The following is a 251,810-nucleotide window of genomic DNA, read 5'->3' on the forward strand; positions in this document are numbered from 1 at the left end:
TTGTTTGCTTGTTTTTCCATTTATCATGTTCGAAACATTATAATAATGTATTATCATAAATGATATTTTTTTTTTTTTTATGAGGTAGTGTTGTAGTGTCAGCGCCTGAGTCCTCCAGGGGTCGCACTTACGCACATGTACGTGGAAACTTTGATTTATCAATTTTGCTCAAAATCATGGTGAAATTTGGCAACTTCATGGGGTGAATCCAATCGTGCCTATACGCATGTAAACTGTGTCAGAAGCAATAGCAGAACTTATTTATGTTTAGCCTTTATTGATCTTTCTATGATTGTCTTTTCTTTTCTTTTCTTTTTTTTTTTTTTGCACTGATCAGACAATCAGTGTAGTGCAAGAGGTCTCTGTGTTATCACTGATGGTTATGTTTTTTATGTACATATAGTAAGGATATATTTTTCGCCGATAATGTTGTACCTCTGTTGTCTGCCATAGTCTTGCAAATATAAACAAGTTGTAGTACAGGATTTGCGATCGTTGGTTCACTCACTAATGGAGTGTCATATCCCTGCTGGAAAGAACACACTGTCACGCCGGGGGTCATCCCACTAGACCGACACCCACGAGTCATACAGCCCACGAGTTCGACATTGAAAACAGGTTCATGAGTTATACAGCTCACGAGTCATACAGCCCATGAGTTCGACACTAGGCAAATAAAGCCCATGAGTTCGACACTAGGTAAAAACAGCCCACGAGTTCGACAGATACAACACGGCGCGTAATGTGTCGGTCTCGTGGGTCTTGTTGGCTTAGTGTCGAACTCATGGGCTGTATGACTTGTGAGCTGTATGACTTGTGGGCTGTATGACTCGTGGGTGTCGGTCTCGTGACGTGCACCCTCACGCAGTGTATTCACAATGTGTTCTCCTTTTAGGTCATGAAAACGTTCGAATTTAACAATGTGAAGATAATTTCACACTGTGGTGTGGTTTCTCACAGAGAGTTCAGATAGAAATGTTCTGTTTCCCACTGCAAAAATTGATGATTCACAATGTGTTTGCAATGTTAAAACGCTCGAATTTAACAGTGTGAAGAGATTTCACACTGTATTCACAATGTGTTCAGACTGTATTCACACTGTGTTTCTCGTTGATTTTGTTTCACACAGTGTGACACTGTGTTCTTTCCAGCAGGGATGTTCGAATCGAGTTACTTCGCGCATTGTTTGATCCTGAATAATGAAGGATAATCAGACTGTCATATTCATTATATTTCAAAAGAGGCTATACATAAAAAGATGGGCTGAAATGAATTTCAGACATTGGAATTGTTATCTAGTGTAGAAATGCAGTAAAAAATTTTGAAAGAGTAGTTTGGCGCTCCATAAGTGTAGGGAACATGTCTTAAACATCAGGCCGAACCAAAGACACAAAAGAGGCTTGGGAGTAAACGGGTTCACCTAAACAAACAGTGCAATGTTTATCATTGCTCAGAACTATCCGACGTAAGCACCATAATAGGTAGCAGTCAACATGCTTCCGAATGAGAGAAGAAGCTTTTAGCGTTTATACACACAATGTTGCATATCTTCTGTCTGAACGTGTCTCACGTTTGTCATTTGTATCATCGTGAAGTGAACGCATTATGAATTCCATACTTGTCGTGTATGTGTTTATTGGACAAAAAGGTGTGTTAACAACATGGCTAATGATAACGATATTTGTGAAGGCTATGATGAGTTGGTGTTGTTTTAAAGAACGAAGGGAGAGAGAAAAAAAAGGGGGCCCTATACAAATAATTTGCCCCAGACAGCACTTAACATAAAACAAACATTACAAATCTTATAGAGATATAAACAAGGATATTAAATATATACCAAATCTCCACGAGGGAGCTCATATTGTCTCCATAAAGGAGCTCATTACGTCTCCACGAGGGAGCTCATATGATATTGATGAATACCTCATATTCTTCAAACAATGAGACATCAACGTTAAAAGACTGGGAGGCTGATTTCACAATCATCTAATACCTCATCTTCAGTGTGTTGAACCCAGCACGATAAATGCGTTTCACTTTTCTCTTCTTTGTACGTGCATTTCGATTTGAAAAAAAAAAAAAAAAAACGCAGTCAAAAAAAACATGGTTGAAGATCACGGTGAACTTTATTTGTTTTGCCTTGGGAGAAATAATTTGTTCATAACGAAGGCTATCCTGTTGTGAAAAACAAAAAGTGATGAGTTTGTGGGTGGTTTTGGCGCTGAAAATATGCCTCAGACATTTTTTTTTTTAAATACTACAGTTCAAGTTACCAAACTTATAGTCATATTCATTTTTGTGAAAAGTGAATCATAGCCATGATAGCGATAAAATGTGTTTACTGCTCCCGTCGTGGGCATTGCTGTGTAAATAATTAATCTGACTAGTTTAAACAAACACAGAAGAATTATTCAAGCTATTCTATTTTTATTTGGTTGTTGCATAATATTGCCGTGAATATGGCAAAAGAGTGTATCTGTCATTCTGAGTTCTGCACTTGGAGAATAACAAATTAGGAAAAAATGGCACTGAAGTTCGGCCATTTGCATTTGCCATGGAATCCACATGAATAGATACTTGATAATAAAGTTTGTCTTATAGGGTTTGTTTTAAACGTCAAAGATTTATTCATTTTTGTTTTTGGTTTGTAGAACTATTCATAACCATGATTAGAGTCAGTTTTATCTAGATACACCATGGCCAACAATACACAATACACATCCCTCATCTAACCAGCTCGTTATGTGGCAAAAGGGTGTATCTAGAGATGCAATTGGATTTCTGATGTAATCTTCAAAACAAAGATATTTTGGTAATAATTCCAGTTGTCAGAAGTGAAGACTTAGACCCTGTATAAAGCTTACATTTTGGAAAACGATATTGCGAAAATATCAAGTAAATTGTATTTAATGCGAATTTTAACAAACCAAGTAGAATATGTGGCATTCATGTGTAGAGAAGCGTTGTGCTGAGTAGCCCAAAGTTAAAACCAGTACTGCGAGCTGTTATTAATACTATGAGGCTGAAAATTCCGAATGTACACCGTACATATCTTTCTTTGCAGATTATTCATCGACATTAGTAAATTTTCAAACGTTTATGTATTATTATGTAACATCAAGGTGAATGCTCATTTCACTTGGCTCGATTAAATGCATTTATTTTAGAAAATATCTTAAAATGTAACGGCAAGATATTTTGAAAACAAGGAATCATTTTCGTATGGTTGTAAATGGTTTGTACATAAGATCTTCTAGATGGGCGCATTTGGTAATAAAATTATCTTCATAACCATTCCTACAATATTCATCATCTTGTGTCTGTTAGTTAACGTAAAATGTATGTGCCTAGAGAAAAAAAGTTATACTACACACACATACACACACAACAGAACACACACACCACAACACACACAAACAGACACACACGCATGTATATGTATATATGTAGATATACTGAAAGTATAATATTATATATATATATATATATATATATATATATATATACTTTAAGCAAAGAGAGAGAGAGAGAGTAAACGTATTTTTCACGTTCATATTTCCTATGAAAGATTTTAACAATGATCGATACATTGTATATCAAATTAAAGAAAATTAAATTGCATTCAAACACGGTAGCTTGAAACAAAACTTGAAACTTTACGCATGACTAAATATTGCATTCATTTATCTGTAGCGATGTACAAAAATACAAATTGCAAAATTGCACAAGAATTAAAAAAACAAAATCAAACAGAGTAAAGAGCAAAATGGTAGAGAGAAATCCCAACGAGATGTATAGAAAGACTCTAAACGATAGATTAACCTATAAACAAAAAACATAAACTAGCATACATTATAAGGGAGAGAGAGAGAGAGACAGAAAGATATATAGTAGTATTGCTACGATAGAGGAATGCGTTAAATGGCAATGGGCTTTTTATTCCAAATCCAAATTTTTGGAGGTCTCCCCCTTCGTCAGCGATGAACAAGTCTTTAAAGTTTTATAAGAGACTTAAAAAGAATTGAAGCATTATCATCCCTGACGGATTGGATTTTGACTAAAAAACCAGTTGTAATTTAATCCATTCCTCTCTCGTGGCATTATTATTACTATATTACTACATGTATTAATGCTCATACGCGGATCATATATATATATATATATATATATATATATATATATACACACACACACACACTATATATATATATATATATATATATATATATATATACACGATTATATGCAGACGAGAGAAAAAAAGAAAGAAAGAAAGAGGGAGAGATATACTCGGGTGTTTAATTGAATTTAAAGTGTAACATATTGAAAAATATAAAATGTTGAATGCTTTACCAGTGAACTTATCGCAAGCTAGAACAGAAAAACAATAATTTATTGACATCAGACAGGGTGCAACATTAACTCTTTTGGGGAGGAGTATACCAGCTTAAATCATATTACAGAGCGAACGTGATGACACACTCATTGTCACCAGCCTCAAGGAGGTTACACCTTAACTGTTCTTTCTCTTTCTCTCCGTGACTTTCAATTGACCCGACATTTAACTTGTCCTTATCTCCTTCCCTTGAAAAAAAAATGCGACAAAGCAAAACAAAACAACAACAAATAAATAGGAAACCAACTCCATCTAACCAGACACCCCACCCTCATACCTGGAAGGAATGGAATGCCGCACAAGGCGTCCGGCACTTTCCCATTGTTTTGCGTATGATTCACGAGTGTATAGGCCAAAAAGACGGAGGGGTAGAGGTAGGAAAACACAAAAGAGGGTAGGGCCTCGTCCACATACGTTCTATAGAAGCCATGAGCGCGCCTTTGCTCCTTGAATAGAATGGTGTTTGTAGTTCTTATTCACCGGAGCGAATCCCTTGAATCTTTTTATTGTCCGTATTTGCATATGAAAAAAAGCATCCCGACCCTGCTGTGTGAAGCTCGCTCCGGGGACAACAAAATCCCTATCGCGTGGGACTGAAGGAGCCCTAGGATTCGTCGTCATTACGCATTTTGCAAGGGGACGTACAACTGTAGCGGTTACGTACAAATGCGTACGCAGGTCACTTTTCTCGATAGTGGAAGTTTTAACTTTACTTGTCGTTATAACGTGGATGTGATCGCCGGAGGTGGCAATCTCGCTTCCCTTGGTATCATTGCATCCATTCTGTGTAACACGCGGGAATCATCAGGATGTAAGATGGTGTAAGCACGCGGATGCAGAATAAATCGACGAGGAGTCTATATCACATTCCTGTGAAGAGATTTGAGAAAGGGATACTGACTGTGCCATGACGATGGATCGGCGACTAGCTATCGGGGCGGCTACCCTGACGTGGCTAGCGAGTATGTGGCGCCAAGGTAGGTTAATTCGTAAACGCCCAGCGCTGTATCTTGTATAAACCGTCGCGTTGTTGGTGTTTTCTTTTTTTCTCAATCAATTATCTATTTTCTAACTGATGGGAGGACACAAAGTGATTGTCTCATACAGCTGGATGTTTGAAAGCACACACGTCATCTTCTTTTTACGGGTATCATACGACAATGTATTTTATATTACCCGTACACGGCCTCCGCTCTAAATGTCTGTGTTTTTGTAGAATCATCTGTCACACATTGTTCAGACACCTGCAGCTTGTCATACACACACAACAGTCTCGTGAACATCTACGCATAAGAGAAATGCAGCGTAAACCAAATTTCAATCCTTTATTTCCTGTACAAATTCATAAGGTTCCCTGCACTTTTTATGAAAACTTAATTGATGACCCTGTTTTTAATTTGAATATGATTTGCTTTAGCTTTCAGAAGATCCACGCAGCTGCAATGTCAGCACTCAAAACATATAGTCAGATAGTCCTCTTATAAACATACACGTAGCGTAATTATTAATGTCGAATCAAAACCTCTCTACTATAATTTACACAAATCACAAATTTAGGTCCCCATTTGAAATGAGGTGCAAATGATGTTTCCGAATTTAGCAAGAAAAATCCGAGCTCAAACATAGATTACAATATGCCAGTGTATTATTATATACTTGTAAATATCAATGATCATAATAAATTCAAACTTTTGCATAAACGGCATGTGTATGATAATACGTTAGTGGTATTGTAAGTTGTTGCTGAACACGATGCAGGAATGGTTTATACAAAATGATAGAATATTACATCGCTATAGCAGGCGAGTTAGAAAGAAGTTGTAGAGTTAATAGAGAAAGTTTTAAAGAATACGATAGAGTGAACGACTTTTGATTTTAAGTCTTTGAAGATTGGCTGATTCCTTATATAACGTATAGTATAACTTTCGCCTGTATATTCTACACTCAGAAGCAACATAATGAGAGTTAATGGCAGAAAGTACTCGTTCAGCCAAAGGGTCATCCAAGATTGGAATAATCTTCGGAAAGAGTTCCATATGTACTAACTATATAAACCTACGTAAACCAACTATATAAACCTACGTTACATGTATATGAGTTTCCTCTGAAGTCCGCATTACAGCTGTACCTTGCACACTGAGAACAGTGTAACCCTAACTCTAACCCTTATAACCCTAACCCTAATCATAAACTGAATAGAATCTAATCCTAATCCCAAAACCACCTAAATTTAATCATAATGTTACTTATACACAATGCATAGTGGGGGTACATGTGGAACTCTTCCTCCTTCAAAAGTATCAAAGTATTTCCTAGCTCTGTTGATTATCAAGGTGCGCTCATGCTCAAACAATCACTGATTTTAATTAATTATTGTCTGAAACTACATGTATACAGAAACATGAATAATCACGCTCCAATGCCTTTGTCAAGGATGAAAGCTTTCATTCGCATTTGATGTTGCGAAATTTTTTAAGTTGAACAAAAGAACACCTTTTTTTTTTCGGTGACATAAAATCATTTCTTCCCAACGTGTGGGCTCTTCTTATTGTCAAGACAATCTTTCTTCAATTTTGAATCACATTAATTAGATATGACTGATAAGTCATGCGTGTTAATTTGGTCGCAAAAAAAAATAATATTAGTTTAATCTTAGGGCGGATTGACGACGTGAAGCACTTGCGGAAATTTCCCATACATTGTTGCTATAACAATTGGCTGCACTCATGCTCAAACAATCATTAATTTCAGTTACCTTTTCAAGGATAAGAGTTCTCATTCGTATTTGATGTTGCGAATCTTAAGTTGAATAAAGGGTACTTTTTTTCAGCGACTTTAAAAACATTTTCATAATGTGTGGGCCTCTCTTATCGTTAACACAATCTTTTTCAATTTGTAGAACGTTAATGAGATATGTAAAGTCATGCGTGTTAATTGTCGCAAAATTGAGGGTAAATGATATCTAATTATAAGGCAGATTTACGACGCGTAGCACTTGGGAAAAGAAAATGAATATTTCCTGTACATTGCTGCTACACAATTGCCAACACGTGCAGTTTGGTTACGAATTATTTTACAGGCCTGGGTGTACTTTTGTAGAAAGTAAAGTAGATGTGAATGTGTGCACACGTAGTGGTAGAGTGGCTAAACGTCCTTTACGCCTTATTTTGTAAACATGTTTATTTATATCTGTTAATATTTTCACATGAACATGTACATTAACACTTATATTTTTGTATTCATATATTGCAAATATGTTTGTACTCTCATACCCCGAGAGGGGGTTGATAGAGTCAATAAAATCTTACAAATCTTACAAATCTTTACAGAAACCATCTACAAAATATGGATATGATTTCATGGCTTGTAAGGCATGGTAAGAGGTATAAAAATGCAAATAGAACATATACGAAATCAACTCTTTCTGGACCACGAGTCCAAAACCTTCGTGACCTTGAACCTTAAACACGCTGCAGGAATAGTTTATGCACAATGATAGAATTTTACATCGCTCTAATGGGCAAGTTATAAGACAGAGCCGCAAAGAACACGACAGAGTGAACTCCCTTCTAATTTGAAATCCCTTGAAGATTAGCTGATTCCTTGGTATAACTGACTTGGCATAAGTCATTCAAGAACCGACGAAAGGCGTTAGATTACATAACAGTTGAATGAAAAGCAAGGCGGAAAAAGTGAATGACGACACACATAATAAGAACCTCTTACGGTCCAAGATATGATACCTTGTCTGTTCGGGGATTCCCATACTCCCTGCTTCGCATAGAGACATCAGGGATCAGTGGTACATGAGACATTTTTGCATTAAATCTGGTATTTGGAGCTTTGTTCGGGTATCCTGGTACATCGTAATTTGCACTTTACTTTACAAGCCATTCGTTCGTGTTAAATCCTATATAAACCCGGCCTGTGCTTCACACAACGACACTTCCCTTTAAACACTGCCAAACTCCGCCGCCTTCGCGCTGTCTTCTTCGTGAGCACATTGATACTGCTCGCAAACACTCCCTCGTGTAAAAATGTTATTCAGTATAATCAATTTAGGTGGTGTTACGTGACAATTGTCATGTACAAAATGTGAACAATAGTTATGATGAATACTATTGTCTATGGCATAAACTGTCTACAGTTATAGTTTATTGAGAGAAATAATATCTCATATTTGAGGCTTTATTACGATCTTTTTTGTAGAATATTTTGTGATTTAAAGGTCCAGTTTACCTTTGGGAGCAGTGATTTCAAAAATTTTCAAGATATCATATTTGATCTATTTGCCTATGTGTAGGTCTGTTGTATCATAAAACATCCTACCATATGAAATATTTGCAATAAAACCTAAAATATAAGGAGATATCAGGGTTTTTCTCAATAAACCGTAACTGTATACGGTTTAGACTGGAAATTTTTTTATTATAACTATTGTTCACATTTTGTGTATTTAACAACACTTAACATCGATTATACGGATTCAAATTTTGACAGTGGTTGTTTCTATCCCTAACTCACATTTTAGAACTATTTTATAGCACTAATGCTTTCATCTGCAAATGGTAAATTATGCCTTTAATTGACCTAAACGTTATGCATCAACTGTGATAACTCGAACATTTTTTTTTAATCACTGCTTCAAATGGTAAACAATACCTTTAACACTGCCAAACTCCGCCTCCTCTGCATGCGCTGTCTTCTTGATGAGCAACCGTATACTGCTCGCAAACACTCCCTCGTCTATTTTCTTTTTTTTGGGGGGGGGGGGGGTGATGGTGGAGTGGGGTGTGGAGTACCAAGTTATTTCCTCACTCTGATGACTATCAATGTTATCTCATGCTCCCATTATTAATTGTAATTGATAAGATTGTGTGCGACGAGTATATTGAAAGATGAATATGTTGTACCTTTGTCAACGATGAAAGCTCTAATTCGCTTTTGATTATCTGTTGATCATCAAAGTGTACTCATGCTCAAACAATCATCAGTTTTAATTAATAATTGTTGGCAACTATGCAGAAAAATGAATAATCATACTGCCCTAAATTTGTCAAGGATGACAGCTTTCATTCGCATTTGATGTTGCGATTCTTATATAAAGTCGAACAAAAGGGTATTCATCCTTTTTCAGCGACTTCAAAAACATTTTCTCAACGTGTAGGCTCTTCTTATCGCTAACACAATCTCTATCACGTTAATGAGATGTGTGATGAAAAACAATCGTAAGTCATGCGTGTTTATGTTGTCACAAAAATTGAGAATAAATATCTAATCATTAGGCGGATTTACGATGCGTAACGCTTGCGGAATTGAAAATGAACATTTCATGTGCATTACTCCTATAACAATCGGTAAAACGTGTAGTTTGGTTTCAAGTTATTTAACAGGCCAAGGTAAACGGAAACCATCAACAAAATATCCGCTGGATATGATTTCGTGGCTTGTAAAGTATGGTGAGAGACCAAAAAAAAAAAAATGGAATAATGAAGTCAACTCTTTCTGGACCACCAGTCCAAACTCGTCGTGGCTTTATATAAACATTTTCCTGACGATCTGAATGAGTTAATGTATAGTTACTCTTTCAAGCTAAATCACTACTACATGTAAGACTCGAATATTATTATGAACACACTCGCGGTATACTACGCGCGCCTTCATCATGCACGCACAAAACGCTGCGTTATTGAGTGAGCTTTATGAAGCCCCTATTCATTTTGACATGTTATGATGCGGGTGAATGGGAAGCACGCTTGAAGCGGTATTTTCATAATATTGGCATGAGATTCCAAACACAACCATAACAATGAAGAGGGTTTATTGATTAGTGGGGGTACGCTTGGCCGCTGTTAAAAGACAAAAACCCCACAAAACAATACGAGGAGAATTCTATTCATGCACGGCGACCATCTTCACACAGATTCTTCTTTGAGTAATATCGCCATCCCGAAATACACAATATACCATGCAGTAGGTCCAACGGTATAGGACTTAATTTCGTCAGAATACATTGACTGTAATACACCTACATCAAATCTATTATCATCAAAATGTAGTATTTTTGCTTTTTACTGTTTTTGTACATTATTTTGCAATTGACAAAATCATCAAATAATGTATCGTGATAATCTATGAATGCACACAACTCTCCTGCAAAAGACGGTCTACGCGTACTGTTTATTCATTCATTTATTTGTTGGTCTGTCGCAATCAGTTTAGAAGTAAAGTCAATGAATTTTGTATTTTGGCATGATATTGAGATGAGGACCGTAAACATTATCTAATCATAAAGAAAACAACTTTGTGTCTGTTATATCAATTAGACAGAAGGACAGTTGAATTTGCAATGAACATTTCAAGCAAATGACACTGATATAATTATACTTTTGAGGGGAAAGAAAACACTTTTGGAGGTAAGATTGTTTGAGGTTAAAGGCAAAGAGTGAATTTACAATGTTTCACTCGATATCTATATGTTCGTTTTATTTTGAGTTGCTTTCTCAGATATTTTCCCTACATATGTAGTCATCAATATAAAAAAAAAATTACCAATCCGGACTGAACATCGCTTCATCATTGATATAAACCATGCAGTTACATACATAATGTACAGGATCTTTGCGCAATCTGTCTTGATATATTTCCCCCTTTAATTTCCTGCTCTTGATTTTAGCATCACCGTCACTTTCACCACGTCGAGTTACTATCCCACTCCTATCGGGCCAATCGCCGTCTTAGCAAAATTATGCAACAAATAATGATCACAAACAAGGTTGTGATTCTGAGAACTGTTTGGAATACACTCCAGACATAATAATTGCGCAGCTGTGTTACGCAGTCGATCGTGAAGTACTACCCTGTCCCCGAGACATTTATTTGCTTTAGAATATGTTGCCCTCCCAAGAGCTGTCATATTTCTTTTATTTCTACATAGAGGTTGAAACAATCATTGTAGACAAATCTATGCACTAGATTACATTGGAAGATTTTCAAAAGTCTAGCCTTTACCTGCTTCAGTGCATGACGAATATGTGCGTGTGTCTGTGTTTAAGTGTGTGTTTGCCCTCGTTATTTTAATAAAGATACCTTTGGTGGATGGAAGGTGCGATGAGGATTGTGAGAAAAAAAAAGAAATCAAATTGAATATTGCATTCTCCATTTCTTTGAGGTGACCTCAGCGGGTATTTTCTGTCACGGCTTCGATTAAGCATGTGCATTCATCTGGAACATGTAATGATGGAAAATATTCTACTGAAAGGGGAGCGTTTCCTTTTGTATATTGGAATGCGTTCAAGATTTACAAACGACCGATAGCACTCTGCATTTCTCGAAAGGAAACAATCCATTTTAAACTGAGAAAAAAAAAAAAGATGTGGGCCTTTTCAAAGTTTTGTTTGACACTAAAGATCATCGAACAATACAAAATGGAATGCTGTCACCCCCTTGCCTTGTGCGATTGTGTTATAAATACAAACCTTGTTCCTTCTTCGTTTAATCAGTGTCAAAAAGCAGCAATATTGTGCAAAACTACAGTGTACTCTCAAATCGTGTTGGTATGATGCAGAAAAAAAAAATCTGGCTCGATAACGTCACAAAAATGGTTCTTAGCTTTGTTTATCTTGACACTGCTCTAATACTTCAACACGATAGTTCTTCTTCCTCATTAAGCAAGCTTTAAGGAATCAAGTGACTTTGATGTTTGTTGCCCAGATACAATGTGATCGGTCTTGTATTTCCTCATTGGTTTAAAGCTAAATTATTTTATGTACATCAGTTGCGTTAAAAAAAAAATAGGCAAGTTTGTCCTTGGTAAAAAATAAAAACCACCAAGCATTTTTGTGACTAGAAATGATTTGTGGGAAGTTAGTTTCGCTTGGAAAATGGAACAAAAGTTTAAATCTACGCAGTGGGGAATTTGCAATAGCATGCAGTATACGACCTGTGATGTTATTATCATTATCTACTGGTATGTATTATGATAAAATATGGAGATTCTACACTCATTAGTGAGTGCAGGGAATAAAAGCAAAAGTACAAGTTCTTTGAAGACAGTTTGAAGTGGCTTGACAAATTGTAGTCTTATCCTTCTCTTCCTGTTACTAATTCAGAACAGCCATGTGCATAGAATATTGTCGCACTCTTGAGGGCTTGGAGAAGGACCTGGTCGTCTACTTTTTTTTTTTGCGATGCTGAGTGTATGTGTGTATTCCGCCACCCACAGATAAAAAGTGATGTACCTGAAAGATGGGAGTTATATGCAAGACTCGACACTTTTTTTTTTCCTGGTGTCCCGTTCGGGTCACTGATAATATTAAATTTCAAATTTTGGTGACCCCGAAATAAAAGGAAGCATAACAATCCATGTTGAACAAACTGTGAGACTAGTTCTAATACCCCTCCACCCCCCCCCCCCCCCCAAAAAAAAAAACTCTTAACTTCACTCCAGCAATTTTCCTCCGAGAGTGTTAAGCAGTAGGACTGACAGCTAAACAAATATCGTAGCTGGCAGGTGATCTCAAGACGAAAACACTGGGTTGCCATTTGTAAGTCTCATCACCAACATTCTCTACCTATATACAGTTACTGAAGACGACATGAGCGGGGGATTGTGTAACACATGATTGTATAGACCTGATTGATCTGGACAATTGATCGTCACTTCCACATTGACTTGTAGGGCTTCTTGGTATGCGGACCTGGACCCGTCTGAAGGTTGAATTTAGTGGTCTTGGTACCATTTTGAATTGTACGATTTAGCCCGAACACAATCCGTTTAACTGTGGGGGTCTTGTGGTCAGACGTTTTATTGTCTACTGCAGACGATGCGCACTCGAGAATCCGTCCACTGTCGAAAGTGCGATCGGATAGACCATTGTCAGACCAAGGAGGTATAGAATACCTCCTTGGTCAGACCTAACTCGATATGACATCACGATCTTAATGAGGGGTTTTCCTGTGCCATCATATTTTGATTAAAGGAAGGGAATCCCATTTGCATGCCTTAAATGAAGAGTTGCATAAATACAGTGGTATGTTGAAGAAAGTATCATTTTAGAAACTCCCTTAAAGTAGTGAAAGTGGAAGGTAACATTTAGTACATTTTTATTGACCGTTAGATTTTGAATTGAATTTTTTTCGGGGCTCACCGTAAATTCCAGTACATTACTAGGCTACCTTTGCAGACCCATGCACTGCATGTGTGTCCATCATGTATATTTTGTGAAGAAAGTTCATCCAAACTTACAAACATTTCGATATACATTCTTGCCACACACTCTATATGTTATTACATCAGCTCTTATACTTTTAGATTTGTGTTTATAGATAAAAGATACAGAAGACTGCAACAAAAAGGCTTAAGTGTGGCTGACACACAGAACTACTGAGTAGTTGAGTTTTGTGCATTATTCAAGTTGTAGATAACTGTTGACTTCCAAATTTCTCAGCAGTTGCCTAAACAAGTCCCCTGAGGTTCATATTTAATGTTTTGCTGCATTTTGGGAGGTCTGTAAAAGGTATCCCCTACCTTTAATGGATACTTCCTTATGTGATCGGAGTCATGTGCATTTTATACGCCTGATTACAGCATTTTGTAAATCTATTATCATATCCCATGTCTGATCCTCTTTCTACTCGATTATAAATTGTTGCTATACAAACAGAATGTTTGAGAAGCTGCATGTTTGATGAGGGATTTTGTTGCTGTGCTTATAAGTCCGTTTGAGAACCTGGAACGCAATATGAAACGCCGCTATTTTGTGTGCAATATAACACAGCGATGATTATAATCAAATACTGTATACATGGTATGGGAAAACCGGGTGCTGTTCGTTATTCCGAAGGTTCGTTAATCCGAAACGCACAAATTCCCTATACCCAGAGGTTCGTTAATCCGAAAATGAAATAGGGTTCGCTATTCCGAAGGCTCGTTTATCCGTAAATGAAATAGTGTTCGTCATTCCGAAGGTTCGTTAATCCGAAAATGAAATAGGGTTCGCTATTCCGAAGGTTCATTGATCCGACAATGAAATAGGGTCCGTAACGAACCTTCGGAATAACAAGCTTTGTTTCATTTTCGGATTAACGAACCTTCGGAATAACGAACCTTATCACATTTTCGGATTAACGAACCTTCGGAATAACGAATCTTCGGAATAACGAACCTTCGGACTAAAAAACCTTTGGAATAACGAACCTTCGGAATAACGAACTGTAACTCGGAAAACACCAGTGGTGGAGAGTCGATGCAGTTTACGTGTATGCAGTAATAAGCTTGGCAGGGGTAAAGATGTGACCTGTAAGGTTATGCAATGACAAAATGAGAGTCGTACATGACTGATAATGCGAAGAAAAGAGGAGCAAAATTCAGAAGAGGGATCGAAATGTCCATAGCATCGAATTTTGGTAACTTCAGTGCACATCTACACATGTAATGTGCACGTATTAGTCTAGCCCGACCAGTCGCTGTTAATACGCTGTGCTTCTTACAGCGACTGGGCTGTGTATAGTTAGTATTAGTCATGCTTGCACATTGTGTGTGTCTTCGTCCGTAATCTCGTGAATCGAAAATGTTGTTTAACTCTAAAAAAAAAATCTTTCACACATTTAATAGTGTATATAAAATATTATCGCCAATATTGATGTTCCAGCCGTCAAACTTCATGTTGGGGGTGTAAATTCTGATCTTGTCGTACTCGTCCAAAGCAAAAGGGTATTTTAACTGGTATGTGGGTTGAATTATCAGTCTTATGAAATGAAAATGTTTCTGGAAAAGTGCCCATGTGACCTATGAACCTTGGAAAAAATTATGTCATGTCAACGTACTTTTCTGGCCCGTACTTACAGACATTAAATATCATTTACAATATTCTTTTTTTTTTTCTCTCTCTCTCTGACACTTTTCTTCTATCTTGTTTATTTGTCTATAATGGCAGAATTATTTGGTGGTATTAACTGCTATAATTATTCTATTTTTTTTTTCATCAGCGGATTTTCTTCTTCGTTCAAACAATATTGTAAAACACGCTTCGGGGGACATCCCCTTATTTCAAAATCAATTCGAGCATATTCTGAAGACTTCCCAATTACCTACCACGCAACATGAATCAACAACTCCCTCGCGTCCTTTTGATTCAACCCATGCACAAACACGCTTAAACACACATTTTCAAAGTCTTTACATTCAACATAAAAAAGACACACTGACACCCATACATACACACACGCACACACACACACACACACACACACACACACCACGTACATTGTACTGATGGCACTATTGATGACAAATACACTTTGTTCATTTTTAAGAGCTTTGATCTTCTTTGTCACTTATTTTCGTTTGGCAAAATAAATGCACTAAACACATTTAGAATAACTTATTTTGGGAAAATATGACCGTTACCGTAGTTACTTAGATCAGCAACAGACACACGTGACAAACAAGCTTGCGTCAACAAGTACATACACACACACAAACGGGATCAAGATTTTTTTCACACTCATTCGTTGGAAGTTTTGAATTTCAGCTCGTATTCTTCGCAAAGTTGAACATGCAATACCCTTTTCTCATACCAAAGTTTAATGTTAACGAAATCTGACAAATCCTGATTTCTTTAAGGATATCCCCTAAAGATCTTGTGGCTTCAGACAATGTCGGGCAATAAGAGTGCCTTAAACGTATACAGCATGTGACATTTAAAACCTTATAAGCTTTGCAATAACTGGTGATGGCTGCTATTAAAAATACTTTGGTGCAGCCTTGTCTTTACAGTAAATTAAGTAAGGTGTGCTGAAACGGCTATGTCAGACGCGCATAAAAAGAAAAAAAAAAAGATTTTCGAGGCGAGGAATGCATGCAAACCAATCTTCGGGAGCGTTCGTGAGAGAGTTGTTAAAAGTCATTGAAAACTGCTACAACTCATACCCGTGTGACAGTAATACAAACACAGTGAAACCTCCCAGTCTTTTTTCCTATCACACATTTTTGACACTTTGAAATTCAACGATCTTTTCCATCGTGCATACGTACATCAGCTGAAAGTTTTGCCGTGCAGTATTCGAGTAGAATTTTGACCGCATTTTCTTGTCATGAATGATGTGGTGGCCATGAAATTTGATGAAACGTTGTTCCCTCCTTTTTTTTTTGAAGGAATTTGGAATCACAGACAGCAAGAAAGGAAATACCTCGTGCAATTCTATTTCAGTCTTTATGACTACACATCCCTGGTTATGTTAAAAATGCATTTTCACAATCTCAAAAAATCTGATTGATCTGGTAAGATATAGGGGATATACATGACCCGAAATCATCTTGTGGTAAAATAGAGAAAGTCGGATGTTGCTAGTATTCTTGACTATATGTTCTCAACTAGGTAAATAAATGAATATGTATGTATATATATATATATATATATATATATATATATATATATATATATATATATATTAGAGAGAGAGAGAGAGAGAGAGAGAGAGATATGAACAACAATGAAATATATATAATATCTAATAGACTGACTGAACGGTCTCTTTAAATTATACTCCAAAACCACCTTGCGCGCATACACGACACAGTTGTTTCAAGTTTTCTGTGCATATATTCCCTTTTACGAGTTGTTGATGTGAGCGAATTATAGCAGGCCCTAATAATAGGTGACATATGTACACTGTAGAATAATAATATTATGACGGGTAATTTGCTGGTCAGTAATGCGAGACATATAATTTAACGAGGACGAACATGTTCGCCCTGGCAACTCGAATTGATCCCATTATACCGGTGCGAAATATTAAATATTTGACTAACATACTCTCGACGTGTGATATATAAATAGGATAAGCTTCAAGCAAACATATTATGTTATTTGACCCATATACAGGTTTGCAATTCTGAACAGCTTTTTGACGTCAAACGAAAATGATAAGCATAGAAACTTGCTATAGATACATCTGGTGCTGACATTTGCGTTCACACTCGAAATATTCTGTTCAATGGCTTGTGTTATAGCACGTAAGCTATTTTGTTAAAATGTTAGGCGACACAATTATCTTGTACATGCAGCGTGTATTCTTCCGTTCGGTTACATGTATTCGAATACAGCTGAGAAAGGCGTACGTTGACGCCATTTTTGATATAGATACAATGAAGATGAGCGAAATAAGTGTGTTTTTGTGCATCGTAACTTTAAAGGAGACCTCCGCATGATTTTCAAATTTTTACATTTGAACATGTATAAATTAGTTATACTGGGTACAGAGTTTCAGGATTTATAATGATTGGGATGAAAAATAAGAATGTTTTCGAAGTTTATAACAAATTGCAATGAACAAGGATGATGACATGGCAGCCTCACCATAAGAATGCATGAGATGTGGCTCAAGGAAGCAGCACAAAAGAAGAATGCATGCATAGATTACACACAGGTGAGCTTGCAAGCATGCGGTATTGTAATGGAATGACACTGCTACATTTCTGAGATATGTGAGGCTCCTATGTCATCATCTTTGTTCAGTGTAATTTGTTTAAGGTTTTTGAAATTACTGTTTCTCTGCTCAAGAACCACAATAAATTCTACAAATCTATACATGAAGCTGTTGATTTATGTACTACATGATGTGAAATTATGAAAATCGTCCGGAATGCCCCTTTAACCTGACAAGTGATGTATTTTCCAATTATCTTGAATGTCATGCTTCTATACCAGTCCAAATCGGTTCTTGGAATTCGAGGAGTGCCCTCCTTTTGTATTTGCCAATCCATGTTGACACGGTATCTGGCTATGTTATATGACATTGGATTTCTTCTGGTACTAAATTGCTAATTAACTAATTATTTTATGACTCTTGTAATACACTCATACACAATAAGGTCCTCCCACCATCCGCTTACCAAATATGATCAGATAACAATAATGATGAAACTGATGATGTTGAGATAATGCATGTTGATGTTCTTTAATAATAATGATAAAGATATTGAAATGATAATGATGACGATATTGATTTTTTTTTCTATTTATATATTTTATCAAATCAAATCAAAATCACATTATTTACACACAACTGCCAACAATTTGAAGACGATATTGATCTTAGCAACAATATACTATAGGTTTTCCCGGTCAATTTCATACTTTTGTCATTCAAGTTCATATTCAGAGCATTCAATTTCACGCATTCCACGCTCGCAGCACTATAGACCAGCAATCAGATTCAAAATCCGGTCATTCGAATTCACTATCAGAGCATTCAAATTCGCTATCGGAGCATTCAAATTCTCTATCGGAGCATTCAAATTCACTATCGGAGCATTCAAATTCTCTATCGGTGCATTCAAATTCACTGTCGGAGCATTCAAATTCACTATCGGAGCACTCAAATTTAAGAGAAGAGCACGCATTTCAGTAATGTGCATTCAAATTCATGTCAAGCTGGCGACGGAATCTCGTCGGTCATTCAAATTCGTGAATTAAAGCAACCATGTTCCAAATAGCTCCATTCAGTTTAAAGGAAGTCCGGAGTTTAGTTAGTCTAGGGCCGTGTATGTGTGTCTCTTTTCATTTAGCTTTGAATACATCGGGATTTATGATGAATATTATTTATTTTGCAGTAGAGGTCCACCTGTTCATTGACAAATATGAACTCGGGCTTAACGAAAAGGAATATACAGGCACATGTCCCTCTGATAGGACATAAAATGGAGGTCCCATGTGCGACAGAGTCACAACTCAGGCAAAAGATCCCACTTCATTTATTTATCACGAAGAGCAGAGTGTTTAACCCGGTGAAGTGGTCCCACCTGATATCCAACTAGACCCTATAGAAGACTAGCTATTTCAGCCATCTTCTTAGATGGAAAATGAAACAAACATTAGGCACTGTATATACCTATCCTTGCCTATAGACGAGCATGATACGGAAGGTTGGTTGACACCTTTAAGAAGAAAAAACAAGTAATTTCGAATAGGCCTATACATTGAAACTGATATAACATGAACATTGTATACGTCTTATTTGTTGTTTATTACTATCTTATTGGTTTACTAAATTGCGGGACTATGTGAGGTCATTGTGTGTCAGTTTGTCTTTAAAATTGATGCATTAGTATTTAATATGTGGTAGTGTTTGGGCGTTGTCAACATGCTCAAGAAATATGATGAGATTGTCGTGTGTTGTTTGGATGCACTGCTGATTGGACCTTACAATTTAGACTTTTTCAAGATGAAAAACAAAGAATACATGAACAGAGAACAATGAAAATCCTTTAAACAATAATAATTAGGGCCTACACTATTATGTAAGCATTCATTGATTGTGTCGACACAACTAATAAATGATTACATAATAATAGTGTAATTATTATTGTTTAAAGGTTTTACATCGTTCTCTGTTCATGAATTCTTTGTTTTTCATCTAAAAAAGTCTAAATTGTAAGGTCCAATCAGCAGTGCATCCAAATAACACACGATGTCATTTCTCCTTTCTTAAAAAAGTCTACTTACGTAGGAACTTAATCGCCTGAAAAATGAATTTGAACGCTCCAAACAAGCTCATCGGGACTGTCACATGACTATCGCGTGAATTTGAATGCACGAGTAGGAAATGCAATGCTCGCATTCAGAAATTGAATGCCCATTCGTGAATTTGATTTCACGAAATCGAAATAGAACGCCCATAAATGAAATTGATCGCTCGGATTCTGAATTTTAATGCCCGAATATTTCCGCGTGCGTGCGCTGTGTGAATTTGAATGCACGTTTTATGAATTTGAATGACCAAAGTATGAAATTGACCGGGAAAACCTATACTAAGAATTATAGCGGCACAATGATAACAATATAGTATTCAGATACACAAGTCCTCATTTGAAGAGTTTTTTTTTTTTTTAAGTATTTTTATTTCAGTTAGCTTTGGTGTCAAATACTCTAAATACATTGTGCATTACATCAGGGCGGGGACTATTATAGCTAGGTGTCAGGTGTTTTCTCTTCATGAACACTATACTGTCCATTCTATTGAAGTATGTTATGCAGTGGAGTACGTGGTTCTCAAACAAGACCCTTTTTCGCTACACAAAACGCACATCAAACTGGCATTCCCCATTAATCACGTGACAGTAATACACTATTCTAAAATCACCATCCCCGCCCCTTTTCGTGACAAAACCGTCAATATTTGCGCGCTGGTATTGTGAAATCTACAAATTCTTTTGTTGGTGTCTGTCATCTTTAACCAAAGGGAGTGGAATTGTGTTTAGTAAGGGGATAAACATTCGGTCTGACTTTACTGAAGAATACACTGGCTGGTATTCTAAGAGCAGGCGTATAGTGTCTATTCAGAGCCGTGGTATGTGACTGAATCAATGTTTAATTTCGGCAATTGCTTGAAAAATGTCTTTGGAAATCCCGTAATGTTTGGTCTTGTGTATCACGGGCACTAATGGCATTAAATCTATATACAACAGTGATTCTTTCCCTAACGCTTGCGAAGTATACTATTTACCAATATACCATCCTTTTTTGGAGCCACGTTTATACCGCAATCATAAACATTATACCTTCCAAGATGTGGGCAAATGATTTGTCTTTGGCTCTCAAATAGTTCTTTGAATATTGATTTGATATGATAAAGATGAATTGGTTATCATTGCTTTGAATATTAATGAAATATTCTAATGAACACACTATTCCTCACTGATGTGTTACGAAAATAAATTTTGTGGTTGTTTCATTACGAGTACATATAGCGTGCATGTGTTGGCTCTATGGACCATTACACCGTCATTGCACTTTACGGTGGGGTAATATCTTCGCAAACATTTTTCCACCGCCAAATCATCAACTACACTCAAAGCGTCATTTCACATGGACGTTGGAGTGCTAAATCATGTAAGGCCCATCATGTCATATTGCAGTAAAGGGCGTTGCTGTTTCCACATATTCTTCTATGTATACCTTCCAGTGACCTGCCCGTGACATGGTTCGTGTCGACCGGAAATAGCAGTCACTCGAGGCATGCACAAGGAACCCCCGAAGAGCCGGACCCCCTATGTAGCACCTAATACATGAATTGCAGACAACAGCTAAACGCGACCCCGCGTAAACATCCTGCGCTCATATCACACTTCGATATGGATATTTGCTGACAATCTGACACTCATATCCAATGAAGATGACCACACCATGACTTCATCGTCTGCTGATTATGGGAAGAAGGCGGCTGCTCCCTTTCCATTATTCTCTCTGCCTGTACTGTGCAAATACTTCATGTTTATGGGACAAGGTTCAGGTATTGACATGCCATGCCAGGTTGAGCATGGCAGAAGTATAATGTTGATCCAATACGCCATCACTGGTCGAGACTTGAAACGGATAACGAAATATCATTCTGTCAATTTTTGCAGATTATGATAGCCATTAGCAGATTCGCGTGCGCGCACACGCACACACACACACACACACACACACATGGCGCATATACACATGATTATAATACAGACACAAACACTTTTTTTTTTCATAATAATCGTTTCAAATTCCATGCATCTAAATAGTTTAGGTCTACCTATATCAGACAGTTATTTAAACTAGCATTATTGTCTATTTGAATAACAAAGTTGCCCTATTTTGTCACAATAAACATATTCATTTTCTGTGACCTACTTTCGCAGAGTAGAATTAGATATTGGAAGTCAATGATTGACACACACACACACACACACACACACCGCACGCACGCGCACACAAATGCAGACGCGAACCCTGCTTCACAATAAAGAAGCACTGCATAGCTATAACTTTTCCGATGGTCACTGACGAACTCGCCTCCCACTAAAACTCTGGGAAGTAAGCACTTGAATCAACTATGGGGGAGCTTACTGTTTCCACCCCTCAACCCCCCAGACAGCAACAACAAAACAAAGGGGGAAAAAACCCTCATGGCCTTCATATTTGGCGTGACTGACACAGGGGTACACAATAAATCCCCCATCCTTTGCTTTTGGCCATTGTTTGCGGTGAGTGCCAAAATCTCTTTTTCCCTTTTGTGTGAAACAATCTCTGTGTAAAAGGCTCTTTTTTTCTCTTTCTTTTTTTTTTAATTCTTTTTTCTTGTATGATCAGATACAAGGCTTTAAGAATGGCCTTCTCCAAACAAATGGTGGCTCATTCAATAACGGGGAACAGGACTCAAGTATAGTTGCCTTTGCACTTGAAAGATTAACGTTTATCAAAATCTTCTTTTCAAAAGAGCTGTATAAAATAACCCAACTGCTTTGACCTTGCAGAGGGTTCAGATCTAACTAACCATTAAATCGTATGTCATCTTGTTTTGTTATGCAAATTGCGCACATTGATGCAGAACTCACCTTTTTACTGAAACTCCACATCTCAGGTAGACGCCATGTGGAAGATTAACTAACATACTGACCATTGAAAGTTTCATGAAAATAGGACAGATTATGAAAATTTCTTCATCAAAGACATTTTGAAATTCATGTCACGTTTCTTAATTGTTTAAGCAGAACTAGCAAATACTCCGTTCCTAGATATTTTTAATCTACAGTGGATTTAAGTGTAAGTGCGTTACACTTAATTATGACAATGTATTTAACTATGTATTTTACTATGTGGGGAGAATTGTATATGAACATTTCCCCTCCCCCCCCCCCCAAAAAAAAAAGATACCATATTCCATTTGGAGCCATAAAGTTTTCATTGCTATCGTGATAGACATAATTGTAGTCATGTGTGGTATAGCTTGGTATTGGGTTCAAGATGTACGTGTACATGCTTGTGGCGTTGCATTACCTGAAGAACATACATATGTTGATGACATACGTCAGAGTCAAGAATTTCGAGAAAATAGTATCTTTATAGTGTTGGAGGGAGAGGAAAAAAAAAGAGGACAATTTAAGGAAAAGGAGAACATGGAGAAGAACGACATATCTTACTCATTCCGTCAGACCTAAAGATTTACCAAAGATAGTATTAGACTCTACACTACTCTGTCTTTGGCGTTTCTTAGCTGGGTTTTCGTCTTGCATATCATTACAGTCAACTTGTGCTATCTCATCACTTTTTCCTGCAAGAACAATTTTAAGAACAAGAACATAAAATGCAAAAAAAAAATCTCTCATCTCAAGTATTTGGAATAAATGCAGAGTGTGACGCTATGAAATAAGTTATTGCAAGAAAAAAATGAGATTTTTGCTAATTCTGTCATTTTTTAAACCAAGCGAAAAAGTAGATGAATACAATAATGTCTGAAAAAAAAACTACAGTAGTAGATGTTAACGAATATTAACTGGAATCGTACTCATATATTGACTGTATAATGTAGCTGCCTGTAAATCATACCATTTGTTTGATATAGATGTGTCATTTATTTGTACCTGAATGTTGATAGATTAATGAAATTTCTTTGTAAAAAAAAAAAATATTGCTTAAAAAAAACCGTTAATAGAGCCTGGAGTAATCTGCAAAACCATCTTGATCCGATTCGGCGGGTGAACAGTCCCGAAACGGTAGAAAACAAACAAGCAATCGACTCACTTTTCTACCTTATACCACTCCCCCCCCCCCCCCCCACCAGCATTCTGTCTTGTGTCATTACTGATTGCACTATGCAAGCGTGGGTGTGGAATTGCATTGTCACTTCCCATGGTCACAGAAAGTTCAAGTGTATTTGAATTTCTACCCATCGTTCGACGGGGGTAAAATCCATGGTCACGAATTTGCCATCGGGCGCGATTGCACTGTTGACGAGATAAAAAGACGAGCCTCAAATATTGATCGATATCTTCACCATGTCACACACTGCGTATGGAGTCAGTGGAGACGCGGCAGTTAATGGTGCTTGTTGTTATCATTTGCGTGTGTGTATTATGTGTGTATGTAGCTTATTTCCTGGATGGGCATATTGTGTGTAAGCCAGAAGAAAGCAAAAAGCGACGCCGCTTTCGAACTCGCCCCTTTTAGGCTGGCGTCATCATGCACTGCATGTCCCGAAATTGACACAAAATGACTACAGTGTATATATGAATATGGACTTTCCAATTTCGCGCGAAGTTAGCCCCAAACTTGTTTAAAAAGCCGATCAAATGCCAATGTAAGTACGATCTTTTGTTAGGAGCCTGTGAAACTCCACCGACGGTTATACGATGGCTTTTCGATTCTCTTAGTTAAAAGCCCTCACGAATAACTCTGATGCGCTTACGATCAGAGCCGAATTTAAACATTTCCTTTATCGCGTGTCCGTCCATGCTCAACTTCGTCACAATGTGACGTCACAATGTGACCCCTAAATCAGCGAGTGTGCGTCTTGATACGTATTAAGAGAATATCTTTATCCCATGGACTTGAAAACCTCTTTTAACTTATGGTTAATACAATCATCTCCTTTGCGATCACGTCTGTAATGTATTGTCACTAGAAAAGTAAGATCACATTTCGGGCTCGTTCAGCCATTAATGCTTACTAAAGAACATAGATACCTGTATGAGGACAACCTCAACACTGCAAAACACTTCGAACGTTGCCCATAGTGATCTTAGAAACCTTTTCAACATTTAACTATAAATAATCACATCCCTCCCCCATTTTTTTATTATTTTCCAACTGCACACTGTCTCATTTAGCTGTATTTGTCCACGAACTATAATGCTGTTAACCGGGAATCATGATTTTTTTCATAATTTACGATCGAGAATCTATTGAAGAAGTTACCTTTTGATATATATTACTCCATTTGAAGAAAACTTATGATAAACATAACTAGGCTAAATCACTGCTACTTCAAGTAAGCTTTTTTCTGCGTTTCTACTACACTCTTTTGTCTCGTAAAGTGCGAAAAAAGTAGCAATATCTCTTCTATACCGATCACCGCAAAGGGGGAAAAACTCTAAAAGGCTGTCCGTGACCTAGTTTTATCGTTTTCTGTAATGGCCCATGACTAAACTTGTAGACAATGCACTACAATTTTATCTGCAGCTTTTCAGACGTACGTCATGTACGTTGACTATACCATGGACCCTACAGGGTCCATGACTATACCAAAAAGCAGGCCTTCCTCCTTTCGTTGGGTTGTACACTTAAATTGTACACACCTGCGCTCTTCTCTAATTATTACTTTTCGCGGCTACTCAACTTTGCGTCGATCTATTAGATAGTGCTCTGTGTTTTCTTTAGAGCAGGGACAAGGATAAAACAAAGTCGGCCAAGTCACATTCCTGGCAACTTCACTACCTTTTTGAAAAAAAAAAAAATCAAAAGATCATAAGGTCTGCACTAGCTGGTCCGGTGCGTGACTGAATTGTCCCGCGGTGTCACAGCGCGTTTGCAGTTCGTGGCGGCGTGAATTTCCACAGAAGATGCACTGTGTCCCCAACACGCAGAAATGATGGTGCTTGTATAGAAAAGACGAAAATTCGTCTGGGATAGTTACCTCATTAATTTTATTGCTTTTTTTTTTCGTGTGTATGTGTGTTGGGAGTACGATGTCATGAAACTGTACTCCAAAATAACTTAAAATGATTTAACCTTCAGCTTATGATGTTGAATTCAGAATTATGAATGCTTTTTTTTTTTTTGGTTACATTGTCAGTTTACACAGAAAGAACAGTGTAGTATTGCTTGAATGAATCTTTTATTCATAAGTCAAGAAATTATATGTTCACTAGCCTCCTGGGAACACAGCGCTTATCACCTAGCTGGGTATCCTTGGTATGATAATTTGCGGTTGAGTTTCGTGTTTACACGCATTTGATTTACCTGCACCAGCCTTTGTCAAGTATAAAAGAAAAGAAAGAACGCTGTTCATTTCAGCGCTTTTGCGATCTACACCCACTCCTAATTATTAAAGCAACACTATGACCTCATCAAAACTGTTGTCGAGGGAATATCAAATTTGACTTTTTATCATGTCTTTTAAACACCACGTTCTAATAAAAACAGGCCCAACAAAAGAACCAGATGGAGCTATGTTGACGTAAATGCTTGTTGAAGACTGAAAAGAAACCCCATCACGGCAAATCCGTCCAAGAATTGTTAGGGACTGCACAATATCCGCGCACTTTTTGAACGTCCCTCTGGCGAAGCTAAACCCAAACTTTCACAAGACACCGGAGGTTCCTTTGTCATGGGTTGCTGCAAATTGCAGGTCCTAACATTTAGCCTGACAAGAAAAAAAAAAGAAAGAAATAAAAAGATGTACATGACATCCCATTCCTGACATGTGCATTGTCAGATTGTATAGGCATTGTTGTATTTTGCTATAAATCATGAGTCTGCATTTTGAACAAGTTCTTTGCAGATGATCACAATAAGACCCTTGTATTTGTCCCATTGGTAGAGGGTAAAATGTAACCAAAAAAAAAAAAAAAAAATGACGTTACCGACACAGCATAGGTGCGCAGAATGATTATTTTCCTTTATACGGAGTTAACGTAGGAGCTAAACATTTAGCGTGGTCTGTTTATCGTCCTGTTTGTTTTCTTCTTCTGGGACTTAATTTTGTAACAGTCTTTACAGTAGACAGGGCAGAATGGAGTCTACCTCTCATACATTTTTATCTCGTTTATAAGAGAGGGCAAGGGGTAAATCTTTACTAGTATAAATATCCGATCGAGTCGACAGAATCCAAGAAGCAACTTCCAAGTGTGATGATCACACATCCCCAAGTTAAGTACACGATGTAGAGAGCAGTTCATCGTTCTCTTCCATGTCGTTATATGGGCTGAACTGTTGAACAAGGAATTTTACATCGTGGAATTGGTTTTATCAGACAACTGTCAAATGCGTTGAGTTAGGGCCGAATGGATCATGAGGTGCCAATATTTGTGTGTTCTAGCCTGTGATTGGACTCATTGCTCTCGTTGGCTTGTGTGTAACATTATCATTACACCGCCAGTTCGTGGGAGCCACTTTGAATTATCATGACTGCTTGTCTGCCATTTTGGTCTCAAACAAGAAAAGCAGTAGACAGGGATAAACGTTTAGAACGGCAGACGTGATATATCAAGGCTTGTTGGCGTTTCTTACCCCACCAGAACCGCGCCCTTTCAAAGAATGTTAAATACATGGGTAAATAATACACCCCGGACACATTCTCCTCGATGCCTCTACTGTACAGTATTCCTCCTTTCACTTGCCTGATGCTTTAGATAACGAGTATCCGTAATTCGCGTCAATTCACCTATAGAAGGGTATGTATTTACGGATTATCTTAACTTTGTTTGCGCTCGATCTATTTTAGGGATGGTAGCTGCATGCGCTTTCTTGCAATTCAGCCCAGTTTTCTCATAAAAGGATGTGATTATTAACCAGACTTCATTGCATGCCATTACACTAAAGTGGAAGAGTTTTTATATTCTGTTTCAACCCACAATCAGTTCATCACGGATAATTTTAGCAGCCTCTCCTTTGTCATTTGCCTTGCAAACTCGTTATTTCAAGAGTGTCATTGCAAAACAAGTTGTCTCTAATATATTCTTCCCATTTTGAGATAATATTATTATTTGCGATTAAACCTGCTAAAAACAACGAAAATGATTCGAAAATAAGGGATATTGGTAAACATAACTTTAAGAATATTCCTTGTTAAGCAACAAGTGAGCCAAAGGTTGTTCCATTGATGGTGAACTTATATCAAAATGTTTGAAAATGGCGGTGAACCCATATATCCTTATTGACATAAGTAGTACAGCTTTAATAACATTGCAACTCCTGACATATTATCAGAAGTGATACAGCACTGCAAAATACTTGCGGTTATTTGTTGCTGATCTAAGCGCGTTTCTCCGCTTCAAACGCTTCATATTTGGCAAAAATCAAATTAACTTTGGAATATGATTTCCAGGGTATAGTTCCAAATTTGAACATTGTAAAGCCTGTGACCTTTTGCCGCTCTTACGATTTTTAATTTAAACAATGTTTTCTTATTCATATTTTTGATTAGGGTATAAGTTTCATCATATCCTCCATGTCTCAGTGTTATTCTGTGTCAGAAATACTTAGATTGTCAGATTATTATACTCCAAGCAGCTGTAGCCGGATTCTGCTGCACAGAAACGCGACGACCTTTCAGTAATTTTTTAACAAAGACTATATCTGACTATAATCATGATCATATCAAGAAATATTATCTATTTATCAGCACAATATCATGTTTTCATTATAATATCATAAGTAATAGTATTGACTTGTCTCAGCATGAGGAATTACATAAATCAATTCATTTAAGCAAGTACTTAATGTGATATCTTTGTTCTCTTTCCCCCTCCCGTTTTTACATGTTTTTCTGCGTATGCAGGTGACGCCCAGTTCTGTCAGGCGACTGCTCCGGCCACTGGAACCCGATTCAACGGGACAATTGATAACTATTATCAGCCCGGTGATGTACTGACTTACAGCTGTGACGTCGGCTATCGGCTCAACTACGCGAATCCGATCAGTACATGTATCCAGACACCGTCTAATCCTAACACGGCTTCATGGCAGCCCAGTGACATCAAATGCAATCTAGGTACTAAACTTGGCTCTCGAAACTTTCTGCCCCACGTGGGCTGAATAATTATGTTACACTAATTTACAGAAATACATATTCATGACATGACGTACAATGACGTAGTCATTCAGAAACGATATTTGAGTGCCCGAGGATCGCCGTATCACTATCTTGACCCAAAAGAGTGTTGTTCTTGTTGTTATATTCTCTCTCTGTGTGTGTGTGTGTGCGTGTTTGTGTGTGTGTGTGTGTGTGTGTGTGTGTGTGTGTGTGCGTGTGTGTGTGGGGGGGGGGGGAAGGGTGGTCAAGGTAATTAAGATCTGGTTAAATCGAAGATGGATAATAGGTGAATCACAAAATGGGATACTTTAGCTAGTTGTATTCTGGTATTACAACCTCTCATATTGTGCCGATGCGGAGAAAATTGGCTTAGGACCATAAGAATCGTCGTCAAATGTAGATATGAATATGACCCAGGGGAGACATAAACACAGAGTAAAAAGCTCAGTGTTCCGCGGCCAACTGCGACATTCACTCTGCTGTGTTTTTTATGAATAACCCCATCATTCTGGAGTAGTCAAAAGGACGACAAAAATACGAATGCGACTACGCTGACTGCAGTTTCATCTTTGAGTTGAGTCACAAAAAGTTTAAGGCTCCTGGGTCATCTGAGCCAGTTGTCAGATAACGGAGATGCGACTTTGACTCAACTGATAGTCGTTTGACCTTGAATTTAGTCATTCTGGAGTAGTTCAGAGGCAGACAGGTGAAAGAAATATAGGTAGGACTTTGACAACGTTGACTGTAGTTTAGCTATACCAATTCAAAACTTTATCAGATAACGGATGATAATCACGCAATATCATTATTGTATTTTGATGATAGTCACTTTTCAAAGAGGAGAATAATGAAGTGGGATAATGTAGAGTGATTTTTTTTTTTAGGTTATACCTAACATTGAATAAGATGAGTATGTTGAATGTGGTTAGACTAATCTCTGAGTCATTCTGAAATATTGACATGATTGATATCTTCGTCATACGTGTACAGTGATTCGTCCTCTTCCATTTTGGGAATGGGTCATTTTCGTATTCATTGTTCTTGCCTTTCTTGCTCTCCGAAGATGTCGTTTCTCTGGCAGTGGCATGCATTGTCGCCCTCGTCGGCCTCTTCGTGTTCACTGTTGCAATCATGTGGCTTGTAAAGAGGAGGTAAGACCACGGAAATAACAGCACACATTCACATTTACAAACCGAGTACGGGTTGGTCATTTCACTTGTGTCTGGTGATTGAAAACACACCTTTGTTTGCTTCAAAATGACGATGTTTTTAACCCAGTGCACGTGGGAAGCTGGATGGTCATGGGTTAAAGTCTGTTGGGATTTGAGACTTAGGCAGGGAACAGGTTTAATAGTATCGTTTTGTAACCGTAATTGAACCCATAATCTTGCCAAAGATGTATTTGGATGCTGGATTTTGGATATACCGGTGACCATGAATGTATTGTAGGCAAAACCCAGTCGTATGCAAAGCTTTGAGACCATCTATAGCGTTTCGTGATATCCCCGCTCGTTGTTTCGGTGAATCAACATGATGACGTTGGTTGTAAAAGAGGCAAAATTTACAACAGATAAGATTGACAATCAAGATGTCAAATCCAGAGATTTTTTTTTCAGCGTAAAAGTCAGGAGTGGCGTTATATTGAAATCCTATTATTATTTTATTATCAATGTTACTACTACTACTACTACTACTACTACTATTGCTACTACTACTACTACTATACTACTACTACTACTACTACTACTACTACTACTACTACTACTACTACTACTACTACTACTACTACTACTACTACTACTACTATACTTCTACTACTACTACTACTACTACTACTACTACTACTACTACTACTACTACTACTACTTCTACTGCTACTACTACTACTACTACTACTACTTCTTCTACTACTACTACTACTACTACTACTACTACTACTACTACTTCAACTACTACTACTACTACTACTACTACTACTACTACTACTACTACTTCTACTACTACTACTACTACTACTACTACTACTACTACTACTACCACTGCTACTACTACTACTACTACTACTACTACTATTGCTATTATTACTACTACTACTTCTACTACTACTACTACTACTACTACTACTACTACTACTACTACTACTATCATCACCCTCATCTTTATTACGGTAATTGATGTTATAATAGGAAAGAGACGGACTCAAGGAAGATCAAACGCAAGGCGCGCGAAAACACGTACGTCACCAACCACTTCGAACAGCGGCGATCCACTCGCAACGGACACGTGAACCAAGGCATGACAGACATCGAGATGACGCCGGTGAATGGAAACGGTAGCGTCATCAACCGGGAAGGAAACAATGGACACGCCAACGGTGAGGATGACGAGAACAACGCAGCAGACCAGATGAAAAAGATGAAAGAAAAAAATTCAAAAAAAAAACGAGAGAAACAGCTAAGGGTTTTTAAATGTACTTAAAGAGTGAACAAGACTGCCATATTATATTTGGTAATGACGATAAACCAGAAAGAGTTTAGTAGTCACGTGGTGATAAAAGCCGGCGATGTACGAAAGTTTAACAAGAAGAGGGGAGTGTATGCCATACGTACCAAAAGCTGACGAGGAATGGGTAGCGTACAGGTAGACAATGATTATTTATCGTCATCATATGGAAGAAAAAGACCAATTTTGTAATGCATTCAAGTTTTATGCATGCTTTTTTCACAAAAGTTGTCCTTAACAAACATGAAGCTTGCCAGAGACTTGCCCAAGTTAGCAACAACTAAGCGAATTCCTGTCCATAGACCTTAATGTAAGGGAACAGGTGAATGAAATGCTTTGTTACTAGGATACAGGAAAAGAAACATCCATAAATTGCAATGAACTATACAGAAAAAGTTTATTGCTACCAAGAACATGTTGTTTGTTTTTTTCACAAAGAAATTTTATTCATATAAACATTCAGGTACAAAATAAACGTCACATACAATACATAAAGACAAATGATCCAAATTTGACAGGCAACTGCGAAACAACTAAATAATGTACATGCGATTCCAATTGATATCAGATACAATACCTTTAGTTTTCTCAGACATATATTCGTCTACTTTCTTCGCTTGCTTTAAAAATTGACAAAATTGGCTAAAATGTAACGATTTCATTTTATTTCTGACAGAAAATATAACGTACAAACAATAAACCACGTTGTAACATTTTGTTACGAATAACGATGAATTAAGCACGCTTGGTGACACACTTTGGGCCTTGTTGCGAACGCGAGAGTCCTAGTTCCAAGATTTGGTTTGGGAAGCAAACACGTAATGACACGGGTTGTACTTCTTTGCCTCTCTTGTCCGCAGGCTTTGTCTGGAGCCCACCCAAATTGAAGGGCTCCGTGAAGCAAGAATCAGAGGTCGCCATCCTCTCGCGGAGCCGCAAGGCCTCCTCGGGTACCTCACGCTCCAGCCGCTCCGACAACGTGAACGCCAACGTGGCCAGCGGCGTCCAGCTCAACCCCGACGTCGGTGACATCGAGTTCGGCGCCAGCAACACAAACTTCACGAACATCAAGGACATCGGTTCGTCGGTGAAGTCCATGGCGCACCCGAGCATGGGGACCAACAAGATGGACATGTCGCTTCCGATGCCCGAATCGGCCAGCCCGACGCTGTCGAACGACGCCAACGCGAGCCCAGAAACAGCGCGAGATTACGGCGACCTTTACGCATCAGTAGACATGTCAAAGAAGAGCAAGAAGAAGAAAGAGGAGCAGAAGGAGAACAATAACAACTCAAATGTCAACAGCATCGTGACCGTGGCGACGATCGAGAGCGACGGGGGATACTCCGCAGTCGGGTCCTTCAGCTCCCCGTCAGGTAGCTTCAGCGCGCACGAGGAGGCGCTAGCAGACGATAGCGCCTACTCCGCCATCAAACTCGGCGACGACAGTATCGGCGAGGACGACTATGCGACGGTGGAGCGCAAGGAAGTCGATGACGAGACACCCCGAGAAAATGAGGATTTCGGTGACCTCTACGCTAAAGTCAAAAGATAGACATTTGACACTTCCGAACAAGAAAGTGGGACACCACGGAGAACACTATTTATGTGCGAGTGGGCGTGACTGAAGAAAGGGCTCCCTCTCTTGACGCCTTGTTACAAAGGACAATACTATTCGTTCTGATATCATGCAACTTCAAGATTCAAGAGTGCGCTTAACTGTCAAATTAATGATTGACGAGTCTTTTTTTATATTTTGTAAAAAAAAAAAAAGGTAATACATTGGTATATATACATCTATTCAATGCTTGTTTAAAGGGATGGTACAGTATTGGTGGAGATGAGAACTGGGCTTTTAACTTTTTGCGAGATATCGAGGAAACACTTATGATATCTTACAGAGCATACCATTTTAAGAGGAATTCAAAGTTTATTTGATGAGAATCGGGTTTAGAATGACTGAAACATTCAAAAACAAAGTAAAACAAAGCGATCGTTATAAAGTGTGGGTCCCACACTTTATTAGAATCGCTCTTTTTTGGATATCTTAGCCATTTCAAAACCAATTTTCATTAAATAAACGTTGAATTCCTCGTAGAATTACATGCTCATTCATATTTCAGAAGAGATTTCTCATTATCTCACCAAAAAAAAAAAAAATGTTATAAACCTGAAATTAGGTCTCAACCAAAACTGTACGATCCCTTTGTTTAAAAAATGCAGGATGTAGGTAAGGGGTTGTTATGATTTATATCAAATGCTATTTCTTTTAATTTACAGTACGCTCCAGCTCACTACTGGCCTGCCAGTATAGTACTGTACCCTAATAATACACCTATGCTTCAAATCAAAATAGTTTTGTGATGTTCTTTATAGTTCTGACTGCGCAATGATGGCCTTGCTCCAAGTCGTCATAATGATTTCCCGTGTGTCGTTAAGTAAAAGCACACAATAGAGTAAGTCAGTAGATTTTTTTTTCTTTTAATATATATACAAATTACAAAATATATACAAAAATGAGGTGGTCCAGGATTTTTTCATTACACGGGGCTAAGGTATTGTGATGGGCGAATGGTGTTCCGCAGTTTCATGCATGGGACATGATGGAATTTCTTGTATCTTTTAGTACATGAAAACCCTTATACCGATGTCTCTTCTTCTACATAAATTTGAGCTTTCAAAATACTTGTGATCTTGACTACCGAAGGCTTTCAAAAAATATTGTATCTCTCTATTTTCTTATCGCTTGATTTACAAATGGTTATACTTTCTCGAATGTTGTTTTGCTTTCCTTTTTACGAACTCTTGCTATGATCTTCAGCAGTACTAGTACAACTTGATGTGTAAAATCTTCGTTTCCAATGATGTATTTTTGTAACAATGTTTCAGTGCTTAAAGATATCGTTACAGTGTACATTCATTCATGCCTGCTCGTTTTGCTGGATGAGTGTTTTTGTGCTCATGAAAAACATCCCAACATTAACAACAACAATGGCCCAAGTTTATCTGGAGGTTACTGCCATAAGAGAATTTTCCTACTTTAAAGTGACAATTGTGATTTTTTGATACCCACTTTAACTTCTGAATAGTCGGATTTTGTCTTTGGTGAAATTGCCATATCATTCTATTCGCTTGATGATAGTATCAAAGCCAGTTTAAACATAATATTACAGTTGAATTCCTCCTCAAGGTATAGCATAGCGAACATTTTAGCGCATTGAGAGAGATAGGTTTATTATACTCATATAAAAAATAACAGAAACATGTGAAGAGTTTCATTGCAGAATGAGTTAACTCCACTCTTGTAAATTTGAGACATCTGCTATCAAACCTGCTGAAAACAAAGGAAATAATGAGAAAATATGGGATATATCTAAGCATAACTTCATGTATTGGATCTTATATTCCTTGATATGTTACAAGTAAGGTATTACTGGAAAGGTTTTATTTTGCTGCATCTGGTAATGACCTTACCGTAAGATGTTTCAAAATAGCACTTAATTCGTTTTACGAACAAACTCTTTATATCTTTCAGTAGTAGTTTTATCAGTGCCTGGTCCAAGACTGAGTGAGCAGATGAAGCGTTTCATGGCAAAATGAGCTAATTGCCATAAATATTTGAAAGTATAAGCTCATTATCAAATAGAGCGAAATAAAATCTTTTAAGTGATACCTCACTTGTTGCATAAGAAGGTATATTATTTTTGAAGTTATGATTAAAAATATCCCGTATGGTTCTTATTTATTTTTTTTTTGCAGCTTTAATCGCAAATACTGTATCTCAACTTAACAAGAATGGAGTGAGCTCATTTTGCGACAAAAGTCTTCATATATCACTGCTGGATTTACATAGACTGAATCAGCGAGGATAAGGACCAGATGATTACTACCTTTTCTCCTGAAACTAAATTCGGAAAAACGTATTTTGGAAATCATGTATACTGTTGTCGGTATATATTTGTGACAAGAGTTTACACAGAGTGAATATAACATTTATACTGATTCAGGCATGGCGGCTAAGTCTACTCATCGAAGTCTATAATACTCTGATCTCGTGTCACTTCACGTTACAGATCTTATACATACAAGCGGAGCACAGTGGGGGTTATAGTGGGGTATTTCGCGCTTTGAAGAGAGTAATGTTAGCCTTCTCATCAGACAACGCAGTCACGGCCATTCGTATCTTTCACCATGTCATGCACCTGTTTGCAGGTCTACACTTTACGTCTACCATTAGTTCCGTCGATAGTATACAATGTCTGCATTTTTGTATGAGTGTATAATTACAGCCTTATGCATGGTGGTGGTGATGGTGAAAGGATTATCACGAGATGACATTTTTAATTCAGTCATTTTTTAAACTATAATTTGTGTTCTAAGATGTTGATATGATGTAATTTTATATATAAATTTATCTACGGTATGGCACAGTATATCAGCCAATGCGTTTCATCTTGCAGGCGGGATGATGTCAGTTTAGTTATGATAACAATATTATGTAACAATCCGCAATGACATCATGGATACACATGCATATATGTTTCTCTAGCTTTCCTATTGAGCCCTTGACATATTATGTTGTATGTGTACACAGCGATTCAAGCGAAATAAGGGTACAATGTACTGTGTTTTGTTCACGACGTCTGATATTAACCAGGGTCATCAAACTATGACAATCATAATTATAAGCTCTTGTGATCAATCATGAACATTTGTATATTGCTGCAGAAGTGGAGGTAATCCAAATAATGACAATGATCAATGTTTAGCGCCTTGAATCTATAATACACCAACTTGCACAGTGTGACTTTGTTGCAGTGCTGTCCCAATCGCCAAAATGCTTCCCTGTTCTTCCAGCTTGCGCCCTCTGCGGTGAAGTTAAACCTAATCTTTTTGTGTATACAGAACACGGATCTCTAATAGCGATCAGTGATCCAGAAAAAAAAAGAAAATATAGAGTAAACAGTTCTGACGTTATTTCTGGTCAGTTTCCCTTTGTTTGCATTAATTCTTGACAGTAATAGACATACATATACTTTGTGATATTTCCTGAATTATTGGAATATCACTTGTAGATAATATTATACATAGTTATTACGCATAATATCAGAATTTGTATTATCATCATATGGCGTTATCATGCACGTAACCCAGATTTTTCTTCATCGCGTATTCGGTGGCTTTCAGGTGTATAGACCAAATGTGTTACTATGTAAATCAAGTCTTCCATTATCACGACTGAGTCGTAGTATTTCTTCAGAAGCAAGCAAAATATTTGTGTAACGTAAATAGAATGATAAAACAAGTCGACGTGCATATAACTTATGAAAGATGCGATATTTGGCGTGTCCTTTTTAATACAAATTACGAGCTTCAAAGCCGCGCTACCCGTGACGCGCTACACATCTTCCGTCTTTTTAAACTGCAACTCTAAACGCACACAGTTGGGGACCGATGATGCGTGTTCACTTTCGATTATTTCATTATCTATGATTTAAATGACTCGACATGTCCCCTTGTTTTGTCTTATACACGTATTGTTAAACTAATAGGAATCGGTGTTTATTTGGGATATACATTGTACATTGACCGTGACGATGTTGCCACCTTGTATAATAAACAATCTTGCACAAGTATCGAGAGATAATACACAGAATACATTTTTATAGTGTATATCTGGAATGGTCCGCAGGCAGCGTCGACCTGGTGGGGAACCGAGTGAACTGGTCAAAGTTTCTGGAAAGTTGTACTTAAGGTAGTGTGCATGCATTTGTCGTCCTTATTTCATAAAATTCGAATGCGTCACCAACAAGATTTCATTATTATAGCTGATCCCTCTTGTGTTTATACGATTCTCCTTTTTGTTATGTATGTGGCATTTTGTATTTTTTTTTGTTTTCTCTTGAAATTTTGTAAAAAGACATATCTGAATTATTACAGTCAGCTTTGCACGATTCGAAGTAGCATAAATAACTGCTGTCGATTAAAATATATTAAAGAGCTTAGTGATATCATGTAAGAACACTATTTCCCCATTCAAATGCATTCGACTTGAGCAGCGTTGAATGTACACATGTCTATCACTCAAAATTAATCGTTAAAAATTCCAGTTTGTCAGTTATTAAGTTTATCACACTTTTATGTAACTGTGACCAATTGATGTCAAGAATATAAGGTCAAGATTCATTTCTTTTTTTTTTCTGATTGCAAAATAAAGTTGCATTTTGCATTTTTCCGTTTTTGTATACACATCAAGCGCTGTTATTTGTCATTTGGCCAACTTTCTGCTCTGCGTTCTAGCATATCATCTAAATATAAAATATCGGTTCCATGACAAATGCTCCTTAACGATTGCTCCCATGAAATATCTGCACCCTAAGCCAAACATAAATTCTGCCCACAATTACATGTACATGTATTACCCTAACCCTAACCCTGTCATGGTAAACACATGCACACACCAAAAACAAAACTGAAGAAAACAAATCCACGCAACAACAACAACAACAACAACAACAACAACAACAACAACAACAACAACAACAACAACAACAACAACAACAACAACAACAACAACAACGACAACGACAACGACAACGACAACGACAACGACAACGACAACGACGACGACGACGACGACGACGACGACGACGACGGCAAGAGCAAGAGCAACAACAAACACCACCACCCACAGTAATAATGCAAACTGTACATATCTTCCATTCAGCACAATTTTAATTTTCAGTTTCTTTCTTCTTTTTTTTTCATTAACCCAACAAGTGAGTCTTCATGTAAGGTTGCTGCAGAAAACAAATGAACAGGTGTACAATTAGTATCAACAGTTTATATACCGTATGAAAAACACATTGTTTTGTCTTTCTCTAGCCTTGTGAAACATTAATAGCTAAAATAATCATCAAAAGACAACCTTACGCCACAGAAACACGTACGATTTCTTGGACTTGTCGAGTTAAAATTGATGGTTGCATTTTTGTCTTTTTCCTACAATCTTAGATCTATCGCAAATACAGTATGTAGCTTTGCTCACATTTAGGCATGAGTACTAGGGTTTTCAAATGCACGCTGGAATTACATTGTACTTTACATACATTACGCACCAACAGCAAAAACTCGAAAAGACAATAAATAACATATACTGTAGACTTGAACTTTTATTCATTTTTTTTTCAACTACCGGCACTAAGTACAATTGTATAAAGACAAAGTAACCTTGTAACCCCCGTAAACTTGAATACCAGCTAATACCTCGTGAAAATTAGGTACAATGGATGAAGTGATGACTCACACAATTTACGAAGGTGGTACAATCTTTGTCCATGGTTTAAACCATGAACAAAGACCGTAGTTTTGTATGGGGCGCCAAGTGTCGCATGGCCTATTTCGTTGCGAAATCAGTCAACGAGTCGACGAAATGACTGATTTCGCAACGAAATAGGCCATGTTACACTTGGCGCCCCATACATTTGTCCATGGTTCAAACCATGGACAAAGATTGTACCACCTTCGTGAATTCGGACCAAAGAATAAACTCAATTTTGGTGATGACAGTGATTGTGTCCGAAGTGGGTAAAGCTGTAACTCACCTTGTATTGTATGTCTTTTCAAGTACAGTGGAACCTCGTTATAAAGAGATCGTAACAAACCCCACTTGCCAACAAGGTGATTTTGCAGACCCCATGATTATTTTTTATATTTTCTTTTCATTTTTGTTGTACCCTTACAAACTACAGCCAGAAACCTGGTATAACAAGGTCATCGCCATGAATTTTAGGTCCTTATCATAACGAGGTTCCCCCGTATTTGCATATTTAAAGCAAGCTTTATCCAACGCACAAGTACAGTATATGGATGCCTTTTCTTATTTAAGTCAAAAGCACACAACCATTGTCAAGGCACCCTTGCAAGAAAACGCACACAAAATATCACCACTACCACACACTCACACGATATGTTCTTTTGTTATAAAATAAAGATCACGAGTCTCTCTTTTTTTTTTTTTTGCGTCATACAGTTTACGAGGAAAGTACATTTGAAGAGTTTGTTCACAAAAACCGATAAGTCCATTTTGAAGATTTTGAAGTGCGGTCTCTGTCATAAAGTACAAAATAATACCTTTTAAATGATATATTGGTCACTACATCAAGGTACATTTTTGAAGTTATGGTCAAAAGAAGCAAAAATTTTCTCATTATTCTCTCTATTTTTCTTGACCTTTAATCGCAAATATCTCCATTTGGCAAATATGGACTTATCGGTTTTTGCGAACAAACTCTTCATTTGTATTTACAAATGTTCTTATACAGACAAGTAGACTCTCTTTTACAACTAACATTGAGGTAACAGATCCTCATTATAACAGTACATGTACATTTGTAATTTTGGATGCCTGAAAGAGTGCGGTTTCTTTGCATCTTTTATGTTTTTAAATGATATCATAATGTAGTACAGTGCACTCCCGTTACAACGAAGACGGTTATAACGAAATTTCGTTATAACGAAGTAAAACTTCGGGTCCCAAAATTATCGCCATTAAAGTCTATGGTGCAAAATCCGCTTATAACGAACACGGTTATAGCGAAATTCTCGTTATAACGAAGTCTTTTCCGAGCGCCACTGACAAAGAAAAACAAAAGAAATGTGTTCCGTTATAACGAAATGCAGATCGCTTTCGAAAATTCGCAGCGGAACAAGCATTTAGAGCGTCTCTGCATGGGTGAACGCTTCATATAACTGATTATGTGTGTTCGCTTTGTGTGTCACCCACGTTTTTCGAGAACTTGCGTGATTGTAATACAATAATCTGAAATCAAAATAATAAACTTCGTTCTATTGTTTTGAAGGTTGTTTACTACAAAACACACAGATTCTGATACACCTAAATGTCCGTTAGATCGGAAATGAAATTAGGCTTGTTATTTGTTTGTTGTTTCCTTGTTTTTGTTATATACATGTATTGTATTTGTTCGGTTATAACGAAATTTCGTTATAACGAAAGAAAACTGCTGGTCCCGAGCATTTCGTTTTAACGGGAGTGCACTGTAATAACATTAGTGATTCCAGTGGACCCTAGAGGATGTCAATTCAACTGTAAAGTGCATTATAAGACACACAACGATACAGACTTACTCCTGATCATACACAAAACATGCACCATCACAGTTACACTAAAAGTCATATTGACTATCCAAATACAGCTGTACAATCATATGTAGATTTTATTGCTTGATTATGATCTCATTTAAATTGACATCACTTCTACACCAGGCAGAAGTGCCAAGTGAACATAGTGTACATGAAGAAAGGGCAAACAGCCTTCATCTCTTTATTTCCACTCTTTCATCCGTCCCCTTCCCCCCTCCCCCAAAACTGTAAGAATCATGCACTGGCATTTAAAGTCTTGAAATATGAATACCCCTGGATAATGAATAAAACAATGTTACAAAAAACGATTTACAAGTGGACAGAAATGTCATGTAAATTTTATTTGGAAAAAAAGAGAAAATAATAAAGTTTTTTTTTTTCTTTAGTTTGAGGCAAACTAAGTCATCACAAAATAATACAGTTGACTCCCGTTATAACGAAGTCCTCGGGACCGTTGATTTTCTTTCGTTGTATCGAAATTTTGTTATCACCGAACAAATAAACAATAAATATACATAAAGTGGATAATCTTGCGACCTGAATTTTTACTTCGTTGTACCCGGAATTTCGTTATAATGGAAGTGCACTGTATGTTAAAAATTCCAGAATCTTCTTTTATTTGGAGGCAAACATTTTGTGAAGACATTATAACACACACACACACATACACACACACACATTTTGCAAACAACAGCAATCCATTGCTTCGGTAAACCCTGTGCTCCCTGCTCTTTGGGTGGCTCTTGATGTAAAATACAGTACATCCGTAGATGTATTTATTTCACATTGATTTGACTTTCGTCCCTCATCCACAGACACTCTTTTAATAATTACTACATGACATGAGAAATGAAAATAATCAAACAGATCAAAATCTATACTAAGATGTACTTTGCTGCCATCCAACATTTCACAAAATCCACATATCTCCCATACACAGGTCAAGAACCTTCTTGCATTCATAACGTTTGTTTATGTATAATGCTCGCGCAGAAATCAGGCACAACTTGTAGATGCTGGAATTTGTTTTGCCAACAGCTTAGTTTAACACAGTTTCACTATTATGTCACATTCACTTAATCTATGACCCCCCCCCCCCACACACACACACATCTGAGGGAAAAAAAATAACAATAAAAAATAAGCAGGAAGAGTATTGGTCCTTTCATATCACAATGGAACAGTACAGTGTAGAACAACTTTGTGAATCACATGTTAGGAAAACTGGTGACCAAACTACAATTGTAACGTGGTTATAAAGGAAACTTAATCTACATGAGATTGCACAAATGGTGCATGTAAGATAATGAATTACATGTATAGTAACAATTGATTGAAATGCCATTATAAACATGTTGGGTGTTGCAGCTCTATTGAACCACTCATCAAACTGTAAGGTAGGATAAATTATGGCATCAAAAGCTAAAAACATATATGGCTGTCCCATGTGTTCACCTGGGAAGTAAATAAACCAACACCAAAGTCAAATGATCTGACAGGATAGACAAAAACAGGTCACCAAAAGATTGACCATATAACAGAGTTAGATGCACAAATATTATATCTATTTTAGTGAGATGACCTACTAATTACGTTACAATTGCTCTTGGGAAAAAAAAAACACTATTACCTTTTAGGACCTCGCCTCCCTCCCCCCCCCCCCAAAAAAAAAAATACTTTGAATAAGACTCGTAAAACTACCTGAAGTTGAGACTGATAAAGAAATGGGGCAGAGGTTCAAATACATTGTACTGTAAAGCACAATATTTTTGCGGTATGACATTTTGCGTATTGGAGCTGACAGCCTTTTTCGCGGCATGAAATTTCCATGAACTGCTACTGGCATTCAAATCATTATGACGTCTACAAGAACTGCAGCGTGCATTTAATTTTGTAAATCTTGGCTCTCGTGAAATTTGTGAAATTGAAATGGCACACGCACATTTCTGGCTTTAGAGTATCACAGACAGTCAGGCCATGTTAATGCCAGTTGAGTAACAACTCTACCACAATGGTATCCTTCCGATGAATTGATAGGATGAATAGCTGCCTTAGTCACGGACTGCGCAAGAAGCCAATTGCTGCTGGTAAAAAATTATATAATTCGTCATTCATTTATAAATGAATACACGACTCTCTTCTCGACTCTGATAAAGATCTGCCATGGGCCATATGTATATTTTGACATTGTTGCACTGTTGCTGAAATCCAACTGGAAAGAAGATATGCTTTCAAATATATCTAATCTCTTTCTCTTAGTTTCCCATCTATCTTTCTATCTATCCACATCTGTTTATCTTTACCCATCAATCAGTGTGTCTTACCTAACATATCTGAATGAATTTCATTGTTTAAATAATTACCACAATGATCATGACTCGTTTTAAGGATACAACTGTTGACAGATCACCGACATTAAGTCTCAATTTTGATCAAATTTTGACCCTCATTTGAATATGGTACTCTTAACAAAATAGCATTTCATTCCTAAGAATGGGTTCTCCTTGCTACAGTTGTATTAGTGAGGTACAAAACCTAGGTAGAGTCTGTTGAGTGTGAAGGGAACCTCTGCCAGTTGTTGCCTGACGTTTGGAATTCGTTGCACCTGTGAAATGTAGGAAGTGTCATAAAAGAATTTTCAAACTGTGTGTGTATCACACAAATACATTGTACATATACCAACATTGTAAATATTCTTCTGCTACATAAAACATGTGCTAACTCTAACTCACAAAGAATTGCAAATAACTGTGGAAGTGAGAGGCCAAAAATCAGATAGATTTCCCCATATATCTGGAATGCTTTTAAGGTGTCTTCAAATAGCACTATCACCCATCAATTACATTGCTGATGATAGCTATCTAATATGCAGTATTATGTCTATGGCATCCATGAACAAATAAATATTTTCATGTAATTACACCGTTATCATCTGTATTTAAGGTATTTCAAACAGGTGTTTCTGCATTACCGGATGCTGTTGATTGATAGTGGACATTATTTACTGTATAAAATCTGTTTTGGAACTTTGCATGTTGAAAGAGGACATTTCGTGAATACAATTATCTATTATGCAAAATATTTCAGATTTTCTTGTAAAATCAAAAATATCATTCCAACTCTAAGTCCGTTTCTGTTTTCTATGAAGCATTTGGAAAATACAGAACGTATCATAGCTATGAAAAAGAATCGTCTAGATTTTCATGTGAGTAAATGGCAAGCTCTTATACCATAGTTTTCTATGTTATTTATTTTTTCCATAATGTACTATTCATTATTATGCATGTATTTGGTATATGAAGCAGCATGTGAATTGGGAAAATAAAGTTGAAAAAAACAAACAAACAAAAAAAAACATCTGCTGATGCGACAACTTAAAACTCAAGGGCAAGAACTTGATCCTACAATAGTGATAACTGACTTCAATGAGAAATACAGTTTTGGTTGACACCTAATTTCAGGTTTCTAACATTTTTTGGTGAGATAATGAGAAACCCCTTATGAAATATGAAAGAGCATGTACTGTTATTCTATGAGGAATTCAATGAACGTTTATTTGATGAAAATTGGTTTGGAAATGGCTGAAATATCAAAAAAAGAATGATTCTAATAAAGTGTGGGACCCACACTTTATTACGATCGCTTTGTTTTACTTTGTTTTTGGATGTTTCAGTCATTCCAAACCCGATTTTCATCAAATAAACTTTGTATTCCTCTTAAAATGGTATGCTCTGTACTGTATTATAAGTGTTTTCTTGGTATCTCGCAAAAAGTTAAAAGCCCAATTCTCATCTCCACCAATACTGTACCATCTCTTTAAGGTTTTTTATGTGACTCCTCTGTTCACGACAAGTCAGCATGGAAGCAGCAATGTAATTCAGAAAAAAGGGGACAAAATTATGGGGAACTGACCTTTCTTCTTTTTGTGAGCTTCATGATCAAGAAGAACTTACAAAGTAACCCCAAGCCTTACTTAACTGTAACACTGACAACAAAAAAATCGCTGAAGGATACTGATCATCATACTCACATGATCAAACCATCTTGACAAGTGTAAGTACTTCTCTTTCTCTTGGTATGTGAGGCCGCTCTGTCAACAGATCATATGACAAAATTCATGAGAACGTTTCAGCAGAGAATTATGTATGCTGAGCAGTATATTATATACATGTACTTGCAGGATGGTGGTCTACATCAAAACTTTTTTTTTTTTCGGGGGGGGGGGGGTTCATGGTACATGCAGTCTTGACAGCTTAGAGCCTAAAATCAATGACGTTCTATTTAGAAAAAAAACTTTTCCTTTTTTTTTGTGCTTGCATTTGATGCTAGGTTCACCATTACAGACCACTAATTCAAAACACTATACAGTATTAAGTTGGATGACATTCTGCTAAAATTGTGTACTTTTTGACAGTAAACTTTGACTAAAAAGCTCTTAGAAATCATCCCTAAGGAATGCTCTTTAAGACTGCCATATACAGAAAACAACATTTTGAAAAGATTCCTTGAATCATGCTGTAAAATAAAAGAAACAAATAAATAATGAACACAAGACCCACACACTTAACCCTAACTTACCTGGGGGGGGGGCCATAATGGCCCCCCCCCTCGACAAATTCCGCGACCATTCCGCCGCGCAAAATTTTTTGACCGCGCCGCTCACTGACTTTTTACTTTCAAGTCTCGCGCAACTTTTGAGACCAAATTTGTCGCGACCGGGCATACCGTTCCGAAGCCACGCCCCTTCAAAAAATGTTTGTCCACCCCAAAATTGCTCAAAAACGTGATTTTGTGTACAAAGTCAATACAAATTGTGTTTTTTCAATTAATTCATATAAAGATTCATATTTTTAATTTTAATGGCTGAAATAAATGTATTTTAGTATAGCTATGCTTCTAAAGATGTGTATGACAAATTCTGCTGAAAAAAACAACAAAAACAAAAGTTCGAAAAAACAAAGAAATACATTAAAAAATGATAAAACAATAGAAAACATAGGAAATTAATTTTGATACTGATTTTCTTTTTACGTACAAATGTTCGGAATGTCACTAGGAAAATTTAAAACAAAAATCAGCATTCCATAAGCTTTTATAAGCCAATTATAGACGAAAATGAGTTTTTTTGCATATATTTGCATAATTAATTAATTTAAAATAAAAACTGCAAATTTTTTGAAAATTGAACTTAACAGTCTTGTAGATTACATCCGGCTTTATGTTCATGCAAAATTTTGCGGCGATCGCGCGATCAACGGCCGAGATCTGAAGGGGGGGCCATAATGGCCCCCCCCCAGGAATTCAAGCTTGCTAAATAGCCCAGGTAAGTTAGGGTTAATAGTGTCAGTGATAATTTTGATGAAGAGATATTTTATATGGCTATTATCACCTTCAGTTTCAAGATACTGAAAAACCAGAAACATTCGCGGCACGCAATGATAGCGAATTGGAGCCGAAGGTCTCTTGCGGCATTAAACTTTTGCAAATTGGAGCCGCCCGCCTTTTTCACGGAATGAAACTTTTCTGAATTGCCACTGGTATTCAATGAATTGTGTAGAGAAGCACTTTTGTGTTTATTTTACTTTGGCGAAACTTGGCTCATCGCAAAATTCTCTAAAGTTTGATGCATGCAAAAACTTCTGGTTTTACAGTATAAGGTAGAGGAATGGACCGATGGTCCAGGCGTGTACTCACAACTTTTTTATGAAGTCCATAGTACAGTAAGAGATCAGCCAGACTGAAACTGTATCCAACGAAGTATGACCGCGTCGAAAGGTATGCGTTCAGTTCCTTTTAAAGATGAAGACAATAGAAATATTTGCAATAGAAAAAAAGGGGGTGAGGGATATGTGTAAAATAGATGACTTTCCGTGAAAATGAATGCTAATCTCCTGATCATTTTCTTAATGTAATAAATTCATGGAATGGAGTAACTGAATACAAGTCATATCATACTGTAATTCACACACATGAGAAAATGTGTGTGTGTGTGGATGTGTTCTAACTGTGAACAGTTGTAGCATGATGTATGCACCCTTGCATGGTAGCACACTGAAAGCCACGTGACAAGGGTCTGATGAACTTGACGCTCATTGTTTACTGATAGGCAGGCCCTATCACTAAGAATATACTGAGCAAATTACAGTATTGCAACTGATTGACAAATTGCCCTACATCGGCGTAAATAAGCACTGAATTGATCAGTGTTTAAGTAGTAGCCATGATAAAAACTCATAGGCCTACGTACTCCAGCAGGATTCGAACCTACGACCTCCCGATCTCCGGACAGGCGTCATCTCCACTAGAGGATCCATCTTTCGCCCAACAGCAAGTGTTGGTTCTAATCCTTGTAGGATGCAGCAGGTACTGCGTAATTATTCAAATTCATGAAATTCTTCCGTCGAGGTGTTTTTATTGCAACTGATTGACAAATTGCCCTACATCAACGTAAATACTCTACGTTAAACACTGATCAATTCAGTGCTTATTTACGTCGATGTAGGGCAATTCGTCAACCAGTTGAAATAAAAACACCTAGATGGAAGAATTTTATGAATTTGAAAAATTACAGTATGTTCAAGCCAACAACAGAGCAGATAGCAAGATTCCCATAGCTCTCACCTTCAGAATGGTCACTTCATCTTTCTCTCCCTGGCACCGGTCAATCTCAGTGACCCTGTACTCAAGCCACTGACCAATCAGTGCCTGCATTCTTGCATCTTGACCAACAAGTTCTGTCCTCCCAGCGCATGTTGCCAGGTATGCAGCTATCGACATGAGACCAGACACTGATGTTCCGTTGCATTGCACACATGGTGTCTGCAGAAACAATAGTATAAAGTTACATACACCATACATGTATTCTCTTATGTCATTTACCTACCCCACTTTTATGCACAAAACAGTAGTCACAGAGACTGTCTATCATACAGACAAGATAAGAATAACACGACTTTGTCTCACTAATACAATGAACTGTCAATCATGATGATACTGCAGGCCTTGCATGAAATGAAAATGACAGGGTCAATGCACGAAACAGTCATATTAATGGTAAGTGACATGGTCACATACCACAGGCTGTTCTTCCCAGATGCCACCCGATTGCAAAATATCCTCCACGGGACACTGTCAGTTGCACCTTTCTCTCAAGCTTTTCCAAAAGAGGGTGCAGGAAATCCATTTCTGCGAGCAAATCATGCGGGGCTTTTGTAACTGCACATAGTGTTCTTGTAGATATCTTAATGGCACTTGTCTACATGTACACATGTATCTGCACCATACCAGTTGACACACTACAGTTCTGTAGTACCGGTACATTGATACACTTTTGGTGGACTGTACTCCAAGGAAGAAGAAGATGAAGATTATACACACGACTTGATTGCAGTGGATATTAGGCACAGTAGCACTGTAGTGTGTGATAGAATGATACAAAGCTGAAACATTTGTGGGATGAACTTGATCATGAAAAGAATATTTTGAATGAAAGCAGTGTGAGGGGGAAAAGGAGAGATTTAGTTTTACTTATCTACATAAGTATAACTGGGGCAAGCTAATGTGTTATTACACAACCATTGAACATGTCTCTACAAAATATAAACAAACATGTTGCCTGGCCTATGGAACCTGTGTACATTTATTAATGGGTAGTGAATGCACACACGTTCCATATCCTTCAAGTGGATCAGTTGTCATACTACGGACAGGTCTGGTTTAATGCTTGAAGAAAAGTCATCAAGAAAAAGTATCAATTTGAACAGAAAGGGACTACACTATCATTGGAGGAACCTAATTCTACATGGCACGAGTTGTCAAAAATTGAACTACATCTGTATGTATTCAAATAAAAAAAAAAAAAACATTCAAATTTTAAAGTTGAATTTCACGTCCAATTCCACCAAGTACGAGATACCAAATCCTTACATCCACAGCGCGAACATGCTCTGCATTCATTCAGACTGATCACATAAGTTACGGTACGGACCATACAGGGGGGTTTTAGGTACATGTACATGTACATATGAACTACAGATGTACATGTACTGTAGCTGCATGCATGGCCGACAGCCAACAGAACAATAATTAAACATTCACATTCTTATAAATACAAATGGAAGCTTCCTCATATACCTGTAATTACTTATATTATAAGTATCAGCATCATTGCCATCAGTATTGGGGTAGGCCTATGCCCAGCATTAAAATCAACTATTAATTCAAGGATAAACTTGCTTAAGACAAAAACTCAAAAGCTATGTGGCAGCTGCTGATAGGTACTGTGTTGTCAAGTGAATGTCATAAATTTACATGCACACAGCTGCATAGCACAGATGGCTAGGTACTAGACAGTTAACACAGCACAGTTATAACTTATGATTCCAAAATCAGGGAGACTCATTTTGTTTGTTTGTTTGTTTGTTCATTTCCATCTAAGAAGATGGCTGGATAGCCCATATTCAGCTACATTAAGCTGGTCTTCCACGCATGGGGTCCAGTTGGATGTGAGGTGGGACCACTTCACCGGGTTAAACACCCTGCTCTTTGCGATGGATGAATGAAGCGGGATCTTTTACGTGCACGAGTTGTGACTCTCTCATACACGGGACCTCCACTTTATGTCCTATCCGAGGGACAGAGTGTTTTGCCTCTTGTTAGAGGGGACGGTATGCTTACACACAACATTGCTCAGTCCAGACTCGGGTTCGAACCCGGGCCGCGTGATCATGAGGCAGACACGCTACCGACTGAGCCAACTCACCGCCCTGTCCGAAGAAATAGGACACATTTTTTCTTCCCCTTGAGGAAAACCTCATGAAGTCATTCAGGGGGAGGGAAACTTTGATAGCTCTGCTCTGCTGGTATTGCTGCAGCTCCAAGCAGGGGCACTATTTTAATACCAAAACATGTGGTGATGGTGATCACACTACCCACTGATGCAATAATGCATTCGAATCTGTACTAGGCGCACTACTACTAGGGCTTTGCGAGTGATCATCGGCCCGAGAGTTCCGGGCCGAAAGTCAATCAAGAGCCGATACGATCTCGACGCACGGCAACATATGTGAAATCTATGAGCCAAAACGCTACATCTACTACCAGCAGTGCACCCGCACCAGTTTCAATATGATCACAGTGTGACATTTGTAAAGATTTTACATACCTGAGTCTCACTATTGATGTTCACTTTGACATTCCCAACATTTAGAAATGACGCGATTGCCTTGACTTCACCTCGCTGCCCAGCCATCGTTTCGTTAGTAACCTCTTTCAAGAAAGGTTTTCTTAGATTGACATTAGTTACACAAAATAAATATGACACTTCGATCTACAACCATATTTTTTGGCTAAATGCCGAATTCAGTAATTCATTTGACTGATATGATGCTTGCACACATTTCTTAAAAATCATGAAAAATATCTATGTAGACTTCAGCCTCTATGCCTACAGCATCACGCTCGAATTTGTCTGGTCTGAACCACGGTCTGAACACACACATGTTGGATCAATGGATCGCAAAACGGTGATCTATGAGTGTGGGGAAATTCAGTCTGCTCGTTTCCCATTTGTTCCCCGTGTAACGTTATAGCGGTGCAGCAACAGGCGCAGCGGCGGCGCAGCAGCGGCGTTCGGAACACACCGTACGCCAAGCTTCAAAATGGCGGGTGACGGCGAGAGTTTCAAAGAACTTTCCGCAGTTCTGACCTCCGAGGACATTGGTTCTTTATCGGAGGACATTAAAACCAAACTAGAGAGGGTTCTTGTTTCGAAAACATCTTCTCTGGACACTTTGAAGACAAGCAACGAGCGGCTGAAGATAAATGCAGGTAAGATTTCCAGAGAGTCTCCGAATTTAGGCCTACAGTAAGTTTGTGACCGTGTGTGCACTGATCAACGCACATAACCACGCACCACACACGGCGGCCCGTCCGTCGTAGCTGTGAAGAGTGTGAGCTGTGTAGCCTGTGAGTTCGTATAGGCCTAAACGTAACGCCGTAAGGCAGGAAACTACCGGTTAGAACACTGAAACAATCCCGGGGGTGTTTCACGAAGTCGAACTTAATTTAGAAATGATTTAAGTTTGTATGCCAATGGTTGAAATCTTATAGATGTCTAGGGTTACCTCAGTTCGGGAAACCCACTCACAAGGGGGGCCCCTCCTTGTAAGTAACCCGTCCCCCTTATAAGTAACCCCGTCCCCCTTATAAGTAACCCCCGGGGCACCCCTTATAAGGAGTCTCCACGCTTTTTTGCAATGCAACGCGAAAATGAAAGGACTGCGGCAATTCGCTTGATTATGTCCATAAAGCTTCACAAGTTTCCTAGTTACTCACGAAATTTGAGCAAAATCGGTTTGAGGCATCATATCTAAAATCATGGATTTAAATGCGATGTCAAACGACCCATGCGAATGCTGAAATGCGAGCGATTACTGGCGTGAGTGTCGCCAGGCGCGGCGGCGCGGCAATGCTTGAGTGCAGACGTGGCGACTGAGTACGGAGGTCAGTCGCCACGTCTGCACTCAAACATTGCCGCGCCGCCGCGCCTGGCGACACTCACGCCAGTAATCGCTCGCATTTCAGCATTCGCATGGGTCGTTTGACATCGCATTTAAATCCATGATTTTAGATATGATGCCTCAAACCGATTTTGCTCAAATTTCGTGAGTAACTAGGAAACTTGTGAAGCTTTATGGACATAATCAAGCGAATTGCCGCAGTCCTTTCATTTTCGCGTTGCATTGCAAAAAAGCGTGGAGACTCCTTATAAGGGGTGCCCCGGGGGTTACTTATAAGGGGGACGGGGTTACTTATAAGGGGGACGGGGTTACTTATAAGGGGGACGGGTTACTTATAAGGAGGGGCCCCCCTTGTGAGTGGGTTTCCCGAACTGACCTTGTCCTTGGTTGGTCCTAACGTGCTAACTACTCATCATGGCAAAGCATGCTCATCGACCGCCTAATTTTTATTTGCCTGAACAGACCTGATTATTAGTGATAAGAATATTTGATAATGATATTTAGGTAATTTTAACACTGAAATTCACGTAAAAACTTATCCAGCATTACAAAGTAACTAGTTTCTATACACAGCCCAGTCGCTGTAAGTAGCGACAGGGCTGTACCAACGTGACCCACAAGTACCAACACGAAGTCGAACAACTCGAAGAGAGTTCAGCAATCGCTTTGAATTTTGATAGTAATGATACTTTAGATTATTTTTTTGTCACCTCAAACTCATCTAATTTAATTCGAATCTTCAATAATGAGACTTCATATCTAGACGTCTATGCTATCAATATTGAAATTCACATTTTACAACTTACCGAAAATGATGATTATAATATATGCAGCATGTGTGAACGGTACATTACATCGTCTTTCACGCCAGGCCATTTTGAAATTTGAATATCGGGAGGTCACATGATCTGAACGCCCTTTCAAAAGGTCGCGCTGTCGACCGACCGTGCTATGCTGCTACACTCAAGCAGCGCACGCACGCAAAAGATCTCTCCGCAGCAGATAACGTTGGGCAGTACATGTGTACTCCATGCGATAGGTTCTGTAATATGTTCTCAAGCGCACACGCCGTGCTCGCTTTGGAGCACTACCGATCACGCATGCGCATAATTTGCAGAGGTCAAGGCGCCATTTTGAATTCTGCAATGATGAACCCCGACGGTCAGGGATTGCGCCAGAAAATGTCATTTTTTTTGTTCCACGGACTTTATCGCGAGGGCTCTCTATGGACTTATGAACCTTCTGTAATACAAGCATGCACTTAAAGGACAAGTTCACCTTCATTAACATAAGGATTGAGAGAATGTAGCAATATCAGAACATATCATTGGAAGTTTGAGGAAAATCGGACAGTCCGTTCAGAAGTTCTGAATTTTTAAGTTTTTGTGCAGTCACCGCTGGATGAGAAGACTACTGCAGTGTATGATGTCACATGCGTACAACAATATAAAGAAAATATAAAGAGAATTTCACAAAATTTCATCTTTTGAAAAAAGGATTATTCCCATTACCTTTAGAAAGAGGCAAGTCAAGTGCTCTTTTATTAAATGCGAAAAAAAGTGAAAATATGTTGAAATTTCTTTACATTTTCTTTATACTGTTGTACTCATATGACATCAGGAGCCTTAGTAGTCTTCTCATCCAGTGGTTCCAACACAAAAGTTTTAAAAATTCATAACTTTTGCATCGATTGTCCAATTTTCCTCAAACTTTCACTGATGTGTTCCACTAATACAATTGCAGCATTCTATCAATCCTTTTGTTAATAAAGATGAACTTGTCCTTAAACGTGAGTAACATATGCATTTTTTATAAGAAACGTATGCATTTTTTATGAGAAACGTATAAATTTTCATAAGTTTTGTAGTTGTGTTGTGGTTCCCCACTTTGAAGGTGCATGTCTCGTCTGTCAGACGCTGTATTCGCACAGTGACATAACAGCTTCTGGTCGGGCTATGGGTCTGATCCAAAAATAGTGTTCACTTGGACAAAATTTTCATATTGACACTTGTATTTCATGTTATATATCATATAAAAGCTGAGAATCTGCAGTTTTCAGAAAAGTACATGTCTAATATATTTGACGTCAGACTTTTCCGTAAATTACCGGTAAAACAGGAAAAGCGCCCTCTTTGCGCGACGGGACGGACTTTACTTTTTCAAGTAATTTGCACAAAAACTACAAAAGTAGGGGAAACATCAATTCTTATCATAGAGTACCCTTCCTAGGAGCAATTCATATCTGGTATTCACTTTTCTCATTATAGTTAAATATTGGGTCAAAATCTTCATTTTTTCTTGAAAAAACATGTTTTTCAGTACTTTGACACAAAATTATTATTTTTTCTGTATGATAGACTTGAGTTTGGTCACTCATATTCAATGATGTATCAATGAATTAGTGGGGCTCTATATCCATGACACTAAATTAAATAATTCTCTATTCATAAGAAAATTATAATTGTCCAACATAATGTCCGTCCCGTCGCGCGACGGGACGGACTTTACATAATGGTAGGCGCGACGGGACGGACTGCACATGTAAACAATGGTAGGTGCGACGGGACGGAAATTTTATACCATAATGGGCTAGAAAAAGAGTGTCCCTAACTTGAACAGAATAAAAAGACTACGATATAATTGGCAAACTTGTGAAAAGAGTAGCCATTGTATGTGGTCAAGGGGTTATTATGGATCCTTCATCTTCCCTTCAGTTCTCATGTACATTAGTATACAAGACCCCAATCCCATGATCTGATTGACTAGTGAGGTTGACCAATTGAAGTTAAAAAGATCAAGTAGTTTTGGTCGAGATGGGGCATCAAGTTTTCATCTGTTTTTGTGAGGTAATGAGAAACCTTATATGAAATATGAAAGAGCATGTAACTCTTGGAGGGATTTAAAGTTTATTTGATGAAAATTGGTTTTGAAATGGCTGATATGCAAAACAAAGTAAAACAAAGCCAGGTGGGTTCCACCTTTTTTGGCAATGGATATTGTTTGTTTAACTTTGTTTGAGATATGTCAGCTATTTCAAAACTGATTTTCATATAATAAACTTTAAATTCCTCTTAGAATTGTATGCTCTGTATTATTTCATATACTGGTTTCTTAGTATCTCAAAAAAAAAAAAAAAAAAAGGTATCAGTGTAAAAGCTCAATCCTCATGTCAACCAATACTGTACTCTCCCTTAAAGTTTGATGTTCTGCTGATTTGTAGTTGCATTCATTTTACATGTACATGAACAGACTTTTACTGTTTGGAGTAATGTACTAAGATCTATGCTTACTTTTTGGTTTATATTTGTCCATGATGTACATGTAATTCACCAACTTATTTTAGCAAGGCAATTCCCATTTAGACTTAGAAAAAAAAATAATTGTAAATTACAAATGCACAGTCTACTCTGGTAGTCAATACTGCATTATATAAACCTGAGTCTCTTGTCCATGTGTTCTAACTGTATTTTTTTTTTAATTGAGATTAATATTTATCAACATGCAGATTCTAACCATGTCTGAGAAATAGGGAAGAAAAATTGTCACAGAAAGTTTATGAGAAAAATGGGGAAAAAAGCATTCTTAGACAATTGTTTGCATTTCAATACTGAAACATTGATTTTGAGCATCCCCATGGTGGGATGCACATGGGGAATTGACAATTCAAAATTCTTCATCTAAAAAATACATAAACCTGTTTCAATTCTTAGACACTTCTGACATACAAGTTTAAAAATGCAATTTATATAAAAAAGAAATGTCAACAATATTACTGCAACTCAAAAAAGAGCTGAAGTTTTAAAACCGAAAAACTACAGCATGGTTGTCAAAAACTGTGATCCTAATATATGATGCTCAACCCCTTGTGGATGGAAATTGAAAAAAAAAAAGCATCTGGATACTAAGATTATCACAAAATTACTTTCCCAAAATGATTTGCCACTACTCTGAGTGGTGTTGTTGCTGCTGAAAACTTGTATAGACTTTATAGCACAGTCAGTCAAATTGTGGAGGCAGAATTCAACGCTTGTGCAAATGACGTGCAACGTACGAGTCTCATTTTCACTCATGTTATATATGTTCCTGGGAAAAATATAATCAAGGATTACTATACCATAAGTGTAAGGATTTTTGTGTGATGAAAATCTTTAACTATAATAGTGATAACTGTTACTGAAATTTTCCATCATTTCTCAGCAGTTTAAATCTTGGAACTCTACACTAAAATGTTATAAAAGTAAAAACTGTGTTAACCACAGGTTTGAACACATTTTGATGAAAATTACACTGTAGTCAGTGTTGAAAATTTCCCGTTCGTTTTGTACATAGTGCATATCGTTTCGTCCCGTTGCGCTATGGGATGGAATTCAGCACCTTTCGAGGAAATTACTTAAAACCTATAATATATTAGATCTGTATGTTAGCTTTTTTGTTGAAATAATGTAGGGAATAGTAGCAAACAATGCCACGTAGCATGGCAAGTCTGGCTCATCAACATTGATACAATTCTCCTTTGAATTTTGTTTAAAAAAACAGTGATTTTTTTAATTCCGTCCCGTCACGCCAGTAAAATTGTTTGTTTCCATGGAAACAAAACAAATGTCTGCCTTGTTTATAGTGCACTTTCATGCTTTCATGTAAGCTTGATATATATGGCTGCTATCATGCTAACATTTCTTTTTGTGAGCGAAAAATTCTCTTAAATTCCTTCTCATTGCTGTCCCTTGTTTTTTTGGATCAGACTCAGAGGCACATTTTTTTTTTTCTCGCTAGAAATTGGAAAAAAAAGATGGAAGAGAAAATGAAGAGTATCCACAGTTGCCAAAGACAGCCTTTGCATTGGTGATCAAATCTTGGTGGAAAGATTCAATCTTTGGGCAAATGAAATGCCATTGCAACATTATCATTCATGAAAAGTAATTTTCCTCGAGAAAGAAAATCAAGGATTACCGTACCAAAAGTGTAAGAATTCTTGTAAAATGAGAATTTTTGGCCTGATGATAATAATTGTTGGTCAAATTTTTCAGCATTCATTAGTAGTTTGAATCTTGGTGTGCTTAATCTACACTAAGATGTTATAAAACTGTGTTTTCCAAAGTTTAAATACATTTTGATGAAAATTAGCCGATTCTCTAGAATTTCCCATTCGTTTTGTACATAGTTCATTTTTGTCCGTCCCGTCGCGCGACGGGACGGACTTCAACAGCTTTTGAGAAAATTACCTAAAAAATAAAATCTATTAGATCTAGATGTTTCTCTTTTTGTGCAAGTGATGTTTGGAACATTGACAAACAAACACCACATGACATGGTCTGCATTGCTCATTAACTTTGAATTAATTCTCCTTTGAACTTTCTTCACAAAAACCAGTGATTTTTTCAGTCCGTCCCGTCGCGCTAATAAGATTTGTTGTTGCCATGGAAACAAAACAGATGCCGATCTTGTCCATAGTGCAGTGTGATGTCTTCATGTAAGCTTCACACATTTGTAGTAATAAATGGCTGCTAACACTTAAACTTTTTTTGTTTTAAATAAAAAACCCATTCAAATTCCGTCCCGTCGCGCTCCCTTGATTTTTGGATCAGACCCCTATATCAAATGCTGTTGTTCCCTTTTCAATTCGAAGTTTCAGTGCAAAAATATCGCCATCGAACTTCAGTGCCCTCTTTTCAGCTCACCGCGGTAGGGTAACACCCCCAGTTTTCGGTCACTTAAGCTTTTTTGCAATATTTTTCAAACTAAAATAATACATACATACATACATCATATCTACAGCAATGTATGTGAAATATATCAAATTTCTTCAGTCTCAATTTTCATTTTGTTAAATATCATACAGAATTTCACAAAATCCCAAAATATATCACTTTGAAAATTCCCCAGAATGCGGTCACCGCGACCAGTATTCGGTCACGCAATATGCGCGTTCAAAGTCAATGCGTGTTCAAGGCAGTTGAAAAATGCGCCGCGCGCTACCTTGTTGGCGCAAAATTGCATCGGCGACGTTGCGGCGCCCGTTGGTATAGGACCGAATACTGGGGAATCGGCACTTGCATTCAACCCTTGTACATTGAGACACTCTATCGGCACGTACGGAAATTTTGTTTTTCTTTTGCGTTTTTGAGGATACTATCATACTCCAAGCTTGCGATAAGCAGAAAATCCCGCGAGAGAACGGCGTATTTCTTGATTTTTAGCGCTTTTTCGCATCAGACCCACACAAATGGCTGTGCTTGCGTGCCCTCAGGTTCTCAATCCAGCACCCATGCACACTCCACAACACATGCAATTCGCCGTTCGCCAGTACTCTCATGGGGTCGCCACCAGACAGTCATTTTGTCACTGTTGAGCTGCCACCCTCATTTTCTCTCATTTTTCAAAACACACCCATCATTAAATGGTTCGACCCAATGCTGTAAATGCCAAATAAAGTTCAAAATGATATGTACTCGTGTGTGATTTAAACTTACCTTCAAAAATATTTAGGAATATGGCATGATGTATAAACCTATGAGATCACGCACTTGTACATTGTATAAATGTAGGTACCCGTACCAAGGTTCAACCTCCCATGCCGACATTCGACCGTGTGCGAAAAGAGTTTTCTACATGTACAATTTTTACTACCATGTACATTTTTGTACAATGATATAGTAGCTACAGTTGTAGCGGTTGAATTTTGAACGGTGTTTAAAATGGCCGAATTATGGACACAGTTTTTTTAATGTCTGAAACATTCACTAGTCTAGATCTCTACTTAGACAATAATATTTTGAGTTCTAAATTTATATCAAGGTTGGGAAACAAATGCATGAATATAAATATCATGATGTACTTAGTAGACACTCTGCCTCTAGACCTACAGTTTGCATACATATAGGGTCTACAAATGTAATAGTCTGTAATGTTAGAGATTTACATGCTTTTACAGCGTACAATGTGATTAGAGATTACCCTCAGAAGAAGTGAAGATTTGGTATGCCACTTGGTTCTCATGGCTTAAATCTACTGAATTATCGGCATCCGCACCAAAGTTTGACTGTGCACAAAATAGCTTTCTACAGTACATGTAGTGGGCGGTCAGTTTTTAGACGGCGTTGTGGTCGAATTTAATGGCCGACTTGTGTTACAACTTTACATTATACCTTGAAGTTGACTTAATAATTGTGTATTGCTGGTTCTCATCCACAGAGCAACGTTATGAGGAGCTGGAGAAACAGCTGATTGCAGCACACAACCATCTGGAGACAGAGACTGAACAGCTGAATGATGCATTGAAGAAAAAGAATGAATTCAGTGAGTAGCTGCAGCCTCTTTTCTGTTTTCTTTTTCCTTTGTACAGTGTTGTTTTTGCATGGTCTGTCCTTGGGACCTTGTTAACAGAGCTCAGAGGAGAAGTTTGTTCCTTTTTTTCCTTTCTTAACATTCTAACACAATTCTAACACGATATGTACAGTACATACAGTGCCCATTGTTTGTTTGAATCATATTCTCTTGTGTGACTACCAGGACACACGCACAGAAAACAGACACCCCTATTTTGATTCAGTGGCAGTTATTGAATAACCAAGGGCATAGCTTTGTGCGCTGTGCTTTTGCAGTGCATTTTACAGTAAAGAAGAAGTTAGTCATTTTTATGTATTAATTGTTTATTTATAAAAGTATTGATTATGTAATTATATACTTTCTTTGTTTGTCTTCTCATTTATCAGTATTTGTTTTCTCTTTCTTTAATTATTTATTCATTCATTTGTAGCAAGAGAGAAACACACAGAAAGGGAGGGAAATTTAAAGGTTTCAGTGCAGATCCATTTTATGAACAATTAAAGGGGATGGCTAGTAACCGACCAGTGGGAATCAGTGGGAATGCTGAGGGATGATTGTTCCAATCCTTGTGGGATTCATTTAAGAGTACATTATATATCTACTGTTGTGTGAAATTTATTTGCTTCAGAACGGTCTCATATTCAAGTACTAGAAGTAATGTGCAAATTAATGCCCCGTCACTGACCAGGCACGCTAACCTGGAAACATTAAACTGCACATTACTTGAATATGAGACCATTCTGAAGCAAATAATTTTCACACAACAATAGATGTATAATGTACTCTTAGATAAATACCACAAGGATTGGAACAATCATCCTCCAGCATTCCCACTGATTCCCACTGATCAGTTACTAGCCATCCCCTTTAAAAGGGATGGTATACGCGCTTGCAGTATTGGTGAAAGTGAGGATTGAGCTTTTAACTGTTTGCGAGATACTAAGAAACCACTTATGAAATGTCACAGAGCATACCATTTTAAGAGGAATTCTAAGTTTATTTGATAAAAATCATTTTTGAAATGACCGCGATATGCAAAAGCAAAGTAAAACAAAATGATCCTAATAAGAGGTGGGTCCCACCTTTTATTAGAATCACTTTGTTTTGGATCTCAGCCATTTCAAAACCAATTTTTATGAAATAAACATTGCATTCCTTTTTGAATTACATGCCCTTTCATATTCCGTAAGAGGTTTCTCATCAGCTAACAAAAAGAAGTTAGAAACCTGAAGCCAAGTCTCAACAGAAACTACACCATAGGCTGTGGAGAAATTGGCATGTGCAACTACTGACAAGCCTCCCAATGTTGTGTCTACCAGGTGAACAGCTCCAGACAGCTCGATCAGAGCTGGAAGAGTTCAAGGGTCGCAGCGAGGGCAGCCTGGTCTCGCACCAGGAGCTGACCCGGGCCAACCAGCAGCTGGAGGCGGAGAAGCAGGATCTGACGGGGGTGGTGGAGCGCAAGACCCTCCAGCTGGAGCGAATGCAAGGTACCCCTTGAGCAGCATATGTACAGCACAGTGGTAGAAACACCTCTGTGTTATAATGTAGATACGGCATCCCTGAAATTATGTTGCTGTTGACTTTACCACCACCTGTCATACTGTTACTTGAAGCATAATTTAAAGGAAATACAGGTGTGCAGTGGTATTAAAAACATTTCATTTTTCTGCACCAAAGAAATGTAAAACATAAATAAATGGCTATCATGTCTTTACAGCAGAATTATTGATCAATCCAAAGTCACAAAGGTTGTTTTAAATAGAATCCATAGTTTGATTTTCATCCATGGTTTGAAACAAACACAAAATAGAAATTCCCTGCTCTTTGGGGTGTCAGTGTTGATTATAGGATATCCGTTGGCACATATGCAATGTGTTACGTGTCACATGTTTGTGTATTGATGGTGCCTTAACCGTCTGTCGGGAGGTTGACACATACTGTGGCTTGAGTGTGAAGAACGTTTTGGGGAACTTTCTGGGGAAGGAGAATATCTGTCTCCTGTACTGGATACTTACTCTACCAACTGTCTTATGACGTGCCACAACATGTGACAATTAAAAGCCCCTTGTCTTGCAATTAGAAGTTTAACGAAAAATGATATACCGATATGAAACACAGGTGAAAAGCAAAACATGCAGTTGACAGAGAACCCCCCCCCCCCACCCGAAAAAAAAGAAGAAGAAGAAGAAAGAAAACAAACAAATGAATTTTGTGACCATGACTGTGACCTTTGACCACAGATGAATGGAAGACCATGTCGGAAAAACTAGCTGAAGCCAATGCATCAAAGACCCTCATGCAGTGCCAGGTGGACGAACTTCAGAATGAAGATGTCTCGTGGAAGGTGAGTATTCTCGTGTGTATACACGATTTATTTGTGTGTTTACTTATGTGTTGTACAGCTTCATTAAAAAAGAAAAAAGAAGAGGTCACATTGCTTCATAGAGAATCTCCAATTAATTACCCGTGAAAGACAGTGTGCTATCTTTCATAGGGAGACACATAATTAATGTTAAATTGCATTGAAATCTAAGGATATAAAGTGAAATACAGAACTTGTATTAAATGTTCGTCATCATGGATAGAGCTACCAAGTTCAACATTGTGTTGCTGTGCACAGTTACCATGGCTTGATTTAGACTTTTTGCAGTCAAGAACTTTGTTTCAAGTGAGCAACTTTCCTGAAAATTAAAAGAAGTCAGAAATTTGCAGCAATTTTTGGGGAGCTGAATTTTTAGTTTGGTTGGGCTTAGCATGCCAGTGGATTGTGTGATGCATCGTCTGGCAAATTCATCCTCAGCTACTGTTGAATGTGTCATCGTACATGTAGTTTCCATGGCTAGTAGAAGGGGGAATTTGATTTGACCTTTCTGTGCCAGGGACCAACAGTACATATGTACAATAATTTGTATGTACAACATCAGTGGGTTTTCTGTACCAATTGGCACTCAAAGTGAGCAAAAGGTTATTGACAGGAGATTCAGTCTCAAGATAGTAGTTGGCATGGAGGAAAGGTGAAGTCAAACTAAAAAGTGTTGCAGAAAACATAATATTACTTCAGTGATGATATGCAGTGCTATGCGATCATCGATATAATTGCTGATTCAGACTTAACATCCTGCAATTGTACATCCTTGCACTGTTGCAGAGCACTTCAAGGCAAGAAGAGGATTATTTCTCCTTGCGCAATCAACTATTAAAAAAGCAGTAACTTAATCGGTCTGTCAAAGATGTCTAAGAATGATTTCATTGCAGATCCCATATTTGCTCGGTCATTTCTATCACTCTTCTACGGTCATTTTCTCCCCCTAGTTCAGAGAAAAGCGTCTACAGCAAGAGATACAGGGGCTCGCTTCACAGGTCGAGTTCCTGCAGACAGACCTTGAGAAGAAGACTAGGGAGGTCATTGACCTCAGGAAAGACAAGGTAGGAGCTGGACAAATTATCTATCAAGTTGTGTGCATTTAATCAAGTAACCCTCAAGTATGCATGTAAGATGCACTGTTGAAAGAAAAAATTATCTCAGAAAGAGGGAGCGATTTATTTTCGCTGAATGCAGCGCTTTGGCTCATTGTAATGAAACAAATCAGTGAAAGTTTCATTGATTCATTTTCAGTAAACAGTGCATTGATATGAACATGCAGGATTGCAGCTGTTGTGATCAGTAATGTATTCAGATGCATTGTTTGAAACTTGCAATGCTGAGTTCACCAATTTAATCTTGTTTCGCTTTCTGTTTGCAGGTGACATTTGATAAATGCATCAAAAAGAAATGTGTGTATGATGCTGTGAAAGCAGTGCAAATCTTATTTTTTTTGAGGGGAACAATGATGTCAACAATGTACTGTAAAAGGAGAAGCTTTTGTGTGCATGGAACTTTCATGAATTTCGCAAGGAGGTAAGATTTGTGAAAGTAAAATGCACTCAAGAGTTTTCATCCACACAATTCAGTTATCTCCAGGACAATACTGTACGCCATCTTGGTTGGCCATTCAGGAAAGTTTTATGCTGCACAAAAGGCCATTGGCTCCAATTCACAAAAAGTCTCATGTTGCGAATGTATCTGACTTTACAATATCTTGAGTCCATCTGTATTATGGTAATGCAGACTCTCCCCTCATGATATGTTGGTCTTTGGTATCTGTTCTCAGTCCAACCAGATTCTGCAGCTCCAGAGCCAGCTGAACGACAAGACGGACGAGTGCAAGCACGCCCTCGATAGAGCCGAGCACCTCCGCCGCACCAGCCAGGACCAGACGCAGAGAATCGAGGAGCTAGGCGCAAAAGTCAAGGAGGTGAGAGAAACTTGAGGAGTTGATGAAAGTTGATTAATAATGCTTTGTTTGTGATGTTAGACTTCCATGTATGATGCTGTATTACTGCTCCCTACTCACATGCAATGTTTTAAATGGAAAGGATTTAACCCTAACTAGGCCGGGCTATTCAGGTAGATGATAGAGCCGGGGGGGGGCCTCCCAGGCCCCCCCTCCAGATCTCGGCCGTCGACCGCGCGATCGCGACGAAAATTGGCACACGCATTGCCTATGATGTAATCTAAAGTACCATGAAGTTAATTTTTTCAAAAATTATCATTTACACTAAATTATGCTAATTTATGCATAATGATGCATGAAATCAGACAATTTGGTATAAATCACTAAATAAAGCTCAAAACAGGCACATTTTTTGTGTAAATATTCTTTTTAGTGTCCTTAGCAAATGTAAGAGAAGAAAATTGCGCAATCAGAAAAAATTTCCTAAGTATTTTATTGTTTTTTGAATTTCTTATGTATTTCTATGTTTTTTCGACTTTATGTTTTTCATTGTTTTTTCGATGAAATTTGTCCGTGACATTGTTTCGAACAAGAAAATGCATTATTAATTGATTTTAATCCATAAAACCCCAAAATAATCATGCTTTTATGAAATTTGCCCTGTAAACACAGTTTGCATTGAAATTGTACACAAATTCACGTTTTTGAGCAATTTTTGGTCTGACATGCACGTGCATATTTATGCGCAACTTCGGAACCGCACACCCAGGCATCGCAAATTTGGTGTCAAAAGATGCGGGAGACTCGAAAGAAAAAAGTCATGAAACGTCGCGGCGATAGCTTCTCGCGATAGCGATTCATCGCGCGAAACGTCGAGGGGGGGGGGCCTCGGAGGCCCCCCCCGGCCTTGTTAGGGTTAAGCCCTGCTGGTAAATGAACTGCAAATAAAGGTTGATGCCATTCATGGAAGTATGCTTAAGATTATTCAAAGATCCGGTGGCATGGGAATACAATGGAGTGGGAAGGCTGACCTGGCTCGGATATATTCCAGAATGCCCATAACAAATTGCCTACAGCTTTATCATCGATCTATATGTACAGTGTAAAGTACACACACCGCCAAAGAATCTTGACTGGAGTCAAATACACATATTACCGACATTTATATGCTTTGATGCAGATATTCGCTGACATGTGACTGACAGGCATTATTTGTAATTTAGGAATATACCCCAGTGGGCAGAGAATGAAGATTGATTCAATTGGGCCACCCATGTCTCCCCATGTACCAGGGGGGCATTTCATGAAGCATTTTGTCAGTCATTTTTTCTGACAAACTGTTACAAGCTACTGAAACCCTTGCATCTGATTGGCCGAGAGCAAATTAGTCCAACAAATTTGTTGGATAAAATGCTTCATGAAATGGCCCCCCAGGTCTTTAATATTGTGCAAATTGTGTCAACAAAGATGGTAACATGCATTGATAATATCGATTATGTTTCCATTCATGTGTTTCAGAATGCTGATGTCATTGCCAAGAATGAAGAGCAGTTCCAGGCAGAGCTCCAGGCTCAGAGCAAGCTCTCCAACCTGTACAAGGTACAAGCTTTATTGTGTATGTGTGCTGAATTCTCAGAGAATTGATGTAAAGAATTTTTAAGACAGTTTGATAACAATAACATGGTCTTATTTACCGTGGGTAGCCTCTTCAGTGTGCACACTGTTCTTCCAGATGGCCCTGCCATTGTTATTACCACCAGCATTGCCAGGTCCCCATCTAATATACATCTGGGTTGAGATGGGCATCATGTGTAAGAACATTATGTTCAAGGATGTACACACTCGGCACTCGGATGTCATTATGAAGAATTACCGGTAAGATAACAAAATCAAAGATTGACCCATCAGTGTGGTATGCCACTTGCCTCCCTGTGCAGTTTCATATAATCTTTTCAGAATCCACTCCCAAAGTGTTATCAAAATTTATAGAAAAATGCCTTTGCCACTTATTTTAACACAAATATTCAATGGCTGCTTGAACAAAATCTAAAAAAATGTTAATTTTCATTTGTGAGTTAGAATATCATTGAAGACACATACAGCATCCCACCATTACAGATTAATCTTAACATTAAAATGGACTTACACCCTTTTCAAAACACCCCCCCCCCCCACACACACACACAGAGGATTGTTCTAAAGTTCTGCAGCAGTGATGTGTGATAATAGCTGTCATGCAAAATTATAATACAAAAACTCATCCAATTGTGTTAACTTGCTTCCAGCGGTCTGCCGAAGAAGCCGAGAAGCGGGTGGAGGAGTTGATCACGGCGGTGGAAGAGCTGCGGGGACTCCTGAAGCAGGCCACGGAGGCACACTCCGAGATGGAAACCAAGGTTGGGGAGCTGGAGACTAGTCATGAGGCCTCACAGAAGGAGCTAAGTGAGTTTGAACAAGATCTCTATGTCACCCTCAAGAGAAGAGTGGAAGAAATGTAGTCGCTGTGTATCTTTCTTTTTCGCACAGTTACATCATTCCTGATGTCAAATTATGTAGAAACGTAGTTTTGGATGACATTAAGAATTTTACTGTTTTTAAACTGAAATCACTGTTTCTGATATTTTAAATTGAGTTATGAGGTTCTTGAATATATATACCGATTTAGATACAGGGTCTTGTCACACATGGGACAATGAGCTGATCCAGATTTCAATGTTATAATGAGGACCTAAAAACAGTGAAAACTTAATTGATTCATCAGGTTTCTTTTTAGTTCAGGTACAAAAAAAAAATAAAAAAAAATGAATATAAAGAGTTGGTACCTGCAAAAACACCTTGTTTTGAGTAAAGGTTTGTTTTAACTGACCTTTTTATAACAAGGTTCCACTGTATTTAGAAGAGGAAGCCATCATTTACAGGTATGTTCAAGAGTTTGCATGTTTTCTTTTGTTTGCTCTTGTTTGGTATGGTAGATGAGAAAATTGCCAAGCTGGAGAGGGAACTGGAAGATGCCAACGACCTTTTGACAGCTGCAAGAAAGAGAGGTATGAACTAACACTGAGCATGGCTCTGTGATTTGAAAGTTGATATTGCTGGAAATTGAGGTGATGAACCTTCAATAGGAATGCCTTTGAAAGGTAGCTTACGTCCGGTGTTCCTGCATTTTGTGCTGCAGGCTTCACCCTTAAGCCGGTACATGATGTACAGTTCTGAAGGAGGTCTGTTGTCCCTGTTGAATGATATTTTGTACTGGAAAAAAAAAAAAAGGTATTTCAAATGGCACTTTGTGGCGCCTATAATTCCTTATTTTGCATTTCATATTTGATTACTAACCAAATTCTTATCCAGGAGCACATTTTGATTTTATGTCATGTTTTTGTAAATGTTTTGTTCTTGTATATGTTTGTGTTTATTGTTCCAAGTTTAGTGAGATTTCGATCTGGTTTATGTTTTCTTTCCCCCTCCTTGAATGTCTTAATTTGATTTTTCTGGCTAGGTGCTGCTCCAATGTCGGATGAAGAACTCACCGAGCTCTGTCCCACAGCCGCTGCAGCGAGTGCCTTCATCAAGTCTGGCATGACTTTAACAGAGGTGAGACCAAGTTGAGAAGCCCAGCCTCCTATTACTACTGGAGGAAGAAAAGCTATGAAAAGTTACTTGGCAATGACATTATTGCTACAATATGTATGTGTTCCTTTTAATATCACACCATTGAGAATACGAGATCAATCTAGTTCCTCAATCAACGGATGCATGTTTACCATGAATGAATGCAGCGCTGGATTTCTCACCAAATGTCTCTTGATCACAAATGGTGGGCATGACTTGTATTTCTATGTGAACTCAGATCTAGTGTTTATGTAGCATTATATAAAGGAGAAATATTTGTTAGATCGATACCTGTATAACAAGTCAATAAGCAATTATCCATGTGCTTGTAGCTTATATATGAGTAGAGTGATACATGTCTTAATGAGCTGAATGTCTTTAGATTTTGAATGCTCTTTAATTTAGCGCATGCGAGATAAGTGCCCATTTTTTTTTTTTCTCGCTAGATTTTGAGATATCTGTAGTAGATGTGATGCATCTAGATTGTGTGTTGTTTGTTTTGTTGTAGATCTACAGCCAGTATGTGAAGACATCGGATGAGTTGATGATGGAGAAACAAGAGAATCAACGTCTCAACATGTACATGGACCAAATCCTGGTGGTGAGCTAAAAATACAACATTGTGTTGCCAATGAAGAAATGGCATTAACTACTACATTGAGTACAGTTGTGTTTTTAAGAAGTATTTGTAGATTTGAGATGGCACCTCTTATTTTTTGCATTTTGTATTGTTAGGATATGTATGGGAGTACTCTGTCCAGCCAGTTATTTTTAACTCTTTGCATCTTCAGAGTGAGACCCTACAATATTGTATATATCCTCCCTACAACTTTCATGTGGTATTGAAAGTGTTAAATGTTGTACTTCTCTTGTTATACTGAAGGATGCATTGTAGATCATTGTGAAATAAGTTTTGATGGACATTCATGACTTTCTCTTGTGACAGATGGATTCATTTTGTTGTGAGACGAAAGTTTGCAGTGATTGCATCAGCGTGACATTCTAAGCAGCAAATCAGCTATTTGTCAAGTTGTGTCCAATTAAGACTATAGGACCTGTGGTACCAGTGTGCCATGTGAAGCAACAACCCACTTTGTACATAAAGGTGATAAATTTTTGTTCTCTGGTATGAGCAGGAGATAGAGGAGAAAGCTCCAGTTCTACAGAAGCAGCGGGAGGACTACGAGCAGGCCCTGGAAACCGTTTCCCAGCTCTCCTCCAAGCTGGAAGCTGCCATGCTGGTAAGAACTTGTATCTTCAATTATGCCATTGGCTTTGGTTATGGATTTTCTGTTTTGGCATCAGTTTTTGTTTCAATTTGAAAGGTCAACAATTTCAAATTATTGTAGCTCTGTTTGTTCCATCATAGATTGAATTTGTGATGCAACTTTTTTTTTTGTGATGCAACTTTTGTGTGTGTGTGTGTGCTGATTTTAGATCTGTTTTTCATATCTATGTCATCTTTATTTTTTGTTTGATGATAACAGTCAGTTTTTGTAAAGTGGTATATTCACCTTACTGAGGTGCCCAAAGTGCTCTTTAGTATCATATTATTTGCTTAGTTACATAAACAAGAAATGAAGGTTTAGATAACAGTGCTTAACTGTGCAATCATAGAGGAAAAACAAAGCAAAAAGCTGAAACAAGTGCATTATCTGTATGCTACTTGTAATTTGAACAAATGGGATTTTAGATTGGATTTGAAAGCATTTAAAATTGAGGAACATTGGCCCTATAATCTCTGCTAGGGCATGTCTTTAAACCTCTCTAGGGGGTTCTAATGTAAGCCTCTGGACCATGCCCTCAATATGCTGAGTATGTGTGCACAGATCCCCTGAGTAGTTGGTACATAAGCTTTGCAGCTTTTTGCATACTTGTGCATGAATGCCCTCCAACTTGATTGTTCATTGCACAGGAAGGAGAACAGCTGAGGATTGTCGCTGATGACGCGGAGAGGAGAGTGAGCCACCTTGGGCGGGAAAATGCCAGGCTGCAGCAGAAGAATGGAGACTTGGGACAGCAAGTAAGATAGAACATGTTGTTTTTTAGAAATAAAGATCAAAATGAGTAAACCAATGAAGTGAAAAATCACACTGAAATCAATCATTAAATCATTTTTAGTTTTGCTCTTTTTAGTATTTAAAAGCAGATGTTCACAATTATCCTCTGAAGTCAGTTCCACAACTATATTGTTTGTGAGGTTCTTTTTTTTTATATAGTTGTTATATGGTAGATTTTTCATTTATTCTTGGCAGCAGTTTACTTTAGTAAAAAAAGAGAGTTTTGGAACACCTTTGCTCCCTACCTGCTGCACTACTATATTTCTCTAATGAAATGATGTCATGCTGGTCACTCCTTGACCTCCAGGTGCGTGTGCTCCTGAAGGAGGTTGCAGAGGCCCGAGGGGGTCCCATCCAGGCCCCAGCCGAGCTGGACATTTCCTCCAGCAGTGTCTCCAGCTCGTCTCAAGTCATCTCGGAGACGCTCGTGTCATTCAAGTGAGATTTCTGCTCGTTGAGCTGTGGCTCTTCCCTTTTCCTCTGTTTAAAAGCCTGTTCTACAGTGCACTGCCATTATAAAAACGTCTTTGGGATGGGCAGTCTTCTTTCTTTACATTGAAATTTTGTTACAGCAAACTGTAAAGTTTATAAAAGATATATACATGATGATTTTGTTATCTTAATTTTTTGCATTGTTTACATCGAGAATTTTGTAATAACAATCCTTTGCTACAATGAATGTGCACTGTAGCAATTAAGTATAAAGATAGAGAGGGTATAGTTAACCCTAATCAGGCTGGGGGGGGGGGGGGGGGGGGCTGACGCGACGCCCGTTCGAAAAAAATTTGTCAACCCCAAAAGTGCTCCAAAACGTGATTTTGTGTACTAATCCAATGCAAATTGTGTTTTTTCAATTAATTCTCCTAAAAATTCATATCTTCACTTAGAATGGCCGAAATTAATTTATTTTAGCATAATAATGCTTCGAAAAATGTCTGTGACAAATTTTGGCCAAAAAACAAACAAAAACAAAAGGTCAAAAACAAAGAAATACATATGAAATTAAAAAAACAATAAAATACATAAGAAATTAATTTCGATACAGATTTTTTTTTTATCCTATTGTAACACTCTAATGTTTTTAGATTGATTGTGGTAAGCGTGGACTTATAGGCGAGTGTCACTGGAGTATAGGTATCAGGATCACGACGATGATAATAATGCAAAGTCACCACTCGTAACACTTGTATAACTGAGTGTTACTATAAACGTATAACAGTTCAGTAGAATTTGTGATGACAGTCTCAGCTGGATGACACAATGATAATGATGACGAAGAGACGCGAAGGAAAGTACAGTTCAGCCAGAATGTATACTTTATTTGTAGTAATACAGGAACTTGGTGAAAGTACAATCTCAATATATGAACACTTGGCACTCCCTGGTATGCTCCCAATCGGGGCTGGAGTGTATCGCTGATATCCCTCTGCCGGGTGGCAAGAGGCCTGGCCGAACCAGTGTAAGTTTGGCTGAACAAGAACTAAGAGTATGGATTTGCAGGGACATTTATACTTAAACTTGTGAATACATTATTACTGACACTTTGCATAAAATAAAAGGGGAGAGTATTGTTTACTAATATATATGCAGGATATCTCTTAGAAGGCAATCCAAATTTGGGAAGGGGAAAGTCCTAATACCATATTTGGTCATGAGAGTTTATGAATGAACTCACTATTCTGTAATAGTGGTCATCAGCACAAAGGAATGTGCTGGTCAAGTGTTTTAGGGAGAAGTCTAAACAAAGGGGCTCATAATCGGTGGGTGGCATGGGTCAGTGGGGACTGACCACTTTCCAAATAAACCAGTGCGTCCTGCGTCATAATGCACTGCAAGGACATCTACAGTGGGAAGTGAGGAGTGGGGAAGAAGGACATAATTTTGGGTCTTACATTCGTCCGGCATTTCAAAAAGAAACGTCCTCGTTTCATATAGGAAATAAAACAAACATTATTTTTAGATATTGCAAGGGAATGTACAAATTGTAATTTCAAAAATGTATACTCAAACACACGTGCTAAACTTAACAGAAGGAATCAAAAATTGTGAACTGAATAAAAGTGATTAAAATGAGTGACTGACTGATACTGGAAACATAATTCAACATATGAAACATGATAAAATACAAACATGGTAATGTAATCAACTGATTACAGCAAACAAAACGGCATAAAAACACAAAACAAACATAAAATATCAATGTAATTCAAGTACACGTAAAGTTATTGTACCAACAACTGTCGGTTATGTAACATTATGAACATACAATAAGGATTTAACCTGTTGTATGAAAACTATGAAAGTGGTGATGTCAGCCTTCACCTAATCAGGAATTACTAGTTAAAACAAGATTAACCATCACATAATGTCAGCAGGCATTAAAAGCATAACCATCACATAATGTCAGCAGGCATTAAAAGCATAACAACATATAGGCAGAATCAATTTCATTAGGATAAACATATCCTGTAATTAGGCATCAGCATTAGAATTATATCATTATTAGTGTAGTACCGTTGTACAGGCATATTCATCCACGTGTGATTATCTTAGTAAAGGGGAACACCATAAAAATCTGGTCTCTTAATTAACCTACCACTACGAGTGTGGGTGTGAGGGTCATGGTTTCGGGCATGGGCATCATGGGAAGGTGGAAGAGGAGGAGGAGGAGGAGGAGAAAGAGATGGAGCTTCAGCAGTTGGTTGAGAAGACGAATAGGTAGGAAATGGAAACACAGGTATGTGAAAAACAACTTGTTCCTCAGATGTAGGTGGAGAGGGTGGGTTGGGAGTGAAAGGGGGTGCGGGTTGTGATGTGGGCTCAAGATAGGGTTTGAGGCGGTTGTAGTGGAGAACTTTAGGGGTAGAGCTAGGATTAGACAGATCTGAGAGGTGGTATAGAATACCATTGTCATCTTTTCGCATTACGCGATAGGGGCCTTTCCATTTTGCAGAGAGCGTGTCACGAGTTCGAACAGTTACAAGCACTTTGTCTCCTACTTCGTACGGGGTGAAACGTGTGGTTCTGTGGTAATGCGCTTTTTGTGAGTGTCGCGCTCGTTCGGTCTTTGCGTCGGCATGCTCAAACATGTCAAATGCTGAGTGCAAACGGTGGAGGAGGGTTGTTGCGTAATCATCTGGTGTGTGTGAAGTTGCAACGGGGTCAGATGAGGTCAAGACTGAGAGAGGGGTGGAACTGTCCGAATCAGTCCCAGTGGAAGATGATGTAGGGGCGTCGGAGTCAGAGTCAAGGTGAAGAATGTTGCAGTCAATAGAAAGAGGGGAAAGTGGGCTAGAGATGGGAAGAGTGCACTTCAGTGATCGGGTTGGAGTTGGGGGAGGTGGGGATGAGGGATGGGAAATCACTGCACATGTTTGTGGTAGTGAGGGAGGCGGAAAAACTGAGGTGCGATATGAATTACAAGCCTCACAGTGAGAGCAGAGGTCTGCAATGTCTTTGCGCATCCCATGCCAGTAGCAGAACCCTTCGATAAGCTCAATTGTCTTGGCTGTACCGAAGTGAAGGGCTGACATGGAAGTATGCATGACAGACAGGACAGTAGGGATCACAGAATAGGGAATGACAACCTGTTCTATCATTATCCCAGAGGGATGTCTCTTCCGCCGACACAACAATCCATCACGAATTACGAAACGCTCAAACTGATGCCGGAACTTGAACAAGCATTCCTCGTAATGAGGGATGGCCGATTTTGGGGGTACATATCCAGAACGGATCCAGGCAGTGACCTGCCGGATGATTGGATTCTGGTGCTGAGCCTGATGAAGGCGTACACCATGTTTTAACAGAACACTAAGAAAGGAGGCAACGTCAGTAGGAGGAGATGAAATTGACGATGAATCGGCACATGTTGGTGTCGATGACGGAAGTGAAGCTACTTCAGTTGGTACAGCTGGTGATGGAGATGAGGGAGGGGATGGATTATGACCTCTGTCTATTGTTGAAGGGAAAGATGAAGATACAGGTAAATCGTCATGACCACCTTTGTAATGACCACCAGGAGAAGGAGGCGGGGGTGGAGAAGAAAGCTTTCTCACACCGGGGGTATCATGTGGAGGTGGGAGTGGAGAATGAAGTCTGGCTGTTTGAGATGAAACCCCAGGAGAGAGTGTATGGGGGCCATATTGATAATGGCTTGAATCATCATAACAATGACCGTAACCATACCGACTGGTTGAAGAGATGGAGCGGTTATAGTAGTTACAGTAACGATCAGGGGAAGGAGAACGCGAGTGATCATAGCAATGATGTCGGGAATAGGAAGAACTATAGCCAGGAGAAGGAGAACGAGGACGATAGTGTGAATGAGAATGGGAGTAGGATGAATGGTGCTCCGGGGAGGGAGAACGGGAGTGATAGCGGGAGCGATAGGAATGATAAGAGGGTGAATGGGGTCGAAAACTGCGATCTTGAGAGTTAATATGATCTTGGGAAGAATACATTGTGTTGGGAAAAAGTATGGGGAATAGAAGGAATATCAATGTACAAAATCAATATAACCAAATGTTTACAGTAACAATGAGGGGGGAAAATAGCAAAGAGGAAGAAAGAAGCGCCATGAGATAGAAGACTGAGAGAATGAAACAGGACACTGAAGGGAAATGAGGGGCACTACTACGCAGTGAAAAGTATGAGCTATAAGATAAAATGTAATTCGCTTGGTAAAGCGTCAGCCGACAGCACACAATAAAAAGCAATAGCTACAAAGAGAGGTAGCAAAGAAAGCAACTATTATGATATAGGCCTACTACCAAAAGCTATCGCAATACCTATATCTATATATGTATAAATCATGGAATGCAGTGATAATGACAGCTAACATAAAAACTTAAAATAGAACATGAGGTCCTATACACACACAAAAAAATGCAATATAATTCATACAATGGAAATAATATAGAAAGAGGGAAAATAAAGTTCGAAAGTAGACTTAGCAAGAGAAGTGACAGATGAACAGGCGAGGTTTGCCGGGAAGACTGTGTTGAGGAGCCCACGAAGGCAGCTTCCTTGCAGGCGCAGCTTCAGGTAGCACAAGTCCAGAGGCAGGATGAGGAGGATGACCACAGTAGAGGGAAGATGATGGGTTGACAGACGATCGTCAGGTACAGAAGATCGTCAGGTAGAAGCCGAAGGTAGACAGGAAGAAGATGAACAGGATCCCAGAAAGTCGATGAGAAGAGATGACCGGGGGGAGTTGAACAGGAAACACAGACAGAGTAGACGGAAACACTGACTAACTTGAGTTAGTCAACAGCAGCAGAGCGTCCAAAAAAAAAATTATCATACAATTGTACGATATGCAGGAAACATACACATGTACCAGGCTCATATAAGTTGACATCCGGATGAACAGCAGCACGACGAGTAGTCAATCACGCCAACGGGTTGCAGGTCACCGTTTTGCTGCTGCCACCAAAAGTAACGTCGAGCGGGTAGATGGCTCCGCTTTACCGCTGCCACCACTGTAACACTGTTAATGTTTTTAGATTGATTGTGGTAAGCGTGGACTTATAGGCGAGTGTCACTGGAGTATAGGTATCAGGATCACGACGATGATAATAATGCAAAGTCACCACTCGTAACACTTGTATAACTGAGTGTTACTATAAACGTATAACAGTTCAGTAGAATTTGTGATGACAGTCTCAGCTGGATGACACAATGATAATGATGACGAAGAGACGCGAAGGAAAGTACAGTTCAGCCAGAATGTATACTTTATTTGTAGTAATACAGGAACTTGGTGAAAGTACAATCTCAATATATGAACACTTGGCACTCCCTGGTATGCTCCCAATCGGGGCTGGAGTGTATCGCTGATATCCCTCTGCCGGGTGGCAAGAGGCCTGGCCGAACCAGTGTAAGTTTGGCTGAACAAGAACTAAGAGTATGGATTTGCAGGGACATTTATACTTAAACTTGTGAATACATTATTACTGACACTTTGCATAAAATAAAAGGGGAGAGTATTGTTTACTAATACATATGCAGGATATCTCTTAGAAGGCAATCCAAATTTGGGAAGGGGAAAGTCCTAATACCATATTTGGTCATGAGAGTTTATGAATGAACTCACTATTCTGTAATAGTGGTCATCAGCACAAAGGAATGTGCTGGTCAAGTGTTTTAGGGAGAAGTCTAAACAAAGGGGCTCATAATCGGTGGGTGGCATGGGTCAGTGGGGACTGACCACTTTCCAAATAAACCAGTGCGTCCTGCGTCATAATGCACTGCAAGGACATCTACAGTGGGAAGTGAGGAGTGGGGAAGAAGGACATAATTTTGGGTCTTACACTATGTCTCAGAAGAATGATACAAGAAACATTTTAAAAAAGAAATTAGCTTAATTGGAGCATTAATAAGTGATTTAGAGCCCAAAACTGATTTTATGCATAAATTACAATAATTAATATAAAATATAAGAAAAATTTTTTGAAGAAAGCAACCATACATTTTGATAGAATACGTCGCGGGCGTTGCGTGTGCCGATTTTCGGTGCAATCGCGCGTTCCATAGGCGAGATCTGAAGGGGGGCGGAATCCGCCGCCCCCCCCCCCCCCCCCCCCCCAGATATAGCATAGCCAAAAAAAGCCCACCAGCCTGATTAGGGTTAAAAGTGAAAATTAAGCAAAGAAAATGGGATTCCACTGATGAAATCCCATTTTCTTTGCTCAATTTTTCACTTATAAATTACATACACTTCTGGTCAGTTCCCCTTTGTTTGCAATTTATTACATTAGAAAAAGTCTGTGTCCATACTTTATGCATTTGTTTGGGAATAATAACTTGTAGCAATGCAAACTTGATAATATGTCTACCATCTCTCTCTTTTGACAGATCTATTCAAGAACTCCAGGAACAGAATGAGCGCCTCCTTGGTGTCGTGCGTGATCTGAGCGAAAAGCAAGAGAAGGAAGAATCAGAAACGTTGCAAAGCAAGTGAGTGTGTGCTTCTTGTGCTTGTTGGTATTAGAATGGTGCAAAATTTGTTTCCTTCAAGATGAATTAATTTCAGATACTGACCTATAAAAAAAAAAAAAGAAATCATCTCACACATATTTTCATCAAGGTGTATCATTGTTGCCCTGCAATATCAGTTGTACTGATCAGTACTGATCAGTTGTACAAGATCACTTGTGGGGCCTTTACATATAGATCAGACTTGTACTGCCATGTAGTTTGCCTGATTCGTGCCTGTTGATGAGAATAGTTGTTCTTGTCATTGTTGGTTGCTGGCAAAGCAAGTCCTATGTGGAACAGGAACCTGTTGATAAGTATATATAATGGCCTTAGAGTTGTATGTATGTACACGGTGTGTGTATGTTTGTATATCTATAAATTTACAGGTATGTCTGTATGCATGTGCGTACATACGTATGTATGAATGGGGACATGTATATATGCGTTTTGTATCTATTTGTGGATGTATGAATGAATGTTCAAATGTACATTGTGTTTGTATGCATATTTGTATACATGCATTTTGTACATATTATACACTTGTATGTATGCATGCATTAATGTTCTAATGTACACTAATGTTTGCATGGATGAATGCATGCATGTATGAATTCTTTCATGTGTATGCACATTTCACATACCATGGTATATACAACCGTATGAATTTATGTATGTCTGTATGTATATTGATCCTTCTTGTCAATGCAGGACAGCAGAGCTGAAGCAACAGTTGACAGAAGCCATGTCCGAGCTGGAGGAGATGAGGTCAGCCAGGACACGGCAGACTGAAATGGTAGAGTCCATTGCAAGGCAGAGGGACATGTACAAGGTGCTTCTAGCACAGACAGGCTCTTCCCCCTCGCCGGTGAGTGGAACATTCCATACGCCTCTCCTGGAATAGAGTTCAAAAGTGATGATATCACAGACATTTGTTACGACTTGGGTTGAAACCAGATATGTGCATAAACACTTGGGCCTGGTGAGAGTGTTTAGAAGCAGTTTCCATGGCGATGGATAGCTATGACATCACACTTCGGTTCTCTGTGCATGTGTTGGGGCAGATTGTGCAAGCCTCAAAATAGTCATGGTCTTTCCCACATGCCTTTCAAAGTTTGTTTGTTTGTTTGTTGTTTGTTTGATGTGGATTTGATTCATTTCAGGGCACATTCTGTGCCATTAAACCCAGGTCTGTTTCTTGACCCATCCACATGTCCTTGTTTTGTAGGTCCCCTCAAAGTTCTGAGGAGATTTCACTTGAGTTTTGTATCAAGGTACAGTCAACCTTGCTTTTCAAAGTCAACCTCGCATAAGTCAAATAATTGCCTAAGTCGAAGGTTTTTTCAAGTCCTCTTCTCTTTATATTCTATTGATTTTCATCTCTCATATGTCAAATTTTCTCTAAGTGGAAGCTATTTCTTCAGTCCGAATAGATTCCACTAAGGCAAGGTTGACTCTAAATACATACTTACCTGCCATGTGTCAATTCAAGCTTCAGTAAACATGGTAACATCAAAAAGTGTTGTACTAGCATTCCATTCAGTAGTGTGACAAAATGTTAAATTTGTGCACAACTCATCAGGAAAACAAATGCACAAACAAGCAAACAAACATGAAAATGCTATTTCAATGATCTTTCAAATTTTAAGCTCATGACGACATCATTCAGCTCACCAGAGGCAAAAACGCCTCAGCAGAGTCAGAAGCGCCCTCTAGTGACCACTGCCAGCCAGAAGAGTCCAGGCATCCTGTTGCCTAGCGACCAAGAGGCCAAGAAAGCGATGGAGACTCTGCAGACAGAGTTTGACACCTATAGGAAGGAAAAGGCTGAAAATGAGCAGTGAGTTACATTTGATATTCTGACATTTTTCAATCTTATTTTTAGTTATCTTATATTGCTTTTGATGATGTATATTTGCAAAAAGAAAAAAGAATAAGAGTGATATAAATATGATTAGACAGAACAAACATATATGTATTTATATAATGATGTTTATCTATCTATAATATTCTTTTCCTGTAACAGAAAATTGTGTAACATGGGGCTTTTTTTTTATTAACATCTGGACACAAAAAGCGTGTGAATGTAAGTATTTACTCAAAGAATCTACAATGACAATTGCCTTGCTTTTATTCTATTCATACCATAACATATTGTCAAGAGACCCTTCATGAAGTCTTGTGGTATTACTGGCATTTGTATAATGCGTAAATGTCTGTGGTCACAACAGGTTCTACAAAGTCCTTCCCATTTCAAATATTCCTTTCTGTACAGAATATTGAACAGTCAGCTTGAGAGACTCCGCAGCGAGACGTCAGATTTTCGGCTGCAGAATGCAAAGCTGTCTTCACAGGTGAGGAAAAGTGGCCTTCTGTGTCATACCCCTTTCACGCCAGTCACGGGAGATTCACTTGGAATCAAGCATATCCGGGAAGAATTTCTCTCAAACTGCATGTGAAGTTAACTTTTGTGCCAATGAAAATTTTTTTTTTTGAACGAATGCTCTTGTTAAAAAAGTATTCATAATTCATTTTTTTCAAGTTATCCACCCATTCATTTTTTGTTGGTGCTCTTTCGTTGAGGATCTTTGTTCGTATGATGGTGCCAAGGTAGTCACTAAAATTAATTCAATTTGGTGTTGTCCAGGCATATGCATTATCAGATTTCAGCGTATAAAGATGAAATATTAGAGTCACCCCTGCCCATAGTTTTCACCAGAAACTCTCCAAGGTGAAGTATATTTGTATACTATGCCAATGTTCTTCCCTGTTACACAGCTCGACTTCTCCAGTGAGCGGTACAGGACCCTGCAGTCCAATGTAGAGGGGTACAAGAAGGAGATTGCTGCCCTCACAGACAAGAACCAGAAGTTCTCCAGCCAGATTGTGGCACTCCAGCAGACCACAAGCTCTCTCACTCAGGTTTGTAGGAGAAAAAAAAAAATGAAAAGAGAAAGAATGATAGACAAATAGTCATACAGGGCAGAACCTCAGGTGGAAAAAAAAGAGGGAAAAAAATGATAAAAGAGTAGACATACAGGGTAGAAACTCAGGTAGGAAAAAAAGGAGGGAAAGAAAGAAGGATAGATGAGTAGACGTACAGAGAAGAAGGGAAGGAAGGGAGGAAGAGGAGGAAAAGGACAATAGTAAGATTGGAAGAAAGAAAGTGAGCATGGAGGGAAGATAGAATGAACAAGCAATGTCATGGGGAGTAGAGTGAAGTCTGGAGAGGGAAGACTACACGAAAGACAGAAAAAGAAGTGATGAAGGAAAGAAGTTTTGGCTAAAGAAAAGTAAAGAAGAGGGAAAGGAACAAGAGGAGCATAATTGATAGGTAGGAGAAGAAGGGATAGCAGACAATTTTGAGACCGGAAAAAAGAAAGGGCCAAGTTTTGCAATCAATTACATATTGTGTTACTAGTGTATTGATGCCACGAGAAACCTCTCACAGAAATATGTCACTCATTCTACCAATACATTGAAAACCATTATGACGAGGTCATCAGGAATGCTAATTTTACCTCGTTAATGACGGGCACCTTGTAAACATACTAAAAAAGAGACTAGCCAATTGCAGCAATGTAATATCTGTTCCCTGTTGTATCAACAGATATAATTGATTATAAATTTCCTTTCCACACAGGCTGCCATAGACTTAGCATAGAAATTAACTGTATAATCAATTATAACTCAAAACAGGGCCCAGGACTGCCAAATTCACCTTGTTCAAAAGCAGTACCTCATTGTAAGTGAGCTTATTATTACAAGGTTTCCCTGTTTTACAAATCTCCCTCTCTCTCTCTTCCCCCCTCCCCCACCCCCCCCCCCCCCCAACAACAAGGGAACCTTGTTACCAGCTTATATTGCACCGATATGACTCTCTCTCTCTATTCCTCTGTTTGTCCGTCTGTCTGTTAGGAACTGATGGCGATGCGGGAGAGGCTGAACAAGGCCGAGGTGGAGAACAAGAACCTGCGGGCGGAGAAGACGATGCTGCGGGAGGCAGAGATGAGGCTGAACCAGGAGAAGGAGTCACTGGTCACTAAGTGCAAGAATGAGAATCTCCTCATGACCAACTTACAGGCCATTCAGGTGAAGACCGATTGGAAGAGTCGCTCTCTTGAATATCACTTTTTTTCTGCATCTTGTAGTTTACAAAACTTGAACAAAGCAGCATGAAAAGCATACAATATGCAAGAGAGTACATTGTTGATGCAATTTTGATGGGATTGATTGGATGAGAGATGGTCATGTCGGTGGTAGTGGTATTAGTTGTGGTAAAAGTGGAGGTGGTAAAAGTGGAGGTAGTAGTTGTAGTGGTGGTAATGGGAATGGCGATATTGGTGGTATAGGTTGTGGTAGTGATTGTGTGGTAATGATGGTAGTTGTGGTGGTAGTTTTGAGGGAAACTGATTGAAGACCCTGATAATCTATCTTAAATATTCAGTTTCATTTAGTTATTAGCAAAAAAAAAGTTTAAGTTCTCACAGTGTTAATATTGAAATAACTTTTGGCCGGCTTGTGTGGGAACATGAGATATTTTAAACTTACATTAAGATTTTACTTATCACCTATTGCATTCAGCCATACATTGACACAGCAGTATTCTTATCTTCCTTTCATCCATTATTTTATGCAATTATATGATATTTTTATGAAAGGGTTTCTTTGAGGGTTGATATAAATTTACAGACACAAATTTTTTAATCCAAATGAGCAACCATGAAAGGAAGAAGCAAGGGCAAGCTTGAACCATATAACTTTATAATAGCAAAAAATGAGACTGGTATTGACCGATTCGGGTTCGTTGAGGGCAGCAGACATTTTATGGCACTGGGCGCAGCCATGAGCTCAAATTGCGGTGTCTCAGCCGACCCCCCCCCGCTCTCCCCCACCCCCAGGGCAACATGTTTATCGCGCACTTGTAACAAAGGTTCGCGCACTAAGCAAGAATTCGCGCACTCAGTACTAGATGCCCATTGGCTAAAACAACCATGCATCAGTTTTTCATTCTGCGCGCGTGAGAGGGGTGGGGAGAGAGGAGGGGGGGTCGGATGATACACCGCAGTAATGGCGCTGCCCATGCCAAAAATACACATAGCGCGTCACAGAATCGGTCAATAGAAAAAGTAAAATATAACTGTATGAATACGTGCTTTGTGATTGGTCACTCCAGCACCATGTGACATTTTTATGCTGTTATGTTTAGTGCCTGTTGGTTCACTGTGACCATGAATTCTTACATGGGAAATCAATGCTACAGTGTACAGATAACATTTCACTTTACTCCAGCAAATGTTCATCTCTGAGTAGCAATGTTTTTTTAGTGTGCACATGAAATTGATCTAGGCCTCAGCTTCATCTCCAGTGATGTGCATCTCATTCTCACTTCTCCTTTGCCGTTCTGCTCCCAGAATAACCTTGAGAGGACGGAATTCGAGGCCAAGACCAGAATGACCAATCAGCTGGAGTCATTGCAGCGAGAACTGACCATGGTCAGGCGAAGACTGGACGGTGACAGTGAGGAGCACAAGACAGCACTGAGATCGTGGATGGTAAGGACACTATGATTGACCTTAAGGTTATATTGATCGCTTCCATTAGGAATTTCCCGCGAGGTTTCTAGGAGACAGAGCCCAGACATTTAAATTGTGCTCTCATTCTGATAGAGCTATCTTTGTAATTTCGATAATGCAGTAGGGTTTTGTGTGTTTCTTTCTTTACAGCAAGACTTCATCAACTCAGAAGGGATCTGTAGAAATTCATGTGATTGGCCATTCAACCATGTAATGTCACATCAATCTAGTTATTCTTCCTTCATGATTTTCGTAAGATGTGGGGTTGTGAGAAGTCCAAATATTTGGTCTCAAGCTTTCTATATAGGTATATAAGTGAACATTTTGATTTCACCACAATAAGAACTTTGGCTGTCAAACTTGACTCTCAAATTTTTTTTTAATTTCCACCCAACTGCTGTCTTCTACATGTAGCTCTGAGTCAGCTTCTTCAGCATTGTTAAAACATACGAATATTAGTTATCTCTTTTTATTCATAACTTGAAACAGGGCAAAGTTCACGACCTCCAGCGCCAGCTGAACTCAGAACTTGAGGGCCACCAGAAGACCCGCAGTGAGCTGACCAAGGCACGAAACGAGCTTCAGGACGCTCGTCTGAAGAGCGCCACCATCAACGCCCAGCTCTCGGCGGCCCAAGTCAAGTTGGAGGCAGCTGTGAAGGAGAAGAACGAAGGTAGTGCCAACAATGTGCATTTCTTTTTCTTGGTATGGTAAAGCGAGATATTTTTGCGGCATGAAATTTTCAATAATTAGAACCGACAGCCTTTTTCGCTACATGACATTTTCGCGAATTTCCTCTTGCATGCAGTTCTTATGGTGTGTACAATAATTCTTGCTTACATTTTCATTTCGCAATGTTAAAATGCATGCAAACATTCCTCGTTTTACCGTAAGGAAGTTTGTAATTATGTGCACATTTCCCAATTAGCCTTTCATTTTTCTCAGTTGGTTAAGCACTTCACTTAATGCATAAACTTGCCAGACGTAGCAATTTATGGAATTCATGTTTGAACAAAGAAGAATTTGTATACATCAGGTGACTAGAATGGTCTGTTGGTTATCACTGTGGGACTCATCCATTTTATTGTTTTGCATTGAATGTATTTAATAACAAACTGAATCTATCATTATTGGCAAATACTAGGCTTTAATGATGACTTTGTTGCTATCAGGTGGATCTGTTGGCAGGCAACATTTATGAGGATTTCATGATTTTGTCATTACATCACATATTGTACTTATCTCAGTGACTTTAAAATGGAACTATAAAGTGGCTTTTTATGTTTTATGTAAGATTTTCTCAAGAGTCAAGATTCTTGAATTGATCCTTTTGGTGTATCATATTTTTGAAATATGATGCCTTACAAGTGAATTTTGACCAAGTAGAATCTACAAGAAGGACTAATATCAGTAACTGTGATAACCACTTTGTTCTGCATATATTATTGGGAATATCTGCTCGAAGGACAAACAAACACTATCCCCTCCTTTACTGTTGCTTCTCTCAGCTGTTGCTGCTCTGGAGAAGACAGACGGAGGTGCCACAACGGTCAGCCAGACCGAGTTGAAAGAGGTCAGCAACAAGCTCAGGATGTCTGAGAACCAGATAAAGAGTGAGTTGGTGGTCAGTTGCTTTAATAGTGGTATGAAGGATAAGCTTCCTAGTCACAGTAGTAGTACCTTCTAGAAACTAATGAATATCCTTATAAGTTTTGAAAACATATCATCGGGTGAGAATGAGAAGGGTGTTAAGATGCCACAAAACCAATAGGCCCGAATTTACGAAGGTGGTACAAATGAAACTGTGGTTTAAACCATGGACAAAAACCATGGAGCGCCAAGTGTCATATGGAATATTTTGTTACGAAATCAGTCATTTTGTCGATGAAATGATTATTTTGTAACAAAATGACAACATTTTGTAACTAAATGAACATTTCGTCCACGAAATGATAATTTCGTTAACGAAACGGTCATTTTGTCGACGAAATTACCAATGTCAAGGAAATATTCTGTGCGACACTTGGTGCTCCATGGTTTTTGTCCATGGTTTAAACCATGGTTTCATTTGTTCCACCTTCGTGAATTCGGGCCATAGTGTTCGAGACAACTGAACCCCCTTCTCATTCTGAACTGACGATATGATAAGATGAATATAATTGTGAGTTCCTTTTTAAGTATATAATTGTGTGAAGTGAACATTTCTAGTTACACCATCAGTCCTGTTGATTTGCTAATTCCTTTTCTAGGTGAGTAAAGAAAATATGTAATAATTGCAATGTAACGAGACAAATTCAGTGTAGCAGTGCCAATGTAATTTGTTGTAATTATATTCCTCTATGTATTGTATGAGCTTTGCTGACAGTGTAGGCCACCAGAGTTACTCTGAGATAGTAAGGAATGGGTATCAATGAAGGAGTTTTATAAGAACCTTTGTAAAAGTACAAAAAAACATAGATTTTGAAGCTGATAAAATTGAAAGAAAAGAGGAAAGCAGAATGCTTGGTTTGAAAGGGAGACTGGTATCACTTCTCTGACATTCTCACCACACCTAGTCCTGAGGGAGCAAATGAAGAAGCTTGAGGAGCAGAGGACCCACTACCAGTCCATCAGCAAGTCTGTGGAGCAGAGCATGAAGGAGCAGAATGCAGCCAGCGAAACCTTCAAGACCACGATGGAGAAACGCCTCCAAGAGGTCCTACAAGGCAAGTCCGCAAGTTTGCTCACTCTGTAGTCTTGGTTTCAGTCACTGGTAGTCCTTGAGTTTGACAGATTATAGGCTTGTGAATATGCTATAAAGTTGACTATTCAATGCGTCAGACTTGACAGAGGAACATTTCTGCCATTGTTTCCACAGACATGAAGAGATCTGTTGTGAGAATGTTGGATTATGATAATAGTTTTGGCTCATTCACATGACAATACACTTTGATCAACTTGCTCAATATTGCAATAGTTTTGAAGTGAAGATGAGCTAATTCATAAGAAGAACTGTGCTTTTATGGTACAAGAAATGCAACAACCCCCTCATGCTCAAAAAACAAACAAACACCAAAACCAACAACCACCAAAGATAGAGATATCATATTTGATGTGGATTGGCATCATAGATATTGTTTTTTTTTTGCTCCCTAATTGTCCCTTGGAAGAACAAATAAACCAATAGGAAAGGAAGGAGAGAGGAGGGCTATTGGTTTTTGTGTGGATGGGGTGTGTTTTCAACCATTGTGGTGACATGATGTGAAGTTGTATCCAAGAGAGGCGTGGCATTTGGTGCCAAGTGCATTTGCGTCCTCTCTTTGAAGCTAGCCACCCTAGTGCCTAATGGTTCGATAACATTGCAATATTTGTCCCAGATATAGACCAACCTACATTGTAGATTATATCATAGAAATGTGTTTGTTCCTTGTTTCGTCATTTCCAGAGCGTGATGCCCTGGACAAGGAGGTGACGGAGTTGAGGAAGGAAAGGGAGGAGAAAGAGTCGGAGAACAAGGAACTTCACGAAGTCGTCCAGAGCCAGGTAATGATGGCGATGAGATGCTGGTAGTAGCAATGATGATAACTGGGATGGTAATGAAGGTACTAGGACAATTACCCCCGTACGTTCCCCTGACTCTAACCCTGATCCTAATATTGAACCTAACCCTAATCCTATCCTTCACCCAAATTCTAACCTCAGACCTACAATGTAGCCCTAACCCTTATCTTTACTCTAAGTCTATCATTAACTGGTATTTAGCCAGGGGTAATTGTCCTGATACGGGTTGTGAATAAAGCCAGAAAAGAGATGATGATGATGATGATGATGATGATGATGGTGGTCATGATAATGAAGGTAGTGGTAACGATGTTGTGATGAAGATGATGATAATGGAAGTGATATCAATGAAGAAGATGGTGATGGAGATGGCAGGAAACTATCAGTGACAAGAATTACCATGTCAGTATGGTGATTAGTATGGAGAGGATGATGGTGATGATATTGATGATGAAAAAGGAGGTGATATTGTGATGATTGAAACACTATGATGAGAAATGATATGAAGAACATTGAAGGGGTTTAGGGGTATGGACCGCCAAAGGGAAGCACTGTTATTAAACCTTGTCTATGTTTTTCCTCTTCCAAACTTTCGTTGGGTCTGCCTCTGAAAAGTGATTAACAGTCGTTATCGTCACTTGCAACCTGACATGCATTGATGGATGCATTTCTGATTGTAATCATGGATACAATGACAAAATTTGTAGTGTATTAGAGCTTGCTTCTAAGTTTTTCTTAACTGTCAAGAATGCATAAGTGGTACCTCAGTTACCCTGCTTGTTACTTGTCAGGGATTTATATTACTGTTATACATGTACTCGAGTAAATGCCTCTCAGCCAGAGGTATATGTATTCAAAATCAGAATGTTACGATGTTTTTCATCATGGAAATTTGAATTGATAGTTTGATCTGTGATGCTGTAATCGCTCAGCGTATAAAATTTGAAATCTACCTATGCCCCCTCCCCCCTTACAGACATCCGAACTGAGGAATAACATCGGCAAGCTGCAGGAAGAGCTGAAGGAGGCCCTCGTGAGGCGAAATGAAGCAGAGTCCAAGGAGAAGATGGCGAGACAGGATAGCAATGAGCAGTCCAGGGTTGCAAAAGAGGTGAGGAATGTCATACTCTTGCATACATAGAGTCTCTGCGTGGTGTGTGAAGATTATATGCACACACAGCATTGGTAGTGGTGATGTTGTGGGAATATAGCAGGTAAGCAATCTTTTATCTGGGTGTCGTGCCCATGCCAAAAGCGTGTGGAAAACATTCTCAGTACCATTGAAGCAATGTTTACTTTTCTTCTCAAATTGTGTGAGCTGGCTGATTCCTCCAACCTTCACCAATAAAAAAAAAAAATAGAAAGAAAGAAAGAAAGAAAGAAAATAAAATAAGCAAAATACACAAAACAGCACAGACAAACAAAGATACACCTGATAGGGATAAGTCCGATTGTTGCTTGCTTTGCAATTTGTCTGTGTAAGGAGGAAGAGACGAAAAGGAAAGAGAAGGAAGGGGAGGGCAATTACACCAACTTATGATATGAGGATAAAATAAAGTATCTACGCTACATGGTGCTTACTTGTTTACAAGAACAATGTGGCTGTTCATGCTGAGGATTTCTAGAAAAGCTTCTTACCCTGTAGCCACATAACAGGGATATTGTGTGTGTCCCAGATGTATACTGATTTAGATGGAATTGGAGAAAAAGTTTATAATGATACTGAAGTCTTGTAAAACACTCGTTCTACCTAGGAAAGATACTCATGACACTTGGAAAACAGATAATGAACAGAATATGATGGTTTCATCATTCTATTATGAAAGGATCATACATAAAATATATGTATATACAATCTGTGCTCTTACTCTAAATTTAAGAGGTGGGTGTTATTGTTTGATTGTGCTTTCATTTCTTTCTGCAAAGATGCAAGACAAGTACGAGAGGGAATTCCTACTGCATGCAGCGGACATGAAGCAGCTGGTCACTGTCAAAGAACAGGTAAGAGAAAGTGAAGGCGATGGATTAGAAAATTCAGGGTTTCGTTTCCTGGTTCAACTCTTTTAATGACTACCATCTCAAAAGGTGGTTGAGATTGCATTGCCAGCAAGTCACTGGTGGTACCGATAAGATCCCCTAACCCTTTGATACTCAGAGGCAGAACACTTCCTTACAAGAACGATAAGATTTTGAGACGGTGGTCCCAAGAAAGTTAAACACATGGTCTAAAATGTATCTGAATCGGTATCTGCTCACTGTAGTATACCAGCATCTCCAATTCCTAGATGGACCCCTCTTTACCTTTTGTCGTGGGCTAAGTCAAAGATGATTCTACTTCAGGGTTTTCTTTTTCATGGCAGTAGGTGATTTATCTTTACACCTAGACAGAAAGAAATAATAGTGTACTAGATAGATCCTAAAAATGCTCCAGAGTGTCAGGGCATCGGATTTAATTCAGTGCCTGCCTATCACTAGAGAAATCTGCAAACCATTACTCCAATACACTTTGTGACGAGTACAGTGTTTCAATAAGGCATTATCATGACTCGTGACATTTCCCGTACCAGAACATTCAGTCTATGTGATTGAGTTATGAACAGATATACTTTTGCGCCGTAACAAAAGGTTGTATTGTTATGCTAAGGGGGCGTTGCAAGAAAGTTGCAATTGATTGCAAATCCCCAAAATCTATTGCAAATCCTGAAATCCATTGCAAATTTGCAATCAATTGCAAGTTGCAATCAATTCTGTTGCAAGAAAGATGCAATTGATTGCAAATCGATTGCATCTCTGCAATCAATTGCTAATCAATTGCAACTTTGCAATAGATTCAGGGGTAGTTGCAAATTTTGCAATCGATTTGCAATAGATTACAAATGTCATAATTGCGGCTGCTTATATAGATGCTGGGGGACAAATTTCCAAACTTGATCATTTCTTTTAAGAAAAAAGAAGAAAATATTCCGTATAAATGACATTTTTATGTAATGTATGATTGTGTAAGATACTTTTTTTTTAACATACACAAAGTGTATAAGGGGTTACTCAGTATACTAGTATATGAATCAGCATGTGGTCGGTCGGGCAGTCCGTTGCAAATCTTGCGTCACGAACTCCATCTACACTTTTGAAGCAATTTTGATGAAACTTGGGTTACATGATGACATCGAAGAGAAAATGTGCAAGACGTTTTTTTTTTTCTTTATCGGAGAAAGCGTTGCCATGGTAACCACAATTTCCCAAAAAACCTTGTGGAGTAAACTACTGCCAGAAGTATTTGAGTAATTCATTTCAAATTTTATGTGTATAATGATCTTTAGGTGTAGTTATGTAAGAAACACTTTGTGTTTGTACCCGACAAGGCGTTGCCATGGTAACGGCATATTTTCTTGAAAAATCTTGTGGAGTGAACTCCTTCCACAATTTTGAGGCACTTGAACTCAAATTTGGTGTACATAATGACATTGAGGTGTAGATGTGCAAGACATGTTTTTTGTGTTTGTCGGAGAAAGCGTTGCCATGGTAACCACAAATTTCCCAAAACGTTGTGGAGTGAACTACTTTCACGGTATTTAAGCAATTTGTTTCAAATTTGGTATGTATAATGATCTATAAGTGTAGTTATGCAGGACACACTTTGTGTTTGTACCTGACTGGGCGTTGCATTGAGAAAGCGTTGCCATGGTAACCACAAATTTCCCAAAACGTTGTGGAGTGAACTACTTTCACAGTATTTAAGCAATTTGTTTCAAATTTGGTATGTATAATGATCTATAAGTGTAGTTATGCAGGACACACTTTGTGTTTGTACCTGACTGGGCGTTGCGTTGAGAAAGCGTTGCCATGGTAACCACAAATTTCCCAAAACGTTGTGGAGTGAACTACTTTCACAGTATTTAAGCAATTTGTTTCAAATTTGGTATGTATAATGATCTATAGGTGTAGTTATGCAGGACACACTTTGTGTTTGTACCTGACTGGGCGTTGCCATGGTAACGGCAATTTTTTCTTTGAAAATCATGTGGGGTGAAACTATTTCGAGTTTTAAGGCAATGGAACTCAAATTTGGTGTACATGATGTCATTGAGGTGTAGACGTGTAAGACATGTCTTTTGTGTTTGTCAGAGAAAGCGTTGCCATGGTAACCGCAATTTTCCAAAAACCTTGTGAACTACTTTCATAGTATTTAAGCAATTCGTTTCAAATTTGGTATGTATAATGATCTATAGGTGCAATTATGCAAGACACACTTAATTGTGTTTGTACCCGACAAGGCGTTGCCATGGTAACGGCATATTTTCTTGAAAATCTTAAGATTTGAACTTCTTTCACTATTTTGAAGCAACTGAACTCAAATTTGGTGTACATAACGACATTGAGGTGTAGATATGCAACACATGTTTTTGTGTGTCTGTCGGGGAAAGCGTTGCCATGGTAACTACCCAAAACATTGCTGAACGAACTATTAGTTTATTTATTTCAAATTCAGTATGTAGGGCGTGAAATGATCCAAAGGTGTAGTAATATGCAAGACACTCTTTGTGTTTGTATGTGACGTGTTGCCATGGTTACTGCATATTTTCTTCAAATCTTTTTCAGTGAACTACTTCCACAATTGTGAAGTACCTGTAGTCAAATTCACCAGGTACTCACGAGGTACTACACATATGTATACACACACACAGACAGACACACACACAAACACACATAGCAAGGTCAGTGCAAATTTGTGATGGACACATTTAACAAGAGTATAGTTGAAATTCTGTTGTCATGGAAACAGTGCATTTTGACCCTAAACACAAGTTTAAAAATGCAGATTTAAATTCACCTGCAGTTTTCAGGAAATTCAGAAGAAATTTTGGCGCATGTCAGGATGGTACTTTAAAGGTGCACTTCAAGTACTTATTAAAGCAGCTGTAAGCACTAGAATGACATTTTTTTAATGACGTAAAGTATGAATATGATGCATTACATGATATACACCATACCACACTAAAATTAACCTACTGTATATGCTCAATATTCTGCAAGGTATATATCTTCATGAATTTCCCAAGACAGCTGCTACATGTATCCATGAATTTGAAGACACACAAAAATATCAACTCTGACACTGACATTAGGGTCCATCTGCAAACATATATTTCTACATTCAGTACTTTGTACCCCACAATCATGAATTGAACTACTTGCACAATTTGTCTCAGTCTTGATAAATACTTGTTAAATATATGGCGCGTACAGTATCGCAAATTAAGCTTGCTCCTCATCCATCCCCCCCCCCCCCATTTGCCCCATATCAGATGATGCTGGGCAATTGATGACAAGACATGATGGAGACAAAAGACACACTGTCTCTCTGAACAAGACAGCATGCACTTTCACAGATATGTAGGACCCCTACATTGTACCTCTTTTCTTGTTGCTCTCATATTGAAAGAAATGTTCATATAATGACTGATAGTACAAAGAAATGTGCAAAAGAAAAGCATACTACAAGTATGAAAAGGCAGTTAATGAGAATGCACACATTGCTGAGTACAGAAGAGCCAATTACACGTGTACTTAGTATACACTCCTCATTATGAAACACTAGTTACACCTGCAAAATGAGAAGGGTTGAGTAAATCAAAGTGTTACATATTATTATGATATATGTAACATTAAACTACTGGAATAATTACTAGGTTCAATAATTCATTACTGCTGATTAATCAGATTCATTTATACTTAAAACTGATAAATTGAATGAACATTCTCTGTAACATGCTTAATTGCAAACTGGTTGACAGTCTGCTGGAAACCCTTCAGTCAACTACCTGTAGCTATCTTCATAAGTAGGATTACTTCACATGCTCTCTTCCAAGGACATGTAGGCCTATCGCTAAATGTGTCAAAGCCTCCACATTGAAATCTGTATTCTATATCTTATGTCTTCTCTGCAGTTCAGCACGACTGAACACATACATATGTAGTGTATGACATGAACATCTTCATGATAACATCATGCACTCACATCTGAATTACACCAAGTTTCTCTTCCCATTGCATAAACCCTATCTATCCCAGATCATACCATCAACTGAGCTCAAAATTAACCCACATCTATGGCTGAATACTCATGTGTGTGTTCCCCACTGTCATGCACTCATGCATATCTTTTAAGCATGCATGGTCATAGAGGTACTAATACAGTACTGAATATCAAGACAACCACGCATAAAGTTAGCTTATCTACATGTAACTTATCTGAATTTGTATACTTGTGCTGTGATCTACTCATACAAACATGTCTTTATTAAGTTTAAGGTAACCAATGTTACAGCGAAAAATACTTCTGACATGCAGAACTGTTAATTTTTTGCCCAAAAATGTATGCAAATGCCCTAGAAATGTGTTCAATTATGCTACAATATCACGATGTCAATTGGGAAACAACATATTAACCAAAAAAGATCCACCATTGTGTTCACTGTATACTGTACATGTAACTTGTACAACTGATTAGTACTGTAATCTGCAAATTGGCCCACAGCAGTATCTACTGATCTTTTGTGCTAGTGTGAAACAGATACAGCTTGTTGGAAAATATGGTTTACTACATATCTCGTAACTACCTTCTAGCCTTCTAGTGGGAACTATCCCAGGACCCATGAATGCAATACAAATAAGTGGTTCAATTGCTGAGAAATCAAATTCAGTGCCATCTTGCCACAGCACAGGTTCATCTGCCCCCAGGTGGTGCTACACAACTGTAAACAAGATCAAGATCATCATAATTTCAACCAGTACTTATTAAAGAACTTTTTTTTTTTTTTTTTTTTTTTACCACCAAGAAACATGAAATGTCTCACAATATACCTTGGCAGTTTTGAGTTCGATGATGTCCTTTAATACAACTGTTTGTTATTTTGAATGTTCCTTATTCTAAAGGTTTGATAGCCTGAAATGGAATATGGCTGAGACTTACAAGCCTTCAGAGTAACAAACCATATTTTGTGGTTTGAATAACATAACAAGGACCAGTGAACTGTTACCTTGGAGATTATGAATACAGTAGTAGCTGTATTTACGGTGTATAATGGACCAGGGTAAGGGAAAAAAAATATAATAAAACATGTCCATAGACATGATGTTCATGGCCAGATTACTCTTGTATATTTAAGTTAGAATTGTCCTACAGCTCTCTAGAAACTCAAACTGTGGTGCTTTACAGTGTACATACATATACCAGGGAGGTGAGTCACCTCCCTGCATTATATACATACTCACATCATGGACTGAACATTTCTTCCCATGAAAAAGAATAAAACAGGGCTCTCCAATATGTTTTCTGCCAATCTCTACGTGGAGGGTTTTGGATGTTACACGTAACTTCTTGAACACTGGTTCCGTAAAAGGTTGATTATCCCATTATCAGTGCTAATACTGCAGAATAAATGACTCACACAGAATAAGTGACAGGGGCAAAATATCCAAAGGACTCTTCAATATCTTTGAAAAGCACAACGTGCTATTATTGTAGCTAGCACACTTGGATGCATGTGATGCAGCCGAGATTATTACTACCCATGCACTTGTTGCAGCTCTGAAACACTGCTTGCTTCGTGTGTCCCTTGTTTTCTAAGAGTGATGACCTCAGCCTGATGAAATGTGTTTAAAAAATCACTGCCTTGTTTTGTTCACACTTTTCCTCATTGTTGACAGCGATCTGCTCATCCTTTGCAGTGTATACCGTCTCTTGACATCAAGTTTGGCCTGTCTGCCCTCAGCTGCCATTCCCCTTGATTCACAGAAGTTATACCTATACATGATACAAGAAATATTGAAGAAATAAGAAATGGGAAATAAAAATGGAAACATTGCACTCACAAAGTCATTTTGTGGACATCCAATAGGCGTTTTGTGTAAAGGTATGATGGTACCAACGTTTTAATTTGAAAATGAGGGAAATTTCAAACAATCAGTAATATACTGAAGAATTCGTATTACATGCAACTTCATGCGCCAAAATAATACAATGTACCTGAATCATGAAGGCCTAAATACTACTGTCAGGATATGTAGAGCATTTTCAGTTTTCAGGGGGCTTGATAAAGAGATTTGAATGTCTTAACTCTTTATTAAACATAATATAAGCCATTGCTGTACAAAACATTCCTTTCATTATGGGTAACTTTGTGTTATGTAAATTTCAATGCATCATTTTTGCTTATAATTTTGTATGAACTGCTGCGAAGTCTTCTTTACTCATTACTATGCCATGCTGTACATTTTCTTGTTCAGTAGGATGAAGTCATTGTACAAGTATCCTCAAATGAGACATCACATCAGAATTTATCCTAAAACAATAATGACAGATTCCAACAAATCAATATATTCACATTTCAAGCTGAGAGGTTCTACACATTTCATTCTCTCTCTTAACTGGAAATTATCGTACAATGTACAATGTTCACTTACTGTCTGTGTGCACGGGCTGGAATTCTCATGCTGGTGTGAGTCTCGGTCTTGAAGAAACATGGTTTTTCTCCTCTTTTTCTTCCTTTCCCTGCTGCTAGAACAGATAAAATTGTCTCATCGTGCAGAAGTACAAAAGAGCAATGAAAATTTGCAAAATTACAACCAAACAGTGTAGGAACAAAATGGACATTGATGTTTAGAAGCAGGCACTTTTTTCTTGATATTACAATAATGTTGGAACACTCTTTGAACTGCTTTCATATCCTCCCCTCTGTAACAAATTAACCCTCTATACAGTCATTCACCTTGCATATTAAAGTCAAATAATCACCAACGTCTGCAGTCTTTTCACATCCTCTTCTCTTTATATTCTATTAACCTTCATAAGCCAACATTTCTTGAAGCAGAATCTATTTCTTTAGTCCAAATCAAATCGACTTAGGCACGGTTGACTGTTGACTGCCCATCAATCCATCACCCCCACTCATATTCATATGCAGACATGTACAATATTTTTAGTGCTGTACCGTATATATTATACAATGTACATTGCAAATCACACATCCATTAGGCTCTCATGTGTCCTGCCTATTGCAAGCACTCTCAACTATGTTTCCTCATCTCCCAAATCCGGAGGTCACTGTGACGTGGTGCTTGGGTAGGCCTATGGGGTTACATACAACTACACTATAGGGTGGCACACACCTTGTATTAGAGTATGGTACTATGCAAATTCTGGTATCTAATTGGTAAGTGTCCATAAATACCATTTGTTTAAATGCATTCTAACAAGGCCTATATGTTCTTTCCACAAACAAAAAGAGCATAAAGAATTGTTGTACTCCTAGTTATGACTCCATCAAGTAAATCACTTGAATTCCAGGCCTGGGTAGCTTTCATAAGTGTACCCCTTCAACCACTGGCACTTGTTTTCAACAAAAGCACTGACACATGTAAATATTTCTGCTTGGATATCCTACAGTCAGTTTGCTCATCTTATCCGTACGCTTCTTGTCTGAAATGTCAGCCTTGGTGACTATAGACCTATATTTACACACTGTATTACAAAACTTAAAGTTTTACTGGCACTGTTTGATACACTACACTACAGTACTATCATTGCAACTCTGATTACTTGTAGGTACTTGCTATAGAAATGGTTCAATTTCTCCCCCCCCCCCTCCCCTCCCCCCAAACAGTAGCCCAACCAGATGCGGTGCGAAGTACAGCGACTGGGATCCTGGGATGCACTTGGCCCTTGTTCGTTTTAAATCCTATTCCTAGCTTTTTATTGATCCAGCTAGTCAACACTAAATTGCAAGATTTCAATTGATCCGTCCAAATTCCAGAACAGAACAACCTAAAAAGCAAGGTCTATTCCACCCAAAGAGGTTCTCCAACCTCTTTGATTCCACCTCCCTGCTCAAAGAAGGTTTTAGACTAACCCTGGGGCGCTGTAGGCTCACACCAATATCAATAACGACACGTCTGTGTAGGGGTCACTGATACAGTTGATACGGTTGATTAGTTCTAACCGTTGGACTAACGTTAAAATAGTGAAATCGTGGAGCACGTACCCTTGGGCCAACTCTTAACTTTCTTTTAAGACCTGCAAAAGTAGAACTTCTACTAGGCCTAGAACCTCTAGGCCCTACCTAGATGTAAACCCCTAGCTAGGTCTAGAAACTAGCCCAAATTACAAATAGGCCTATAGACTATTTTATTATCTAGGCCTAACACAGGCCTAGACCACAGAGTCTAATCGAGTGATTAGGCCTATCAAAAATAAATTTACACATCAATTAAAAAATTCAGCAAGCTTTCGCGTCACATGGACAGTATCACTGCAAAATAACTAGCCCACATGTACAGGAGGGGAATGAGGCCAAGGGGGTAGGCCTAGGGCTATGTAAAATCTAGATGGTTCTGCTAGACTAGAGTATAGACTAGACTAGACTGTAGGCTACGTAGGGTGCCTACATTGTGTAAGGCGTAGCGTAAGCCTAGCACCTATTCATCGCCATAGCACTCACCAGCAATGGCAGCATAGATAGGTCTCTAGGGCCTACCGATATCTTCTTATCCTGCTTGAAAATAGCGGATTTGGATAATGAATCGATAATGAATAGCGTCTAGAGTACTTTCAGAAAGTCTAGTTGACATTGACTTTTTTTTTAAGCTAGCCTATAGACATAAGAGCCCTGCCTCTGGCAGCAGAAAAAAAAGAAAAGAAAAGAAAAGAAGCTTGCCAATGCAAGAAAAAATGCTAACACAAAAAGCTATGTGTGGGACTATGATTGATGTACTGTGTGCCCAATGAGTGGTCGAGACGGCCACAACTCTGTCAGTTATAGGAAACACATTTTCCCATTTTTCAAGAAAATTCTTATAAGAAGTAAGTCTAAGGAACTAGCTCTTTTAAATACAAGACACAATGAGTAAATAATGGGATCAAAATCGACAATTTTTGTAACTTACTCTGTTTCGAATCCCCAACGATCGCACAGCAAACCTCTACCACAGGAGATACACAACACATTGAGGTATATGGAGTATCTCTCATGCATGCAAAATGCATTGAAAAATGGACAAATTGGCTAGGCTTGTCTTGCCAGTCGCTTTTATAAATACAAAATACAGCAATGGAGCTTGCAATTAATTGCATCTTGCAATTAATTGCAAGCTCCTTTCTTGCAACAGCAACTTGCAATTGATTGCAAGTTGCAATAGATCTATCTATTGCAAAGTTGCAATAGATATTTGCAATTAATCGCAACTCGATTTTCTTGCAACACCCCCTAAGACAAGTAATATGGTGATGAAACGGTGAAGTCGTTATGGAATAGGATCTAGTGGTATGGTTGTGACAATAATAGTGATATCAATATAATGATAGAATAGTGATTATGTTATGCTAAAACAGCTATGTTGTATTAAATGATAATATAATGGTGGTGTTGTTATGATAAAACAGTGACATTCTAACAACTGCTTTCATGTGACATGGATTTAACTTGTCACCTTTCCAGCTTGCCAGCCACAACAGTAAACTAACAGCAGCAGAGGAGGCAGCCAAGAAGGCCCAGGATGCATTAAACTCTTCAGAGGTAAGGAAATGAGTGATATATTGAAGTTTTGAGATGTCAAATATAGTAGTCATAAGCATTCTTACTATATTGATTATGCATCAGGAAAATGTCATAGAGATGATTTAATTTTTCATCCCCAGCCCCCCCCCCAAAAAAAAAAATGGAATCCTGCCACTTTCTTTCTTTTGTCTTTTTGTTTCTTGCACGGAAAGGAAATAAGAAAGAAAGATAGAAAGAATGAAAGAAAGAAACAAAGAAAGAATGAAAGGAAGATGGTACGAATGGAGAAGAAAGGCAAAAGAAAGAAAGATAGCAAGAAAAAATAAAAGAAAGAAAAAGAAAGGAAAAAGAACAGTTGTAGATATGTGACCGTGCACCACAAAACAAAAAGTCGCACCCCTTGATTTTATGTGAGGACTCAAAACAGATGAAATGGGTCAACTATGTCAATCTTGAGTTTTTCATGTTTTCTGAAAGAGCTGTCTATCTTCTACATTATTCTTTAATTTGGGATCATAACATGAATGGGAAAGTGTGTTTTCAGCAGTTTTTCTACAACCCCTTTTTGGGGGAGAGTATAGAATGATCAGGTAAGTATCTAGAGGCCCCTTTTCATTTCTTGAAATCCTTTGTACACTCTTCACTCTCAAATCTAATAACTTTTGAAAGGATAATGCTGCTGCTTTGTAAATTGGCATTAATCATAAACAGAATGTGTTAATAGAACATTTTCACCTTAATCTGATAATCCCTTCATTGTTGTTGCTCCAGTGGTTGACAGTGTTTTGTCCCTTTCATCCCACAGCTCGCACGGCTTGGTGAAAGATTAAGCACTTGAATAGACCTTGTACTTCAGAGCCTCTTTTCTCAGTTCACGCTTTTCCAGAGTGTGTGCTTTCTTTCCAGTATTTAGGTAGGTTAGGGGACTCCATTTGAATTGAGTTATACATCATTTTAAAGCTTAGAGTCTACTCTTTCAGAATCTGCCCCTAACAAAAAAATCTATGTCTGGCGACTTTCTGTGTGTTTTGTGATGCAGGGTCACATATATGTTCAGTGTATTTCCTTCTTGCAGTCATCTTGGAAGGAGCAGTTGCGGATGCAGAAGGAGGAGGCGGGGCAGAATTCAGAGAGAGCCAAGGAGCTGGAGAAACAGAACCAGGTGCTCCACGAACAGCTGGAGGCGGTAAGAGAAAATATAGGAGGATGCACACAAGGTTCTATTTGAGGCAGATCCCCCCATCCCCCCACAGAAACAATGACAATTCATTTCATTCCAATGCAGTTAAATTCAATCCATTTCAATTTCAATTTCATTTCATTTCATTTCAGTTCAGTTCAGTTAATTTCAATTCAATTCAATTCAATCTTTATGTAAAATTCATTGCATATATATGAAATACATGTATATATGAGCAATTACAAAAGTGTTGCTACAAAACAGTGAAAGCAGAGCAGCAAAGCAAGGACATAAAAGCAAAAAAGTTTGCAAACAGATAAACCAACAATGGGTACATAGTGGACGTGAGCTTGAGATCAAAGTTTTGTGTGTGGAAATGATAGGAAAATGGTTTGTGTGTAGAGAGCCAAAAAAGGCTGATTATGTTGCACATACCCCCAAAATTAGTAATTATGAACAGTTCATAAACATGATAAGGAACAAAAACAGCTACTAAGGAGAGCCCTCGAGAGATTACTCTTTCAAACATCTTGCTGAATTTCACATTTATGTAATATTTCTTTTTCGTCCTTCTAGCTTTATATTCGTGTATGTTCAGATCATCTTCCTGCTTTGAATTTAATTTCTGATTCTACTTCTATCTCTTTCCAAGTGTGAACAAGTGTGAGAGACTAGTAGCTGCTCTCACACGTTCTGTGAATAATTGCCTCATACTCAATATTTTAGCTTCTGTGAAAGATGGGCAGTGAAATGAAAGTTTGTGCATAAATGACCAAATGTAAATGGTTTCACTTGCATTCATTATCTAAAATTGGGTACATTTGCACTATCGTTTTGTGTGCTGATTAAATTTCAGTGAATTGGGCATGCTTATATTTGTGTGAATGAGTAATTTTGTACATAATTGAATATCTCCCAAACTACTTGGGTGTTGTTGTTTTCATTACAGTTCTGTCAAGTGCATATTCCCCATAATTCATACACTGCATATAATCCACACCCTTCCAGTACAGTAGATTGAAATTTGAAGGTTTTAGTGTATACTTCTAAATTGTGCAACTTTCTGATGGGGCAATGGTTGATGTGAAGTGTTCGTAATGCCTTGTTGTGTAATGTTACTCTGAATTTCGTTCCATTCACAGCTGAGTAACAAGATGCTGAAGATATCCTCCCATGGCCGGGAGTTCACTGAAGCAAACATCTCTCTGAGAGAGGAGGACAAGTCGGCTGAGCAGCTCTTAGAAGTCATCAAGTGAGTAAAAGAGATGATGGTGATTGTAAAGGGAATGATGATGGTAATTGTATGGCAGTGGTGATGGTGATAGTGGTGTTGTTGGTGGTAGTGATGATGATTGTAATGGTGGTGCAGGTGATAATGGGAATGATGGTATGCTAATGGCAACGGGGATGATGATGATGCTAATTATGGTTATTGTTGTTGTGGTGGTGATGAGATGATGGTTGCTATGATAATGATAATGGGGGGGGGGTTAGCATTGAATTATGATTTTAATGATTTTTCCTTTTGTATGAAACTACCAAATTGAAGTGTGCTTTACTTTTAGAAGACTGAATGATAGTTATATTTCTGATGTGAAAGATTAAGGTAAGGTACATCCTGTAACCATATGATTTATTAAAGTTACAACAAACATAAGACATGTGTTTATAGGTTAGAACCTGTGACATAACTAAGCAGATTTACATTGTCACCTTGTCCTGCATTTTGCTCAGATTCCTGAGGAGGGAGAAGGAGATAGCAGAGAGCCGCTTTGAGCTGGTCCAGGCCGAGACCCTGAGGCTGAAACACAAGAGTGACCATCTTGCCAATCAGCTTGACCAGGCCCAGAAGAGCCTCACTGGAGAGAGGGAGAGAGCACAGGTTAGTTTATCCTCGCAGAAGGAATCCTGACTTTGTGCAGTCCTTGACACTAACTGTTTTCTCAGGTGACCTGTTCGGGCCACTAGAGTCACTAGATTTGTAATGCTTGTGGCCCGAAAAAGAAATCAAGTGGCACTAAATAGAAGAAAATATAGCAATATGTTTTGAATCATATCATAGATGCCTGATCTGGCCACTGAGAGATATGCTTTTTGAAAGTTTGGTGGCCCAACATCAATTTTTAATGGCCCTGGGCCATTGGGCCACCATCAATGTCTAGCCCTCCTTTACGATTTGGCTTTTTATTTACCATCCTTACCCCACACTATCTTTGTTTAAGATAATGAAAGCTACTAACCATTCAGTGTCTGTTTGATGGTCTCAGGGCAGAACCCACAAGACCCAGAAAGAGACTCTTATGTAGGGGATATTGAAATATCTGGTCATGCACACATGTATGTCACAGTCTAGGCAGTCTTGAGAAAGACGGTATGGGATATGAAAATCTCCAGTGGCACTCAATTTAGGGCAGTGATTTGGCTGAGTTGGTAGTGTGTATCTCCCTCCCAGTCAATATAACCAGGGTTCGGATTCCCGAGCTAGCTGAGCAATGTTGTGTGTAATCATATCATCCCGTCTAGTAAGAGGCAAAAGACTTAATTGTCCCTCAGATAGGACATATAATGGAAATCTCGTGTGAGAGAGAGTCACAACTCATGCATGTAAAAGATCCCGCTTCATTTATTCATTGCAAAGAGCAGGGTGTTTAACCTGGTGAAGTGGTCCCACCTTACATCCAACTGGACCCTATGGTAGACCAGCTAGTGCTGCTGAATCTGGGCTATCCAGCCATCTTCTCAGATGGAAAATGAAACAATAAAAAAAAAAAAAAACGAACTATAGGACTGTAAATGAAGATAATCATGCTTAAATCCACCTCTACCTCCGTTTCCCCATTAGGTCCTGGTCCAGACGTCAGCCCAGCACCAGGAACTGATGAAGAAGGTCCAGAACCTTAATGTCATGACAGACAGTAACAGACTTCTGAGGGAGGAGAAGGAAAGGCTGGAACAACAGCTGCAACAGCTTCGGGCCAAGGTATGTTGACTGGATGACACAAACTCGCCCGCCTGACCGTGGCTACTACTAAACTTGCATTTGAGAATGTAATATGATTGGCCAACTTGTCCTCGTGTGTTAGGCCCTTATCCGAATAGACATTTGGGCAAGTGGGAGAAATGTCTGTTGTGATGTTCTGTGTTGGTAGTGTGGAATTATTCATTCTCTACGTGGCTGTAATATGGCAAAAGGGTGCATCTGAGCATCTGAGCATCTGAGCTCTGCACTGGGAGAAATTGAATCAACAAGCTGCTATTATACTATCAGACCAGAAACATTCACGGCATGGAACTATATCACAAATTGGAGTTATGACCTTTTTCATAGCATGAAACTTTCGCGAATTGTTACTGGCATTCAATGCATTGTGTAGGTAAGAACTTTCCTGAATCTTGGCTTTGCACAAAATTTGCGACAGTTTCATTCTTGCAAAAATGATCTTGCAGTGGATGGTGGATAATAGAATTTTGATCTTATGGTTTCTTTGAACATCCAAGGTCATTCTTTAGCATTTCTTATTTTTTCTCACTGTTCATTACTGGGCTTAGAGACTGTTATATCTAGATACAGCCTTCTGCCAACAAATCTGGCAGGTGCTGCATTAGTGCCATTATGGCAAAAGAATGTGTCTAGTAAAAATAGCACCCTTAATGTTAGAAAATAATATATATATTAGTGGGAAAATTAGCAAAGACAATGGGATTCCATCGGGATACTGCTGGAATCCCATTGTCTTTGTTCATTTTTCCACTACTAAATTATATTCATTTCTGGTTAGTTTTCTTCTGTTTGCGTTTGTAAAAATAGTATATAAAATGAAAACTGATGGCACATAACGGTGTCAGCATATAGTGGGTTAAATGTATATGTAGCGTGAGCAGAAGTGTTCAGTAACAGGGCATATAAAGTAATGATGGCAGAATGAAGGTTTCATACCCTGAAGTTATAGTGTCAATAGAACTGAAGTTTAGATTACAGTTTGTTTGAGTTGTTAATGGCAAATCAACTAATGAGCACTGTTGTATTTTCATGTACTTTATCTTGCGTTGCTCTGCCTTGCCCTGTCCAGGTCGCACAGCTAGAGGGCGACATTGTGCCCCTCCAGGAGCAGAACCGCAGCGTTGCCGCCCATCGGGATGCACTGTTGGCAGAGAAGACAGCCCTGACCGTGGAGGTGGCACGATGGAAGCAGCGAACCAATCAGCTCATTGAGAAGAGCCATGGGGCCGACCCAGAAGAGTACAAGAAGCTGCTGTAAGTCATATCGCCATGGGTCCGAGAAAACACCGTATCTCAAAAATGTCATGTGTTCAGGAGAGCGAAAAACCATGGCAGCCAAAGCACTATAACAAATGGGATTGCCTTTCATTTGACATGCTGTGGTGGCTTCATGTTTGGGGTAAGACAGCTAGGATTTGGATAGGACATCACTTAACTGGTTATGTGACAATTATTCCCTGATAGTGATTTTCACCAAAATTTGAGATACACAGCCTTGTCACTGCAGCTTATTTTATGCTTCCCACACATGGAGTGTGTGTTTCTTCAACCATCTAAGCTGGAACTTAAGAACGACACCACTTTATATTGCAACACTTTACACTGAATATGTCATATGTCAGTGTTGACTATGTGATGAAGGTACATGTGTGTATTCACCGATGTGTAGAGTGCATTAGTAGAGCATCTTAGCATGGAAATAAGTGGATTATTTGACTCCTTGTGGCTTAGCCATGGCCTGTAGAGTCATTCAAAATTCCACCTTGTTGTTGTTTTATTCTGGCAGATACAACAAGCCATTTTACAGTTACCCTTGATGACATACATATACATCTCAGAACCACAATGCTTTTGCTCATTGATAATCTTCGCTTTTGCTAACTAAAGGGATAAAGAGTTACAGACTATTATTACACTCCTGATATACCCGTAAGTGCAGGAGTCATTTGCCTTTTAAATCTTACAAGCTGCAATGCACCAACAAATCTACTATTACAGAACTTCAGAGAATCTTGGGGTGCGTTCGAGCGCTCTTAAGCGAACCAAAGCGAACTGAACCAAAATGTACCGTACCGAACTGTGCCAGTTTTGGAGCATTCGAGCGCTCTGTTGAAAAAGCATACCTCACGAGTTATTTTTAGAAAAGGTCACGCATTTTTGTAGCAAGAATGTCATCCACCTGGCGCTTGAACTACTTACACCTGTCCCGAACAAAGGGAATTATGTTTTTGCATTGTGACGTATGCGCATGATAGGCGCATGCTTTACAGCGAACTTTTGGTACGCTTTGGTACGCTTTTGGAGCACATCGGGAAGTGGTCCACTTTTGGCTCAGTACAGTACGGTACGGTACACTTTAGGAGCGTTCGAGCGCTCCTCTGGCGCGGATACGGTACGGTACAGTTCGCTTTTGGAGAGCGCTCGAACGCACCCTATCCCATCTATTCTTACATGATTTTTGTTGAATCTCCAATTTTATTACTCAGTGCTCTGCGTGACCAGAATAAGAAGACATTAGCAGAGAAGAAGGAGGAAATCTTCAGATACAAGTAAGGAAATTGTTGCATTTCATGTGTGTGTGTGTGTGTGTGTGTGTGCGTGTGTGTGTGTGTGTGTGTGTGTGTGTGTGTGTGTGTGCTTTACAATGCATGTGTATAAGCATGGTCTTCTTTTTATAAGAGTGGTAAGAAATGCCTTCGCTGAATATCATGCGTAAACAGACCATTCAAACAAAAGTTTAGTTTGGTTCATAGTTAATATTCTCAAATTATTTCCTCTGTTAGGGAACACAAAGTGAATTAAGCCCACTAGTAAAATTTTTACCGAAATGCGTTTTGAAATGTAAAGATTTCCATTTTTGTTTAATAACTTTAAAGGTAGGGAATCCCATTTGCATGCCTTAGATGAAGAGTTGTATAAACACAGTGGTATGTTGAAGAGAGTATCATTTTAGAAACTCCCATAAAGTATTGAAAGTGGAAGGTAACATTTAGTACATTTTTATTGACCGTTAGATTTTGAATTGAATTCTTTTCGGGGCTCACCGTAAATTCCAGTACATTACTAGGCTACCTTTGCAGACCCGTGCACTGCATGTGTGTCCATCATGTATATTTTGTGAATAAAGTTCATCAAAACTTACAAACATTTCTATATACATTCTTGCCACACACTCTATATGTTGTTACATCAGCTCTAATACTTTTAGATTTGTGTTTATAGACAAAGAATACAGAAGACTGCAACAAAAAGGCTTAAGTGTGGCTGACACACAGAACTACTGAGTAGTTGAGTTTTGTGCATTATTCAAATTGTAGATAACTGTTGACTTCCAAATTTCTAAGCAGTGGCCTAAACAAGTGCTGAGGTTCATATTTAATGTTTTGCTGCATTTTGGGAGTTCTGTAAAAGGTATCCCCTACCTTTAAAGGGGATGGCTAGAAACTGATCAGTGGGAATCAGTGGGAATACTGGGGTATGATTGTTCCAATTCTTGTGGGATTCATGAGAGTCACGGTATACATTATATCTATTGTTGTGTTAAAATTATTTGCTTCCGAACTGTCTCATATTCAAGTTATGTGCAGTTTAATGCCCCGTCACTGTACAGGCATGCTAACATGGAAACATTAAACTGCACATTACTTGAATATGAGACCATTCTGAAGCAAATAATTTTCACACAACAATAGATATATAATGTACTCTTAAATGAACCCCACAAGGATTGGAACAATTATCTCCCAGCATTCCCACTGATTCCCACTGATCAGTTACTAGCCATCCCCTTTAATCATACAGTTGCATGCTGAATATGTGCAATTTTCCTATTTCAAATAAAAGTGTGGTTATTTTATTTTTATTTTTATTTTGTTTCATTTTTAATCTTTTTTCTTTTTTGCTATCAAAAAAAAAAATGCTGTTATGCCTTTACCCAGCTGGGTGCTGAAGACATTATTTTCTGTGCAGCAGTGTGTGCGATAGTCTTTGGAGATTGGTAGCTTATGATATCGTGCCCCAGATTCATTATCATATTCCGTCATAAATATTTAACTCTACATGTTTTAGTACTGGCAGTACACTGATAGCTATTCACATGTTTCCTTAGAATTGTAGATCATTCAGTTAAATTTTTTTTTTCTCTTTTTCTCTTTGCCCAATGTTTTTAACAGACATAAGGGCAAAGAACATTGTAGAAATGCTACTATGTACTTCATTTTGTTCACATTCTTATTCTCTTACAGGGCTGATGTTGCGAGACTGAATGCCCAGCTCGGCAACTCAAAGTATGTATTTATTTTTCCTTGACATTTTCTTTAGCTACTGTATAAACTACACCACATTTTTATGGTTATCTTCTCATTTTTGTGTTATAGGAAGTATGGTACTCCTTTTGTAGGTTTAGTATTTTTTCCCCGAAATCATTTACTTTACTTTTAATTTACTGTAAAACTGTACAATTCATTTACATGTCATAGTAGTGTCATATGCCATGTTTTATGTAATTGTACTGCTAAAAGATATCATTTGTTGTATTTAGGGTTGATTTTTTCACAATTTGATAAATGCAATTCTTTTTCTGTTGATACTGAAACTAAATGGAGGAAATCTTTTTAAAATCAGTTGATCAAACATCACTAAAGATTTCCAGCGTATCGGTCGCTCTTTCCCTGAAAGGGGTACATGTTGATTGTTTTTATACCTCTGCTGCTGAAAGGTGCTGGAGGCAATATCTGTTTGATAGTTTTTGTCTGTAACATGCAAAAGTTATTTTCACCTATCACATGTCCCAAAATCCAACCATTTTGTTTTCTTATTCAAATCGTATTTGTTTATTTCTGTCCACTCACAGAACTGAGATCTCAAAACTCAACATGCAGATTTCAGCATCCCAGTAAGTGTTATGCCTTTCCAGTTCTTTCTGCTGATAAGAATAATTTATTCAACTGTATTTGCAAACTCTTTATTTTTTTGTTAAAACAAAAGAAATAAAAAGAAAAAATGGGGGGGGGGGGGGGAGGCCACGTGCACCCTCCTTTAATTTTGTAAAGATTCCTCCCCTTTACGGAATTCCTGGATCCGCCCCTGAATGGGTTCATATCTAAATGGGTAACATATTGCAGTCATACACACTTGCAGAGCTGAAGATTGTGTTAGTTTGCTACATCAAGCTATACATTGTCAATATTGTTTGTTTTATTGTGGGAGACGTAATTGTTAATTGATGACATCATCGCCTCTTCCAATTTGCATAATGTGGTTACAGCAAGAAATATCACTATTTTGTGAAAATGTGAAATTTTAGAATTCCATGACTTTCTTTAATTCAAGATCGTATTATTATGACTCCTCTTCAGTTACGTGTATCTGATTTTTGTCTGTGTGATTAATGTCAACTTTGATTTAGTTTGGATTGGAATTTTACTTTAAAGGCAGGGTACTTTAATTACCCTGCTTTTAAAGTAGAAATATGACATCTCATACATGTTTAAGCATTTCAGTTGTTTGTGAATGACACAGCTTTATGCAACAAAATTTCTCCCACATCACATTAAGTTTATATTACATCTTATTTTGCTCCTTTGCATCGAAAGGACTGAAAGGACTGTCGAAGAGAACAAGCTGAAGTGAGTGTTGCCAGAAATCTTATCTCTATTTGTATTTAATGCTCCATTCACAATAATTCATGGGAACATTGTCTGCCGATTAGTTGACGTTGCATGACCTGGATCAAAATCATTTTGTTTCAATCTCGCCTGCATAACAGAACCAAGACATAAGCGTCACTTTTCCATTGTAGGCGGCATTGTCATCATTTGTGATGCTTATTGATCAATTTGTTTATTAAAAGACTGATTTTTTTTTTTTTTTTTTTTTTTTGCTAGACATGTTTTGATGGAAAGGTTACATTCCTATTCAAGAGGTGCAATATTTGATATGGTTTTGTTGTCATGGGTATAGCCCTATATTGATAATTTTAGGAGTACATGTATCTTTTGTCTGAAGAATCGGTAAGATGGAATTGATGTTATATTTGTAGTCTATGCAAGCTGCCTTTCATGATAGGGTGTGTGAATCCTGCCGTTGGTTTTATATATGAATGTTTCAAATGATGTACAAACAAAGGATGCTAAAAGAAAGACCAGATAGATTAATTGTGCTTGTTTGTTGCATTATTTGCTATTTAGGGCTGAAATTGCTCACCTGAAGGCTGGTCTCTCATCCAAACAAGATGACATCATGAACAGGGACAAGACCATCAACCAGGTGAGTTTGGTTTGGCATCTTATTAGTTATTCATACATCAACAGTTATTTTTCATGCACCTGTAAGATTAAAGTTATATTAAGTACGAAAAAGGATTAAGTTTAGCCATTGCTGTCATGTTTGTTTTTGGTTTTTTTTTCCCCCTCGCTGTCTTACATTGGCCGTTGGCATTGGCAGTCTGATGCTGACAACACTGCAGGGATGGTCCAAATTAGGCACCTTATAAGGAGATTAGAAGTCAGGGTGGGCCCAATGTCCAAATTTGAATATTCATCTTCTCGTGGGTATGCACCAAACTTGGCAGGAATTATTTTCAGGGGTAAGGCCCTACATATTCATCACATATGGCCTGTAAGTCGTATTTTGTATGTCATGGAAATTTTTGCTGGAGTAATTCTTTTCCAGCTCAGCCAGATAAGATGAATTTTGCATGTCTTTTTATTTCATTGACGGTCATGACAATTAAGCAAGCACTGTAAACAGCTCATCACTGCCGCAGCAGCTAAGGGTTTTGGCAACTCATACTGTGGTCAAATGTAACTGATCTGCATTACGCAGCAAAATTAGTTGCGCTACAAGAATGGCGAACATGAAGAAAGCTACGAATAACAGCAGTTATATACCTACAATATCTGTGTACTTGAAAATAAAGATGTAACAGTATCATGTGAAACCAGCAACAAATTTGTGCATGTTTATTTGTGTGGTAGCTTCACATTGAGCGAAAGGGGTGAAAATTTTAACTTTTACAGTAAATTGAATGTCATGACAGGTCACAGTCTTGCAAATCACACGCAAGTCAACCGTACCTTCGTGTTTTCCCCCAATGCCTTGTAATAACAGGTCAAAAAGATTGGCAGGCGCTACAAGTCACAGTACGAAGAGGTCAAAGGTCAACTGGACAAGCTGCAGGCGGAGGCAGCCAATCAGAAGACAGCAGCGGCCCAGCCCGACCCGGAAATGGAGGCAAAGGTCAAGTCTCTTGAAGAGGAGGTCACCAGACTGACAGAGGTGAGCTTAAAGGTCCAGTTTACCTTTGGGAGAAGTGATTTTGAAATTTTTGAAGATATCACCTTTTATGCATATGTGGAGATCTGTTGTATCACAAAACGTCCTACCATATACAATTTTCGCAATAAAGCCTAAAATATAAGGAGATATCAGTATTTTTCTCAATAAACCATAACTGTAGACGGTTTAGTCTGGAGGTATTCTTATTATAACCATTGTTCACATTTTGTGTATTTAACAATACTTAACATTGATAATACAGATTCAAATTTTTACAGTGGTTGTTTCTATCCCTAACTCACATTTTAGAAGTATTTTAAAGCACTAATGCTGGGTTTTTGTTTCATCTGCAAATGGTAAATTATGCCTTTAAAGGGGAAAGTCTTCAAATATTTTTCTAGTATAGTGAAAGAGCGCTTGACTTGCCGTACTCAGAAAGCATGGGGATTTTTTTTCCCCTCAACATATGTTAGTAACAAATTGAAGGAATGTGTACTTTTTATACAAGAAAATGAAATTTTTGGGGAATTCTTTCTAAATTTTCTTTTAATATTGTTTTCTGCAGTGACGCCACAATGAGAAGGTATAACACTCAATCGTGATTTCCTGCCTTTGGATGAAAAGCATGAATTTGAACACTTTGCACAGTCTTTTTTTTCCAGTCAGAATCTGCTAAATGTTACGCTTGTGAAATGTTATTCATATACAGCATTTCTCTATCAACCAGTTTCAGTTTTTATTATGAGATACATGTTGTAAGGTGTAATAGATATTAATTGAAGCAGATTTATTTCCTGTTTGATACCAAGTGGTCTATGTTCATGACCAGCTCTATGTATATGTGCCTCTTAGTACTATATTGTAGCAAAGACGTGCCAATATCTATGTGACAAAGGAATATTACATTCTTTTTACTTTCTGTAAACTCTTCTGCCTACATGTAAGTGTTAAAAATGTGACACAATTAATACCATGGTGGAGAATCTCAATGTTTTAAAACCGTACATTTGTGTCTTTTTTTTGTGTGTGTGTGCTTACTTGCTTTTAGCAAACCAGACAGTTGAAATCTGCCGAAGAAACTGCAAAGGTAAGTTAGCCCTCTTGTAGTAGTTTGATCATCGGGTCAGTATCCATAATGAAGTGTACCACTTGGTATGTCATAATTGTAATTCATCTGAAATCCAGGAGCGTCCCCCATTTTACGCTCAGCTTTCATCATAAATAGAGATGTGATGATAGAAATATTAGAAGCACTGAAAGTTGTGCAGCGATGACCATTCCATCGACTCCACCATGATAAATAATCCCCCAATTTGGATTTAGCCAATGTGCACATTTGTATGAATGACCATTCTTTGCTCTCAGTTGGTTAGTCACTTTGCTCTTTTCAAAGGCAACTTAATACATTAGCTTGTCAGGCGTGGCAATTTATGGAATCCGTGTTCAAAAACGAATAAACTTGAGTAGACCAGATGACCAAAATGGTCCGTCAATCAGCACCTGGGGAAAAATCAATTTCATTGTTTTGCATTGAATGCATTTTTATGCCTCCGCCAACGAAGTGGCCGGAGGCATTATGTTTTCGGGTCGTCCGTCCGTACGTCCGTACGTACTTCCGTTTTTGGTTTTTGTCGATATCTCAAGAACCGTGTGGTGGTTTTACATCAAACTTGGTATGAGGGTATATCCTGGGGGGATAATACTTTGTGTGGATTTTAGGGTCATGGGGTCAAAGGTCAAAGGTCACATGTTATTTTGTGAAAAAAAGGTTGAAATTTCATGTTTTTCTCCATATCTCGCAAATGGTTCAAGGTATCTTCATGGAACTTAGTATATATGCATGTACCGATGGGCAGTGATTATCTAGGGAAGTTGGGGGTCATGGGTCAAAGGTCAGGGGGTCAAAGGTCAAGGTCAACTCCTCAAAATATCACTACTTTCCTTATATTCATGCAATGCCTGAAATTTCTTGCCAAAAGGTCAAAGGTCAAGTGAAAGTGCTAAAATTGCACTTTTTCCTCCATATCTCGAAAGTAACTCGAGGTATCATCATGAAACTTACAGTTACATATTTATGCATGTTTTACCTAACAGTGATATTCTTTGGAACTGTGAGGTCAAAGGTCAAAGGCCAGGTTTAGATAATACTATTTTACCATTTGATACTGCAATTATACTTTTTCTCAATACCTTGAAAATTACTCAATGCATAAACTTGTAAAAGGGTCAAAAGTCAAGTAAAAATCATGAGTTCCCCAAATACCTGCACTCTGACGTTTTAATCATTCATCCAGTTGAACCTAGTTCTAGGAAAGTGAACATTCAGCACATTTGTGGCAAACCTGTCATTTTAATATTTTGCCAACTGTGTGAAACTGTCATCACACATTGTCAAGACATTGTACTATAGACCTATTAGGAGAACCATGCATTATGGTGGAGGCATACCAGTCGCCGTAGCGACATTTCTAGTTCTATCAATACTGCCAAATACGGGGCTTACTATCAGACGAGTGTACTAGCAAGCACCAGTAATATATCGAGGATTAGATGAATAACCACTATATTCCAGGTGGTTATCTCAGTGGACTTAACAACCATCATTCCTGTTGTGACCTTTTCCTGTTCATGCGCAAACTGGAACTCCAAACTGTCTTATGTAGCTGCATTTCATCTGAAATTCAACCCATTTCAACTTTTATTTGCAGTCCCAGCAGGCTGAGAAGGAGGAGAAGTCGAAGAAGTTGATACAGAGCGCAAAACAGAAGATCACAAATCTGTCAAGTAAGTCTCACCCGAGTGTTACTGTATAAGCTGTTATTTATCGCGAGGGTTTAATTTTCGCGAATTTTGCGAATCACAGTTGGAACGCAAATTAAACAACACGCGAAAATGTCTCCATGTGCCTTGTTGATAGTGCATTACGTAAGCGTCGGCGTCGATTCGCGAAAACAACATCTCGCAAAAATGTCTATGGCCTCGTCATTCGTGAAAATATCTGTACGTGAAAATAACAGTGTATGCAGTATGTTGAACTTTGCTATATTTGTAGAATATACCTGAGACATGCCCTCTGCAAAATATTAGAATTTTTTGTTACTCCAATTTGTATTTGTCGGGGTTTGAATGTAAATTTCAAAGAGTATACAAAACAAACCACAAATGCCATAACTTGGGGTATCATCATACCCTGGATTGAGGTGCTTTGTAGCACCATCACATGCTTTTATGATATTACACACTGCTACCATGGCGGCCAAATTTTTAGCAATCTGCAGTAATGATCCCAATGCCAACATATCCCTGTTATGACATTTTTAGTTTAATTACAGTAATGATAATGATAATTTTTGGTACTGTAATCAGAGAGAGAGAGGATAGAAAATGTTTGAATCACAAGATTTGGTTGGTGTATTAGCATTCATTTATTGTTGCATTATAAAGATCACTGACACAACAAAATCTTCTTGCATTAACCCTTTCTGAGTCACGGGCCAATTAAATCGGCCCAAAGACTGCCAGGTAAATGCTCCGGCCGATTTAAACGGCCCTATTTTGATTGACAGATTACTTCAAAGGCTATGTCACCACCACTCTATAAACTCATTTGTGATTGGCTAATAGTGCAAGGAAACTATATTCAGTGTGAAAAAAGCTTCCCCACCTTTACCAATCAGGAAAGCCTTCTCAAAGTCCAGGAAATTGCGTTGGCCCCGCCCATGTTTATTTGCATTCAGACTGCAATGTATTGTGTACAGTTTTGCCATAGGTTTCTTGTGTGGAGAACTTACACTAATCTATGTATGTGGGACTGTAATAGAGATCACCGCGTGCGATGAAAAGATCGTTACACATGGGTCAATTTTCATCTTTTTTATCTAAGTCAAAGTAGTAAAATATGAAGTGAAAACATTCAGGATAGGGATTTCAATATCTTTAGATTCTGTGAAGGGGTATAGTTCTAGTAATATCGGCCTCATAAATGATCTGTAGCATAGATGAACACTGCACATTCAGTGCAGCAGTTGTAACTGTTTACTCAGCACTAACAGCAGTGCAATGGGTCTCTAGTTAGCCGGGGCCAGCGGGGCAGGTGTAAGGAGCAATAGGGTTACAGGAGCCTCCTGCTGGCCGCCTGAAGCTGTACAGTCGTGATGTTGGGGTATGTTTGACTGTTTATCATTATTACATAGGAAACCATCACTATGCGAAACTTCAGTTCAATGCAGGTTTATCATAAAGAAAATGACTGCTGTGATAGTTCAATTCTGTTTCAATAAGGAGAATGCAGAAAGTCGTAGACTAGCATATGATCAACTGGAATGGACACTAAAAAGTCTGAATATTTTCAATAACAATTTTTATCCTTAGATTATCTTATCATTACGGCAATATCATAGGACAAGATTATTATAAATTTAGAATAAAAAGCACAATTCAATTTGTATTTTCAGCTTGACAAGATACCAACACGCTTTATCCACTTTCAGGCCAACATCATTTACAAATTCAGAAATTACACAAAATGTGTGAAATCTAGGTTATAATTGCCACAGACTTTTGTTCATAAAATGAAAAGTGCTGATGCTATTGATGGAAAAAATCATATCTGAAAGCTGAATAAATTTTCTACATCATCTGTGAGATCTTTTTGTGATGCAGAGCATGTTGTGTGAAAAAATGAGGTGGTAACATGTAGAAGTAAGTCTGCAATGATAATTATGTGATAGAAGAGGGCGTCCTACTTAAAATTTAAGGGCGCCCTCATTCAGATTGTTATGTAATATGAAAGTTAGACCATAAGCTTTTATATGATTGTAACATGACACATTAATGTCAATAATAATAATCAGAAATGGCCATCAACAATCTTGTGTCTGCGCACTGCAAAATGTCTGAGCAGTCTGGCTACGGCGTGTGTGACAGAAATAGGGTTAAGCACTAAACCTTTACTTATCACCAGTGTTTCGTTAGCCTGGGGTACAGAGCTAGAAAAACAAATATATATGTAACAAAAGACCAGTTTTTCTTGGTGATATCATGGGGTACCACATAGCTCATCATTTAGTTCAAACATGCAAGTTTTCAGCTGATGTCTCATATCCCATTGCCAGGTGACAAGGACAAGCTCACGGCGGAGAATAACCGCCTGAAGAGCCAGATGGACGAGATGAGGGGCGAGATGTCGGCCCTGGAGGGGCTGATGAACCAGCAGGAAAGGGCCACGGCCAGCCAGAGGGCCGAGCTGGAGGGACAGATCCAGGAACAGCAGCGGCAGCTGGAAGAGAGTAGACAGGCCTTGGTTAGTGGTCCTGCTTTCCTCTTGTCGTACTGTATATGCCGAGTATTTCGCAATGTTTTTATTTTTGCGAATTTCGCGAGTCAGCTGCTGTTCGCGAAATTAAAGACACTTAAAAGTAATGACTCAGATCCCGATATGAATGTGATGCACACATATACATTTCTCTGATTAGTACAGTAATCTACGATTGCAAATTTAACCTTTAGCAAAATCATCTGGAAGTCCTGATTTGCGAAAATCTAGACTTGCTAAATATATGGCGTATACAGTACCCCAGACCCTTCCCTTGACCCTAACCATAATTCTAAATCCTCGACCTAAACATAAACCACACCCTAACCCAAACTCTAACCCTAAACCTATTTTGACTCTAAGCTTATCACTAACCAGAATTTTTATTTTTATCTTTATTTTATTTTTATTTTTTTTTTATTTATTTATTTATTATTTTTTTTTTTTGGGGGGGGGGGGTAATTGCCCTGATATGCCTACTCTCCTATATTTCTACTTTGCTTTTCATCAATTCTATCCTTGTGAATCTCTACATGCAATCTGCTCTGTTCAATTACTCATCACGACCTAGATTGTTCTGACCTCATATTATCTTGTACTGTCTTGAAAGACAAGAAAATGCACTCTAGTTTTATAATTGCGAGCTGGTAATATCTCTTTGATATGAATTGTATTTTTCAGTCATTTGGGTATTTAGTTCCGTAGTAAGAGAAAAATAGAAATATACTGGACAATGTGTCAAAATGCTGCACTTGATTTGTCTTTTTTTTTTTAATGTACTGTTTAAAAGCAAGAAATATTTATGGCATGAAATTTTCGTAATTTGAAGCCGACGGCCTTTTTCGCGGTATGAAATTTTTGTGACATGCCACCAGCATCTGATGTCAGATAGTGTAGACAAGACAAGACAAGACAGGCACAAATTTCATTTCAGAGCAGTGTCCTAACGAATTTAATATTCATGGGCTGGGGATTCTTCCTTCCCCTCTCCTCTTTCTGAGATAGAAATTGTACAGTAAATCATCTCTTTTCCTCACTTCTCATTATTTTTCAAGAAAGAATTTATCTTAAAATCTGTAGTTTTCTAAACAAAGTAGGTCAAATGTCTTGTGATTCATTGATGCTCATCACAGGAGCGTGCTTTGATCGAGCAGAGGCAGGAACCGGTGCGGGAGATACAGCCACTTATTGACCAATCAGAGCAGGCCTTGCTGAGTCAGCCGGGAACGTCGGGTACTTCAGACAGACAGAGGTGAGCGAGTGGAAATGCAGAACTCGTTGACTGTTGATGAGAAACTAGGGAGGGGGACGTCAGGCTTACTTAGTGTTCGTGTTTGAGCCAAGGGGTAATGAACCCCCCCCCCTCAAGCTGGCATCATAGTCACTTGATTAAAACCATAAGATAAAGCTGTGAGATGCTCTTTCAGATGATGTGCAAACATTTGAACAGTTTTGAAAAAGAAAAATTGACATGGAAAAAAAAAAATGCCCTTTAGCATGTAGTGGTTAAAAAGATGTGAATATTTTGGGTTTTCCAGGAATATTGCATATTGAGCAATTTATTTGTTTGGTTTTTTTTTGGTGTAGGGAAAAGATCATGATTATCCTGTGTTGACAGTTTGTGTAGTACAACATTCTTATGTGTGTTTAATGTTACCTTTGTACAGCGAGAAGTTCTATGTACTTGCTTGATTTCCTTGCAGTACTTCCAGGGAGGAGGCTCCGCCCACTGCAAACATTCGTCCAATGGCGTCGCCAGCCTCGTCGGTGGGCCAGTCCAAGGGCCCGCAGTCCCAGAGCACTGCCAAAGTCACGGCCAGCATCCGCCCCATAGCGGTCACCCGGCAACCAACGGGAGTCCTGCCCACCACGACCATGGCAACGCACACCACTACGGTGACGCCCATGGCAACCGTCATGCCGCAGACAATCGAGGTCGCCGTTCCAGACCAGGTTCAGGAACAAGAAGGCAAGTTTGCTTCAATGTCATTAGTATGCAAAAAAAAAAAAAAAAGAGAGTATGTATTCTTTTTAATCTATTTCAAAATACAATCAAACCTGTCTATAGCGGCCTCCCAAGGGAGGTGAAAAGAGTGGCCATTATAGACAAGTGGCCGCTAAAGTCAGGTTATCTGACCTTTGTGTGCATTGCCTACATGTACGTGTGTCATCGTTGTATACATTTATAGGTATTTACAATGTGTATAATCATGTATGCACACGTGTGTTTATCATGCATTGAACAATGCCAGTATTGGTCAAGTTGTTGCACAGTAGCATGTGTATAATCGTGAAGAAAGCTTTGCACTAGTGCATTATTATGACTGAATGAGGGATGAATACAGCGGTGCGATCACTGAACGTTGCCCATGAATGTCTGGCACGGCTATAGAGCAGAAAAACATGCTCAATGAATCATTGGCTCAGCTGCAGCAGGGGCTTCTTGTTGGTCTGTTGCCGCTCCTGGTGGCCGCTGTAGAGGGGTTAAAATTTATTGCAGGAGACAAAATTTGTGGCTGCTATACACTGGGTCTTTAATGGGGCTTTTCTCTCAGGGGAGGGGGGTTCGTGGGGGGATTTTTCAGTGATCGCATACGGCAGGTGGCTGCTAAGGCAGGTTTGACTCAAGTTAACAATGAATTTGCACATGTTGCTGTCTTTGTAGATTTGCTCTTTCTGTATTTTTATGATGCTTTACAGCACTGAGTTGACCAAGCCTTGTATCTCAAAGTCATGAATGAGATTGACATACGAGGTCTTGTCACCACAGAGACATTTTGTTTCTTCTCACAGTAAGGGGTGCATCATGTTGTGATAATTGCACTTTGTCATTATTTTTTTTTCCCTTAAAAGTAAAATAAGTTGATCCTGCAGTGATCTTCAGGTTAAAGATAATAAAAAGTTTTGGTACCTAAAAAATTTCCTTGTCTTAGTTTGTGTTTCAGGTTAAAGTACCTTTCATATAACTAACACTGTGAGACTTACTCGCCCCAAAGTGCTTTCATGTCTTAGTAATCATGCAATTAACTGCGACCAGCAGCCCCATACGCATAGCGTAATCGGGCTTCGCATTGTAGCATTCAGGATCATGACAGATTTAGTATCGCGGGATAAATGTTAACTTAAAATCCCAAAAATTCTTCAATTTGAAGACTTACCAATTAAGGTGAAGTATTGAAAACAGGCTTCGAGCAACGTTTGGTTCTGCCTATAGTCCCCTTCTGTTCGAATTGATGACTGAATGTGACTCGGCCGAGAGGACCTTGGGAGAGCTACATACACCATGTACACTGAATACTACAGCCCGTGCATGCGAACACATCACATGCGCACAAATTTCAAATCCCGTATCAACGGATAAGATGTTTGTGTGCGCATGCGCTGGCCGTAGTAGTCAGTGTATGCATCGGTCCATGGTGTATGTAGCTCTCCCAAGGTCCTCTCGACCGAGTCACATTCAGTCATCAATTCGAAAAGAAAGGAACTATTGGCAGAACCGAACAACTGGCAGAACCAAACGTTGTTCGAAGCCTGTTTTCAATACTTAATTGGTAAGTCTTCAAATCGAAGAAATTTTGGGATTTTAAATTGACATTTACCCGCGATACTAATTCTGTCATGATCCTGAATGTTACAATGCGAAGCCCCATTACGCTATGCGTATGGGGCTGCTGGTCGCAGTTAGCTATGCGTACAATGGGCTGCACGCTGCTGGTCGCAGTCAGTGGTTTCGTACAATATTTATCGACGCTGTACAGCGACGGCTCTGGTACGAAACCATTATTGCATGATTACTAAGACATGAGAGCACTTTGGGGCAAGTAATTCTCACAGACAACGTACTTTAACGTGAAACACAAACCAAGACAAGGAAATTCAGGGAAACTTTTGAGGTACCAAAACTTTTTATTATCTTTAAGAGTTCATAAGAGATAAAAAGACCAAAAGTGATGCATGGATGTGCCAATACTCATTCCCAAGGTGCTTATTAGTCATTAATTTAAAAGATAATGATGATGATGATGATGATGATGATGATGATGCTATTGCTTTTTCTGTCTAACCAGACATTTATTTCCACTGTAATGATATGCCTCACCACTGCTACTAGGCTGGTTTGTTTGTTTGTTTTTGCTTGGTTGATTCTCCACGTGACTATGTCACTCATCCCGTGTTCAGTAAACGTTTTCTTCGGTTCTCATCCCTGTACAGATGCCAATGACCAGCCTTTCCAGCAGGATACCCTGGTGGCTCCCATTGTCCAAGCCACGCCCATCCAGGCAGTCCAGCCCACACAGCAGACCCCGCCCACCCAGCAGACTCCGCCCACTCAGCAGACCCTGCCCATGGCGGTGGCTGAGAGGCGGACCACGGAGCAGCAGGACGTGTCCGGGCAAGACAGCCACAGGGAAGACGACACAGGTAAGGAGTTGGAGCCATGTCTGATTTGGAGAGGGTAGGGGTGGTATTCTGAAAATTTTCCTAAGTTTCTTCCTAAGTCAGAAACTTAGGAAGTGCCTAGGAAAGACAGAATTGGTATTCTGAAAATTTCTTCCCAGGCACATCTTAATGCAAATTAGGCCATTCTTATCCCTGCCCACGTCCTTTCTTAACCCTATTCCCACCGGGGAGGGGGGCAATTTGGACCCCCCCCTCGACGGTTCGCGTGATTATTCTGCAACGTGTGATGCTCTCGCCGCGACATTTTGTGACTTTTTTCTTTCAAGTATTGCGCAACTTTTGAGACCAAATTTGTCGCTCCAGGGCATACCGTTTTGAAGCCACGCCCCTTTGAAAAAAATTCGTCGACCCAAAAATTGCTCAAAAACATGATTCTGTGTACAAATCCAATGTAAATTGTGTTTTTGCAATTAATTCATATAAAAATGAATATTTTTACTTTCAATGGCTGATAATGATTTAATTTAGCCTGATTATGCTTTTTAAAGTTTCTGCGACAAATTTTGACGAAAAAAACAACAAAAACAATAAGTAAAAAACAAGGAAATACATAAGAAATTCAATAAACAATAAAATACATAAGAAATAATTATGAAGCCGAATTTTTGCTTCAACATTATTGTTGAGGATATTGAAAAGAATATGTTTACCAAAAATTAGATGTCTTGGAGCTTTATTTTTTTATTCATAGGCAAGAAATTATTTTTGCATAAATTAGCATAATTTGATTAATATAAATTGAAACATCAAACTATACAGTCTTGTAGATTACATTGGCCTCTACCTTAGTACAAATTTTTGCGAGGATCGTGCGATCCACAACCGAGATCTGAAGGGGGGCCAAAAAAAAAAATGACATTTCCTCCTATAACAATTACTCCGGTCTTACTTTCTTCAAGAACTTAGGGTTGTGATGGGGTTTTGGGTTTAGTTTGATGCGAGGATTAGGATAAGGGTTAGAGTTATGTTTGAGGTTAGAATTTATGTTAGGCTTAGTGTACAGATCATGGGAGCAATTGTCACAGGAACAAATGTCATGGAACCGTTATGGCAGTATTTGAGTATCTTACGCTGCAGGACTCTTCACTGAAACATTTAGATAGTGTGATTAAAAAAAGAGAGGAAAGTAAGAGAGAAAAACCTTCAGACTCCTAGCCCCTGTAGAAAATGTCTAGCAGATAGTAATTAATATTCAACATGTCTTCATATAAGATCAAAAAGATATAATATAAGAGAACATTGGTTAGTTGTATGAGTTTTTTCAGTCAATGATTGAATATTGTCACACTCTCTTTATTAATGTATGGCACTCAACAGATTTTAACAGAATTTTATTCCACTTCCTGCCACAAGAGAAAATTCATAAAATTGACATGCACATAGTTGGCAACTTTCAATGTATATCCCAAAAATGCAAATGTCTCGACAGGTGCACCGTCCAGTGGTCAGACAGGCGGGTCATCCTCCTCTCCGGGAAGTGCCGCCCCAAAGCGACCCCGTGATGAACCCTCCGACAGGTCAGTGAACCTTGCAGAAATCTCTCTCTAGTCTTCCATGTCAGTGCTACCAACCGTCAAAGAATGCCACCTAAATGTCATTGTTACCTCAGCCAAGGGAGGAGGTTATGTTTTCTTTGGTGTTTGTTGGTTTGTTTGTTCATCTGTGTGCAAAATGACTCAAAAAGTTGTTAACGGATTTGGATGAAACTTATAGGAAAGGTTGAGAATGACACAAGTAACGGATGATTAAATTTTGGTAGTGATCGGCAATTTTTTTGGATTTTATGAAGGATTGTTGATATTTTGGCAGGTAGGGTCAATGAACTTTGGAGTTCAAGCTGCGCATTTTTGAGGTTTTCATACTCGCACTAAAGTACCTGTACGTGCTCTAGTTTCTGCTAAGGCAAGGCGCACCATGCAGCTGGAAGTTGATGACAAAACAAAAGGCTTCTATATTGGGAAATCGGACGACTTTCAGCACGCATACGTATGGTGGAAATCACTGATATCTCTATGGAAGAACAAGATCAGTGGTGGAAATGAGCTGCATGCTTGGCGGAGGTCTGCGCTCACAGAGTGCGTCTCTAGCTCTCTTTACTTTGATCATCACATTGCTGTTTGTGTAACACCCAGTTGTGTTCTAACCACGTAAACTCTGCCAGCGCAAAACAGTATACATTCAGCAGTCATGAGAATGGAAGGCAGCTTGTACACCTCAAACTCTAGCTAGCCGTTACAATCTATATTTTATTATGGTGCTCCGATAGTGCAATGATTTTAATCAGCATTCTCTCTTGTTATCTGGCTTTCGTGTGCAATGTGAATCCACTTTTTATCAACTTCTCACAACCATCAAGATGTATGGAGTCCCACTTCTCAGATTTTACAATAAAAGTGCAGTCATCTCATAGATACAGAGATTCTAACAGAGAATTCATCTCTGTGCTCTACTTAGATGACAGAATGCACCACATCACACTTAGAAATATGTACCATTTTGTATTTGTTTGTGATATTTTGGAGTGGAACTGAAGAGCTTAGCTCCTTCCAGTATGTACCAGGAGCACCTGTCTATGACAAAAATTTATTCGGCATTAGAGTACAGTGGTATTGGGTCAAATGACGTTCAACACATAGACTTGCGATTTTTTTTTTTCTCTCTGGTCGGTTTATTTGATTTTTAGACTCCATACAACAGGCACCTATGGTGTAGACAAAACCAGTGGAATTTCTGCGTTTTTGACTTGAAGAGGGTAAATAGAAAATGTTGTATGATTCCACCCAAACCAACGGATATGCAAATCATTTCATGACCAAAATGTATGTACGTTGCAGCAGACAATGATAAAAAAAAGGCTTTGCACCTCCTTGTTCCCCACAGCGACACAACAACATCAGACCGAGAAGGTCAGCCACCCAATGAGAAAAGGCAGAGAGTTGCCCCTCAACCGGTAAGTTCCAAGCCTTGTACCAGTGATTAACCCTAGCTATGCTCTATTGCCAATTAACGCTGATGTACGAAAAAACTTAATTGTCAGAGAATAGAGCTAACCTAATCCCCACATACCCATAATCCATATTGTGTTTCATGTCCTTCCTTGTTGAACTGAGGCACTTTGCTAACCTGAGTGCTCTTGCTAACTTAGAATGACTATGTCAATTGTGGATGGATTACTTAATGTTGCTGGAAAGGCTTGGCAAGTTCAGCTATGTGCCTGGGATGTACAGGGTTAACATAGCATAACTATGATTTACATCTTAATCAGATGCAGATAATTGATTCAGTGTGAAAATGAATCAATGTCAAAAGGATGGATCTAAAGATGCACCCTTTTGCCAACAAATTTGCCCCCAGATTGTACCAATGACTCCCGATAGCTTCTATTATAAATGATACAAAAAGTACAGTACATCTGAGAATTAAATGAATCAAATTTTCGGACTCGAAGACCGCCCAAATGGAAAAATTCACGTAACCCATATTTTACCAAGATACACCCTTTTTGCCACAGTATGGTAACAGTGAACATTTGTCTTGTTCTTCCTGACCAAACAGCAGGTGAGCCGGGATGAGCCAGAGGAGAAAGAGGATGAGAAGGACGAAAAACCGGAGCAGACGGAGACGACAGACGCTGCGACTCCCGCCCAGCCAGCAGAGGGACAGACGGATGCAGGGCAAGGGGAAGCGCAGGCCGAGGCTCCTCCAGCAGAGACACCATCAGAGACAACCCCTGCTTGGGAGACGCCGCAGACAGATCCAGCTGTTGGTGAGTTTTGTCAGTGAGATAGCATGGCGCTCATTACCAGGGATGGTCACTGTTATTTATTTGTAGTATTGTCCTGTTTTATGATTTTTTTCTCTCTATTTGGCCAGAAATACTGCAGGTTTCATATTATTCCAAATTGTATCAAACTATATTTGTTTATTGCAGGAAAGGTATTTAACTCTTTTTCCTCCAAACACCTTTCCCTTTTCCCTGGGCTGGGCATATCTTGCATCTTTCTATACCATATTTTTTTTTGTCAGCCATATTAGGAACAAGGAAACATGCAAATTATGCTCAGTCTACAGGAAAGAGCATTCCAATGTCTTTTGTTAGTGATATTGGGGCTTAAGCAATGATTGACAAGTAATATCATTGACAGAATCTTTGTTTGGAAGATTTTTGTCTCGCCCACCGGAGGTGAAGGCGAGACTAAGGGATCCAAATGGCGTCCATCCGTCGTCCGTCCGTCGTCCGTCAGTCGTCCGTCACAAACGTTAAAGTTTACCTGCAAGACTCTCTTATGATACAAAACTTGGCAACTGTTACAGCAATGGCAGCCACACTTGGGTGATAGAAGCACTAGGGGTATCTTCATGTTATGGTGTTGTCGGAGGTCATGTGATGATGTCAAAGGTCATTTGAGGTCATATATTAAAGAGTATGTGCAAGACTCTCTTTTCTATGTTAAAGTTTACCTGCAAGACTCTCTTTTGACAAATAACTTCACATAAGTTGCTTGGATTACAACCTAACTTGGGTCATAGATGCACTGGGGGTACCTTCATGTTATGGTGCTGTTGGAGGTCACAGGATAAGGTCAAAGGTCATTTGAGGTCATACGTTAAAGTTTACTTGCAAGACTCTCTTATCACACGTAACTCGACACATGTTGCTACAGTGGCAATCAAACTTGGGTGATGGATGCACTGGGGGTACCTTCATGTTATGGCGCCGTAAGAGGTCACATGATAAGGTCAAAGGTCGTTTGAGGTCATACGTTAAAGTTCACTTGCAAGACTCTCTTATCACACGTAACTCAGCACATGTTGCTACAATGGCAATCAAACTTGGGTGATGGTAGATGTCTCTTTGGAAGTTGAAGGTTACCACAAGGTCAAAGGTCACAGACAGGGGTCAACAAACTTTTAGGGCCCAATGTTAAGTTTTTAGGGCGCATTTCATTTATGGCTCATAACTTTTGATCCCTTTGTCCGTTTGTGACCAAACTTGGATTGAAGATGTCCCTTGGGGAGATGAAGGTCGTCACAAGGTCAAAGGTCACATACAGGGGTCAACAAACTTTTAGGGCGCGTTTTGATTGTGGCTCATAACTTTTGATCCCTATATCCGTTTGTGACCAAACTTGGACGGTAGATGTTCCTTGGGGAGTTAAAGGTCATCACAAGGTCAAAGGTCACATAAAGGGGTCAACAAATTTTTAGGGCCCAATGTTAAGTTTTTATGGCGCATTTCGATTATAGCTCATTACTTTTGATCCCTTTGTCCGTTTGTGACCAAACTTGGATGGTAAATGTCCCTTGGGGTGTTGAAGGTCACCACAAGGTCAAAGGTCATAAGCAGGTCAATTAACTTCTGGGAGTTATAAAAAATATTAATTCCTTGTACGCGAATGGGCGAGACACAATTTGGCACTTGCCTTTGTGGGTCATACCAGTAGACATACAATTCTTGGGCAAACATAAGACTGATAATCCCCCCATCAAGCATCACAGAGAAGTAGTTATACCCACTCTGCAGTATGTACAGTGCTTACCGACTGTACCAGTCTCCATGCCGTGTTCTCCCACAGACCAGCAGGCCAGTGTCCAGCCGCAGCCCAGCGGGGCGGAGACAAGAATCCTGGAGGTACCGCCCACTGAGCAGCAGGCCGCGCCTTCCCAGGAGAGGCAGGATGAGGAGACGGGGGAGAGCAAAGGGGAAGATGTCGTCATCGTCGTCGATAGCGATGATGTAAGACCAAGACGGACAGAGCTGGAGAGAGAGAGAGAGAGAGAGAGATGGAGAGAGAAAGGGATTGACTTTTAGCTTACAGGTGGTCAGCTCTTTGTAGGGGAATGAAAACCTGAATACACTTGTGGATTGAGTGAAAAAAAGAAAATAAAAGAGAATTCCTCAAAATTTCATTTTTTTTTTTAAATGAAGAGTAAACATTCCCTAACTTTTCACTGAGGTATGTTACAGGTAATGATATTCCCCCTTACGTTAATGAAGCATTTCCGCGTAGAGAGCCTAAAAAGAACTTTATTGCATAGAGAGTCTTACAGATTATTATGTGCTATATATTAAGTATAAATGATTTTTATTGTTTCTAGGCTGATGAACATGAACTTGACTCTCCATGGTATTTGTGTTTTACATGTGGAAGGTTTTCTCTCTTTCTTGTATGCAGGATACCGGAGGGCTAGATGCAGGTGACCAAACTGCTGGACAGGGGGAGGAGGAGAATGAAGAGAACGAGGATGGAGACGTTGAAAAGGAAGATGACGATGAAGAGGAGGACGAGGAAGACTTTGAGGGTGACATCGGAGAGGAGGATGAAGAAGACGACGATGCCTTCGAGGAGGGACAGGTCAATGTGGAATACAACGAGGTGATTACAGAACCCCACAATGTTGTACTTCACATCCTAGGTCCCGTTTACAAGTGCTTACAAAAATTTTTATATGTGGGACTCAGTGTATTTTTTTCTTTTTTTGGTTATTATCCAGCTGTATGCATAAGATCTCTATGAGTCACAGTTGAGGTAACTTTTCTTTCATTTTTTAATCATCCCTCAACTGTAAACATTGTTTTTATACCCAAATCTTGATAATTGGAAAAAAAGGAAATCAGATTAGTAGTTGTCAAGTGTGATATTTGACCCATACCTAATGTTTGCCGTCGGCAGGATGATGACGAAGGAGAGGAGGAGATGGACGATGACGAAGAGGAGGACGAGGAGGAGATGGAGGAGACGGGGGAAGATGCTGGGGAAAACATGGAGGATGACGTGGTGGAGATCATTGGTGAGTCTGTGGACTGCAACTTCCTGAGGGCCACCCCTTTCACCCAGAAAGATGTGGGGATCTCCAGAGATGTGTGGACTGTCCGAGAAACTTGCTGACGATAATGATATATGATAAAAGTAGTAGTAGTAGTAGTAGTAGTAGTAGTAGTAGTAGTACAGTATTCATCGCATAATCGGGCATCTGATAATCGGGAATCTCGCTTAAATGACATACGCTTCCCAGAAACATTTCCAATGCACGTTATTTTCACTGGATAATCGGGCGGGGACCTCTGATAAACGGGACAATTTTTCTTCAAGCGATCTTTGATTTTGTTGATATTTTACACAAAAAATCTACCAAGATACCACAACAATATTTCAAAGATTCCCTATCAGTTGTCGTTTACATCAAACTTACAAAGCAAGCTTCGAACTGGTGTGTTTTGACCTCCGTCCATCCAGTACACGTACATTTCAGCTCGCTGCCCGCCTTCGCTTTTCTGTACATGTGTATATATGGCGAGCCAGATCGCTACAATACATCACAGTGCAGTGATCGCGGCAAGTAAACAATCAAGCCGTGATGATTGAATGATTGAAGGACTTTTCATTGACGTTCCCACATCAGTTCTGGGTAATCATTTCCCATGGTTGTGGATATGTATTTATACAGAACGCCCTACGTGTCCAAGAATTCTACGAATGTTTAAGACAGTGCTAGCTTTTAATCCACATATTTTGTGTTCAAAGTGAGGCGACACAGAAGAAGAACCCGGTTGCGATTACTCTACATCATTGCGAGAATGCAGGGACAGCTAGAGGGTCGCACCGAGGGGTAGCGTGGTTTTGTATTCATGTACATGTACAGTACGTCAGTATGCATGTGTGTGTGTGTGTGTGTGTGTGTGTGCACTACATAATGTACACGTCGTATGCCGTTAGTGTATGGTGAGTGCTCATCGCGAAATCGGGCACCCCGCTTAAAGGGGCCGTGTTTGCTACTCCCAACCTGTCCCGATTATGCGATGAATACTGTAGTAGTAGTAGTAGTAGTAGTAGTAGTAGTAGTAGTAGTAGTAGTAGTAGTAGTAGTAGTAGTTGTAGTTATAATTATGATAATGACAAAGATAATGATAATGAAATAAATCATTATAATAATATAATAATAATCATTATGCTCTTATGTTGTCATTGCTATTGCTGTTTTTGTCTTAATTTTCATCATGGATCATTGTCACCACCACTACAACCACTACTTCCATTATTGTTGATGCTGATGTTGTTCTTATCATTGTTCCTATTATCGTGATCACCATCCTTCTCGACATCCTCCGACAGATGACGATGATCAAGGAGGAGAGAGTGCATCCCAGATGGAAGCAGAGCCCTCGGAGCAGCCCAGCGACGCCCCTCAGCCCATGGAGGCTCAGCAGACCCTCAGGGTGCCCCCTCCTCAGCTCAGGGTGGTGCCCCCGGACCCCACCCCAGCCAGCAGTGTCCAGGAGCCCAACATGCACCCTGCCCTCCTACCGGTGAGTTTTTCGTGCTTCCTCACACTTTCGTTTGGCTGCCCTCCACGTTTGATGTGAACTTGCAAATATTGATTACTAAAACAAAAGATGTACTTCATCCCTACATGGGTGATTTTGTGAGTAGTAAATCAGTGTGATTGCTCATGTTTCAGTAATAATTAAAGACTATAGTAAATACTAGGTTACGTAAATTTACTTGTCAATTATACACCTATTGAAGTTACATGTGTGCATAGTGATGATTTTCATAATTCTCACCAAGTTGGCATGTTATTGGGTACGTTTCATTGACTTCACTGGATCATAGCCCCAACATAAAAAATAAAAAAAAAGAGAAAAATTGCCTGAAGTTATATGTAAAATACTGCTAGTTAAAACATCTGTTTGATGACTATTTACATAACAGTTACTGTGTACATTGACTTATTTTGGTGTCCTCTTCTTGCAGCGTCACAGTATGAGAGCAGAAAGGCTAGGCTCACATGGGAGGCTCCCTCCTTTTTCACTGGTGAGTTTCTTTCTGTAGTACAGATTTTGATATTTTACTTGATCTCCAAACCTCATACATTAACCTGTATTTTCCTAAATTTCGTCTTGCTGATGATGTGAGAGTTTAATTAATTGAGAATACAAGGTAGAGATAGGAATGAAATAACATTTCATTTGAAACTAAATATTCAACAGCAGCCAATTCAAAAGAAATGTTCATGACCGCAAACTGTTTCCTTTCCAAAGGCAATATTTCCTTTCCTTTGTCTTTAATTCAGTAATTCTGCATAACATGATATTTGATTTTTTAAAGCACATACAAACACACACACACACACACACACAAACATACATCTCATGTGCAGTAGATCTATTGGTGAATGATAGAGTTGGATGAGAATGTTACCCTGCTTTTCCGGGCACTTGCCAACCTCTTATTAAAATCATGAATCTGATTTCATGTTGCTCTTCTGTCTTTTCTGCTGGCTCTCCAGTGGCGCTTCAGACTGGGTGATGTTTCATTTTCACTGTGTGCCTTCATATGCCAGGCGAGTTCATGCTTTGCCATCGTTGTGAATTCTTCTTCCCTGTGTAGGTTTCATCTGGTGGGGGAATCCCCTTTGAGGACGGCAACGACGACGGTCAGGTGCCAAGCACCCCAACGCTCTTTGTGCCCCACCGAGGCACGGATGGATTCGCTGAAGCCATCAAGTGAGTTGGTGGTGGATGGGTGGATGGAGGAAATGACAACACAATCAGTTATCTTTGTTGTTTGTATTTTTGTTTCTTCTGTTGTTTGTTGCCAGATTATTTACAATAATCGTTATAGCTGCTACAGCCACTTGTGTATAAGTGAGAGAAAGGGAAAATATGAGAACTTGGAAATTAATGTGTGTTATGTGTGTTATGTGTGTTAATGTTGGAATGTAGAATGTAAAAGTCAGTGAACTGACATGATAATGAATGCTGTCATTTTTTTCATCGTTATCATTATCATTGTCACTGTCATTCGTTTTGCATTATTGTTATGATTATGAGTACCTGTAGGTATTAGAAGTATTAATGTTATTAGTATCATGGTGATAATGATAACAGTGTAGGAAAAAAATAATACTATAGTTAGTAGGTAAAGTACCATGTCGACCACTTCACTCTTACTTTTGATTTCTACATTTACGTACTATAAACACAATAAGTTGAAGAAGATGCTCTGCTACAATAAATGACAGGACTTTATTAATGAGACGATTGCAAGGTAACACAGTAAAGTTTGAAGTGCCTTTTGAGAAGGTTTATGTCGAGATCTCACTACCTTGAGATAGCAATATCCCTTTCTCATCACCATCATGTCTTGGTTATGTTTTCCACACCCGACAGCTCCCCTCTTCTGCCATCACGCTTCCAGTTTGAAGGCGACAGCAGGTCTCCTGCCCAGGGCCTGGCACAGCTGGCCACCCAGGGAGGTGAGATACCTATGCCTCAATCCAGCTCTGTCCTTGCATACATGGAACATTTTGAGATAGGGGATGTTTTGCATATATTGTACTCTACTTAACAACTGAAATTGTTAGGTTATCTCATCAGTGCTTCAGAAAGTCAGAGAAAACCATCAACTTTCATTTTTGTATGGTTTGCAGGTATTACTTTATTTAAGTGTGACCAAAAAGGAAAGCTGTATCCAAAAGAAGGACAAAACAAAACAATACAACTCTATGACAAGATCATTTGAAAGAAATCATCCAATCAGAAGAAAAAAGATACAATCAATTTGTAATTACATACTGCGGTCTTCCCTTGGCATAGTATCACGTTATTCAAAGGTCATGTGTCTAATCTTTCCAATCATGTTCATTGCCGATAGGGAAGTTTGGGGAGAGTCATCACACTGAAAATGGTGTCATTGTCCAAAAATGGATGCTGCCAAGATGCTAAAAATGAATTTACTAGATAGCAGACTCGATTACATCCTTCCATTGCCACCTGTACAGGGAACTCAAACACAAACTACACTGGACAGCAAAAGAAAGTACCCACTTCTGTCAAAGGCAGCACACAAAAATTCACCCCCTAGAAATATACAATTTTTGTACACAGGTGTGCTACAATGCCCCTTACTTATCACATGCACATAAGCAAGTGAATGTCTTCATAACAAAAAAGAACTTTCCACCATGCAAAAATGGCAACTGAATGGATAACATTTTTAAACAACCAATATGTCAAAGTGAACACCTGTTTTGTTAAAATGATGTTAATGAGTGTATTCTGTATTTAGGGATGCTATCCTTCCTGATTGTGCTAATTCTCAGAATAATATCAGTTAGCTCTTTAGACTGGACATTACTTTACTCTGCTCTAAGCAAGCTTCCATCAGGAAAATTATGCCACGTCTTGTAAGGCTCATTCTGTTACATTTTGTGACTTCTGATTCAGTGACCAAAATGCTGTGCTTGTCATTTTTTTCTTTGTAATAAAGATAATCACTTGCTATTGGGTAGTATGTGATTACTAATGGATATTGCAGCATACCTGTGTACAAAAATTGTTTATTTCTAGGTGGTGAATTTTTGTGTGCTGCCTTTGACAGAAGTGGGTACTTTCTTTTGCTGTCCAGTGTATGATTCATACTATGACATGATGAAAAGACACTTGGAGTTATGCGTGATTGTTTTAGCTGTGTTTTATCTATTGTCATTAACATTGAATCTCCTCATTGACAGATCTGGGGATGGACGACACCCGCATCAACCTGATGGTGGGAGAGGATGATGCGAGTGGTAGGAGTGTCCCCACCACGCCCCTTCAAACCTCTGCTCCAGGTGAGGAGACTGATGCACAAAAGACAAGACTGGTATCTCGCCAATGTAGAAATGGAGCTTTTACACCATAAATCAGATTCTGGTGGTCATGTTTCTTGGTCAGAAAGAGCGAGACCCATCGGATGCTTGATATTCTCTGTGCATGGAAGTGACACTGGAAACAACAGAATGTAAAATGATTTTGAAATCACAATAAAACCCAGGACTTCCCATGGTGTGTGCCTGGAGATTCATTGAAGGAGTGGGGGGGGGGGGGGGGGCACCATTAAACCTTGAACCCCAATCAGCCGTAGCCACCATCCTCCCAAAACACACAAACAGACAAAAAGAAAACAAAAAACAAACAAATAATGACAACAAAAAACGTTCCAAGGCAGTGGTAAATACAGTGGACTCCTGTTATAACGAATTCCTTGAGAACTGCTGTTTGCTTTCGTTACATCAAAATTTTATTATAACCTATCAAATAAAAAATAAAAATACATAGAGTGGATAATGTTGCAGCCTGAATTTTTACTTCGTTGTTACCAGATTTTTGTTATAACCATGTTCATTATAACGGGAGTGCACTGTGTTGTCTTTTTAAGATGACGGCAACTCACGAAGTGGGGTGATGCCCCACGTGGATCATGTAGAATTCATTACTGGTCTTTCACTTACGCACTTATCGTTAAAGTACATAATCAAAATGTGACTCGGGGCATTTCAGACATGTCTGTTGTAGGGTTTTTGTCATTATGTCCATTCTGTGCATCTAGCAATGATCTTGACCCCAAACTTGAAGTTGCAGGTGTATCAGAACATTCTCTGAAAACATGATAACAGTCATGACCAGCTTCTTTAGTTAAACTTACAAGTATCTTACAAACCCAAGGCCAATAGATTGCCAGAGTTGATGTGATGAAGCTGTTGACCTCAAAAACCTCCCAAATGGCAGAAACAAACAAGCAACAACAACAACAACCACAACAACAAAACAACCAAACAAACAGAAACCATTATACCCTTTTGTCCAATCAGGGAAGAGCTTACAGATGTCTCAGCCAATCACATTATTTTATGCTGCTGTTTCTTTTTTTTTTCCCATACACCTTTGTGCAGTGACACTTCTTGCAGCTGCCACCAGTCCTTCTGAGGGGTTGGTAGAGACGTCCCAGTCTGTGCCAGCAACGCAGCCAAGCATCACACCGCCCCCTAGTGGCGGCGACGAGCCAGACACAGACCCAGCCCAAGTAAAGAGTCAAGCAGCCAGGTAAAAATAAACAGAGCGCAACAATTTATATTTTAGTGAAAAATAGAAGAGAGGTGTGTGTTCCATTTGCTGATAGTTTTATAGTTATGCTGTAAATGTTGTTATGGAAATGACATTAGGAAATAAAGTCATAAACAGTTACAGTGTGCATTAATGATTCAGTATACTGTACGAGCTGAAATTTTCGCGGTGGTTTTATTTTCGCGAATATCGCAAATCACCTTTGAACCGCGAAAATAACAACACACAAAAATAACCAGCGCGAATAACTAAGTTCAGTTAGACCCTCGCAACCGCAAAATTAACAACACGCGAAAATGTCCACCAAGTAGCAATTCGCGAAAATATCTGTACGCGAAAATTTCAGCTCATACAGTAACATAGTATACTGCATACAAAGAATGCTTTATGACCATTATACTTATTTGAATTTTGCAGGTTGATTTTTTTTTGCAAAATTGATTCATACAAATATCATCGGCAACATAAATGCACTGTTTAGCATCTCCTTGGTTGGAAATCACTATTTTCTTTCCTGAAAAGTGACAAAACTTCTTTCATTTCATGACTGTGGTTCTAGATTTTAAAAAAAGAAAGAAAAACTTTCATGAAATAGTCTTTATGCCTGAATTCATGAAATGCAGTCGACCCCGCCTAAATTTAATCTAAATGGATGCGAGAAAATCCTTTGTCTTAGACTTCTGCTTTCACAATATAATTTCTGTATGTTTGCTATCCATCCAGAAACATCTTTCTATGACTTAGCCAATTTTTTGACTTGTGCGAGATCGACTTACACTCACAAAATGTATTTGGCATATAGACAGTGTACTTTTGTCAAGTATGATAATTTTGTTTTTTTCAAGTTATTGACTGCCCCATTCTTAAAACCTGTTCCTTAGTATCTATATGTGCGAGAATCGTGGTTTAAGCAGAAGTTTTAACTCCCATATTTTGATATAGAATGCTGGTCAGCTCAGATTTTGACTTTAAAAGTGCCAGACTGTTTTTCAAATTAATCGTCTGAATGTGGTGCCTTTCCAGCTCGGAGCCGTCAGTCAGTGCTGGGCCCGCGTCTTCAACTGGAGGTCAGGCCGAGAGTGGTGGGGCAGCCGAGGACAAGCCTGGCCCCAGCGGAGGGGATGTAGCTGGGACAGAGGGGCGAACAGAACCTCCCGCATCCACCACCTCAGAAGGTACTCTTTATAGAAATTTTATTGGAAATGATTTGCTTCATATTCCTTGTACCCTGAAGAAGTGATCGTGGGAAGCTCTCTGTAAGGACAGCCATACTCTGTTTGATAACATGCATGTGACTCAAAGCCAAGGTGGAATGGAAAATTATGATTAGGTGGTAGTAAAGATTCAGGTTATACTGATATAATCATATTTCATGAAAGTTGACTGATATTCAGTATAAATGTAGGCCTCTCATTTCCTTTTTTGCTCCAGAAGGAGGTTGCTCGAACCATTGCAACAATCAATTGTCATTTTATTGGGTATGTTAATACATAAGATATAATTTCTATCTTGAAAAGGGTGAGCTTGTTTTATTCTCAGAACTTTGTAAGTTTCTATTTCTTTGTTAAGTATGTATTTATTAACATATTTTTGTATATTTTGGGTGATTACAAAGAACAGTAGCCTGCCAGTCTTAACTGTTGTGTGCACTGATTCTAGCGTGACAGAATAAGAGCAATCCAAGCCTTCAATTGTATTCAAAACAAGACAGAACAAGAACAAGACAGAACAGAATTATGACATTTGCATCTTCATGGGACTGCAAGTTAGATGCAATGCGATGCAATGCAATGCAATGCAATGCAATGCAATATAGATACTTACATAGTGCTCTTATAATTAGTATACATGTATCACAGTGCTTCACGAAACTGTGATATCAAACTTACATGAAAGGGGGGTAGCAAAAAAAATAACAGATTAAAAACAAAAACAAATTATAATCTATACACAATTGATCAATCAGTTGTTGAAAAGGAAAGTTCTCAAAGATCTTTGGAAAACAGATAGAGATGGTGATTGCCTGATACTTTGAGGGAGCTTATTCCACTGATGTGGGGCAGCTGGGGAGAAGAATTTGTCTCCTGTCCTAGTTAGAGTCTTGGAGATAGATAGTTGGTTGGTGATGATGTTCGAGTTAATCTCACTTTGGACCAATCTCTTCCGCCAGCAGAACCCAAACAGCAGCAGAGACCAATCAAGCGAATCGTCTGGAGCGACACATCCAGCTCCTCCTCCTCCTCCTCCCAGAACCCTGGCCAGCAAAGCTTGTCACTGGGGATGGAGCAGAGGCCGAGGAACGTGGCCTACCGGGGCGGCCGAGGGCGTCTTATACAGCGTAACGTTGCCCAGAGAGGTGAGGGGTCTAATTACCCTTGTGGGCTTTTGATATGTGGTACAGAAAATCCCATGTCCAAAGACCCTGGTACAGAAGGGGTTAACCCATGTGTGCTTTCATTGTTGAGTGGCACAGAAACCCCATAGCATTGTATAAACCTTTATTATTACCCATATCAGGCATCTGAGCTGTGGTTCTTCGAAATTGTATTCCCTCATCTTACGCGCGGCATTGCGTGCCAGCAGGGAGAAGAGGGGTAAATTTCTCATATTCCCCTCTTTGGCATACGCCTATGGGATTTTGCGTGTTAAAAACGAGCGGAATATAGCATCCGGGCACTTGAGCTCCAAGTGAGGAAAATTTGCTGTTAATGAGAGTTTCTCGCGGAGTAGTTTCACGACGAAGGGCAAAGTCCCATAGGTTAACACGTAAAACTAAAGGACGATCGCTGTTGCTGTGTGAGCCTTGCTGTTTCTACACGCTCCGCATACCCGAGTTTCGCGACAGAGGGCAAATTCCCAGTGGTGAACACGTAAAAATAGGGGACAATCCCTGCATCTGTATGAGTTGGCTGTTATGTACGTGCACGGCATACCTGAGCTTTGTACAGGGATGCAGCGCACAGTGTGGCGTAGAGCTCGAGCTGGCACCGAGTGGAAAATAAACCGTGAATTGGGAAGTTGTAAAACAATCTACATTGTAATGATTTATTTTTCTGCTCAAGATGCCTGAAATGGGTAATAATAATGATATGGACTGTCTACTTTAGGGGGATACAACATTAATTGCCCTCACTAGAATTGCGTTGCCCTTGTCTTCGACTCAGGCAATACAATTATAGTTCAGGCAATAAATGTCATATCCCCCTCAAGGCCAGTCCATATTATATTACTAAGCACCTGAACTGTCTACCACGATGACCAGGTACAAGTGTACCTCTATGTGTGTTTGTGTTTGTGTTTGTGCAGGTATGGTGTGTTGTCGGTGTTAGTCTGTGAAAGGGGTTGTGTTACAGGATGCCTTAGCTGTATTTCCATGCTCTGAAAATTGAATCTCTGTGATTAGAAATTTCCTTATATGTCAATAATGAGTGCTTTCTTAGGTCTCCATGCTTTGGAATGATTTTTAAACGTCATTTTAAAAAAAAATGGAAAGGCAATAAGACAAATTAGAAATGTTAATCAATGTATCTCCTTGTCTGGAAAGGCACTTCCACCAAAAGAGGGCACCATTTGTAATTCCAGCATGTGGCTGCATATGAGTATTGTGCAGTGGCTTTAATCATCAAAGGGCCAGATGGTTTCAGAATACCCATTTATCTCACAAAAGTCGAGAATAGCCTCCTACCCAATATTGTGTAACTGATCTTTAAACCTTCTGAAAAAGGAATCATCAGAAAGATATTAATTTATATTCTTTTGTTGCTTAGTTACAATGAAGTAAAAATTCAGGTCGCAACATTATCCACTCTGACTTCCTATTGTTTTTTTGTTTGGTTATAATGAAATTTCGATAAAATGAAAGAAAACTGCTCGTCCCAAGGACTTCTTTATAATGGGAGTCCACTGTATTTGCCAAAATGACTTGTTCAGTACGAAAACAAGTCATCTTTATCAAGGCATCTGTATCAAGTTCCTGAGATGATATGCAATATATAAACATGTGATAATTTACAACAAAACTGTTTAGCAGCAGAATTGTTTCTTAAACTTTTACTGAGTGGGTCTTAACATTTTTTTTTTATTCATTTCTTTTTTCCAATGTGCAGGTCGTGGCAGGGGTGGACCCAGGATGCAACAGTGGAATAAATAAGCATCAAACTGATGTTAAAATTCGCCAAATGTGAATATCAACCATCGTCATAAAGCCGACACATTTCAAAATTATGTCTACATGATTGTCAGTTGCTAATCATATTCTGCCCTTCTGTTTTTGTGAATGCTAATGAGTACTTATTACGGGCAGAAAAAGGTGCATTTGCCTCCGTTTGATTTGTGGAATCTTCCAAAGTTGGGAGAGAAAGGCTTTGTATAGCACTTATTCACATCTGTAAAAAATTGACAATATTGAGCATACCTATCTTTATCCCATGTGATTGTAAATTTCCTTCAAAAAGGAGAATGTCTTGTGTCTACCAAGGCAAGTTTGAACTGCAAGACCCCTGCCTTTCTATGTTCATGTAAATGAGGACAGGGTACAATCCACACCATGCTCTTGACATAATACAAATACAGTCAACCTTGCTTAAGTCGACCTCACATAAGTCGAATAATCGCCTAAGTCGGAGGTCTTTTCAAGTCCCTCCTCTTTATATGCTATTGAATTTAATCCCTCATAAGTCAAATTTTCTCTAGATCAAAACTGTTTTTTCAGTCCAAATAGATTCGACTTATGCGAGGTTGACTGTATATGTCTTCATATTCTGTGATTTTGTGGACAGCATTTCTCACACAATGGTGCATGAAGACCATGCATCAACCATAGTGTTGAGAATTGCAGTTTGAGTTAGTGAGATCAAGCCTAGGATCATGCTTCATTTCCATGTAGAATTGTGTAAGATGCACCTTCACTTAAGAGTGAAGTTAATACTCTGAGTATGTATTGTGTGTGGTGTCAGATGAACCGACTGACGCATGTTCTGGTGATTTGTAGGTGTTGAGTCTCAGAAACTTTAGAGTATTAAATATTGACAGGTTTGTATGGGCAAGTTGTAGGCTTTTCCAGGTGGACTGTCCTTTAGAATCCTGATACATTATGTGAGAGATCAAAGGAGATCTCTGAAACAGAACTCACTTAACATCATTCCATCATTCAAGTCCGTGTTTCTTCCTTGCGAATGGTATGATTAGGTGCTACTGCTAAAATGTTTTCACTGTATTACAACTGTACTTCTGGATCATGACGGCTGCAGTGGCGTTCTTTTTGAAAATTTGCATCTGTCCGGTGTTGATGTTTAGAAACACTTAGAACATGCGCGTACGTGTAACTGAGCTTTCCATGAAGAGAAATGAGCAATAGTGTTATTGCTGAATCACTGGTTGTGTGAATGCTAGAGCCATAGTAATGTGGGTCATTAGTTGTAAATGATATGCATGTACTTGTCACAACATAATAAACGATTAAATTAGTTGCTCCACTGAAAACAAATGTCATTGGTTCCAGTGCATAATGGAGAATTACACAGGGTGTTAAAGGTCTTTTTAAGGTAAAAGGTTAAAGGTAAAATGTCTTTTTTTTTTTTATATGAAAACAAATGCATTGTCAATTAATAAGCATGATGTAGCATTTCCAGTCATATTCCTGCTCCTACATGTATTTCTTCACCACATTATGTGACATATGGGTAAATAAAACCAAAGAGATTTTCCCCTCTTCATGCTTCAGACATCTATCAAGTTTTGTCTGTTTTTTCTATATACCAAACCTGCAAACCTCATACAGTGCATTGGCACGATTGGCATTTGTTGCTAGTTCTCTTGATTGTGTGGACTAAAATTTGGAATGTGTCTCCTTGTCTAGAATTCGATGCATCAGCAGATGATAAAGTTGAGTAGCGGCTGACTTGAGAAACCCACTCTTTTCCAAATTTCCATTTCGTGAAGTGAATCTTGGAGGTAGAGTGGTAAAGTGTGCCAAGCTTTCAGCCTCTATGCCACCCCCTTCACTTGGCAAGGTTTACATCGTACAAGGGGACATCATTATTACAAGGATGTTAAAAAAAACGAAGAAGAGAGAATTACCTTGTTATATCAGGTTTCTCAAATTACCGGGGTAAAACTCCCAGAAATACATGTATGAAGAGTTTGGACGTACAAAATCACCTTTTTGTAAGAGGGTTTTTTACATCCACCCGCTTAATAGCAACATTCTACTGGACATGTACACTGTACACATTTTTTTTCTCTTCTTCATATTGTTTTTTAGTGAACGTGATATGCGTACATAATGATGAATATACCCGACTTCTGCTAAGCATGTGTTAACAAAAATGACTGTTTGTGGAAGCAGCTCTACAGTTCATTGTTCCATGTGCTCTGCTCATGATTGTTTTGTAAATGATGGAAATAAAAGAGAACAGAAGCGACATTTATGTGTCTGATGAAAGTTTGATTCTGTGTGTGTACCTTATACAAATGTGCAGTAGAGATCTGTTAAGTTTTTAAGGTGCCTTTATGTGAAAATATACACCAAGTATATGTACTGTGCACATTTATAGCCATAGTAAGGATAGCTTCATTACATTGGCAAAAAGTGTAAGAAAGTTTTTGAATTTCAAAATTAACCAACATGGCATGTCCATTGAGCAAACGGCAAATATATTTCCATATGCCTGAATGAGTATAAATGGGCAAGCATCCTTAACATTTTAATAGGCAAGCACCCAATTATTTTACTTGCCCTACCATGAGTGAAGTTGTCCCTGACAAGCAGACATAATGTATGATTGGCAGCTCCCTGCCCATTTTATTCAGTTCAATTCATTCAGATTTCCACTTTAAGATACACTTTAATATACTTCAATAGATTTACAAAGTTTGCATAAGAATACATGGTATGAAGGATGACAGTGGCAGAATCATGAGCAGCATAAAAACGACCGTATTGAAAATGATCCCTTGACCTTAGACAAATACCATAATGTAAATAATAGTTCTGTAATTGGGTTGGAACAAATACTAATGCAGTACATGTACAATACACAAGGAACATTGCATATAAACAGACAGAGAAGAGACATCTATATAGGGCTACCCATCAATTTGTACATTGCATCAAAGAGGTGCTGCTCATCTTCTTAGTTTTTCTTTACGGTCTCACAGGATTTTTCAAATTATCCAACAAAACTGGCCCATACGAATTGTAAAATACTGACGACTGCATCAATACAAGTTAGATGTGTGATTTTGTTGGTGAAAACTGGCACCTTACAATGCGTAAAATGTAGTAATACATGAACAGTTGGAAAATCATGTAGATATGTGTGCTACAGTGTATTAAAAACTTCAGATTCTCGAGGGGAAAATTTCCAGCATTTTGTGTTGACTATTAGTGAATACTGTCATCGAAAATTAAAAGGTTGCCAGAAAATGAGGGAAGTTGTTTATATAAAGGTAACAACTGCAGCTTTGAGAGCTTTGATATAGGTTACTTTTAGCACTTTAAAATTACAAAAATGATAAATCATAATCAGCAAAGTACAACATCCATTATACATGTCAACTGCTCTCTATTTATACAATGTATATACAGCTGTATATATGCTTTAAGTGGGATAGGATAGTCTTTTGCTTTACTGCAGTTGGCCCAGACGATTGCAATAAATGGTGATAATATAGTATTATAATACAAAAATATAGTGTATTGAGGTAATATGAATTTCAGCTTGGAAATAATTTTCATGTTTTTCAGCCTATAGATATAGAACTTAAAATGTAATGTACGGCTTTTCATGACAATTCTAGCTTAGATTTTTATCAATAAATAGCCCAAGAAATTTGGACGTTATTTCTGTTCAAGAAATAAATCATCAATCTTAATGTTTAAAGGAATGGTAGCCAATTAAACATAGTGTTTAAAATAATATGTGAAATGGGTCTTATTGATATGTAGGGATAATTCATTAATTTGTAATACAACTAAATATCTGGAATAATTTTTCCTGAAACTGTATCGGATCAAATTCGATACGTTGTGTGAACTTAAAACAAATTGTAAAATCTTTTGAAGATTTATTTTCTAAAATATATTGGATTATACACTAGAATGTAAAGAAATTTGGGGGTAAACTTGTGCCATAACAATTTGTATGTGTCGTGATATCATTTTCTCACCGTTCTCCTATTAGTTTACACACATATCTTTGCATTGCATTTTCTGCTCTAGGGACCTATATTAACTTAATTTTAACAAGACCCCCAAATGGGATTTCGTATTTTAGTGAGTGTAAATGTGTGGTAAGATGACATTCAGTGTTAAACGATTTGCACTAAACCAGGAAAAAAAATAATCTGTACACGGTTTTTTTTTTTTCAGTTTTGATTTCCCCTTTGTAGAGCTGGGGTATTCCATTTTATTCGAAGGATATGTTGAAATTCGTCCCCGCCATCTCTTTCTGATACCATTCATCGAAGATCTCATTTTGTGCCACAGTGAAGCGAGTTTTCCACTGCCCAATCTTACCTGTGACAAAAAAGGCAACAGGAACAAACACAACGGAAAGAAATTACACGAGATGTTATCCGGGGATAAGAAACAATCATGATATCGGCACAATGAGGGAAAATTTATTTTGTTGTACAGGATGATTTTGGAAATGCTGAAAGCTGTTTAATAGTGCTTTAGAAAAATTGCTTGAAAATACTATACGTTCATATCCTTTTCTTTTTCTAAATGCACGTGCGAAAGGACAAAATTTGAAGGTACTAAATTTAGTAAAAAGAGTAAAACGTAATCTCACCCCGGCAGTGCCAGGGTTTATAACTGATTTTATCAAGAGCGTACTATGATACGTGATAAGTTTTAAAAGCCTCAATTTTCACTGTACACGAGTAGAGACACTGTGCAGTTGTATACTACTAAGTAAGTATTAGATATTGCATACTCGGTAGAGTATATCGAGCAGCATTATTACAGGCAACTCCCATTATGATGAAGTCCTCAGGACCAGCATGTTTCTTTCGTTGAATCGCAATTTCGTTACAACCGAAGTTAATTTCTTTTTTGCACCGTAGACATTAGTGATAATTATCTTTACTTCGTTGTATAACGACATTTCATTATAACCGTGTCCGTTGTAACGAAGGCGCCTTGTTCTCACGCAGATTAGTAAACGTTCGGATTAACGAACCTTCGAAATAAGAAACCTTATCTTGTTTTCAGATTAATAAACCTCTAGAATGACGACCCTCATTTCATTTTCGGATTAACGAATCTTCGGAATAGGGGCACAAACGTTCGGCGAACCGCAAATTAGAGGGAGTTTGTGTGTTTCGGAATAACGAACCTTATTCTTCGTATGATTGTATCCTCTGAATAACGAACATCACCCCGTAATACTTGCCTTTGTTGAGAAACGAATTTGCAGTGGGGCCTCGGGTGAGATTTTCTCGCCCAGACTCTGCGAGCTTGTGATACGTCTTCTTCATTTGAGAAAACGTGCTGTTCATCACAACCCGTTCGAGAACTTCGTCCGATAGAGGGCGTCCAACATGCTCGGCTATTTTCCTGACACCTGTCATCGGATCCTGTAGAACATCAAAGAAATCGATTTATTACGAAATTATACATGCATACAAATATCAATAATCGCTATACGCAAAATGTCTGGGAACTCCGGACCAGTTTAGAGTTTCAATTTTTCAATCAATCCATAGATGAAAGCTGATTCCTCCGTTGGTCGAATGCGTTCGCAGGTATTCAAGTCTTATGACATCAGACTTAAAACCGAGGTCAAAATGTATGAGTCTGTCGTCCTGTCATCATTGCTGAATGGCTTGAGACAGGAGTACAGAAGACACATCAAGGCCCTCGAGAAATTCTTCAAGAGGACGGTGAGAACTTTGTTGAGGATCAGGTGGCGAGGTTTTAACATCGCCAACCAACAAGTGCGTGAACCAAAAAGTCACCAAGACCCAGTTAATTATGGCATGTGATAAGGATGTCTGAAGACAGCTTGCTCACACAGGTCTTCTACTCGGAGCTTGGCCTTGGCAACAGATCTGTAGGGAGACAACGAAAACTGTTCAAGGGCACCTTATACAGCTGTCCTTGAAACGAGTTACATTGACCCCAACCACTTGGGAAGACGAGACAACCCACAGAACTGACTGGCGTCAAACGGTAAGAGTAGGTGTGGCACACCAGGAGGAATCCAAAGGAGTTGCTGCTGAGAACAAACGTGCTTGACGTCACCTGCGTCAACAGCAGCAAGCTTACCCAGGTAACGCAAACAAGGACTATGACTGAGATGCGTGTGGCAAACACTTCACTGAAGAATAGGTCTCCACAGACACGAGGACCATCGCATTCACCAGCATTAGATTCATAACTTTGTGATGGTGACGATCGAATCTTCGTCGACTTGACAGACATCCAGAGAGATACGTTAAATCCGCGCGTGCTTCGATCGTAGCTATGCAGATGGATGTAGGCCTAGGTCCTACCGATCGGAACAAATCTTTAGAAAGATAGGGACATGTTGACATTTAGCGGCATATGGACGCATTATATTTAGCGGTGTCACAGATGTATCTTTCTTGATCCTTCCTTACCCTCAAAAGCTCCTCGTACTGTACGATTAGCAGATTCTTTTCATCTCGACATTCCAGGAATTCTTTGACGTGTGCAGGCCAGGGTCCCCAGTGCATTTCTGAGATGAAAAGAAAAAGAAAGAAATATTTTTAATCATTAATATGGTAAGAATGGAAAAGAAGGATACGGACTGACTTAAACTCAAATAATGTAGAATAAACATTGTTGCTCTGTTTCATATGTTCATACACCCTCGTTTGTTTATGATTATGTTTGTAACTACACGTATGACTTACTCCCTTGCATGAATTGCTCCAAATTTTCCTCCCATTTGAGCGTCACCATCTCAGAAACCGACTGAAAATTAAACCATGATGTTGTGATATCCTTCGGATTGCGGACACAGTAGATAGCCTGCAATAAACAAAAAAGAAAAAGATATCAAAAGCAGGGAAATGACGCATGCACACAATCGGACATAAGACGCACACTTGGTGAATTGTTTTCGACCTGCACGCCAATCACGATAGAAGACTGAAAGACAATTCCTCTGAGAGAGCCTCAACCGAAGTCTGCCCAAGCAACTAAATCGACATCGATATGTTTAAGAGGTGAACACAACGCGATTCTAAAATTAGAGCAGCTATGGTAATATCAATGTTTCCATGACATATTCTGCACTGATAAATTTCGATCCGCCGACATTTGCTTCGTCGACAGTTGCTCCGCAGACAAATGCTCCGGCGACATTTGCTCCGAAAATATAACATTTGCGGAACACTATCGACGGCGCAAAATGTCCAATCTGCGACGAAAATGTTGGCGAGCAATAACTGTCGGCAACTGGTCGGCGGAGCAAGAATGTCAGTGGAATTATCAGCAGAGGAAGTGTCGGTAGAGTAAATGTCGGTGGAGCGAATGTCGGCAGAGCAAGTTAGTGTCGACAGGGTAATTGTCGGCGGAGCATATATTAGTCGTGTCGTCGATATTGATAGTACATGTATATCCAACCTACCTTGGCTTTCTTGAGCATGTCGCAAGGCAGACGATTCAATCGGAGATGTGTGAGAATCATCCTGGGTGAGGGCGCTTTATCAATCACGTCCAAGAAAGGCGACATGTCCCAATGGACCTTGTCCAGTTCTTCTTTGTTCGTCGGGAATTTCTGGTCCAGGTTAATCATCTCGGCAGTCGAAGAAAGCAGAGTTCGATCAACTTTTTCTGGGCAGCCTTCGTTCAAGATGAGAGCTACGATTTCTATTATCCAATGGGTTCCTAGAAATTAGAGCATTTTAATGAAGCAGCAATCACTTCATCAGACTTAGGAGAAAAATAAGGCACTTTACTGTCTACTCTGTTGTAATCTTGAATTATCACTGTAAACGAACAAGATGAAATGGATATGCTTCATGTTTTCATATTCATTGTAATTATGTTAACATTAACCTTAACAGTAAACTTTCCCTGTGAACATGGTTTAGTCCGAGGTAGGATGATATACTGTACATCAAGGCTTCCTACTTATACACACCACTAACTCACATTAGAACTTTTATACGGTGTACTACTCAAAGACACACACAGGGAGACACACACATGTCTTGATGTGTAAAAGAAGCACCCCTCCCCCTCTCCCGTTACCCTCATGTTTACCTGATTTGGGGAATGTGATCACCCAAACATCGTCGGGACGGACTTCGAAGTGCTTCGATGCTGGATCTGAGAACGACCTTCGGGTACCATATCCCATCATGGCAGTACTGTGATAGAGCTTCCGGTGGTCCCTCGGAACTCTGGGCAGCCATCAAAATCTCTGTCAAATTAGAGTTATTCAGCGATAATTGTATCCATTTTACAGCTCTGTGCTGTTGATAAGGCCGCAAGGTCCCAATCGGAGGGTAAATGAAAAAAGAAAATGACATCAAGTTCTTACGATGATAATTATAAAGATTTTACGTGCCACTTAGATAACTTTATTAATCTAAAGTGATGTGATGTAGTGTTGTACATAACAATGACGCAATGAGATACGATACAAAATATGATGATTATATTATTAGATAATTAGATATGATTTGATGATGCATGATTTAGAAAGGCCACAATTAAGTATTCTTCTCTCAAAATGTAAGTATACTGGCATCGATAAAATAAGAATTGGGCCTACTATTTCAATTTTTAACTAAAATGTAGTGTTCTGCATAAAATACTTCATAATGTGCAATAAACCCAAGCGTGCATTTTGAGGGCAGCGCAAGTTCAATATGTTCTATAATCATCAGGTTTTACACAAAGAGCCACACTTTACTTTCTTGTGATTTTACAAGCGCCTCACCCCCCCCCCCCTTCCCACGCGAAAGACAGTTATCACACAATTTCGGTTTGGTCATAAGATATATTTCAATCTTCTTCTTTTTTTACTGACACACCTACATTGCAAGATATCATTTATTTGGGTGCAAAAACAAATCATCCAGATCTTGTTCCCATAAGACCTACTTGGGAACAAGACTCTGATCACGCGTACGCGCGCCTAACTGGTCGGAATATGTGACAACATTGCGTAAGGGGACACTCAGAGGCCCTACTTTTTGCGAATGTTAAACAACTTACCTGTTGACCAACCAATCCTGGAACTATGCTACTACGGAAATACGACGAAAAAGAACCAAAATCGCGCTGTTCGCTTTAGACGGGTGGCGCAAAAGGTAATACAATAGGCAGGGAACTGCGAGGAATTAATCATATCCTTTAGCATGCTTAGCAAAGAATATATTGAAAAAATCGAAAAGGTCATGGGGGATGACTCTCATTGTATGGCAGCGGTCACATTGGCAAAGCGTAAGTTCGCAAGGTTTTGCCAGCGTGACCATAAACTTCCCGCAAACTTTTTTTTTTTTTTTTTTTTGCGGAACTTCCCACCCAAACAAGGAAATCTGAACGATCGCAACTAAAACTTCGCAAAATTATTGTCACGTGACCAGTTCAATACCTGTACAAGCTTGCGGGCGGTGCCTTATTGGAATGCAGGTATGTGTGTGTGTGTGTGTGTGTGTGTGTGTGTGTGCGTGTGTGCATGTGTATGTGTGTTCCTATGTCACAATCATTAGTTGTCAGACGGCGCGCGCTTTCTTCTATGTTGCGCATGCGCACCAGTGACCCAAACTTTGGAAAGTTTGAAAAGTTTGGCAGACGAACAAACTTCGCGAAGACTTCTCGAAGTTAAACTTGGCAATATGTTTTGCCAGTTAGACAGCACAATTGCTCAGGGATCAGATTACGTGTGCCTTGTACCAATCATGCCCGTTTCCGCCAGTTTCGTACCAAAAACATCCGACTATAGTATAGGCCTACAATCGTCATGCCATAAAGAATTCCATGTTCATTAATTCACAATATAGGTTTAATATTGTTGTCTTGTGATGTGATGTTGTCATTATCATGCAGAACACTGCTGCTCAAAATGTTAAAAATAAAATACGTTATTAAATAGCAGATGAAGATGAATTGAGGAGGATTGCATGCATAGGTCCTATGTTAAGATGACGATGCTGTCAAGAGTATTTTTCGAAAGACTGAATATCAAAGAAAATATTACTATTATGGAATTTATTTAGATTACCAAATTGAGCTAGATATATCCAAGATGCTTTGACCTGATTAGAGTCATCTGTCATTTTCCGGAACAATTTAGAAATACCGGTACTACAATATAATGTTCTCTAGAGCTGTATGATATGCATATATCTTGTTCTTTGAATAATCGTTACTTGTGTATATTTATATCTCTCGAAAGTAACACAGGTAAAGGGTATATTTCCACATTCGAATTCATGGACAATCATACTTCATTCAATTCAATTCATGTTCGGTCGTTCAATTATAAATTACGTTGAATCAGCTGCATCACGCCACGCTCAAAATACATGCGTGGGACTACCCGTCATCCCCTGTAATATCGAGAGTTTCACGCTTCACGCAGAGCACTTTCAAAACTGAAATAGAAGCTCTTTTTAAATTTCAACCGCTCACTGTCATCGTATAATTACACTTGAAAAAGTTGTCTCTCCCATGCTTCCATACTAGCAGAGTAAGTGCTTGGTCTGAGTGAAAACTATCCTACAAAATAAAATAAATTTAGCACATTTTTGTACAAAGATCCATTCAAAGTGCAGAAGCTCCCATACACTCAAATGCCTTGTCGTGACACTGTCGTCTGCTCGCCATAAAGACTTATGTTTTTCGAATTGCCGCCATGGCATCGCCAGCCTCCCATATGCCATGTGTGTCTAAATCCGTCATTAGTCTTATTAATGTGCTACACGTCCACGGCGATGGACCAAGTAAAACTTACCTTCCCATGCAGCAAAAAGGTATTTTGGTATGCATGCAGTCAAGCCAATTAATTAATGCGGCAGTCGTGTACAGGCAACGGTGCCGAAATAATGAACCGGGAAGGACTTACAACAAAGAGCGTAGAAACCTACGCTCTTTGCTTACAACTTGCATGCACACATTGACCGGGCTCGCGTACAGTTTCGTCAGTTTCCATTGTTATTGGCAAGGTCGAAGGTTAGTGTCGCATGAAGAATGATAATGACATTGGCAAAGGCACGTGTCAAAATGAATGTGACATTGGTAATGAGAGTATATTTTGTTTAGGTGTCAATAGAGGGAGCTGGTGATATGTAGACAAATATTTTGGAGAAGATTATGTAAATATGATTTGAATGGTATGTGAGAGGAATGTGTGGTTAGGGTGTGGGTTAATGGGTGTGAAGTGAGTGAGCAGCGAGAGTGAACAGTTGCATTTGAGGCGGGCTGTCGAGAAGGTGCGCAGACGGGTACAGGTTGACAAGCCAAGCGAGCAGGGCCTGAGCATCATTGCATTTAATTCGGCTACGTCGCTTGGTGCATTCCCCGTAGACACCGCTGCCGTCACTCAAAAAGGAAAAGGGACCGAGAAGCTGTATGTTTTGCAGAATTTGGTATTCAATTTAGCACCCGGTAGGAGAGAAGTTTTTTTTTTTTTTTTTTTTGAATCGATTAGAATAGTAGTAAGGAAATGTTAATGTTAAGGAGTATAAAGCAAATACACCACGTGAGGTTCTTGAAATATAGCTTGAAATGATGCTTGTTTTTGTGTACGTAATGAGCTAAAATATTTAAGCCAGAGAGAGAACTGGTCTGGTAGCGAGAGGGTTAGGTTGTTTGTATTACGTCAAAAGTGAGATCGTTTGAGTAAAGGAAATAGCAATTAGATTCTAATCCTAAACGATGAGTTTTGTTGCTGGTGTAAGTGCTATGATATTCTTTTCCGATAATTGTAATAATTATGATATTAGTAATATTATCGATCTGGGTTGATACACATATAAAATCTACGTTAAGGGCGATATGTATGAGGATCGATAAAGTGTAGCTGTGAATCGATTCAGAAATTAATGTTCCAGAGGAAATTAAAATTTCCTCTGGAAAATATTACCTCTAAAGACATTTATGTTGAATTAGTGAAGAAAGTAAGTGATGATAGAAAAAATGAGAAATTTATATTTTTGTGATTTTTCTAATAGAGATATAAAATGTATTTTTAGTAGGATAAGAAGTAGCACTTTGAGTTCTGCTTTGAGGGATTTTCAATATAGATTATTGCATGGAATAGTGTACACAAATCATCAATTATTTCAGTTTAAGTTCGTAAATGATAATTTATGTTCTTTTTGTCATAATGAGGAAGAGACGTATAAACATATATTTTATACATGTGATTTTGCTACGAAAGTTTGGGGAAAATGTAGTACTTTCTTTGAATATGTTGATTTGCAACAGTTGAGTTGGGAAGAGATCGTTTTTGGTATAGAGCTACCAGATAAAGGAAAAGCTCAATTAGTTAACCATGTTATAATTTTGGTGAAGAAATTGCTTTTTTTAGGAAGGAAAAATAAGACATCCCCAACGGAATATTTAATTAAAAGGTCTATAGAGCAGGATAGGTTAGAAAAAGAAAAAATAGCAGTTATACGTAATACGTTGTCAATACATTTACAAAAGTGGGAAAACTGGAAAAAGAATTGAGAATTATCTTTGCGTTTATTTAACAGAGTATGGTCTGCCGCACATCCACCAGGAAATGCCTTTTCCACGCACTCGTATTAAGTGTTATAATGTAAGTCAGGACACACAGGTTCTCAGTTGCTTTTGAGGTTTTGTTGTGATGGGGGTTTTGGAAGGGGGAGGGGGGATGGGGTGGGGTAGTAAGAGGGAGAATGGACGGGGGTTTTGAGTAGTGGGGGGGGGGGTAGCGAGGGGGGTTGTTTTGTTTTTTTTTTTTTAACAAAAAACTTCAATCAATGGATATTGATATGTTAGGTTGGACTGTATGAAAGCTGAAAAGAAATATTTTGGGGGTAAGTGATTCAGTTAATAGAATTTATTATGTAATGAAAGAAAAAAAATTGTTAAGAGATTGAGGAATTAGTAATGTAAAACTAGAAAAGAAGAGATGTTTATATATATGGATTGTATATATTGATTGTGAAAAAAATGTACCAGAGTGTATCAAAACATGTTAAACCGATGTAAAGTTTTGGTATCAGTTTTGCATCCATTGATGAAAAGGACTATAAAATTGGTCCGGAGATTTTTGTATCAATTTATTTGTATATTATGTTTCCATTGATGAAGAATAAAATATTCTTTAAAAAAATGTTCAGAGAAAGTATGTTATCCGTAAAATTCGGATGGGAATTTTAGAAACACGAGAGATACAGTGTAAGGAGCATATATGCAAAGTTGGTAAAAGAAGTTAGAAAAGAGTGAGCTTTTACGGGAGAGATTTGCATTGTTTGTAGATCAATTCTATCGCTGGATTTTGATAACTGTCCCATTAATTAGGTGATTTTTTTTTTTAATTGGTCGCAGGTTTCACAAAGTGTAAGCATTGCTGTGCTTATGTATTTCGTTGTATGGCAATTTATTGCAACAGAACCGAAATGTGACACAATTTTTTCGTATTCTTTCGCAGGAGAGGTTAAAATGAACATGAAAGGAGAAAGTTGATGTGATAATAAGCTGAGGATGTTCAGATATATTTGTACCTTAACACATCACTGCTATGGTGAGCACAAATGTTGTATTATAGAAGTTGAGGATTAATAGTTGGGTAGAGAAGTGGATTTTGACCAGGGATTTGTGGTTATATTAACGTAGCCGTCCGTATCCAGGCACTGAGTATCCGGACTTGTCCGGAGGACGTATCCGGAGGCGGATACCGCCCAGTCTTTGAGTCTGCGAGTAATCCCACGCCCAGCTGTGGACAGAAACAGGCAGACACCGGCGAACCGGACAATACCCACGCCACTCGACCGTGTGTATCCGGCCACGCCGTGCTACCACGCCATCGTATGCGTATTTTTTATTTACACCACTGCTCCGCCACAATGCCCAGAAATACGTAAGAAACGGCTATCAAGTCTTTGACTTTATCATTCTCTCAAGCCTTGAGCCTGACGGAATAAACCGTTACATATACTTTAGAAATTAAGAGCAAAAATGAAAACAAGATGTTGAGCAAGACCCCAATAGGGAGTCGAACCACCGTGACACCAGACCTTCTGATTATCAATCCAAACCCTAACACACCGTGCCAAAGCGAGGTGATGCCGAGAGCGGTGGTCATTGTTATTAAGAAGTAGGCCCTACTTATATGCGAACACAATTTGTCTTAGGTAGAGTCCCTATACTCGTAGTCTTAGGGCGCGAGCCGTTTCTTTGGGTTTTTTTTTTTTTTTTTTTTTTATATTGTGGCGGAGCAGTGGTGTAAATAAAAAATACGCGAGCGTATACACTTCACGCCGCGACGGACTGCAGGAACAGGCGTCAGCCACCTCGCGTGAACCGCGTATCCGACGCCAGGATCCGGCTTCGCCTGAGCAATACTAGGGAGCTTTAGATTTTAGACGCGCGGACGTTCAAAGAGAAAAAAAACATGTTCTGAGCGTGCGCAGTAGCGCGGATCAAGTTACTGCGCACACTCAGATCATGTTTTTTTTTTTTCTCTTTGAACGTCCGCGCGTCTAAAATCTAAAGCTCCCTACTGCACAGTCATCGCGCGGCTGTCGAAAACGGGAAAGTGCCTTTGATATGTAGGGGCTGTATTCATAGGGGGATTTCATTCGTAGAACTGCAGGAGCTCATATAGCGTATAGGGGCCTATCAGAAATTAGGATATTAGAAAACAATTTGGTTTTACACAGGTATTTTTGTCTTGCCTTTTTCTTCCCGAAAAACATTTTTCTTTCGGTGACTTTGTATTGACATTCGGGAGACAACATCCCACATTGCGCCGACTTTGTTTAAATAAAAGATTCGGATGACACAATTGATTTGAAACGATAATTCACCGTGTTCAGTTTATCATTGCGGACGTCCTCCGAGAAACCCTTTGACAGCACGCCGTAGGGCGCTCAGTGTTACTATGTATACGGAACACTGCTAAAGATTGTTTGATACTTTTAAAGATAAAAACAATCACTGATTTATATGAGGAATTTTCAAAACTCGCAGGAATCTCAAACTTTGATTGCGGGATTTGATAAATTTCCCCTGATTCTCAAAATATTCAATAAACTTCCTTTTTAAAGGTATTAGCCCACATTTGTAAACCTGCAGCAATTGGTCTCATAGTTAGCATGGAGTTTGGGTATGATTTCAGTAACACCTGTGCAAAATTTCGTTCCAATTAGTCCATTACTTTCATGAAAATAAATGAAAATGCACCGTATGCATGCGTATAACGCTCGCTAGCTCCGGTCCACGTACGTACTACATGCATGCGATACATGTGTAAGTTACATGTACGTAGCTAGCCCGCGCTCGTAATTAGGTGATCCGAGTATCCTCTCGGATCACCTATTGTATCTGTACGGATTCTTTCTTCTTCTTTATTTCTTTCTCCTCAAATGTTGTGCAGAGGTTAACTCAAAAAGTCATTCACCTATCACTTCTAAACTGATACCATATATGTATCACGTCATAAGGACGACAGATCTAATGTATCACTGTGATCAGTCAACCATGACGTCACTATGACGTCATTATCTGAAAACACGTTCACATTCGTATCTCATTAATGGAATGGATTTTCTCAATGAAATTTACATATCATATAGTTCAAGTCAAGCTCTATTGATATATTTCATAAAATTTAGTCACGTTCATAGTAAACGAGCGCGTACGCGCGCGTTGAAATTTTAACATGCTCCAATCGAGCTCAAAATTGTTTTGCACACGTTTCAGGTCATTTGGAGTATTTCAGAAAAAATCGACGGACGCGTACGCGCGCGCGCATATACGCACGCACAGCTCATATGCAATAGAAATTTCCCGTTTTTTCACACGTATCGGATGTCTGAAATGTCAACGAACGTTTCTACCAAGTTTCATGTCAATCCGACTCAATATAACGTCATACGGGCCCGTCAAAGTTGAAATTCCGCGCGCGCGTCAATGGCGATATACAGTGCAACAATGCCAACAAACCGCCAATTTTAAATCCGATTTTACTCGTCAGGATGGACGGTGACCCCCCATTTTCTTTACATATTTTGAAAGCTGATGAGTTGTACATATCATTTCATGGGTTGGCGATACTGAAAAAATGATTAAAAGATATCAGATTTCTTAAAAAAGTAAAAAAAGTAAATTTTCAAAATGACGTCTTCAAAATTCAAGTTCACTCGAGCGTATCTCACTTATCCTTTGCCGATTTTCACCTAACTTTCAGTATGTTGTAGCTTATTTAATGTTCTTTCATATTTATAATTACAAACTTTTGATTGGATGACGTCATCACCTCGTAAAAATGGATTGAAAGTATCCTTGTGAAATTTGACCAGTTTACGTGTTATCTCTATGGGAGAGCAGTTTTTCTGGAAGTGAAAATTGACATGACTATCTTTTTCGAGCACAAGCTCACTTATGCTTCGGTGAATTTTTCCCAGATTTTAATATGTTGTAGCTGAGACTTTGGGCTATCGTAAGTGTGCCCTTCGTTTTTTCATACGATGTCGGGATCACGTCAAAAAACTTACTTGAAATTAAAGTTTATCTTCGATGTATTGAAATATTTCTTTCTTTTTGCAACGTTATGTGCAATAACTCAAGAAAAACATACCCTATCACCACCATATTTTGCACATATTTAGTTCATGTCACGAACATTATTTCATAAAACAACAACGACTTGATCAGACGCCATCTTGGGTATGTAAATTAGGGTCAAAGGTCATAGATGTTTCATCCTGTATCTTGGTGAATACATGTCCTATCTTTCCCATATTTTGCACACGTAAAGACCATGTTAAAGGGATCATTTCATAAAATAACCACTTTTTGCTCAGATGCCATCTTGTCTGTGCAAAGTGGGGTCAAAGGTCATATGTACTTCTTTTTCTATTTTCGCTATGACGTGTTATCTCTATGGGAGGGAATTTTTTTAGATGTGAAAATTGACATGACTCTCTTTATCGAGCACTATCTTGCTTATGCTTCGGTGAATTTCTCTCAGATTTTAGTATGTTGTAGCTGAGACTTTGCACTATCACGATTCGAATCATTGATTAAAAAAGAAATCGGATCACCTTAATTTGTCGGTGATGACAAATTACAATCTCTAGTTCGATTTTGGGTCGGGTTGACCCGGTTTGAAAATTGATTTTAAAACGATGATTTTCTCTCTTTTATCGAATGGTATAGACAAAGAGCAACAGGTGAGGTATGTTACTGCTATAACTTGTACTTGTTTTGTTTGATAGATACTTTATTTTCTGCAAATCAATATACATAAGTTACATAATCATGAAGATGCAGGAAATATATAAAATACATTTAACACAGTCTTTTGACTTGCATAAACAACGATATGAAAGAAATATAATATACAATATGCATGTCTATGCAGCAGTGATAAGAATAACATTTATAGTTAAGAAACGATTATGCAGAGGGCCGCCATTATAAGCATTGCTTGAAAAGATGGCCGGCCCGAGGAAAAGATAAGGACGTACTAGATTCGTAACGATATAAATTCTGCTGCGAAGGTAGCAGGGGAAAATAAACTCTAGTGTGTGATGGTGGTGGTGGTGAATGTGTGTGCAGATGCTTGAAGGTGCACAATGGCAGATAGGCTGGAATTTAGAATAATAAAATTGGTTTACTGAAAGAGGGGACGATATGCGTTGTTGCTATCGGGAGACCAACATTAATTGTATAATTTGTTTGTTTTTAGTTCGTATTTGAAGTATATTGTAATAAAATATACTTCTTTAAGTTTGCTTTAAATGAAAACAAGGAGGCACACTGTTTCAACTCCTCAGGAAGAGTGTTCCATGTATCCGGACCTTGATGTCTAATTGACTTTTGAGCAAGTAAAAGCTTCGGATTACTTAAATGAAAATCATGGGAACGACGGGTAGGGTATAAGTGACTATGGTCATTGGTTACTAGGGTATTATGAAAAAATGGTAATAAATTTCGAGTGTGTTTATACATAAATATGGCAGTTAGGTATAGATGTATATCATGGGCCTTCAAAGTTTTTAGGCGATAAAATATGGGATCAGTGTGAGCCAAAAAATTTGAATGTGTGCATATACGAAGAGCCATTTTCTGGAGAAGAAAAATTGTGTTCAATTTTGTTTTGCTACTGTTGCCCCATACAATATTACAGTACATTACATATGGTAAAAATAAAGTATTGTATAACATAATTAAAGTTTGATCATTAATTAAATATTTTATTCTTCTTAAAACACCAGTTGCTTTAGATATTGCTGTTGTAATATTCTGAACATGAGTATTCCAAGATAGATTGCTATCTAGGGTCACTCCTAGGAACTTGGTTGAATGTTTCTCAGCAATGTTTATATCATCAATAAAAATACTTTGAGGAAGGGTGGGTTGGGATTGCAACGTATGAAAGTGTATAAAACATGTCTTATCAATATTCAATGAAAGCTTATTACTTCTAAACCATTTCGAGATGTTGCTTAATTCCGTATTTAATGTATCAACCAGTGTTACAATGTCCCTGTGGGAATAAAAAACATTGGTGTCGTCTGCAAATAAGATGAAGTTTAAACGAGGAGAGGAGTTGATAATATCATTAATATAAATCAAAAAGAGTAGGGGCCCGAGGATAGATCCCTGAGGGACACCGCATAACACGTTAGAATATGTTGAGTGAGTGGATTTAAATGCAACATATTGTTTTCGATGACTTAAATAACTTCTGAACCACGACAGAGTAATCCCTCTCACACCATAATTATGTAATTTTTCAAGTAAAATGTCATGATCAATAGTGTCAAACGCTTTACTAAGATCCATAAAAACTCCAATTATGTGCTCCTTTTTAGTAAGCGCATCAATAATACTTGAAGTCATATTGGACCTGTTTTATGCAGTTTTGATTTTCGTGGGTGTGCAAAATGTGGGCTAATACCTGTTAACGACTCAGGAGACCAGTGAGCAGTGGCGTAACTACGGGGGGGGGGGGGGGGTACGTGCCCCCCCCCCCCCATAATCCGTTGGTTTAAAAAAAAAAAGAAAAAAGGTAATTCCAGGGTGGGTAAACTGCTTTTGAAATCGACATGAAAGGGTGATCAAGAAGTAAGATATTTTTCTAAGATTTCTTTTAATCATAATTAAAGAGGTATGTAGTGTGAAACATTGTTCAAAAGCCCGGAGCCGACAAAAGATTGTGATTCAGCGTGATTCCTCCTTATAATTGGCATTCTGAATAGAAGCAAGATATGCGCATCGCAGTGTACTCAGAACATCCGAACGGCAAAGAGTCACTGCAATGTTGCGCAATATGATTTAGAATGTGTACCTTTGTACCTCACGCTTCGTTATATCAGCTAGATCATTGATTTTGCAGTGTTGCTTTACATAGTTGTTACTACTAGTCTATATCAAAATGCCTTGCATTGCCAATAATAAGACTTGAAGTGGGTTATTTCCTAACTTTTCCATCATGTATATAAAACACACACACACACAAATACAAACAATTAGGGGATGCTCTAAAGTGCATATTTTGGACTTCTTTCCCCTGCTTGGTCCTTCGACGCCCCTTCGCTGGTCATACCTCCCCCAATCATGAACATAAAGCGACATCCTTGACTACCAGTGGCGGATCCAGGGGGCGCACTGCCCCCCCCCCTTAATTTCCAAAGCGAAAAAAAAAATATAGCTAGAAACGGCAGTTTTTGGACTGTAAAATGTCAAAACTTTCAAGCTCGCTCGCTTCGCTCGCTCGCATTTAATTGCTATGCCGTTCTCCTGATGTTGCTGCCAGTAATTGCCAGCAGTTGCGCCCGGTGCGCCCCCCTTAATTTCCAATTAAAAAAATATAGCTACAAACGGCAGTTTTGGGATTGTAAAATGTCCAAATTTTCAAGCTCGCTCGCTTCGCTCGCTCGCATTTAATCGTTATGCCATTCTCCTGATGTTGCTGCCAGTAATTGCCAGCAGTTGTGCCCGTTGCCCCCCTTAATTTCCAAAGCTAAAAGATATACCTACAAACGACAGTTTTTACACTGTAAAATGTCTACATTTTCAAGCTCGCTCGCTTCGCTCGCTCGCATTTAAACGTTATGCCATTCTCCTGATGTTGCTGCCAGTAATTGCCAGCAGTTGCGCCCGGCGCAAAAAATATAGCTACAAACGACAGTTTTGGGACTGTAAAATGTCAAAATTAGTATTTAAACGTTATACCATTCTCCTGATATTGCTGACAGTAATTGCCAGCAGTAAGTTGTCATGGTTGTGCCCGGTGCGCCCCCCCCCCCCTTAATTTCCAAAGCGAAAAGATATAGCTACAAACAGCAGTTTGGGGACTGTAAAATGTTCAAATTTTCAAGCTCGCTCACATTTAATCGCTATGCCATTCTCCTGATACTTTTCCACGAGGTGCCCCCCCCCCAAAGTCTTGACCCACGGTACGCCACTGCCAGTGAGTGAGATAGTGAGAAACTAAAACAAGTAGGCCTTCTCCTATATATATTGTTAAACTATATACTCAGTGTCACGTCATAAACGATGAAATTATGTATACTTACTCCACTGAAGACAGTTACATTGGTTTTACTGCATGACGTAGAAGGACGTACGTGGGTCATAAAAGGAAACAGGAATTCTTTGTTTTCAAGTAATGTTGTTAAAGTTTATTTCACATCTTTCTTTTTCTTAAAAAAAGACAGCCAATTGGTTTTACAGCATAACGTAGAACGACGTACGTGGGACATAAAAGGAAATGGGATATTCTTTGTTTTCAAGTTTATTTCACATCTTTCTTTTTCTTAAAAAAAAAGACAGCGACGACAAAAAAACAAAACAAAATAAACACTTCATATACACTGAAAACCTTATTTCACGATGGTTTTTATTTATGCATTAATTGTTTGTTAATTACAGCATGGTATGTTTCCAGTAATATTCATGCTTCTTTCCACATGTATACTTACTTCACCCCAATATAAGAACATTAGAAATGGGAGACTTCCCCCTTCTCAACATTTAGACATCTATCAAACTGTGTCTGTTTCTTCTAAATACCAAACCTGCATACTTTATCCAATGTTATTGATACAGTTGGCACTTGTTTCTAGGTCTATTGATATCGTGGACTAATTAGATATCATAAAATTTATGTGTCTCCATGTCTAGAATTTAATGCATCACCGAATAATATAGTTGAGCATATTGGCTGAGTTGAGAAACTCACTCTTCGGTTCCAAATTCCCATTTCATCGAGTAGAGTGATTGAGTGTGCCAAGTTTTCGGCCTGTATCCTGCCCCCCCCCCCATTAGTCAATTGTTAGTTGATATATGATTACATTATACAGAGGGACTAATATCATGACAATTACCTTATTACGTCAGGTTTCTGATGATGTCAGGGTAACAAAAGCCAAGAAACATGAAGAGTTGGGACATGCAAATGACAATTTGTCATAAGAGGGTTTCATTATATTCAACCGCTTTATATACAACGAGGTTACACTATATATATGAAGAGTTTGTTTGCAAAAACCGATAAGTCCATTTTTGAAGATTTTGAATTACGGTTTCTGTCATAAAGAACAAAATAATACCTTTTAAATGATATATCGGTCATTACATATAAAGGTACATTTTTAAAGTTATGGTCAAAAGAAGCAAACATTTTCTTATTATTCTCTTTATTTTTCTTGACCTTTAATCGCAAACATCTCCATTTGACAAATATGGACTTATCGGTTTTTGCAAACAAACTCTTCATATATATATATATATATATATATATATACTGAGAACAATTATCTCTTCTGCGTATTGACTTTAAGTGAATGCGGTACATAATGATTTTATATGCCTGTCTTATATGCAACCTCCTTATAACGAGGTTACACTGCAAATACACTAAGTATACATTCCATCTCTTCTGCAATAATGCATGTTTCTTTTCAGTGAATGCGCCTACATAATGATTAATATATATGCCTGTCTTATGCTTATAAGGAATTTATATTGTTACGACCAAAATCACACTGAGAATGATCGCACAAAAGAAACAATCAACTTATGTTCAGGCGGTTTATTAACAGTGATATTGTGGATACAGACTCGTAATCGGTTTTCACATCAGTACAATAATGATCAATAGAAACAATTATAAATCGGTAGTGGAATCACGTACACGTAGTACAGCCAAATTTGAAAGCAAGTAATTCTTTGACAGTGTCCAGATACGATGTTCGATGCACAGATGAATGATCCGCGATGCACCGATGAATGATACCTCAGACGTAAATCCAGAGGCGCAGGTTGTGATAATCCTCGGTATTAATCCGGGGTAAAAATCCAGGATATACGTCCACAGCGAAACGTGCAGAATCCACAGGAAACGGGCAGAATCCAAATGTTATGACAACCACGTCCAGCTGATGCGTGGAATGATGATTCACTTTATAATGTCCAGCAAGGAATCCAGCCCGTCACAGCTTTGCCGTAATAATGTCCGTTGACACTAAAATATGGAGTCTCTCTCCAATGTAGGCAAATTAATTATCTGCAGGCAAAATGTCTCCCAGGCCTTATCTCCACAAACACAGTTTGTATAGCAGGTCAGCAGGTACGGTAACACAGGACTGACTATAACAAGTCGCTTCAGAGCCAGAAGTGACGTAACTCTCAGAGCAGAGGTGTTGGGTACTCTACCTACCTCAGAATTTCTCCGGCTTATATACTATCCATTCACCCCTTTCTAGTACATTCTGTAATTTTCTCCAACCTGGGGCCACATACCTGAACATACTAGCAAGTCCAAATGCCAGGAATCCTGGATGACTCACTGTCTAACTATGTGCATAACGTCATTGCCAAAATTAACTACCAATCACATTGGGCTACAGGGACAGTGCCTCACTCAGTCAAATATGTAAGCACTTCCCAGAATTTTCTGGAATGGGTTAAATCATTCTAGATTGAGTGAGCTATAATGTATTTCCTGTCACATGCATACATGTACTGTAGCTACATTTTATACCACGTAGAAAATTCTCCACTGATCTGGTCAGCCTGTATGTACTATATATCTATATCATATAGAATGTTCTCCATTATTCTGGTCCACCTGTGTACATACACATTAAAACAACCATGCATACAGCCTTGATACATGTACATAACTACTTGTGTGTACATTTGTGACAATATGCAACGTCCTTATAGCGACGTTACACTGTACACCGAGTACAATATCTCTTCTGCGTATTGATTTTAAGTGAATTCGGTACATAATGATAATATACGCCTTCTTATGTTTATATGGCATTTGTTGAAAATCATGGATTCTTTGTAGACGCGGTTCTTGCATTCCCTGCGCTGCGCTCACGATCATTGTTTTGTAAAATGATGGAAATAAAACAGAACAGGACAGACTTTATGCGTTTGACATGATTGACGAAACTTTGATTTAGTGCGTATACCATCGACAAACTTGGCACACTGCTTAAAGTATAATTTGGTGCTGTCATAACTTGACTTATGATGTGAAATAAACCGAATACATGCATTGTATACATTGTAATCCAAATATTAACTGTCAAAAGGATAAGAAGCCTCATTAGATTTGGTAACAAACACAGAAAATCACTGAATTTCTAAATTACTTGAACCGCGACAGAATCATTTCGCTTGCCTGAATGAGAACGCACTTAGTACAGGCAATTATCCTCCAAATTAACAGGCAAGAACCAATCATTTGTCATGCCTCAACATTGGGTTAAGTTGTTCAGTGCATTGGGTTAAGCAGATCAGTGGAAGATTGCTTGTATCCTACCCTTGATTTTATAGAACATTTACATTATTAGACATAAGCATATCATGTTAATGTCATGACATTCTAACGGCTTTTTTGTCACCGTTTGTAGTCAGTCTTCCATTAGAATATATTAAATACATGGATATGGTATATAATAATGATTATATTAAATACATGGATGCATGGACATGGATTAAATACATGGATAGAAAATCTTTGCAAGGGTTGTACAGGCGAATCTCGCTAAAATGAAATACTAGTCTGGACCGTAAGAAATTTCTCGTTATTGATCGAAATCTCTTGATATTATGGCCAAAGTAAAAGAGTTAAGTGATGACAGTTTTAATGATAAAATCCTCACATTAATAGCAAAATTTCATTGCATTGATGGGTTCATCAACGGAGTTGGCCTTTATCAATGTTGTTTATTACCATGTACCTTGTAATACTATTTAAAGATACTGCGATCGGCTCGTATAGCTCCAAGTTTCTTTTCTTTTGCTAATCATTTCTCTCCCCTTTTTCTGCAAAGCTAGGCATTTGTCATGGACCATTGCTATCAGAGATTTTGTACTTGCAAGATGTGAAATAATGCGAAATTATATAGCTGCAATGTAACTGCTATACATACTGTTCTACTCCGGTTGACGTAATACATTCTCTCTCTCTCTCTCAAAAAAAAAAAAAAGTGGTTGCATTCCATATGAATCATGTTCTCATAAGGCAACACCTGGCCATCTTTATCAAATCAGCTGATTGGCCGCATTATCGTAATTGGTTCTCTGCTGTTGTAGGGAACTACCAATTCGATTTTAACATTTAGAATTTGGGTGACTGTACTTCACATTAAGACAGTAACTACGTATGTTAAGACGACATTATTTTAATGTTAACCATTACGCACTAAACTCGGAAATATCTGTGCATCACTCTTTTTTTTTTAATTTTTAATTTCCCCTCCACTCGAGTTGGGCATTATAGGTGCTCCATTTCATTCAAATGATATGTTGAAGTTCGTCCCCGCCATTTCTTTCTGATACCATTCATCGAAGATCTCATTTTGTGCCACAGTGAAGCAAGTTTTCCACTGCCCGATCTTACCTGTGACAAAAAGGAAACAGCAACAAACACAATTGAGAGAAATAATTACTCGAGTTGTTAAACCGCGAGAAGAAATAATCATAATATAAGCACAATAAAGGATATCAAATTTTGTGATCAGATGATAAGGAAGATGCTGAAAGCCGTAGAAAAGTACTTTGGGAACATAAAAAAAAATACAACACTTTTGTTTTGTCTATAATGAATTTTCGAAAGAAGAAAAGTGAAAGCTAAATGTGAAAACAGCAAATTTCACGCACGCAGTGCCATGGTTTTGATTTTTTTTTTGTTTTTTTTTTTGCTTGTTAGCTGATGAAATCCGGGAGTGGAACCAGAAATATAAACGTACCCCCCCCCCCCCTTGAAAAAAAAGCTGGTGACGCCCCTGCACATTCTGAGTATATCATGTTGCAAGTAGTTTTAGCATGTGCCACGTTCGCACGTCCAACTCAGTCGACGGTGCGCCGCCGGCGGCGTGCTACTAACGGTTCACGTAATTTGCTCAAACGCACAAACCCGCCAAAACAGATTGATGAATCGCCAAATGCCACACTACACTGAGCGCGTTTCTAGTGATACCTTTCGTGTCACGTTTCCGCATCTTGCATTTTATTTGCAACTGACTATCAATTGACTTACTGGATTTGAGGTAAAGTTCAAAGTTTCTGTTACTGTTTTTGTAGAAAAGTCATGGCTTTACGATACTGCAGCTACTGGTCATTTAAAAAAAATCCGATCAAAGATTTGTCGCACAATTTATTCACATCAAAGCAAAGCTTGCCATTTTCTCGACAACTTTGCTAATTGTATGTCCAGGGTAACAAAAATCGTTAAAAGTTGCAAAGATAAAAAACCCACAGTTTTCTCAAAGCTTGACGACTTTAGTGTTTCAGAATAACGGTGGCACGAGGGAGTTTACACCATGGCACATTAAGACTGAGTGTGCAAATTCCATGCTCAAGAAAACTACCATCTGAGATTTTGTAACACAGCATTTTATAGGCCTAATACTTGCCTTTGTTGAGAAACGAATTCGTGCCAGGACCTCGGGTGAGACTTTCGCGCCCAGCCTCTGCCAGCTTGCGATACGTCTCCTTCATTTTCGACAGCGTGCTGTTCATCACAACCCGTTCCAGAACTTCGTCCGATAGAGGGCGCCCGATGTGTTCGGCGATTTTCCTGACACCTGTCATCGGATCCTATGTTCAACATCAAAGAAATCAATAAAAGATGGATACTACATCAAAATCATAACGAAGCAATAAAAGTAAGTATATCGCCACCCAGGATGTTTTTTAACTCCGGACCAGATAGGAATTATTGTGAAGTGAAAGAGTAAACCTTCAAGCAAAAATCCCCAGGGCTTTTTCTTTTCTAATCGCATCAAAAATATAAGGGAAGTTTTAAAATAGTGAAGCTTTGCTGATTTTAGGTAAATACAAATCTTGAACAGTTAGCTTGATCACGAAAGTAAAGGAGTTGGTGATGTAGCCTAATTGCCTTTTGCAAGTTGCCATATAGTCCTTTTGTTCAAACGCAATCATGGTCAGTAATCTCATATTCTGAATACACCTGACTAATTATTATTTTTGAAGTTAATCAGAAAGGGATGATACTTTACGACATCGGATAAGGTTCCACCCAAACGATCAGCCCCCACGGAACGATTCGTTTTTTGTTTTAAATCTTTTCCTTTCCTTTTTTTTCACAAGGGTGCAGGGAGGCGGCGGCCGAACTCTAGGAGTGTGTGTGTGTGTGTGTGTGTGTGTGTGTGTGTATGTGTGTGTGTGTGTATGTGCGTGTGTGGGTGTGTGTGTATGTGTGTGTGTGTGGGGGGGGGGAAGTTACCCGTCTACATGACAGAGATTTTGCATTCTTCTGGTGCACACTTTGGGTCTACATTTCAGTCGAGAAGACGATTTGGTTAATTATTCATGTTGAAAGGAAAGTTAAAAGACCAGCTAAAATTTGTAATTTTAGCATAGTTTCCCATAAGTTCAAAATCTAATATCAAAGCGCAGCAACCAAGCGGGGTAGGGTATGTGAGACAAAATCATATGTATCATAATTAGGCCTACAATCATCAACACTTAAAACTACGATTACGGTATGTCTTTATCACCACTTTCGATTAACATCATCGTCATTGATGTCACCATTACTTCCATCATTGTGGGGGCGCTGTGGCATAGTGGATAAGACCCCCTGACTCCCTATCGGAGGACCCGAGCTCGAATCCCACCCAGCACTTACGTCCGTGGACAAGATGTTTTACCCACCATGTCCTTCTCGACACAGGTGTGTAAATGGGTACCAGCAAGGCAACGCTAGGGTAATAATAATGGCAGGAGCCTATGGTAGAGCAGTGGCAACGCTGAAGAGGCTACTCAGGGTCTATTATTATTAGCATTATTCTGATATAGCTGTTGATGAATGTAAGTATTCTAAATTAATGTAATGTATTCTGTGTATACTGTGACAAAGAAAAAAATTATAAAATTATTCATCGAGCACTCCGGTTAGAGATTTTTTTTTGCCCCCCCCCCCCCCCCATTTACTGATGATGGATAAGGTGTGATCATGTATTGGTTTCATTGTTACGTAGACGGCGCTCTCTTTCTGCTATCTTTCGCGCGCACACTAATGACCCAATCTTCTCGATCCAAAGATCAAGAAATTTGACTGTCAGTAGGCGTTTTCACATCAGCCCGATAAAAATCCAAGCTCGAGATATTTTTCGCGATTGCGAATTAGCGCGCTATTTCATTTCTTATTCACATCAGCCCGAAGAGAATTAGCCCGAAATTTTTTTCGAGCTAATTCGACAGCTGAGCATGAACAAACTGCATCAGTAATGTTTCAAAAATTTCTCATGCTCTGTGTGCAGTTTGCCTCGATCGATCGGGTCACACTCACGCTAGGCATAATGGGATGCATCGCGCTAATTTCTTGAGGCGTTTTCACATTATCAAATAGCGCGCTAGTTCGCCAATTATCCCGCTATTTCGGAAATTTCCAGAGTTGGACTCGAGAAATTTGTGTTCACATTATCAAATAGCGCGCTATTTCGTGATCGGGTTAATTTCCCAAGTCAGAAAATAGCGCGCTATTTCGAAACATCGGGCTGATGTGAAAACGCCTAGTGTGTCCACATGACAAAAGATCGCAGCGAAGACTTTGCGAACTTTTGCCAGTCTGACCGCACCTTGAGATAAGCAGGTTTGCGCGGTCGGACTTGCAAAGGATCGAGATATTTTGCCAATGCGACCGCTAGAAACTGAAACTTCGCGATCCCAAACCTCTCGATCTTTTGCCAGTCTGACCGCGCCCAATTTGTGTGCGCGTGTGCGCAGCTCTGTGTGCATTCACCTCTCTTCACACTTCCAAGCTGTACGCAGACTAAACGGACGTGCAGGTCAGAAGAAATGAGAAAGGTAGGGGCATATTGACGCGGCATGTGGACGTAGGCCTATATATAAGTACGACTTCAGAGCACTGTAACTTATGCCGCGGCCATATCTGGTGGGGGTTCCAAAGAAGAACAAACGCACTTTCAGCCGTACAGTGGTTTATGTAATGAGCCATGTACGTTGCAATGTCAGTGTATAGATGATTTTTCGTTTGGCATACTTGAAGTCGCAGTTAGAGATCACCATAAAAAAAAGTAGGCCTAGGCCCGTGGCCGGCGGAACCGTGGGAGTGGAGGGGGGGGGGGGGGAGGAGGAGGGGCGAGATCGAGCACTTTTTGTGCACCATTCAAAGTAATACATAAGGTGTCATTACTGAAGAAACCCGGAAATGGAAGGGGAGAGATGAGCTGAGGACCTTTTTTTTTTTCTTTTTGCTTGTTAGCTCATGAAACCCGGAAGTGGGTCCCCCCCCCCACTTTTGAAAACGCTCCGTCGGCCCTGCTATCCACAAACCGAATCAGTCTGTAGTATAGTCATAGATTTGTCTTCGTTGATCCTTTTACCCTCAAGAGCTCCTCATACTGTACGATTAGCAGATTGTTCTCATCCCGACACTCAAGGAATTCTTTGACGTGTGCAGGCCAGGGTCCCCAGTGCATTTCTGTGGCGAAAAAAAAAAGAAACAAAAAAATAAAGAAAGAATTACTTCGAATCATTGAAAATGGTAAAGGAATGGAAAAGAATTACAAGTAGTGACATAGATCAACCTGTATAATGCAGAATAAACTTTGTTGCTCAGTTTCATAATGTCCATACTTGGGTACGGTAATTATGATCACGTTTGTGACTATAATTATGTGCAGTGATGTGTGTGTTTATGTTTGAATGTTTGTGTGTGTATAAGCCCTAAAGATAGTACATCATAATATGCTTGTATATATATATATATATATATATATATATATATACATATATATATATATATATATATATACATAATTATACGCACGTAAATAGTAGTTGATGGCGAACGTTATCAATTCACTGGAAAATGAAAAGAGGTAGGCCTGATATATAAATCACAACGCGAGACTAACAGAATGAACGACTTACTCCCCTGCAGGAATTGCTCGAAGCTATCCTCCCATTTGAACGTCACCATATCAGAAACCGACATGAAGTTAAACCATGACGTGGCGACATCTTTCGGATTGCGGAGACAGTAGATCGCCTGCAAGAAAAAAAGAAAAGAAAAAGAAAAGCATTTACAAGAGCTTAGATAACGCAGGAAAGCAATTAGACATAAATATGCAACGTACACTAGCTAGCATTCATTGTAACTTGTTATACATCTGTCACAATATAGAAGATTAAACGACAGGTGTGGCATAACCAGTGATGACCTCCAAGTGGTCCATCCCGGTAACGTTCCACGGCTATCGAGTTGCCACCTCTCAGTCACCTGATCTAATTTACGTTAGAATCTTGCGGATATCTACGAGCCATTTCCAACCTGTACATTGAGAAACTCTTGTGAACTCCTTTGTATTAATGTTATACATTGTTTATCTGCCTATGTTATTGGATAACAATTAAGACTCGTGGCCTTTGATATCTGCCCCTGGGATTCTCTCAGCGTACAGGACTGTTACTCCTGCAAGAAGAGACTTCATACATCATCTTGCCTCCCGGCATGATGCACTTGTGATTTTCCCTCAAGAGCCTCATCACTCAGAAAAATCTGACCCTAATAAAACATAGGCTGCCTTCTTATTGCTTTTGCAGGCAACCGGTCAACGCCATGATGCTACATCAGTGACATCTACACTCTAAAAACATCCAGGTCAGAACTGACCCGGAAAGGGTCCGTTGGGTTCACACTCCGTTCCGGGTCATAAATGACAAGGTATAATGGGTCAGATATATATAACCAGATTCAGAGTCATGAATTGGGTCAGGGTGACCCCATCCCGGGTCTTCATGACCAATTAATTCCAAGTCATTTTTGACTCGAAACGGGGTGTGAACCCAACGGACCCTTTCCGGGTCAGTTCTGACCCGGATGTTTTTAGAGTGTGTATATAGTGTGAAAGACTGCAACGTCATTGCCAACTGCCTTCCGTTGGTCCCTTATCAAGCTTCATGACCTTCACATAATCAACGTCTAACCCCCCCCAAAAAAAAAAAAAACAAAAAAAAAAACAAAAAAAAAAAAAAAACAGGCAGCTTTAATCGGGGACCTACCCCAAGCACCGCCTTCCTGCACTGCATGCATAGCGGCGACTTCAACTGTAAACGCAATGACTGGGGATATAGCTACATAGGCCTACTAGGAATGATCAAGTTATATGAAACTGGGCTTCAGAGCTTGATCACATCATTCTATTTGAAAGAACCTTCCCGTCAACCTTCCACCTTCTACTCCAGCTGATGTGACTCATCCATCAGTCTAGACCTGGAATGACGGCCCAATGAATCTTTTGAGACGCCCCTGAATGAATAGTGCTGGGCCTCTTCCCTCACAGTCACCTGAGACATCTTATTATAATCAGCGGCATACCCCCTCCACGACTCTGACACGAATAGCTGAAAGATGAAACTTTCCCAAGGCAAATTGGAATATCTATACGGAAAACACAGATTACTAGTACCTAACAGCCAGTCTTCCCTGCCCGTGGACTAGTGACATCGACAAATCATACACCTCGTTTCTATACGCAGTTAGTGCTTCATCAAAAGCAGCCATCCCACGCGGCTGCCGAAAGCATACATCCCTGGATGGGACGAGTAGTGCGAAAGGCTCCACCAGGCACTCCAGAACTCAAGATGCCGCAGAGACCGCAGCACATCTCGACACCTTGACATCACAAGCAAGGCACGGTGACGGGGAGCGAGACAGAGCATCGACTTTCATACGTACTGTTAATATACTTAGGCCAAAAAGAATGACAACTGATCAAAATGTTCACTGGAAGGACAACCAAGAAAAGCTCCTTGCCCTAGCTGTCACGTCAGACGCAATCTCCGAAATGAAGCAGGGCGTAGGCAACGTACCCTCTTCTTGCAGGAAAACCCCTGAAATTCCTGATAACATCCACCAAGGAAAAAAGAAACTATCCCATGCAGGCCGTTGCCTAAGTGGATGGCTAAGACATTTTATGTCATGATGTATCTTCATTGCCAAACGGCTATGGTTCCCTTCCAATGGAGGAAAGCAATTGTGGCCATGGAAGGCTCTTGTGGCCATCTCAATGCCAACCACCACCACCACCAACAACAACAACAGCAAAAGCAACAAAGTAACGACCTCAAGAGCTACCGTACCATGTCACTCCTGTCTGTGTCCTTAGAAGTTTATTGTTTAAACGGCTTTTACCCAATCAGATTAAATCGATTCTCGAACATTTTCTGCCATATGAGCAACCTGGTTTTACGAGAGGACGTAGCACTGTTGACCAAGTTCTTGGAACAACGTACAAGCATGATACTGCCTTGAAAGACAAGAGGAAATGTGGGATGAACATTATATTCATTATTCTCTCATCCTCTTATATGACACATACGGCACTGTTTGTTTGTTCATTTCCATCTGGTGAGAAGATGGCTGGATAGCCCATATTCAGCTACGTTCAGCTGGTCTTCCATGGGGTCCAGTTGGATGCGAGGTGGGACCACTTCACCGGGTTAAACACCCTGCTCTTTGCGATGAATGAATGAAGCAGGATCTTTTACCTGCATGAGTTGTTACTCTCTCATACACGGGACCTCCATTCTATGTCCTATCCGAAGGACAGAGTGTACACGTTTTGCCTTTTGCTAGAGGGGACGGTATGCTTACACACCATTGCTCAGTCAAGCCTCGGGTTCGAACCCGGGCCCTTAGGATCGTGAGGCAGACGCACTACCGACTGAGCCAACTCACCGCACTCGTCCCCAAGCTCCATCTTATTTCGCAGCCCTACAAAACAGACAGATGATCAAAGTCATCACAAACATCTCAAACCGGTGCTTCAAAGTTCTCATTGATAGCAAGTCAACCAGAACTAGAATGAAAACGCCCCCCCCCCCCTCCCCGGCTCGGTCCCTTCCTCAACGCTCTTCAATCTGGTAGGCCTACACACCACACAAACCCCACATCAGCAACTCCAAATTTGCCTACGCCGATTACTTAGCCATCCTCTCCACTTCATGCTCCTTTGAGGAAACTGAACACACCCTCACCCAAGTCATGCAATTAATCTCTGCAGATGTACTACCACCAATGGCGGCTGAAACCAAACGCACAGAAGACAATCTCCTCTCTATCCTAAACAACAAGGAAACGTACCACCAGCTTCGAGTGAGTCTTCCATTCTTCGTCTTACCTCGGAATGAAACTCGACAGCTCACTCACCTTCTGCCACCATACACAGAACGTATAATTATAGCTGTACGGAAGCATCTGCTGGAGTGTTCGTTTGTTTGAAACCCACTCCTTCATACCGTCCAGCTCCATGTGCTAGCAGGCATACACCTCATCGTTTCACTTCAGAAGATTATAAGCCGTCACAAGTCGAGCAGCTCTTAAGGCTTCCACTGAAGAATATCACCCCTCCACACACAGGAAAGCAGCGCCTAATCATTCCTCACGAGCAGGAAGAGCTTCGTCAGGACTGTCCAACCCTCTCCTCAGGGAACGGGAACCTCAGCCGGAAGGCCAGGCTCACCAACAAGTAGAAGGAACAACAACAACCTGCAGGCAGGCTCACCAACAAGTAGAAGGAACAACAACAACCTGCAGGCAGACTCACCAACATGTTGCCACTATCATTCCAGCCCCCTGTCACTTATGCAAAGAATGGTGTCACCTACAAACCGACTCTGCACTGGAGTCGGGCGCTTTTAAGCCTGCCTGCCCCAGTGAAAACTTTCAGGGTCAGACAGATACGACCGCGGTGACGCACAGACGACGGACAATCTGGTCGACGACTGCACCATTCATGAATCGCCTGCCAGGCGGATGGATTTTCCTCCACAGCCTCACTGCTGCTCAGCTGCCATGTCCTGGCTGAAAGATGCAACCTTCACTGTGGAAGATAAGAGATGACAGATCAGAGACCAAAAGCAAGAAGAAGATGAAACAACAAATCATCCGAGATAGCGTGAACCAAATAAACCTGCCCAGTCATTTAAATGAGATCGACATTGTAAGGATGTGAACACACAACAATTTCCAAATTACAGCAACCATGGCGATATCAAATGGCATAATGTATCCAACCTACCTTAGCTTTCTTCAACATGTCACAGGGCAGACAAGTCAGTCGGAGATGTGTGATAATGACCCTCGGTGAGGGCGCTTTGTCAATCACATCCAAGAACGGTGACATGTCCAACTGAACCTTGCCCACGTCCTCTATCTCCGTCGGGAATTTCTGCTCCATGCTAATCATCTCGGCACAAGAAGAAAGCAGAGTTCGATCTACTTTTTCCGGGTAGCCTTCGTTCAAGATGAGAGATACGATTTCTTGCATCCAGTGTGTTCCTAGAAATTAGGACATTTTAATGAAGCAGCTATCATTTCATCATTCTGATTTTTAAAAAAAAGTATCAACCGTCTATTTTGTTGTATTTATAAGATTATCGTTGCATGCAAAGGAGATGAAATGGATATCCTTCATGTTTGCATGTTGCAAATAACCTCCAAAGTATGACTTTCTGTGTCAAGACGATGCGTAATCTGAGTTTATTAGACACGTCTTCCTATACTTATGCAGGTATTAATAATAGGCATACTTATTCAAACACGAGTACAAAGGCTAAAATTTCCCATGATTAACAATGCACACACACACACAAGCACACAATCACAAGCACAAACGTACACGTACTAAGTTTCTACGAACGCACGCGGGAACACAATTTCATAATTATCAAACGCATATTAACCATTCACACCATTACCTCACACTAAGCTCGTTCCCCAAAACACGCACGTTTTATCTGCACAAACATAATACCTCAGTAGGAATATATGGAATGCACATACTGTAGAATGTTCCCTGTTACATGTACTAAGTGTTACAAAGATCATTTCCCACTTCACTTCGAAAACTATAGATTATCAGAGAACACTGTCATTGATACGAGTAATAACTGAATGATGTACAATTTAGTCGGAGGTTATGCGCTATGAAAGCATGAGTCACTTTAATTGAATTCATGATTAGTTTTTAAAGGTAAGTCCCGGGTTTGGGTTTTGAACCAATTGAACCCTCTGTACAGAATTTAAATTTACACAGGAACCAATGATGTGAGTGTGAGTATGTGCTTACAATGACCACGAACAAAGACATGAATACCACGAATACCATCTTTTCAGAGCTCTGCTGACTATTCTTTGGTCTCTTGCTCCAAGGCACATGAATACTTTATTGATAATTCATAATGGGTTGCCCTGGGCGTTGGCAGTCTGAATTCATGGTAAAGGGTAAAATGCACGCACATGAAAAAAGTTTTCATGTACTTGCATACACCAACACTGTATTTCAGGATGAATGAAGACTATAGTACTGTGTAATCTTTAGTGGAATTTCTCACGAATAATTATGTAAGAAAACATTCAAACCCTGGCCAATGTTCAGGACTATTATCTGTGTGTTAATCACACACTCCGGCCCATACACACCAATAATATTGACCCCATGTGCAAAATTAAAGTTTTGTACGGAGGGTTGAAAATAGAGCAAAATCCGAACCCGTACTTAAAAATAGATGATGAATTCAATATAACTGATTTATGTTTTGATTTTAAAAATGACCTTCAATTAAATTGTACACTATTCAGCTATTCCTCGAATCTGATATACAGTTTTTTAACTATCAAAGATGGCCCTTCCCCTTCCCAAATAGCACAGAACATGATATATTCCACCAGAATGACAAGACTATTGTAAATCTATAACATTTCTGTGATATTTGAAGGTTGTCAGCCGTTAAAATTCAAATAATGCACCAAACGCTCACCGTAACGTATTCTGTGTACTAGGCACAGCTGCATACATTAATCCTCCTGTGGTTGTTATATGATACTTATACTTCGAACAACAGATATGCATGTTAGAGCTGTCAGAAAAGAAGAATTCACTAGCTTCTCTTACTTTGTTATCAATGGCAAATAACAACACACCACTTACATGAACTACATGCACAACTAAGTGCATCACACAGGTCTGTAAAACTAGACTAGTATTTAGATTTGTAATTTTTGCGAAGTTCGCAAAAATTATTCAAATCTTAACGGTCAATCTAACTAAACAAATAAAGACCCTCTTGAGTTCAAGACTTACAGGAGGTTTCCAAATAGTGTTTTTTTCAATACCTAAGTGTTCTCACCAATTTTTCAAAGATTTGCATGCAAAAGGGATTGGCTGTCTTTAAGGATCAAACGGGGGCATTTTTGTAACACCTATAGTATATGCGCGCACATAAACACAAAACATAGAGAGAACAATGCACGAACATAATCATTTCGGAAAATTACATTGTGTAAGAAGCACCCTCTCCTTTCCAATTTTCTTCCATTTTTACCTGATTTTGGGACCGAGGTCACCCAAACATCGTCGGGACGAACTTCGAATAACCGAAGTGCTTCGATGCTGGAGCTGAGAACAACCTTCGGGTACCATATCCCATTATAACAATGCTGAAATAAAGCTAGCGGTGGAATCTGGGAACTCTTGGCAGTCATCTTAGATTCTTTTCTCTGTCAAGACAAATTAGTGTTGTCGTTGTTTTTTCAGGTGTCATTGAGCATGTATTAATTATATTTCTGCTAATTATTAAAGTAGGCCTGTAAGGTTCAAATCGGAGGGTGAATATTCTAATGATTATATATAATTATGATTTGACAAGCAACCTTGATAAAGCATTATTATCCAACGAGATGTGATTTAGTGTCGTACGACATACAATGACATAAATATTATACGCAATATATATACATAGGGTGCTGTGGGATAATCATGATTTGATATCGGACAATAAGAGAAAGACCCCATGAAGTATTTCGTATTTTGAAGAACACGGGACTAATCAAGCATTTGACATTTATGTTTGACCAGGGAGATGAGGCTTTTGACAGAAGAGACGTGAAATATACTACTCCCCTGGTATGGCTCTTTACGAGGTGTCTGACGGAGGAAGCAGCTCCCCCAGTTTTAAGAGGAGATCCATGAAAGCTCACGGAACACCTTTTGTTTCTTCATCCTTCCTTTCTTTCTATACAAATTTTGCGTATCTGCTACCTCAAAAAAAGTTTAAGCTCTTATGACTTGAAACTGCTGCCACGTATGTCTCATGATTTCAAGATGGTAACTCTTTTTCTGTTATCAATCAACCATGACGTCAATATGACGTTATTGCCTATATACAATGCAATTTATTTTGCGTCCACACGCGTCGAAATTTCAAAATGCGTTTCAGATTATCAGAGGGATTCAAACGTACGCAAATTAGATGGATACGAATCTCGAGATTTGGAGCGCGATTGTCATCCCCCGACCGCGAATGCAGCTATTTTGGGCATTTGAAAACTGCGCGCGTATAATACGTCCGTGTGTGCGTCATTGGCGCCATAATACAATCCAAAAACAAAGGTGTTTCACTCTTGACATATCTCTTAGTCTGGATTTTTTTTTTTGATCGTTACATTTTTTTTTTCCTGTTGTAGAATTCATGTGTATATGTAAGCCCACGCAATGTACTTAGTAATCAAACCAGTAAACAAAATTCAAAGCTTAAAGGAATAGTACAGTTTCGGTTGAGATGGGGCTTCAGGTTTCCAAAGTTTTTAATAATAATTTTTTTTTTAAAAGATAATAAGAAACCTCTAATGAAATATGGAAGAGTGTATAATTCTAAGAGGAATTCAAAGTTTATTTGATGAAGATTGATGTTTAAATGGCTGAGATATCCAAAACAAGCGATCCTAATAGAAGATGGGTGCCACCTTTATCATGTTTATCGTGATCGCTTTGTCTTCCTTTGGTTTTGGATATCTCAGCCATTTCAAAACTGATTTTCATAAAACATACTTTCAATTCCCCAAATGATATTGCATACCAACGTTTCGTAATGCGGTTTCTAAGTATCTCCAAAAAAGTTTAAGGCAGAACCCTTATCTCAACCAATACTATACCCTCCCTTCAATAATCTGTTAAAAATGCACTCTACACGCTTTGATAAAGCAAACGGAATATAGGTGACTATGCATGGTTATGATTCCATAGTACGTTGTATATTATAATTTGATAGTGTATAATATAAAATGATATTAACTGATATGAAATCGGAGGAGTGGAGGATACGCGGGGTAGGATATTTTTGACATGAAAAAACATCACCACCATTATGGCTTATCATTCGACTGATGTCCACAAAACATGGCTAGAGAGGTGATGTGCGCAAGTATAGGACCCTATGGTTAAAATCTTTAACAGTGACGTACGCTATATCAACGACTGTAACTACCCAGGCAATCAGCGCGATGGATCAGGTAAACGTACCTTGTACTCCCGTGCCGTGCAGTAAAGACCCTTTGGAATGCAGTCGTCAAGTCAATGCGGCAATCGTCTTAATAACTGAAAAGTGCCGTTTTAATGAACCGCAAAGATATAAAAGAATACAACTTGCCCATATACAGTACAGCGACTGGTAACATAATGGCGTGCTTGTATGTATATTTTCGTCAATTTCCATTGGCGAGATCAGTGGTCAATGTTGCATGAAGAATGACAATGACATCTGCAACGGAACGCCGTCTAAAGGTGTGGCCCCTCTGGGGCCCCCTCATTCGGCATCATTTAAGGTAAGCGAATGCTCGTTCCATCCAATGGTTTCATCTCATTGAAAGACTCCAATCAAATGCATGATTCGTAAGAGGAAACCGATGTGGTGGGAAGCATCTACAGAAACAGATCGCAGACATGCACGGCGCTTGAGATCGAGGAAAAAAGTTGGTTCTCGTTGGTTCCGAATAAAAGTTTGGTGGGCTGGCGGTATACTCTACTTTCTTGCTGTTTGGTGTCACTAATGACACATGACCTGTGATTGCTGATTTCCACTCATCTTCTCCTCAAGGTCACGTGGTCTTCTTTTCTCAGGATATTCCGCCACATGCGCTTCACATAACTACGTCACGACGCTCGTACGTACGCTATAGAGGCTTCCCTTTCAAAAGCCCGTAATAGGGGGGTAATTTTAATGGTTTCCCTTCCAAAAAAAAACTGGGATAGGGGGTCAAAATCCTAACCAAATTCCGTCCTTAAAGCGCATATTCGGGGAACTTGTAAACCGTCTAATCCGGTTATATTTCTTATTTCGAATGTTCGTTCAATACACAAACGACGCAGAATACTCAATTTTGGCATCACGATTGTTTTCATTTCCGGATTAACGAACCTTCGGAATAATGAACCCTTTTTCATTTTTTTTTTTTTTTTTAGGATTAACGCATCTTCGGAATAACGAACCTTTTTTCATTTTCGGATAAACGAACCTTCGCCAAAAACGAACACCACACGTCTATTCCGCAGCTACACTTGAGAGTATCAACTATAAAACAGGCTTGTATAGAGAACCAAAATGCGATGTTATAGCCATTCACCGCCATAGAACCGGGTTCTAAACAACCTCACCTGGCCCGAGTACCTGTGAACACTATTACTGCTGACCGTGCTGGCCACTGATTTCGACCCAAACTGAAACAAAAGATGGTGACACCATCACTTTAGCATATAAATATACTCTACAGAGCAAGTTGCAACCCCTGTTAGGTTGACTATCCTTTAAAGTCCTGATTGGAGAGATTGAAGGAGATGTTTGACACTGAACTTATCGGGAAGTCATTCCATGTTCCTTCCTGGTAAAGGGTATGACAAGGTGCTACTGATATATCTATCTATCTGTTTATCTATCTATCTATCTATCTATCCATCTATCTATTTATCTACATATGATATCATATATAAATTATATATATATATATATATATATATATATATATATATATATATACTCCTCTTTCTTTTTCCAGACCAGACGCATTCCATCACAAGCAGGTTAGTTTTGAAATCCGTCCGACCAGGAGCAGACGTATACCCTTGTGTGTATGTCTGCTTCAGAAACGGATTTTAATCTAACATCACATCGCATCCTGGTCGCTGATGAAGAATGCGATGACTAACCTGTTTGGTGTCTTGTTTCTATATCGTGCGCTTTCCTCGCCAGGATAAAGCGTTTTTAGTCTAATGCCATTTTAGGTTTTTATCATATATATATATATATATTCCTCTTTCTCTTTGCATCTGACAAAATACTGGTCTCGAAAGAGATAGATAGAGAGAGAGAGAGAGAGAGAGAGAGAATAAAAAGGAAACAGGGAAGACAAGAATCTGACAAGACAAGAAACGAAATCGGAGGAGTGGAGGATACGCGGGGTAGGATATTTTTGACATGAAAAAACATCACCACCATTATGGCTTATCATTCGACTGATGTCCACAAAACATGGCTAGAGAGGTGATGTGCGCAAGTATAGGACCCTATGGTTAAAATCTTTAACAGTGACGTACGCTATATCAACGACTGTAACTACCCAGGCAATCAGCGCGATGGATCAGGTAAACGTACCTTGTACTCCCGTGCCGTGCAGTAAAGACCCTTTGGAATGCAGTCGTCAAGTCAATGCGGCAATCGTCTTAATAACTGAAAAGTGCCGTTATAATGAACCGCAAAGATATAAAAGAATACAACTTGCCCATATACAGTACAGCGACTGGTAACATAATGGTGTGCTTGTATGTATATTTTCGTCAATTTCCATTGGCGAGATCAGTGGTCAATGTTGCATGAAGAATGACAATGACATTTGCAACTGAACGCCGTCTAAAGGTGTGGCCCCTCTGGGGCCCCCTCATTCGGCATCATTTAAGGTAAGCGAATGCTCGTTCCATCCAATGGTTTCATCTCATTGAAAGACTCCAATCAAATGCATGATTCGTAAGAGGAAACCGATGTGGTGGGAAGCATCTACAGAAACAGATCGCAGACATGCACGGCGCTTGAGATCGAGGAAAAAAGTTGGTTCTCGTTGGTTCCGAATAAAAGTTTGGTGGGCTGGCGGTATACTCTACTTTCTTGCTGTTTGGTGTCACTAATGACACATGACCTGTGATTGCTGATTTCCACTCATCTTCTCCTCAAGGTCACGTGGTCTTCTTTTCTCGGGATATTCCGCCACATGCGCTTCACATAACTACGTCCCGACGCTCGTACGTACGCTATAGAGGCTTCCCTTTCAAAAGCCCGTAATAGGGGGGTAATTTTAATGGTTTCCCTTCCAAAAAAACTGGGAAAGGGGGTCAAAACCCTAACCAAATTCCGTCCTTAAAGCGCATATTCGGGTAACTTGTAAACCGTCTAATCCGGTTATATTTCTTATTTCGAATGTTCGTTCAATACACAAACGACGCAGAATACTCAATTTTGGCATCACGATTGTTTTCATGTCCGGATTAACGAACCTTCGGAATAATGAACCCTTTTTCATTTTTTTTTTTTTTTTTAGGATTAACGCATCTTCGGAATAACGAACCTTTTTTCATTTTCGGATAAACGAACCTTCGCCAAAAACGAACACCACACGTCTATTCCGCAGCTACACTTGAGAGTATCAACTATAAAACAGGCTTGTATAGAGAACCAAAATGCGATGTTATAGCCATTCACCGCCATAGAACCGGGTTCTAAACAACCTCACCTGGCCCGAGTACCTGTGAACACTATTACTGCTGACCGTGCTGGCCACTGATTTCGACCCAAACTGAAACAAAAGATGGTGACACCATCACTTTAGCATATAAATATACTCTACAGAGCAAGTTGCAACCCCTGTTAGGTTGACTATCCTTTAAAGTCCTGATTGGAGAGATTGAAGGAGATGTTTGACACTGACCTTATTGGGAAGTCATTCCATGTTCCTTCCTGGTAAAGGGTATGACAAGGTGCTACTGATATATCTATCTATCTGTTTATCTATCTATCTATCTATCTATCTATCCATCTATCTATTTATCTACATATGATATCATATATAAATTATATATATATATATATATATATATATATATATACTCCTCTTTCTTTTTCCAGACCAGACGCATTCCATCACAAGCAGGATAGTTTTGAAATCCGTCCGACCAGGAGCAGACGTATACCCTTGTGTGTATGTCTGCTTGAGAAACGGATTTTAATCTAACATCACATCGCATCCTGGTCGCTGATGAAGAATGCGACGACTAACCTGTTTGGTGTCTTGTTTCTATATCGTGCGCTTTCCTCGCCAGGATAAAGCGTTTTTAGTCTAATGCCATTTTAGGTTTTTATCACACACATATATATATATATATATATATATATATATATATATATATATATTCCTCTTTCTCTTTGCATCTGACAAAATACTGGTCTCGAAAGAGATAGCGAGAGAGAGAGAGAGAGAGAGAGAGAGAGAGAATAAAAAGGAAACAGGGAAGACAAGAATCTGGAATGTTGTACAAGTTAAGTGTGTGCTTTCTGTTAATGAGCAACAAAGTTATCGCTGAATCAACAAAAATTTTGATGTTTTTGTGAATGCTAGCGCCAAATAGCATCGGCCAGTGGTTAAATGACACACATGTACTTGTCACGGCATAGGATAATTAGTTGCTCCACTGAAAATCTTTTCATTGGTTTTAATGTTGCATAATGTAGAACAAGTAAGGACGAGAAAAGAGATGGGAAGGACAAACGGCATTATCTATGATTGATTTTATTATTGAATTGTTTATCAATATAAGCATGATGCAAAGTTTCAAGTCATATTCAAGCTCCTACAACCTTCACCTATATGGGACAGGTGGGTAATAATCAGACACTTTTCCTTTTACATGCTTTGTACGGCTTTGAACAGATATCAATCAAGTTTTGTCCCTTCTTCTGCCAAACATTACCTAATACAGCTCGTCCGATGCTATTGCTACAATTTGCAGTTGTTCCTTGGTCTGTAGATTTTGTGGGCTAAAATATTTGTGATTCATTGTCTAGAAGTTGATGCATCCACAAGTGATAAATAATGAATATAAAAGAGAGCAAAATTCTTTTTGTTTTGCGTTTGATGAAACTTTCATTTTGTGTGTATACCATATACATGTACATGTACAAAATGGCAGTAGAGATCTGTTCATGTTTTTTAAATTATACATAGATTGTTATCCATTGTAAGGATATATAGCTTCAATGAATTTGGTAAAAAAATAATACCGTTGTTCAATTTTGAATTTGCCCCAAAGGGCATTAACAAAAAACCCAAACATTTTAGGCAATCGCAAAAATGAGTTATTTAATGTAGGAAATTTTCATTACATTTTGAACAGGCAAGCACCCTATTATTTTACTTACCCCTGAGTAAGTAAAATTTGCCATGGCAAAGTGCATTGTTTCTTTTTTACGACATCATTCGTGTATACACTTTATATTGTATCTAAAAAAAAAAAAAAAAAAAAAAAAAAAAAACCTTTATCAGACGAGTGTAAGAGAAATGAAAAAAAAAATTGTATCACTTTGGATCATGTCAACTTTTTCCTTTTTTTTTCTTTTTGATGGTGGAAATAAATAAACTATTGAATTGAATTGAATTGAATGAAGCTGCTCCAGACTAGCATAACCTCAATATATTATGATCGGTAGCAGCCTGCCTTGATTTAATTCATTTATTTTCACTTTTGAGTACTATGTTAATACACAAAATTTGCAAAAGAAAGCTTGGCATCTAGTAACATGATGATGGCGGAATCACAGGATAAATTGGATGGATATAATCTTATCTAAAATCATCCCTGGACTGATACATTGTATACTATAAATTTAATACAATTGTATATGTGAGGAATCATGATTTTGTAATCAATTTTGAATAAACAAACATGCAGCGTACAATAGTACGCAAAAATCATCGAATTCGTGACGGCAACGAAGAACAAAAGAAGAAACACTACATCGAAGTATCAATCAAAGTTTATCGTAACTGTCTTAAAAAGTGCTACATGTATACTTATCTTTTGAATTGTCTTCCAAACTTAGAGGTCCTACGAGAAAATTTTAAGATATTCAACGACACTAAACGGGTGAACCCACGGGCTCAGCACCTACGAGTCATACGGCCCACGAGCTAGACACTGAAACTATCTGAAGGTCCATGAGTCATACACCCACGAGTCATACAGCCCAGAAGACAGACACAAAGTGAACGGACACACTATAACAAAGACACTAAGTAAAACAGGCCCATGAAACAGACACTAGTCAAATAAGGTCCATCAAAGTGCTCGACACTAGGCAAATAAGGCCCATGAGCTCGATACTAGGCGAAAAAAGGCCCACCAGCTCGAGGCTACATATACATTAAGCCCCGTGATGTAATGGAGAGTTCATGGACCCTTTTTGTCTCGGAAGATGTCCCTTGGGGAGGTGAAGGTCGTCACAAGGTCAAAGGTCACAGACAGGGGTCAACAAACTTTTAGGGCCCAATGTTGTGTTTTTAGGGTGTGTTTTGATTGTGGCTCATAACATTTGATCCCTATGTCCGTTTGTGACCAAACTTGGACGCTAGATGTCCCTTGGGAGTTAAATGTCATCACAAGGTCAAAGGTCACAGAAAGGGGTCAACAAATTTTTAGGGCCCAATGTTAAGTTTTTATGGCGCGTTTCGATTATGACTCATTACTTTTGATCCCTTTGTCCGTTTGTGACCAAACTTGGATGGTAAATGTCCCTTAGGGTGTTGAAGGTCACCACAAGGTCAAAGGTCATAAGCAGGTCAATTAACTTCTGGGAGTTATAAAAGATATTAATTCCTTGTACGCGAATGGGCGAGACACAATTTGGCGATTGCCTTGTTGCCTAGTGTCCGGCTCGTGGGCTATAGCTCGTGGTCCTTGTTTACTTATAGTGTCTAGCTCGAGGGCTGCATAACTCGTGAGCTACGTAATTCGTTGGCTGTGTATGACTCATGGGCAGTATGACTTGTGGGCTGTATGGCTCATGGGCTGTATGTGACTCTTGTTGTCGAGCTCGTAATTTGTACCGAGCTGAACCTTTCTATTAAAACACAGACGACTGCGTATAATACACAAGCTTGTGCCATTGTGTATTACCACACTTCAGGTATGAAAGTCACAATGATTATACAAGTCACAATCAGATAATAAACATGTGATATTATCGTCTCATCTACATCACTGGAATCCCATTTAGCTTATGCATACAATTAAATCTTTACATTACACTTTCTATTATTAGGAACTGCCAACTTTATTTCACATAACCCCCGAACTGAGATTTCGGAACAAATTTTGGTGAGTGTGTTTCACAGTACACTGTGACTAAGTGCGGGAAGATGACATTACTGTTACTCATCATACACCAAACAGGGAAAGTTCTGTACAAAGTTTATTTAGTTTTTGATTTCCCCCTTACTGGAGGTGGACGCGGATGTTCCATTTCATTCAAAGGATATGCTGAAGTTCGTCCCCGCCATTTCTTTCTGATACCATTCATCGAAGATCTCATTTTGTGCCACAGTGAAGCGAGTTTTCCACTGCCCGATCTTACCTGTGACGTAAAGGCAACAGCAACAAACACAATGGACAGAAATTACTCGAGTTTTCTATACCGATAAGAACCAATCAGAATGTTAGCACAATAAAGGAAATTATACCTTCGTGTTTATTTTGTGAGAACGTAATTAAAGACGCTGAAAGCCGTAGAATAATAATGGATATTGATAGAAAATATACAACAATACATCTCACCTTCTAGATGTACACTTGTTTAGCAATTTAGGAGAGAAGTGAAAGTTACTTAAAGTGAAAAGAGCAAGTTTCACATACGCAGTGCCATGGTTTGGTTTCATTTTGGTTTCATTGTCTACAATTTATTGCCATTTTGTTTTGGTTTTGTTTTGTTGGGTTTTTAAATTCCGTTTCATCAACATTACCGAAAGCAGTTTTCAACAAATTCGTAACCATTTTACTCGATGGATTTTGATAGCCTCAAATTTTTCAATATAATTATGGTTATAAAAACGGGTGCACGTCACGAGACCGACACCCACGAGTCATACAGCCCACAAGTTAAACAGCTCACAAGTCATACAGCTCACGAGTCATACAGCTCACAAGTCATACAGCTCACGAGTCATACAGCTCACAAGTCATACAGCCCACCAGTTATACAGCCCACGAGTTCGACACTGAGTAAATAAAGCCCACGAGTTTGACATCAAGTAAAATAAGCCCAGGAGTTATACGGCTCACGAGACCGACACTACGCACAAAAGGCTCTCATGAGACCGACAGTAAGCAAAGGAGTAAAGCCCACGAGACCGACACTACACTCAAAAGGTCCACGAGACCGACGCTACGCATACAAGGCTCACGAGACCGACATTACGCAAAAGAGGTTCACCAGACCGACACTAAGCAAAGAAGGCCCACGAGACCGACAGGATGAACAGCGCCACCTATAGACCAATAAATTGTATAGGGTGTCCTGATAATAGCATAGGAAGATATGAGAGATGGAAAAGAAGAGTTGCCATCTCCGGCAGGGTGTTACCCCATCAGTTGCCCCCCCCCCCCCCCGAAATGATCAGGATCTTTAATTGTGTTTGCGTGGGTGTGTGTTTGTGAAAAAAAAATGAACAAAGTACAGTAAAAGTGTGTAACAGATCTTTCCACAACAAACCTGCGAGGGTGTTGATTTAGTATTAATTAAAAATAAAAGATAACGTAATAGTCTATCAAGGTAGCGTTAGGGATTCGGAAAAAAAAACAGATGCATCCATGAAAACAGCTATTGTATTTCAAGATAAAATGTACTGTTCGGAGGAGAATAACACAAGCTACAAAATTGAGGTGAATCCCTGAGATATAAAACGTTTTAATCAGTAGATATAGTTACAGAGAAAATTACAAATAGATCTTACTGCAAAACGTCAAAGCAGGAGGGTAAAATATCTAAAATAGAATAAGTAACTAGTGAATCGGGAAAGAGAAGAAGTAAAATTTATATCTTATCCATTTTCTAGCTAAAAACTGGGAAAGCCTATTAAAAATAGCACGATGGCATTATCAAAGCTCTAAGATTAATCCATACATCGTTATTGTCCTCTTTTAAATTCATTTGTGTTTTTTGTCTCTTTTTGGGGGGATGAAGAATACAAATTCTTCTATTCTTTTTTTTTTGGGGGGGGGCGGGGGCATGAAGAATACAATTCAATTTTTCTACTTGATAACAATGTCGCTCCCTGACACACTTGCCCTCCCCCTTCCCAGAAGTATGTAGAAATACATATTTGATGACGTTCATAATTATGTAGATGGTCACCCCATCTTTCAATATTGATAGCGTTACGAAATTACACCCGCCAGTATGTTATTTTTCCGTTCATGGAACACCCTGTACTGGTGATTGACATGTAGATGGCGCTGTTTATTCTGTCGGTCTCGTGGGCCTTCTTTGCCTTCTGTCGGTCTCGTGGGCTTTCTTTGCTTAGTGTCGGTCTCGTGAGCCTATTTAGCTTAGTGTCGGTCTCGTGGGCCTTTTTTGCCTACTGTCGGTCTCGTGGGCTTTCTTTGCTTAGTGTCGGTCTCATGAGCCTTTATTGCTTAGTGTCGGTCTCGTGGGCTATGTTTGCTTAGTATCGGTCTCATGAGCCTTTTGTGCGTAGTGTCGAACTCATATGCTGTAGGACTCCTGAGCCGTATAACTCGTGGGCTGATGTATGACTCATGGACCTATTATTGATGTCGGTCTCGTGGACCGTATGGCTCGTGGGTGTCGGTCTCGTGGGATGCCCCCATAAAAACTGTGCAGTTGTATCACTGATATGTTTTGATTGATATTGTATAATCGGTATCATATCAAGCGACATAATTTGCTTTATCAAGGTCGCTGTGTTTCACTTTTTGTATGCGCTAATTTATCAACATTTCATAATTGCCGCAAAATACACATAAAAATGTAAGTAATGTAAGGTATGAGTATCACTATATCATACCCTATCCACAACCAAAACTACAATCTGAGATTTCAAAACGCAGGATCGGGTACAACATAGATACTTGCCTTTGTTGAGAAACGAATTCAGACCAGGCCCTCGGGTGAGATTTTCTCGCCCAGATTCAACCAGCTTGTGATACGTCTCCTTCATTTCCGACAGCGAACTGTTCATCACAACCCGTTCGAGAACTTCGTCCGATAGAGGGCGCCCAATATGTTCGGCTATTTTCCTGACACCTGTCATTGGATCCTCTCCAACATAATAATAACAATAATAATGATAATGATAATAATAATGCCAATAATAACAATAATGATAATAATAATGGTAATAAAATAAATGAATGAATAAAATAAAATAAATTTAAATGAAAAATGAAAAGAAGGTGTTAATTATAGTTATATGGATATAAATATACACTAAAATCTGATTTAACAACAAAGCGCTTTACAGAATGTCATAGAATTCCGGACAAGTTAAAAGTTACCCTGAAAAGAAAGAGAAATGTTTGCAAGCAAAACAGTGAAAACTTTTGCAAGCACTGCAGCGAAAATTGTATTCAAAATCGGAAAAAATAGTGAAGTTATGAATTTGTGAAGCTTTCCTAATTTTAGCCAAACAGTTAAGGAACAGTCAAATCTGATTTTGCAAATGGGTGAGTTGATAATGCCATCGTCTCACAACTTGGTATATATAGTTTGCATACTTAAAATCTTAATTTCCTTTTTTCTTGAATGATCCAAACGCTGTTATAATGGTATATGCCCCCGATAGTGAAGTCATTCAGTCAGGGATAATATAACACACACTGTCTTACAATTTTGAAGAAGAATTGAATTTTCGTCAGTTTTTGCACACGACCAATGGATAATGTCATCAGCTCACTCATTTCCTTATTCAAAGTGACCGTCCAAGAACTCTTGTGAAAATTAGAATAACTTCACAATTTCATAACTTCCCTAATCGTTATTCAATTTCTATCAAATGTTCACTATTGTACCTATTAGATTGTCCTTCATCTTTACTTTCGACGTAACTTTCAATTGATTCGGAATTCACAAGTCGACAAGGGTGTCTTTGTTTGGTCCCTACATAAAGTTCTTCACCAACGACATCCCGCCGCCTGACCCGCCGCATGTACGAATCGGGTACCAGGAATCGCTGCATGGGGGTAATTACAGCAACAGTCGTGGCGGATTCTCGAGGAAATAAATTGCTACCCTATGAGAATATATGAAGAGTTTGTTCGCAAAAACCGATAAGTCCATATTTGCCAAATGGAGATATTTGCGATTAAAAGGTCAAGAAAAATAAAGAGAATGATAAGAAAATTTTTGCTTCTTTTGACCATAACTTCAAAAATGTACCTTTATATGCAGTGACTAATATATCATTTAAAAGATATTATTTTGTACTTTATGACAGAGACCGTACTTCAAAATCTTCAAAAATGGACTTATCGGTTTTTGCGAACAAACTCTTCATATGTGAATTGGACCAGATTAAGTGCATCATTATTACCCTCATAAACATTTAATCTTATTCAATTCAATTCAAGTCAATTCAATTTAATTAATTCATTTGCATTCTTTTTTTATTTTTATCAAGCAATGTTGAGCGAACGATGTGTTGACTGGGCTAGGTTTTCCATCATACCCCCCTCATTTTGTTGATGATGGACAGGGTGGCATTCGGATTTATGGGTAATGTACGTTATTCCGAAGGTCTGTAAATGCGAAAATGAAATAAAGGTCATTATTCCGAAGGTTTGTTAAACCGAAAATCGAAATGAGGTTCGTTACTGTGAAAGTCCTATAATCCGAAAATGAAATAAGGTTCGTTTATCCGCAAAATGAAATAAGGTAAGCTATTTCGAAAATTCAAAAAATGGAATAATCTGTTGCGAAGACGGGGGGGGGGGGGGGCATTGTGTCTGGAGTAGCTAAGAGGGTGACAGGGACTGATCTATTATAACCAGGGGAGATGATCATCTCAAAGGGGATGATCCCTACACGCATGTGTGATTTTTTTTTCTGCCTTTGACATGTTTGAGTTACCTCCAATTTCTATGCCATGGCTTATCATGTCACTGATGATGATGATGATGATGTTTGTGTATGTGGGGAGGGGGGGGGGGTTGCATACGGAGGAGGAGGAAATACTTCTGTATTTCATTAATAACATATTTACAGATTACGATTGTAATCCGCCTCATCATTAAGTATGTGTATCGTGTGTGGTTGTTTATGTGTCTATACATATCTGTGCGTGTCTGTGCTTGTCTGTGTGTGTGTGTGTGTGTGTGTGTGTTTTCATTCAATTTTGATTGCGCAATAACCTAGCTTTTTGTTTTTACTAAAAAATCATATTTCGTCACTAGATTATGTAAATTTCATTTTCGGAATTACGCATCTTATTTCATTTTCGAATGAATGAACCTTCGGAATAGCGACCTTTTTCTTTCTCGTTTTCGGATTAACGAAACTTCGGAAAAACGAACCTTATTTCATTTTCGGAATTACGAACATTCGGAATAATTTACCTTCGGAATAACGAACCCCATGTCATTTTTTTATTTTATTTACGAACCTTCGGAAAAATGAACTTTCGAAATAGCGAACCTTCTGCACAACGAACCGTAACCGGATTTAGGTCATACCATGCGTATCGTTTTGACGGATATGCCCCATCTATACGTGACCCGTGTTTTTCTCCTTTCTTACCCGCAGAAGCTCCTCGTACTGTACGATTAGTAGATTCTTCTCTCCCCGACTATCCAGGGCCTCTTTTACGTGTGCAGGCCATGATCCCCAGTACATTTCTGTGACGGAAAAAAAAAGAAAGAAAAAGAAAATCAGCAGAGAATAGCATGAAAAAAAAAAATCATCAAAGGGATGGTATAATTTTGGTGTAGATGGAGCTTCATGTTTCCAACTTTTTTGTGAGGTAACGAGAAACCTCTTATGAAATATGAAATAACATACAAACCAAAAATGAATTCAAAGTTTATGACAAGAAAATGGTTTTACAATGGCTACAATATACATCCAAAAACAAAGAGGCCATAATGAAAGGTGGGACCTAACTTTTATCGTGATCACCTTCTCTTATCATATTTTTTTGAATAACTCAGCGATTTTAAAACTGATTCCCCCCCCCCCCCCAAAAAAAAAAAAAAAAAAAACCACGTCAAATTCCTCTTGGTGATATTTCATGAGTGATAATTGCCTGGTATAAGGCTTAAGGTGCATCAAATATTCTTTCTTGGGTATGAATGTGGCCCTGAAAAGGGCTTACCCACTCCCGGCGTTTCGGCAAGCATGTTCTTGCCGTTTTGAAGAGAATGGGAACGCCGGGAGTGGGTAGGCCCTTTTCAGGGTCACATACTTACGCAAGAAAGAATACGGGGTGAAGGGCAACGTTAAACCTTCTACCACCCCAAGTTCTATCGCCACGGAAGCCTTTAAAAGATTTCTTCATACAATGTAAGCAGTTCCTAAATATCTCGCAAAAAGTTAAAATCACAATCTCCCATTTCAACCGAAACTATACCAGCCCTTTTAGATATGGTGAAGATATGTCATACAGACACTTGTTAAAAATGGAAAATGAACAAGAATAGATCCTATGGACATAAACAAACATACCAACGTGGAATGTTCCATACCTCTCTGCATACATAAACTATAATATTAATATGCTCATGTTTGTAACTGGAAAGTAAAATTTAAAGGAAGTAATAAGAAAAGACTTACTCCCCTGAAGGAATTGCTCGAAATTATCTTCCCATTTGAGCCCCACTATCTTAGAAACCGAGTAAAAGTTAAACCATGACGTGGTTATATCCTTTGGATTGCGGACGCAGTAGATCGCCTGCAGGGAAAAAAAAAAGAGAACAGGAAATTGAAAGAAGGAAAATTACAAATTAATATAATCGGACATAAAGCGTATACCTGGTATATATATAGGTTATGGAGGCCTATCACTGTAAAAGATTGAACGGCAAACCTCTGAAATAATTAAATTCAACAGATCTGTCTCATAGATATGGATGTGTTAGAGACGTGAATCCGCAGCATTTCCCAAATTACAGTAACCATGGTGATTTCAAGTGGTATTGTCTAACCGAGGAGGTCCAAGAGATGGAGTCCTATAGCAGTCCTTAAACCCATGTTTGGTGTCGCCACTTATAGATATTTGATGCATATGCGGAATTTGATCTGCCTCATAATTATGTAGGAAGACAAGTTATTCATTGCTCATGTCTTCAATTATTGCATAATGACCAGCCACTCTGTGAGGAAGGTGCGGATGATGATCATTACTTTTCCTTCTCTATATCAAAGATGAGTGAATACTATGGACACGAGGATGTGCCCCAAAAATACAAATTTCGCAAACAGTGATGAAATAATGATTAAAAAATATCTCATTTGGGCATGTCCCTGGCGTGCACTAATCTGACATATTGAGTTGTAAAGAACGGGTATGCAGGGGTGGATCCAGGAATTCTGAAAGGGGGGGGGGGCAACTACTGGTGCCACATCCGGGTTTCATTTTTTTCTTTTGTTTTTAACGAAAAAACAATGGAGGGGGGGGGGGGCTGCGCCGGTTGCGCCCCCCTCTGGATCCGCCACTGGTATGGTAACTCCCAGCTCTCCTTGCACCTCCTTGATCCAACCTACCTTAGCTTTCTTCAGCATGTCGCGGGGCATGCGATTCAGTCGGATGTGAGTGAGAATCACCCTCGGCGAGAGCGCCTTATCGATCACGTCTAAGAAAGGCGACATGTCCAAATTGGCCAGGTCTTCTTTCTTCGTTGGGAATTTCTGCTCCATGTTAATCATCTCGGCAGCAGAGGAAAGCAGAGTTCGATCAACTTTTTCCGGGTAGCCTTCGTTCAAGATGAGAGCTACGATCTCTATTATCCAATGGGTTCCTTCATTTAAAAGAAATGACATTTTACAGTCATGAGGCCCTAACTGCCGCTTCAATAACTTTGCAATTATGGCGTTATTATGGTACAAGAGCGAGATGAACGGATTTCCTTTATGTGTGCACATTGTAAACGTGTAACTTCTATCATACAGTATAAGGTTTGTATAAACACGGTATATAGTCTGTGCTATGTCATAAATCTGTATGTGTTTGACGTAATACATGTAATATTCATCTTCCGATATTTCTCTCAGGGTCAGATATAGGCCTACCGATTCAAGCATGCATGACTATATAGAAAGGCACATAAATGCTACAGATCGACAATGCATACAAACAATCATTACAAGCTACAAAACTCCACGCACAAACAAACGATATACATTACTCACATTATACACACCATACATTATCATTGAACATTGCACTGAAGACCTATTCACACACACTCGAGTCATGATTTATATCGCGCTTTTTGCTCTCTAGCATATTCACACTCTCAGATACCCCCCCCCCCAAAAAAAAAAAAAAAAAAAGATATCACGGTCCAAATGATAACGGCCAACCTGTACTTGGACTTTGTATTTACTTTGACTCAAAATCATTGTCTCAAAATGTCCGACCTATTGCGCCTGGTATTATGGCTTGTAAAAAAAAAAGTACGATTTTGCACACCGTTCATACATATACCTCACTCCGCGAATACTATATATAGCAATCGCGACTATTTAGGTAAAGTCGCACTTTTAGTGCCACGCGGATCGCGATTTGAATCTCACTAATAGTCGCGATATAATGTCCACAAACCTTTTACAAAATAAAGCCAGTGTTTGCGCCCCAACGCAAATAATCGGGACTACTAACAGACTGCATGGTGGTTGCGTGAATGGGTCTTCTTTAATACACAAAAGCATGTTTCATTCTGCACAACCACATGTAATCAGGGGTGTGAGACTATACTTGCACAAAAAAAGTCTGAAATAATCTCAAACCTAAGAAAAAACCTCTGCAATACACAAAACTGTTAACATTACAATGCATTTGAATTGCAAGAAAGTTTGAAAATGGGTTATGGCAGATCACAATAAAGTCTTAAGTCTCACATCGCTATGGCATATCCACACATACAGGAATTGTATATAGATTTTTGTTCCCAATAATATTGTGCCCCCCCACACACATACGCACACGCAGACACACACACAGACACACGCACACAAAAAATGTGAAAACATAGCTGTTTTCACATTGTAAAGACCTCCTCCCCCTTTTCCATTTCCCTCCGTTTTTACCTGATTTGGGGAACGTGATTACCCAGACATCGTCGGGACGGACTTCGAATGATCGAAGTCCTTCGATGCTGGATTTGAGAACAACCGAAGGGTACCATATTCCATCATGGCAATGCTTAAATACAGCTTCCGGTGGACTCTGGGAACTCTGTGCAGCCATCTTAGATTCTCTGTCAAGACAAATTAGTGTTAATTCAGCGGCTATTGAGTCTTTACTATCCTGATATCGATCTGCTGGCGTAGCCAGGGGGGGGGGGGGCGATGTGGGCGGTCGCCCCCCCCCCCCCCCTAAGATTTGGACCGGGGATTTGGGAGGCGGAAAAAAAATGCGTGTATACTGTATGCATGCACATGAAGCGGGTCTCCTTTGCAACCTTTCATCAAAAGATATTTCTTTTTTAATATTTCACTCAAAGTGTGCACCAGATCGTTGAATTTCAATTCAAAATATGCAAAATCTCTCGTGCTTGGGAGGGGGTATCCCCCTCCCAAACCCTCCCCCTCTGTGCCTCTTTCCCTAGCTAAGTACACTTTTTAGATTTTTTTAAAATTCTGAATAATTCTGAGTGCACAAGACTTATCACTTATATTCCGAAAACTGAAGGTTCCCTCATGTATCTTAAGGGGAATTTCCCCTTTTAATAGAATCTTTCCTCCCTCAGCCCCCCCCCCCCATCAGTTTTTTGGGGTTTTTGTTTTTTGTTTTTGGTGATTTCCCAAAATGATTCCATCAAATATGCGTATACGAGATATCTCAAAGCTCCATCGGAAGGGAAGGGTGGAGATAACACTCGCCAACGCAATCTCCCTGCTCAACCCCCCCCCCCCCCAGCCATGCAAAGAAGTAGACTGTGGCTATACCAAGATCGCTTTATTTCAATTCTAAAAACGCAAAAGCTCCGCCATGTCCGCGAGCGGGAGGGGGAATCCCCCTTCCCCTAAGCTCTACCTCACTAGACTTTATACATACGCACAGATGGTGCACATTCGGAATAAGAGCTAAATTCCGTGATTTTAACACTTCGATGAAAAAGTATTGCACCAAAAATTTGCATCAGATCGCTGAATTTCAGGTCTGAAAACGCAAAATCACCTTCGTGTGGGAGGGGATATGCCCCTATCTACACCCTCGTGTGCATGCTTTTTCTGTTTGATTGCTGAACAGACAGCGTTCATGATATTCAGTGTAAGAATTAATACAAGAAGACTAGTGTATTTAAATTATACCATTTTACAGGCAAATTGTTCAATAATAATCTATACTAAAATATACTGCAACCTTAAACACGTGGGACTGTTTCAACTCGTTAAAACACGCAAAAACATGCATCAAATTGCACCATTTGCAACATCAAAATGCAAAAAGTTCTCACCGTGGGAGGGGGGACACCCCCTCCCACACCCTCCCCTACCTCCTCGCTCGCTCCGCTCGCTCGGGTTCAGTCGCGTTCATGATATTCAGTGAAGTGTATGTAAATTATACCATTTTATAGGCAAATTGTTCAATAATAATCTACACTAAAATATATTGCTACCTTAAACAAGCGGGACTGTTTCACGTCGATAAAACGCGCAAAAACATGCATCAAATTGCACCATTTGCAAAATCAAAATGCAAAAAGTTCTTACCGTGGGAGGGGGGACACCCCCCTCCCACACCCTCCCCTCCCCCTCGCTCGCTCCACTCGCTCGGGTTCAGTCGCGTTCATGATATTCAGTGAAAAGAATTAATACAAGAAGTGTATATTGGAATTATACCATCTTATAGGCAAATTGTTCAATAATAATCTACACTAAAATATACCGCTATACCTTAAACAAGTGGGACTGTTTCACGTCGATAAAACGCGCAAAAACATGCATCCAATATTGCACCATTTGCAACATCAAAATGCAAAAAGTTCTTACTGTGGGAGGGGGGACACCCCACTCCCACACCCTCCCCTCCCCCCTCGCTCGCTCCGCTCGCTCGGGTTCAGTCGCGTTCATGATATTCAGTGAAAAGAATTGATACAAGAAGTGTATCTAAATTATACCATTTTATAGGCAAATTGTTCAATAATAATCTACACTAAAATATACTGCTACCTTAAACAAGTGGGAATGTTTCACGTCGATAAAACGCGCAAAAACATGCATCCAATATTGCACCATTTGCAACATCAAAATGCAAAAAGTTCTTACTGTGGGAGGGGGGACACCCCACTCCCACACCCTCCCCTCCCCCCTCGCTCGCTCCGCTCGCTCGGGTTCAGTCGCGTTCATGATATTCAGTGAAAAGAATTAATACAAGAAGTGTATCTAAATTATACCATTTTATAGGCAAATTGTTCAATAATAATCTACACTAAAATATACTGCTACCATAAACAAGTGGGAATGTTTCACGTCGATAAAACGCGCAAAAACATGCATCAAATTGCACCATTTACAACATCCAAATGCAAAAAGTTCTTACCGTGGGAGGGGGGACACCCCCTCCCACATCCTCCCCCCCCCCCCTCGCTCGCTCCGCTCGCTCGGGCTCGGTCGCTTCGCTCCCTCGCCCACTAACCGCCCCCCCCCAAGATGAAATCCTGGCTACGCCGTTGTCTGCATGTGCAATGCGGCTGAACCTATGGTTCCAATCGGATTGTGAAGGAAATGACATTGAATTTCAATGACGATATCATCATGTTATTATGTTATGCCCTGATAACATTCTTACGAGTATTGGCCTATGTATATTACGATAATCCAACGTGATTCTCCAATTCGACATGACACGACATGATCATACTGATATGATATTGATATTGATATTAATATTGATATTTATATTGATATTGATATTAATGTGATATGATATGATATGATATGATATGATATGATATGATATGAGATGAGATGAGATGATATATCATATCATATCATAATGATTTACGATGCGAAAGAGCTTGCGTTATGACTTGATATGACGTGATAGTGCACGATGAAAGGTCACAGTGACATATTATGTGAATGTGCATGCCATGACAAAATTGATGCATATTTTATATAGGGGTATATAATATTACAAAGAAAAAATTCATCAGTATATAGAATACAAGAGGTATAGAAGCCGATAGGTGAAATCAAACAACTCGGGGCTACATGCATTTTCAAGAATGTCTGTATGGCCAGGGAGATGGTAAAGAAGCGCCTATTACTGTGTAGTTATTCAACCTCCCTGGAATGACATAAGGCTATATAGAAGATGCCCGACACAAAAGGCACCCATGCATTTTGCTGTCGTTAAAGTGCATTTGACCTTTATTTCCCTTGCGATAATCCATGGGTATGAAATCAGCAAATAGGTGTCACCTCCACTTACTTTAAGGGGCTCATCTCAGCATGAGCTCCATAACCACGTGTCACGACCCAAGAGAGATAAATATCTCTATAGAGAACGTACACGAGTTATACAGCCCACCAGCTAGACACCAAGTAGAACAGGCCCACTACGCACTGGCTGGTATAGTGCCTAAAACGGGGCCAATATGAGCTAATCACTTTAGACAAATAAGGCCCATGATGAGCTCGACATCATAAGTAAAAACAAGAAGACCACGAGCTCGACACAACGTGCATTAAGACCCTTGATGTTTAGTGTCGAGATCATGGGCCTCCTTTGCCTAGTATCGAGCTCATGGACCGTATAGCTCGTGGGCCTATTATAGTTGATGTCGAACTCTTGGGCCTTGAATGTCTAGGCTCGATCGTGGGACGACGGAGCGTTTTCAAAAGTGTTGGGGGGGGGGCACTTCCGGGTTTCATGAGCTAACAAGCGAGTAAAAAAAGAAAGTCTTCGGCTCATCTCTCCCCTTCCACTTCCGGGTTTCTTCAGCTGACAAGCAAAAAAAAAAAGGTCTTCAGCACAAAAACATAATCTTACAGCGCTCACACCTCAAGATCTCTATCTATTTCTTTTTAGTGCCACTTACGTACTTCCGGGTTAAAAAAAAAAGTGGAGGGGCCCAAAGTGATGACACCTTATGTATTCCTTTGTATGGTGCACAAAAAGTGTGTGTGGGGGGGGGGGGGGCGAGCCCCCCTGGCCCCCCGGTTCCGCCGGCCATGATCTTGTCTTGATCGCTGCACTCATAAGTTGCAGGGTAATGTAGTGACATGATTATTTCTCAATAGATATGAATATGGGGGCGCTGTGGCATAGTGGATAAGACTCCTGACTCCCAATCGGAGGACCCCGAGTTCGAATCCCGCCCAGTGCTTACGTCCTTGGACAAAATGTTTTTACCCACCATGTCCCTCGACTCGGGTGTATGAATGAGTACCAGGCAACGCTATAATGGAGTAATAATAATGGTAGGGCCCTCTGGTAGAGCAATGACAACACTGAAGAGGCTACCCTAGGTAAATAATTTTATGTAAGACCTTACTATTATTGTTATTAATGATTTATGATATGACAATGTGATACATTGCACACGACAAGTATTATTATATGACTGTAATTATGATAAACATCCATGATATCACGGTGCATGTGATGATGATGATGATGATATGACCGGTATGCTACGATATAAACTGATATGGCAAAGGAATTATAACAGGATTGATTGAAATAATTCATGACACGACAGAACATCATCACCATGGGTTTTCATTCGATAAATCCAAGAAACATAATCATTGATAATAGGGGAGAGAATGAGCACATATTGATATAGATATAACACTTATGAATACAATGTCAAATTGAAATTGAAATTGAAATTCAAACTATGTCGACTATACCCGGCCAGCAAGTTTACCTTAACGATAGACCCTTTTGCATACAATGTCATGCAGTCCGGTCAATATACGGCAATCGTGTAATAATAGCTGAAGTGAAGGCTTGACTTGCAAGATGAATGAGTGCCTGCCTGTATATACAGTAACACTGAGTGTCATACAGCAACTGATGACATACCGTGTTCGAAGGTATCCCATTGACCTATTAGTGGCATTGTGATGAGATTGAAGGTCAAGTAATAATAAAGATAGACTGGCGATAAAAATTTGCAATTATCGTATACACTGATCGGGTCCATGATTATGTTAATAATAACAATAAAAGGGATACTTATAATGTCCTTTACCACTCAGTCTTGGTGCTCAAAGGGCATGAACAATCTTACATACATCATAAAAGAGAGAAAGGATTCAGAAATATTGAGTCATTGACTAATCATATGCTTAATGTCTTATATATAGGTGTGTTTTCAGTGCTGTCTTTAAGGGATTGTACAAATTCGGTTGAGACCTAACTTCAGATTTCTAACATTTTTTTTTTTGAGCGAGATAATGAGAAACTTTTTATGAAATATGATAGAGCATGTAATTTTAAGAGGAATTCAGCGTTTATTTGATGAAAACTGGTTTTGAAATGACTGAGATATAAAAAAAAAAGCGATCCTTAATAAAAGGTGGGACTCAACTTTTATTACGATTGCTTGTTTTACTTTGTTTTTGGGTGCTTCAGCCATACCAAAACCGATTTTCATCAAATAAACTTTGAATTCCTCCTAGAATTGTATCTTCTTTACTATTTCATAAGTGGTTTCCTGGTATCTCGAAAAAAGTTAAAAGCCAAATTCTCATCTCCACCAATACTAACCATCCCTTTAAAAGAATTCTCTGAGGAGATAGTACGAATGTGTAAAGAAGGCATGTTCCCAAGAGAGGATATCCTGCCGTAGATAACGAAAGACCTGTCACCCCACATGGTTTTTGTTATGGCGACTATGAGGAGGCCAGTATTACTAGAACGGCAGGGGCGGATCTAGCTTTTTATAAAGAGGGGGGTTGGACGGTATGCGAGGGAGCGTAGCGACCGAGCCCGAGCGAGCGGAGAGAGCGAGGGGGGGGGGGGGGGAGGGGGGTGTCCCCCCTCCCACAGTAGGGAGAATTTTTGAAAATCTGTGTGTGAAAATGGCGTTTTCTTGCATCTAAAACACCACTATTTTTGGTATAGATGTCATTGCCAAATTAAAAATTACAAGTTAAAAAAAAAGATAAGATCTTAAAAAAAATGGTCCCCGGATTTTTATTTATTTATTTATTTTTTTTTTTTTTTTGGGGGGGGGGGTTGCAACCCCCCCCCCCCCCCCCCTCTAGATCCGCTTCTGAACGGAGTGGTCTTGAGGGAGTGTATAGGCCTACTGATGAAACAGAGAAGAATTATACTGTGGAGCACATCTTTTCAAACAATGATATAGAAAAAATAACAACTAAATTGAGTGCGGTACAGAATGGGTAACCAGCGTAGTGACCCATGCAAGTACAGGAGTAATATGAGTGAATTTTAATTAAGACTGATAATTCTTGATGCAGAGTTTTGGACTTTATGCAGTTGTGACAGGTGACTATGAAGCAAACCATACAGAAGGGCATTACAATACAAAGTACTAACTAATGCTACAGTCACACAAGGCCGGATTTCGAACCGGACCATAAGGAATTAAAACTGTATCAACCCGGTTCGAGCCGTAGAGACCCGCAATGACCCGCATCGTAACCCGTGTCAATTCCTGATGGATTCCGGGGGCTACGATACGGCGGTGAAAATTTTTTGGTCATATTCAAAAATTTCTCACGGATTTCAATTTCGTATTGATATCCGAATTGACCCAGTTCGAACCGCATTGACTCGCATCGACCCGCTGCAACCCGCAGCGTAAAACCGTATGAACCCTACCGTATACCGCATTGCCTTCATGCAACGGATGATGACAAGGTTTACATCCGAGTCGGTACAGATCGAAGCGGGGGTTGACACGGGTCGATAGGGGTCGAAAAGGATTCAGTTAAGGATTTAAAGTGAATTTTTATACGGATCGATACGGGTCAATACGGGTCTCTGATGATGGACCCGGTTCAAAATCCGGCCGTGTGTGACTGTAGCATATACCCTCCATTCCGGGACTAATCCGGCTCATTTTCACCCGGATCAAATCCGTTTTGTGACCCGGCCGTGTGTGATTGTAGCATATTAAGATCAAAACCTACAGGGTACCTATACAGAGCGGATATCGGACAGATGTTGCTTATCACTGAGCCCACATGGACTTAGAGTAATTGAAAATCATCTCAAGATTTCTACAGACAGTCGATATAGGTATTGGCAAGTGATCAATCTCAATAGATTTGACATGCACTTTCCGCAATTGTGACTTTGGACCAATTAATAACAACTCAGACTTTGTGATGTAAGGAGCGAGAGCTCCTCCATCAACGTTTATCATTGACACATCGTTGGAGTCGTTACAAAGTTGAAGGGGAAATCCAGTCCAAATATTAGTTAGGCTCATAAATAAAGGAAAATCTTATGAGTTTAGTGGTAAAAATTTGATTGAAATCAGATGAAAAACAAGGAAATTATGACATTTTGAAGTTTTGATAATTTCTGCAAAGCAGTTCTTCAAGACAGTGGAAATGAGTATGCAAATTAGTGAGCTAACCATGTCATAACCTCACAATTTTCCATTGATCGTGTACAAAATAATGACGAAAATTGAATGTTTCTGTCATTGAAGTCTTATATGCTATTCCTTTTTGAATAACTTCCAGTTAGATATACCAGGATTTGAGCTTCGGGCATAATTGCGTTTGAATATAAAACTGGAACTTTCAAAATCTTGTGTATATACAAAATATATGGCAAGTTCTTAGGGGATGACGTGCTCACTTTGCATTTGCATATTCATTATTGACCGTTCAAGAACTGTTTCCTGAAAAATTAGCGAAATTTCAAAATGTCATAACTTTCTTATTTTTTACCCAATTTCTACCAAAATTTTATTTCAATTTTAATTTGAAACTCATAATGTTTTACCCTTTTCCATCAGACTAATTTATATTTGGACTGGATTTCCCCTTTAAAAAAGTTCTGATTTGAGAGATTAAAGGAGATGTGTGAACTGAACTTACTGCGAAGTCATTCCATCATTCAAGTCAATGTTCCTTCCTATTATAGTAAAGGGTATAGTTAGGCGAACTGCTGATTATATACACACACACGCACACTCACTCACACACCCAGACACAGACACACACACGCACACACACTCACACACACGCACACACACAATATATATATATATATATATATATATATATATATATATATATAATTATATATATATATATTCCACTCCATGACAGCTGGATTGTGAAGGCTACGATGGCGTCTTGGTGAAAAACTGCATCTGGCCGTTGATGATAATGATCATACAGACACAGTCTGGTGTATGCATGTTCATAGGTATATGAGTTGGCAAGGGGATTTTTAATTCCTCTTTCTCTTTGAATCTGACTACAATATTGGTCTCGAAAGAGAGAGAAAGAGAGGGGGGGGGGTGGGTGGATGAAGAATAGAAAAGGCAAGAATTTGAAATGTTTATACACAAGAATAAAGTGTGTGCTTTGTGTTTAGAGAAAATCGTATTAATGAGCAACAAAATTATTGTTGAATCACCAGTTGCTAATAGAGATCATACAAAATGACTGTGTGAATGCTGAGCCAAATTGTGTGAGTCAGTAACTAAATGGTGTACATCAACTTGTCATGGCATAAAGTATGTAATTAGTTGCTCGACTGAAGACATTTCCATCGGTTTTACAAGTTGCATAATGTAGAACAACATATTATGACTGGGTTAAAGACGGAATGAACATGCTTTCTATGTCAATTGTTATTAATGCGTTGTTTATCAATATGAGCATGATGCAAAGCTTCAAACCATATTCAAGCTCCTCTATACATGAACATGTATTTCTTCACCTATACTATGGGACAGCTGGGTAATAATCAGACTCTTCCCCTTTTACATGCTTTGAACAAATATAAACAGACGGGACAGATATCATTTTATTCATTGTAAGGATAATAAAGCTTCAATAGATTTGGTCAAAAATATGGTTATTCAATGTCAAATTTGCCCAACCGGGCATTAAATAAAACCAATAGTTTTTACAAAATGAGTATGATATGGGCAAGTTTTCTTTAAACTTTCTCAGGCAAGCACCCCCCCCCCATTATTTTACTTGCCCCTTAGTGAATGAATTTGCTCCAGGCAACCAGACCTCAATGTATGATCGGTAGCACCCTGCCCTTGATTTAATTCATTTATTTCCAATTTGAATGTGTTAATGTGTTGATATTCAAAGTTTGCATAAGAAAGCATGGTATCCAGTAACATGATGATGGCGGAAATATAACTAGCATAAAATAAATTTATATAATTTTATCGGAAACTATCCCTGGACACATAAGATACACTGTACTGTTATGTCAATACGATTACATAAATTACGTGGTGAATATAATTTTGTGTACAGTGTACAATATGCGCAAGAATAATTGAATTTGTGACGGTAGCGAAGAACAAAAGGAGACACACTATACATCGGAGTATCAATCAAATTTATCTTAACTGTATTAAAAAGGTGCCACATACTTATCTTTCGATTTGTCTTACGAACTTAAAGGTATTAAGAGAAAATTTTAAAGTACTCAGGAAAACTAAATGGGGTCATTCCTCGAGCTCAACACTGACGAGTCATACGGCCCACGAGCTAGACGTGAAACTATATAAAGGTCCAGGAGTCATAGAGTAACAGATAGACACAAAGTGAACGGACATTACTATAGCAAAGACACTAAGTAAAACAGGCCAATGAAATAGACACTAGCCAAATAAGGCCCATGAGCTCAACACTAGCTGGGCGAAATGGGCCCATCAGCTCGACAATACATAAACATTAAGCCCCATGACGGAACGAAGAGTTCGTGGGCTCTTTTTGCCTAGTGTCGGGCTCGTGGACTATAGAGCTCGTAGTTATAGTGCTATAGTTCGTTGGGCTGCATAACTTGTGGGCTGCATAAACTCGTGGGCTGCATAACTCATGGGCAGTATGATTTGTGGGCTGTATGGATCGTGGGCTGTGTGATTCGTAGTGTTGAGCTCGTAATTTGTACCCAACTGAACCTTTGTATTAAAAATACAGACGACTGCGTAAATACACAAGCTTAAGTGCGATTTACCACACTCCAGGTGTGAGAGTCACATTGATTATACAAGTTACAATCAGATTGTACAAATATGATATCATCATCTCATCTACATCACTGGAATCCCATTAGCTTATACACACAAATCTTTGCATTACATTTTCTATTATTAGGAACTGCCAACTTTATTTTCACATAACCCCCGAACTGAGATTTCGGAACAAATTTTGGTGAGTGCGTTTCACAGTACACTGTGACCAAGTGCGGTAATGTTAATGACATTACTGCTATACTAATTATGCACTAAACAGGAAAAGTTCTGCACAAACTTTATTTCGTTTTTGATTTCCCCCTTTACTGGAGTTGTACACGGATATTCCATTTTATTCAAAGGATATGTTGAAGTTCGTCCCCGCCATTTCTTTCTGATACCATTCATCGAAGATCTCATTTTGTGCCACAGTGAAGCGAGTTTTCCACTGCCCGGTCTTACCTGTGACAAAAAGGCAACAGCAACAGACACAATTGAAAGAAATTACACGAGTTATCATCCATCGATAAGAAGCAATCATGGTATTATCTATACCGACTAAGAAACAATCAGAATGTTAGCACAATAAAGGAAATTACCGTCATGGTAATTTTCTGAGAGAACAATTCTGAAGATGCACAATGCCAATAAAATAATTGCACGGTGATAAAAACAATACAATAATACTTAGATATCTCCCCTTTTACATAATATTTTTATAGAGTAATAATAGAAGTCGAAGTTACTATAAGTAAAAAGAGCAAATATGACAAATAGTTTTAATTTCGTTATCATGTGAGTTCAATACGACTTCACGAAATATTCACATTCAAAATAAAATGAATTAATCTTTATTCACATTTTCGGTAGACCTACGATCTATGATGCAAGTAACAAGAGCATGCTCAAAAAAAAAAAAAAAAAAACGAACGAAAAGAAACACCTTCAGTCTGAGATTTCGGAACACTGGATTGGGTACATGATACTTGCCTTTGTTGAGAAACGAATTCACACCTGGGCCACGAGTGAGATTTTCGCGCCCAGATTCAGCAAGCTTGTGGTAAGTCTTCTTCATTTGAGACAGCGTACTGTTCATCACAACTCGTTCGAGAACTTCGTCCGATAGAGGACGTCCGATATGTTCGGCAATTTTCCTGACACCTGTCATTGGATTCTATCCAACATCAAAAGGAAAAAAAAATTAATGAAAGTGTATGGCTATACAATCATGTACACTAAAATCAGATGAAACAACAATGCGCTACAGGATGTCATAGAGTTCTGGGCCAGTTAAAAGTTACCCTGAAAAGAAAGAGAAAAACTTTGGAAGAAAAACAGTGAGAATTGTAATCAAAATTTATTTTTTAATCAAATTTTTCTTGAATTGTCCAAACGCTATCATCATTATATACGCCACCGTCTCAAATCCTTACATCTGATTGACCATAATATTAAAGTCATTCTGCCAGGGAAAACATAATGTCTTACAATTTTGTAGCTGAAAAACTAAATTCTCGTCAGTTTTTGTTCACGATCAGTGGAAAATTGTGAGGTGATAACGTCATCAGCTCACTCATTTCCTTATTTATAGTGACCGTCCAAGAACTTTTGTGAAAATTAGAATAACTTCACAGTTTCATAACTTCGCTAACTGATCCGGAATTCCCCTTTTAACACAAGCCGACAAGGGCGTCTTTCTTAGTTTCCTAGAGATAAAATTCGTCACCCCCGAAATCCCGTCGCCTGACCCGCCGCATGTAAGATTTGGGTACCAGGAATCGCTGGGGAATAATCATAGTAACAGTCGTGGTTAATGGATCCTCAAGAGGATATCTTGCTATCCTATGAAAATATTAGTGAATTGGACCAAAATGGCCCGAATTCACGAAGGTGGTACATTATTGAAACCATGGAAAATTTGTATGGAGCGCCAAGTGTCACATGGCCTATTTCATTACGAAATCAGTCATTTCGTCTACGAAGTTACCATTTCGTCGACGAAATTAGGGTAATCATCCCGAAAGTTCGTTAATCTGAAAACGAAATGAGGTTTAGTATTCCGAAAGTCCATTAATCCGAAAATAAAATAAGGCTTGTTAATCCGCAAATGAAATATTCTAAGGTTCGTTAATCCGCAAAATGAAATAAGGTTCGTTATTCCGAAAATTGAATAACCTGTGACGGATCAACGAACTCCTAGGACTCCTTCGAGGGTGAAATGGGCTTATCTATTACCAGGGGAGATCGCAGTATCATTTCAAAGGTGATGAACACTACACGCATGCGTTATATATTTTTTTTCTGCCTTTGAATGTCCTCTTATTTGTACGCCATGGAATTTCCTGTTGTTGATGACGTGTCTGGGGAGGGGGAGGTTGGCAGGGTCCCATACGAAGAAGGAGGAGAAAATACTTCTTCGTTTCATAAAGATAACAGTTACAGATTTCCATCGTATTCCAGCTTGTTAATAAGTATAGGTGTACCGTGTGTGTTTTTGTATGTTTCCGTATGTGTCTGTGTGTGTATGTATGTGGGTGTACATGTGCGTGTTTTCATTAAATCTTCATTGCGTGATATGCTAGTTTTTCTATGTTTTTTTTTAAACTAAGACAGCGTATTTTGTCACTAATTTCTTTTCTTTTTTTTTTTCATTTTCAAAATTTCGAAATCTTATTTCATTTTTGGATTAACGAAGTTTCGGAATAACGAATCTCATTTTTCAGATTGACGAACTTTACTTTATTTTCGGGTTAACGAACCTTAATTTTTTTTTCGGATAAACGAACCTCCGGTATAACGACCCTTATGTTTTTGTTTTGTTTTGTTTTGTTTTTGTTTTTGGCATTGCGAACATTTGGAATAATAAATGGGAATAACAAACCCTATTTCATTTCAAGAATTACGAACCTTTTCATGCCTTTGGAATAATGAACTTTCAGAATAACAAACCTTCGGCATACCGAACCTTATTTCATTTTCGGAATCACGAACAATCGGAATAATGAACTTTTGGAATAATGAACCTTCGGAATAACGAACTGTAACCGGATTTCTATGACGCCGATTGTTTGAGGGATGTTGTACCCCATACGTGACCAAAGTTTTTCTCCTTTCTTACCCTCAGGACTTCCTCGTACTGTACGATTAGTAGATTCTTCTCTCCCTGGTTATCCAGGGCCTCTTTGACGTGTGCAGGCCATGATCCCCAGTGCATTTCTGTGACAATAAAGAAGAAAGAAAATAAGCAGAGAAAGCATGAGGAATCTTTAAGACAGGATACGGCAAAGGCATACAAAAATACGTTAAGGAATGGAAAATAAAAAATATCTTTTATTGACATAGATGAATACAGATGACGTAGAATGCTCCAAACATGATCTCTGCTTGGGTAAACTATGATAATTATAATCATGTTTGTAACTTAAAAAAAAATAAAAAGGAAGTAATGACACAAGAAGAAAATACTTACTCCCCTGCAGGAATTGCTCGAAGTTATCCTCCCATTTGAACTTCACAATCTCAGAAGCCGACATAAAGTTAAACCATGACGTGGTGACATCCTTCGGATTGCGGACACAGTAGATCGCCTGCAGGAAAAAGAGCAACAGAACAGAAAATTTAAAGGGTGTGTACAGTTCTGGTCAAGGAAGGTCTTCTAACTTTTTGCGAGATATTCAGAAACCACTCTATGAGATGTCAACGAGCATGCCTTTCTAAGGGTATCAAAAATTTATTTGATGAAAATCGGTTTTGAAATAGCTGAGATATCCAAAAACAAGGTGAAACAAAGAGATCCTAATAAAAGGCGTGGCCTGTCGCCTTTTATTATTATCATTTTTTGGATACTAGTATCTCAGCCATTTGAAAACCAATTTTCATCAAATAAACGTTGAATCCTTCTTAGAATTACATGCTCTATCATATTTCATGAGAGGTTTCTCATTATCTCAGTTCGTAATGTTGAATCCCCACCTCAACCAGTACTGTACAGTCCCTTTAAAGAAGGGAAATGACAAATGAATACAATCGGACGTAAAGAGTAGTCCTACACCAGGGCCCCATTTCATAAAGAGTTGATATGATAGCAACTCTTGCTGGAATGGCAATTGTCATGGTAACCACAAGAATCCAACTTCCTGATTGGCTGTTGCTATTGGAAGTTGCTAGAGTTGCAATTAAGAGTTGCTATCATAGCATCTTTCATGAAATGGAGCCCATGTCCTGATAGCATTCAGGGGAATGGGTTTCGGCACGTAGGCCTTTCACCGTAAAAGAAAAGAAAAAAAAAAACAACGAATGACAGAACCTCTGAAAAAAACGGAATAAATCAACTCTATGACATGAAATAGATATCGATGCGTTAGATACTCAAGTAGAGAGGTAAATACGCAGCATTTTCAAAATTACAGTAACCATGGTGATATCAATTGATATTTAATATCCAATCAAGAAGGGCCAAAGAATAGAGTCACAGCAGTCTTTGAACCCATTTTTATGTCTTATTGCACAATGACCAGCCACTTTCTACTAAACAGTGCTAAAGAAAGATGAGCATGATTATGTAATTACTTTTCCATCCCATGAAAATAAAAGATGAGCAAATAATTATAATACATATTAACACATGTCGTATGTACACGGGGATGTGTTAATAGAGCGAATACCCAAATAGAAATTTCGCAAAGACTGATAACATAATGATCAAAAATTCTGGTCTGTAAAGTTCCTGCAGTAATCTAATGTAGGACCCGTTAAAAGTTAAAATGGACCATAAAAGTATGGTAACTCCAGCTCGTGAACCTTATTTATCCAACCAACCTTTGCTTTCCTCAGCATATCGCGGGGCATGCGATTCAGTCGGAGATGTGTGAGAATCACCCTCGGCGAGGGCGCTTTATCGATCACGTCCAAGAACGGCGACATGTCCAACTGGACTTTGCCGAAGTCTTCCTTCTTCGTCGGGAATTTCTGCTCCATGTTTATCATCTCGGCAGCAGAGGAAAGCAGAGTTCGATCAACTTTTTCCGGATAGCCTTCGTTCAAGATGAGAGCTACGATTTCTGTCATCCAGTGTGTTCCTTCGTAGAAAAAAAAAAATGACATTTTAATACAGTCATCATTTTCCGCACAAACACGTGTGCATGCGCAAGTACATGGAATGTGGCTTTCCTTTAGGTAAACATTGCTCCCAGTTTGTTCCCAGCACACGCACACGCACGCGCGCGCGCGCACACACACACACACACACACATACAACACGCACACAAACACACACGTATGAAAGAGCATTTTATATCACATAAAGCGTATAAAGAAGTCTCTTCCCTCCCCCATTTCCCTCCCTTTTTACCTGATTTAGGGAACGTGATAATCCAGACATCGTCGGGACGGACTTCGAATGATCGAAGTGCTTCGATGCTGGAGCTCACAACGACCGTCGGGTACCATATCCCATCATGACAATATTGAAATAAAGCTTCCGGTGGATTCTCCGAACTCTGGGCAGCCATCTCAATCTCTGTCACGACAAATTAACATCAATCATGAAGTCATTGAATGTGTCTACTGGTATATAATTCTATATGCTGTCGTTAAACCGATGTTTCCAATCGGAGTGTAAATGACATAATTAATGACATTAGATTACCATGATAATTTCACCATGATGCTATTATGATTATGCTTTGATAATATTCGTGCGAGTAGAATATGTATTATAACGTGATTCTGCGATTTAACGTGACACGACATGATCGATATATGATGCGATGTAATATGATAATTATAATGATAATAATAATGATTGGATGTGGTATAGTGCACGATAAAGAGTGACAATGAAGTATGCAGGCGGTCACAAATCCATAATTTCCCAGTAATCTATTTATCTATTATTATCATTTTTGTCATACCGGTATAGGTCTATATTACATGAACAGAGAGATGGGGAAGAAGCGTGTAGTCTCTCACTATGCCCTAAAACACGTAGAATGCAATATCAGTCATGAAGACGCTTAATATTGTTTTACACGAGAACCACCATTCATTTTGTTGTCGTTAACTCCGTGCAAGAATCACATGCACTGGTGAAGGGTGTACAATGCATAATGAGAACAAATGCGGTGCCACCTCCACTTACCTGAACGGGGTCTTCCAACGAATTCGACAATCACTGTCGAGTCACGGCCCACGAGCTAGACACCAAGTAAAACCGGCCCATATAGCTATAACACTATAAGGAAAACAGGCCAATGAGCTAAACATTATAAAAAAGCAAAACAGAAATTATAAAAAAATAAAGTAATCATGAGTTCGACACATCGGACATTAAGCACAGTTATGTACTCGTCGAGTTCGTTGGCCTTTTTTTTGCCGAGTGTCGGGCTCGTGGGCTTCATTTACCAAGTGTCGAGCTCATAAGTGACCGTATACATTGATCGAGTGTCTTATTCGGTTGGTGTCGAACTCGTGAACCTTGTCTAGCTTGTGGCCGGTGACTCGTGGGCATATGGCTCGTGAGCTTCGAGTTCGTCACGTGTATACGATTCAACAACACGTATAATAGAACACGTTATTTTGTCTTGATTGCTACACTCAAACAGTGAATGGAATGTTGTGAAATGATTAATCATGTTATGTAGGCCTAGTTATGAATTATTATAAAGTTATGATATGACAAGGTGACAGGCTATCAATACATTGTATGTAGGTCTACGATAAATTACATGATGTGATTATAATTATGATAAATAATGTGATGGTAATGATATGCGTACTGATTAAGTATAGTAGGCCTATATGCCATTATAAACTGATTTGGCAAAGAAATTTGATAGGAGTAATTAACATTTTATGACAAGTAACAAAACATCATCACCATGGGTTTTCATGCGACTCAGATCCACGAAATAGGGAAGAGAATGCGCATACTATTCATAGATAATATAACACATAAAAATACAATATCGACTAATAGCTATAATCATTTCAATACCGGGACAGCAGGTTTACCTTATTGCCTACTTGCCTGCTTGCATGCAGTCGTCAATATACGGCAATCGTGTATATTATAGCTGAACATGGGAATGCTTGATTGGCAAGATGAATTATGAGTGCCTGCCTGCACCAGTGTGCACGTATACATGCAGTAACACTGTTGTACACCGACTGATAAAGTATACCGTGTTCGACTGCATCCCATATAGGCATAATGCAAAGTGCATGTTCTGATAAGATCGAACGTCAGCATTGAAGAAAAGCTGATGATAAAAGTTTGCAGTTATTGTATACACTGTTGAGTCAATAATTAATTGCAGCATATAGAAAGAATGATGTGTGTGTGTATTCGCGAGCCACAAGACAGTATGCCTGTTCTCCATTTTTGTTAGACTTTGCTCAGTGGTGAATCCAGGCGGGGGCGCTGCGGGGCGCGTGCCCCCCTTTATAAATTTGAATCTTGAATCTTATTTTTTTTTTAAACAAAAGAAATACAACAAAAACAAAAAAGGGGGCATGTGCACCCCTTTATTTATTTATTTTTTTTTTAAGCGCCCCCTCTACGGAATTCCTGAATCCGTCTCTGTTAACTAAAGGTTTTGAAAGAATAAAAGAAGTTTCACCAAAATCGGCCAAAGATATAGGTGCATTCTTTAATTATGTACGTCAAAATCAATGATTAATTTTGTGGAAGGGTGATCAATGTGTTTCCCGTCTAGCACTTCCTAACTGTTCACTGGTGTGTAAGAAAAGAATCACCGTGATATTTCGATAATCGATGTTCGGATACAATCATTAGCAACTTTTTAGGGCCTACTTCCTTCGAATATAAGTAAATCTTGCCATGACACGTATACTCTCTCTTATTTCAGAGCGAAAAATATCACTCATTTTCTTCATTCATACTAAATCATGGATTATTACTCCCGTAGATCAAACATTGTCTTGAACGCATAATGCTGACTTCCCCTGAGCAATACTCTATCGACCCATTACAAAATATTAACTCTCATATATACTTTAAATAACTTATCTCCATGGACAATACTGTTTTAATGTTCTCTTGACATCCTGCCTCATCTAAAAAAAAAGTCCATAAACATGACACAATACTTTTCATGCATTAACTAACCCTTATCTATATACATTAGAACATCCTTTCATTTATTTCATCCATTTATTAATGTTATATTTCCAGCAGAAACATAATAATATAATCATCTTACACAAGTTAAATGCATAAATATAGGCTAATTGAATTTCATCACAATGGAAATTTTAAGAGAAGTGTATAAAAAGTCAGTAATTGGAAATATTATTATTGAAAGTATATGGAAATATGGGAAATGCTTGAAATTCGTGATAAATTGGCAGTTTCCAGCATGGGGCCTACTATGCAGAGTCGAGCTTTTCATGAGCCCTATAGGCCCTATTCAGGCTTAAATGTCTAACCATAGAGCTCTAAACAGCTCTAGATGTGTCTAACCTATCTGTTTCTGTAAAACAGTGCATGACTTGACAATAGTGGGCCCTGTTATTGTTGCCTTATAAAGGTGAACCGTCAAGATCTACACCGGTACTTGATAAAAATTACCTTTGTTCATAATTACATATACTTCAGTAGGCCTATCGAACATCGACGAATACATTTCTGTGACAATACGTCGGCTATCTTTTCAAAGGACTAATAGTTAAAATACATCTGTAGGCCTCTGCAGTCCTCACAGTTTCGTCTCCACGAGATGTTCGTCTGAATGTTCACAAAAATCATTATTCATTATTGTTCACAACGGTTACAGCTCGTTATTCCGAAGGTTCGTTATTCCGGAGACTCTTTATTCCTAAGATTCGTTATTCCGAAGGTTCATTGTTCCGAATTTCATTTTCGGATTAACCAATCTTCGGAATAACGAACCTTCGGAATAACGCCACAAATTTTCGGATTAAGGAACTTCTTTATAGGTGTAGAGAATTTGCGTGTTTCGGATTAACGACCCTTCGGCATAACGACCCTTCGGAATAGCGAACCTTCGGAATAACGAACAGCACCCGTTCACAACCAGGTCCAGCCCAAGAAGAGCCTTGATAAAAGACTACGTTTCAGCTTGCACGAACATGTCGTAATCATAGAGTTCTATTCTGGACAGCTATGTCGAGCGAAAGCTGATGTTAACTTACGAACGCCATATTGCTTGAGCGCTTGAATCGGAAAGGCGCGTGCAGCGGTACTAAGCATCAGTATATACCCGTAGTTTTGTTTGATTTTGATGGGAATATTACGTCCGTCTGTCTGTCTCTCAAGCACTTTGTAACCCATCTCGCAATATAATCAATCATTCCAAAAACTTACCTTCCTTTAATATCTACAGGCTTCTTTTTCGCTTATCATGATGACAATATTATTTTTTGGTTATGCATTTATTGACTCCCCATCTGCAAACCCATCTCCATTTATATTATGGTATCACTCAATGTAGTTTCCTCTTGTCAATCAATCAATCAATCAATCAATCAATCAATCAATCAATCAATCATGATTCCATCTATCTATCTATTTACCTGTTGGTAGTTATACCTCAGTCTGTCTGTCTGCCTGTCTGTCTGTCTATCTATCTATCTATCTATCTATCTATCTATCTATCTATCTATCTATCTATCTATTTATCTATCTATTTATCTATTATCTCAGGGCTGGCGCCGCGTTTTTGAAAGCGGGGAAGGGGGTGGGGGCATGCAGTTTATATTTCCGGTGCCACTTCCGGGTTTCATCAGCTAACAAGGGAAACACACACACACACACACACACACACACACACAACAAAACAAAACAAAACAAAACCAACCAAACTGAATATGCAAACTACATTTTCATATGAAATCATTTTTTTTTCTCACTGCCCGGTAAGGACATTATATTTTTATGATAATGTCATATCTTTCTCACATTCATGTGTCCCGATCTATACCTTGAGCATTAAAAAATTTAATTATACTTAGAGACTGATCTCATGATCTCAAAAGATGTGTGTAACAGTGTAGAGAAAACTGAAATTAAAGGAAACTAAACCCCAAAGAGAAATGGATTGAGTGAAAGCAATATATAACATTAGTAGCACACATGAGTGAAATTTTGAGGAAAATCGGCCAATCTTATGACGTCATATTGTGTGGACAACAATATCAAGAAAATATAAAGGGACCATAATACAGCTCTATGAAAGGGACTCAATTCCACAAAAAAATCATTTTTTTTTTTCATGAAAATTAACACACTCCATCAACTTTGATGCCGGCATATTATGTTAAGGGTAGTAATTATCCCCCCTGCCTTCTGAAAGAGGTTAGTCAAGTGTCATTATACTAGAAAAGTGAAAACATGTTTGATTTTTATTTTCTTTATAATTGTTGTCCACACAATGTCATTTCATAAACTCAAATAGCCTCCATCCAGCGATTCCAACACCAAAACTTTAAGAATTCATAACATTTGCAATGTCCGATTTTCCTCAACTTTCACTGATGTGTTCTACTATGTTGCTGCTTTCACTCAATCCACATTTCTCTTTTGGTTTTGGTTTAATTTAAATGGCTTTAAGTGGCTCTAAACCAGATCGAAAACCATGTAATCTGTATAGGCTATAGAGGGCATAGACTGTGAAAGTACATGCACAATGAACCAAGTCGATAAAGTATGAAACTAATCAAAGCAAGACTAAAGTAAGATAAACTAGATCTATAGAATGTCTAATAAATTACAGTCAACTGAAATACACAAGTAATAAAATCTTACCTTAAGTAAAGTAAATTGAAGTAGCTGGACTATAATAGACACTCTACAGACTGTGAACTAAACAAAATTAAAGTTAAGTGAGGTAAAGTAAAATAAGCCTTGGGCCCGTTGCATAGAACTTACCGTTGAATTTCAATGGTAACTACCGTCAAAATTAGGCGTCACAGCCAATCAGCATCAAGGATTATAAAATTTACCGCTAATTTGAAGACTTACCGCTAGAAAGGAGCGGTAAGTCCAGCGGTAAGGGTTTTATGCAACAGGGCCCAGATATAGCAAATCAAAGTTAAGTAAAGTGAAGTGAAGTGAAGTAAAGTAATTAAAACCAAGAGAAATTAAACTAAACAAAAATTCAAACTATGAACTATGGTGTCATATACAATAAATCCATCCTTTTTACCTCCATGTCAGCAAACGCGCCCACGGTCCTTTCCAGACTGATCAGCAATTCTATGGATCAGAGGCAGGTGGCGAGTGCAATGATGACCGCTGTGCATGAGAGTAGCCATGTGTGTATGACACGATGTGTGTGTGTGGAGCACGAGCTAGCTTGATACGCGAGCGATGCAGCAGCTAAACTAGCTCGCTCACACACATCGTGCAGGAGCGTTGCCGCCTACCGCCGCGGGTAAGCTGCTTCGGTACGTCGGTCGTCTCCGATCCGGAGGAGTCGAGTTGAATCTTCTTCCGCGCTTTTCTTGCATGGGCTTATGCTTGAAGGGCGTAGCATAGGGAGGGACGAAAGCTGAGCTTGGAATCAGAAGATAAAAGGTGACAGCAAAAACGCGTCAGCCACCTCGACAGGTAGGGGTACTCATGTCACTAGCTACAGGATTTAGGGGGAAGTTAGTGCGATCAACATTGTATGACATTGTCGAGTTGTCAAAGGAATGGAGCTATGCCTGCCTGTCATGCCTGTGGCTTGTGCTCCCGCTCCCGCACGTATATAGCTGCGCCTGCGGTACTGGCACTGTGCACTCGTATAGTGCAGTGGTATTTACTAAAGTTTACTCTAGTTTACATGCCATTGTTACAGATAAATAAATAATGATAAGCAACACTGTTTTGGTAAGGTGCCGCTGTATGTCTTGACTAGACTTGTAGTAGGTAGACATTCTTGTGCCCTGCATCAACTCCCAGGGGTGGTATTCTGAGGTCGTAATTAAGTAAAATTTTATGTGATTAACTTTGTAATTAAGTCGAGAAGTTAATAGACCCTTCCAATCATGGGCAGAATCGGTATTCTGAGGATGTAATTAAGGTATGATTAATTCCCCTAGATGATTATCTTAGGTCCCTCCCATCTAATTGTTATTCCATCCAATCAGACGCGTTGTTAGAAGCCAAAATGATGATCACGCGCGCAAATATGCCCTCAATGCGCGCTCCTCCACACACCCCCTGTAATTACAACGCAAGAGCTCTGTGCAGACCCTCCGGTCTTTGATTACAACCCTTCACCTACGCAAGCGAAGAGCTCACATAGAATGACAAAATTCCCTGAAGATCGCCTAGGCCTATATTTCTTTTTTCTCTGAATTCTACGGATACCAACAAGACTCACCCGCTCCTCAGTTACCGAAGACGGTCGACGGTAAGCATCGTTGTGGCCGAGAAAAGGCTCTGTAATGCGTGATATCGGAGTACTTCGTTAATGACACTCTTTAGTATCATTAAGTTTTCCATTAACTTTCATACTTAATTACACGCTCAGAATACCGATTTGTAATTAACTCTGTGATTAAGTCCACTGAGAGGTGTACGCGCATTGATACGCGCAAGCGCGTAAGACTTTCCCGCCAAAACGCTTGTTGTCATGGTAGTTGATAAACCCCCTACTTAATTAAGCTCTCAGAATACCGATTCGCTAATTAAGTGCTAATCAGACACTTAATAAGCCCTCAGAATACGGCCCCAGGAAATCACAAACAACCCAGCTTCAAGCAGCTTGTAGTACATTATACAACGCAACAGGCAGGCAGGTGGCAGTCTCCTCCTGAATAAAGTTTGTTTATCACCCCAAGTGCCTCCAGTAACAACGCAACGGCCTCAAGATGATGGAAATGGATGCAACTCAGGCCTTGATCTACTCTGATGAGGAGAGTGAAGCGGAGGATGACACTGAGGGAAATCGCAAAGTGGTGAGTCTTTATTATTTGGCGATGTCCAGGCATACAATCATATTTACAAAGTGCTGCCAACAGTAGCCCAGGTTTAATCATGCTTGTAATAATTGTAACAGTTGATACAATCTATAGATCTATGTATTTGTAAGTTGACACCTGTGATGATAAGAATTGTAGCAAGCAGGGAGCAATTCTGTATTTTTATCATACGTTGTAGTTCCACAAAATGTGTAGACAAGTCTTTTAGAATAGGTGTGAGCTCTTTCATTGTATGAATCGATGACAAGAACTCTCCTTGTTGCACCCCTTTCATTTACAGGTGGCCATCTTGAAAGTTCTAGCTCAGAAGAATGTGTCAGAGACCCAGCACAACATCTATGAAGGTACAGAAGTTTTTGTCCACTTGTCAGGTACCCCCATTCCATAGAGATTTTTCTCATCGGATGCAAAGTTTGATGCTTCTGGCCACCCATGGAAGTGTATCGGATCGCAGTCTGATGAATCAAACTTGTGTTGGTTGACTATCAGGTCATTGTCAGACATATCGTGCATGATAGCTCATCAGACGATCGTGCCTCATGGGGTCATTACCCGACATGTCTGACACTGACTTGATAGTCAGCTATCATAATTCGGATAATTTGTCAGACTGCTATCCAATACATTTTGGTTGGTGACGAGAAGCAAATATCTTGCTTCCGACTAGTGACCGATGGGAAAAAAAATCTCTGTGGAATGGAGGTATCAGTGACATATTCTCTTGAACCTGTGATGCAATTTTTTAGCACCATACCTATATCTTGCTAACTGTTAAGTGTAAGTTACTTCTTTACCCTCTGCAAAATCTGTTGTATGCTTCAGTCTTGAAATGTAGCAGAATCATTCTGTTTCATTTTGTCAATCTATGAGTCCATCTGGGGGACATCTCATTCAAATTTATGTCAGCAAGAATTATCAAATTTTTATTGTCACAATCATGGTGATTTTTCTTGGTTTGGTCTAATGTTATACTCCTAGTGATATGAATGAATATCATCTTTGCTCATTCAGCATTTTAAAAACAGCAGTAATGATAATAGTACATGTAGCAATAGTAATACACCTAGCACATATTCTGTAACAAGTTCAAATGTGCTATGCAATGGAATTATGAACTAAACAAGTGGGTTTTAGGGTGTTCTTGAAGACTGAGGGATTGCTGGTTGCAGAGAATTTGGGATATAGTTGATTCCATAGTTTGGGAGCAGCAGATGAAAATGCTTTTATGACCAAGTGTGAGCCCAATGTCGATTGTTTGTGTGTGTGTGTGTTTACTTTGATGCAGAAACACTTCTTTGTGTTAAGCTTTGAAAACAATCGAGTATCTCAGTCATTTGTATACTATATTCAATTTGATTATGTACTCTATCAATTTATTTTCTTTTTATTTTGACACTTATTTATTTCTCTCTTTATCTATTTCACCAGGCAGCAACTTTATTGGTCGCCACGACAGTAATTCCATCCACATGCCATACAAAGTAAGTACTCAGTATTTTATCTTTAGCTCAGATATCTCCTTCCAGTGTGTTAAAGATCCGAAAATAGGACTTCACCGCAATCATATGTGGATATAATGAATGCAAAAACAGAAGAACGTATCAGGGAAGTTTGTGGAAAATTGGATAATCTATTCAGAAGTTATGAATTTTCAAAGTTTTGATTAAATCCACTTGTCATCTCTAGATAAGAAGGCTGCAGCAATCTGTGATGTCACAGGAGGGAAACAAAGTTTTATTTAGAGAGAATTCCACAATTTTAACTTTTTCTGGAAAGTCCCTAGATTTGTTACTGATGTATGATAAGGGTAATAAAGTGTCTCTTTCTGTTAGACTGCTTAAAGAAATCACTCCTGCACTGTGGTCTCTGGCAATATTCATCCATGGGGGCATATATTTAATAAATACAGATATCCAGACATTCACAAGATATATTTATTTCATGAATCTCTCACATTTGCAGGCCCTATCCAAACAACAACCATATATTGAGGTCTCTGGTGATATACTGTAGTATCATATTTTTGGGGCATCATATTGCAAGCATAAAATACAATTTTTGTGAGACATATGAATCTCTCACCCTTGCAGGCTCTATCCAAACAACATGCCTGTATTGAGGTCTCTGGTGACACCCATCTCATCTATGACATGGAGAGCAGGAACAGGACGAGGAGAGGAAAGGCAAGTAGCATCTCCTCATGCCAAGCTCTCGGCTGTTGTTGCCTGTAGCAACGTTCATGTGACGGTGTGTTTGGGAGCTGATTTTTAGGGCTGTGAACAAGGGCTACATCAAGTGTTTTTCCCACAGAAGATATAAGTCCTTTCAATTTTCTTCAAGTCTGATATACATTAAATTCATGAGTGCCCCAACTTTTCGTATAAAATTGCTTACTTTTAGACAGTGAAGAATTATTTTATTTTTGTTACTTTTGTTTTTTTTTACTTTTTGTTTTCCTTTTGTTATATTTACTGGTGACATATTCAGGTATTTGAAATTGCTGGATTTATGATGAATTTTGCTGTATAGTTTACACATATATGCAACACCTTTTATAAAGAATGGGGAGATAGAGAGAGTTGAAAAAAAAAAAAAGGCATGTTTATGACATGATTTACTTGCTGATTTTATCAGATGTTCCTGAAACCCAATGTTCGATACGAGCTACGGTATACTGACACCCTAACGTTTGGTGATGTCAAATGCGAGTATGCTCCATCCGCTGAAGAAGAGGTGAGTGGAAACAACAAACATGTGATACTTCATTCTCTCTTGTACTTAAGGAAGTGTTATCATGACAAGTTTAAAGAGTGAAGTATAATCTTACTCAACATTGACTCAAGAAATTTGGAAATATTGTAGTTTTTTCATCCCACCCACTTAGTAACTGTCTCCAAGTTTGTGCGGTTTAGACTCATGCTTCTATCGTCATGTAACTTTCATTGTGCCTAGTTGATAATGCATCTCAGAAATATTAGAGAAAAAAAAAAATGCCAGAGATTTCAATGCAGAAAACTAAAGGTTTGAAAGGGAGTAGCCTTGTAGTTTGTTTATTTGTAATGTTTGTTTGTTTGTGATGAAGTTGACCTTCATTGATGTTATAGTTTGTTAACGATTACAGCAAGGAGTTAGTGAAGCCAAATTCATGTTACTAGTTAGCTCCATTATGGAAAAGTCTGTGCCTTGAATATGCATGTAGGTTATGAAAAGGAAAACAGCACAAACATTTTTTTTTTTTCTCAGAAATTGATATGTGAAAATGTTTTAAGAGAGAGAACCTATGTGCATATGAACCAGAGGAAAGGCACCTGATATTTTTACCTTATAAAAACATTGTTGCCCTAATGACAACACAATTGATAAATTTAATTAGTATGCCAGTTGGCATACCAGAGAGCCAGGTGGTTAATGTGTTGTGCAGCCATGGTGGCAGATGGGGAATTATGTGCAGACATGTACACAATCAAACAAAGTTACTGTATGACCAGTATCAAAAGTTGGAAAAAAAACAAGACAAAACAAACCCTGTCAAACTGCTGAAATGATGTTGGCTCTCCAGAAAGTAGTCTGGAGCTTGGGTTAGTGCTCGTCAGTGCTGCTTGTCATAGGTAATGCCAAGTTCATCTTGTGCAACACATTCATGGTGCAGTGTTCGTTTGGTGTCTTGCAGCCTGTTGTCGAAGATTCCGGATCGGACACGGATTCAGACTTGATGCTACAGCCTCCGGACCCAGAGAACCCGGCTGTTGGCGATGGAAAGTCCAGCCAAGAAGTGAGTGGCCACTTTGATTGATTGATATGGCCACATCTTGTATGCTATGTGATAGTGTCTACCTCCAACAGCATTCCCATGTGGCATTATAAATTTCATTGTGTATTTATGTTATTGCTTTATTGTCTGTATAATGCCTCATGATGGATGGACGGAGATAGATACATTCAAGCAAACAAAAGTGTTACCATCATTTACTATGTCTATGCCATGCATAATAAAAGACAGGCCTGGCATATGTTTTGTTTTGTTTTATTTTCACTATTTTTTTGTTTTGTTTTGATCCCCATGTTCACAAAGCATGTGTAACAATTGAAACAATGCTGAGCTGTCATAGTCTTTAATATTATATTGATATTTACCTTAATGGTCAATTCATGGTACTTGTTCATTTCAATCCTCTCCCATCACTATTCCTTACATTGATTTACATTTTCTACTTTTTATTTCACATTGTTTTGTTAACCTGCGGTCATTCCATCCCCTCCCCCATCCCTTCTGCTCCCATGTTTCATGCCAGGATGAAAATGAGAATGATTCGAGCTTCAATCTAAATGATATGTTGCAGCCGACCCAGGCTTGCGTCGAGTCCCCCAAGCTCCAGTTTAAGACTCCCAAGCGGCTAAACATTGGGAAGGTGTTTGCAGCAGAGTCAGACGACGACTCGCCCCAAAAGACTTGTGAGTTGAAGATATTTTGCCTGTCGCGTATCAACCAAAACTGCAATAATTTAGGGATGTATTATTCTGCATATATATAAGAAACAAGGGAATATGAATTATTCATGTAGAAGTAAGTGAGGATGTAATGCATTTATTCATTTTGTTTTCTAGATGGAACTTACTTTCTGTTGGGAATACAAAGATGTTCTTTAAGATTTCCAATTTCCTCCATATTAGGATGATGTGTTGCAGCAAATAGAAGGTATCTGTGTGATACTCGGGTTATGCTTCATATTTTTTTCCTTCAATTAGTTAATCCATGATAATGTGGCTATTCTGAAATGTGTGCCAATATCCCAAAGTACAAACCAGAATTTGCTGCTGTGGATGTGTCAATGTATACTTAAAAGTAGCAGGAGAGTTTAGTGCTCTGCTATGCTGGCAAGAACACCGAAATTATATTGCTTTTCATCAACCAGATATTCAAAGCAAAAGGGATGGCTGTGACATTACCACGTGTGATGTGTTATTTTCTGTATGTTTCAGTGATAGTTGATGGTGATGATTCCTTCATCCCTGACACCCAGCAGTCCGCCAGGAAAAAGAGCCGTGAGTGCCAATGATTTTTGTCTTTGCAACTGAAATAGCCAAAGGTTAACAATGATTTTTGTTTTCTGTTTTTCCTAAATTTGTTGTCAAATTATAGCAAAGGGAAGATGAGATGCTGCCATTACTCAATGAATTTGTTGTTGATAAAGGTACCCAAGATCTCCATTCTAGAAAAATGTGTGGCATAGTGCACATTCGTGTAGTGAAATTGGTCAGTACGATAAGTCTTACACCCACAGTTTACCAGTTCTTGTGGAGCAAAATTTGTTTTCTTTGTGATTTTTTTCCCCCATCAAATATAATACCTTTATAATTTTTTTTGTGCCGTACATTCCTAAAATGATGCATTTTTTCCCCCTCATAGGTGTTATGCACTGAGAATTGCTGTCCAGGACTACAATGTAAGCACTGCATGAAAATTAAGCAGTTATGCAGGATTAAATTTGAAAACTTCTCCTCTCTGCAGATATGGATACTGTTGTCCAGGAGTCGGATTCAGACACCGACGTAGAAGGTAAGAATTGGTCCTTGAATATTCTTCTGTCGCTTTTAATCACCAGGAAAAGTGGTCAAGAATCCAAGTCTCTGATTGATTGAATGCTTAAGTAATAAGATAAGGGAGTGGCCAGTACCTCATGACTTTTTTTTTTTTTTTTTTTTTTTTTTTTTTTTTTTTTTTGGGGGGGGGGTTGTTATTATCATTTTTTTTTAACGGTGGCACATATGTTTCTTTAAAAACCAAAATATTGGTCCTACTGGGGTGAGAGACTACCTTTACACACCAAATTATGCAATCTTCCATTGGATTACAAACTTTAAGTAGAAATGAACTATTTAGGTGATCCGAGTATCCTCTCGGATCACCTTCTGTATCTGTACGGATTCTTTGTTCTTCTTCTTCTTCTTTCTTTATTTCTGGACAAAAGTTGTGTATCTACGTACTCAGAAAGTACTCAGAGTATCAACTTCAAACTCATACCATATATGTATCATGTCCCAAAGACGAAAAATTTTATAAAATCATAGTGATCAGTCGACCGTGACGTCACTATGACGTCATTATATGAAAACACATTTTCACTCCTATCTCATTAATGGAATGGAATTTTTCAATGAAATTTACGTCACATATAGTTCAAGTCAAGCGCATTCTACTCATATAATCAAAATTCATATTTTCTCTTAAAACGTGCGCGTACGCGCGCGTTGAAATATTTGTATGCTCAAATCGAGCTCAAAATTTTTTTGCACACGTTTCAGACCAATCGGAGCATTTTTTGAAAAATTGAAAAAATTGGACGGACGCGTACGCGCGCGCACATATATGCACGCACAGCTCTTATGCAATAGAAATTTCCCATTTTTTTACACTTATCGGATGCATGAAATGTCAAGGAATATTTCTACCAAGTTTCAAGTCAATCCGATTCAATATGACGTCACACGGGCCCGTCAAAGTTGAAATTCCGCGCGCGTGTTAATGGCGATATACAGTGCAACAATGCCAAAAAACCGCCAATTTTGAATCCGATTTTACTCGTCAAGATGGACGGTGACCCCCCATTTTTTTTACATATTCTGAAAGCTGATGAGTTGTACATGTCATTTCATGGGTTGGCGATGCTGGAAAAATGATGAAAAGATATCAAATTTCTTAATAAACTAAAAAAAGTAAATTTTCAAAATGACGTCATCGAATTTTAAGTTCGCTCAAGCATATCTCACTTATTCTTTTGTTGATTTTCATCCAAATTTCAATATGTTGTAGCTTATTAAATGGTCTTTCAGTCATATAATAACAACATTTTGATTGGATGACGGCATCACCTCTTAAAAAGGGATTAAAAGTAACATTGTCAAATTTGACCAGTTTACGTGTTATCTCTATGGGAGTGCAGTTTTTCTGGAAATGAAAACTGACATGACTATCTTTATCGAGCACTAGCTCACTTATGCTTCGGTGAATTTCTCCCAGATTTTAGTATGTTGTAGCTGAGACCGTGGGCTATCGTCAATGTGCCCTTTGTTTTTTCATACGGAGTCGGCATCACGTCCAAAAACTTGGTTGAAATTAAAGCTTATCTTCAATGTATTGAAATATGTCTTTGTTTCTGCAACTTTCTTTGCAATAACTCAGGAAAAACATACCCTATCACCACCATATTTTGCACATATTTAGTTCATGTCACGTACATTATTTCACAAAGTAACAACTACTTGATAAGACACCATCTTGGCTATGTAAATTAGGGTCAAAGGTCATAAATGTTTTATCCTGTATCTTACTGAATACATGTCCTATGTTTACCATATTTTGCACACGTAAAGACCGTGTTACCAGGATCATTTCACAAAATAACAACTTTTTGCTCAGATGCCATCTTGTCTGTGCAAAGTGGGGTCAAAGGTCATATGTACTTCTTCCTGTATCTTCGTTATGACGTGTTATCTCTATGGGAGGGAATTTTTCTAGATGTGAAAATTGACATGATTGTCTTTATCGACGACTAGCTCACTTACCCTTCGGTGAATTTCTTCCAGATTTTAGTATGTTGTAGCCAATTTAATACTCTTTAAGTTTTGTTCATCAAAGATTTAATCGGATGATGTCTTCACCTCGTGAAAATGGATATAATGTAACCTTGTCAAATTTAACCAGTTTACGTGTTATCTCTATGGGAGGGAATTTTTCTGGAAACAAAAATTGACATGACGGTCTTTATCGAGCACTAGCTCACTTACTCTTCGGTGAATTTCTTCCAGATTTTAATATGTTGTAGCTGAGACTTTGTGCTATCAGTAATGTGCCTTTTGTTTTTTCATACGATGTCTGGATCATGCTAAAAAACTTGGTTGAAATTAAAGCTTATCTTCGATGTATTGAGATCTTTCTTTCTTTCTGCAGCTTTCTTTGCAATAACTCAAGAAAAACAGCCTCTATCACCCACATATTTTGCACATGTTTAGTTCATGTCACGTACATTATTTCATAAAATAACAACTACTTGATCGGACACCATCTTGGGTATGTAAATTAGGGTCAAAGGTCATAAATGTTTCATCATGTATCTTGGTGAATACTTGTCCTATCTTTCCCATATTTTGCACACGCAAAGACCATGTTACAAGAATCATTTCACAAAATAACTACTTTTTGCTCAGATGCCATCTTTGGTGTGCAAAATGGGGTCAAAGGTCAAATATACTTCATTCTGTATCTTCGTTAGTGCATACGGAATTCGGTACCAAAGATGGCAAGTCTGACTCCCTTTTCTAAATGAGACTCCAAACATCACATGGCCAATGTCCCCTCAACACAGATGAAACCTGTATGATCATGCCTATTGGGATCAGGACTCAAATCATTGATTTCCCAATAGATCGGATCACCTAATTTGTCAGTGTTGACAAATTCCGAGTCTAGTTTCTTTTGTTGTTGTTGTTGCAGTATCCCTATGATATAATAAACTTTACTCATCTATATAAATCAGAACATACAGGGAGAGTCATATGAAATCATGTCACGTTGTGTACTTGCACATTAGATCATGAACAAGGCCGGGAAATTCTTAGCTATACTCCGGCTATTCTATAGGAATGTGATCTAAAACTTACAGAGAAGATCCATATAACAGCAGATGATGTCTTGTTCTGTACTTGCACATTAAATCATAACCAAAGTTTGGAACTTTCAAGCTATACTCAAGCTCTTCCGTAGGAATGTGATCATACTGCAAAGAAAGCACTAAATGGTTGGTATCTCCTGCAGACACGGCACCCTTTGATGTGAGTGCCATGGCTGCTGCACCGACGCAAGCCGTAGAAAACATGGAGACCCAAGCCGTAGAAAACATGGAGACCCAAGCCGTAGAGAACCTGGAGACACAGGCGGTGGAGAACATGGAGACGCAGACCGTCGACGACGGGCCGACGACTGCTAAGGGAAGGAGAGCAAATGTCGCCATTGAGGATGAGCCCACACAGGCCGTCGGTGACGTGGACATCGAAAATGCAGCGACGTTGGCCGTGGGACAAGATGAAATGCCCACGCAGGCTTATGCGCCAGACAGCGATTCCTCGGACACAGGTATGCAACAGGGTTAGCCTTATTACAGATATGTTCAGATTTGAATCCCCATGACCCCGGTGAAAAAACAAAGAAGAGATGATAATGTGAAGGAAAATTCTAATGCTATAATGTTGGTCCCCTTTTCATATGCTGCGCTGATTCCTGGTTGATTCAGTTCATAGAAAGTCACCTGAAATAAACTAAAAGTTCAAAATACTTTTTTTCTTGTGTGTGATATAATTTTCGCAATGAAAGACAAGATTTGTGTGGAAGGTCTAAAAGGCAGATTTCCATTTTAACTCTAAATGTGCCACATTCGCACCTCTGACTCGGGCGACGGCATGCCAAATTCGCATATTCCACTCAAACGCACAAACCCGCCCAAACCGATCGATAAATCGCCAAATGCCACAGTACAATGGAAGCGTTTTTCGCGATTCCGTTCCTCTCGTCTGTAGCTTACATTTTATGTGACGATTGACTAACAGGCTGTGTTTCATACTGAATCTGCGTGCAAATTCTAGGTTTCTGTCACTGCTTTGTGTGCAAAAGTCATACATTTACGGTAATGTTGTTACTGGGCATTTGAAAGAAAAGCAATTATAGATTTGTCATAGAATTTACATCAATGCAAAGCTTAGCATTTTCTCTGCAAATTTTCTCACTTCCTCTACTATTTAACATAAGTCTATAAAAGTTATACAGATTTGAAAAACAGAATGTTTTCTCAACGCATGGCTACGTTGGTGTCTCAGAATAATGTGGCACACGGGGGGTTTCCACCATGGCACATAAAGAGTTAAGCAAGGTTGAATAATACAGGGTTGTTAATGTGTTCGTACCAGTATGATAATTACAGTGATGATGATGGAGATGATGATAAAGATGATCCTGATTGTGATATTTGGAAGTGATAAGTAAGTGCAATTTTTACAGTGCAGATGGAGACCTGTGATAATGATACTTGTGACAGTGGTTGCGATATTTGCTAGTAATGATAACTTTCAGAGCACAATAACATAGTGGGATATATTCTAAAGTGCATCATAGAAAATACTTTTGCAAAATCACAGGAGATCTGCTACAATGATATAAATACCTTGTAGCATTCATTGCAGTACAGTTGTATCCTAGCCATAAAAGATTTGTAGAATAATGTTAACATATCTGCGTAAAATGTTTGCAGTTAAAGATGAGCTAGTGGGATCTCTCTTTGCTTTCTTCTCGCTGTGACTAGATCTAGAAGGTGTCAGACAGAGTCTGCTTGATGCTCCAACTCAGGCTTTTGGGCCGATGGATTCTGATGAGGAGGATGAGGAGGAGAAGGAGAAGGGAGGCAGAGGTATGATGAATGGCAAACATAAGTATCTTATCCACAAACTTTACCCTCTTTGTAATAGATTGATATTAGGTGTAGTTCATTCAGTACTCCAGTGTGATATTTCATAAATAGTGCAGTGGACTCCCGTTATGATGAAGTCCTCGGGACTGGCAGTTTTCTTTCGTTATATTGAAATTTTGATATGACCGAACAAATAAGCAATCATATAACAAACAAAGAGCGGGCAATGTTGTGGCCTGATTTTTTACTTCACTGTAACTGGAGTTTTGTTATAACCTTGTTCATTATAACGGGAGTGCACTGTACCAGATTATATGCATGACAAATGCATGATTAGCCCAGATGGAGTTTTATTTCATTGAGGCCAAAAGCTGGTTATTACTGGGGATACTTCCTGTGCTGTCGATGGAACATTTTGTATTGATTCATAAATTGCATTTTACAGTTTCAGCAGGAATGTAACAAAACTTGTTGAACTGTTGATGACTTGGGGCTGTAACAGATCCCAAACTAATTTTGAAGTTCATGCTTTGAAAATACCTCCTAAAATGAATTTCTTTGCTGTTTTATCTCAAACGTAGACTCCATTAATGGTGAGATCTTATTTTGGGCCATGGTATGCAATTTGTTTGTTTGTTTGTTTGTTTTTTAATTAAAACAGTTTTGATGGTAAGTATTACGTAGGAGTGGAATGTATATTTGAGGAATGTTTTTCAATCTTCCCAAACTTTGACGTCTGGTTTACAGGGAACCTCTCTGGGCCCACCCTTGTCTTGGAGTCATCTGTGGCATCCAGTGATGCAGAAAGCAGCCCAATAAAGCAGGTGTGTGTGTGTGTCTTTGTTTGTTTGTTTCAACAGGAGATGCTACATGTATATTTATTCCTTTAACCGTAAAAGGGCCAGGGGGCAGAATCCACCTCCTTGATGTTTTGCGTTATAAGAAGACCTCGTCACAAAGCTTCTTGACTTTCTTTGTTCAAGTCTCGCACAACTTTTGAGACCCCTCTGGTTTTAGCATAGCCAAAAAAGCCCGGCTTGATTAGGGTTAAATGATGTTAAATTTTAGGCAGGGTGAAACCATAATACTAACTTAGAGGTGTCAAACATTCCATCCATCTTTTTTTTTTTTCCAAGACATGAAGTCTTAGCTTTTGAACTTTTTAGAAGACTGCTATCCCTGTGTAGGATGATTGAATGGCATCAAAGCATTTCACCGTATTGTTATGCATTGCTTCTGTATTAACATCATTTGGAAGTGAAGAAAAATTGGCACAATATCTCTCGTAGTTGTTATAGGAAAGCCTTGTGTGTGTGTGTGTGTAATTTTACTGCAGTAGTGATTTGTAAGTACGTATCATTTTGTAGAAAAAAAAATATATCATCTACACATGTATGATATTGCCAAGAGTACGATGATTACATTTGCTGTCAAAGATAATATGGAAATTAAATTAAAATTCCCAAAAGAAGAAGCATCTTAATACAAAAAACTAATGTATAACCAGAAGATCACCTAAAATTTCAGGGAAATATGACAAAAAGTATTAAAAGAAAATTACCACTTCTTAATTGGCACGATATCATCTCGGCTGATATTATATGCCAATCAGAATAATATTCGGGGTTATATTATCATGTCACCTCTTGCATAGTACTACTCATTTGCTGTTCATCCAACGTATCCCATAATGATAAACAACCTCATGCTGTAAACACTGCCCAAAGTCCCTGACACAGAAGGGGTTTAAGTGATCACACCTTTCCTTCTTACTCCACTCAGCCCAAGATGGAGGCTGGGCGCAATCTGTACGAAGAGCCCACTCAGCCATGTGACGGTGTGGTCTCCGACTCTGACTCCGACACGGACGTCGAGGGAGCCATCGAAAACGCAGAGACTCAGGCAGTGCTGCCAGATGGTCAGTAGCAATTGTGATCTTCAAAAGCAGGAAAAAAAAAAATCACTGTAAAGTTTCCAAACTTATATGCTGGGAAAGTTTCAGGGGGAACCTTGCTTCAGTTGGAAAATTTTGCAGTGGAGAATATCGCTGTATGCATTTGAATGTCAAAAACAAGTGTGTTATGTTTTGTGCGAGCTCAGTAGAGTGCATACATATTGTATTCCATAAAAACATCCCTTCAGTAGCATGTCATTTGTGTAGTGGGAATAGAACTTAGGTTACTTTCACCTGTTTTAGACTAGTCCTAAGTGTGCTGGGGCAGGTGTTTGTGGGAAATGTGTTACAGCAACATCATCTCATTGTTTTCTTTGGTGAGTAAAGGTTTACATTCCATACAATGCATAGGTGTCAATGGGTTGATTGTTACTCTTTTCTATCTATGGTATTTCACGACACTAGGTGCTGGCCTAGATGACATGGCTACTGTTCCCATACCAGCAGATGATGACAACTCAACAGACAATGAAAATGGTGACAGCACCGTGGAGAGAGATTCAACTGCCCTGGAAGGTACTGTGAAAGTAGATGAAGGTTTGGAAAATATGGCAACTGTCCCCATATCAAAAGATAGTGAAGATGAATATGATGATGACACTGATGTGGAAGGAGAAGGCGGAGGAAAAGGAGGAGGAGGAATGGACAATGTTACAGAAGCAGCGACTGTTGCCATTGATGACATGATGGACACAGCAACTGATGATGATGATGAAGTTGCAAACAAACAGAGTGAAGAGTCCGTTTCAGGGGACGAACCATTCAAGCGTTATGCACAGCCTGAGCAAGACCCTGCTACTGCTGCAGTAGAGGAAAAAGACGCCCTTGAGGCAACCCAGCAGTATGGAGCATTGGGCGTGGCAGACTCCAAGGATGAGGATAAGGAGGATGCGGTCCATCGCCATGGCGATGATACCACCGTTGATGCCACGCAGCCATATGGCGACCAGAACGAACCGGCATCACCTAAACCTCAAGCTGCTGCAGCCTCTGAGTCTGATGAGATTGAAGCAACTCAGGTCTATGGCGCAGATGAGGTGGAGGAGGAGGAGGAGGAGGAGAAAAAGAAGGATGTGCAGAAACCAAAGGACAATGAGGTGTTAGATCCCACTCTGCCATATGGAGCCGAAGATGATGTTGCCATGGAAACGGAGGAAAGCGAAGTTGAGTCAACACAAGCATACGGCATACAAGGCGGCGACACAGTTAGTATTGAGCATGTTTATTGTTCTTCTGGTCAAATTTTAAGCTGTATACTTTCAGAGTCCGACCAAGCAATATGTTCACCAGTATTCAGGATATTCAATTTCAATCAAATTAATCTTTGGATTTAGACATCAAGCATGAAACAGTAAATGATTCCAAACCTCCAGAGCCTTGTTTTATCCGTAGATTTGACATCTTTTTGAATACTTGTCAAAACCAATCCTTTCTTATCTGGACATATATTTTTTTTTTTTTTAGTGATGCCTTTGGATATATGAATTCTCATCTGTTGGTGGATGTACTGCTGTTTTTATACAGATTTGATCAAAAAAGGTTGATTGCACAGATGAAGCTGCACTTATTTTGATTCCCCTACAATTAGAAATTACCTTTCAGATCTTTTTCCAAACTTAACACAGCAAGTGGCAGACAGCCAAGAAGGTGACACCGATGCTGCTCCATCGTCAAGATTTCTGGTGTTTGAGACCCAGTCTCCGACGAGGTCCTGTCTGAAGCAAAAGCAAAAGGCGGAGAAAGAGCCACTGAAAGGAAGGAGAGTGACATTTGAACCCTCGAGTGAAGACTCCTCTGAAGAAGATGAGATAGACTTGAGGAGGACGAGAGGTAGGACACCCCGATCTCGGTCCGATCAAACCAGCAAGATGAAAGCTAAACCTGCACCAAGTGCGGCAACGCAAACACGCAAAACTGCGACTGTTCTGAATTCTGGTGCAGAGACGAGGAGACGTTCCCGATCAAGGACAAACGATAGCGAAGAGGCTGCCGATGCTGATGGAGGGAGGACCAAGCGAGCAACCGGAAGAAATTCTAAACAGCCACAAGCATCGCCTCAGGTGACTGAGAGTGGAAGACAAAGGGGGAGGCGGTCGAAACAAAACAAAGCGGAAGAGGAGATAGACGGAGAACTTGGTGTGACTGTGCCTGATGCTGCGCCCACTCGGAAGAAATCCTTTGACGAGGAGAATCCGCGGCCAACATCGCGCCGAGGTTCCAAGGTAAAAGACAATCAAGGGAGGAAGGCATCTACTGGCAGTGTATCGTTAGCTGAGGGGGAAGTGGGAAGTGAGACGGGGAAAGGCACCCTGGGAACTCTGACCAAGATTGGGCAAAAATTGCAGAGTCTGAGATCGGGCCGGAAAAAGGGAGCAGCAAAAGACGAGGCTGGCATATCGACGGATGCTGCTAAAAGTGCCAGGAAGACCAGAGCTGCAAAGAGTTCTGAGCCAGTCGTTGCTAGGGGTGATGATGAGGAAAGCGATGACACAGCATCCCTGTCCTCCACCTCCTCCAGCATCAAGGACCTGGCTGAGGTGGAGACTGGCAGGAGATCCAGCAGGAGAAGTGGAGCAGGAAAAGGGAGTGGGACAGGGGTGGATCATCAGGATGGCCCTCAGTCAGCAAAGACTACTCGATCGAGGAGAGCTGCCAAGATTGAAGAGGCGGCAGAAGCGAAGGCTAGCCCGCAGGATGAGAAGCGAGGATCCCGCAGAAGTGGTAGAAATGAAAAGGTTGAAACTACGGCTAAGGGAGCGGTATCAACAAGAGGGAAGTCAAAGAGCAAAGGTGATGACGATGAGGAGCTGGCAACAAACAAAGCAAAACAAACAAATATCAGAAAGGGAGGAAGTGCGGCCAACAAACTTAGTGAGGAGACCAGCACCACTGCATCACCAAGTGAGCCTGTGTCAAGGAGTAGGAGGAGCACAAGAGGTACCGCTCAAAGTCAGGAGGATGCCATGGAGAGCCAGGAGGAAAATGTGAGGCCTAGTAGGAGCACTAAGAGGGAATTGGAGCAGCCGAAGGAGACCAAAGATGCCAGGAGGCAACCAACGACGCCAGGAAACAAGCGGAAACTGGAGCAGGAGAAGGTGGCATCGGTGAGTGATGGCCAAAACCAGAGCACATTCGCAGTCCCCAAACCTGTAACAAGAGCTGTCAGACAGAAGAAGCAACAGGGAGATGGTGCTCCTCACCATCAAGAAGCAGCAGCAGCAGATACCAGCTCTGCTGAGACGGGCAAGAGAGGCAGACGCTCGGTTACCGTGGCAACAGCCTCCGATCAGCAGGCGGCGTCTTCGTCAAAGGCGACCGCCGCAGGCAGTGAAAGCACCAAGACAACAAAGAATCCAACAGTGCCTTCTGCGACAGCAAACAATTCCAAAGATCAAAGGCCATCGAGAAGAGGGAAAGAAAAGTTGGAGGATGATGAGCAGAAGACTGAACAAGTGGTAAGTTTGACAATCCTCTGACAAATTCCTCTGGGCTGCACCATTTCCATCCTATGCTGTGCACTATATTTTGCATAGATTTCTATGATTTTAGTCCACATATTAAAACTTAAAGAAAAGGCTAAATGACACCATCTGGTCATACTGTATACACAAAGTCCACAAATGTACTCGATAAATTGTGCATTGTGGACATTTACTTTTGGTGTTTTGATTGCAAGACTGTCTTGATAGATGTTAACTGATCTAATCAATCTTTTTTATGCCTCCGCAACGAAGTGGCCGGAGGCATTATGTTTTCGGGTCGTCCGTCCGTCCCGTTTTGTTTTTGTCGATATCTCAAGAACCGTGTGATGGTTTTACATCAAACTTGGTATGAGGGTATATCCTTGGGGGATAATACTTTGTGTGGATTTTAGGGTCACAGGGTCAAAGGTCAAAGGTCACAGGTTATTTTGTGAAAAAAAAAATTGAAATTTCATGTTTTTCTCCATATCTCGCAAATGGTTCAAGGTATCTTCATGGAACTTAGAATATATGCTTGTACCGATGGGCAGTGATTATCTAGGGAAGTTGGGGGTCATGGGTCAAAGGTCAGGGGGGTCAAAGGTCAAGGTCAATTCCTCAAAATATCACTACTTTCCTTAAAATGCAATATGCCTGAAGGTTTTTTTTTTTAACTTGATGTATGGCATGTATTACCCAATATATATTTTTGGGGAAGTTTCTTGCCAAAAGGTCAAAGGTGAAAAGGTAAAAGGTCAAGTGAAAGTGCTAAATTGCACTTTTTCCTCCATATCTCGAAAGTAACTCAAGGTATCATCATGAAACTTACATATTTATGCATGTTCTACCTAACAGTGATTCTCTGTGGAACTGTGAGGTCAAAGGTCAAAGGCCAGGTTTAGATAATACTATTTTACCATTTGATACTGAAATTATACTTTTTCTCAATACCATGAAAATTACTCAATGCATAAACTTATAAAAGGGTCAAAAGTCAAGTAAAAATCATCAGTTCCCCCAAATACCTGCACTCTGACATTTTAATCATTCATCCAATTAAACCTAGTTCTAGGAAAGTGAACATTCAGCACATTTGTGACAAACCTGTCATTTTAATATTTTGCCAATTGTGTGAAACTTTCATCACACATTGTCAAGACATTGTACTATAGACCTATTAGGAGAACCATGCATTATGGCGGAGGCATACACCAGTCGCCGTAACGACATTTCTAGTTTTTTTCTATTGTAATGTTATATTGTGCACATGATTTCCCTTCAGATATTCTTTACTACTTCGCAAGATGAGAATATTTTCTCACTTTCCTCTCATGCAATGTCCATTGTCTTATTTTCCATCATTGACCTTGCATGCCCCAGGTCAATAGGCGCTCAAAGAGGGCAGCAGAAGACATTCCCACGGCTACATCAGCCAAGAAAGCCAAACAGGCGACCCTTTCACCACACCCTAGTGTTGACCCCTTGTCAAGTCCCGCCCGGACACCAGGTAGCCACTCCTCGCCCCAGACTGCCGCCAGCCCCTCCCTGAGGAGGCGGACCAGTGAGGTCAAACCGAAGGTCATCTTCACAGGCGTGACGGATGCCTCATGGCAGAAGGTAGGAGAATGGGAAGGGTGCCACCAAACCACATGCTGGAATGATAATCATTTGCACAAGCATGTTGATTGTATTAGGTCAAGGGTCAAGGCCAGAGGTAACTGTACTTTGTTAAGATTCAGTTGGTAATTTCCAGTGGCATTTGCGTCTGGTATTAAAGAGAGTGGAAATAAAACAAAAAAACAAAAAAAGTTTAAATGCTTTTTTGTGGCCTTGAATTCCAATAGATAAGTCCAATTAAAATGTTATCTGGTGAAATGGATAGAAATAACTTGGTGCAGAGAGGATTGAAGGTCATTGTTGGTCAGAGGTTAAGATTGTTGAATTTCATCAATGTAAGTAAGGGTATAATTATACAGCACATATTATAGTGACTGCGTGAGATGGGAGGCATCCCAGTTGACTTGCTGTCATCAAGATTTGCTGTAAAAGTTCACAGCCTAGACTGTAATTAGTGGCAAATGTGTATTAGTGGAAATATATAATTCAGCAAAAAACAAGTTTTGGACTACTGTAGATATGTTAATTCTTTTATTATTGATGTTCACCTATAGTCTTATGTACCAGTTTGTAAGTTCCAATCAGATTAATCATGGGTAGGTCCTTTTCAGGACCATGCTCGGGTCCAAGAAAGAAAACATGGTGTAAAATGAAACCACCTACATGTACCGCTGAATGTTCCACCACCGTGTAAACCTTTGGAGAATATCATAGTGATCATTATTCATAGGCCTATTTTCGTATCTGCATAGACCTGTTGATGATGGAATCATTTCTATATCATTTGAACTGCATTTATTTCATGACTTCATACCACCACCCACCCCCACCCTGTCATCTTTCTTCCCAGACTGTGACAACCCTGGGCGGGGAGCTGGTGGACTCGGTCCACGGCTGCACCCACCTTGTGACGGACAAGGTCCGGCGGACGGTCAAGTTCCTGTGCTGTGTGGCCCAAGGCTGTCTCATTGTCACTCCAGCCTGGCTGGAGAAGTCCAAGGCGTCCAAGGCTTTCGTTGGTAAGGAAACCGGCTGTCAGAGGAGCCCAGACAAGTTGAATAACATGATGGCTTTTAATCTTAATCATGCCAGGCTTTTTTGGCTTTGTTACATCCAGAGGGGGGTAAATTCCGCCCCTCCCGGAAATCTCCGCCATCAGCGGCGCGATAGCGACAAAATGTGGATTCATAAGAGTACACATGGGTGTTGCTAATTTGGTCTCAAAAGTTGTGTAAGTCCTGAAAAAAAAAAAAAAAATTAAGAGGTCTCATGACGAAGCCTTCTTGGGTTGCAGAATTATTGTGCGAAACGTCCAGGGGCGGATTCTGAACACCTAGGCCCTTTTAGGGCTAATCCTTTGTGGCCAGGGACTTTGGATAGTGTTTACAGTACTATGGAGGTTTGTGGGCCTGTAAGCACTCAAAGCACTCAAAGGGTTAATACATTGTAGGTGTTGGAAACGTTCTGTATGCCCCACTATTCATTTTGTAATGACTACAGGTGAATGTCATGAACGTTGCTGTTCAAACTATCATATCATTCAACGTCTTCATATTATGCCGCCACAGTAATGATATATTTGCATAGAATGCAATATTTTTTGCAAACTCATCCAAGAAACTGAAAACATTTCCCAGTTTAATAGCAAGCCCACACATTTGAAGTATTACGCCGAATATTTCGTGAGATTTTTATTTCCGCGAATTTCGCGAGTCAGCTACTGTTCGCGAAATTAAAAACATGCGAAAATATTGACTCTGATCCTGATATGAATGCGACGTATGTGTACACATTTCTCCGCTCAGTACAGGACTCCACGATCGCGAATTTAACCACTCGCGAAATCGTTGGGAAGTCTTGATTCGCGAAAATTTAGACTCGCGAAATATATGGCGTATACAGTAACATGCCTCAGTCATGCAGCAAGGCCGTAGTGACACAATAGAGGTTAGGGAGTTGGTAATCTCTAGACTGATGTAAATTCTTCTCATTCATCTAGTCGAAGTACAAGATCACAGATTAGTTGAATCAAGTAACTGGAAATAAACTCACTGTTTGCGACGTTTCGCCAATTATCAATTGGCTTCTTCGGGCGAATGAAGCTCCCGATGATGGAATGGCCCTTAAATAGTGCGAGATTGTGCAGAGCGCACTGGACCTTGTCCAGTGACGGCTTGCCGGCCCTTGACAGCTTGGGTCAAGGAAGCCATCTGGGAACGTGTGGAGAGACCTACACTTAACAAGAGAGGAGGTCTCCGCTTCAATTTATCGCACGCGTGGGACCGGGCCGTTCGCAAAATCCCAAGCCGTCTTTCGCGCGCTGGACAAGGTCCAGTGCGCTCTGCACAATCTCGCACTATTTAAGGGCCATTCCATCATCGGGAGCTTCATTCGCCCGAAGAAGCCAATTGATAATTGGCGAAACGTCGCAAACAGTGAGTTTATTTCCAGTTACTTGATTCAACTAATCTGTGATCTTGGTAATCTCTATTTACTGACAATTAGTTTCCATACTATCTGTGCCAATTGGCACAGAAAGCACTCCACAGTACATGTCAATTGGCGGACAAAGCACAATAAGGGGTAAAGCTGAAACGTAATACTCTGCTGGACTAAATATTCATCTTCCACCATTTGGAATTTGCTTGCAATACTTATATCCAAAAGCTCTACCATGAAATTTGCCTGGCTGGCACAATTTGCAGGGATTCATAGTTGTTTTGAGTATTTTGAGATTAAAGAGTGGGAAATTACAAAAATTGGTATACCGACTTTTATTCCGAAAGCCCATTCAGTAATGTGTGTGTTGAACACTGCTTGTGCGATGATGATTGAATTGTGTCCAAGTAGTACAGTGAAACCCCGTTATAACGAGGTCCGTGGGACCGGCGATATTACCTCGTTATAACCGGTACCTCGTTATAACCGTACGCATCAAAAACAAAGAAAAACATAAGCACGACATCATATACCCATCAATGAAACTTAAGAACATCCTTTGCGTTGTTATTACACTATTATCGATCATTATTATTTAGAGAATAAAGGGAAATTATTTGTGAATTAGAAGAAAAAGCTAGGGGTTGAAATGAGTTATTTCTTTATTGTAATTCTTGTTTGTTAAGTTTTTCTATTAGCACCAGCGCAAATAGAGGAACATACAGGCGTTGTTTACCGTAACTTGCGAGGTATTTTTACGCTGTTGGTGCACAGAGGGAATGCGATGATTTCATGAATCATTTCGGCTGTAATCTTGTACAATGTGTGATCGTTGCGCCCGAAGGGATAAAAAATGCGTTCTTTATCTTCTTCCGAAAATGTCTTCGCGTTTTGTTCATCCGTTCTTGAAAAATATGCGACAGAATTGAATGTGGAAGGTTGCAACACCACCTCCCTGGTTGCAATCCTTTTTACGCAAATCTGTACCTGGTAGACCATTCTGAAAGCAAGAAAAATCTTTATTGTGAAATGCAGTGTTAAAATTGTGATAATGAACAAACCTAGATTTATTCAAACTAATAAATGTATTTGATTCTTTTTCTGATTTAGGTTAACATGCGTCATTCAACCATTTTTACGCTACTGTCACCTGGCGAGATCGCGATGATTTCAGAGTAACATGCGTTGTTTACCGTTAACTTGCGAGGTATTTTACGCTCTTGGTGCCCAGCGGGAATTCGATAATTTCATGAATCATTTCGGCTGTAATTTTATGCAATGTATTATCGTTGCGCCTGCAGGGATTAAAATGCGTTCTTTATTTTCTTCCGAAAATCTCCTCGCGTTTTGTACATCCGTTCTTGAACTGTTAAATGCGTTTGTTTCTTTTTCCGAACACCGATTAAGCAGGTTAACATGCGTTATTCATCTATTTTTACGCTACTGTCACCCAGCGAGATCGCGATGATTTCATTAATTATTTCGGCTTTAATCATACACACTCTTATTTAAATTATCATTTGTAAATGATAATGAACAAATCCAGATCTATTCAAATTAATAGATACGTTTGTTTCTTTTTCTGAACACCGAATAAGTATAGGTTAACATGCGTTATTCAAGTATTTTTACGCTACTGTCACCCGGCGAGATCACGATGATTTCATGAATTATTTTGGCTTTAATCACACACACTCATATTTAAATTATCATTTGTTAAATTATAATGAACAAATCCAGATCTACTCGAAGTAATAAATGTGTTTGTTTCTTTTTCTGAACATCGATTAATTACGTTAACATCATGCGTTATTCAACTATTTTTACGCTACTGTCAGCCGGCGGCCCGGGATCGCGATGATTTCATTAATTATTTCGGCTTTAATCATCCACACTCATACTTGCTAACTAGCAAAAGAACTGGAAGTCGGATTTAAATGGAAAGGATATAATGATGAGTTGCACATGCATTCCAATTGTCCACTTTTGGCCACAAGTGTCGCTACATGGAAAGTTTTTGGATGCGTTACCTTTTTTTCTTTTTTTTTCTCGATGCGCTGTGATCTGACCTAACATCACGCACGTGTATCTTGCGAAAAAGAAAGCGAATGATTATGTTGATAATTTAGTAGGAACATCGGAAGGCATTCCTGTGTCTTATCGCAAACGGGAAAAAGACGTGGATTGCGTGAATTCAGTTTTCAATGTTTCGTTTGTCGCGTGTTTGAAAACGGCAATTTAGTCAAGAAATGGAACCTCGTTATATCCGATCAAATTGCTTATGTTTTTCTTTGTCATGATGCACCGAAATTGTCCTCGTTATAACCGGAATCTCGTTATAACCGAACTCGTTATAACCGATTCGTTCTGCCATAGGTTTACACGCAAAGGAAAACGGGACCGACGCGATCACCTCATTATAAGCGGTTCCTCGTTATAACCGAACTCGTTATAACGGGGTTTCACTGTAGTACTGAATGGCATGCAGAACTAGCTGCTTGCAATTTATTCTTGTGTGCAATGGGTAGGCCCTACTGCTATGGTCTGATGTGAATATCAATGTATCAAATGTAAAACATCACTTTAGCAGCCACAATGGGGTGAGCTCTGAGACTGCATACTTCCAGGAAACCTTTTTTGCTTGACACTTTGCTGTTTGGTCATTACCCATGGGTAATCATGTTATCATGGCATTCATTCACACATTTCTCATACATAAGTGTACATATGAAAGCAAAATCACTAGTTGTACAGGCCTCGAAGAACTGGGTTTTCACTTTTATCTCAATGTATGTGTGTCTCTCTCTAATCTGTAGATCCACAACCATTCCTGCTGATTGACAAGGCCTCTGAGAAGCAGCACCGGTTCACCCTCTCAGCCTCCCTCCAGAAAGCTGGCCAGATGAGGCTGCTGAAGGGATACAGGGTCCATGTGACGCAGGGAGTTAAGCCAGAACCACCCCACATGAAGGATATCATCAAATGTGCCGGTGGAGAGGTGAGCTTATATTCAACTGTCAGGAGTTCACTCTGATACTTCTCACTGTGTCTGGAACAGCAAAAATGTCATAAATTCTCTTCTACGTACATTATGATAACAGATTATTTTATGCAGTCCTCTGCAATATACAGTTGGATCCACAGTGCTTTACAATGAAATTTTTTTTTTGGGGGGGGGAAGGGGTGTTTATCTGGGGGGCATTTCATGAAGGAACTTGTCGGATGAAATGTCCGACAAGTCAGTTATATCCGACAAGTTCCGAGAAGTCAGCCAATCAGACTAAAGAATTTCTCAAAACTTGTCGGATATAATCGACTTGTCAGATATTTTATCCGACAAGTTCCTTCATGAAATGCCCCCCAGAAGAATGAATCTTCAGATAGCTTTTACCGTTTGCGAGTGAGGATGCAGTATGAATGATTGCTGGAAGCTGACTCCAGAGGCAAGGACTGGAAAGCATTGTCTTCTATAACTGTAGAAGATGCTCTGGGTACATGGGGAAGGGTACCGTCAGTCTTTATTTGTGTCTTGAATTAAAGCCTCAGTACTTCAGTTTGTGGTGAAAAGTAAAGTTGGGCTGTACAGGCAAAATAAAAGACTGGTCACATGGATAGCTCTTGGCCAAGTATTTGATTAGGAGCCACAGTATCACCATTTGATAAGATGTTCTATTGTGCTTCAAGTGTATGAAGTTGCCAGTGTGAGTAGTGTGACCCGTATCTTGCGCAATCCTCCTGTTCTCTATGCTTTTCTCCAGTACCTGGCCAAAATGCCCACCAAGTCTACCCCAAAGGCTGTGGTCATCTCCTGCGAGGCCGACAAGTCCCTCTGGTCAGCCGCCTCCCGGGCGGGCGTCCCCATCGTCTCCTCCGAGTTCATCCTTACGGGCATCCTCCGGCAAGAAATCCTGCTTGATCAGTTCAAGCTCTCGTAGCGGAGGTGAGGTTGCCTGGCAACCCCTCCAGTGGGCAAGAAAGTGCCAAAAATCATGGATCTTTTACTACATTTTTTGCTCTGTTCTTTCTTATGCTGACCGCTATTTGTGGTTTTTATTTTTATTTTTTTAATTCTGATATACAAACTGAAGAATACATTCTTTGCTCTTGCATGAAAAGTTTTCACATCACTGAGGCTATATGAAGTAGGTAGAAGCGACTTGACATCTTACACAATTTTTGTAGCTAGAATGTTCAGACTTTATGTACCTTGTTTTATTGTGGGTTGTTTTTGTCTTCAAGTGTCGGGCAGAGCATGGCAAGGGGGGGGGGGTGTCATATTCCTGCAACATTTCTCTGTAAGCTCTTACTTGCACAAACACACCTTTCCTGCTCGACCGCAGAGATTTTTTCATGTACGATTACATTGAGTTGCCAGTAGTTTTCTGGAGAGCACTTTTTACGCATGCTATGTACCAGTATAAACATTTTTTTTTACAAATACGCTCACACAAACTTGATTTTAGTAGCACATCCCATGATGAATGTACTGATGTCATTTTTTTTTTTTTTTTTTTCACAAAGCTGCTTTTTTTGTTTTTTACTGTGGAAAGTCAGTATGCTGATATGTATTCTTTTTATTCTAAGAATTGATTTTACAATGAACTGTAAAAGTGGAAATTTTTGCGTGAGTAATTTTATGTGTTTGACCAGGTTAGGTGAATTTCGCATGCCTTAATTCCATGGAATCAAAATATGAGCTAGTATTACATATAGAAGCAAATTTATGTGTACTTTTATTTTTGCACTAGTTGCATGTCATGCAAAATGCACAAAAACTTCCACACTGCAAAAATTTCTGCTTTCACAGTATTTGAGAAGAGCTTGTGCCTGGGTGACAGTGTATTTGATGTCATTCCAGCTCTGCGAAACTGTATGTACTCCCATTGAGAATGAACAGTATGAAAGATTACATCCAATGCACAATTCGCCACTGGGGTGACAAGACCTTGTATCTGCAATTTTGATGAAAATGACTTTTTTTGGATTAATGGTCAAATACTGAGTTAAGTAATGTCCTGTCCATATCCTAACTGTCTTACTCCAAAAATGAAGCCACCATGGCATGTCAAAGTAAAGGCTATCCCATTCGCTAGTGCTTTGGCCGCCATGTTTTTTGGCTCTCCTGAACATTTGACATTTTGTAGATACGAGGTCTTGTCACCCCAGTGACGAATTGCATTTTTTAGTACACATACATGTATTAACAAATGACCAAGACCCAGTGGTTTTGTTTTTCAAAGTTTAAATGTTTTAGTAAACTAGATAGGAAATGTGAAATGAATAAGTGCATATCATTTGACTATTGTCATGACATTTCTGTAGAGCAGATATTGTGGAGTAAAAAAACCCCAACACAATCACACAATAAAACGAACAAAATGTGCCCCTTGAATAGAGACTTGACCCGTTCCATACTGAATTCTGAAATCTCCATAGGCTAAATACACAAGCCACCACCAGGTTCCCGTATTGAATGGGTTAATTGGGATGGGACTCATTTGGTTTGTTGAAACTGCAGTTGTTTTTCAAAATTTGAATATTTTAGTAAACAAATGCAAAATGCAAAGGGATGCAAAATAAATGAATGTGCATAGGTACTATGTGTATCATTTGAATGCTGTCACAAATGCCAGTGGAAGTTCAACGTCAGATTTGTGTAGAGCAAATGTTCCTGAATTTAAAAAAAACACAAAAAACAAAAAACAGTACACAATAAAACTAACAAATATGCACCTTGAATTGAGACTAAATTGGGATTGGACTTGCTGGGTTGCTCTAAATTGAGGCGTGCCTACAGTGTTGCCTGCATGGAAACGGAAATCTTGTCAAGTGTGTATGAACCTCCCAGTTGCAAATGCTTGCAACTCTTTGTTGGATTTGATCTCACTGCTTACATAGGTGATCAGAGTACAGCAAGTCAAATGCTGGATAAAAGTCATTGCTACTCAAACTGATTGACAAATTGCCCTTTGTGAACGTAAAAGAACACTGATTTCCTCGGTATTCAGTATTGTGAGTAGTAGCCATGATAAAAATCATGGGCCAGCATACTCCAACCAGAGTATGTATACCCATGATTTTTGGGATCATGGCTACCATCATGGCTGAATAAACAGTGTTTATTCATGTTAATGAATGACAATATGTTGATCAGTTGCAATAAAAAACAATCTGATGCAAGAATCATTAATTTATTTGAATTACTCAGAGTTGTTAATAAGCAAGTGAGAAAAGAAAGCCTTCTTCAAATTGCCTTTTAATTTGTTTGTATTCCTAAAGTGTCCAGTTCATTGCCTTTATTCCAAGACAAGACATGTAACATATTTGAAAGTCAAGATATATGCAACAGCAATTTATCAGAGGCTGTCTGTATGTCTGTCACATAAAGTAACTTTGTAATCCTTGAAGGCTATTTGTGTCCTTTGACAAGTCTTTCACACAGCCCCTAGGGTTCATTCTAGAAGGCTTGTGACAGTAAGTTGCCAAAGTTACAATCACGTTCCATTTAACTTTTAAAAATCCAGTGGATTCCTATTATAACAAAGTCCTCGGGACCAGTAGTTTGCTTTCGCTGTATCGAAATGTCGTTATAACTGAACAAATAAACAATAAAAAGCATTGAGCGGATAATGTCACAGCCTGAATTTTTACTTTGTATCTGGAATTGTGTTTATAACCTTGTTCATATACAGTTCACCTGCATGTATGTATGTAGTTATTGGCAATTTCTGTTACTGGGATTCTCACTAAGTGCAGCATAAATTTTAGGAATAGATCTGCAGTAATTTTTCATTTTAAAGCCAGAACCACAGCTGGCTAATTTGTGAAATAGGGAGAATGCTATTGTTGTTCTTTCATTGATGCCTCAAAATGATGACTACCTGGTAAATCAGTCCACACAAGGAGTAACAGAGCTCTCATTTTTCCTGACATAGCAATTATTTCTCAATATATCCCAGATTGAAGGCTGTCAGTTTGCCCTTGAAGTAGATAGAAGAAGAAAAAGAAAAAGAACAAAAAAAAAAACAACAACAAACAAACAAACTAGGAAAGCACTCTGAGAGCACAGACCTTCACCAAGAAGCTACTTTCCACTGATGATCTTGCTCTTCCCAAAGAGATTTTTCTCCTCTCCACCACTGGGGAAAAGCTCTTTGGGCTCTTCCATAGAGAATAGTGATTTCTACACCCACAGGTATACATGCTGAAAAATCGCCCGATTTCTCAATATAGAAGCCTTTGTTACATCATAAACCCTCGGCTGCGCGGCGCGCCTCGCCTTGCCCAGCTGCAGAAACTGGAGCACGCACTTTAGTGCGCGTTTGAAGACCTCAAAAATGTGCAGCTTGAACTCATTGAGTTAATTGACCCTACCTGTCAAAATATCAAAAATCCTTCATGAATTCCCCCAAAATTCTCGGATCACTACCAAAATTCAATCATTTGTTACTTGTGTCATTCTCAACCTTTCCTGTAAAGTTTCATCCAAATCCGTTCACTACTACTTTTGCACAAGGACAAACAAACAAACCAACGGTAACGAAAGCATAACCTCCTCCCTTGGCAGAGGTAATGAAAGTAACAACTTCATAGTTATGTTTGCATCTATAACAATATGTATCACATTCATGTTTCACTTTCACCTTCCCATTAAAGCCCAAAGAAAGTTCTGGTACGCCTGCAAAAGTTGTCAAATTTTGCTCCAAAATGTGAACGTGTGCCTAGGAAATGTGCGGAATAACGCTGTAATAACAAGATATTCGATGGGTAACGACGAAAATGGGAAATATTAACCAAAAACGTTCAGTCTCAGAACTTACCCGAACGGGGTCAGGCTAGACTCGGACTCGGGGATAACTCGGTCTCGCTGTGCTTGACGGCGGGATGAGTTGTATTGGTTGTCCCTCTGGATTGTACAGCGTTGTACTATGCATATGGGAGCGGCCTGTATAAACTACATTGTAGCGTTCTGGCTAGCTACTCGCAGTAATGGTCCGAGTTGTTACAACGCGCGCATCAAAAACCTCTTTGGCGCGCATGCAAAATTAGTGTGCGCCTCTCAAGCACCTCTAAAAGCAATCAAAGACGCTTGATAAACAACAACAAAAACTTCAAAGACCGCGCGTCTCAGCAACTGAGGAAATGTGCGTATTTAGGCTTGAGGACCGCGCGCTGTCCATTTGTTTTGTACAGGATTAGCACGCACTTTCCTGTCTGCTCATCAAGGCCTCGTTTGGTACCTGTAGTATAGAGTACTGATGAACATGGCGATCACGAACTGTGTGTAAATTGTCTGAAATAGGGTCGAGTTTTCCCTAAGACCGAGTTAGTCTGGAGCCTTCTGGAATAAAAGTCGGTCTACCGACTTTTATTATTTTTCTCAAAATACTCCAAAACGACTCATCATTCCGGCAAACCGCGTCAGCCAGGTAAGTTTCTTTGTAGACTCTTTCGATATATTGCAAGCAAATGTGAAATGGTGTCAGACGGGTTCTCAGGCCCTTACCAGAACTTAGTTTTCACTTTAACTTTGAAATGAAAACACAGTGTGTATGATTTCTGGAGTAAAAGCTATAATGCAATGTCTTAAAGTTTGCTTGCTGGCTTTGAAGTTGTTTGTAACTGCACTGGGCTCTTTGTTTGTTGTCTTCTTGACCAGAATTCACAAAGGCTGTTTAAAGCCAGTCCATGAATCTGATTCAAATTTCAATTCTGCATGAATGTCAGTGACACATTGCATTACCCAATAGGCACTGGATACTACGGGCATGCTGGCATATGCATTTAATATAGCGGAACCTCATATACATTGTAATGGAATTGGACGTATAAAGCAAGGTAAACTGTACATGATATTAATAGGTTAATTTTGCAGGTCCCATTCTCTTCATATTTGTTCGTTTTTATCCTGATATAATGAGATACCCGACATAAAGAGGAAACTTCAGTGGTCCCAAGCAGTTCATTATAATGAGAATTTGACAAGTATGCTTATTTTCCACTTATTCTAGTCCATGGACTACATTTAAAACTATGGACAAGATTTAAGCAACCACTGTGAATTCAGGCCCACAAGTTGCAAGTAAGGGTGATGTGAACTGTTCGCGCTTCTTTAGCTTGCGGAAGAATATTTTGCAGGCAATGAGCTTTGTGTATTGGCTCTTAACTGTGGAAAACATATTTCAGTTTTCACTTTACATAAGACATGCTCACAGTGTCTTTGGGAGAGCATGTAGTACTGCCCAGCCACATGGACACAAGTAAAAAATGGACAATCTTTTAAACACACATATTCTTCATTTCTTTGAGTACTTTATTTGCATGTTAAATGTCATCAGAAGAATGTCATACATAGTCATAAAAATTACATTTATCATCAAATAAGATTAAAACTAACATAGTCTTCCTCTTAAACTCGCTTACTTTGCGTTTCAAAGCAGTTTGATAATGGAACACTCGTTACACTATGAGATTCCGATAAAGACGCCTACTGGATATTGAAGTTAAATGCTTAATACAAAGTGTATGCCAGATCATCAGTGTGGCAGGCAAGCATGCCATCTGAACATATTACCATCTCGCACAACTGTATGTGACCAGCATTGCATTGTGGGTATACTAAGTTCTCATTGGTGAGAACGTAATGAAACCAGACCACACAGGTAGATACAACAAGGCGAGAAAACAAAGAGAATATGAAGGTAAAGAAGAAAGAAAGGCATAAATTCCTCTGGCTCCCCTGGTGCCACAAGAGTTAAGAAGAGAAAGGAAAGGACAAAGAAAAAGAAGAAAATAAGGCATAGAGAAAAACGAACGAGTAAAGAACGAGAATGTATGAGAAGAGAGGGGAGGAAGGGAAGAGAAAAAGGTAGAGGCATAGAGGAAAGCCAGAGAATGAATGAAAGGAAAGAATAAGAATGAAAGAGAAATGAGAGGTCATAAGAAAAACTAGAAGAAATGAATGAAAGAAAAAGGAAATGAATTGAAAGAGAATGTAAGAGAAAGGAGAGAAAGGAAGAGAAGTAGTTGAGGCAAAAAGGAAAACTAGAATGAATGAAAGAACAGGATGAGAATGGAAGAGAAACCAAGGGAGAGGTATAAAGAGGAAGATAGAGAGATAGATAGATACATGAAATTAAGAAGAAAAATAGGCATAAAGAGAAGTCCAGAAAATCAACAGAGGCAGGAGAACATGGTCCAGTATTTCAAATTAAATCGGCTGTGTGTTGCTACTCTTGACATACTGTGCATTCAACACACTGTCATCTGTATCGGATATCACGTACGTGTACATGAATTTGCATCACATTTATCTACATACAGAACGTGAATTCCTATTGCAACGGGGACAAAATCAAAGTAAATTGACACATGGCAGAATCAACAATATCACAATGCCCACCACAAGCATTTGAGGACTACCATAACATAGACTGCAAAGTGATCAAATGACATTGAAATTATCAAAAAAAATTCTTTTTCATTTTTTAATTTGCAATTGCTTCAATCATTTTGCAACACGCCCTTCACTTTGTATTAACATTTTTACTCGAGCAGTGTGAGAACCTATGTAGGCAATCTAAATTGGCATTTTAGTGCCATCAAGCCACATAATGAAATAAAAAGTTACGATATCAAAAATGTCCACTCTATTAAGGAGAATTTGTAACATGTCTCGATCACTGTGTCCATCAAACAAGGACACCTCAACCCGAGTTTGATGCCAGCAAGTCTTTTTAATGATTGCCCAATATCTCGAAAGCAAAGCTGACTGTTCCCATCAAAATCCAAAATTCATATCTTGCACTGCCACCAAAATGTTATGGCTCCTTGGTCCTTGTTGAAGTGTTTATGCTCTGCCTTTAGCCTAAACACAATTGACTTGCCTTTAATTGTGGCATAATTCTTTTTTTTACTAAATTTTTTATTTTCTTTCAGTTTATTATTTCCTTTCATTCTTTTTTTTTTTTTTTTTTTTTTTTGGTCTCTTTTTAACCCTGCATGTGCCTCGGCACTGTAGCAGCTTAACTTGACAAGTTTGTTCTGCAGCACTCAATAATCCATCCAAACTGGACCTAGTTGTAAAGTTAGCAAGCCCACTAAAGGTATAGCAATGTGCCTTGGCCCAACAGGGAGACTATGGTAACACAACAGGGCTTAAAGGAGATTCTTTCGGTAATCTCAATTCGCTGACAATAAGAATTTCCAGATATCTGCCAATCGGCCGAGAAAGCACTCCAGCGTGCGAACCGATTGGTGAACAACGCAAAAACCTTTTGCATGATGCATTTCGTTTTGATGCATCACGTAACATTAATCTTACTTTGCAGCCTTTTCGAAGTACATGTAATACAACTTGAACATGTATATCTAACAATAAGCACACCAACTTAAGATTCCACACATTCCAGCTTTGGACATTTTGCTGCCCCCTTTTTTTTTTTAATTCAAATATTTTTCTTTTTTTCAACTGCATTGACCTTGCTATTTGAATAACATGTGAGGAAGACACAGATGTAAACGAGCCACACTCAACGGACAGGGTATGTGTGAACGCGACGGCCAATGTGTGTGTGTTTATATGCACTCCCAGAAGAGAAGACCAGTTTGAGCCCATGACCTAACAGTGACTTTCAATGAAGGAGGCAGGCAGGCAGGCAGGCACAGAATGCCAGGCACAGTGTGCGTCGATGGAGGGCTTGGATCGTACATCGCTCTCTTTGAACACGGCATCTGCGAGTCTAGATGTTAATACTGGAGGTGCCTAGCGACTGGACAGTGCATCAAACACATAGAGATGTCCGCAGTTCTTTGTGCAGAGTGTAACATTTGAATGTTAGAGACAAATTCACATAGACAGTTTTTTTTTTTCTCTCTTCTCTCTTGGCCAGTCATTCTTTGCAAGCACATCTGGAGGAGCAATTCCAGTGCTCTCATATAATCACACAAAAAGGAAAAATCTTGGCTTTTCTCTAAAACAAAGCTTTTTTGACCACTACAGCCACCATACTATCTGAGAGCAGTAGCGAGAGAGAGAGAATGCACCACAGTTTTTCATTAAATGCAATCTTTGCTGTCCACTGGACAAATAAAACAGGACATCAAGCAACTTTGTGCTAGATTGAAACAAAAGGCACAACTCTTTTCAAAACTTGAAAAGGTTTCCAAGAAAAAAAAAAAAGAAGAAAAAAGATTGCATTCTCAATGCATGTATGTGCCACCATGTGACATTACAAATAGTACATAATACATGTCACGAGTAGGCATTAGCAGTTCTCTGGCTTCTAGCAGGGCCATGGATATCACAGCCCCGGCCCTTTCCACAACAGCAAATACTTACAAAGATTTCACCAACATAAACAATATGTAAAATGGAAGTGCGAAGTACAAATTATGATGTTGAAAAAAAAAAAAAATTCCACTAATCCTAAGCACAGAAATTACTTTTCTTCATTCATACTTTTGGCCAACATGGCTTAAAGAAATCTTAACATTCTTGCATCTCAATTTATTTTTACAAACAGTTTCATCAAAATATTTTGTATGTACTTCTGCTACAATAGAACAAATTGTCGTCAAACGAGCACGTTTGTGTGCAGTGAAGACAATATACACACACGAGAAATGCACACAGCTGAAAAATTCCACATTACACCTAGTGCAGCATGTTATGACACAGTGTGAATTAATTTAAGCGTTACAATGTGAACTCTGCGAGCGCCATGACGGCTACACAGCGAGTGCAGAGATGCTTGACCACTCTCAAATAGCAGAGTTATTCTGAAGAAACAAAATGCAGCCTGTGGAAGTCACCTTTTTATCAACACTTTGTGTGAGAAAGTGGTGAATGCATCAAACAGTGGGTTCATTAACTTTGTGCTACCGATGTAATCCCCAACTACGTAAAATGGACATTTCATCATGAAGGTGAAACTGATGCAGTGAGTGTACATACAGCATAGTACTCCAAAATTCACGTTGATGCACCCGCACCTGGGGTTGGTGGCAATAGTGGTACAGTGTATCATGGGTGTCAATGAAATCAAAGCATGTAATAATCCTAGTAGTTTACACGGTTATAGTACAGTGACGATGATTTGATATTAGTTGTACTAGTCAGGAGTAATTCGAAAAGGGGGGAAAAAAACATTGTTCAACATTGGTCATTCCTGTCTCTGCTTAGTCTTATCTGTGGACTGCAGGGAAGAATCCATGTGACATAATCTACTAGACATGTAAGGATGAGCAAATTTTTCTCCATGACTTTAAATGATGCCTCTGGCGACACTTCAGGGTGGAGGTATAAAAAGTTACCAGCAATATTTCATGGGGGGGGGGGGGGGGGAAACAGGGAAATATGATTCTTTTGACCTTTTTTTGCTAACGAAAACTTGACAAATCTGATTTTGAAAGAGGTTGGCAAAACTTGCAACAATTGTTGTTCCTAATTCTATTAGTCTGTGTACACCGCCTGTTGTCGTGAATCTGCATGAATCAATTTTCTTAATGAGCTAAGGGATTTCATAGTGTACTAGTATTGGCCCATGTGTCACAGCCCTCATGGCTGGTAGATTACAATATACGTTGACTTGCTCTTCCTCAAAGTAATGGTGTATGGCGCAGTTGACTCAGACACTGATATGATATATCATATTCAAAATTCCTAAAACCCTGGTGTCTTCATTACTTGTTGCCTTAATTTTTCTCCACCCCCCCCCCCCCCCCCCCCCCCATCCCCAGGATAACACTGATGTCTGCCAATCTGTGGCGTCACTGTTTAATTACCGGAAGAGGAATCTTTCGGATTTTGGAGGGCTCATTATGAATCAAACTTGAAGCAGAGAAAGACAGAAAAGGGATAAGAAAAAGGCAAAGAGGAGGAGGAAGTAAAAAATGATGAAAACTATAAAGATAGAGGAGAAAAAGTAAAAAAAAAAAAGAAAGAAAGAAGGAAAAACAATAAATAAGAAGACGGTTGATGAAGATGAGAAGGAAAAAATAACCCAAGTAAAAACAAGAAAGAGGACAAACTCATGTCCCTTAAAGATAGGATTACTGCCAAAGTCAGAAGTCCAAAATGATAATCACACATCATTAATATGACCTAAATCTGAATAAAGAGTAAATTAACAATTGTCAACGATGGTCTGTCTCATTTCAAATTTTGCACAAGAAATTATATTGTCTGGCCAAACCCCAGCCTGTTTTTTTTTTTTCCTTTCTTTCTTTTTTTATGTAATAGAGCACATTCAGAAAGATAGAGATATGCCGCATACAGAATTTTCCAGTTTGTCTACCAATGAGGGAATGGATACGGATTCAGAGTAACCAGGTCAAAACTGACAATGAAATGGTCAAAGAATACAGTACTGCGAGACAGTGGGATGTCCTGCTCAGCAAATATCGATTCAGAACTTCAACCCTTGTCCAGATCTAAAGTCAGATGTTACTTCACTACACCTGCCCACTAATATGGGTAGAAAAAGAAAAAGAGACAGAAGAGAAAGAGGAAGAGAAAGAGATAAAGAGAAAAAGAGAGAGAAAAAGAAAGAGAGAAAGGGGCAAAGCAGAACAAAGATGAAGGGAGAGTATTAATGAGAATATCAGGGAAATGCGCAGCGATTCAAGTTGATATTTGAAGAATTCAGTGAATGACAGATCAAGGAAAAGTGCCAATTTTTCAAACTGCAGTAATTGCGACTGTCTGCGCTCTAAATGCCAAAAAGTTTTGTTCTTTCACTCCCAGGAGCAGTGAGCCCGTGGCGGGGCGCTGGAAAAAGGTTACAAGAACCGAGCAGCAATTTCCTCTTCTAATTAGCTTCCTGTCTGTTCCATTTCTCTACCTTATCGGAGCAACTAAGCATTAATCACTGTCAGACAATGACAGAACTTAATCCCCGAAGACTCTGCCCCCTCCCGCCCCCACCACCTCTCACACCCCATCCCCATTCCAATTCAGTCAGGGGAAAGAGCTCAAACAACCCAGTGAGAATTACAGCCTCCCCACACATTTCAATTTGTAATTCTGGCTCAGGGTCAGACTGCGGTGTACACAAAAAGTGTTTAAATTGGCACTGAAATAGCCTCAAAGCCATCGGGGGCAAGCACTTCTCACCCCCTCATCTTTTCATTCCCCTCCCCTAAAGTGGCATAGAGAAAAATTCCTCAGTGTTCAAGTGCTAGAAGGTCACAATGGTTGTCACGGATGTTCCCAGGTTATGAAAAAAACAAAACATCAACAAACAAACAAAAATCACCCAACCAAAAACAAAAACCCACCATTTCATATGAATGCAGAACTTCCTTGCGCATGAACGCACAAGTCTTTGGTGCTGAGACAGGCTAGAAAATAAGTCTTACAAAAAATCTTTTGCACCTTTGAACTTCTTTTTCTAATCTTTTGAATATCTTTGTCCTTTCTTTGTTTAAAAGTTACGACTCTTGTGACTGGGTATATGTTGTATAAATGTGTCTTTTTTTTTCTCTTTTTTGCACGGTGCTTTTAAATTATTCGGAAATATATTACAATCAAAATCATAATCAAAATTACAATCAAGATTACAAATTCCATTGCCATTCTTATTATTAGTTTTGATTATACTCATTACTCACATCACATGAAGCATTTTAACTTGAAAATGCCATTATACAATTATTGTACTGTCTAAGGGCATTAGTTTTCTGTGTGGTTTATACTTATATTCAAATGTATACACCCTCGATATAAGGGTTGAACAATTTAAAATCAAACTTGCAATAACATTCACTGTTTACAGTCTTCTTTTGTCCTTATCATCTTCAAGGGTATATTTGTCCATGGACAACGGGATGCCCAGTTGTTGTTCTACACAGTGGACAATGATGGAAAACTACCTGATTTACCACTGTGGTGAAAATCCATGCTGATACATGCTACGCCAGTAAAATCATGAAAGGGCGGGCTGCCCAAATTTCATCTCAAACACTCTGATTTCCCCTAATTGAGGAACACAATACATATGACACCATAACCAACTTTACACCAAAACCACTTTCTTTACACTGCATGCAGTTAACTATGAAATTTGATTTATGTCAGCCGAAGTGATAATTCCCATTTACGTACTTCTTTCACATTGCAACAAATGATAGAGCGCCCTTGCTTGGGTGATTTTTTGTGGCTTCCACATAAGATTAAAGAGGGAAATGGTTCACAAGGCAATACAGAGTGTTAACAGATCCTTGTTTAGACCACAATAACACATCCACCTAAAGACATCACTGCTGTATCTACTTTTAACACACTGCTTTGACGGCACGTCGGGCACTTAGTGAAATGCGAATCTCGTCAAATGTCACATGAATGAGAAACTTTGGTAACGCACATCAACAAATTAAAAAAAATAGCTTCAAAATATAGCAAAGTTGAACGATTGTGTCTTCATTTAGCAAGAGAGAAAGAGAGAGGGAGAGAGAGAGAGAGAGAGAGAAATAGAAGAATAATTGAAGAAATGTACAAAATTTGTTTGAGACAAAAAATATTTAAGATATACATGGGACATCAAAGGTCTCTCCACTACATAGAGAAAATACTGACACGAAACATTTTGATACAAATTAATATTCGCACAAGCTTGCAGTACATTGCAAGCATATTTTTACATATTGTCTTATTTCCGCATAACTCGAGAACAGTACCAATATCTTAAGATACATAAAACGGGGGTAATACACATACATGAGTAACAAACACAGCCTTCAAATATACGAAGGAATACCACCTTCAAAGTTGATAATGATGTCTACCGTAGAGTCGCGATTCTTTTTATACGTGAACTGCTGATCATGGGCTGAATTGATTTGAGAAGGTCAGACTAATCTTTTTTGACAAGACAAACTCAAAGTACCTTACTACTCGGCGTGAAGTCTTGGGCAGCATATCCACAATTCAAGCTTGGATGTCAATTGTCATACTGTCAACATCTTCTATACGAATATTGGCAAACGCTTTCCTGTTTTTTGTTATGATGAACAAAAGATTAAAAAAAAGAAGAGTCCTTGCAAATTAGAATGGCCTACATTGGCCAATTGATTTTGATTTCACTATATTAATATGCCATTTGCATTTTTCTTTTTCTGTTCATGCTTGATTGTATCATACTTTACATCATCAACAGAGTATTAATTCATTCTATATAATACGGTAAGATGTTGAGACTTAATGAGAAATGTGCATCATTGTGATATGATGCATCTGTTATGTCTAATCACTCAGTGGAATGTACATGAAAAAGAACAATATCAACGCCAATTATTATCAGTCTAAGAATCCTTAATACTAGAGAGAGATGTTTACAAAGTCAAGATATTTTCAGATAGAGCCAGTTGATCGATCGATTACTTGCACAGAAAAATCTACACGCTACGTACAACTACTACTGTCATAATGAGCGCAAATCGCGCCCTTGTCTTTTAAACACGATCAAATCTATGTACATTAGATAATAATGCAATCCCAGGATATGCGACTTTGTGCATTACATCAATGCTCCTTTCTAATTGTCCAAATACTTGCAAAAGTGTAACATTTTTTTGGGGGAAAATTTCGGCAAGTCCAAACATCTTAACACCACAGCTGTCTTGTAGGATTTTGTAACTTGTGTACACCCCCCCCCCCCCACCCTGATGAAAAGACCTACACTGATGGAGTTGCTTGGTATCTCATGCGATTTGGATGCATGATGCTACTACTATACGTCTATACGTAAGACTGGCCTTCTGAAAAAGATATTTTCAAAGAGCGCAGGGATCGCAGTCTGCCGACTCCCAGCATGAGACTGAGGATAGAAAATGTTCGCAAAGAAATCAGGGCAAATACGAGAGGGATACGTCAAGGTGATCACATTTGAATGGAGATGCAACCCCGCTGTATGCTCTTGTGCATGTGGTTACGAATAGATCATAGAGAGTTGTGTAACAGAATATCAATTGCAATTTGATTTTGATTCAACAATAAATTTTTCCCTTCTGCTTCCATGTACGGGCTCACACAGTCCAGGGTGCTACACCATGGTAGTACAGAATGAGGATCTATCCAGAGCAGTTGTTTCTGTTTGTGTTCTCGTATTTTCAATTAAAGCCATAAAATCACAGATTGGTGACATCATGTCTGCATGCATTAGAGTATAAACCCCCATTATTCTCAGAGGGGAAACTGGTTTGGGAAATCTTTTGGTAATCTACGTTGCAGATGAATTTTTCTTTTTTTAATTTTTTGCTCCCAGAAAACCTGCATGAAGAGCTGCAGAATGTAACTGTACAGTAAATGACACCAAAACCATTAATAGAAAGTATCTTTGTTCGGAAAAAATGTCCACTGTATGGAGGGATATGTACGGGTCCATTTAGGTCTGAGTTAATGAGACTAAAATCATATGTGAAACTGTGAAGAAATTGCGAACCAGTTTAATAGCTAGTGTGTATCTGGATTTCCCTTTTTCATTTGCATCTGTATGATAAAACACATACAAATGATCTTGTTTTGCATTCTCCACTGCTATTAAAGACATATATATCAGGGTGACTAGCATATTTGCACTTGAAACTTTCTTTTACAAATGCTCTTTGAGTGATTTTAAGTCATGAACCAGGTTAGGCAGGACCACACCTCTCTTGACCGGCAGCTAGGTCCGGGGTCAAGAATATGTACAAACTGAATGACCGTCCTGAGCTTTGACCATACCTCCTTGGAAAGGGGGGACAGTTTTCGTGAAATAACTGGAACTGAAAATAGTCCACTAACAGGCATGAACGTGCAAATTAGAATAGAAGAAACTTGGTAACACAATGTAACGCGAGAGCGCTTGATATCACCCGGTGTCTCTCCTTGCTATACACCTTGGAATCTGAGAAAATATACAAACTTATCAATTGCACTGTGAAGGTACATTGTATCAGGAAAAAAAATAAAAACAGGAGAGAAAAGATGTACTATCTCCACTGGTTTCCACTATTGGACTATAAAAAAAAGAAGCAACATAGTAAAGACAACTGTAAGCAGCATAACACCTATTTTTGTATCAGTGTCAATCACTGGTAATTACCATGTAAATTGTCCCTGCTACCCCTTTCAGCACCTAATTGATGAAATTAATCCGAGCTTGTGTAAAGAAGGTGACAGTAATCAGTCTTTTTATATCACCATCACGCTTTCGTGGCTCGTTCCTTTCTCTTTTTTTTTTTTTCCGTCTTTGTACGAAGAGATGGGAAGGGGAGTGGAGGAGGGATGTATCTTCTGTAATGACTTTTGTAACCACATTATCACTAACTACATGCAAACTCTTTGATTTAGATGTCTCTTTTCCCAATCCAAGTCTGCCTCAGCCCTACTCGCCATTCTGAGTGCACTCGGCAAAAAAAAAAAAAAGGGGGGAAAGGAAATTGGGGGCAGCGCCAGCGCGACGCTGCTGTCGGGCACGCTGCCGATACCAGACAATCACGCATGCCCTAATCTCGGGGTTAGGCCTCCAATTTGCTCCGATAATTTGCAAAACTAACACGACTAAAAAAAGAATTAGGTTGTAAGGCCAGCTAGTTAGACCACCATCACAGTCAGGATGTGCAGGCTAATCATTTCTCTCTTCTTTTTTTTTTTGTTCCACACCATCTATTCCCTAACGATAAGTGTCAAGGCTGATGAAGCTTTGATCAGGATCTTCTCTCTCTTTTTAAGAAGCCGAGTAACGCAGACAGCCAAACACAGTTGTTCCCTTTTCCTTTTTTTTTTTAAAACCCGCTCTCCTTTTTCTTATTTGAAACTCTGTTTCCATCTCACTCCAGTTGCTCCACTTTTGTTGAAACTAGTTTTGGGTCTGATAGCTGAAGCATTGCATAGCAGCTGCAATATTCCAGTTCTTCTCTCTCTCTCTCTCTCTCTCAATCCATCTTTCTCTCTCTTTTCTTTCTCTTATCTTCTATCATTCTGTCGCACTCTTTCTCACAATTCTTCTTCCGTTTTTAAAGGCGAGTCGTATCTCAGAATTAATTTGGGACACAGCAAGATGCATCGTCCTCTGCATTTAACACTGGCAGTCTGTTACGAAAATGGCTGCACCTTCGCGACAGCAGTGGATTAGCAGGATTGCGGCAATATTAAACAAAGAAGCTGGAGACTGAGTCTGCGAGAACAATTCACACACTGCCGTGGACATTTTTAGGAATGGAAATTTTCATGAGGATCTGTCTATAGCAAGATAGATACATCATAAAGATACGGAACATCACAACGTCCAATCAGAAGGGAAATATTGTCAAAAGCCTTATACGAACAAGAAAAAAAAATAGCACTGCCTATTCTGTGTTTCTGAAGCTGTCATTGGGCTTAGAGCTGTGATTTTTTTTAATATATTTTTGCTAGTGCTTCAGACACCTCTATTGCTTTCTAAACTTATCCAATTTCTTTCAACTTGAGCAATATCTATTATAATCATTAGAGACAATACAAGTGAATCATGAAGCAACAGACAAACAAACAAAATAAGAAGTCAGGCTTTCTCCGATGTGCTTCACTAAGTTGCCGGGTTGGAACAAGGCAATCAAAATCACTATGGCCCTCGGGCCTTTCCAAACAAATTTGGTAATTTTTGCAGTTCATTATCTGTATCCCCTCCCACCCACGTCTTCGCTTTTCTTCGCTCTCTTTTTCTGCTGTTTTAGCCTGTCGCTATCTATTTGAGAATATAATCATTTTGCGACTGCCCCAAGTGTCCCGCTGCTGAACAGTTGGTGTGACACAAATATGTACCCCCCCCCCCCCCTTTCACGACAGGGAGAAAAATGACAGCAACAACAGAA

At 39.1% G+C, this 251,810-nt stretch overlaps 7 protein-coding genes and 1 pseudogene across 7 annotated transcripts; 3 read left to right on the forward strand and 5 right to left on the reverse strand.

Annotated features, from left to right (window-relative positions):
- The first annotated feature begins 5,309 nt into the window (after positions 1-5,309).
- LOC140233866 (uncharacterized) lies at positions 5,310-33,023 on the forward strand. Its single transcript, XM_072313955.1, has 5 exons — positions 5,310-5,373; positions 28,712-28,924; positions 30,030-30,117; positions 31,153-31,340; positions 32,329-33,023. The coding sequence occupies exons 1-5, from the start codon at positions 5,310-5,312 to the stop codon at positions 33,021-33,023; spliced, it is 1,248 nt and encodes a 415-aa protein (XP_072170056.1).
- A 9,303-nt stretch (positions 33,024-42,326) lies between these two features.
- On the reverse strand, positions 42,327-50,060 carry LOC140234207 (eukaryotic translation elongation factor 1 epsilon-1-like). Its single transcript, XM_072314271.1, has 5 exons — positions 49,794-50,060; positions 47,252-47,449; positions 46,325-46,420; positions 44,661-44,720; positions 42,327-43,235 (listed from the first exon to the last, which is right to left on the reverse strand). Exons 1-5 carry the CDS (start codon positions 49,878-49,880, stop codon positions 43,149-43,151), a joined length of 528 nt encoding a protein of 175 aa, XP_072170372.1. The 5' UTR covers positions 49,881-50,060; the 3' UTR covers positions 42,327-43,148.
- Positions 50,061-50,264: 204 nt separating this feature from the next.
- On the forward strand, positions 50,265-136,616 carry LOC140234495 (nucleoprotein TPR-like). Its single transcript, XM_072314536.1, has 60 exons — positions 50,265-50,458; positions 58,342-58,446; positions 59,796-59,966; positions 60,720-60,823; positions 61,792-61,905; positions 62,631-62,774; positions 64,272-64,352; positions 65,039-65,195; positions 65,726-65,797; positions 66,250-66,344; positions 66,871-66,963; positions 67,499-67,603; positions 68,278-68,385; positions 68,730-68,860; positions 75,281-75,382; positions 76,112-76,268; positions 77,050-77,240; positions 77,676-77,754; positions 78,179-78,322; positions 79,319-79,492; positions 80,815-80,955; positions 81,466-81,649; positions 82,485-82,589; positions 83,532-83,681; positions 84,401-84,498; positions 85,493-85,627; positions 86,443-86,517; positions 96,012-96,089; positions 97,147-97,257; positions 98,394-98,503; positions 98,986-99,133; positions 100,094-100,231; positions 101,322-101,506; positions 102,739-102,801; positions 104,497-104,538; positions 105,105-105,146; positions 105,847-105,879; positions 106,441-106,519; positions 107,363-107,530; positions 108,579-108,617; positions 110,239-110,314; positions 112,645-112,832; positions 113,978-114,096; positions 114,548-114,813; positions 117,057-117,266; positions 118,735-118,822; positions 120,186-120,255; positions 120,861-121,071; positions 122,882-123,042; positions 123,482-123,682; positions 123,980-124,097; positions 125,420-125,613; positions 126,062-126,121; positions 126,698-126,813; positions 127,480-127,565; positions 128,823-128,921; positions 130,023-130,173; positions 131,218-131,369; positions 132,365-132,550; positions 134,301-136,616. Exons 1-60 carry the CDS (start codon positions 50,290-50,292, stop codon positions 134,342-134,344), a joined length of 7,416 nt encoding a protein of 2,471 aa, XP_072170637.1. The 5' UTR covers positions 50,265-50,289; the 3' UTR covers positions 134,345-136,616.
- Positions 136,617-138,602: 1,986 nt separating this feature from the next.
- On the reverse strand, positions 138,603-142,587 carry LOC140234335 (sulfotransferase 1C4-like; annotated as a pseudogene).
- A 16,554-nt stretch (positions 142,588-159,141) lies between these two features.
- Positions 159,142-170,390, reverse strand: LOC140234233 (sulfotransferase 1C2-like). The gene is made up of 6 exons (XM_072314292.1): positions 170,231-170,390; positions 167,926-168,185; positions 163,775-163,892; positions 163,225-163,322; positions 160,267-160,450; positions 159,142-159,251 (listed from the first exon to the last, which is right to left on the reverse strand). Exons 1-6 carry the CDS (start codon positions 170,388-170,390, stop codon positions 159,142-159,144), a joined length of 930 nt encoding a protein of 309 aa, XP_072170393.1.
- An 8,853-nt stretch (positions 170,391-179,243) lies between these two features.
- LOC140234234 (sulfotransferase 1C4-like) lies at positions 179,244-188,195 on the reverse strand. Its single transcript, XM_072314293.1, has 6 exons — positions 188,036-188,195; positions 186,491-186,744; positions 185,561-185,678; positions 184,529-184,626; positions 181,871-182,054; positions 179,244-179,353 (listed from the first exon to the last, which is right to left on the reverse strand). Exons 1-6 carry the CDS (start codon positions 188,193-188,195, stop codon positions 179,244-179,246), a joined length of 924 nt encoding a protein of 307 aa, XP_072170394.1.
- Positions 188,196-198,454: 10,259 nt separating this feature from the next.
- Positions 198,455-203,612, reverse strand: LOC140234296 (sulfotransferase 1B1-like). The gene is made up of 6 exons (XM_072314359.1): positions 203,453-203,612; positions 202,921-203,180; positions 201,572-201,689; positions 201,221-201,318; positions 199,093-199,276; positions 198,455-198,564 (listed from the first exon to the last, which is right to left on the reverse strand). Exons 1-6 carry the CDS (start codon positions 203,610-203,612, stop codon positions 198,455-198,457), a joined length of 930 nt encoding a protein of 309 aa, XP_072170460.1.
- Positions 203,613-210,898: 7,286 nt separating this feature from the next.
- Positions 210,899-237,608, forward strand: LOC140233867 (uncharacterized). Its single transcript, XM_072313956.1, has 19 exons — positions 210,899-211,029; positions 211,334-211,397; positions 212,482-212,534; positions 213,144-213,236; positions 213,688-213,786; positions 214,724-214,825; positions 215,394-215,505; positions 216,034-216,096; positions 216,563-216,610; positions 219,866-220,183; positions 221,403-221,507; positions 222,255-222,331; positions 223,290-223,425; positions 223,867-224,666; positions 225,087-226,916; positions 228,303-228,539; positions 229,390-229,558; positions 233,795-233,976; positions 234,737-237,608. The coding sequence occupies exons 1-19, from the start codon at positions 210,943-210,945 to the stop codon at positions 234,911-234,913; spliced, it is 4,752 nt and encodes a 1,583-aa protein (XP_072170057.1). The 5' UTR covers positions 210,899-210,942; the 3' UTR covers positions 234,914-237,608.
- Positions 237,609-251,810: the final 14,202 nt, after the last annotated feature.

The sequence above is a fragment of the Diadema setosum genome, chromosome 10, assembly GCF_964275005.1.
Source record: "Diadema setosum chromosome 10, eeDiaSeto1, whole genome shotgun sequence".
NCBI lineage: Eukaryota > Metazoa > Echinodermata > Echinoidea > Diadematoida > Diadematidae > Diadema > Diadema setosum.

Excerpts from the sequence above, each read along its gene's own strand:
- LOC140234233 (XM_072314292.1), bottom strand. The coding sequence starts at position 170,390 with ATGACTGCCAAGAGTTCCCAGATTCCACCGCTAGCTTTATTTCAGCAT. Across the intron at positions 168,186-170,230 it reads GACCTCGGTCCCAAAATCAG|GAACACACTGGATGCAAGAA; the intron begins GTAAAAATGGAA and ends CCTAATTTCTAG. Across the intron at positions 159,252-160,266 it reads GAATTCGTTTCTCAACAAAG|GTAAGATCGGGCAGTGGAAA; the intron begins GCAAGTATTAGG and ends TTTTTGTCACAG.
- LOC140234207 (XM_072314271.1), bottom strand. The coding sequence starts at position 49,880 with ATGGCTGGGCAGCGAGGTGAAGTCAAGGCAATCGCGTCATTTCTAAAT. Across the intron at positions 44,721-46,324 it reads ATGGACTTCATAAAAAAGTT|AGCGGCCTCACATACCAAGA; the intron begins GTGAGTACACGC and ends ATCTGTTGACAG. Across the intron at positions 43,236-44,660 it reads TGTCAAGATGGTTTGATCAT|GTGCAACGAATTCCAAACGT; the intron begins GTGAGTATGATG and ends TACATTTCACAG.
- LOC140234296 (XM_072314359.1), bottom strand. The coding sequence starts at position 203,612 with ATGGCTGCCCAGAGTTCGGAGAATCCACCGGAAGCTTTATTTCAATAT. Across the intron at positions 203,181-203,452 it reads TATCACGTTCCCTAAATCAG|GAACACACTGGATGACAGAA; the intron begins GTAAAAAGGGAG and ends TTTTCTACGAAG. Across the intron at positions 201,690-202,920 it reads ATATGCTGAGGAAAGCAAAG|GCGATCTACTGTGTCCGCAA; the intron begins GTTGGTTGGATA and ends TTTTTCCTGCAG.
- LOC140234234 (XM_072314293.1), bottom strand. The coding sequence starts at position 188,195 with ATGGCTGCACAGAGTTCCCAGAGTCCACCGGAAGCTGTATTTAAGCAT. Across the intron at positions 185,679-186,490 it reads ACATGCTGAAGAAAGCTAAG|GCGATCTACTGCGTCCGCAA; the intron begins GTAGGTTGGATC and ends TTTTCCCTGCAG. Across the intron at positions 179,354-181,870 it reads GAATTCGTTTCTCAACAAAG|GTAAGATCGGGCAGTGGAAA; the intron begins GCAAGTATCTAT and ends TTTACGTCACAG.
- LOC140233867 (XM_072313956.1), top strand. The coding sequence starts at position 210,943 with ATGATGGAAATGGATGCAACTCAGGCCTTGATCTACTCTGATGAGGAG. Across the intron at positions 215,506-216,033 it reads CGACTCGCCCCAAAAGACTT|TGATAGTTGATGGTGATGAT; the intron begins GTGAGTTGAAGA and ends TGTATGTTTCAG. Across the intron at positions 222,332-223,289 it reads AAAGCAGCCCAATAAAGCAG|CCCAAGATGGAGGCTGGGCG; the intron begins GTGTGTGTGTGT and ends TACTCCACTCAG.
- LOC140233866 (XM_072313955.1), top strand. The coding sequence starts at position 5,310 with ATGGATCGGCGACTAGCTATCGGGGCGGCTACCCTGACGTGGCTAGCG. Across the intron at positions 5,374-28,711 it reads AGCGAGTATGTGGCGCCAAG|GTGACGCCCAGTTCTGTCAG; the intron begins GTAGGTTAATTC and ends CTGCGTATGCAG. Across the intron at positions 31,341-32,328 it reads AAACAATGGACACGCCAACG|GCTTTGTCTGGAGCCCACCC; the intron begins GTGAGGATGACG and ends TCTTGTCCGCAG.
- LOC140234495 (XM_072314536.1), top strand. The coding sequence starts at position 50,290 with ATGGCGGGTGACGGCGAGAGTTTCAAAGAACTTTCCGCAGTTCTGACC. Across the intron at positions 99,134-100,093 it reads GAGAGAGGGAGAGAGCACAG|GTCCTGGTCCAGACGTCAGC; the intron begins GTTAGTTTATCC and ends TTTCCCCATTAG. Across the intron at positions 123,683-123,979 it reads TCAATGTGGAATACAACGAG|GATGATGACGAAGGAGAGGA; the intron begins GTGATTACAGAA and ends TGCCGTCGGCAG.